The sequence below is a fragment of the Lithobates pipiens genome, unplaced genomic scaffold (genome assembly GCF_037356315.1).
Source record: "Lithobates pipiens isolate NorthernLeopardFrog02 unplaced genomic scaffold, aLitPip1_a1.2 Scaffold_35, whole genome shotgun sequence".
In the NCBI taxonomy this organism is placed as follows: domain Eukaryota; kingdom Metazoa; phylum Chordata; class Amphibia; order Anura; family Ranidae; genus Lithobates; species Lithobates pipiens.
In genome coordinates, this window is record NW_027507811.1 from 9,253,361 (window position 1) to 9,524,874 (window position 271,514).

At 47.8% G+C, this 271,514-nt stretch overlaps 11 protein-coding genes and 1 pseudogene across 14 annotated transcripts in view; 7 read left to right on the top strand and 5 right to left on the bottom strand.

Annotated features, from left to right (window-relative positions):
* The window catches only part of LOC143955862 (uncharacterized), a 6,153-nt gene extending 321 nt beyond the window's left edge, over positions 1-5,832 (top strand). The window contains exon 1 of the mRNA XM_077465980.1: positions 1-5,832. This exon is cut by the window's left edge and continues 321 nt beyond it. Coding sequence (XP_077322106.1) covers positions 1-717 — 717 coding nt within the window. The 3' untranslated portion in view covers positions 718-5,832.
* A 9,804-nt stretch (positions 5,833-15,636) lies between these two features.
* LOC143955636 (uncharacterized) lies at positions 15,637-27,685 on the bottom strand. The gene is made up of 6 exons (XM_077465737.1): positions 26,904-27,685; positions 26,690-26,787; positions 21,915-22,121; positions 21,607-21,825; positions 21,316-21,451; positions 15,637-20,598 (listed from the first exon to the last, which is right to left on the bottom strand). The coding sequence occupies exons 1-6, from the start codon at positions 26,986-26,988 to the stop codon at positions 19,241-19,243; spliced, it is 2,103 nt and encodes a 700-aa protein (XP_077321863.1). The 5' UTR covers positions 26,989-27,685; the 3' UTR covers positions 15,637-19,240.
* A 10,854-nt stretch (positions 27,686-38,539) lies between these two features.
* LOC143955864 (uncharacterized) lies at positions 38,540-41,337 on the bottom strand. Its single transcript, XM_077465982.1, has one exon. The coding sequence runs from the start codon at positions 40,658-40,660 to the stop codon at positions 39,776-39,778; it is 885 nt and encodes a 294-aa protein (XP_077322108.1). The 5' UTR covers positions 40,661-41,337; the 3' UTR covers positions 38,540-39,775.
* A 532-nt stretch (positions 41,338-41,869) lies between these two features.
* On the bottom strand, positions 41,870-226,741 carry LOC143955900 (uncharacterized). Of its 3 annotated transcripts, none has more exons than XM_077466023.1 (6): positions 226,675-226,741; positions 226,168-226,276; positions 43,665-43,799; positions 43,453-43,576; positions 43,239-43,336; positions 41,870-42,491 (listed from the first exon to the last, which is right to left on the bottom strand). In XM_077466023.1, exons 2-6 carry the CDS (start codon positions 226,249-226,251, stop codon positions 42,225-42,227), a joined length of 708 nt encoding a protein of 235 aa, XP_077322149.1. In that variant the 5' UTR covers positions 226,252-226,276; positions 226,675-226,741; the 3' UTR covers positions 41,870-42,224. The 3 variants fall into 3 exon arrangements, with proteins under 3 accessions (XP_077322149.1, XP_077322151.1, XP_077322150.1); XM_077466025.1 differs by lacking the exons at positions 226,168-226,276; positions 226,675-226,741 and adding exons at positions 44,366-44,480; positions 47,244-47,304; XM_077466024.1 differs by lacking the exon at positions 226,675-226,741 and having other exon boundaries at positions 226,168-226,631.
* LOC143956081 (uncharacterized) lies at positions 67,583-132,500 on the top strand. The gene is made up of 12 exons (XM_077466205.1): positions 67,583-67,664; positions 71,158-71,266; positions 94,224-94,358; positions 94,447-94,570; positions 94,687-94,784; positions 94,865-95,077; positions 95,233-95,368; positions 95,664-96,619; positions 118,457-118,717; positions 118,748-119,393; positions 127,266-127,274; positions 131,454-132,500. The coding sequence occupies exons 2-12, from the start codon at positions 71,171-71,173 to the stop codon at positions 132,422-132,424; spliced, it is 3,645 nt and encodes a 1,214-aa protein (XP_077322331.1). The 5' UTR covers positions 67,583-67,664; positions 71,158-71,170; the 3' UTR covers positions 132,425-132,500.
* LOC143956422 (U2 spliceosomal RNA) lies at positions 104,540-104,631 on the top strand (annotated as a pseudogene).
* Positions 111,681-118,018, top strand: LOC143955843 (uncharacterized). Its single transcript, XM_077465961.1, has 7 exons — positions 111,681-111,762; positions 115,450-115,564; positions 116,652-116,786; positions 116,885-117,022; positions 117,103-117,318; positions 117,397-117,609; positions 117,765-118,018. The coding sequence occupies exons 2-7, from the start codon at positions 115,469-115,471 to the stop codon at positions 117,963-117,965; spliced, it is 999 nt and encodes a 332-aa protein (XP_077322087.1). The 5' UTR covers positions 111,681-111,762; positions 115,450-115,468; the 3' UTR covers positions 117,966-118,018.
* Positions 130,197-131,246, top strand: LOC143955974 (uncharacterized). Its single transcript, XM_077466100.1, has 3 exons — positions 130,197-130,401; positions 130,518-130,615; positions 130,694-131,246. Exons 1-3 carry the CDS (start codon positions 130,317-130,319, stop codon positions 130,967-130,969), a joined length of 459 nt encoding a protein of 152 aa, XP_077322226.1. The 5' UTR covers positions 130,197-130,316; the 3' UTR covers positions 130,970-131,246.
* LOC143955886 (uncharacterized) lies at positions 140,364-145,166 on the top strand. The gene is made up of 6 exons (XM_077466007.1): positions 140,364-140,425; positions 143,599-143,710; positions 144,204-144,338; positions 144,427-144,550; positions 144,667-144,764; positions 144,845-145,166. The coding sequence occupies exons 2-6, from the start codon at positions 143,624-143,626 to the stop codon at positions 145,154-145,156; spliced, it is 756 nt and encodes a 251-aa protein (XP_077322133.1). The 5' UTR covers positions 140,364-140,425; positions 143,599-143,623; the 3' UTR covers positions 145,157-145,166.
* On the top strand, positions 145,754-193,980 carry LOC143955741 (uncharacterized). Of its 2 annotated transcripts, XM_077465861.1 has the most exons (6): positions 168,079-168,158; positions 183,771-183,879; positions 184,448-184,582; positions 184,843-185,040; positions 185,238-185,349; positions 186,108-193,980. In XM_077465861.1, the coding sequence occupies exons 2-6, from the start codon at positions 183,796-183,798 to the stop codon at positions 187,157-187,159; spliced, it is 1,581 nt and encodes a 526-aa protein (XP_077321987.1). In that variant the 5' UTR covers positions 168,079-168,158; positions 183,771-183,795; the 3' UTR covers positions 187,160-193,980. The 2 variants fall into 2 exon arrangements, with proteins under 2 accessions (XP_077321988.1, XP_077321987.1); XM_077465862.1 differs by lacking the exons at positions 168,079-168,158; positions 183,771-183,879; positions 184,448-184,582; positions 184,843-185,040; positions 185,238-185,349 and adding an exon at positions 145,754-147,088 and having other exon boundaries at positions 186,457-193,980.
* LOC143955766 (uncharacterized) lies at positions 222,441-225,120 on the bottom strand. Its single transcript, XM_077465889.1, has 4 exons — positions 224,860-225,120; positions 224,582-224,779; positions 224,252-224,384; positions 222,441-223,466 (listed from the first exon to the last, which is right to left on the bottom strand). Exons 1-4 carry the CDS (start codon positions 225,103-225,105, stop codon positions 222,583-222,585), a joined length of 1,461 nt encoding a protein of 486 aa, XP_077322015.1. The 5' UTR covers positions 225,106-225,120; the 3' UTR covers positions 222,441-222,582.
* Positions 226,742-241,647: 14,906 nt separating the features above from the next.
* LOC143955709 (uncharacterized) lies at positions 241,648-255,552 on the bottom strand. Its single transcript, XM_077465825.1, has 6 exons — positions 255,483-255,552; positions 249,524-249,632; positions 249,052-249,186; positions 248,698-248,922; positions 248,464-248,614; positions 241,648-243,605 (listed from the first exon to the last, which is right to left on the bottom strand). Exons 2-6 carry the CDS (start codon positions 249,605-249,607, stop codon positions 242,458-242,460), a joined length of 1,743 nt encoding a protein of 580 aa, XP_077321951.1. The 5' UTR covers positions 249,608-249,632; positions 255,483-255,552; the 3' UTR covers positions 241,648-242,457.
* Positions 255,553-271,514: the final 15,962 nt, after the last annotated feature.

Consider the following 271,514-nt stretch of genomic DNA (forward strand, 5'->3'; position numbering starts at 1 on the left):
GTGAGGGATGGGGCCGGGATTCAGGGGGAGAAGAAATTTTCCTGTCCTGAATGTGGGGAAAGTTTTAGCTTTGTATTAAATCTTACTGCACATCAGGAACCTCTCAAAGGTGAGACACTTCTACCCTGTTCCGAGTGCGGCAAATGTTTTTTTTTTAAATCAGAACTCGTCATACATTACAAATCTCACACGGGGGAGAGGCCCTATTCCTGCCCTGAGTGCGGGAAGCGTTTTTCACAGAAATCACACCTTGTTATACATCTAAGATCTCACACGGGGGAGAGCCCCTATTCTTGCAACGAGTGCGGGAAATGTTTTTCACAGAAGTCGCACCTTGTTATCCATCAGAGATCTCACACAGGGGAGAGCCCGTATTCTTGCCCCGAGTGCGGGAGATTTTTTTCGCAGAAGTCCCATCTTTCCAGACATCAGCGATTTCACACAGGAGAGAAGCCGTATTCCTGCCACGAGTGCGGGAAATGTTATGCACAAAAATCAGACCTGGTTGTCCATCAAAGGTCTCACACCGGGGAGAGGCCGTATTCCTGCCCTGAGTGCGGGAAATCTTTTTCAGTCAAGGCCAAGCTTTCTAGACATCAGATATTGCACACCGGCAAGAAGCCATATTCCTGCACTGAGTGTGGGAAATGTTTTTCGCAGAAGGCCCATCTTACCAAACATCAGAGGTCTCACCGGGCCGACAAACGGTATTTTTGAAATCCACTGAGCAACACAGGAACTTGGACATTTTTAAACACTGAAGAAGTCCGGTAGATGCGGAAAATTCATGCTACAAGGGTATTTGAGGAAGGCCACACCAACAAAATGGAAATGGCCACCACCAAAGGAATTCCAATAAAGATGGATGTGAGAACTCAGCTGAGGAGGAGGCCTTATCGACTTTTTATTTTTCTATTCTCTTTCTTGTTTTGTTCCTCCTGGTCCCCAGTTTTGGTGCACATAACATTCATAGAAGACTCCACCAATCCTGGCGAATGGTCAACAGATGCCACAGCCAGAATAATATACAGTAAAACCTTGGTTTGAGAGTAACTTGGTTTAAGATCGTTTTTTCGCAGAAGGCCCATCTTACCAAACATCAGAGGTCTCACCGGGCCGACAAGCGCTATTTTTGAAATCCACTGAGGAACACAGGAACTTGGAAGTTTTTAAACACTGAAGAAGTCTGATAGTTGCGGAAAATTCATGCTACGGGGCTATTTGAGGAAAGAAATGCCCAAAACAAGCCAAGACGAAGAGAAGGCCACACCAACAAAATGGAAATGGCCACCACCAAAGGAATGCCAATAAAGATGGATGTGAGAACTCAGCTGAGGAGGAGGCCTTGTCGACTTTTAATTTTTCTTTTCTCTTTCTTGTTTTGTTCCTCCTGGTCCCCAGTTTTGGTGCACATAACGTTTATAGAAGACTCCACCAATCCTGGCGAATGGTCAACAGATGCCACAGCCAGAACAATATACAGTAAAACCTTGGTTTGAGAGTAACTTGGTTTAAGATCGTTTTTTCGCAGAAGGCCCATCTTACCAAACATCAGAGGTCTCACCGGGCCGACAAGCGGTATTTTTGAAATCCACTGAGGAACACAGGAACTTGGAAGTTTTTAAACACTGAAGAAGTCCGGTAGATGTGGAAAATTCATGCTACAAGGCTATTTGAGGAAAGAAATGCCAAAAACAAGCCAAGACGAAGAGAAGGCCACACCAACAAAATGGAAATGGCCACCACCAAAGGAATTCCAATAAAGATGGATGTGAGAACTCAGCTGAGGAGGAGGCCTTGTCGACTTTTAATTTTTCTTTTCTCTTTCTTGTTTTGTTCCTCCTGGTCCCCAGTTTTGGTGCACATAACGTTCATAGAAGACTCCACCAATCCTGGCGAATGGTCAACAGATGCCACAGCCAGAATAATATACAGTAAAACCTTGGTTTGAGAGTAACTTGGTTTAAGATCGTTTTTTCGCAGAAGGCCCATCTTACCAAACATCAGAGGTCTCACCGGGCCGACAAGCGCTATTTTTGAAATCCACTGAGGAACACAGGAACTTGGAAGTTTTTAAACACTGAAGAAGTCTGATAGTTGCGGAAAATTCATGCTACGGGGCTATTTGAGGAAAGAAATGCCCAAAACAAGCCAAGACGAAGAGAAGGCCACACCAACAAAATGGAAATGGCCACCACCAAAGGAATGCCAATAAAGATGGATGTGAGAACTCAGCTGAGGAGGAGGCCTTGTCGACTTTTAATTTTTCTTTTCTCTTTCTTGTTTTGTTCCTCCTGGTCCCCAGTTTTGGTGCACATAACGTTTATAGAAGACTCCACCAATCCTGGCGAATGGTCAACAGATGCCACAGCCAGAACAATATACAGTAAAACCTTGGTTTGAGAGTAACTTGGTTTAAGATCGTTTTTTCGCAGAAGGCCCATCTTACCAAACATCAGAGGTCTCACCGGGCCGACAAGCGGTATTTTTGAAATCCACTGAGGAACACAGGAACTTGGAAGTTTTTAAACACTGAAGAAGTCCGGTAGATGTGGAAAATTCATGCTACAAGGCTATTTGAGGAAAGAAATGCCCAAAACAAGCCAAGACGAAGAGAAGGCCACACCAACAAAATGGAAATGGCCACCACAAAAGGAATTCCAATAAAGATGGATGTGAGAACTCAGCTGAGGAGGAGGCCTTGTCGACTTTTAATTTTTCTTTTCTCTTTCTTGTTTTGTTCCTCCTGGTCCCCAGTTTTGGTGCACATAACGTTCATAGAAGACTCCACCAATCCTGGCGAATGGTCAACAGATGCCACAGCCAGAATAATATACAGTAAAACCTTGGTTTGAGAGTAACTTGGTTTAAGATCGTTTTTTCGCAGAAGGCCCATCTTACCAAACATCAGAGGTCTCACCGGGCCGACAAGCGCTATTTTTGAAATCCACTGAGGAACACAGGAACTTGGAAGTTTTTAAACACTGAAGAAGTCTGATAGTTGCGGAAAATTCATGCTACGAGGCTATTTGAGGAAAGAAATGCCCAAAACAAGCCAAGACGAAGAGAAGGCCACACCAACAAAATGGAAATGGCCACCACCAAAGGAATGCCAATAAAGATGGATGTGAGAACTCAGCTGAGGAGGAGGCCTTGTCGACTTTTAATTTTTCTTTTCTCTTTCTTGTTTTGTTCCTCCTGGTCCCCAGTTTTGGTGCACATAACGTTCATAGAAGACTCCACCAATCCTGGCGAATGGTCAACAGATGCCACAGCCAGAATAATATGAAGTAAAACCTTGGTTTGAGAGGAACTTGGTTTAAGATCGTCTTTCGCAGAAGGCCCATCTTACCAAACATCAGAGATCTCACCGGGCCGACAAGCGGTATTTTTGAAATCCACTGAGGAACACAGGAACTTGGACGTTTTTAAACACTGAAGAAGCCTGGTAGTTGCGGAAAATTCATGCTACAAGGCTATTTGAGGAAAGAAATGCCCAAAACAAGCCAAGACGAAGAGAAGGCCACACCAACAAAATGGAAATGGCCACCACAAAAGGAATGCCAATAAAGATGGATGTGAGAACTCAGCTGAGGAGGAGGCCTTGTCGACTTTTTATTTTTCTATTCTCTTTCTTGTTTTGTTCCTCCTGGTCCCCAGTTTTGGTGCACATAACGTTTATAGAAGACTCCACCAATCCTGGCGAATGGTCAACAGATACCACAGCCAGAATAATATGCAGTAAAACCTTGGTTTGAGAGGAACTTGGTTTAAGAGCGTTTTTGCAAGACAGGCAACATTGTTTTCATAAATTCTGACTTGATATACAAGCGATGTCTTGATATACAAGTAGCGTCAAGTCACAACTGAGTATAAAAGAGAAGGGAGGCGCCTCTAAGTGTAGCAATATGGTTACATTTAATGAAGGTACAACATTTAGCAACTCACGTCCTCCCAACTCATCGTCCTCCGCACCGCCATCAACGTCGTCCCTTCCACGAGCTCTTCAAGCCTCGCTTTCAGATCACTCTACTGCAGGGTAGTCTTCCCGGTCACGGTTGCAGACTGACAGCGGTGAGAGCCGACGGTGCGGAGGTCGGTCTATGCGGACAGCTTTACCCCGGGTGCCTGCATACTTGGATGTGCCTCTTTTAATCGTCAACCATGTGAGTTGCTAAATGTTGGACCTTCATTAAATGTAACCTTATTGCTACACTTAACCACTTGCAGACCGGACCATTTTGCTGGTCAAAGACCAGACCACTTTTTGCGATTTGGCACTGCGTCGCTTTAACTGACAATTGCGCGGTCGTGCGACGTGGCTCCCAAACAAAATTGACGTCCTTTTTTACCCACAAATAGAGCTTTCTTTTGGTGGTATTTGATCACCCCTGCGGTTTTTATTTTTTGCGCTATAAACAAAAATAGAGCGCCAATTTTGAAAAAAACGCATTATTTTTTACTTTTTGTTATAATAAATATCCCCCAAAAATATATAAAAAAACATTTTTTTCCCTCAGTTTAGGCCGATACGTATTCTTATACATATTTTTGGTAAAAAAAAATCGCAATAAGCGATTATTGATTGGTTTGCGCAAAAGTTATAGCGTTTACAAAATAGGGATAGTTTTATAGCATTTTTATTAATAATTTTTTATTATTTTTTTTTTACTAATAATGCCGGCGATCAGCGATTTTTATTGTGACTGCGACATTGTGGGGTTCCCATCGGACATTTTTGACACATTTTTGGGACTATTGTCATTTATACAGCAATCACTGCTATTTAAATGCAGTGATTCCTGTGTAAATGACACTGGCAGTGAAGGGGTTAACCAGTGGGTGGCAGTGTAGGGGTTAAGTGTTCCTAGGGGTGTGTTACTAACTGTGGGGGGGTTGGGCTTTCATTTAGTGAACACTGATCTCTGCTCCAATCACATGGAGCAGAGATCAGCGTCACTAGTTGCTAGGCAGAATGGAGAAATGTTGTTTACACAGCATTCTCTCCATTCGGCCGCTCCGTGAGACGATCGCGGGGATGCCCGCGGCGATCGAGTCCACGGGTCCCGCGACCGGACTCACGGGGGTCCCGACCAGTGCGGGAGCGCGCCGCCGGCGGCGCGCTCCCGATGGCAGGGCGGCATTGAATATTGGATGTACCTGTACGCCAATATGCCTGCCCGTGCCATTGTGTCGACGTACATCGTCGTGCGCTGGTCGGGAAGTGGTTAAGCCCCGTACACTCGATCGGAAATCCCACCAGCAAAAGTCGGATGTGAGCTTTTGGTCAGAGATTCCAACCGTGTGTGTATGCGCCATCGCATGAAATTCCGACAGCAAAAGATTGAGAGCAGGTTTCTCTATTTTTTCAGATGGAAAAAGTTCCGATCGGATATTCTGATCGTCTGTAGCAACTCCGACGCGCAAAATTTCTACGCACGCTCGGAAACGATTCGACGCGTACTCGAAAGCATTGAACGTAATTTTCTCGGCTCGTCGTAGTGTTGTACATCACCGCGTTCTTGGCGGTCGAAAGTTCAGAGAACTTTTGTGCGACCGTGTGTATGCAAGCCAAACTTGAGCGGGAATTCCGTCGAAAAAAACCATCCAAGATTTTTCCGACGAAAACTCAGATCGTGTGTACGCGGCATTAGAGGCTCCTCTCTTCTCTTTTATATTCTGGAGCTCCTGCTGGATTTTGCTTCTAATCTCCTTGTGGAGGCTTCCATTTGCAAATGGACATTTTATGGTTACACAACCTATCATATTGCTATTATCTTTTTATATGGACTATAAACTGAAGGACCTATGAATAAATGGTTGTGGAACGAATCATCTGAGTTTCCATTATTTGTTATGGTGAAATTCGCTTTGATATACAAGTGTTTTGGATCACAAGCATGCTTCCGGAACGACTTATGCTCGCAATCCAAGGTTTTACTGTACTATGGAATCCCTTGGATAATGTTCTGGGCCTTTGGTGATTCCTGGGCTAATAGTCTGTTTTGTGTCAGACCTTGCATTCCTATATAACCGAGTAGTTAACCACTTGCCGCCCGCCCTATTACAAAATGACTGCGGCAAAGTGGTTTCATAATCCTGACCGGACGTCATATGACGTCCTCAGGATTACGAGCCGCTGCGCTCCCCAGGGGGCGCGCATCGCGGCGATCGTTGTTGCGGGGTGTCAGTCTGACACCCGGCAACTACGATCTCGGTAAAGAGTCTCCGACGGAGACTCTTTACCATGTGATCAGCCGTGTCCAATCACGGCTGATCACAGTGTAAATAGGAAGAGCCGGTGATCGGATTTTCCTCACTCGCGTCTGTCAGACGCGAGTAGAGGAGAGCCGATCGGCTGCTCCTCTGACAGGGGGGGGCCTGTGCTGATCTATTATCAGCACAGCCCCCCCGAGGATGCCCACTCTGGACCACCAGGGACGCCACCAGACCACCAGGGATGCCCAGGATAAGGTAAGCCATCCTAGACCACCAGGGATTCCAGTCAGTGCCACAATGGAAGCCAATCAGTGCCCATAATGGATGCCAATCAGTGCCCACAATGGGCATCACTGATTGGCATGCATTATTGCTTGGCACTGATTGGCATCCATTAGTACAGTATAATAATACAATGCTGCCTATCAGTTCCCATCCATGCCGCCTATCAGTGCCCACCCATGCCACCTATCAGTGCCCATCCATGCCCACCTGTGCCGCCTACCCATGCCCACCTGTGCCGCCTATACATGCCCATCCATGCCCATCCATGCCAGCTATCAGTGCCAATTTGTGCCACCTATCAGTGCCCATCCGTGTCGCCCATCAGTGCCACCCATCACTGCCGCCTATCAGTGCCCATCAGTGCTGCCTATCAGTGCCACATATCAGTGTCCATCAGTGCCACTTCATTGGTGCCACCTCATCGGTGCCCATCAGTGCCGCCTTATCATTGCCCATCAGTGTATCCCCATCAGTGCCCATCAGTGAAGGAGAAAATTTACTTATTTACAAAGTTTTGAGAGTGAAACAAAAAAAACATTTTTTTTTTCAAAATTTTCGTTATTTTTTTATTTGTTTAGCAAAAAACAAAAACCGCAGAGGTGATCAAATACCACCAAAAGAAAGCTCTATTTGTGGGAAAAAAATGATAAAAATTTCATTTGGGTACAGTGTACCACGACCGCGCAATTGTCATTCAAAGTGCGACAGCGCTGAAAGCTCAAAATTGGTCTGGGCAGGAAGGTGTTTAAGTTCCCGGTATTGAAGTGGTTAATAAAGTTAATAAAGGTATTATCTGGAACTTCCAACTATTAGTTGGTCTTTCTAATTACATACAGTATTGTGACGACCCTCCGGGCACCCAGCCTGGGTGCCTCCATCAAGATACAGCTTCCTCCAATCTGGAATAAGGTATTATAGCTGAATATTGCACCTAAGAACTAGGCGACACTAGCTTAGGTGCAAACTGGAACTGATTTTATTGTAACCTCACACAAAATATATACCTCACAAAATTAGGTAAGAGCTTGATCACATTATGCAAACTGTAAACAGTAAGATAATTAACATAGCTAAGGAACAGCCAACATAAAAAAAATAAACAGTAAGCTATTTAACAACTAGTCACCTAGACAAGCCTAGGTGACTCAGGTCACTGCCCATCCAGACAATGCTTTGACTAATCAGGGATCCCAGTGTCAGAAACCATGAAATCAGGCCGAGACAGAAGTACAGTTAAATCACACCTGTTTAATAATAAAAGTAAAAAGAACAAACGCAGTCATAGCCAGAGTTCAGGAAACCGGAACGGATAGTCAGCCGAGCCAGAAGTCAGGGATCAATGTAGTGGAACAGCAAGCAGGATCTGAAGCCAGAAGGGACGTCAGCAAAGCAAGTCTTGAACAGGAACGCAGGAGATAGCCTCTGTGATGTTGACCAAGGCGAAGGCAGAGATCCTCTGGGATGGACGGCTTAAGTAAGCAGGATTGACGAGCAGGATATCATCAACAGGTGAGTAACTGTGGAGAGAGATAGGAGCTGGTAATTAGCTGACAGCTGAGCGGCCAGCTCTGAGAAGGAAGGGCTGAGCCCAGCCTTGACACCCAGACAGTCCGAAAAAACAGTCCACAGCCCTGGATACACAAAGTACATTACACATGATGTCTTCTGATTGTTTGGCTTTCAATTGTGTAACCTTGTCCACTAGAAATGCCATCATAAGACAAAACTTCCATGCTCTGACTGGGAGAAGCAGACATGGGCCATAATCAGTGGCTAGAGGACTTGTAGCCTCTAGTGCCCTCTAAAAGACCCTGTCCCGCCTTACATAGTTACATAGTAGGTGAGGTTGAAAAAAAGACACAAGTCCATCAAATGTATGTGATTATATGTCAGTATTTTGCGGTCGTTCAGGTACTTATTTAATAGTTTTTTTAAATGATTGATGCTCCCCGCTGAGACCACCGCCTGCCGAAGAGAATTCCACATCCTTGCCGCTCTTACTGTAAAGAACCCTCTACTCAGTTTAAGATTAAACCTCTTTTCTTCTAATTTTAATGAGTGGCCACGAGTCTTATTAAATACCCTTTTGCGCAAAAGTTTTATCCCTATTGTGGGGTCACCAGTACGGTATTTATATATTGTGGGGTCACCAGTACGGTATTTATATATTGTGGGTTCACCAGTCCGGTATTTGTACATTGAAATCATATCCCCTCTCAAGCGTCTCTTCTCCAGAGAGAATAAGTTCAGAGCTCACAACCTTTCCTCATAACTAATATCCTCCAGACCCTTTATTAGCTTTGTTGCCCTTCTTTATACTCGCTCCATTTCCAGTACATCCTTCCTGAGGACTGGTGCCCAGAACTGGACAGTATACTCCAGGTGCGGCCGGACCAGAGTCTTGTAGAGCGGGAGAATTATCGTTTTATCTTTGGAGTTGATCCCCTTTTTAATGCCAATATTCTGTTTCCTTTGTTAGCAGCAGCTTGGCATTGCTGAGCCCATCATCTACTAGGACCCCCAGGTCCTTCTCCATCCTACATCCCCCCAGAGGTTCTCCCCTCAGTGTATAGATTGCATCATATTTTTGCCACCCAAATGCATTATTTTACATTTTTCTACATTGGACCTCATTTGCCATGTAGTTGTCACTCCCCCCATTAATTTGTACAGATCTTCCTGCAAGGTTTCCACATCCTGCAGAGAAGTTATTGCCCTGCTTAGCTTAGTATCATCCGAAAATACAGAGATTGGATTGTTTCCCTCATCCCCATCCTCCAGGTCATCTATGAACAAATTATACAGGATTGGTCCCAGCACAGAACCCTGGGGGACCCCACTACCCACCCCGACCATTCCGAGTACTCCCCATTTATCACCACCCTCTGAACTCGCCCTTGTAGCCAGTTTTCAATCCATGTACTCACCCTATGGTCCATGCCAACGCACCTTATTTTGTACAGTAAACGTTTATGAGGAACTGTGTCAAATGCTTTTGTAAAATCCAGATACACCACATCTACGGTCCTTCCTTTATCTAGATACACCACGTCTACGGGCCTTCCTTTATCTAGATACACCACGTCTACAGGCCTTCCTTTATCTAGATACACCACATCTACGGGCCTTCCTTTATCTAGATACACCACGTCTACGGGCCTTCCTTTATCTAGATACACCACGTCTACAGGTCTTCCTTTATCTAGATACACCACATCTACGGGCCTTCCTTTATCTAGATACACCACGTCTACAGGCCTTCCTTTATCTAGATACACCACGTCTACGGGCCTTCCTTTATCCAGATACACCACGTCTATGGGCCTTCCTTTATCTAGATACACCACGTCTACGGGCCTTTCTTTATCTAGATACACCACGTCTACGGGCCTTCCTTTATCTAGATACACCACGTCTACGGGCCTTCCTTTATCCAGATACACCACGTCTAGGGGCCTTCCTTTATCTAGATACACCACATCTACAGCCTGTCCTTTATCTAGATATACTACGTCTACTGGCCTTCCTTTATCTAGATACACCACATCTAGGGGCCTTCCTTTATCCAGATACACCACGTGTACGGGCCTTCCTTTATCTAGATACACCACGTCTACGGGCTTTCCTTTATCTAGATGGCAACTCACCTCCTCATAGAAGGTTAGTAGATTGGTTTGGCAAGAACGATTCTTCATGAATCCATGCTGATTACTGCTAATGATACCGTTCTCGTTACTAAAATCTTGTATATAGTCCCTTATCGTCACCTCCAAGAGCTTGCATACTATTGATGTTAGGCTAACTGTTCTGTAATTCCCAGGGATGTATTTTGGGCCCTTTTTAAAATATTGGTGCTACATTGGCTTTTATCCAATCAGTTGGTACCATTCCAGTTAGTAGACTGTTTGAAAAAAATAGGAACAATGGTCTGGCAATTACTTGGCTGAATTTATCAGGAAAAAAAATAGATCGGGGAAGTACAAACAGTCATATGACCAAAAGATAAAAAAGAACATTTGAGTAACTGCATTAAAAAAAAAAAAAACCCTTAAACCCAACATACCTAACCCTTAATTTAAGGGAAAAAAGTGTAGTCCTCTTTTCTGGGTTTGGAGAAATATCCCTCCCGAAGAATATTGCTCTAAACTTGGAGGGAAATAAGAGAACCAGAACCTTCTCTAAGTGGAGGACTAGGATTGATAATAAAGTTGCCAGTGCTTCCACCGAGCACAGGACCTCCACCCAGGATGGAATTCCCACCCAGGACAGAGCTACCAACCAGGACAGGGCCTCCACCTAGTGCACAGTCCTCAGACAGAGCCCCCACACAGGACAGGTCCCCCACCCAGGATAGGGCCTCCACCCAGGACAGGGCACCCCTCCAGGACAGGGCCTCCACCCAGGACAGAGCCCCCAACCAGGATAGAGCTACCTTCCCAGACAGAGCCCCCCACCCAGGATAGGGCCTCCACCCAGGACAGAGCCCCCACCCAGAATAGAGCTACCTTCCCAGACAGAGCCCCCACCCAGGATAGGGCCTCCACCCAGGACAGGGCACCCCTCCAGGACACAGCCCCTACCTATGACAGTGTCCCCACCCAGGACAGGGCCTCCACCCAGGACAGAGCCCCCACCCAGAATAGAGCTACCTTCCCAGACAGGATAGGGCCTTCACATAGGACAGAGCTACCACCAGGACACAGCCCCTACCTATGACAGTGCCCCCACCCAGGACAGGGTCCCCATCCAGGACAGAGCCTCCACCCAGGACATTACCTCCACCCAGGACACAGCCCCTACCTAGGACAGAGCCCCCTCCCAGGACTGGGCTACCATCCAGGAAAGAGCCCCCACCCAGGACAGGGCCTCCACCCAGGACATTACCTCCACCCAGGGCACAGCCCCTCCCTAGGACAGTGCCTCCACCGAGGACAGGGCCCCTACCAATTACAGAGCTACTACCTAGGACAGAGCTACCATCCAGGCTAGGGCCCTCACCCAGGAAAGTGCCTCCACCCAAGACAGAGCCCCCCACCCAGGACTGGGTCTCCATCTAGGACAGGACCTCTGTGAACAGAGGGAGATCCCTTCCTGGGAAATGAATCTGTAATCCAATCAAAGTAATTGGGAGCAAAAGGACAACTGCAGCCAGCATAAAACATTAACCATAAGTATATAGATGTACACCAGTAAAGAAATAATGCAAGCTTGATATAAGAAGAGATTACGAACAGTACATCCAATGTACAAACAGGAAGGGCCTGGTGGAATGATGTACGGTAAATATACCTGGGTATATATTGGTATTAATAGGGATACATCTAGATGAATGTTGCAGCAAAGTCCAGTTGCAGGGGCCCCTAAGGATGCTTGCAATGTGGCATCCGTCTTGGCATAAGAAACCTGAAGGCAATATCAGCGGTGATGGTGAGAGCCTCCAGCTGTTGTCCAACCAGCCTGGAATGCAGTTTTTCATCAGCAGATACTTTAGTGTGATACCGGAACTCAGAGTCAGCCTATCTACTCTGTGCTTAGCCCCCAATAGCATTTAACCTCCTCGCGCCCGCCCTATAGCCGAATTACGGCCGTAGAGCAGGCGCGTTCGTCCGGGTGGCCGTCCCTGGACGGCCTGATGTTTACTTCCGCAATGCGCGCCGCCGCGGGCGCGCATCGCGGAAGTTCTGTGTTCGCCGTGTCCCCCGGGGACAGGCAAACACAGATCGCTGTAAACGGCCAATCACAGCGGCCGTTTACAGCGTGATCGGCGTGTCCAATGGGAGATGATCTCATATGTAAACATATGAGATCATCTCGCAGCGCCGCTCTCCTTCCTCGCACAGACAGTGCGAGAGGGGAGAGATGAACGGCTGCAGCGGCAGCCGTTCTGATTCTGGAAAAAAAAAAAATTAAAAAAATGAAATAAAAAGTGCCATCCGCCCCCAGCAGTGCCATCCGCCCCCAGCAGTGCCATCCGCCCCCAGCAGTGCTATCTGCCCCAGTGCCATCCACCCCAGTGCTACCTGCCCCCAGTGCCATCCACCCCAGTGCTACCTGCCCCCAGTGCCATCCACCCCAGTGCTACCTGCCCCTAGTGCCATCCACCCCAGTGCTACCTGCCCCTAGTGCCATCCACCCCAGTGCTACCTGCCCCCAGTGCCATCCACCCCAGTGCTACCTGCCCCCAGTGCCATCCACCCCAGTGCTACCTGCCCCCAGTGCCATCCACCCCAGTGCCACCTGCCGTCAGTGCCACCTGCCCCCAGTGCCACCTGCCCCCAGTGCCACCTGCCGTCAGTGCCACCTGCCGTCAGTGCCACGTGTCATCAGTGCCACATAGTGCCATCTGTCATCAGTGCCACGTATCAGTGCCATTTGTCATCAGTGCCACCTGTCAGTGTCACGTGCCATCTGTTGTCAGTGTCACGTGTCATCAATGCCACTTATCAGTGCCATCTGTCATCAGTGTCACGCGTCATCGGTGCCATGTATTAGTGCCATCTGTCATCGGTGGCACATATTAGTGCCACGTATTAGTGCCATCTGTCATCGGTGCCACGTTTCAGTGCCACGTGTCATCAGTGCCACGTATTAGTGCCACGTGTCATCAGTGCCACGTATAAGTGCCACGCGTCATCAGTGCCACATATTAGTGCCATCTGTCATCAGTGCCACATATTAGTGCCATCTGTCATCAGTGCCACCTGTCATCATTGCCACGTATCAGTGCCATCTGTCATCAGTGTCACGTGTCATTGTCCTGGTGCTTCAAAAGTGTAATAAATAGTCAACAAGTTAGATGTGTAATTTATGTTCCTAGAACACATGATGGCGCTACCTGCATGTTGGGCCTCTCTATGTGGCCAGGCTGTGAAAAAGTCCCACACATGTGGTATTGTAATACTCAGGAGGAGTAGCAGAATTTTTTGGGGGGTGTCATTTGTGGTATACACATGCCACGTGAGAGAAATAACCTATTACAATGACAATTTTGTGGAGAAAAAAAAAAAAATGAAAAATCTTAATTTTGCAAAGAATTGTGGGAAAAAAATGACAACATCAAAAAGCTCACTATACCTCTTACTAAATACCTTGGAATGTCTACTTTCCAAAAAGGGGTCATTTGGTGGGTATTTGTACTTTCCTGACTTGTTTGGGTCACAAGAAGCGAGATAGGCCACCAGTACATCAGATGTGATCAATTTTGTGCGATTCGCACCACAGCTTGTAGACTCTCTAACTTTCACAAAGACCAAATAATATCCACTAATTTGGGTTATTTTTACCAAAGACATGTAGCAGTATAAATTGTGACCAAAATTTATGAAGAAAAATTAATAATTTGCATAATTCTGTCACAGAAACAAAGAAATATGCGTTTTTTTTTCAAAATTTTCGGTCTTTTTTCATTTATAGCGCAAAAAATAAAAACCCCAGAGGTGATCAAATACCACCAAAAGAAAGCTCTATTTGTGGGAAAAAAAGGACAAAAAATTCATTTGGGTACAGTGTTGCATGACTGAGTAATTGTCATTCAAATTGTGAGAGCACCGAAAGCTGAAAATTGGTCTGGGCAGGAAGGTGTTTAAGTGCCCTGTAAGCAAGTGGTTAATCTGTCTTGTAACCTGAAGTCAAGATCATCGGTGGTGTGGGGAGATCCTCCAGCCATTGTCCAACCAGCCTGGAACGCAATTTTTCATCAGCAGAATCTGTGCTGTGATACTGGAACTTAAAGTCGGCTCATCTACCCTGAATTTAATTCCTTGTAGCATCTAATATACTGGAAGGTGGCCACTACACACATACAGTAGCACAGACCAAGCTATTTAGCATTGTGCATGTGAGATAACAACAATAGTAGAGAGATACGTCTGCCACCGGTCTTACATATACAATATATTATCAGAAGTATTGGGACGCCTGCCTTTACACGCACATGAACTTTAATGGCATCCCAGTCTTAGTCCGTAAGGTTCAGTATTGAGTTGGCCCACCCTTTGCGGCTATAACAGCTTCAACTCTTCTGGGAAGGCCATCCACAAGGTTTAGGAGTGTGTCTATGGGAATGTTTGACCATTCTTCCAGAAGCGTATTTGTGAGGTCAGGCACTGATGTTGGACGAGAAGGTCTGGCTCACAGTCTCCGCTCTAATTCCTCCCAAAGGTGTTCTATCAGGTTGAGGTCAGGACTTTGTGCAGGCCAGTCAAGTTCCTCCACCCCAAACTCACTTATCCGTGTCTTTGTGGACCTTGCTTTGTGCACTGGTGCGGAGTCATGTTGGAACAGGAAAACTGTTCCCACAAAGTTGGGAGCATGAAATTGTCCAAAATGTCTTGGTATGCCGACGCCTTAAGAGTTCCCTTCACTGGAACTAAGGGGGGCCGAGCCCAACCCCTGAAAAACAAACCACCACCCCACAGATTTAGTAGCAAGAAAATGTCACAGATGGACTTATTGCACAGGTGGCAACCTATCACTGATAGGCATTGGTAGGCGAAACTGATGGGCTCTGATAGGCAGCACTGATGGACACTGGTAGGCAGCACTAATGGGATCGGAGATGCTGCACCGATGGGCTCCAATAGGCGGCACTTATAGTAACTGATAGGTAGCACAGATGGACACTGATAGGTCGCACTGATGGGCTCTGATATATGGCACTGGTAGGTGGCACTGATAGTAACTGCTAGATGGCACTGATGGTCACTGGTAGGCGGCACTGATGGTCACTGGTAGGCGGCACTGATGGGCTTTGAGGGGTGGAACTGATGGGCACCGGTAGGGGGCACTGATAGGTGACACAGATTAGCAGACATTGATAGGTGGCACTGGTGGGCACTAATTAGCAGCCCTGGCGGGCACAGATTGGGGCTGTTGTCCCTGTAACAGAAGTTGGCTATCGACTTTCTTTTATTCTCCTCATGCTGATCGTGAGGAAAAGCCAATAACCGGCTTCGGTTTACTTCCCGTGATCAGCTGTCATTGGCCCTTTACCCTTCTCTGTGATCAGCCCAGTCCGAAGGGCGATCACTGGAGAAAGTCTGTAGACGTCTCCCCGACATTGGAAGCCGTCTTTCGGCTATAACGCGGGCGGAAAGAAGGTTAAACAAAAAAATACAAATTTTCATCACAAAATATAATTGTAACCATTTATTTTTTTGTATATTTTGTAAGAAAAGCTTTTTTTATCATTTTGTTGTATGTCGAGACCGCTAAAGTCTGATCTCCTCTTCTCTTCATACACAAGTATTATCTACATCCTCTCTCACCACCATGTCTTCCTTTGCAGCTTCTGCTGAAGATCAGAGGAGATCAGACTACACTGCTAGAGGGACCCAACCGGCAGTGACACCCCCTCCTTCTCTCTCCTAGAGGGACCCAACCAGCAGTGACACCCCCTCCTTCTCTCTCCTAGAGGGACCCAACCGGCAGTGACACCCCCTCCTTCTCTCTCCTAGAGGGACCCAACCGGCAGTGACACCCCCTCCTTCTCTTTCCTAGAGGGACCCAACCGGCAGTGACACCCCCTCCTTCTCTCTCCTAGAGGAACCCAACCGGCAGTGACACCCCCTCCTTCTCTCTCCTAGAGGGACCCAACCAGCAGTGACACCCCCTCCTTCTCTCTCCTAGAGGAACCCAACCGGCAGTGACACCCCCTCCTTCTCTCTCCTAGAGGGACCCAACCAGCAGTGACACCCCCTCCTTCTCTCTCCTAGAGGAACCCAACTGGCAGTGACACCCCCTCCTTCTCTCTCCTAGAGGGACCCAACCGGCAGTGACACCCCCTCCTCCTCTCTCCTAGAGGGACCCAACCGGCAGTGACACCCCCTCCTCCTCTCTCCTAGAGGGACCCAACTGGCAGTGACACCCCCTCCTTCTCTCTCCTAGAGGGACCCAACCGGCAGTGACACCCCCTCCTCCTCTCTCCTAGAGGGACCCAACTGGCAGTGACACCCCCTCCTCCTCTCTCCTAGAGGGACCCAACCAGCAGTGACACCCCCTCCTTCTCTCTCCTAGAGGAACCCAACCGGCAGTGACACCCCCTCCTTCTCTCTCCTAGAGGGACCCAACCAGCAGTGACACCCCCTCCTTCTCTCTCCTAGAGGGACCCAACCGGCAGTGACACCCCCTCCTTCTCTCTCCTAGAGGGACCCAACCGGCAGTGACACCCCCTCCTTCTCTCTCCTAGAGGGACCCAACCGGCAGTGACACCCCCTCCTCCTCTTTCCTAGAGGGACCCAACCGGCAGTGACACCCCCTCCTTCTCTCTCCTAGAGGAACCCAACCGGCAGTGACACCCCCTCCTCCTCTCTCCTAGAGGGACCCAACCGGCAGTGACACCCCCTCCTTCTCTCTCCTAGAGGGACCCAACCGGCAGTGACACCCCCTCCTCCTCTCTCCTAGAGGGACCCAACCGGCAGTGACACCCCCTCCTTCTCTCTCCTAGAGGGTCCCAACCGGCAGTGACACCCCCTCCTTCTCTCTCCTAGAGGGACCCAATCAGCAGTGACACCCCCTCCTCCTCTCTCCTAGAGGGACCCAACCAGCAGTGACACCCCCTCCTTCTCTCTCCTAGAGGGACCCAACCGGCAGTGACACCCCCTCCTCCTCTCTCCTAGAGGGACCCAACCGGCAGTGACACCCCCTCCTTCTCTCTCCTAGAGGGTCCCAACCGGCAGTGACACCCCCTCCTTCTCTCTCCTAGAGGGACCCAATCAGCAGTGACACCCCCTCCTCCTCTCTCCTAGAGGGACCCAACCAGCAGTGACACCCCCTCCTTCTCTCTCCTAGAGGGACCCAACCGGCAGTGACACCCCCTCCTGCTCTCTCCTAGAGGGACCCAACCAGCAGTGACACCCCCTCCTTCTCTCTCCTAGAGGGACCCAACCAGCAGTGACACCCCCTCCTCCTCTCTCCTAGAGGGACCCAACCAGCAGTGACACCCCCTCCTTCTCTCTCCTAGAGGGACCCAACCGGCAGTGACACCCCCTCCTTCTCTCTCCTAGAGGGACTCAACCGGCAGTGACACCCCCTCCTTCTCTCTCCTAGAGGGACCCGACCAGGAGTGACACCCCCTCCTCCTCTCTCCTAGAGGGTCCCAACCAGCAGTGACACCCCCTCCTTCTCTCTCCTAGCAGAGGAAGACAGAACTTTGAAGTCTTTAGTGATCTCAGATTTCCATATAAAGTGTTTCTTCCATGACCGCTAAAGTCTGATCTCCTCTTCTCTTCATACACAAGTATTATCTACATCCTCTCTCACCACCATGTCTTCCTTTGCAGCTTCTGCTGAAGATCAGAGGAGATCAGACTACACTGCTAGAGGGACCCAACCGGCAGTGACACCCCCTCCTTCTCTCTCCTAGAGGGACCCAACCAGCAGTGACACCCCCTCCTTCTCTCTCCTAGAGGGACCCAACCGGCAGTGACACCCCCTCCTTCTCTCTCCTAGAGGGTCCCAACCGGCAGTGACACCCCCTCCTTCTCTCTCCTAGAGGAACCAAACCGGCAGTGACACCCCCTCCTTCTCTCTCCTAGAGGGACCCAACCAGCAGTGACACCCCCTCCTCCTCTCTCCTAGAGGGACCCAACCAGCAGTGACACTCCCTCCTTCTCTCTCCTAGAGGGACCCAACCAGCAGTGACATCCCCTCCTTCTCTCTCCTAGAGGAACCCAACCAGCAGTGACACCCCCTCCTTCTCTCTCCTAGAGGGACCCAACCAGCAGTGACATCCCCTCCTTCTCTCTCCTAGAGGAACCCAACCAGCAGTGACACCCCCTCCTTCTCTCTCCTAGAGGGACCCAACCAGCAGTGACACCCCCTCCTTCTCTCTCCTAGAGGGACCCAACCAGCAGTGACACCCCCTCCTTCTCTCTCCTAGAGGGACCCAACCAGCAGTGACACCCCCTCCTTCTCTCTCCTAGAGGGACCCAACCGGCAGTGACACCCCCTCCTTCTCTCTCCTAGAGGGACCCAACCAGCAGTGACATCCCCTCCTTCTCTCTCCTAGAGGAACCCAACCGGCAGTGACACCCCCTCCTTCTCTCTCCTAGAGGGACCCAACCAGCAGTGACACCCCCTCCTTCTCTCTCCTAGAGGGACCCAACCGGCAGTGACACCCCCTCCTTCTCTCTCCTAGAGGGACCAAACCGGCAGTGACACCCCCTCCTTCTCTCTCCTAGAGGGACCCAACCAGCAGTGACACCCCCTCCTTCTCTCTCCTAGAGGGACCCAACCGGCAGTGACACCCCCTCCTTCTCTCTCCTAGAGGAACCCAACCAACAGTGACACTCCCTCCTTCTCTCTCCTAGCAGAGGAAGACAGAACTTTGAAATCTTTAGTGATCTCAGATTTCCATATAAAGTGTTTCTTCCATGATAAAGATCAAAGGAGCGCTCAAGGTATCAAGGTGAGCTTCTTCCCGGTATGAGATCTCTGATGTACGGCAACATTAGATCCATAAAGAAGACATTTTCCGCACTCAGCACATTAATACACCTCAAGGGTTGTGTGGGTTCTCTGATGTCTGGTAACATCTGACGTCTAGCTACATTTGTGAAGAACATTTCCCGCACTAAGGGCAGGGGCACAGCTTCTTCCCAGTGTGAGATCTCTAATATATATGACTCATATAGAAGACATTTCCCGCACTCAGGACACTAATACACCTCAAGGGTTTTGTGTAAAACCTGGTAAGACAAGACTTCTGTGAAAAACACTTCCAGCACCTAGGACATAACTACGGCTTCTCCCCTTTGTGAGATCTTCGATGCTTTACAAGTGCTGATTTCCGTGGATAACATTTCCCGCACTCAGAACAGGAAAACAGCTTTTCCTGCGTGTGGCATAGCTGATGTTCAGTAAGGTTTGCTTTACGTGTAAAAGATTTCCCGCACTCAGGACAGGAATACGGCTTCTCCCCCGTGTGAGATCTCTGATGTTTAACAAGTTCTGACTTCTGTGAAAAACATCTCCCGCACTCAGAGCAGACATACGGCTTCTCACCCGTGTGCAATCTCTGATGTTTGGAAAGATTCGTCTTCTGTGAAAAAGATTTCCCGCACTCTGGGCAGTAAAACGGCTTCTCCCCCGTGTGAGCTCTTTGATGTGTAATGAGTTCCGAGTTCTGCGTAAAAGATTTCCCGCACTCATGGCAAACATACTGCTTCTCCCCCGTGTGCACTCTCTGATGTCTGGAAAGAAGGGACTTCTGTGAAAAACATTTCCCGCACTCAGGGCAGGAAAACGGCTTCTCCCCCGTGTGAGATCTCTGATGTATAACAAGATCTGATTTCCGAGGAAAACATTTCCCGCAGTCGAGGCAGGGAAATGGCTTCTCCCCGGTGTGCAATCTCTGGTGTACAGAAAGATTGGACTTCTGTGAAAAAAGCTTCCCGCACTCAGGGCAGGAATATGGGCTCTCCCCTGTGTGAGACCTTTCATGCATAACAAGGTCTGATTTCTGTGTATAAAATTTCCCGCACTCAGGGCAGGAATATAATTTCTCGCCCGTGTGCAATCTCTGGTGTCTGGAAAGCTTGTCCTTATCTGAAAAGCATTTCTCGCACTCAGAGCAGGAATAGGGCCTTTCCCCCGTGTGCGACCTGTAATGTATGTCCAGTTTGGATTTACGTATAAAACATTTCCCGCACTCGGGGCAGGAAAACGGCTTGTCCCCTGTGTGTAATGCCTGATGTCTGGAAAGATGGGCCTTCTGGGAAAAAGACTTCCCACACTCGGAGCAGGAATACGGCTTCTCCCCCGTGTGAGTTCTTTGATGTCGGACCAGTTCTGATTTATGAAGAAAACATTTCCCGCACTCAGAGCAGGAATGAAGCTTCTCACCCGTGTGAGATCTCTGATGTACAGAGAGAGCCAATTCAGAGCTAAAACGTTCCCCACATTCTAGACAGTAAAACATCATGTCCCCCTCAACCCCGGCACCATCCCCCGCAGTACACGATTCCTCAGAGTCTGAGGGATCCCAGAAGATCGTTGTCTTTTCTCCAGTACATTCTTCTTTGATGTCCTCATCTTCCATTTGAAAACTTGGAGATAAAGTGAGACGATCCTTTGAGGGTTTCTCCATGGCGTGTCCTGGAAAAATATAAAAACATCATCAATAGATATGAGAGGGTTAGTTCACTTCCATCAAGATCCCATCTGGATCAGGTAGATATGAGTGAGGAGATGTTCTCTGTGGAGGTCCCAACCAGCCGGGACTCTTCCCCCCTCTTCCATCAAAGGTTCTTTGGTCCTCCCTGATCACTTCTACATTTACACAGCCTTGCCAGAAGAGCAGGAACCAATGGGGGCTGGGAGGTCCATGCTCTTCACACAACCACAAGCCTAGGTACTGGGTCATGTGATCTTTGATTGACAAGAGGGTCAAAGTCTTGAATTGAAGACGCTCGATCATAAAACAAATGACCACAGGCCTAGGCTTCTGGTGATATGCTGCACTGGAGGGAGCTTGCAGCAGTATTTCTCCTGGAAAAATTAGTGTTTTAGTGTTATACCTTACCCCATTGAGATGTTTAACGGAGTTTTATGGTAACATTTAGATATAATTCTGCTGGAAGAAGAGGAACCAACCTAAGAAAGCCTCAATCTGTGTTATCATATCTGTGCTACTGTAACTAGGAGTCACCCACAACCTAATACTGCCAGCTGAACCACAAATAGGGTATCAGTACAGGGAGGGGACCACTACCAACCTATTATTGGCTGATATCACTCAGCTCCCGCCCTACTCTGGACCAATCAGTGAGCAGTAAAAGAGCAGAGATAAGAGAAGAATATACGATGGGTCACCTGTGCTGATCTCTGTAGGAGTGTCCTCCTCTATGAATGTCCTCGTCATTCCAGCCTCCTCCGTATATTGCTGATCATCCCTCACATACGTCTCTTCTACTTCATCCTCAACTTTCATCTTCATCAGATCTTCACCCTAAACCAACAGAATGGCAGAAAATAACATCTGTAACATAGAAGTATTTATGATGTGAGATCACATAGAAAATATCATCTTGTAGAGTCCACACATCATCTCCACATGTCAGAGTGTTCAATCACTTTATGTTCCCGACCCTCAACTCCACCTACCTGATGATGGTGGGGGATGGTGTGACCTTCCTGTGTGGAATCCAGAGGACGGGGACATCTCTCTGGTGGGTTTCTGTTACTAGGTGGTTCCACCATGTTGTCCTGGTACAGATCTTTGCGTCCTTCTGCAACCTCTGACTCCTCCATCCCCCCATCCTCATCATCCTCCTCTTTTATCTCTTCTTTAACATCAACTTTAGAATCTCTCAGGTTTCCGCTCTGAATATATAATAAAAATGACATCAACGGTAACAATGCAGATAATGTACAGATCCTAATGATACTATCAGTGATTTTTCCTCATCTACCTGATGATGGTGGGGGATGGTGTGACCTTCCTGTGTGGAATCTCCAGAATACAGAAGATGGGGACATCTCTCTGGTGGGTTTCTGTCATTGGGTGGCTCCATTGTGACATCCATGTGTCCTGAAAACTCCTCCATCACTCCATACTCCTCATCCTCCTCTTTAAACTCTTCTTTAACAATAATAATAATATCCCCAAGGTTTCCACTCTAAATACAAAAAGACGTTCAATGGAGTAAACATAGCAATGTAGAACACATAACTACCGAACATCGGCTTCAGTCAAGCTTGTTCCCCTAAGCATCTCCAACCTTGGTGAACATCAATAAACAAGAATGCGTAGATGTGTGAAAGGTATAGTCGGTTACGTGGGAACTAGTAAGAGAGACTCTTGAAGATTCTTGGTTCTCCTGCTCTAAGTGGAGTTGTTATGGCTTACAAAGGAGGCTGTCTTCTGGAAATTTACAGAGTCTTGGATGCATAGAGGGTTAGATAACAGGGTTTGGCTGGTAATAATGAGGGGTATGTCATACGTTAACCAGATTCCTTGCAAAAATGATCAACAAATAAACTTGGATTCGATTTTCACCACTCAAGACAATGGTCTGGATGCTACTAAAACAGATGGTGGAGAATGCGGGCAAATACATATTGCTTTATCTACTTAAGACGGGTGACCTTTGGAGGTCAGGAGGGGCACTGGCACCATAGGTAAGTTTTAATCACCCTATTGTCAAGGTTTTTGGGACCTGGTAGTACCGTGATAGAGGTGACTGGGGCTCTGCTGTGCGGTGATAAGTTTCTGTTGATACTAACATTGTGTGTCTATAAAATGTCTACAGATGCTTGCAACCTGCTGATGTTTGCTGCGTGTGTGAAAATGCCAGACACAACTGAACTAATGTGAATTTATGTAATGCTACACCAAACTTATAATGACATTTATAAAACGTAATAAACTTGCATTATGTTTACACCTTACAAAGACAATGGTCTGGATTCTTCTACAACAAATGGTGGAGAATGCGGGCAACTATATATTGCTTTATCTATCAAAGACATCTGGGCTCTAGGATGAACACTTCACAAGACAATGGTCTGGATTCTTCTACAACAAATGGTGGAGAATGCGGGCAACTATATATTGCTTTATCTATCAAAGATGTCTGGGCTCTGGAGTTTAGGAGGGACACTTCACAAGACAACAGTCTGGATTTTTCTACAACAAATGGTGGAGAATGCGGGCAACTATATATCGCTTTATCTATCGAAGACATCTGGGCTCTGGAGTTTTGGAGGGACACTTCACAAGACAATGGTCTGGATTCTTCTACAACAAATGGTGGAGAATGCGGGCAACTATATATTGCTTTATCTATCAAAGACATCTGGGTTCTAGGATGAACACTTCACAAGACAATGGTCTGGATTCTTCTACAACAAATGGTGGAGAATGCGGGCAACTATATATTGCTTTATCTATCAAAGATGTCTGGGCTCTGGAGTTTAGGAGGGACACTTCACAAGACAACAGTCTGGATTTTTCTACAACAAATGGTGGAGAATGCGGGCAACTATATATCGCTTTATCTATCGAAGACATCTGGGCTCTGGAGTTTTGGAGGGACACTTCACAAGACAATGGTCTGGATTCTTCTATAACAAATGGTGGAGAATGCGGGCAACTATATATCGCTTTATCTGTCAAAGACATCTGGGCTCTAGGATGAACACTTCACGAGACAATGGTCTGGATTCTTCTACAACAAATGGTGGAGAATGCGGGCAACTATATATCGCTTTATCTATCAAAGACATCTGGGCTCTGGGGATCAGGAGGGACACTTCACAAGACAGTGGTCTGGATTCTTCTAAAACAAATGGTAGAGCATGCTGGTAATTATATATTGCTTTATCTATCAAAGATGTCTGGGCTCTGGAGTTTAGGATGAGCACTTCACAGGACAGTGATCTGGATTCTTCTACAATAAATGGTGGAGAATGCGGGCAACTATATATCACTTTATCTATCAAAGACATCTGGGCTCTGGAGTTTTGGAGGGACACTTCACAAGACAATGGTCTGGATTCTTCTATAACAAATGGTGGAGAATACGGGCAACTATATATCGCTTTATCTATCAAAGACATCTGGGCTCTAGGATGAACACGTCACAAGACAATGGTCTGGATTCTTCTACAACAAATGGTGGAGCATGCTGGTAACTATATATCGCTTTATCTAAATGGTGGAGAATGCGGGCAACTACCGTGTTTCCCCGATAGTAAGACACCCCCGATTGTAAGACGTATCGGGAGTTTCAGAGGGGTCGGCTAATATAAGCCATACCCCGAAAGTAAGACATATGTCTTACTTTCGGGGAAACACGGGGGTATTGCCGCCTCCAGTGGCGTACTAAGAGTGGGGCGGGGGTGCGGGCCGCACCGGGTGCCACACCCTGGGGGGGGTGCCAGGCCAGCGCCCTCCCCCTCCGACTGAAGAGACAGCGCCGTTCTGATCAGTCTCGGGCAGCGGCTGTCACTCACAGCCGAGCAGAGTGAAGCCGCCTCCCCCTCCTCTTGTATGGCTACACAGTGCTGTCCATGAAGGAGAAGGAGGGGGAGGCGGCTTCACTGAAGCCGCCTCCCCCTCCTCCTCCTCCATACACAATACTGTGTAACCATACAAGAGGAGGGGGAGGTGGCTTCACTCTGCTCGGCTGTGAGTGACAGCCGCTGCCCGAGACTGATCAGAACGGCGCGACGCAACCACAGAGAAGGGGATTATTGCGCCAGGTCCCGGATCACTGCCGACAGGTGTCACTGGCTCTGTGTCCTTCCCGGTACAGGTCAGTGCTGGTCATACAGAGAGAGACCAAGGAGGGGGAGGGGGAGGGGGGGGGGTGAAGAGATTCTCTGCAGCTCTTATTATGTAACCGCAAGATGCAGCTGAGGAGGACTACAAGTCCCAACATACCGGGCTGTGTGGGCTTACAGTTCTCCTCTGCTGAGCATAGCAGCTTTGTATGCTTGGACTTGTAGTCCTCCATAGTGCAGCCTTGCATGCTGGGACTTGTAGGCCTCCTCTGTAGTACAGTGCAGCCTTGCATGCTGGGACTTGTAGTCCTCTGTAATGTAGTGCAGCCTTGCTTGCTGGGACTTGTAGTCCTCTTCTGTAGCGCAGTGCAGCTCTGCATGCTGGGATTTTTTTCCAATATAAGACATACCCCGAAAGTAAGACATAGTGGGGCTTTTGGGGATAAAAAGAAAGTAAGACACTGTCTTACTTTCGGGGAAACACGGTATATATCGCTTTATCTGTCAAAGACATCTGGGCTCTAGGATGAACACTTCACAAGACAATGGTCTGGATTCTTCTACAACAAATGGTGGAGAATGCGGGCAACTATATATTGCTTTATCTATCAAAGACATCTGGGCTCTGGGGATCAGGAGGGACACTTCACAAGACAGTGGTCTGGATTCTTCTAAAACAAATGGTAGAGCATGCTGGTAACTATATATTGCTTTATCTATCAAAGATGTCTGGGCTCTGGAGTTTAGGATGAGCCCTTCACAAGACAACAGTCTGGATTCTTCTACAACAAATGGTGGAGAATGCGGGCAACTATATATCGCTTTATCTATCAAAGACATCTGGGCTCTGCCGTTCAGGACGGACACTTCACAAGGCATCGGTCTGGATTCTTCGACAACAGATGACGGGGAATACGGGATTCCTCTAAAACACTACCAATAATTCACATAATGATCACACAGTGCCTCCCCTTCCTAATTCTGTGGACTTTCCCTCTGATGCTCCCTTGGTGAGTTTGGTGGTGGGGGTGGGGGGGGGGGGGGGGTGAGGACAAAAGAACCATTATATACACGATTGTTGTTATCTTCTGTATCTGTAATAAATAATTGTTAATATGTAAATTATATTATCATTACTAGAGCTGTATGAAATATTGGTGGTCCGTAAAAATCCCACTGAGGAAGCCATTGTTGACAAAACATGTTGGGATATGACATCAAGTATTGATCACCTACCATATACAGATATCAGTGACCATTAAACATGACTTCTATCATGCTCTGCTAATTTTACTGAACCCTATATTTGTTGTTGTTTGTGTAATACATTTTTATCTTATATAATTTATGGATTCTTCACTGTTTCGGGCACCGCTATAATCCCAATTACCCTGTTGACACCATTTTTCATTTACGGCTTAATGTACGCGGGACGTTTTTACAACCTCTCCTGAACGATTTAACTTGGCAGACAGTAACCCGCGTTTAAAACGTCCGTTTTGCCACGTTTATATATGTCGCGTTTAGCCGCGCTTGCGTTTAGAAGCGTCATTATTATTTTTTTTCAAAGTAGCCACAAAGGAAAAACGCCTGTAAATGAAATGCGGCTAAACAGGAGTTACTACGTTTGGCGCCTGAAACGTTCGGCGTCTGAACTAATTTTTTTTTTTGCCTTCAAAGAAAAGCCTATAAACGCAACTGCCTAAAAATGACTTAAAACGAACCTGTGTACATGTACACATAAGATAACTTTGGATGAGTTCGGGGGCCGTTGAAAAAAAAGCATCCAATTGCCTCTGAACATCCGTTTACCATAAGCAGTGTACATGAGGCCTACCAGGGATGAGGTTATCAGATATCATAGGGTCACCTAATCTACCTCTCAAGCTATAACAATAATTGTATTACAAAAGACACTAGCCCATCCAGTTCAATCAATAGTAGTCCTGTATTCATGTACCTGATGATGGTGGGGGATGGTGTGATCTTCCTGTGTGGAATCCCGGGAGTACAGAGGACTGGGACATCTCTCTGGTGGGTTCCCATTACTGGATCCATCTGTAGAAAACACACACACTGACTGAATACATTGTTTCTATGTGTTTATCAGATGATGGGGGATCTAGGTGGAGCCTCTGTACTGCTCTCTCCTTTACAATAAAGTCTCCTCTTACCCGGTGATGTGAGGGGCGGCTGATTGTCCATCATGACGTCCTTGTAGAGATCCTTGTGTCCTTCTAAATACTCCCACTCCTCCATGGAGAAATAGACAGTGACATCCTGACACCTTATAGGAACCTGACACACACAATGATACAGTCACCATCCAGACATCTTATAAGGGTCTATAACAGTGATTCTCAACTAGGGTTCCTCCAGAGGTTGCTAGGGGTTCCTTCAGCATTGGGCAATTTCTGCCTCTCAAATAACTTCCAATGGACACCTTTGATCTTTTTTTTTATCTGTAAGGAGGTAATTCTTCCCAATGACCACAAGTGTAAGGACCATTCTTCCCACCGACCATCACACTAATGTATCATGAGTTGTAGATTTCTAATTTTTAGCAGGGGGTTCCCTGAGACCGGAGAACTATTTCAAGGGTTCCTCTGTGTTGAAAAGGTTGAGAAAGGTTGGTCCATTATGTCATTACAGTGTAAGTATTTTATAACAATTATGGTCAATTGTACAGTAAGTGGTAGAAAAGTGATTATAGTGCTGCACAAAGTAGAGGCCGTGCACATCAACTGACTAATACAGCCCCAGAACACACAGAAGGTAGATGATGAAACCATCCCCACCTACATCCTCTGCTAATATGCACTCCTTCTCCTGCGCCCGATCCGCCATAGCCCCGCAAACTGGCCATTGGGAATTTGCAGGAATCATTGGAGCGAATCATATCCAACTCACTGCAGGAGAAAGAATTGATTGATGTACAATCCTCCGCTCGCGGACATAGTGGAGGACAATGGAAGGGACCAGCCAGGTTCCTGGAAGGGACCAGCAATGAAGGGACCAGCCAGGTTCCAGGAAGGGACCAGCAATGAAAGGACCAGCCAGGTTCCAGGAAGGGACCAGCAATGAAGTGGTCAGCCACGTACCAGGATGGGACCAGCAATGAAGGGGGTAGCCACGTTCCAAGATGGGACCAGCAATGAAGGGGCTGCCCACATTCCAGGAAGGGACCAGCAATGAAGGGACCAGCCACGTTCCTGGAAGGGACCAGCACGTTCCTGGAAGGGACCAGCAATGAGGGGACCAGCCATGAAGGGGCCAGCCACATTCCTGGAAGGAAGGGGCCAGCCACGTACCAAGATGTGACCAGCAATGAAGGGGCCAGCCACGTTTCAGGAAGGGACCAGCAATGAAGGGTCCAGCCACGTTCCAGGAAGGGACCAGCAATGAAGGGTCCAGCCACGTTCCAGGAAGGGACCAGCAATGAAGGGTCCAGCCACGTTCCAGGAAGGGACCAGCAATGAAGGGTCCAGCCACGTTCCAGGAAGGGACCAGCAATGAAGGGTCCAGCCACGTTCCAGGAAGGGACCAGTAATAAAGGGGCCAGCCACATTCCAGGAAGGGACCAGTAATAGAGGGGCCAGCCACATTCCAGGAAGGGACCAGCAATGAAGGGGTGAGCCACATTCCAAGATGGGACCAACAATGAAGGGGCCAGCCAGGTTCCAGGATGGGACCAGCAATGAAGGGACCAGTCACGTTCCAGGAAGGGACCAGCAATGAAGGGACCAGCCACGTTCCAGGAAGGGACCAGCAATGAAGGGGCCAGCCACGTTCCAGGAAGGGACCAGCAATGAAGGGACCAGTCACGTTCCAGGAAGGGACCAGCAATGAAGGGACCAGCCACGTTCCAGGAAGGGACCAGCAATGAAGGGACCAGTCACGTTCCAGGAAGGGACCAGCAATGAAGGGACCAGTCACGTTCCAGGAAGGGACCAGCAATGAAGGGACCAGTCACGTTCCAGGAAGGGACCAGCAATGAAGGGACCAGCCACGTTCCAGGAAGGGACCAGCAATGAAGGGGCCAGCCACGTACCAGGATGGGACCAGCAATGAAGGGGGTAGCCACGTTCCAAGATGGGACCAGCAATGAAGGGGCCGCCCACATTCCAGGAAGGGACCAGCAATGAAGGGACCAGCAATGAAGGGGCCAGCCACATTCCTGGAAGGAAGGGGCCAGCCACGTACCAAGATGTGACCAGCAATGAAGGGGCCAGCCACGTTCCAGGAAGGGACCAGCAATGAAGGGGCCAGCCACGTTCCAGGAAGGGACCAGTAATAGAGGGGCCAGCCACATTCCAGGAAGGGACCAGCAATGAAGGGGCCAGCCACATTCCAAGATGGGACCAACAATGGAGGGGCGAGCCAGGTTCCAGGATGGGACCAACAATGAAGGGGTCAGCCACGTTCCAGGATGGGACCAGCAATGAAGGGGGTAGCCAAGTTCCAGGAAGGGACCAGCAATGAAGGGGTCAGCCACGTACCAGGATGGGACCAGCAATGAAGGGGGTAGCCACGTTCCAAGATGGGACCAGCAATGAAGGGGCCGCCCACATTCCAGGAAGGGACCAGCAATGAAGGGGCCAGCCACGTTACAGGAAGGGACCAGCAATGAAGGGTCCAGCCACGTTCCAGGAAGGGACCAGTAATGAAGGGACCAGCCACGTTCCAGTAAGGGACCAGCAATGAAGGGACCAGCAGCTGAAATAGGGATGAGCTGGTGGTTTGGTCCAAGCCTAGGAACTTTGTCCGGTTGCCCACCTGTTTGGCAGGATGATCTGAACACCCTATATACAGTGAATATAGGAAAGACTCAACCCCCTCCCTTACCGTTTCCACCGGGTTCGCCTGAGAAACTATTCAAAAATAAAAAAAGTTTTTCTTTGTTTCTGTTACAAAACTTTGTAAATAGGTACGTTTTCTCCTTCACCGATGGGTACTGATGCGGCTGCAATGAAGGACACTGATGAGGCAGTACTGATAGTCACTGATGAGGTGGCACTGAAGATGAGGCACTTATATGCAGCACTGATGGGTACTGATAGGTGGCACTGATGGGGCTGCAGTGACAGGCACTGATGAGGCAGTACTGATGATGAGGCACTTATATGCAGCACTGATGGGTACTGATAGGTGGCACTGATGGACACTAATAGGTGGCACTGATGGGGCTGCAGTGACGGGCACTGATGAGGCAGTACTGCCTGCCACTGATGAGGCAGCACTGATGATGAGGCACTTATATGCAGCACTGATGGGTACTGATAGGTGGCACTGATGGGCACTCATAGACGGCACTAATAGGTGGCACTAATGGGCAGCACTGATCGGGAGGCACTGGCAGGCATCACTGATGGGCACTGAGTGCCATCCCTATTGGGCATTGATTGGCATACCTGGTGGTCCTGGGTAGGCACCCCTGGTGATCCTGGGTCAGCATCCTCGGGGGGGCTGCACCAATAATCTTTTTAAACTTTTTACATTTTAAACTGGTAACCTGTAAAGGCATTTAAAATATCGTAGTTTGTCGCCATTCCACGGGCGGGCGCAATTTTAAAGCTTGACATGTTAGGTATCTATTTACTCGGAGTAACATCATCTTTCACATTATACAAAAAGAAAAATTGGGGTAGCATTTGCATTTCGGCATGCTCACCGCTGCATGCCGATATACGTCGGCACAATGGCAGCAGTGGGAAAATGGACATACCTGTACGTCCCCTTTAATTGGCGGGGCTAGTGGGCGCACACGTGCCCACCGCGTACATTGTGACCGCCATGTACATAGTGACCGTGCCCGCGGGTCACATGGACTCGATGTCCATCAGTGCCCCGCGATCGTGTCATGGAGCGGCAGAAGGGGGAAGTGCCTATGTAAACAAGGCATTTCCCCGTTCTGCCTAGGGACATGACAGAGATCACTGCTCCCTGTCATCGGGAGTAGTGATCGCTGTCATGTCAATGGTAGCCCCTCCCTCCACAGTTAGAATCACTCCCTAGGACACACTTAACCCCTGATCGCCCCCTAGTGTTTAACCCCTTCCATGCCAGTGTCATTTACACAGTAATCAGTGCATTTTTATAGCACTGGTCGCTGTATAAATGTCACTGGTCCCAAAATAGTGTCAAAATTGTCCGATGTGTCCACCATAATGTTGCTGTCACAATAAAAAATCGCAGATCGCCGCCATTACAACTAATAAAAAATTTATAATAAAAATGCCATAACTCTATCCCCCATTTTTTAGATGCTATAACTTTTGCGCAAACCAATCAATATACGCTTGTTTCGATTTTTTTTAACCAAAAATATGTAGAAGAATACGTATCGGCCTAAACTGAGGAAAAAAAATAGTTTTTTCTATATTTTTTGGCGGAAGTTTATTATAGAAAAAATATAGCTTTATTTTTTTTCTAAATTGTTGCTTTTTTTTGCGCAAAAAATAAAAACCGCAGAGGCGATCTAATACCACCCAAAAGAAAGCTCTATTTGTGGGGGGGGGGGAAAAGGACGTAAATGTTGGGGTACAACGTCGCACGGTCGCGCAATTGTCAGTTAAAGCGACGCAGTGCCCAATCGCAAAAAGTGCTCTGGTCAGGAAGGGGGTTCAACATCTGACCTTCACCAAATAATGCCCAAACCAATCCCAGGGCACTTCAGATCATCCCTAAGCTGCAGCTCACTGTGAAACAGGCTCCAGTAAGAAAGTGGCCGTCCCACCGCTGGCACATTTTTTTTACGGCTGTATCTCAGCTCCCAACCTGTAATACTTAGGGCAGGAAAACGCGTGCCTTGCGTCTCCAAACTTAAAGACCACTCAAGGCGATCGCTTTGGGGGTCAAATTCAGTACAACCCGAATCCGAATCTCGTCCCTCGTTACGGGTGAGACATCTCCGAAATGAAGAGAATGTTCCGGCCCCGTAAGCGGAGGAATGTTCTGCCCCTGAAGGTGCTAATCTAGGTTCCCACACTATATATGTGTGTATCATCATCTGCTGAAGATAAAAGACATCACAGTGACTATGGAGGAAGAGGACGGACATGACGGGGGGGGGTTATTGGGTGTAAATAGAAGATAAGATCTTATTACCTCCTCTACTGCCAGTTCCAACAATGTCTCCTCTCTACTTCATCCCGGCTCACCTCTCGCCCGGAACTTCCTGTTTGTACCTGACATCACTTCCTGTCTTCCATAGAGACTTCCTGTCTGGGTAGAAGTGGGATTACCACCTAGTGGAGCTCAGAGGAACTGCACCCCCAAGAAACGTCTCATAGTGTGAACACGGGCTTGTCCTTGTTGCCAAGTGTCCCGGGGGTAGGGTTGCCACCTCAAACCAGAGTTGCCACCTCATCCCTTTAAATCCGAACACATATTAATTACACAGGTTCTGTGGCTGATTAAGGATGTAGTTAAACGTGGCGCCTTATCTGCGTTAAATTAGCCCTGGGACCTGTGTAATTCATGTGTTCGGGTTTAAAGGGATGAGGTGGCAACCCTACGCCCTTGTACACATGGTTGGACATTTCGACAACCAAATACGTCGGATTTTGTCCGAAACTGTTGCATACACACGGTCGGACAAAGTTGTCAAAAAATCCGATCTTTCAGAACGTGATGACGTAATTTCGTTACGATGGGACTACGTTCAGGCTAGTAGCCAATACCTTTGATGTAGGAATTTGATCTGAGCATGCGTGGCACTTTGTCCGATCGGAATTCTCTACACATGATCGGAGTATGTCCGATCAGACCAGTTTGTCGGAAAATATTTCCAGCAAGTTTGAAAATTTGGTCCGACGGATATTCCGACAGGCCGATGCATACCACACACAGTCGGATTATCTGACAACACGGTCCAATAGGACACATTCCGACGGAGTGTACAAGGGCTACCTCAAACCCAAAAACACATATTAATAACACAGGTTCTGTGGCTGATTAAGGTGGTAATTAAACTCACTTGATGCCTTAACCCCTTCCCGCCGAGCGTACACAGATGTGCGTACTCGGCTTCCGGGGGGTATACCGGGATGATGCCCGCACCAGCAGGCATCATCCTGGTACTGTTTTTTTCAGCAGGCGATTGGCTATACAGCCATAACAACTGATGCGGCTAAAAGCCGCTCGGCTGTTATGCCGGAGGAGCGGGAGGGGACGTCCCCCCCTCCCGCCGCTGTTACCGGTGCTCCCACTCGATCGGGAGCACCGATTCACGTTCTGCTGCCTCCGGCTGCTGGGGAGGAACTGTAACGAAGCCCTAATCGGCTTCGTTCCAGTCTCCTAATAGTAAACACGGAAGCGACGTCATGACGTCACTTCCCGTTTACTCGGCTGCCAATGGCGCCGGTTTTAAAAAGATATACGGTATTCAGAATCGCCGTTTTCGGCGATCTGAATACATCGAAGTGTAAAGGAGACCCCCGATCCCTCCATAAAGAGTACCTTTCACCACCTATTACTGTCACAAGGGATGTTTACATTCCTTGTGACAGCAATAAAAGTGATCAAATTTTTTATTTTTAAAAAAAAAACAATTTAGTTATTTTAAAATAAATAAAAAAAAAAATTATTTTTTAAAATGCCCGCCGTCCCCGCGAGCTGGCGAAGCAAAGAAAACGCATACGGAAGTCGCGCCCGCGTATGTAAACGGTGTTCAAATCACACATGTGAGGTATCGCCGAGATCGTCAGAGCGAGAGCAATAATTCTAGCACTAGACCTCCTCTGCAACCCTAACCGGGTAACCGTAAAAAAAAATTAAAGCGTCGCCTATTGAGATTTTTAGGTACCGTACTTTGTCGTCAATCCACAAGTGCGCGCGATTATAAAGTGTGACATGTTTGGTATCTATTTACTTGGCGTAACATTATCTTTCACATTATGCAAAAAAATTGGGCTAATTTTACTGTTTTTTTTTTTTTAATTCATGAAAGTGTCCCTTTTCCCAAAAAGTTGCGTTTAAAACACCTCTGCGCAAATACCGTGTGACATAAAATATTGCAACAATCGACATTTTATTCTCTAGAGTCTCTGCTAAAAAAATATATATATATATATAATGTTTGGGGGGTTCCAAGTAATTTTCTAGCAAAAAATATGGATTTTAACTTGTAAACACCAAATGCCAAAAATAGGCTTAGGCCGCGTACACACGCGCGGACTGTTGGCCCAACTTTGTCCGTCCAACAGTTTGAGCGAACAGTCCGCTCAAACTTAGCATGGACGGACATGGCCACACACGACGGACGAACAGTTTGCTGAAACCGTGCGCGATGACGTGAACGGCACGTACGACGGGACGAAAAATACGACGTCCTATACACTGCAATGCAACCTTCCGACGTGGAAATCCTTTCTGAGCATGCGCGAGACTTAGTTGGCCGAACAAGCCTACACACGAGCGAACAGTCCGCTGAAACCTTGTTTCAGCGGACAGTTTTTCGGAATTTCCGTAAGACCTTGTTCGGCCAACTGTCCGCTGAAACTGTCCGCTGAAGCCCCACACACGAGCGGACTGTCCGCCCAAACACTGTTCAGCGGACAAGGTTGGGCGAACAGTCCGCGCGTGTGTACGCGGCCTTAGTCATGAAAGGGATATTAACCTCAGAACCCGTGTAATTCATATGTGTTTGGGTTTAAAGGGATGAGGTGGCAACCCTACCCGGATGATGCAGGGCAGTATCGGGATTTTGGATACTGTCCTACCACGTCCTCATCCTGCAGATCCCAGGTTATTGTATGGCAGCAATGATGACTGGAACGCTCTCTGGGTTCCATCACCAGGCACTGCAATTATACAAGACTGTTGGGTGGAGTGATCTTCTTTATGACAGTGAAAGTAAAATTCCAACCTCAGCACAGAGGCACTGGGGCAGGAGCTTGTGATCAGGTAAGTATCCCCATTGAAGACCAATGCTGGGCTGGGGTTGGACTTAGTTTTCACTGACACCAACAACGGGGCTTATTTTATCCCACTGACACCAATGATGAGACTTATTTTATTTCATCGACACCAATGATGTGTCTTATTTTATCTCACTGACACCAATGATGGAGCTTAGTTTATCTCACTGACACCAGTAATGGGGCTTATTTTTTCTCATTGACACCAATGATGGGACTTCGTTTATCTCACTGACACCAATGATGGGGTTTAGTTTACCTCACTGACACCAATGATGGGACTTCGTTTATCTGACTGACACCAATGATGGGACTTATCTTTTCTCATTGACACCAATGATGGGGTTTAGTTTACCTCACTGCCACCAATGATGGGGATTATCTTTTCTCATTGACGCCAATGATGGGGGTGATCTTTTCTCATTGACACCAATGATGGGGGTTATTTTATCTAACTGACTCCAACAATGGGATTCATTTCATCCCACTGACACCAGTGATGGGGCTTAGTTTATCTCACTGACACCATTGATGGGGCTTAGTTTATCTCACTGACACCATTGATGTGGCTTATCTTTTCTTATTGACACCATTGATGGGGGTTATTTTATCCTACTGATTCCAAAGGTGGGATTCATTTTATCCCACTGACACCAACGATGGGACTTATTTTATTTCACTGACACCAACGATGGGACTTATTTTATCTCATTGACACCAATGATGGGGGTTATTTTATCCTACTGACTCCAACAATGGGATTGATTTTATCCCACTGACACCAGTGATGGGGCTTATCTTTTCTCATTGACTCCAACAATCATGGGACTTATTTTATCCCACTGACGCCAAGGATGGGACTTGTTTTATTTAATTGACATCAACAATGGGATTTATTTTATCCCACTGACACCAATGGGGCTTATTTTATTTCACCGGCATCAATGGTGAGACCTATTTTATCCCACTGACACCAATGATGGTTCTTATTTTACCCCACTGACACCAGCAATGGGGTTTATGTTATCTAATTGACACCAATGATACTGTAGGACTTATGTATCCCAAGGATAACAACACTGGGGTTTATATTATCTCACCGACACCAAACATGGGGCTTACTTATTCTTCATTGACATCAGTGATGGGACTTATTGTATCCCACTGACACCAATAGTAGGGCTTAGTTTATCTCACTGACACCAGTAATGGGGCTTATTTTTTCTCATTGACACCAATGATGGGACTTCGTTTATCTGACTGACACCAATGATGGGACTTATCTTTTCTCATTGACACCAATGATGGGACTTATTTTATCCCACTGACACCAATAAAAGGGCTTAGTTTATCTCACCAGTGACAAGGCTTATTTTTTCTCATTGACACCAATGATTGGGGGTTATTTTATCCCACTGACATCGATTATGGGGCTTATTTCATACAACAGGTAACAACAATGGATCTTATTTTATCTCACTGACACCAAGGATGGGGTTCATTTTATTCTCAGTGGCACCAGTTATGGGATTCATTTTACTCCCACTGATTACATGGATTAGGCTAATTCTACCTTTTCCCGAGATCTTCACCGGGGCAGCTGCGCCAGACACAGAGGTGGGTGGAGCCACTGCATGGCAAGTTCCTGCCACTACAAGCTGACAAGAGTAGTGACAGCAGCATCATAACTCCTATCAGCTTAGGGCTGGAAGTGGCAAGCAAAAGCCCAGAAAGGAGGAAAGAACTGGGAGGAGGTGTGGTCTGTGATCTCCCCCACCTGCAGCTCCTCCCTCCTGCCAGTTCAGCACTCCTGGATACAGGAGATAACATAGGAATGCTGTCAGATCGGGACTGTGCAGGGTTTGCTTACTCGTCCCCTCTCTCTTCCCTAGACTGCTGCTGTCCAGGTAGCAGAAAATATGGCTATGGGTCAGATACGCAAACCCTGGAAAGTCTTTACACGCACATGACCGTTAAGGACATCCAAGTCCTAGTCCGTAGGGTTCAATATTGAGTTGGCTTCAACTCTTCTGGGAAGGCCGTCCACAAGGTTTAGGAGTGAGTCTTTGGGAATGTTTGACCATTCTTCCAGAAGAACATTTGTGAGGTCTGGCACTCATGTGGACGAGCAGACCTGGCTCCCAGGCTCCTCTTTAATTCATCCCAAAGGTGTTCTATGGGGTTGAAGTCAAGCTCTGTGCAGGCCAGTCAAGTTCCTCCACCCCAAACTCGCTCATCCATGTCTTTATAGACCTTGCTTTGTGCACTGGTGGGCAGTCATGTTGGAACAGGAAGAGGCCATCCCCAACTGTTCCCACAAAGTTGGGAGCATGAAATTGTCCAAAATGTCTAGGTATGCTGACGCCTTAAGTGTTCCCTTCACCAAAACTAAAGGACCAAGCTCAACCCCTGACCCCAACCCACACCATAATCCCACCTCCACCAAACCAGGCAAGTACCGTTCTCCTGACAACCGCCAAATCCACGCACATCCATCGGATTGCCAGACAGAGAAGCGTGGTCGGTCACTCCAGAGAACATCTCTCCACTGCTCTAGAGCCCAGTGGTCACGTTCTTTACACCACGGCATCTAACGCTTTGCATTGAACTTGGTGATGTAAGGCGTGGATGCAGCTGCTCGGCGATGGAAACCCATTCCATGAAGCTCTCTATGCACTGTTGCTGTGTGCTAATCTGAAGGCCACACGAAGTTTGGAGGTCTGTAGCTATTGACTCTCCAGACAGTTGGCGACTTCTGTGCACTGTGCACTTCAGCCTGCGCTAAACCCGTTCTGTCATTTTACGAGGCCTACCACTTCATGGCTGATTATGCTGTTATTGCCAGTTGCTTCCACTTTGTTATATCAACAGTCGACCATGGAATATTGAGTAGCAAGGAAATTTCACAGATGGACTCATTGCACAGGTGGCAACCTAACCCAGTACCACGCTTGAATTCACTGAGCTCCTAAAAGGGACCAATTTCTTCACAAATGTTTGTAGAAGCTGTCTGCATGCCTAGGTGTTCGATTTTATGCACCTGTGGCCATGGAGGTGACTAGAACACCTGAATCCAATGACTTGGAGGGGTGTCCCAATACTATTGGCAATATAGTGTATAAACTGTTTATTAATATTTATTTATGGTACACATATATTGAGCACTGTATAACACACAATATAGCACAAGTGGTATGTTGTAATGAGCTGGTCAGTGCAGCACCATTTCTTATGCCCTGTACGAACGATCGGACATTCCGACAACAAAACCGTGGATTTTTTTCCCAACGGATGTTGGGCCAAGCTTGTCTTGCATGCACGCGGTCACACAAATGTTGTTGGAAATTCTGAACGTCAAGAACGCGGCGACGTACAACACGTACGACGAGCCGAGAAAAATTAAGTTCAATAGCCAGTGCGTGGAATTTTGTGCATCGGAATTGTGTACACACGCTCGGGATTTTGAGAACAAGCTCTCAAACATTTGTTGCCGGAAATTTCCGACCATGTGTACACAGCATTATTATTTTACTTCATTATAAAGGCTGTATGTATCAAGCATTTACACTCACATCCTGCTGGTCTCCAGTAAGACCTGGGCATTGGGTTGGGGAAAGGTCTGCAACCCAGTGTCCAAGTCTTACTGGAGACCAGTAGGTTGTGAAGTATAAAAACTCCGGAACCCAATTTAGGATTATGAAACCCCAGAGAAAGTTGGAAAATCATTCTTCTCCGCTCAACATCAATCATTTAGAGCCCATCACTTGGCATTTGGGCAAATCCTGCGTCCCTTTTTCCTACTTTTAAACAGTGCCAGGGCCTCACACTGTCACACTATGTTAGCTATGATGTGAAAGCGAGGAAGAAAGATGATCTTGTGGTTGGACATGTGGTCGGTGTTCCAGAAACACGGCTTGACTCCTCACAAGACTGGGCTATTTGTATTCCTGCTGATCCTTTTGTTTAGAGGGACATGTGACATAGAAATGATGGGGGTTTCTCTATGTTAGATGCGATGTGAAAGTGAGGAAGAAAGATGATCTTGTGGTTGGAGGTGGTGATGGTGCAGAGGAGGAATTACGGGTGAAAGGATAGATGGGAATGAAAATGGAGTTGGTGTTCTAGAAACACGGCTTGACTCCTCACAAGACTGGGCTATTTGTATTCCTGCTGATCCTTTTGTTTAGAGGGACACGGGACATAGAAGAGATGGAGGTTTCTCTATGTTAGATGTGATGTGAAAGTGAGGAAGAAAGATGATCTTGTGGTTGGTGTATCAGAAACACAGCTTGAGTTCTCACAAGACTGGACTATTTATATTCACGCTGATCCTTCTGTTTAGAGGGACAAGGGGCATAGAAAAGATGGAGGGGGGTTTCTCTATGTTGGATGTGATGTGAAAGTGAGGAAGAAAGATGATCTTGTGGTTGGAGGTTGTGATGGTGCGGAGGAGGAATTACGGGTGGAAGGATACATGGGGATGAGAATGGAGTTGGTGTTCTAGAAACACGGCTTGACTCCTCACAAGACTGGGCTATTTGTATTCCTGCTGATCCTTTTGTTTAGAGGGACACAGGACATAGAACAGATGGAGGTTTCTCTATGTTAGATGTGATGTGAAAGTGAGGAAGAAAGATGATCTTGCAGTTGGAGATGTGGTTGGTGTATCAGAAACACAGCTTGAGTTCTCACAAGACTGGGCTATTTATAGTCACGCTGATCCTCCCGTTTAGAGGGACACGGGTCATAGAAAAGATGGAGGGGAGTTTCTCTATGTTGGATGTGATGTGAAAGTGATGAAGAAAGATGATCTTGTGGTTGGAGGTGGTGATGGTGCAGAGGAGGAATTACGGGTGAAAGGATAGATGAGGATGAGAATGGAGTTGGTGTTCTAGAAACACGGCTTGACTCCTCACAAGACTGGGCTGTTTGTATTCCTGCTGATCCTTTTGGTTAGAGGGACACGGGACATAGAAAAGATGGAGGTTTCACTATGTTAGATGTGATGTGAAAGTGAGGAAGAAAGATGATCTTGTGGATGGAAGTTGAGAAGGAATTACGGGTGGAATGATAGAGGAGTCTATGAACTAATGGACATATCATTGGAGTCTACTGCATTAAGGACACTAATATACCTCAAGGGTTGTGTGGGATCTCTGATGTTTGTTGAGACAAGACTTCCGTGAAAAACGTTTCCCACACTCAAGGCATGGATACGGTTTCTCCCCCGTGTGAGATCTTTGATGTATAACAAGTTCTGATTTCCATAGATAACTTTTCTCACACTCAGAGCAGGTATACGGTTTTCTGCCTGTGTGCAATGTTTGATGAACAGAAAGATTGGCCTTCTGTGAAAAAAGTCTTCCACAGTCAGGGCAGGAGTACGGCTTCTCCCCCGTATGAGATCTGTAATGTATAGCAAGTATTGATTTCTGTAGAAAACATTTCCCGCACTCAGGGCAGGCATGGGGTTTCTTGCCAATGTGCCTTCTCTGATGTCTGGCAAAATTGGCCCTATCAGAAAAACATTTCCCGCACTCAGAGCAGGAATACGTTTTTTGCCTCATGTGGCATATCTGATGTTCATTAAGATTGGACTTCCATGAATAACATTTCCCGCACTCGGGACAGGAATACGGCTTTCCCCCTGTGTGAGACTTGTAATGTTTGACAAATTCTGATTTGTAATGAAAACATTCCCCGCACTCAGTACAGGAATAAAGTTTTCCAACCGTGTGAGATCTCTGATGTAGAGCAAGACTTAATCCCGAGATAAAATTTTCCCTGCATTCAGGACAGGAAAATTCTTTCTCCTCCTGAATTCCGGCACTCTCCCTCACAGTACGAGGTTGCTCAGAGTCGGAGGGATTCCATGGTCTATCCACACTGTGAAGTCCACCATCCATAGTGGAGATCATTGTCTTTTCTCCTCCACAATCTCCTGTGATGTCCTCATCTTCTATTCTACAACCTGGAGATAAAGTGAGACGATCCTTTGAGGGTTTCTCCATGGCGTGTCCTGGAAAAATATAAAAACATCATCAATAGATATGAGAGGGTTAGTTCACTTCCATCAAGATCCCATCTGGATCAGGTAGATATGAGTGAGGAGATGTTCTCTGTGGAGGTCCCAACCAGCCGGGACTCTTCCCCCCTCTTCAGTCCTTTGGTCCTCCTCCCAGATCACTTCTACATTTACACAGCCTTGTCAGAAGAGCAGGAACCAATGGGGACTGGGAGGTCCATGCTCTTTACACAACCACAAGCCTAGGTACTGGGTCTGTCATGGTTATGCAGTGATCTTCCTGTGTTTGCTTACCTTCCCTCATGTCTTCAGACTAAGAGGCCAGCCACTTCCACCTGGTGGTTTTTATAACCTCTCCTCTAAGCATGGCTCCACCCCAGGCCCTATCAGGGAGCCCTATATTAACCTGTGCACTGCAGGCCATCAGTGCTGATCAACCATTGTGTATTCCTTTGTGTGTTAGCTTCCTGTTTCCTGCCGTGTGCTCTGCTACTGTTTTCCGTTACCGACTTTGGCGTGTCTTGACTATCCCTGTTTGCCTGTGATCCTGACCTTTTGGCGTGTACCCGACTATTCTTGTCTGCTTGTAGCCCCGACCTTGGCTTTGTCCCTCACCATCCCTATCCTCCTGTTGCCTACTGTGGGTGTGAGCTGGGGGACCCTGGGGGGTCGCGACCTGGAGCCAGTTGCAGCCAAGTCCATCCTCACCACCAGAGGCGCTGGTGAACACCTGCTGGCTCTTAGACTCCGCACCCCAGGCAATCTTACGCTCTAACCCCAGTGGGATCTGTCCCCCGTCTGCAGCAGTCAGCCGGAGGGTCCACAACCTTGCGGTGCACTCCTGATCCCTACGGTGTGCACCTGTCACCTCGCCTCAAGGTGACCTGACAGGGTCATGTGACCTCTGATAGACAAGAGGGTCGAAGTTCAGACTTGCAGACCCTTTACCATAGAACAAGTGACCATAGGCCTAGGCTTCTGGTGATATGCAGCACTGGAGAGAGTTTGCTACAGAAAGAGCTTATCTGCCGAAAAGATAGGTGAATCTGTATTTATGTTACTCTTGCTACACTTGGTTTGTGCTTCTACTTGAAGAAGGATCACCCTATAAAAGCCACAATCTGTGCTATCATATCTACTGTAACTAGGAGTGACCCACAACCTAATACTGCCAGCTGAACCCCAAATAGGGTATCAGTACAGGGAGGGGACCATTATCAACCTATTATTGGCTGATATCACTCAGCTCCCGCCCTACTCTGGACCAATCAGTGAGCAGTAACAGAGCAGAGATAAGAGAAGAATATATGATGGGTCACCTGTGCTGATCTCTGTAGGAGTGTCCTCCTCTATGAATGTCCTCGTCATTCCAGCCTCCTCCGTATATTGCTGATCATCCCTCACATACGTCTCTTCTACTTCACCCTCAACTTTCATCTTCATCAGATCTTCACCCTAAACCAACAGAATGGCAGAAAATAACATCTGTAACATAGAAGTATTTATGATGTGAGATCACATAGAAAATATCATCTTGTAGAGTCCACACATCATCTCCACATGTCAGAGTGTTCAATCACTTTATGTTCCCGACCCTCAACTCCACCTACCTGATGATGGTGGGGGATGGTGTGACCTTCCTGTGTGGAATACAGAGGACGGGGACATCTCTCTGGTGGGTTTCTGTTAGGAGGCTCCATCATATTGTCCTTGTAGGTATCTTTGTGTACTTCAGAAAGCTCCTCCATCACACTATACTCTTCATCCTCCCCTTTAAATTCTTCTTTAACAAGAATATTATACCCGAGGTTTCCACTCTGAATATATAAAATGACATTAAATAAAACAAAAATGCCTGATTATAAACACATAACTACTGAACATGGCTTCAGTTGAGCTACAGGCCTGGTGGTCATGGTCTTTTTAATGGTTATGGTCTTGTTCTCCAACCTTGACAAAAGATAATAAATGAGAATGTGTAAATATATGAAAGGTATAGTCTGTTATGTGAGAATAAGAGAGACGCCTGAAGATTATGGGCTATCTTGCTCTAAGTGGGATTGTTATGGCTAAGTAAGACTGTCTTCTTGGAGGTATAGAGGGCTATGTAAGTGGGATTGGTTGGTATTAATGAGGGGTATGTCATATGGTAATCATCTTCTTTGCATAAATGATCAACTGATAAACTTGGATTATATATTCACTGTAGAAGACAAGGGTCTGGATTCTTCTACAACAATTGGTGGAGAATGCGGGCAAATATATATCACTCTATCTACCAGACAGAGACAACTGGGCTCTGGAGGTCGGGACAGACACTGGAACCATTGGTAAGTTTTAATTGCCTGCTGAGGTTTTCTTTGTGTGTGAAATTGTCAGAAACATCTGAACCAATGCTAATTTGCCATAATATGTAATATTGTAATAATATCGTAATGATCTTTATGTAATACAATAAACTTGGATTATATTTTTACTGCACAAGACAGGTGTCTAGATTCTTCAATAATTGGTGAAGATTGTGAGATTTTTCCACAAAATTATCAATATCTATAATCATCTACCTGATGATGGTGGGGGATGGTGTGACCTTCCTGTGTGGAATCCCGGGAATACAGAGGACGGGGACATCTCTCTGGTGGGTTCCCATTACTGGATCCATCTGTAGGAAACACACACACTGACTGAATACATTGTTTCTATGTGTTTATCAGATGATGGGGGATCTAGGTGGAGCCTCCGTACTGCTCTCTCCTTTACAATAAAGTCTCCTCTTACCCGGTGATGTGAGGGGCGGCTGATTGTCCATCATGACGTCCTTGTAGAGATCCTTGTGTCCTTCTAAATACTCCCACTCCTCCATGGAGAAATAGACAGTGACATCCTGACACCTTATAGGAACCTGACACACACAATGATACAGTCACCATCCAGACACATCCCTTGTCTGTTACTGGATAATGTCCCAGAATTCCCAGAATCCTCCTCACCTCTCCTGTCAGCAGCTCCATCATCTTCTTGGTGACTTCTAGAATCTTCTCCATGTTGTGTCTCTCGGGTTTTAGGGAGTCACATGGAGGCACTGTGATGGTCATATGATCACCTGACTTCACAAGAGGAAATCTCTGTATTGGAGAACCAATAGGAATATCATGTTAGAATCCCAGAATCCTCCTCACCTCTCCGGTCAGGTCTGTGTTTTATTAATAGAGATAAGAGTGATGTCATGTGACCTCCCAGAATCCTCCTCACCTCTCCAGTCAGGTCTGTGTTTTATTAATAGAGATAAGAGTGATGTCATGTGACCTCCCAGAATCCTCCTCACCTCTCCGGTCAGGTCTGTGTTTTATTAATAGAGATAAGAGTGATGTCATGTGACCTCCCAGAATCCTCCTCACCTCTCCGGTCAGGTCTGTGTTTTATTAATAGAGATAAGAGTGATGTCATGTGACCTCCCAGAATCCTCCTCACCTCTCCGGTCAGGTCTGTGTTTTTATTAATAGAGATAAGAGTGATGTCATGTGACCTCCCAGAATCCTCCTCACCTCTCCGGTCAGGTCTGTGTTTTATTAATAGAGATAAGAGTGATGTCATGTGACCTCCCAGAATCCTCCTCACCTCTCCGGTCAGGTCTGTGTTTTATTAATAGAGATAAGAGTGATGTCATGTGACCTCCCAGAATCCTCCTCACCTCTCCGGTCAGCAGGTAGATGATCTCCAGGGTGAGGTTTAGTATCTTCTCAGTCATGTGACTCCAGTTCTCCTCCATCCTCACTCATGTGATCATGTGATCTGTGCAGCTTTCTCTGTATAAGGATAAAGAATTATCTGGACGGTGTTGGTTGTACAATATTAGGATGATGATGTATGGGGGGTTAATATGAGGGTTGATTTTACTTTCAGCACTGCCCAGCTTTCTATTCTCCCAAATAGGAGACACACTTAGTCTGCACTGCTTAATATTTGCTCTTTTTATATATAACCCTTTGGTCTTATTGTCAGATTAGAAATGTAATTTTCTAAGAAATACAGATAGGACTGTCTTCCATCCTCTGTCATCATTGTGCTCTGACAATCACTGTATGGTCAGCAGAGGGTCAGTGCGGACTGAAGGTCAGGTCTCTGGGGGCATCCTTATTTTAAGATGACTTCTGGATTCCCCTGCCTGCAGACCCCCATAACCCTGGCCCAGTGGTAATGGCAGTCTACAGGCAGGAGGCTTAGTGGAATCTGAAAGAAGTCCTTGTCCTCATCAACATGGGGACAAGGTGCTTTGCCGGGAGGGTCCTCCATGGCAAGGCACCCTTCCCCAAGTTGAGGGCATGCGCCCTGCCATGGTTCAGGGGATGCACTCTCGTCCCTTCTCTTTCCTGACTTGCCAGGTTGCATGCTCAGATAGAGGTCTGGTTTGGATATTGGGGGGGGGGGGGCGTTCCCCTTTAGAATCCATACCAGACCCAAAAGGTTTGGTATATAATTTTGGGGGAACCCAAGCCATTTTTCTTGTGTGGGGTCCATCTTGAAATTCATACCAGACCCCTATCAAGGATAAGGCCCCCTAGCGATTAGCTGCATGCCACATGCAAGGCCATGTGTTATACTGGCATGGGGATGGACAGCTGTTGTATGCTTCCTTATGCTAGTAGTCCTCTAGATGTTTATTGAGACACAGATGCAGCCGCTGTGTCCCAATGTGACATCCTCTGTGTGCAGAACCCCACCCTAGGTACGTTTGGGGAGGTGCACCTGTATGGATGTTACATTGGAACACATCGGCTGTATCCCTGCAGCCATGTTTCCCAACAGACATCTATGGGACTACCTGCAAGGGGATACACGCAACACCTGTGCATGTCAGTGATGGTAATACATGACGCTGCATGGGGCACACAAATAATTGTCCCGTGTGAGCTCGGCCAAAAGTTCTGGTATGTAGGTTTGTTTTTTTTGGGAGGGGGGGGGTCACCCAAAAAACATCTATACCAGGCCCTCAAAAAAGTGTGTCTCTGGTCCAAAAAAGTAGGACCCTTTCCTGTGTGAAAGGTAAGACACACTCAGGTCTACCTAGCCAAAATACCTGGTGGACCCCCCTCTCCTCTTGGTCACTCGACCAATGAACACTACGTGAGAGGCTCTCTCCGAGACTGCTCAGGGCAGAGGTGGAAGGCGCCTAATTGACACACATCCTCCCCTTCAGAATTCAGAATACTTTACTAATCCCAAAGGAAAAGGAAAGCTTCAGGGTAGGCCCAAGAACAAACACAGTAAAAAAGGGAACACATCTATAAGTGTAAGGTGACGCACATGTGGAGAACCAAAATAAGTTAAATATGCAAAACAAAAGAGGTGCCAGTGCCAGTGTAAGCGCGTTGGCTTGCCCTTGTGGCCTGGCAACACACATTGCCCTTGTCCCGTCCAAAAGGCCTAGCCCATGAGGCAAAAAAAAAGCAATGGTGTCGTGGTCTAGCGCATTTTCATACAAGTGGGTTCCCAAACCCATAGTATTACTCCAGCACCCCTGGAGTGCCACTACCAAGGGGGCACTTGATACCACAGGCTTCTCTGCCTTCCCAGCTAATGACCATACCAAGTAGCACCACTCAAATCAGGAGGCACTGGCCCCTCAGAACCCTCCACGCCAGGTGAAATACTCCCAGGCGTAGCCTTACATGGTGCACGCTCTTTCCGGTGCGTGCTTATATCAGCAGCGATACTATACGGTTAGCCATCCCAGCCAAAAGGCCAGATTGATGGTGGAGCACCCCTACTAGACACTGATAAGAACAGATTAGCCAAAAGGCCGAGAAGTGATGTTCCAGTCTATTTGACCATTATCAGCGCAGTGTATGGAAACCATGACTTCTATGGAGTAGGGCCTGGGAATCAATGGGACAGTATAACCATACAGGTGAGATGGGACTAATGGCGCGTACACACGACAGGACTTTTCGAGGGACTAGGTCCGACGGACTTTCGGCGGAGTTCTGACGGACTTTTCCGAATGAACGGACTTGGCCACATGCAATCACACCAAAGTTCAGACAGATTCGAACGTGATGACTTGCGACCGGACTAGAATAAAGAAGTTCATAGCCAGTAGCCAATAGCTGCCCTCGCGTCGGTTTTTGTCCGTCGGAATAGCATACATACACGAGCGGATTTCTCGGTAGGAACTGGGTCCGGCGGAGTTCCGGCGGAAAAATTTGAAACATGTTCCATTTCTAAAGTCTGTCGGATTTTTGCAAATCAAAAGTCCGCTGCAGCCCACACACGATCGAATGGTCCGCCAGAATCGTTCCGTCGGACCTTTGATGCCGAAAAGTCCGGTCGTGTGTGTACGTGGCATTAGGCAACCAGAAAGCCCTCCAACCAAATCAGTGTGTAGCACTGTATAGTCTTCCTAGAACGTATTCATAATACGCTATCTCATTCCATAACATATCCCAAAAATTGGCTAGAGGGACACAATTCATTGATTTTCATGGCTCCTCCTGCGTAAATGAGGAATAACCCTCATATTTTTGGTTCTCGATAAGGGATGACTATATGATAAGATAACATCTGATTACCTCCTCTTCTGCCAGTTCCAACAATGTCTTCTCGCTACTTCCTTTCCGGCTCACCTCTCACCCGGAACTTTCTATTTATACCTGACATCACTTCCTGTCTGTACCTGACAACATTCCCTGTCTACCATAGAGACTTCCTGTCTGGGACAAAGTGGGATCACCACTTTGTGGAGCTTAGAGGAACTGCAGCCCCCATAAACATCTCCTTATAGATGGGGTGATTTCCATTTCATTCATCACAGAGAAAACAAAAAATTGCATATAGCCCTAAATCCGTTGAAACCTTGAAAGGCGCCCACATACTGAATGATCTTTAGGGCGGAGATGACCTTACACTTCCTTAATGCATACAACGCTGTGCTAGAAGATCCCCACATCCCCTTGGCTATGACGAGAGCCCACATATCAGTTATCCTGAAAGAAAATAAAGATCTCACCCAATGTAGCAGAATTATAGCTCTACAACGTACTTGTAAGCAGGTCCCTAGCCATCATCAGTTCTCAACATTACGCTAGAAGGCCTACTACATTACAGAACTTTCTAGAGGCCTAAGGTTTCAGACCACAACCGTCTCACAGACCAAAAAGAATGCACCGTTTGCTACACTGTGTACAGATGGCGAGTTGAAAACCTGACACTACACCAACCCCATGGTCCAACATGGCACCAACTCATAATTGGCTAGGAATATTTATGTTGTCACAAGACCCTATGTTTCTCCATGGTTCCAGATTAGGGTTCTAACAGTCCATGCCACATGGGGCTAAGGTCACCTGGAGTGTGTTCCATAGAAGGGTCTGCTTGTGGGCAGGTCACGGGTGGTTGTAACCAGAGGTATAGCTTGAAGCTTGTGTGCCCCGATGCAAAAGTTGACCTGGCTCCCCCCCACTGCTTCCAACGTTCGTGCAGATACATCCACCGCACGCCAAGATACTCAAAGTGGCTTAAGAGTTTTGAGTTCCTCCTTACATCAGAGGACAGGGATTACCGCTGGAGAATCGGAGGACAGGACACTTGGTAGAGCTCCTTTTCCATCCCAGCACTGTATACAGCTCCCCCCCCCCCCCCCCCCACACACACACACACACACACACACACACACACACGCCACAGGGCTGAAATCACATTCCTTTACACACAGTCTGTCAGTCTTCATAGGGTGTATATGGCTTTTATGTTTCCCTTCGGACCTGTAAAATTCTCTGGTCCGAACGGCAGTGTAGTTGCAGTAGGCAGATACACCCTGTGCAGATCATGGCTGACTTGCTGTGTTGTAAAGGAATGTGATTTCAGCCCTGCGGAGGAGGAACAGTATAGAGTGATGTAATGGGAAAGGAGCTCAGCAGCCGGGCATAGCATCCAGGGAGGAGTAGGTGGTCAGGAGGCTTTGGGTGGGGGGGGGCAACTTAGATCTGGGAGGGCAAAGCCATGTGACACAAAATCTGGAGCCTGCAGCCCTTCAGGGCCCCCCGAGGAGGTGTTACGGGATTAGTTTTTTGCAATTTCTGAAGATTTCTCTGTCAGTGTTGGCAGGTGTTAGGGGAAGGTCACCTCCCGGAGGTGTGTGTCTTGTCCCCAGTTGTCAGGGAAGTGGAGTAAGTAGACATCGCCAGGTTAGGGGGTACAGAGAATCCCAGCTGGTGACTAGTAGACACTGAGCAGTGTCATACCTCACCAGTGACATCGGTCCCATCGTAACTACAGGACAGCACTCTCCTCCTCCTGCCCCGCTGAGCCTGGTTACCATTCCATGTTGCCAGCACACAGCACAGACACTTCCCCATCCTGGGCTGTTCTCACCTCGTGCTCCTCTCCATTCAGGAAATGGCTCACAGCTTCTCCCCAACCAATAGGAACAGAGGGTTGTGGACTGAGGATGGCGAAGTAGAAGCCCAGTACTGGAGCGTGGCTGTGGGGCCCTAGGGCAGATCTGGATTTTGTGGAGGATATGATAATATGACAGGGAGGCTGCGGGGGCCCCCTGGAGCTAGGGGCGGGGGTTGTGATTGTGACCCCTGCAACCCCTTATGTTACGCCGATGGTTGTAATTTACTTCATGATTCCATCCTCGTTGGGCGCCATGTAAGGGTCACATGAGAAGCTTACACCAGGGTGGGTTCTTCTGGGCTATGCTAGGCACCTGTAACAGGATCACTTGACTACACATGGGTTACCTTTACCTCTGTGCCATTTACATCAATGCCCCAGGACAAGGCTGGGTCCTCCATGGGGAATGTCAACATTAAGGCGAGACTCAACTATTAGAGATGAACGTACACTTGCACCATAACTGTTCTCCAGTTAACTCTCGGGTGCCCGTGTCAACGTACACCTTCTCCGTAACTTGCATTTAGGAGGGACATGCTGAGCTTTGTCCACATCCACCTGTCCAGTAGTGATGGCCGAACGGTTCGCCCGGCGGTCGTTTCGCGGCGAATTTCCGACATTCGCGGTCCGCACGTTCGAACGCCTTTTTCCGTCGTTCGCCGCGGCGGACTTACGTGTTTAATGTATACAAGAACTTTAACCTTTGGTGACACGTTTATCATGTGATACAGGACAGCCAATTGAGACATGACAGCACATGGACACTTGTACATTCCCCCTAACCTATAAATACACCCGATCCGGTGGCCATTTTACATTCTTTCTTCTGTTAAGATAGGGACAGGTTCCTGTGTGGAGTAGGGAGAGATAAACCACTAGCTATTTGGTACACAAAAGTTCTTTTCAGGACTGGTATAGGTGTTAGGTGTTGATAGGTTTGCTGTGCTGCTGATTCTTGCAGCAGCCTGAGTGTCTTTTGTTAGTTTAGAGAAAGGGAAAGGACGGTGTATGCTACAGGGACAGCCAGATTAGTCTTTCATCATCATCATCATCATCATCATCATTAGCTGTTACTATCAAGGTCCACAAAAGAGCTGTTCCAGTAACCACTAATCGTTCTCTTTTTTTGCCAATTTGTATAGGGACAGGAAGGAAGCAGTGTTGTCAGGCAGTGAGGGTAATTTTAAAGACTTGCTGTTATTATTAGTTCCACAAAGGTTCTTTTCAGGACTGGTATCAGTGGTATGGTAATAGGCTTGTACATGTATAATATTCTTTCTTCCAAATATAGAAAGGATATTATACTTGACTGCTGCCCTTCTGCTGCAGTCTGCTAAACATTCACAACTCACTTGTTCCACAAAAGTTCTTATAAGGACTGGTAACTTGGTATAGGGTGCTACGGTACATAGGCTTGAGTGCGGTACAGTCTGCTGTTCTGTAAGGACCGCTATCGGTCCACAATAGATAGGGTTGACGTGCACCACTGCTGACCGCTGCCCTATACTGCAGCAGTCCTTCAGCGGTATAGGGACTGACGTACAGTCTGCTAATCACTAACACACAACCTGCTTGTTCCACAAAAGTTCTTATAAGGACTGGTAACTTGGTATAGGGTGCTACGGTACATAGGCTTGAGTGCGGTACAGTCTGCTGTTCTGTAAGGACCGCTATCGGTCCACAATAGATAGGGTTGACGTGCACCACTGCTGACCGCTGCCCTATACTGCAGCAGTCCTTCAGCGGTATAGGGACTGACGTACAGTCTGCTAAACACTAATACACAACCTGCTTGGTCCACAAAAGTTCTTATAAGGACTGGTAACTTGGTATAGGGTGCTACGGTACATAGGCTTGAGTGCGGTACAGTCTGCTGTTCTGTAAGGACCGCTATCGGTCCACAATAGATAGGGTTGACGTGCACCACTGCTGACCGCTCACCTATACTGCAGCAGTCCTTCAGCGGTATAGGGACTGACGTACAGTCTGCTAATCACTAACACACAACCTGCTTGTTCCACAAAAGTTCTTATAAGGACTGGTAACTTGGTATAGGGTGCTACGGTACATAGGCTTGAGTGCGGTACAGTCTGCTGTTCTGTAAGGACCGCTATCGGTCCACAATAGATAGGGTTGACGTGCACCACTGCTGACCGCTGCCCTATACTGCAGCAGTCCTTCAGCGGTATAGGGACTGACGTACAGTCTGCTAATCACTAACACACAACCTGCTTGTTCCACAAAAGTTCTTATAAGGACTGGTAACTTGGTATAGGGTGCTACGGTACATAGGCTTGAGTGCGGTACAGTCTGCTGTTCTGTAAGGACCGCTATCGGTCCACAATAGATAGGGTTGACGTGCACCACTGCTGACCGCTGCCCTATACTGCAGCAGTCCTTCAGCGGTATAGGGACTGACGTACAGTCTGCTAAACACTAATACACAACCTGCTTGGTCCACAAAAGTTCTTATAAGGACTGGTAACTTGGTATAGGGTGCTACGGTACATAGGCTTGAGTGCGGTACAGTCTGCTGTTCTGTAAGGACCGCTATCGGTCCACAATAGATAGGGTTGACGTGCACCACTGCTGACCGCTGCCCTATACTGCAGCAGTCCTTCAGCGGTATAGGGACTGACGTACAGTCTGCTAAACACTAATACACAACCTGCTTGGTCCACAAAAGTTCTTATAAGGACTGGTAACTTGGTATAGGGTGCTACGGTACATAGGCTTGAGTGCGGTACAGTCTGCTGTTCTGTAAGGACCGCTATCGGTCCACAATAGATAGGGTTGACGTGCACCACTGCTGACCGCTGCCCTATACTGCAGCAGTCCTTCAGCGGTATAGGGACTGACGTACAGTCTGCTAAACACTAATACACAACCTGCTTGGTCCACAAAAGTTCTTATAAGGACTGGTAACTTGGTATAGGGTGCTACGGTACATAGGCTTGAGTGCGGTACAGTCTGCTGTTCTGTAAGGACCGCTATCGGTCCACAATAGATAGGGTTGACGTGCACCACTGCTGACCGCTCACCTATACTGCAGCAGTCCTTCAGCGGTATAGGGACTGACGTACAGTCTGCTAATCACTAACACACAACCTGCTTGTTCCACAAAAGTTCTTATAAGGACTGGTAACTTGGTATAGGGTGCTACGGTACATAGGCTTGAGTGCGGTACAGTCTGCTGTTCTGTAAGGACCGCTATCGGTCCACAATAGATAGGGTTGACGTGCACCACTGCTGACCGCTGCCCTATACTGCAGCAGTCCTTCAGCGGTATAGGGACTGACGTACAGTCTGCTAATCACTAACACACAACCTGCTTGTTCCACAAAAGTTCTTATAAGGACTGGTAACTTGGTATAGGGTGCTACGGTACATAGGCTTGAGTGCGGTACAGTCTGCTGTTCTGTAAGGACCGCTATCGGTCCACAATAGATAGGGTTGACGTGCACCACTGCTGACCGCTGCCCTATACTGCAGCAGTCCTTCAGCGGTATAGGGACTGACGTACAGTCTGCTAAACACTAATACACAACCTGCTTGGTCCACAAAAGTTCTTATAAGGACTGGTAACTTGGTATAGGGTGCTACGGTACATAGGCTTGAGTGCGGTACAGTCTGCTGTTCTGTAAGGACCGCTATCGGTCCACAATAGATAGGGTTGACGTGCACCACTGCTGACCGCTGCCCTATACTGCAGCAGTCCTTCAGCGGTATAGGGACTGACGTACAGTCTGCTAATCACTAACACACAACCTGCTTGTTCCACAAAAGTTCTTATAAGGACTGGTAACTTGGTATAGGGTGCTACGGTACATAGGCTTGAGTGCGGTACAGTCTGCTGTTCTGTAAGGACCGCTATCGGTCCACAATAGATAGGGTTGACGTGCACCACTGCTGACCGCTGCCCTATACTGCAGCAGTCCTTCAGCGGTATAGGGACTGACGTACAGTCTGCTAAACACTAATACACAACCTGCTTGGTCCACAAAAGTTCTTATAAGGACTGGTAACTTGGTATAGGGTGCTACGGTACATAGGCTTGAGTGCGGTACAGTCTGCTGTTCTGTAAGGACCGCTATCGGTCCACAATAGATAGGGTTGACGTGCACCACTGCTGACCGCTGCCCTATACTGCAGCAGTCCTTCAGCGGTATAGGGACTGACGTACAGTCTGCTAAACACTAATACACAACCTGCTTGGTCCACAAAAGTTCTTATAAGGACTGGTAACTTGGTATAGGGTGCTACGGTACATAGGCTTGAGTGCGGTACAGTCTGCTGTTCTGTAAGGACCGCTATCGGTCCACAATAGATAGGGTTGACGTGCACCACTGCTGACCGCTCACCTATACTGCAGCAGTCCTTCAGCGGTATAGGGACTGACGTACAGTCTGCTAATCACTAACACACAACCTGCTTGTTCCACAAAAGTTCTTATAAGGACTGGTAACTTGGTATAGGGTGCTACGGTACATAGGCTTGAGTGCGGTACAGTCTGCTGTTCTGTAAGGACCGCTATCGGTCCACAATAGATAGGGTTGACGTGCACCACTGCTGACCGCTGCCCTATACTGCAGCAGTCCTTCAGCGGTATAGGGACTGACGTACAGTCTGCTAAACACTAATACACAACCTGCTTGGTCCACAAAAGTTCTTATAAGGACTGGTAACTTGGTATAGGGTGCTACGGTACATAGGCTTGAGTGCGGTACAGTCTGCTGTTCTGTAAGGACCGCTATCGGTCCACAATAGATAGGGTTGACGTGCACCACTGCTGACCGCTCACCTATACTGCAGCAGTCCTTCAGCGGTATAGGGACTGACGTACAGTCTGCTAATCACTAACACACAACCTGCTTGTTCCACAAAAGTTCTTATAAGGACTGGTAACTTGGTATAGGGTGCTACGGTACATAGGCTTGAGTGCGGTACAGTCTGCTGTTCTGTAAGGACCGCTATCGGTCCACAATAGATAGGGTTGACGTGCACCACTGCTGACCGCTGCCCTATACTGCAGCAGTCCTTCAGCGGTATAGGGACTGACGTACAGTCTGCTAAACACTAATACACAACCTGCTTGGTCCACAAAAGTTCTTATAAGGACTGGTAACTTGGTATAGGGTGCTACGGTACATAGGCTTGAGTGCGGTACAGTCTGCTGTTCTGTAAGGACCGCTATCGGTCCACAATAGATAGGGTTGACGTGCACCACTGCTGACCGCTGCCCTATACTGCAGCAGTCCTTCAGCGGTATAGGGACTGACGTACAGTCTGCTAATCACTAACACACAACCTGCTTGTTCCACAAAAGTTCTTATAAGGACTGGTAACTTGGTATAGGGTGCTACGGTACATAGGCTTGAGTGCGGTACAGTCTGCTGTTCTGTAAGGACCGCTATCGGTCCACAATAGATAGGGTTGACGTGCACCACTGCTGACCGCTGCCCTATACTGCAGCAGTCCTTCAGCGGTATAGGGACTGACGTACAGTCTGCTAAACACTAATACACAACCTGCTTGGTCCACAAAAGTTCTTATAAGGACTGGTAACTTGGTATAGGGTGCTACGGTACATAGGCTTGAGTGCGGTACAGTCTGCTGTTCTGTAAGGACCGCTATCGGTCCACAATAGATAGGGTTGACGTGCACCACTGCTGACCGCTGCCCTATACTGCAGCAGTCCTTCAGCGGTATAGGGACTGACGTACAGTCTGCTAAACACTAATACACAACCTGCTTGGTCCACAAAAGTTCTTATAAGGACTGGTAACTTGGTATAGGGTGCTACGGTACATAGGCTTGAGTGCGGTACAGTCTGCTGTTCTGTAAGGACCGCTATCGGTCCACAATAGATAGGGTTGACGTGCACCACTGCTGACCGCTCACCTATACTGCAGCAGTCCTTCAGCGGTATAGGGACTGACGTACAGTCTGCTAATCACTAACACACAACCTGCTTGTTCCACAAAAGTTCTTATAAGGACTGGTAACTTGGTATAGGGTGCTACGGTACATAGGCTTGAGTGCGGTACAGTCTGCTGTTCTGTAAGGACCGCTATCGGTCCACAATAGATAGGGTTGACGTGCACCACTGCTGACCGCTGCCCTATACTGCAGCAGTCCTTCAGCGGTATAGGGACTGACGTACAGTCTGCTAAACACTAATACACAACCTGCTTGGTCCACAAAAGTTCTTATAAGGACTGGTAACTTGGTATAGGGTGCTACGGTACATAGGCTTGAGTGCGGTACAGTCTGCTGTTCTGTAAGGACCGCTATCGGTCCACAATAGATAGGGTTGACGTGCACCACTGCTGACCGCTCACCTATACTGCAGCAGTCCTTCAGCGGTATAGGGACTGACGTACAGTCTGCTAATCACTAACACACAACCTGCTTGTTCCACAAAAGTTCTTATAAGGACTGGTAACTTGGTATAGGGTGCTACGGTACATAGGCTTGAGTGCGGTACAGTCTGCTGTTCTGTAAGGACCGCTATCGGTCCACAATAGATAGGGTTGACGTGCACCACTGCTGACCGCTGCCCTATACTGCAGCAGTCCTTCAGCGGTATAGGGACTGACGTACAGTCTGCTAATCACTAACACACAACCTGCTTGTTCCACAAAAGTTCTTATAAGGACTGGTAACTTGGTATAGGGTGCTACGGTACATAGGCTTGAGTGCGGTACAGTCTGCTGTTCTGTAAGGACCGCTATCGGTCCACAATAGATAGGGTTGACGTGCACCACTGCTGACCGCTGCCCTATACTGCAGCAGTCCTTCAGCGGTATAGGGACTGACGTACAGTCTGCTAAACACTAATACACAACCTGCTTGGTCCACAAAAGTTCTTATAAGGACTGGTAACTTGGTATAGGGTGCTACGGTACATAGGCTTGAGTGCGGTACAGTCTGCTGTTCTGTAAGGACCGCTATCGGTCCACAATAGATAGGGTTGACGTGCACCACTGCTGACCGCTCACCTATACTGCAGCAGTCCTTCAGCGGTATAGGGACTGACGTACAGTCTGCTAAACACTAATACACAACCTGCTTGGTCCACAAAAGTTCTTATAAGGACTGGTAACTTGGTATAGGGTGCTACGGTACATAGGCTTGAGTGCGGTACAGTCTGCTGTTCTGTAAGGACCGCTATCGGTCCACAATAGATAGGGTTGACGTGCACCACTGCTGACCGCTCACCTATACTGCAGCAGTCCTTCAGCGGTATAGGGACTGACGTACAGTCTGCTAAACACTAATACACAACCTGCTTGGTCCACAAAAGTTCTTATAAGGACTGGTAACTTGGTATAGGGTGCTACGGTACATAGGCTTGAGTGCGGTACAGTCTGCTGTTCTGTAAGGACCGCTATAGGTCCACAATAGATAGGGTTGACGTGCACCACTGCTGACCGCTCACCTATACTGCAGCAGTCCTTCAGCGGTATAGGGACTAAGAGTTTTGTCACAGGGTCATTTAAAAAATGACATGCAGAGGAAGAGGCAGGCCCTTCCGCAGGGGTGGTAGGGGTAGGGCAGGAGCAACAGGCTTGAGCCAAAGTGGGAAGTTGCAGAAGGTGCGTTCAATTACTTTAAAGGATGCACCAGACTTGGTTGAGTGGCTCGCTCAGCCTTACTCTTCTGCACCCTCCTCATCCTCTCGATCTGCACCCTCTTCTTCACTCTCTGCTATGTGCACCCCCAAAGACACTACCACCAACAACACCACCACCACATACCTTCCGCTTGAGTCACTGGAATTATTTTCCGATCCATATCAAGAGGACATTTCTGATGCGCAGCCACTCTTGGTATTGGATCAGGAAGAGGAGGTAGCAACAAGCGCTACTCAGCAGTCTGACGCCAGTACCCAGATCAGCCCAAGGAGGAGGTTGGTCCCCGGTGTTGCTGCCTACTCTACTTATAGCGGTGGGGAAGGTGACGTTGATGATGACGTGTCTAGTGATGTCACGTGGGTGCCCACAAGAGAGGAAGAGGAGGGGAGTTCAGAGGGAGATATGGACCAGCAGATAGGGAGGAGAAGCAGCAATGACTTACATTGCACAGCAGGGACAAAGCAGACTGCAAATGTATCAGGAGCGAGTCATCGACCATGTACGGTCACATCTGGCGCTCCCAGGACACCGGCACATGGCTCCGCAGTGTGGGCTTTTTTTAACGTGTCCGCTGCTGACAATAGCGTTGCCATCTGCAATCTTTGCAGTCAACGCGTTAGTCGCGGTAAGCCCAATACTCACCTAGGGACGACCGCCTTAAGAAGGCACATGAGCAGCCATCACCGAGCCCAGTGGGAGCAACGGAACACACAAAGCCACACTGCAGGCTCTCACCGTCCAGCCTCGTCTTCTACTTCTCCTTCTCCTCTCTCCTCACAATTGTCCTCCACTCCACCTTCCATCACGCCAAGCTCACATTTTTCTGCAAAAAGGCAGGCTTCCGTGGGCCTAATGTTTGAGCGTAAAAAAATGATGACGCCGGATAACCCTCTTGCCCAACGGTTGGCGGCTGGCTTGTCAGAACTCATAGCCCGCCAACTACTGCCATATAAACTGGTGGACTCGGAGGCCTTTCGCAAATTTGTGGCCATTGGAACACCACAATGGAAGGTCCCAGGAAGGAAGTATTTCTCAGAGAAGGGCATCCCAGAGCTATATGGCCATGTTCAGCGGCAAGTGAATGTATCTCTGGCACACAGTGTCGGTGCCAAGATACATCTGACCACAGACACGTGGTCTAGCAAACACGGGCAGGGAAGGTATATCAGTTTTACTGCCCACTGGGTGAACCTTCTGACGGCCGTCAAGCATGTAACCCGTGGCACCCGTGTAGATTTGGTTTTACCGCCACGGATTGCATGCAGGCCTGACTCTTCTTCTCCTCCTCCTACTCCATCCTCCTCCCTCTCCTCCTCAGCTGCCTCCTCCTTTTCCGCTGCTAGCGTCTCTTCCACTGCACCGCCCAAGCTCCCCAGAACCTATTCCACATGCCAGGTGAGACGTTGCCATGCCGTGCTGCGTCTGTTGTGCCTGGAAGCAAAGAGCCACACTGGCCCGGCACTCCTTTCAGCTTTGCGTTCACAGGCAGATGAGTGGCTAACACCGCTCAATTTGACAGTTGGTAAAGTGGTGTGTGACAACGGTGCCAATCTGCTTAGCGCATTGAAACAGGGCAAAATCACGCACGTGCCGTGCATGGCACACGTCTTAAACTTGGTCGTGCAGCGATTCCTTGTCAAATACCCTGGGGTCCAGGACATCTTGCGGCAGGCAAGGAAAATCTCGGCCCATTTCAGAAGATCTTACACGGCCATGGCTCGCCTTGCTGACATTCAGCGGCGACACCATCTGCCGGTCAGACGTCTTATTTGCGATTGCCCGACGCGATGGAACTCAACCTTCTATATGCTTGATAGGCTGCTCCAGCAGAAACGTGCAGTTAACGTCTACCTGTATGAACTCTGCGAAAGAAACGGTTCTGGGGAGCTGGGTTTTTTTTCACCGCGCCAGTGGCTGCTCATGCGCGACACATGCAGACTTCTGCGGCCATTTGAGGAGATCACCAAACTGGTCAGTCGCAGCCATGGCGCCATCAGTGACATGGTACCTTATGCCTTCTTTCTGGAGCGTGCATTGCGTCGTGTCATTGATCAGGCTGTGGAGGAGCAGGAGCGGGAAGATGAGGAAGTCGCAATGCTGGATGAATTCCCAGGGGGGGCTACTCTATCTGAGACAAGTCAACAACAGGAGTCTGATGAGGAGTCAGAGGAGGATGGTGCCGGGGCGGATGAGCAGGAGCAAGAAGAGCATGCTTTAAACCTTTCTGGGATCCCTGTTGTGCGAGGATGGGGAGAGGAGAATGAAGAGGACGACATTATCCTGGATGATGAGCAGGAGCCAGGCCACCACACCGCTTCCACTTTAGTGCAAATGGGGGCCTTCATGCTCCAGTGTTTTAATAGGGACCCCCGTATAAAAAGCATGAGGGTCAAGGACCAGTACTGGGTGGCAACGTACTTAGACCCCCGGTACAAACACAAAATGGCGGAAATGTTACCGCCGTCGCAGAGGGCTGTCAGAATGCAGCACTTCCAGGCCTTGCTTCGAGAAATGCTGCATTCTGCTTTTGCGTGCGCTGGCAGAGGAGCAATTCCCACTCCCAGAGAAGGATTTGCGGGTACCAATCCAACAGCGCCTGCAAGAAGAGGCCGGTTTGAAGATGTGTTGGTGACTTCGGATATGAGGTCATTCTTTCAGCCGACCCATCGACAGGTGTCATCCGGATCCAGCATCAGGGAACGCCTAGACCGTCAGGTGTCCGACTACATTGGGTTAACGGCCGATGTGGACGCTCTGAGGAGTGATGAACCCCTAGACTACTGGGTGGGCAGGCTTGACCTCTGGCCAGAGCTTGCCCAATTTGCAATCGAACTGTTGGCTTGCCCCTCATCCAGTGTCCTGTCCGAAAGGACGTTCAGCGCAGCAGGGGGGATTGTGACCGATAAGCGTACTCGCCTAGCTCACCACAGTGTTAACTACCTCACATTTCTAAAAATGAATGAGGCATGGATCTCGGAGGAATTCAACACATGTGATCAGTAGACCATGTATATGTCTATAAACAATTTTTGGAATCAAGCACACAGACCTTCTTAATTCATTTGGCTCACTTCCCTGACCCAAAAAAGCACACCGTACTATATGCCCCTACCCTCCTCTTTGAAGAGGTTGAGCGGTGTCATATTTCTACTGGGGCTGCTTATTATGAGGGGTTCCCACCATCCCTGTGCTGTGCTGACTTCCTCCTGGGTGTTCTTATTATGAGGGGCTCCCACCATCCCTGTGCTGTGCTGACTTCCTCCTGGGGGTTCTTATTATGAGGGGATCACACCATCCCTGTGCTGTGCTGACTTCCTCCTGGGGCTGCTTACGGTGCTGCTGTCAGCGCTGTATGTCACGGAGCTGCTGTCAGCGCTGTATGTCACGGAGCTGCTGTCAGCGCTGTATGTCACGGAGCTGCTGTCAGCGCTGTATGTCACGGAGCTGCTGTCAGCGCTGTATGTCACGGAGCTGCTGTCAGCGCTGTATGTCACGGAGCTGCTGTCAGCGCTGTATGTCACGGAGCTGCTGTCAGCGCTGTATGTCACGGAGCTGCTGTCAGCGCTGTATGTCACGGAGCTGCTGTCAGCGCTGTATGTCACGGAGCTGCTGTCAGCGCTGTATGTCACGGAGCTGCTGTCAGCGCTGTATGTCACGGTGCTGCTGTCAGCGCTGTATGTCACGGAGCTGCTGTCAGCGCTGTATGTCACGGAGCTGCTGTCAGTGCTGTATGTCACGGAGCTGCTGTCAGCGCTGTATGTCACGGAGCTGCTGTCAGCGCTGTATGTCACGGAGCTGCTGTCAGCGCTGTATGTCACGGTGCTGCTGTCAGCGCTGTATGTCACGGAGCTGCTGTCAGCGCTGTATGTCACGGAGCTGCTGTCAGCGCTGTATGTCACGGAGCTGCTGTCAGCGCTGTATGTCACGGAGCTGCTGTCAGCGCTGTATGTCACGGAGCTGCTGTCAGCGCTGTATGTCACGGTGCTGATGTCAGTGCTCTGTATTACGGTGCTGCTGTCAGTGCTCTGTATCTCCTGCACCCTCTTGTTTGCCTACCCTGGTCCCTGACCTTCCCTCTCCTCCATTGCCTTCATTAGCTCCATAGTCCTGAATTGTCAGAACAATTTCCCAAATAAAAAAAAAATGCTTGTAGTTATCGATCCCAAATTCACCTCATACATGTATTATGCTATTGTCCAGGTGGTGGGACTACGTGCTACCCCCTAATAATTACCCCGTGGCCGCAAATTCGACCTAAAGGTTTGCGAAATTCGCCTCCCATTGAAGTCAATGGAGCCCGCGGCGAACGGTCGTTTTCGCGAACGTTTGTGTCCGTTCGCGTTTCGCGTTCGCGAAACGTCCCGTCGGAAGTTCGTCCATCACTACTGTCCAGCGTATCACCACTACCCAGGCATATACTGGCCATCGGGACTACTGGGAGTTTCCCGGTGGGCCGATGGCTCAGTGGGCCACTCTGATGTAAAAAGGGCTGGTGATGGGACACTCTGATGTAAGGGGGTGCTAATGGGATACTCTGATGTAAGGGGGTGCTGATGGGACACTCTGATGTAAGGGGACTGCTCATGAGACACTCTGATGTAAGGGGTCTGGTAATGGGACACTCTGATGTAAGGGGGCTGGTGATGGGACACTCTGATATAAGGGGGCTGGTGATGGGACACTCTGATGTAAGGAGGCTGGTGATGGGACACTCTGATGTAAGGGGGCTGCTGATGGGACACTCTGATGTAAGGAGGCTGGTGATGGGACACTCTGATGTAAGGGGGTGCTGATGGGACACTCTGATGTAAGGGGGCTGGTGATGGGACACTCTGATGTAAGCAGGTGCTCATGGGACTCTCTGATGTAAGGGGGCTGCTGATGGGACACTCTGATATAAGGGGGCTGGTGATGGGACACTCTGATGTAAGGGGGCTGTTGATGGGACACTCTGATGTAAGGGGGCTGGTGATGGGACACTCTGATGTAAGGGGGCTGTTGATGGGACGCTCTGATGTAAGGGGGCTTGTAATGGGACACTCTGATGTAAGGGGGCTGGTGATGGGACACTCTGATGTAAGGGGGCTGTTGATGGGACACTCTGATGTAAGGAGGCTGGTGATGGGACACTCTGATGTAAGGAGGCTGGTGGTGGGACACTCTGATGTAAGGAGGCTGGTGATGGGACACTCTGATGTAAGGGGGCTGGTAATGGGACACTCTGTTGTAAGGGGGCTGGTGATGGGACACTCTGATGTAAGGAGGCTGGTGATGGGACACTCTGATGTAAGGAGGCTGGTGGTGGGACACTCTGATGTAAGGAGGTGCTGATGGGACACTCTGATGTAAGGGGGCTGGTGATGGGACACTCTGATGTAAGCAGGTGCTCATGGGACTCTCTGATGTAAGGGGGCTGCTGATGGGACACTCTGATGTAAGGGGGCTTGTAATGGGACACTCTGATGTAAGGGGGCTGGTGATGGGACACTCTGACGTAAGGGGGCTGGTGATGGGACGCTCTGATGTAAGGGGGCTTGTAATGGGACACTCTGATATAAGGGGGCTGGTGATGGGACACTCTGATGTAAGGGGGCTGGTGATGGGACACTCTGATGTAAGGGATGCTGATCGGACACTCTGTTGTAAGGGGGCTGGTGATGGGACACTCTGATGTATGTGGGTGCTGATGGGACACTCAAAATGTAAGTGGGCCGGTCTGGATGAATTCCAGGGCCAAATTTCTGTCCCAGTCCAGCCCTGCCACTACCTCACTTGCAATAAGGGAATGGAGTCCCACCCGAGCACATATCGTGGACTTGCTGAGGGAGACGGACCGGTCCCGGAGAGGGGGCAGACAACAGCTCCCTCCAGCAAGAGGCTACCCCACTATCTCAGGCACATGCTTAATGACAGGCTGCTTGTTAAACTTCCATTACCCTAGGTAACCACGTGTGTCCTCACACTGTATTATTCTTGTACTGATGTCTTCGTACCCCCAAAGTACCTCAGTGACCTGAACTATGAAATGGTGATGGTTACTTGCATTAAACCCCTTCCAGTAACTTCAAACCAGGCTGGAACAAGGTTTCAAAACTTTACCTGGAAAAGTGCAAAACATAAAGTCCAACATGCAGGAAGATTATTCTTTCCTACATCCCTGGAAACAAAAAAAAAAGAACCAATAAGTTGGACTTTAAAGGCAGATTGGACCACAATGTATATACTGTATAAAAAAAAAAATCATATTTTATTGATAGAAAAAGATAAAATCCAGAAATATACATTAACACGTGTCATTAAAAAAACATGTATTCATATATGTAGAAACTATGGCCAACAAGGACCCAATACTTTGGACATGTCGTTATTGTTACAAGATCAAAGTTTCAGGTTAGTAAGCCCCTGTGTGTCAACGCGTTTCACTGATCTGCTTCCTCAGGACACACAGAAAAGGCAAAATAAAAGAGAAACAGGTCTCACTTATCTGGATATGAATACGCATGTGGTAGAGTCTTCCTGGGCGGGCACTGGAGTACAGAGGAAAGCCAAGCAAGATCTGTACAAAAAAAAAGAAAGGATTTCCCCGATGGGGCTTTTTGGCAGCGGAATAGCAAATTCAAATATCAGAAATTGATTTATTCAAAAAATGTCCAATGTCATAGTATAGTTCGAAACAGTGTGTACAGTATATCATCTGGTTCAGAGAATACATATTACATATTCCACAATCCAATAAAACAAACATGTATAGTTATACATTGTTATAATATTATATAGTAGTTGAGCGCCGACGCGTTTCGACCAACATATGGTCTCTTCAGGGGGACAGGTGGATCTGGAAGAATTTACATGAATTCAGAGTTAAAAAACGTGTCAATGTAGATAGCATTGGGTGAGCCAATGATGGTATATTTACCGCTCAAAAGTGGAATGGGTATTCCTATCACCCAGGATTCTAAGAGCTGCTGGGTGTTGGGGAACTGTGTCACACCCTCCCTGGGTCACCCACCCCATCTGAAGCTTTGACTTTGGAGAATTGATGGGATAGCTTTTTCCCATGCTTTAAAACCTAAACCTTTATTTGGTAATTGAGTTTGTGAGCTTTTCTCCCCCGCCCCCTCTTGGAATGTACTGTGTAGTCCATTTGTAGTACAGAGTCCGTCAGAGGTATTCTCCAGCCGCTGGTGCCTTCAGGGAGGCCCCCAAGCTCTGAAGGTCTTTACATACCAGTAGTAGTAGTAAGCAATGTTCTTTTGTTCCTCATGGGTGCCATTCTCCGTCTCTTTCCCTTACGGGCCCCGGACCTCTCTCTTTCTCTCTGAGTTATTATGGGCCCCAGACTCTCCCTCCTGACCCCTGTCCCTCTTTTATATTACAGGATCATTGGGTTGAACCTAGAGAAAAGCCCGCCAAAACCTAAAGAACTGGGGAGGTATTAACTCCTACCCTCACATCTGGCACAGCAATTGAGATCTGGGGGGGAGGGAGCATAGCCCACCTCAGCCCCCTCCCCAGATCCGGCCACGCAACATTTACATTTAGCTGGCGCCCCTGCATTCTCTGCTGCCGGTGCTAATGCAAACACGGCAGTCTCGGGAATCTCTCCAGACGTGCATTTGCCTGGCTTGTCAATATGGGTTGCCACGTTTGCACGTCATCCACGGTGTCCCTACGGACAAGCAAGAGCCGTGCTTGATTGTGTCAGCCAACATGCCTGATGTGCTTGCACGGCTTCCCCGGGCGTCACTCCAGGCAGGCTCAGGCCACATGCTTAACTTTCTGAGGCGGGCCGCAGGTTGGATGTCCCTGGTCTACTTTATGTTCCTGTGGTAAGTGAAAGTGACCAGAGTGTGACCAGGGAACAAGCTGAATGATTGTCAGGGGCCAGTGGGAGAAGGGTCCCCTTATATTAGTGGTCAGTGTGAGAAGGACCCCCTTATATTAGTGGCCAGTGGGAGAAGGATCCACTTATATTAGTGGTCAGTGTGAGAAGGACCCCCTTATATTAGTGGCCAGTGGGAGATGAATCCCCTTATATTAGTGGCCAGTGTGAGAAGGACCCCCTTATATTAGTGGCCAGTGGGAGAAGGACCCCCTTATATTAGTGGCCAGTGAGAGAAGAACTCCCTCATATTAGTAGCCAGTGGGAGAAGAACCCCCTTATATTAGTGACCAGTGGGAGAAGGACCCACTTATATTAGTGGCCAGTGGGAGAAGGACCCCTTATATTAGTGGACAGTGGGAGAAGGATCCCCTTATATTAGTGGCCAGTGGGAGAAGGACCCCTTATATTAGTGGACAGTGGGAGAAGGATCCCCTTATATTAGTGGCCAGTGGGAGAAGGACCCCTTATATTAGTGGACAGTAGGAGAAGGATCCCATTATATTAGTGGTCAGTGGGAGAAAAAAACTGTTATATTAATAGCCAGTGGGAGAAGGATCCCCTTATATCAGTGGGAGAAGGACTCCCTTATATTAGTGGACAGTGGGAGACGGATCCCCTTATATTAGTGGCCAGTGGAGAAGGAACCCCTTATATTAGTGGTCAGTATGAGAAAGATCCCCTTATATTGTGGGCGGCACAGTGGTGTAGTGGTTAGCACTCTTGCCTAGCAGTAAAAAGGGTCACTGGTTCAAATCCCAACCACAGCACTACCTGCCTGGAGTTTGCATGTTCTCCCTGTGCCTGCATGGGCTTCCTCCGGGTACTCCGGTTTCCTCCCACAATCCAAAGACATGCAGGTAGGTTCTGTCCAAAATTAGCCCTAGTATATGAATGGGGACCTTGGATTGTGGGCTTCTTGAGGGTAGGGACTGATGTGAGTGTGCAATGTACAGGGATAGGGACAATTGTAGACACTCACTCAGGTTGAACTGGATGGACTGGTGTCTTTATTCAACCTTACTAACTATTTAACTATATTAGTGACCATGAAGGACCCCCTTATATCAGTGGTCAGTGGGAGAAGGGTCCCCTTATATTAGTGGTCAGTGGGAGAAGGACCCCCTTATACCAGTGGTCAGTGTGAAAAGGACCCCCTTATTAGTGACCAGTGGGAGAAAAAAAACCTTATATTAGTGGCCAGTGAGAGAAGAACTCCCTCATATTAGTGGCCAGTGGGAGAAGAACCCCCTTATATTAGTGACCAGTGGGAGAAAAAAACCTTATATTAGTGGCCAGTGGAAGAAGGACCCCCTTATATTAGTGACCAGTGGGAGAAAAAAACCCTTATATTAGTGGTCATTGGGAGAAGGACCCCCTTATATTATTGGGAGAAAAAAACCCTTATATTAGTGGCCAGTGGAAGAAGGACCCCCTTATATTAGTGACCAGTGGGAGAAAAAAACCCTTATATTAGTGGCCAGTGGGAGAAGGACCCCCTTATATCAATGGTCAGTGTGAGAAGGACCCCCTTATATTAGTGACCAGTGGGAGAAAAAAAAACCTTATATTAGTGGCCAGTGAGAGAAGAACTCCCTCATATTAGTAGCTAGTGGGAGAAGAACCCCCTTATATTAGTGACCAGTGGGAGAAGGACCCCCTTATATTAGTGACCAGTGGGAGAAAAAAAAACTTATATTAGTGGCCAGTGAGAAAAGGACCCCCTTATATTAGTGACCAGTGGGAGAAAAAAAACCTTATATTAGTGGCCATTGAGAGAAGGACCCCCTTATATTATTGGGAGAAAAAAAACCTTATATTAGTGGCCAGTGGAAGAAGGACCCCCTTATATTAGTGACCAGTGGGAGAAGGACCCCCTTATATCAATGGTCAGTGTGAGAAGGACCCCCTTATATTAGTGACCAGTGGGAGAAAAAAAACCTTATATTAGTGGCCAGTGAGAGAAGAACTTCCTCATATTAGTGGCCAGTGGGAGAAGAACCCCCTTATATTAGTGATCAGTGGGAGAAAAAAACCTTATATTAGTGGCCAGTGAGAGAAGGACCCCCTTATATAAGTGGCCAGTGGAAGAAGGACCCCCTTATATTAGTGACCAGTGGGAGAAAAAAACCCTTATATTAGTGGTCATTGGGAGAAGGACCCCCTTATATTATTGGGAGAAAAAAACCCTTATATTAGTGGCCAGTGGAAGAAGGACCCCCTTATATTAGTGACCAGTGGGAGAAAAAAAGCCTTATATTAGTGGCCAGTGGGAGAAGGACCCCCTTATATCAATGGTCAGTGTGAGAAGGACCCCCTTATATTAGTGACCAGTGGGAGAAAAAAAAAACTTATATTAGTGGCCAGTGAGAGAAGAACTTCCTCATATTAGTAGCCAGTGGGAGAAGAACCCCCTTATATTAGTGACCAGTGGGAGAAAAAAAACCTTATATTAGTGGCCAGTGAGAAAAGGACCCCCTTATATTAGTGACCAGTGGGAGAAGGACCCCCTTATATTAGTGGCCAGTGGGAGAAAAAAAAACCTTATATTAGTGGCCAGTGAGAAAAGGACCCCCTTATATTAGTGACCAGTGGGAGAAGGACCCCCTTATATTAGTGGCCAGTGGGAGAAAAAAAAACCTTATATTAGTGGCCAGTGGGAGAAGGACCCCCTTATATTAGTGGCCAGTGGGAGAAAAAAAACCCTTATATTAGTGGCCAGTGGGAGAAGAACCCCCTTATATTATTGGCCAGTGAGAGAATGATCCCTTTATATTAGTGCTCAGCTCAGCGGGAGAAAGCGCCCTTTATGTTATTGGTCACCATCTATAAGGATATACAGTACATACACACACAGCACAGGGCCGCCTTCCCACTACAAGACGGTTCTCTGGGCTGCAGTTCTTCTGATTTCCACAAGGTAGTGATCTTCAACCTCCTACCCGGACAGGAAGTCTCTATGGAAGACAGGAAGTGATGTCAGGGACAAACAGGAAGTGATCTTAGATAAAGACAGGAAGTTCCATGAGGTACGAATAACAGAGGAGACGTTGCTGAAAGTGGCAGTAGAGGAGGTAATAAGTTCTTATTTTCTATTTACACCCAGTAACCCCCCCCCCCCGTCATGTCTGTCCTCTTCCTCCATAGTGACTGTGATGTCTTTTATCTCCAGCAGATGATGATACACACATATATAGTGCAGGAACCTAGATTAACCCCTTCAGGGGCAGAACATTCCCCCAGTTACCGGGCCGGAACATTTTGCAACCTGGTGGATTATATGACTTTTGTTGGGTTTGGGGGGGTGGGTTTTTTTTTTTTTTTTTTAGGGCTGCATTTAAAGGGGTTGTAAAGGTTTGTTTTTAATTTAGTAAATAGGTTCCTATAAGCTAGTGCATTGTTGGTTCACTTACCCTTTCCTTCGATTTCCCTTATAAATGTTTTTTTTCTTTGTTTCCTTTGTCTGAATTTCTCACTTCCTGTTCCTCCTCAGTAAGCTGTTCTGGCTGACTAACCACCGCTCGGATGATGGTGAGAAGTTTATTGAGGAGAAACAGGAAGTGAGATATTCAGACAAAGAAAAAAAACATTTAGAAGGGAAATTGAAGGAAAAGGTAAGTGAACCAACAATGCACTAGCTTAGAGGAACCTATTTAGAAAATAAAAAAAGAAACCTTTACAACCCCTTTAAACATAATATGTCATTGTTTTATAATCTTCACATTCTCGAAGTGTTCGCCACACACAGAACAGGGAGAAAAATATTACCCCGCACAGACAGAAAATGGGCAATCGTTGCAAGATGCAGCCAGTACAATGACGGAGTAAAGGGGTCAGCAGTATGGAGCATAAAGCTAAACCCCCCCCCAAAAAAAGGTGCCCGTCCCAATTCATAACTCGCTCTTCCCCTTCGGGGATGGGCACTTCGTGCTGACAGCATGAGGAGAAAAGGGGAAAGCCGATCGCCTGCTTCTGTTAAAGGGATATTGGTTCCAAAAGCGCCCACCAGTGTCACCTATCAGTGCCCACCAGTGTCACCTATCAGTGCCCATCAGTACTGCTAATCAGTGCCCACCAGTGTCACCTATCAGTGCCCATCAGTACTGCTAATCAGTGCCCACCAGTGTCACCTATCAGTGCCCATCGGTACTGCTAATCAGTGGCCACCAGTGCCACCTACCAGTGTTGCCAATTAGTGCCTTATCATCAGCGCCACCATTCAGTGCAGCCTCATCCGTGCCTCCTGATCAGTGCCCACCAGTGCAGCCTATCAATTCCCATCAGTGCAGCCTCATCTGCGTACACCAGTGAAGGAAAAATTACTTGTTTGCAAAATTTTATAGCAAACTATGAAAGATGGCAAGAGAAAAACTCACCCAGACTCTAAGCCCTTGTACACACGATCGGAGATTCCGACGGAATGTGTTCCGATCGGAGCGCTTTGTCGGATATTCCGACTGTGTGTGGTCTGTGTCGGAACTGTTTTCGTCGGAATATCTGTCGGACCAAATTTTCCAACTTGCCGGAAATATTTTCCGACAAAATGCTCCGATCGGACATACTCCAATCATGTGTGGAGAATTCCGATCGGACAAAGTGCCACGCATGCTCAGATCAAATTCCTAGACCAAAGCTATCGGCTACTAGCCTGAACGTAGTCCCCGTCGTAAAGAAATTACGTCATCACGTTCTGAAACATCGGATTTTTCGACAACTTTGTCCGACCGTGTGTATGCAACAGTTTCGGACAAGATCCGTCGGATAAAATCCGACGGATTTGGTTGTCGGAATCTCCGACCGTGTGTACAAGGGCTAACTCTATATAGTATAGTTGGTGTGTAGAGTAGTCGGTGATCAGGCTAATTAAGCTCACAAAAGATCCATAGAACATGCAGGCCGGCAACTCGACAGCTTCTCCATAGAAAATATTAAATTGAGCATTACGGCAATAACATCATCCAAAATTACTGACGCGTTTCGGCCTTGGGCCGTCATCAAAAGATATACCGTATATACTCGAGTATAGGCCGACCCGAATATAAGCCGAGGCCCCCAATTTACCCCCAAAAAAACTGGCAAACTTATTGACTCGTGTATAAGCCGAGGGTGAGACATGCCTGTCCATCCCTGTGTGTGTGTCCGTCCATCCCTGTGTGTCCGTCCATCCCTGTGTGTCCGTCCATCCCTGTGTGTCCGTCCATCCCTGTGTGTCCGTCCATCCATCCCTGTGTGTGTGTGTGTCCATCCATCCATCCCTGTGTGTGTGTGTGTCCATCCATCCATCCATCCCTGTGTGTGTGTGTCTCCATCCATCCATCCATCCCTGTGTGTGTGTGTCTCCATCCATCCATCCATCCCTGTGTGTGTGTGTCTCCATCCATCCATCCCTGTGTGTGTGTGTCTCCATCCATCCATCCCTGTGTGTGTGTGTCCGTGTGTCCGTGTGTGTGTGTGTGTGTGTCCAGCCTACCTGTGTCCCGAGCCTGTGTCCCGAGCCTCCGTCCCGTGCCTTGCCTCCGTCCCGTGCCGTGCCTTGCCTCCTTGCCTCCGTCCCGTGTCGTGCCGTGCCTTGCCTCCGTCCCGTGCCGTGCCTTGCCTCCTTGCCTCCGTCCCGTCCCGTGCCTTGCCTTGCTTCCGTCCCGTGCCTTGCCAGGATCGCCGCTCTTCGTCGGCGCCTCGGCGGCCATTCTAAAATTCAAAAGCCGCGCCTCCGCCTTCGCCTGTGATAGGCGGAACACTGAATTTCCCAGCAGCCTGTGTTCCGCCTATCACGGACATCGTCTCATCCTCGTCCGTAGTACGAGGATGAGCGGATGTCCGTGATGGGCGGAACACTGACTGCTGGGTAATTCAGTGTTCCGCCTATCACAGGCGAAGGCGGAGGCGCGGCTTTTGAAGGGTAGAATGTCCGCTGTCTGTCTGCTCGACACGCTGATCGAGCAGGCAGACAGCGATGACTCGAGTATAAGCCGAGGGGGGCACTTTCAGCCTCAAAAAAGAGGCTGAAAATCTCGGCTTATACTCGAGTATATACGGTATATATATATTTTTTTAATTTTCTGTCTTTTTTTTTTTTCCGTTAGTTTGCCAAAAAATGAAAACCCAGTAGTGATTAAATATCACCAATAGAACGCTCTAATGGTATGAAAAAAATGATAAAAATGTCATATGGGTACAAAATAATTGTGCACTTTACTCTAAAAGCTGGTGATAAATTGGGGTGGTTGCCATGTTTGTTTGACTTGCTGGAATGGTGGAAGGAACACATTGGGCGCCTTGAGCTGCCATTGCGCTGTACTGGGCTTCTGGTGTATCCTGGTGCCTTTAAGGAGGAATGGGCTACCCCCAAGCTTTCCAAGCTTTCATTCATCCATTGGTTTATATGCTCCAATATGGAGGATCTCAGAGACTAGAGCTAGGACTTTACAGAGGGGCTTTGATGAGGCAGTGAGGCTTCCACATATATTTGCTAATGTTGGGCAATTAAAACTAAAAATTGATACCATTGTGTGACCAAAACCACCCAAAAATTCCTAATTTCATTTGCCAAATGTATCTGTCTACAAGGAAACCTGTATAGATGAAATTACGAATGAAGATGGAGGAGAACCAGAGTTACATGGCCGAGAAGATACTAAACCTCACACTGGAGATCATCTACCTGCTGACCGGAGAGGTGAGGAGGATTCTGGGAGGTCACATGACATCACTCTTATCTGTATTAATAAAACACAGACCTGACCGGAGAGGTTAGGAGGATTCTGGGAGGTCACATGACATCACTCTTATCTCTATTAATAAAAACACAGACCTGACCGGAGAGGTGAGGAGGATTCTGGGAGGTCACATGACATCACTCTTATCTCTATTAATAAAACAGACCTGACCGGAGAGGTGAGGAGGATTCTGGGAGGTCACATGACATCACTCTTATCTCTATTAATAAAAACACAGACCTGACCGGAGAGGTGAGGAGGATTCTGGGAGGTCACATGACATCACTCTTATCTCTATTAATAAAAACACAGACCTGACCGGAGAGGTGAGGAGGATTCTGGGAGGTCACATGACATCACTCTTATCTCTATTAATAAAAACACAGACCTGACCGGAGAGGTGAGGAGGATTCTGGGAGGTCACATGACATCGCTCTTATCTCTATTAATAAAACACAGACCTGACCGGAGAGGTGAGGAGGATTCTGGGAGGAGGTCACATGACATCACTCTTATCTCTAGTAATTAAACACAGACCTGACCGGAGAGGTGAGGAGGATTCTGGGAGGTCACATGACATCACTCTTATCTCTATTAATAAAACACAGACCTGACCGGAGAGGTGAGGAGGATTCTGGGATTCTAACATGATATTCCTATTGGTTCTCCAATACAGAGATTTCCTCCTGTGAAGTCAGGTGATCATATGACCATCACAGTGCCTCCATGTGACTCCCTAAAACCTGAGAGACACAACATGGAGAAGATTCTAGAAGTCACCAAGAAGATGATGGAGCTGCTGACAGGAGAGGTGAGGAGGATTCTGGGACATTATCCAGTAACAGACAAGGGATGTGTCTGGATGGTGACCATCCCCCACCATCATCGGGTAGATGAGGAACAATCACTGATAGTATCATTAGGATCTGTACATTATCTGCATTGTTACCATTGATGTCATTTTTATTATATATGCAGAGTGGAAACCTGAGAGATCCTAAAGTTGAAGTTAAAGAAGAGATAAAAGAGGAGGATGATGAGGATGGGGTGATGGAGGAGTTTCCTGAAGGACACAATGATCTGTACCAGGACACCATGGGGGAGTCATCCAGTAACAGGAACTCACCAGAGAGATGTTACAAGGTCTGTGGAATGTTGCATCTAGAACAGTGTTTGTCACCTCCAGCCCTTAAGGTGCCCTAACAGGTCATGTTTTCAGTCTTCCCATTATTTTGCACCGGTGATTTGATCAGTTTCACTGCCTTAGTAATTTCCACAGCCGTTTCATCTGGATGGAAATCCTAGAAAAATGACCTGTTGGGGCTCCTTGAGGACTGGAGTTGAGAAACGCGGCTCTAGAACATGGACTTGTGAAGACAATGTTTTTCTATCTGGTTTCACAGTAGAACTTTTTTTTTTTTGATGATATTCTCTCTCATTTTCTTGGTTTAGAGTGGAGATCCAATGGATATAGAATTTGAGGTGAAATCAGAAGAAGAAGAGAGGTATGTGAGGGATGATCAGCAGTCTATGGAGGAGGATGGAATAACGGGGACATTTATAGAGGAGGACACTCCTACAGAGATCAGCACAGGTGGGTCATTAACACTAAATCCATTCCTCCACCCATACTGCTCACTGATTGGTCCAGAGTAGGGCGGGGGCTGGGTGATATCAGCCTGTAATCCCCTGGTCACTTTCCTGAGCTGTGTTCCCCGTCCTGTATTCCTGGATTTCTCTCCGATAATCTTCCTTCTCTGTGCTGCCGACACAATTTATGTATCTAGACTGGATTTATGGAGGTTCTGGGGATCAGCAAAATGTTGACTCTCACTATAGGCATTGCTCAACCTAGGCAACTGGGGGAAGGATCTTGGGTCTCCTGCTCGGTGCTCTGGGTTTAGCAGTATCTATGGCACAGAAAATCAACCAGGGGTATTTTTTCTGCTGTTTACTGGAAACGTTGGGTGGAGAGAGATCCCTCAGGACTCAGCTTGAATATTTTATGACCCAGGCTATTGTTCATGAACACATTGTGGACCAGGCAAGGAAGTGCAATACATCTCATGTCAGTTAGATGGCAATGAGTGATAGAGGGGGAGGGGACACCCGTCCTATAATCCCCTCATCACTGTCACTCCTATAGAAGACAGTTCTCGTTGTTTCCTCCCTCTCTGACTAAGGTCCATGAATAAAGAAATGATCTGGTAGGAGATCAGAGGAGCCATTTACTAGTTACCTTGAGGGGGGAATTGTAAGATCCTCAGAGACAAAGCTGCCTGATGTGGGCGGAGTCCTGGTTTAGGGGAACCAATCAGCTGATGTCTAGTAATAATCTTTGTATTTCTATTTTAGTAGATGGACGGGAGATGAGGAAAACCTCAGAGGATTGTCTCACTTTGTCTCCAGACTGTAAAGTAGAAGATGAGGACATCACACAGTATAGTCCAGGAGAAAACCCGACTACCTCAAATGTCCATCCGGCACCACACAGTGTAGATGGACCATCGTATTCCTCTTATCCTGAGGAACCTCAGACTGTGCGGGACGGTGCCGGACCATCGTATTCCTCTTATCCTGAGGAACCTCAGACTGTGCGGGACGGTGCCGGACCATCGTATTCCTCTTATCCCGAGGAACCTCAGACTGTGAGGGACGGTGCCGGACCATCGTATTCCTCTTATCCTGAGGAACCTCAGACTGTGCGGGACGGTGCCGGACCATCGTATTCCTCTTATCCTGAGGAACCTCAGACTGTGCGGGACAGTGCCGGACCATCGTATTCCTCTTATCCCGAGGAACCTCAGACTGTGCGGGACGGTGCCGGACCATCGTATTCCTCTTATCCTGAGGAACCTCAGACTGTGCGGGACGGTGCCGGACCATCGTATTCCTCTTATCCCGAGGAACCTCAGACTGTGCGGGACGGTGCCGGACCATCGTATTCCTCTTATCCCGAGGAACCTCAGACTGTGCGGGACGGTGCCGGACCATCGTATTCCTCTTATCCTGAGGAACCTCAGACTGTGCGGGACAGTGCCGGACCATCGTATTCCTCTTATCCTGAGGAACCTCAGACTGTGCGGGACGGTGCCGGACCATCGTATTCCTCTTATCCCGAGGAACCTCAGACTGTGCGGGACGGTGCCGGACCATCGTATTCCTCTTATCCTGAGGAACCTCAGACTATGAGGGACAGTGCCATCCTTCCAACACATAAAAAGTTTTCCTGTAAAAAGTCCAGTATTTACAGACATCAGAGACTACACATGGGCAAGAAGATGTACTCCTGCCCTGAGTGCGGGAAATGTTTTCTACATAAACCAGCACTGGATGTACATTACAGATCTCACACGGGTGAGAAGCCATATTCCTGTCCTGAGTGTGGGAAATGTTTTTCAGTAAAGACCAACCTTTCCAGACATCAGAGATCTCACAGGGGTGAGAAGCCGCATTCCTGTCCAGAGTGTGGAAAATGTTTTTCTCAAAGAAATGCTCTAGTCACACATCAAAGGTCTCACAAGGGTGAGAAACCGTATTCGTGTTCTGAGTGCGGGAAATGTTTTTCAAATAAGTCCAGTCTATACAGACATCATGGAGTGCACACAGGTGAGAAGCCGTATTCCTGTCCTGAGTGTCAGACGTGTTTCCTTCATAAATCTTCTCTGATCACACATCAGATGTCTCACAAGGGTGAAAAGCCACATTCCTGTCCTGAGTGCGGGAAATGTTTTTCAAAAAAGTCGAGTCTTTGCAGGCATCAGAGATTGCACACGGAGGAGAAGCAATATTCCTGTCCCGAGTGCGGGAAATGTTTTTCACATAAGTCGACTTTTTGCAGGCATCAGAGATTGCACACTAGGGAGAAGCCATTTTCCTGTCCTGAGTGCGGGAAATGTTTTTTAAATAGGTCCAGTCTTTACAAACATCAAAAACAACATACTGGCGAGAAGCCAGGTTCCCGTCCTGAGTGAGGGAAATGTTTTTTGTTTGTTCTTTAAATCAACGATGGTCATACATCAGAGATCCCACACAGGTAAGAAGCCACATTCCTGGCCCGAGTGTGAGAAAGTCCAAACTTTATAATCATCAGAGATCACACACACGGGCGAGAAGCCCTGTTCCTGTCCTGAGTACGGGAAATGTTTCCTTTATAAATCATCTCTGATTCCCACACTGGAGGGTGTAGATCTGCTGGGAGTAAAGATGGCCAAAATGTTAGAGGGGGTTTTTAAACTAGGCGATGGGGGGAGGGTCCAGATGTAGTGATAGTGAGCGCAGAATATATTCCAGAGGTTATTATTGGGGGCATTAGGGGTGCAACGGATCAAAAAACTCACGGATCGGATCGTTCCTCGGATCAGAGTCATGGATCGGATCAGCAAATAATAATTGAATTTGCAAAAACCTGTGAAAATTCCACCACCATATAGTCCCCACTGCAATATACATCTCCTCCAATGTAAAATTGGCTGAGCATGGATGGGTATGGCTGGGTATTGCAGGGTAAGTATTGCAGAGTATTGGCAGATTAGGTATTGCAGAGTATTGGCAGGGTATCGCAGAGTAAGTATTCGCAGAGTATTGGCAGGGTAGGTATCGCAGAGTATTGGCAGGGTAGGTATCGCAGAGTATTGGCAGGGTAGGTATCGCAGAGTATTGGCAGGGTAGGTATCGCAGAGTATTGGCAGGGTAGGTATCGCATAGTATTGGCAGGGTAGGTATCGCATAGTATTGGCAGGGTAAGTATTGCAGAGTATTGGCAGATTAGGTTTTGCAGAGTATTGGCAGGGTATCGCAGAGTAAGTATTGGCAGAGTATTGGCAGGGTAGGTATCGCAGAGTATTGGCAGGGTAGGTATCGCAGAGTATTGGCAGGGTAGGTATCGCAGAGTATTGGCAGGGTAGGTATCGCAGAGTATTGGCAGGGTAGGTATCGCAGAGTATTGACAGGGTATTGCTGGGATGGCTGTGGCTGCCATCCGATTTCTCCCCTCCACTGTACAGATCAGTACAGAGGGGAGAGAGGAACCGGCGTCATCATGACGCCGGTTTGTTTACAGGTGATCGCTCCGTCATTTGACTGAGCGATCACATTGTGAAACGCCGGCGGGTGTACCAAGATGGCCGCCGCTCCAGAACTAGGCTGAAGCCCCGGCCTTTCCTAAGGCCGAGATCGCGGCGTGTGCCGATCCGAGCGGGGTGACCGGTTCGGATCGCGGATGGGTGCCGATCCGTTACACCCCTAGGGTATTATTAGTGCTAAGTTGACTAAAGCACATAAACCCGAGTTAAGTATAGTAGCAAGTCCTAGTTGCAATCTCAGAACACCCAATAAGAGGACAATATGCGCCCGGTCTAAACTACGTGGCATGTTCACCAATGCCAGGAGCCTGGCGGACAAGACGGGAGAACTAGAGATACTGTTGTACGAGGGGGATTTGGATTTTGTTGGAATTTCAGAGACCTGGTTCAACAGCTCTTATGATTGGCTGGCAACCATTCGAGGGTATACCCTTTATCGCAATGATAGAGAGGGTAAAAAAGGGGGGTATGTCTATATGTCAAGAATAATGTACAAGTGAATGTGAGAGTTGACATCACTAGGGGAGCTAGGGAGGAGGTGGAATCCTTATGGGTAGAGCTCCAAAGGGATGGAACTAAGGGAAAAATAATATTGGGAGTATGCTATAGGCCCCCTAACCTGAGGGAATCTCCTATCACAATTTGGATTAGCAGCAAGAATGGAAAGTATCATCATAATGGGGGATTTTTAATTATCCAGACATAGACTGGGCGGAGGGAACTTAGAATTCATCTAAGGCTCGCCAGTTCCTAAATGTCTTGCAGGAAAATTTTATGGGTCAGATGGTAGACGCACCAACTAGAAACAAAGCGTTACTGGTACTACTGATTACCAACAATACAGACCTGATGGAAATACGGGGCAATTCAGTAAACAGCGATCCCAGGTCAATTGGCTTCAATATAAATCACACAAATAGGAAACATAAGGGGAATACAAAGACACTGAATTTCAAAAGATCCAACTTCCCTAAACTATGAAACTTGCTAGAAGATATAAATTGGGATAAAATCTTAGGAGCAAAGAACACTGAGGAGTCATGGGTTTGCTTTAAGAGCATATTAAATAAGGGCATTAGCCAATGTATTCCATTGGGTAATACATTTAAAAGAGCGAACAAAAGTCCTGGGTGGCTGTAAAAATGCATGTAAAAGCAAAGCAGAAGGCCTTCAAAAAATACAAGGCTGAGGGATCATGGTCAGCATTCAGACTTTATAAAGAATGTAACAAGAAATGTAAGGGTGCAATTAGGACAGATAAGATAGAACAAGAAAGACACATAGCGGAGGAGAGCAAAAAAAAATCCCAAGAAATTCTTTCAAGTATGTAAACAGTCAAAAAGGGAGGACAGACCATATTGGGCCCCATAAAGAATGAGGAAGGACATTGGTTACAAAGGATGGGGAGATGGCGAAGGTATTGAATCTCCTCTTCTCCTCAGTCTTCACGAGGGAATCGGGGGGGGGGGGGGGGTTTCAGTAACCAAAACTGCAGTGTTTATCCTCAGGACACATCACAGGAAGCACCTCCATGGCTAACAGAGGACAGAATTAGACTTGGGAAACTTAACATTGATAAATCACCGGTACTGGGTGGCTTGCACCCGAGGATACTTGGGGAACTCAGGCAAGTAATTTCCAGACCATTGTTCCTAATTTTTACTGACAGTCTACTGACTGGAATGGTAGCAGCTGATTGGAGAAAAGCCAATGTAGCACCAATATTTAAAAAGGGCCCAAAATACATCCCTGGGAATTACAGACCAGTTAGCCTAACATCAATAGTATGTAAACTCTTCGAGGGGATGATAAGAGACTATATACAAGATTTTAGTAATGAGAACGATATCATTAGCAGTAATCAGCATGGATTCATGAAGAATCGTTCTTGCTAAACCAATCTACTAACCTTCTATGAGGAGGTGAGTGGCCATCTAGATAAAGGAAGGCCCGTAGACGTGGTGTATCTAGATAAAGGAAGGCCCGTAGACGTGGTGTATCTGGATAAAGGAAGACCAGTAGACGTGGTGTATCTAGATAAAGGAAGGCCCGTAGACATGGTGTATCTGGATAAAGGAAGACCAGTAGAGGTGGTGTATCTGGATAAAGGATGGCCCGTAGATGTGGTGTATCTAGATAAAGGAAGGCCCGTAGACGTGGTGTATCTAGATAAAGGAAGGCCCGTAGACGTGGTGTATCTAGATAAAGGAAGACCAGTAGACATGGTGTATCTGGATAAAGGAAGACCTGTAGACGTGGTGTATCTAGATAAAGGAAGGCCCGTAGACGTGGTGTATCTAGATAAAGGAAGGCCCGTAGATGTGGTGTATCTAGATAAAGGAAGGCCCGTAGACGTGGTGTATCTAGATAAAGGAAGGCCCGTAGACGTGGTGTATCTGGATAAAGGAAGGCCCGTAGACGTGGTGTATCTAGATAAAGGAAGGCCCGTAGACGTGGTGTATCTGGATAAAGGAAGGCCCCTAGACGTGGTGTATCTAGATAAAGGAAGACCCATAGACGTGGTGTATCTAGATAAAGGAAGACCCGTAGACGTGGTGTATCTAGATAAAGGAAGACCCGTAGACGTGGTGTATCTAAAGGAAGACCCACACAGGTTGGACTTGTGTCTTTTTTCAGCCTCACCTACTATGTAACAGGCGGGAAGCCACATTCCTGTCCCGAGTGCAGGAAATATTTTATATATGTTTTGTATATAAATCAGAACTTCAAAGGTCTCGCATAGGGAAAAGCCGTATTCCTATTGCGGGAAATGTTCTTCACCAGCGTTGCTCTGTACATAAGAGAGCCCACTCAACTCATAAGGTGTATTAGTGCCCTGAGTGTTGGAAATGTCTTGTATATGAATGTTGCTGGACATGTGGGGAAGAAGCACACCCTGATATACACCTCAGATATACTCCATGACTGATCTTCATCATGGAAGAAACAGTTTATAGACCTCAACCATAGCCTGACCTTTTTACAAAGATGTCCTATGGAATGGATGATACAACAGTGCCATCTGGAGGTCAGATTGGTAAATGTTTCTCCCATTGAAACATAGTACTGAGAAAGGGGCCACACCCATGTGGGGGGGATAAAAAACCTTTCTAAATAAAAAGGCAACAACATAAGAAACGGCAAGAAACAGTTGATAAGGAGATCAGAGATCACCAAAGACATGGATGAAGTGTTGTACCGTGTCGGCCATTGATAGCAGGAGAAAAATAAAAATGGAGTCCTCACCTCTCATTGGCTGAGTACATTTTGTGGTGGAAGAGTTCATAAACACTTAGCCCTTATACACACGGTCAGAGATTCCGACGGAATGTGTCCGATCAGACCGTTTTGGCGGATAATCCGACTGTGTGTGGTCTACATCGGCCTGTTTCCGTCGGAGTATCCAACGGACCAAGTTTTCCAACTTGTCGGTAGAATTTTCCAAAAACATGATCCGATCGGACCTTGTCCGATCATGTGTAGAGAATTCCGATCGGACAAAGTGCCACGCATGCTCAGATCAAATTCCTACACCAAAGCTATTGGCTACTAGCCTGAACGTACGTCATCACGGTCTGAACGATCGGATTTTCCGACAACTTTGTCCGACCGTGTTTATGCAACAGTTTCGGACAAAATCCGACGGATTTGTTTGTCGGAATGTCCGACCCGTGTGTACAAGGGCTTAGGGCTAGTTTACACTTGCTTCAAAACAAGGCTTTGGACAGGCCTTGTTAAAGCTCTCAAAGCTCCAGTCGAAGCTCCTGTCACTGAATAAAATGGTTAGCTTACAGTCCTGTTTACACCTTGCTTTTGCTTGGTGTTTCAATGGGGCTTTGGGGCTTAGATGAGGCTTTGGTGGGGGCTTAGATGAGGCTTTGGTGGGGGCTTCGATGAGGCTTTGGTGGGGGCTTCGATGAGGCTTTGGTGGGGCTTTGATGAGGATTTGGTGGGGGCTTCGATGAGGCTTTGGTGGGGCTTCAAAGAGGCTTTGGTGGGGCTTCAAAGAGGCTTTGGTGGGGCTTCGATGAGGCTTTGGTGGGGCTTCGATGAGGCTTTGGCGGGCCTTCGATGAGGCTTTGGTGGGGGCTTCGATGAGGCTTTGGTGGGGGCTTCGATGAGGCTTTGGTGGGGGCTTCGATGAGGCTTTGGTAGTGCTTCGATGAGGCTTTGGTGGGGCTTCAAAGAGGCATTGGTGGGGCTTCGATCAGGTTTTGATGAGGCTTTGATGAGGCTTTGGTGGGGCTTCGAAGAGGCTTTGGCGGGGCTTCAATGAGGCTTTGGTGGGGCTTCGATGAGGCTTTGGTGGGGGCTTCAAAGAGACTTTGGTGGGGGCTTCGATGAGGCTTTGGTGGGGGCTTCGATGAGGCTTCGTGGGGCTTCAAGCGAGCTTTGCTATAGACTTCTATGGAGGCTTTGAAGCACAACTAAAGCTACATGAGGTATAATTTTTGAAGCAAAGCCAAAACAAAAGCAAGGTGTAAAAAGGACTGTAAGCTAACCATTTTATTTAGTGACAGCGTTCAAAGAGCTTTAACAAAGCCTGTGGGAAGCCTCGTTCGGAAGCCAGTGTAAACTAGCCCTTAATGTGTGTTTGAAGCCAAAGCAGGTGTAAATGAGCCCTTACTATGACGGACTCGAGAGGAGTATGTCCACCGTATAAGCTTCCCTTGCCTGGTACCGGCACGATCCAAGATCCCTTAGCTCATCCAGCCACTTGTCGCGACATCCGTGTAGGGTGGTAAAAAATCATAAGACTGTTTATTGAAACACAGGCACAAATTCTTATTAACACCTATCTGGACCCAGTGTTGACTATGCCCATAGTTGCCAACTGTTCCGAATTTCTCGGGACGTTCCCGGGATTAGGACCTTTGTCCCGATTTAATTATATGTCCCGGGAAATTTGGTTTGTCCCCGTTTTTCGCCGCCGGCAGCTAGAGGTCCACGGCCGGTGGAGACAATGTCTCTGCCGGCCGCCATTTTAAAGAAGACCAGATGCTGGTCTTCAATAGAGATGCTGCGGCACCGCAGTTCAGAATATTTTGGCGCGGCAACGACGGCGTCTGGAGGATGTCGGGGGCCAGTGAGTCTGGATGTCGGGGGCCAGTCTGGATGTCGGGGGCCAGTGAGTCTGGATGTTGGGGGCCAGTCAGAGTCTGGATGTGGGGGGCTAGTATGGATGTCAGAGGGGGCAGTCTGGATGTCGGGGGCCAGTGTGGTTGTCAGAGGGGGCAGTTTGGATGTTGGGGGCCAGTTTGACATCCAGACTGGCCCCCGATATCCAAACTGGCCCCCAACATCCAAACTGCCCCCTCTGACAACCACACTGGCCCCCGATATGCAGAGGGGCCAGTCTGGATGTCGGGGGCCAGTCTGGATGTCGGGGGCCAGTCTGGATGTCGGGGGCCAGTCTGGATGTCAGAGGGGGCAGTCTGGATGTCGGGGGCCAGTCCGGATGTCGGGGGGCAGTCTAGATATCAGAGGGGCCAGTCTGGGTGTCGAGGGCCAGTCTGGTTGTCGGGGGCCAGTCTGGATGTCACAGGGGGGCACCAGATGTTAGGAGGACTGATGGGGACACCAGATGTAAGGAGGGGCTCCGCTGATGGAGACAGATGTGAGGAAGGCTGCTCTGATGGGGCACCTGATGTAAGGAGGTACTCTGCTGGGGGCACCTGATGGCATCCGGTGGCAGGCAACGTGGCTAGTGACGCGCTCAGGGCTCCCACTGATTCTGCATTATGGTGAGTTAATATTACAATGTAATAATAGAAATAATGCGCTTCAATCATTCTGACACCATAACAATCATGGCGCCGGGATGATTAAAGCGCTAACACCAGGTATTTGGAGTATCTTTATCTGCTGATTGTCAAACTCTGGAAAAAACATATTGCTATTGTGGTGTAGGATCAGGGGCTGCTGTCCCTCCATCCCTCCCTCACCCCCATTTCCCTCTCCATCCCTCCCTAACCCCCCTTTCCCTCTCCAGCCCTCCCCCCCTTTCCCTCTCCATCCCTCCCCCCCTTTCCCTCTCCATCCCTCCCCCCCTTTCCCTCTCCATCCTGTATTCAGCTCAGACTCTAACCACACCCCTTTGAGCCACGCCCACTATTTTACGTAAACCCGCCCATATTTTGCCGCTTTTCCGCACGCCGAATCTTCGCCTTTTCCTATGCCACACCTATAACCGCATGCCTCGCCCCCTAATTATAATACAACTCCGCCTACTGCCAAAAAAAGTGTCCCGGATTTATTTATTTATTGTTACGATGTTGGCAACTATGTATGCCATAGAGCAGCCTGTGTTAGGGCTCATAATGTACACGCTGCGTTGTGTACGCACTGCGTTACTGCAAGTTTTGCGTTGGCACTTCCCATGCACATATGGTAACGCAGCGCATGCAGTAACACAGTGCGTACACAACGCAACGTGAATATTATGAGCCCTAACGCAGGCTGCTCTATGCAAACAGTCACGTTCTGGAATATCGTCAGCCTTCGTTAGGCCTCAAACTATACAAGTCTTTTTTTTTATTATTATTCTGTTAGCAATGGATCCCGATACTTCTAATCCTGGACCAAAACAAAAACGCAGGTCCTACGAAGCCAGTTTCAAACTCAAGGTTGTGTCAAGAGCAGAAGAAAGCAACAACAGCATTGCAAGCCGGGAATTTGGCGTCAACGAAAAACAAGTGAGGGAGTGGCGGAGGACGAAAGCTGACTTGAAAAAGACTCCAAAGGCAAAAAAAGCCCGGCGCGGTTTAACGACGTCATACGGGGCTCTAGAGACCGAATTGCAAAAATGGGTCACGGAGTGTCGGCAAAACGGTTGCTGCGTAACCCGCAAGGAAATTCGCTTGCGTGCCCTTCAGATGGCTAAAGATGACAAATTAAAGGCGCCGGGCATTGAAAATTTTGTTGCGTCGGCGGGATGGTGTACCCGCTTCATGAATAGGTTTGCCCTATGTTTGCGGCAAAGAACAAAGAAGTTGCCGAAAAAAAGTCCTTGACGAAAAAAAAGCAAAGTCCTTCCGTTCATTTATCATCAAACAGAGACGGATCCATAACTATGACCTGAGAGATATTGGAAATATGGATGAAACACCGATTAGACATGTGCAAAAGGAAAAAATTTGTTTAGTTTCGTTTCGTTTTAATTCGTTAATTCATTAATTTCGTTTAGTTATATTTGTTAACTTCCTTAAATTCGTTTTCGGATTTCGTTTAGTTTTCTACCGAATTCGAAAAATCGGCCACATTCGAAAATATTTCAACGAAATTCGAAAATATTTCAACGAAATTCGAAAATATTTCTACCGGATTCAAAATGATTTCAACATGATTCGACATTATTAGAAACTCCAAATTTGGATATTTTGTAGTGCTAGTACTATTGTGTTTGCATACCAAATTTGGGGTTTCTAGCTATAAGTGACCCCGAGATATGTGGCCCCAAAATCGGGTCGCAAAATGTTATTAGTTATTAGAGCAGAGAATGACATTTTGTGACCCAACTTTAGGGCCATGTATCTCGGGGTCACTTGGTGCTAGACACCTTAAATTTGGATATGTTGGGTCGCAAAATGTCATTCTCTGCTCTATTAACTAATAACATTTTGCGACCCGATTTTGGGGCCACATATCTCGGGGTCACTTATAGCTAGAAACCCCAAATTTGGTATGCAAATACAATCTACAACATATCCAAATTTAAGGTGTCTAGCACCAAGTGACCCCGAGATACATGGCCCTAAAGTTGGGTCACAAAATATTTTCGAATGCGGTTGAAATAATGTTGAATCATGTTGAAATCATTTCGAATGCAGTTGAAATAATGTCGAATCATGCTGAAATAATTTCGAATGCATTCGAAATTATTTCAACATGATTCGACATTATTTCAACCGCATTCGAAAATATTTTGTGACCCGACTTTAGGGCCATGTGTCTCGGGGTCACTTAGTGCTAGACACTTCAAATTCGGATATGTTGTAGAGCTAGTACCATTGTGTTTGCATACCAAATTTGGGGTTTCTAGCTATAAGTGACCCCGAGATATGTGGCCCCAAAATCGGGTCGCAAAATGTCATTCTCTGCTCTAATAACATTTTGCGACCCGATTTTGGGGCCACATATCTCGGGGTCACTTATAGCTAGAAACCCCAAATTTGAAGTGTCTAGCACCAAGTGATTTCGAGATACATGGCCCTAAAGTTGGGTCACAAAATATTTTCGAATGCGGTTGAAATAATGTCGAATCATGCTGAAATAATTTCGAATGTGGTTGAAATAATTTCGAATCATTTCGAATTCATTCGTTATATTTCTTTCGTATTCGTTGTAATTTGTTATTTTTTTATTCGGTCATTCGGATGCATCCGAATGTCCGAAAGATGCAAAATTCGTCCGAATTTCGATTAGTTACGAGACGAATTGCACAAGCCTAACACTGATGACCTTCGATCTTCCAAGCCACAGAACTGCGGCAAGTTCGGGGGACAAAAAACAATTTCCATCAGGACCACAGGAAATGAAAAAAAAATAAAAAATTTCACGGTCGTTCCGTCGTGTATGGCCAATGGAACTAAGCGTCGTTATTTTTAAAAAGAGAGACCTTGCCGAAAAAAAGGTCAAGTTCCCACCACTAATTACGGTACATGTTAAAGGCTGGTTGGATGAAGACGGAACGAAAAAATGGCTGGAAGAAATTTGGAACGGGCGACCCGGGGCGGCCCCCGAAGAAGAAAAAAACCCATCATTGCTAGTTTGGGATACGTTCAGAGCCCACACAACCGATGATATAAAAAAAAAAAATCGGCAAAGTCTCTTCTCGAGTCTCTTTGGCCGTTCTTCCAGGTGGGCTTACATCCGTAGTGCAGCCCCTAGACGTGGGTTTATAAATAAAACGTTCAAAAGACCGGCGTGCGAAAGATGTGGCGTGAATGGATGTCGTCTGGTCAAGCCACCGACCGACCAAAAGTTTGAAATCTGATGAAGCCCCCGACATAGAATTGATAGCAAAGTTGGGTCCGTGATGCATGGGAAGAGATTGGTGGTGCTACGGGGCCTTCAAGAAATGCGGCATTGGTAACGCTATGGGTGGCAGTGAAGGCGGCACTTTGTATGAGAACGGCGGCAGTGATGGTGATGACCGCGAACTCAGTGATAATGACAATGTCTGCGCTGGTGACCTCACACCAGCCGATGCCGAAGCTCTGCTTGGACATACAGATGATGAGGAGGAATCCCGTTTTGAAGGATTTGAACTAAGATTTTTGTACTTTTTAAAGTGCCTGTTGATACCACATTGTTTTTGTTGACCCTCTTTTTCCACTTACGGAGCTTAGTTTACTGTTTTTCTTTTGAAATAAATATTCAGAAACATTTAACCACTTCAATACCGGGGGGCACTTAAACACCTTCCTGCCCAGACCAATTTTGAGCTTTCAGCGCTGTCGCACTTTGAATGACAATTGCGCGGTCATGCTACACTGTACCCAAATGAAATTTTTATCATTTTTTTCCCCACAAATAGAGCTTTCTTTTGGTGGTATTTGATCACCTCTACGGTTTTTTATTTTTTGCTAAACAAATAAAAAATACCGAAAATTTTGAAGAAAAATGTTTTTTTTTTTGTTTCAGTTTCAAAACTTTGTAAATAAGTACGTTTTCTCCTTCACTGATGGGCACTGATGGGGTTACACTTGGGCACCGATGAGGTGGCATTGATGGACACTGATATGTGGCACTGATGGGCACTGATAGGCGGCACTGATGGGTGGCACTGATAGGTGGCACGAATTGGCACTGATGGGTGGCATGGATGGGTATGGATAGGCGGTACAGGTGGGCATGGATAGGCGGCACAGATGGGCATGGATGGGCACTGATAGGTGGCACGGATGGACACCGATAGGCGGCACAGATGGGAACTGATAGGCGGCATTGTACAGGTGGGCATGGATAGGCGGCACAGATGGGCATGGATAGGCAGCACAGATGGGCATGGATGGGCACTGATAGGTGGCACGGATGGACACCGATAGGCGGCACAGATGGGAACTGATAGGCGGCATTGTATTATAATATACTGTACTAATGGATGCCAATCAGTGCCAAACAATAATGCATGCCAATCAGTGATGCCCATTGTGGGCACTGATTGGCATCCATTATGGGCACTGATTGGCATCCATTGTGGCACTGACTGGAATCCCTGGTGTGGTCTAGGGTGGCATACCTTGTCCTGGGCATCCCTGGTGGTCTGGTGGTGTCCCTGGCGGTCCAGTGTGGGCATCCTCGGGGGGGCTGCACTGATAATCGATCAGCACAGACCCCCCTGTCAGAGGAGCAGCCGATCGGCTCTCCTCTACTCGTGTCTTACGCGAGTGAGGAAAGGAGCGATCACCGGCTCTTCCTATTTACACTGTGATCAGCCATGATTGGACACGGCTGATCACGCGGTAAAGAGTCTCCGTCGGACAGGTGGGTGCTATCTTCCCCCTCCCCAGCAAAGATGAAGATCCGATCGCCTCCGCCGCTGCTGACGGCTCTGGTAAGTGGCGGAGGTCACCAGAGCGTGGCGGGAGGGGCTGATTAAAGTGATCTTGCGGCGCATCCGCTCGCAGAGACCACTATTGTCAGAAACCGGACCGCCGGTCAAACAAGAGGATAGCGGGGTTATGGCAGCTAGCTGCTGTCATAACAACGACGTATATAAGGAGGTATATCGGCGGTCCGGAAGTGGTTCATGTAATTTTATATGTATCTATTTTTTTTATTTTTTTTTTACATTTACCAGCTGCATTTCCCACCCTAGGCTTCTACACGAGTCAATAGGTTTGCCCAGTTTTTTTGTGGTAAAAGTAGGTGCCTCTGCTTATATTCGGGTCGACTTATACTCGAGTATATACGGTACATCCCATAATAGGTTGCTCCCAAGGCAGACAGAAACAGAAGAACAATGGAGTGGGGGCACATCAGGCAAATATATTTCAAACAATGTATAAAAAAAACAATTTTGCATCTTTTCAAATTTTCATATAAGGCGTTAAAAAGCAAAACAGAAATATTAAAAAATATGCGGTTTCGTTCCCCACGCGGGGCACCAAAAAAATAAATAAATATGCGCTAATATACAATAAAATAAGATCGTTTTGTGAAGCAAAGTTCACTTCTTCAGGAGACAAAGTCGATTTCAGGCTGATAAGTAACATCTGTAGAGAGATCCTGTCCTTAAGACAATTGATATTGAAACAAAAGTGCCCTCAAAAGAAAGACACAAAAGTTATACTCGGCTCATACACCATATAACCAAAAGTATTGGGACACCTGCTTTTACACGCACATTAAATTTAATTGGCATCCCAGTCTTAGTCCGTAGGGTTCAATATTGAGTTGGCCCCCACCCTTTGCATCTATAACAGCTTCAACTCTTCTGGGAAGGCCGTCCACGAGGTTTAGGAGTGTGTCTATGGGGATGTTTGACCATTCTTACAGAAGCGTTCCTGTGACCCAGAGTCAATTTGTAAGGCGCTATTGCCCCGCTCTCAGCTGATGTCACAGAGCCGCTACAGGCTCTGGAAGAATGCCGACCAGGTTGTTGGGCCCCACCCAAGTGCCTAATCGACTGCTGGCTCCAGATCTCTCAGTGAGTGACTGAGAGCCAAAGTCAGCTACGCCCCGCCCCCTCTCCAGCTCAGGGCTCTCCCATGAGCACTGGAGAGGCAGAGAGCGTGGACTGACAGTCACTGCTCTCCACTCCCGAACTGTGAGATTAAATCAGATTGAGACAGAAGTACAGTTAAATCACACTTGTTTAATAATAAAAGTATTATTGGGCGGCACAGTGGTGTAGTGGTTAGCACTCTCACCTAGCAGTAAAAAGCGTTGCTGGTTCAAATCCCAACTGCGCCACTACCTGCCTGGAGTTTGCATGTTCTGCGTGGGTTTCCTCTGGGTACTCCGGTTTCCTCCCACACTCCAAAGACATGCAGGTAGGTTAATTGGCTTCTGTCCGAAATTGGCCCTAGTATATGAATGGGGACCTTGGATTGTGGGCTCCTTGAGAGTAGGGACTGATGTGGGTGTGCAATGTACGGGGATAGGGACAATTGTAGACACTCACTCAGGTTGGACTGGTGTCTTTATTCAACCTCACTAACTATGCAACTATGTAAAAAGAACAAATGTAGTCAACACATAGCCGAAGTTCAGTAACCGGAACGGATAGTCAGCCAAGCCAGAAGTCAAGGATCAATGTAGTGGAACAGCAAGCAGGATCTGGAGCCAGAAGGGATGTCAGCAAACCCTGTCTTTAAAGAGGAATGCAGGAGAAAGTTTCTTGTGATGTTGAAAGCAAAGGCAAAGTTTCTTGTGATGTTGAAAGCGAAGGCAAAGGCAGAGCTCCTCTGGACTGGGCAGCTTAAAGAGGAAGTAAACCCTGATGGGTTTACTTCCTCTTTCATTCCCGGCAAAGCATAAGGGACCATTGCATAGTAGTCCATTATGCCTAAGCATCGCATAGTAGTCCATTATGTGTCACTTACCTGACACAGGAGCCAGCGATGTCACCGATGTCCCCTGTAGTCTGGCGCATCCATCTTCTCGGTGGGGTCTCGCAGCTCCGCCGATTCGGTGAAGCCGCAATGACGTCACTCCCGCTCATGCGCAGGGAGCCGACACGCGCGGCATCTTCGTCAGTGACGAAGCCGCGCTCAGTGCGCATGCGCCGTAGACAGCGGTGCCTGTCTTCGGGCAAATATCTCCTAAACCGTATAGGTTTAGAGATATTTCTTGGACCTACAGGTAAGCCTTAATCTAGGCTTACCTGTAGGTCAAAGTGGTTTGTAAGGGTTTACAGCCACTTTAAGTAGGCAGGACTGACGAACAGGATATCATCAACAGTAACTGTGGAGAGAGATGGGAGCTGGCATTTAGCCGACAGCTAGGCGGCCAGCTCAGAGAAAGAAGGGCTGAGCCCAGCCCTGACAGACGACCAAGAACTGTGCGATCAACATTCACGTGATTACTCAGTTCTCAGGCTTAAAGCTGATGTGAGACAGCTGCAGCATAGACGTGAGTCCCATACTTCTCCTTTCATGGGTAGTGCAAAAAAGATGGGAAAAACCGAAACCACCTTTAGCCAGCACGCCTATTTGCCATACATGAGGTGCCTCAAGTCTCCATGAGGCGTTTCACCCTTGCAATCTTGCTGACCCCCAAGCTGGTTCTCATGCTACAAAGACCATCTAAAACTCCCTCACCGATCAATACATCTCCTCGACAGGGCTGGACTGGGACAGAAATTTGGCCCTGGACTTCATCCAAACCGGCCATTTACATTTTGAGTGTCCCATCAGCAGCCCCCTTACATCAGAGGGTCTCATCAGCACCCCCTTACATCAGAGTGTCCCATCAGCAGCCCCCTTACATCAGAGTGTCCCATCAGCACCTCCTTACATCAGAGTGTCCCATCAGCACCCCCTTACATCAGAGTGTCCCATCAGCAGCCCCCTTACATCAGAGTGTCCCATCACCAGCCCCCTTGCATCAGAGTGTCCCATCAGCAGCCCCCTTACATCAGAGTGTCCCATCAGCAGCCCCCTTACATCAGAGTGTCCCATCAGCAGCCCCCTTACATCAGAGTGTCCCATCAGCAGCCCCCTTACATCAGAGTGTCCCATCAGCAGCCCCTTACATCAGAGTGTCCCATCAGCAGTCCCTTACATCAGAGTGTCCCATCAGCAGCCCCCTTACACCAGAGTGTCCCATCAGCACCCCCTTACATCAGAGTGTCCCATCAGCAGCCCCTTACATCAGAGTGTCCCATCAGCACCCCCTTACATCAGAGTGTCCCATCAGCAGCCCCTTACATCAGAGTGTCCCATCAGCAGCCCCTTACATCAGAGTGTCCCATCAGCACCCCCTTACATCAGAGTGTCCCATCAGCACCCCCTTACATCAGAGTGTCCCATCAGCAGCCCCTTACATCAGAGTGTCCCATCAGCACCCCCTTACATCAGAGTGTCCCATCAGCAGCCCCTTACATCAGAGTGTCCCATCAGCAGCCCCTTACATCAGAATGTCCCATCAGCAGCCCCTTACATCAGAGTGTCCCATCAGCAGCCCCTTACATCAGAGTGTCCCATCAGCACCCCCTTACATCAGAGTGTCCCATCAGCACCCCCTTACATCAGAGTGTCCCATCAGCAGCCCCCTTACACCAGAGTGTCTCATCAGCGCCCTTACATCAGAGTGTCCCATCACCAGCCCCCTTGCATCAGAGTGTCCCATCACCAGCCCCCTTGCATCAGAGTGGCCCACTGAGCCATCGGCCCACCGGGAAACTCCCTGTAGTCCCAATGGCCAGTACATGCCTGCTCCTCGATCACAGCCACTAGCTATAACCTACAGAGGGGGTAAAGGCAGGAAGCCTGGCTTATAAAGGTATGGTGACAGGCATTCATGGATCAGTTACTAGGAGGGGCGTGTGGTGTCAAGTGATCTGCCAAGCAAAATGTGAAGGTTTTCCTCAAGGCAGATGATGTTTTTTTAAGCCACATATGTTATGTCATCATGACTAAATAGCATCTAGATCAGTGATTCTCCACCAGGGTTCCTCCCAGAGGTTGTAGGGGTTCCGCATTGGCCAATTTCTGCCTCTCAGATAAGTTCCCACCGACACCATTGATCTTTTTAGCTCTCTGTAAGTAGGTAATTCTTCCCAATGACCACAAGTGTAAGGAGCATTCTTCCCACCGACCATCACACTAATGTATCATGAGTTGTAGATTTCTAATTTTTATCAGGGGTTCCTCGAGACCAGAGAACTATTTCAAGGGTTCCTCTATGTTGAAAAGGTTGAGAAATGCTGATCTCGATACAACAAACTTCAGGCAACATCAATAATTTTGCAGCAAAATCAATTTCACCAAAACCCGAGCCGTAATATATTTCTATCCCGCTTGGTGGGAGCGGAGATGACCCCCATCTATAAGGATATACAGTACGTAAACACACACAGCAAAAGGCCGTGTTCACGCTACGAGATGTTTCTCGGGGGCTGCAGTTCCTCTGAGCTCCACAAGATGGTGATCTCACTTCTACCCAGACAGGAAGTCTCTATGGAAGACAGGAAGTGATGTCAGGCACAGGCAGGAAGGCTCTATGGAAAAAAAGGACAGGAGTGACGTCAGGCACAGAGATAAAGTAGAGAAGAGAGAGGAGACGTTGCTGGAACCTGCAGCAGAGGAGGTAACGAGATTTTATTTTAATGAAGTTCAATTTGGCTGGGAACAGCGATTTTCTTTTTAGTAGTTTAACCCCTTCCCGCCCGTGCTATAGCCAAAAGACGGCTACAGCGCGGCTCTCCAGTTCCGTGGACGACCTTCCAGAACCGCACCTCCCATGAACACCCATGGGGGGGGGGGGGGGCCGGTTCTGTGACCGTTGTGTCCTTTTAGAACGTAGAATAGAATGGCTGTGAGGATAGCCTTTGAAGAACCCCTATGAAAGAGGAGGTAGAGTTGTAGGGGTGCTTAGATAGGTAGGAGGAGAACCAAGAAGGAGCCTTGAGGGCCACGGGAGTGGAGATTTTTGAGGAGGAGCAGGTGATCAACTATATCAACCCAGCAGAAAGGTTTATTAATTTGAGTATAGAGTAGTGTAGTACCTCTTCCCTGGGCCAGTTGATAACTTCCTATGGTTTCCAATACCACCTCTATGCCGACGACACCCAGATCTATCTCTCAACTCACCCCCTCGATCTCCTCACCGATCTCCAACTTACTGAATGACATATCGGTATGGAGGTCACACCACTTCCTCCAACTCAATCTTTCTAAAACTGAGCTTCTTATATTTCCTCCTTCACGATCCCCTCCCCCCATGACTTCACCATTAATATCAACAACACAACCATTGGTCCCTCCACACATGCCAGGGTCCTGGGTGTAATCCTTGACTCTGACTTCTCCTTCGGCCCCCATATCCAATCACTGGCTAAATCCTGCCGCCTTCACCTCCACAACATCTCCAGAATTCCACCCTTCCTGACTAATGACACCACAAAGCAACTCGTTCACTCCGCGATTATTTCCCGCCTTGACTACGGCAACTCCCTCCTTAATGGCCGACCCTTACACAGGCTCCTCATCCTTAAGCAGGCTCCTCCCCCATCCAGTCTATTATGAATGCTGCTGCTAGACTAATACACCTCACTAACCGATCTGTGACTGCCGCCCCTCTCTGCCAATCCCTTCACTGGCTTCCCCTCCCCCACTGTATAAAATTCAAAGTGCTAACCATAACATACAAAGCCATCCACAACATCGCCCCCCATCTACATCACCAACCTCATCTGCAGATATCACCCCAATCTTCCCCTCCGCTCCTCCGAGGACCTCCTGCTCTCTAGATCCCTTGTTACCTTCTCTCGTGCTCGTCTTCAAGACTTCTCCAGAGCCTCTCCCATCCTCTGGAACTCCCTGTCCCGGTATATCCGATCAGCCCCTACCCTGTCCACCTTCAGGATTTCTCCAGAGCCTCTCCCATCCTCTGGAACTCCCTGCCCCAGTCTGTCTGCTCAGCCCCTACCTTGTCCACCTTTAGGAGTTCCCTGAAAACTCATTTATTCAGGGAAGCCTATCCCACACCCTCCTAACTGTCCCCGAGCCGCCCCCATCAAATCATTCTCTGCAGCTATTACCTTTTGTACCACCACCCCCTCCCTTTAGAATGTAAGCTCTACAAGCCGGGCCCTCTTGTACCTTTTGTATTGTACTGTAATTGTGTTGTCCCCCCCCCTTATACATTGCAAAGCGCTGCGTAAACTGTTGGCGCTATATAAATCGTGAATAATAATAATAATAGTGACCATAGGTTTTGACACTTAGGTTAGTAATGGGATTCATTAGGGCAGTTTCTGTGGAGCGTGGATGAAAGCCAAACTGTATGGGGGTTCGTTTGAATGCGGAATAGAGGAGAGTAAAGGTGTGTGTTCGGTAAATGTTTGCTGGTTAGAGGGATAGGGGGTCGAAGACAGGGCAACTTTCTTTGCCGGCAGATCAAAAATGAAGCAAAAGTAAAAAGCTAAAAACAAAACAGACTTTACATAGAAAAATTCTACATAGAAAAGGCACCCGGACCCAAAAAACATAGGAAAAAAAAACTGAATGTAGCTCTGTGTAATCCCACTGGAGATTGTTCTTCCTCATATTATCCCTCATACATCCCCATCCTAATATTGTACAACCAGTACAGTCCAGATCATTCTCTGTTATCACATATTGGTCTACAGGAAACCTGTATAGATCACACAACCAATGACGATGGAGGAGGACCGGAGTCACATGACTGAGAAGATACTAAACCTCACCCTGGAGATCATCTACCTGCTGACCGGAGAGGTGAGGAGGATTCTGGGAGGAGGTCACATGACATTACTCTTATCTCTATTAATAAAACACAGACCTGACCGGAGAGGTGAGGAGGATTCTGGGAGGTCATATGACATCACTCTTATCTCTATTAATAAAACACAGACGTGACCGGAGAGGTGAGGAGGATTCTGGGAGGTCACATGACATCACTCTTATCTCTATTAATAAAACACAGACGTGACCGGAGAGGTGAGGAGGATTCTGGGAGGTCACATGACATCACTCTTATCTCTATTAATAAAATACAGACCTGACCGGAGAGGTGAGGAGGATTCTGGGAGGTCACATGACATCACTCTTATCTCTATTAATAAAACACAGACCTGACCGGAGAGGTGAGGAGGATTCTGGGATTCTAACATGATATTCCTATTGGTTCCCCAATACAGAGATTTCCTCTGGTGAAGTCCGGTGATCATATGACCATCACAGTGCCTCCATGTGACTCCCTAAAACCTGAGAGACACAACATGGAGAAGATTCTAGAAGTCACCAAGAAGATGATGGAGCTGCTGACAGGAGAGGTGAGGAGGATTCTGGGAATTCTGGGACATTATCCAGTAACAGACAAGGGATGTGTCTGGATGGTGACTGTATCATTGTGTGTGTCAGGTTCCTATAAGGTGTCAGGATGTCACTGTCTATTTCTCCATGGAGGAGTGGGAGTATTTAGAAGGACACAAGGATCTCTACAAGGACGTCATGATGGCCAATCAGCCGCCCCTCACATCACCGGGTAAGAGGAGACTTTATTGTAAAGAAGAGAGCAGTACGGAGGCTCCATCTAGATCCCCCATCATCTGATAAACACATAGAAACAATGTATTCAGTCAGTGTGTGTGTTTCCTACAGATGGATCCAGTAATGGGAACCCACCAGAGAGATGTCCCCGTCCTCTGTATTCCCGGGATCCCACACAGGAAGATCATAATTATGCACACCATGATTGGGTAAATAAATAAAAATTATTGGTAGTTTTGATTTATACACAAACATTTTTGTTATAATAAATGTTTTATTATATATTTAGAGTGAAAACCTCAGAGATTGTAGTATTGTTGTTAAAGAAGAGTACAAGAAAGAGGATGAGGAGTATGGTGTGATGAAGGAACTTTCTAAAGGACACAAGGATCTCTACAAAGACAATATAGTGGAGCCACCTAGTAAGAGAAACCCACCACGGCGATGTCCCTGTCCTCTGTATTCCACACAGGAAGGTCACCCCATCCCCCGCCATCATCAGGTAGGTGGAGTTGAGGGTCGGGAACATAAAGTGATTGAACACTCTGACATGTGGAGATGATGTGTGGACTCTACAAGATGATATTTTCTATGTGATCTCACATCATAAATACTTCTATGTTACAGATGTTATTTTCTGCCATTCTGTTGGTTTAGGGTGAAGATCTGATTATCGTGAAAGTTGAGGGTGAAGTAGAAGAGAGGTATGTGAGGGATGATCAGCAATATACGGAGGAGGCTGGAATGACGAGGACATTCATAGAGGAGGACACTCCTACAGAGATCAGCACAGGTGACCCATCATATATTCTTCTCTTATCTCTGCTCTGTTACTGCTCACTGATTGGTCCAGAGTAGGGCGGGAGCTGAGTGATATCTGCCAATAATAGGTTGATGATGGTGCCCTCCCTGTACTGATACCCTATTTGTGGTTCAGCTGGCAGTATTAGGTTGTGGGTCACTCCTAGTTACAGTAGCACAGATATGATAACACAGATTGAGCCTTTCTTAGGTTGATACAGATGGGATCTTGATGGAAGTGAACTAACCCTCTCATATCTATTGATGATGTTTTTATATTTTTCCAGGACACGCCATGGAGAAACCCTCAAAGGATCGTCTCACTTTATCTCCGGGTTGTAAAATGGAAGATGAGGACATCACAGGAGATTGTGGAGGAGAAAAGACAATGATCTCCACTATGGATGGTGGACTTCACAGTGTGGATAGACCATGGAATCCCTCCGACTCTGAGCAACCTCGTACTGTGGGGGATGGGGCCGGAAATCAGAGGAAGAAGAAATATTCCTGTCCTGGATGTGGGGAAACCTTCCACTGTGATCAAATTTTCTCTGTTCATCTGAGATCTCACATAGGTGATGAGCTTTATTCCTGTTCTGAGTGCGGAAAATGTTTTCCTCACAAATCAAAACTTGTCACACATTACAGATCTCACACAGGAGAGAAGCCGTATTCTTGTCCCGAGTGCGGTAAATGTTTTTCTCGGAAGTCCTGTCTTTCCAGGCATAAGACATTGCATACAGGTGAGAAGTTGTATCCCTGTACTGAGTGCGGAAAATGTTTTACACAGAGCACCAATCTCTCAAGACATCAGAGGCTGCACATGGGCGAGAAGCCTTTTGCCTGCCTCGAGTGCGGGAAGTGTTTTTCACGGAAAGTAGATCTTATCGTACATCACAGATCCCACACGGGAGAGAGGCCGTATTCCTGCCCTGAGTGCGGGAAATGCTTTTCAGATAAGGCCGGTCTTAGCAAACATCAGAGATGTCACACGGGCGAGAAGCCGTATTCCTGTTCCGAGTGCGGGAAATGTTTTTCACGAAAATCCATTCTTACCGTACATCAGATTTGTCACACGCGGGAAAGGCTGTTTACCTGCTCTATGTGCAGTAAACGTTATCTACGGAAATCAGAACTGGTCAAACATCAGAGGTCTCACACGGGGGAGAAGCCGTATTCCTGCTCAGAGTGCGGGAAATGTTTTTCACAGAAGTCTTATCTCACCAAACATCAGAGAATCCACATGACCGTTGAAGGTGTATTAGTGTCCTGAGTGCGGGAAATGTCTTCTATATGGATCATATGTTGGCGTACGTCAGAGATCTCACACTGGGAAGAAGCTCCACCTTGATCTACACCTCAGAAAACACGTGGCTGAGAGCGCTCCTCTGATCTTTATCATGGAAGGAACAATTCATAGAGAAGTCTGAGCTCACAAAAGGCTGTCTAGTTCAGAAAGGGTTTTGTTTGGTTTACTTTGCTAGAAAAGAAACAAGGGAAGGTAGCACTGATGGCTGAGACCCCCTCCCCGTGTAGTGTACAGCCCTGGCCAAAAGTTTTGAGAATGACCCAAAATAATCATTTTCACAAAGTCCGCTGCCTCAGTTTCTATGATGGCATTTTGAATAGACTCCAGAATGTTATGAAGAGCGATCAGATGAATTAGAATTAATTGCAAAGTCCCTCTTTGCCATAAAAATTAACTTAATCCCACAAAAAAAAAAAACATTTCAACTGCATTCGTGAAGAAGGTTTCAGAGGTGCCCAAGAAAGTCCAGCAAGCACCAGGACCGTCTCCTACAGTTGATTCAGCTGCGGAATCGGGGGCACCCCCAGTGCGGAGCTTGTCCTGAGAAGAAAAGGCGAGTGCTACATTCAGTCCTGTGTCATGCCAACAGTAAAGCATCCTGAGACCGTCCATGTGTGGGGTGGCTTCTCAGCCAAGGGAGTGGGCTCACTCACGATTTTGCCTAAGAACACAGCCATGAATAAAGAATGGTACAAAGACATCCTTCGAGAAGCAATTCTCTCAACCACCCAAGAACAGTTTGGTGAGGAACAATGCCTCGCGATTTTGCCTTAGACAGCATCCATGACTAAAGAATGGTACAAGAACATCTTTCGAGAACAACTTGTCTCAACCATCCAAGAACAGTCTGGTGAGGAACAATGCCTCACAATTGTGACTAAGAACACAACCATGAATAAAGGGTGGTACAAAAACATCCTCCGAAAGCAACTTCTCCGAACCATCCAAGAATAGTTTGGTGAGGAACAACTCCTCACGATTTTGCCTTAGACAACATCCATGAATAAAGAATTGTACAAAGACATCCTCCGAGACCAACTTCTCTCAACCACCCAAGAACAGTTTGATGAGGAACAATGCCTCAAAATTTTGCCTAAGACAACATCCATGAATAAAGAATGGTACAAAAACATCCTCCAAGAACAACTTCTCCCAACCATCCAAGAATATTTTGACGAGGAACAATGCCTCACAATTTTGCTTAAAAACACATCCATGAATAAAGAATGGTACAAGAACATCCTTCAAGAATAGTTTGATGAGGAACGATGCCTCACAATTGCGACGAAGAAAACATCCATGAATAAAGAATGGTACAAGTACATTCCTCGAGAACAACTTCTCCCAACCATCAAAGAATAGTTTAGTGAGGAACAATTCCTCACAATTTTGCCTAAAAACACATCCATGAATAAAGAATGGTACAAAAACATCTTCCGAAAGCAACTTCTCCCAACCATCCAAGAATAGTTTGACGAGGTACAATGCCTCACGATTTTGCCTTAGACAACATCCATGAACAAAGAATAATACAAAAACATCCTCCAAGAACAACTTCTCCCAACCATCCAAGAATATTTTGACGAGGAACAATGCCTCACAATTTTGCCTAAAAACACAGCCATGAATAAAGAATGGTACAAAAACATCCTCCGAAAGCAACTTCTCCCAACCATCCAAGAATAGTTTGGTGAGGAACAACTCCTCACGATTTTGCCTTAGACAACATCCATGAATAAAGAATGGTACAAAAACATCCTCCAAGAACAACTTCTCTCAACCATCCAAGAATAGTCTGGTGAGGAACAATGCCTCACAATTTTGCTTAAAAACACAGCCATGAATAAAGAATGGTACAAGAACATCCTTCGAGAAGCACCTCTCTCAACCATCCAAGAATAGTTTGACGAGGAACAATGCCTCACAATTTTGCTTAAAAACACATCCATGAATAAAGAATGGTACAAGAACATCCTTCGAGAACAACTTCTCTGAACCATCCAAGAATAGTTTGGTGAGGAACAACTCCTCACGATTTTGCCTTAGACAACATCCATGAATAAAGAATGGTACAAAAACATCCTTCGAGAACAACTTCTCTCAACCATCCAAGAATAGTCTGATGAGGAACAATTCCTCACAATTGTGACTAAGAACACAGCCATGAATAAAGAATGGTACAAGAACATCCTCCAAGAATAGTCTGATGAGGAACAATTCCTCACAATTGTGACTAAGAACACATCCATGAATAAAGAATGGTACAAAAACATCCTCCGAAAGCAACTTCTTCCAACCAACCAAGAATAGTTTGACGAGGTACAATGCCTCACGATTTTGCCTTAGACAACATCCATGAATAAAGAATGGTACAAGAACATCCTTCGAGAAGCACCTCTCTCAACCATCCAAGAATAGTTTGATGAGGAACAATGCCTCACAATTTTGCCTAAGACAACATCCATGAATAAAGAATGTTACAAAAACATCCTCCAAGAACAACTTCTCCCAACCATCCAAGAATATTTTGACGAGGAACAATGCCTCACAATTTTGCTTAAAAACACAGCCATGAATAAAGAATGGTACAAGAACATCCTTCAAGAATAGTTTGGTGAGGAACAATGCCTCACAATTGTGACTAAGAAAACATCCATGAATAAAGAATGGTACAAAAACATCCTCCGAAAGCAACTTCTTCCAACCAACCAAGAATAGTTTGGTGAGGAACAATGCCTCACGATTTTGCCTAAAACCACATCCATGAATAAAGAATGGTACAAGAAAATCCTTCGAGAAGCACCTCTCTCAACCATCCAAGAATAGTTTGGTGAGGAACAATGCCTCACAATTTTGCCTAAGAACACATCCATGAATAAAGGGTGGTACAAAAACATCCTTCGAAAGCAACTTCTCCCAACCACCCAAGAACAGTTTGGTGAGGAACAATGCCTTATCCATGAGGATAGTTATCACTTTTGTCTTATGGCAAGGTGTTCTAAGTGGCTTGGGTAACAAAACACGGACATTTTGGGTCCACGGCCAGGAATCTCCTCAGAAGTTAATCCCATTGAGAACTTGTGGTCAATGCTCAAGAGGCAGGTGAACAAAATAAAACCCCACAAATTCTGACAAACTCCAAGCCTTGGTTATGTAAGACTGGGCGGCCATCAGTCAGGAGGTGGCCCAGAAGTTGATGGACAGCATGTCGGGGGGGGGGGGGGGGAATTACAGAGGTCTTAAAAAAAAAGGGGTCAACACTGCCAAATATTGACTCTTTGCATAAACTTCATGTCATTGTCACTAAAAGCCTTTGACACTTATGAAATGCTTGTAATTATACTTCCGTATACCATAGCAACAAAAAGATCTAAAAACAATCAAGCAGCAGACTTTGTGAAAATGAATATTTGTGTCATTCTTCAAAACTTTTGGCCACGGCTGTAGTCTGATCTCCCCTGCTCTTCAGTAGAGGCTTCGAAGGAAAAAAAAAACTGTGGTGAGAAGGAAGCTAAGTATTGCTTGTGGATGAAGAGCAGAGGAGATCAGTCTACATAAGAGGACAATTCCAGTGCAATAGTTGTCTTATAAGGTGCATTTGCTCAGAGGGTGCCACCTGCTGGTTAAAAGTGGTTAATATGACTTTTTTTATGGAATATTTGATATTTAGCTTTTAAAAATGTATCTATATTAAACACAATTATGAATAATTTATTCTTTCTAAGTTGATTGACAAAAAGTGTGCCTCATCATCTACCTTCTGAGAGGTGAGGAGGATTCTGGGAGGTCACATGACATCACTCTTATCTCTATTAATAAAACACGGACCTGACCGGAGAGGTGAGGAGGATTCTGGGAGGTCACATGACATCACTCTTATCTCTATTAATAAAACACAGACCTGACCGGAGAGGTGAGGAGGATTCTGGGAGGTCACATGACATCACTCTTATCTCTATTAATAACACACAGACCTGACCGGAGAGGTGAGGAGGATTCTGGGAGGTCACATGACATCACTCTTATCTCTATTAATAACACACAGACCTGACCGGAGAGGTGAGGAGGATTCTGGGAGGTCACATGACATCACTCTTATCTCTATTAATAAAACACAGACCTGACCGGAGAGGTGAGGAGGATTCTGGGAGGTCACATGACATCACTCTTATCTCTATTAATAAAACACAGACCTGACCGGAGAGGTGAGGAGGATTCTGGGAGGTCACATGACATCACTCTTATCTCTATTAATAACACACAGACCTGACCGGAGAGGTGAGGAGGATTCTGGGAGGTCACATGACATCACTCTTATCTCTATTAATAACACACAGACCTGACCGGAGAGGTGAGGAGGATTCTGGGAGGTCACATGACATCACTCTTATCTCTATTAATAAAACACAGACCTGACCAGAGAGGTGAGGAGGATTCTGGGAGGTCACATGACATCACTCTTATCTCTATTAATAAAACACAGACCTGACCAGAGAGGTGAGGAGGATTCTGGGAGGTCACATGACATCACTCTCATCTCTATTAATAAAACACAGACCTGACCGGAGAGGTGATTAGGATTCTGGGAGGAGGTCACATGACATCACTCTTATCTCTACTAATAAAACACAGACCTGACCGGGGAGGTGAGGAGGATTCTGGGAGGTCACATGACATCACTCTTATCTCTATTAATAAAACACAGACCTGACCGGAGAGGTGAGGAGGATTCTGGGAGGAGGTCACATGACATCACTCTTATCTCTACTAATAAAACACAGACCTGACCGGGGAGGTGAGGAGGATTCTGGGAGGTCACATGACATCACTCTCATCTCTATTAATAAAACACAGACCTGACCGGAGAGGTGAGGAGGATTCTGGGAGGAGGTCACATGACATCACTCTTATCTCTACTAATAAAACACAGACCTGACCGGGGAGGTGAGGAGGATTCTGGGAGGTCACATGACATCACTCTTATCTCTATTAATAAAACACAGACCTGACCGGAGAGGTGAGGAGGATTCTGGGAGGAGGTCACATGACATCACTCTTATCTCTATTAATAAAACACAGACCTGACCGGAGAGGTGAGGAGGATTCTGGGAGGTCACATGACATCACTCTAATCTCTATTAATAAAACACAGAGCTGACCAGAGAGGTGAGGAGGATTCTGGGAGGTCACATGACATCACTCTTATCTCTATTAATAAAACACAGACCTGACCGGAGAGGGGAGGAGGATTCTGGGAGGTCACATGACATCACTTTCATCTCTATTAATAAAACAGACCTGACCGGAGAGGTGAGGAGGATTCTGGGAGGAGGTCACATGACATCACTCTTATCTCTACTAATAAAACACAGACCTGACCGGAGAGGTGAGGAGAATTCTGGGAGGAGGTCACATGACATCACTCTTATCTCTACTAATAAAACACAGACCTGACCGGAGAGGTGAGGAGGATTCTGGGAGGAGGTCACATGACATCACTCTTCTCTCTATTATATAAAACACAGACCTGACCGGAGAGGTGAGGAGGATTCTGGGAGGTCACATGACATCACTCTTATCTCTATTAATAAAACACAGACCTGACCGGAGAGGTGAGGAGGATTCTGGGAGGAGGTCACATGACATCACTCTTATCTCTATTAATAAAACACAGACCTGACCGGAGAGGTGAGGAGGATTCTGGGAGGTCACATGACATCACTCTTATCTCACATGACATCACTCTTATCTCTACTAATAAAACACAGACCTGACCGGAGAGGTGAGGAGGATTCTGGGAGGTCACATGACATCTTGTCTCTATTAATAAAACACAGACCTGTCCGGAGTTAGATGCGGGCGGGTAGGAGTTCATACTTTCCCCTTTCTTAGAATTTGGTGGGTTTTTCTCTGGGTCTAACCCACTTATCATGTGTTATAAAAGGAGGGACAGAGGTCCAGAGCCTGTGGTGTGGAGAAAGGGAACCCTCGGGCCTGAGTCCCCCGAGCACAGAGGCCGAGTGCCTATAAGATAGAAAGACGGAGAACAGCACCCGTGTGGACTAGAAGAATGTCGCTTACCCCTGTCGAAAATGTAAAAGTTATCAGTACTGCTGGAGTATACCACTGATGGACTCTGTACTACACATGGAAACTTCCTTTGCAGGTATGCCGGGGCAGCACATAGCCTGAGTTAGGATTAGGGAGGTTGAGAAGAATAATGTCCCCGCATGTTAGTTTTGAAACCTTGTTCCCGCCTGGTCTGAAGTTACTGGAAGGGGTGTAATGCAAGTAACCATCACCATTTCATAGTTCAGGTCACTAAGGTATTTTGGGGTACAAAGACATCAGTAGAAGAGTAATACAGTGTGAGGACACAAGGGTAACGGAAGCTACTAGTAGCCTGTCGATAAGCCTGAGATGGGTGGTATAGCCTCTTGCAGGAGGGGGGGGGGGGTTGTTGTTGTGAGCAGTCTGTCTCCCACAGCTACGGGAGCAGACTCGTACCACCGAGGTCTCCAGCCTGTGCTCAGGTACGAAGGAGTTAAGTGAAGTGTACGGCAGGAGCCAATACCGTTACTGGTAGTGAGGTAACGGTGGTACGCTAGACAGGTGGATATGCACAAGGCTCAGCGTCCAAGTTACAGAGTAGGTGTACATCGTCACGGGGACCTGAGAGCTAACATGAGAACGCAGTGCGCGTTCAGCTCTAAAAGGAGAAGTCTGCCTTTTCGGAAAATTCGATCGTGTGTGGGCTCCAACTGACTTTTTTTCCCAAAAGTCAGACGGACCTAGAAATAAAACGTTTCAAATCTGTCCGATGGACTCGGCTTTCTAGCCTGAAAACCGTTCGTCTGTGTGCTAGTCTGACGGACCAAATACGAGGCAAGGGCAGCTATTGGCTACTGGCTAAACTTCCTTGTTTAGTCCCGTTTTACGTCATCATGTTCAAAAGGAACAGACTTTCGAACGGACTTAGTCCGGTCATGTGTGATGCCAAGTCCGCTCGTTCATAAAGTCCGTCGGACCTCCTCCAAAATTCTGTCAGGAAGACCGTCGGACCTAGTCTGTCGAAAAGTCGGGTCGTGTGCACGCGGCATAAGACTGCCCTGTATTTGGCTCCATCCATCTTCCCTTCAACTCTGACCAGCTTCCCTGTCCCTGCTGAAGAAAAGCATCCCCACAACATGATGCTGCCACAACCATGTTTCACGGTGGGGATGGTGTGTTCAGGGTGATGGGCAGTGTTCGTTTTCCACCACACATAGCGTTTTGCTTCTAGGCCAAAAAGATCAATTTTGGTCTCATTTACCCAGATCACCTTCTTCCACATGTTTGCTGTGTCCTCCACATGGCTTCTCACATACTACAAACAGGACTTCTTATGACTTTCTTTCTCCAATGTCTTTCTTCTTGTCACTCTTCCATAAAGGGCAGATTTGTGGAGAGACGACTAATAGTTGTCCTGTGGACAGATTCTCCCCCCTGAGCTGTGGATCTCAGCAGCTCCTCCAGACTTACCATGGACCTCTTGGCTCTTCTCTGATGAATGTTCTCCTTGCCCGGCCCGGTCAGTTTAGGTGGACGGCCATGTCTTGGTAGGTTTGCAGTTGTGCCATACTCTTTCCATTTTTGGATGATGGACTAAACAGTGCTCTGTGATTTTTTATTATGACCTAACCCTGCTTTAAACTTCTCCACAACTTTATCCCTGACCTGCCTGGTGTGTTCCTTGGACTTCGTGGTGCGGTTTGTTCACTAAGGTTCTCAGATCTCTGAGGGTTTCAAAGAACAGTTGTAGTTATACTGATACAGGTATTCACTATCACAGAATTAAGTCAGCTATTCTGTGAAAAAGCTTTTCGGCCTTTTGGCTAAGATCAAGTGTAGTATCTGTTCTTGTAAGATACCAAGTGGTGACGCTGTGCTATTGTCCCTGACCTGCGGCAGTAGGTTAGGGGTGGCGGTGGCTATGCAAATCCACTTGGTGTAATGGTAACCTGGATGGTTAGTATCGGGGAGAGCCAAAACCGGACTGCTCGGCAAACTGAGGGCCGTTAATAGGTCTCCGCCAGAGAAAGCCGGAAGGGTTACCTCCTGATGGGGATGGAGAGGCACTAGGTCTGGCCAAAGGCCGGGTCCCGAAAGAAGCCCGTGGTGTATGTGCCCCTGGAGTGGCAGTCCAGGGGAGCCGTAACTCCCTTTTCCTTTTTGTTGTTTGTTGTGTCTGTCACTTTATATCTTTTTTTTTTTGGTTGTTGGGTTTGTACACGTTTCACATTTGATTAGTAGGGTTTAGGTCCTCGGGCCTGCCCTGAACGTCTTGGGAGGGGGTGGACATGGCCTTCTGGCTTGGTTCGCCCTCTTTCGTGGGATCTCTCTTCGGGGGAGCTCCACCTAGTACTTGGGGTGCTCTGTTTTCTTCAGACCTCCTAGAGCAGCCTTTCTCAACTTTTTCAACACAGAGGAACCCTTGAAATAGTTCTCTGGTCTCGGGGAACCCCCTGCTAAAAATTTGATGTGATGGTCAGTTTGAAGAATGGTCCTTACACTTGTGGTCATTGGGAAGAATTACCCCCTTACAGATAGCTAAAAATATCAATGGTGTCGATGGGAACTTATGTGAGAGGCAGAAAGGGCCCAATGCTGAAGGAACCCCTAGCAACCTCTGGAGGAACCCTAGGGTTCCACGGAACACTGGTTGAGAATCACTGGTCTAGAGAGTGGGGTACATCTGCTTTCGGACAGATGGACCATGTGACGTACCTCAGTCCCCGTTGGGAGCCTAATGCCCCGGAGGATCAGGGCAAAGGTCCCTTCTCTTCGGAGGAGGACCATGTGTACAACCTGTGCACTTTTTGTGTCGGTGGGAACTTATCTGAGAGGCAGAAATGGCCCAATGCTGAAGGAACTCCTAGCAACCTCTGGAGGAACCCTAGGGTTCCACAGAACACTGATTGAGAATCACTGGTCTAGAGAGTGGGGTACATCTGCTTTCGGACAGATGGACCATGTGACGTACCTCAGTCCCCGTTGGGAGCCTAACGCCCTGGAGGATCAGGGCAAAGGCCCCTTCTCTTCGGAGGAGGACCATGTGTACAACCTGTGCACTTTTTGTGTCGGTGGGAACTTATCTGAGAGGCAGAAATGGCCCAATGCTGAAGGAACTCCTAGCAACCTCTGGAGGAACCCTAGGGTTCCACGGAACACTGGTTGAGAATCACTGGTCTAGAGAGTGGGGTACATCTGCTTTCGGAAAGATGGACCATGTGACGTACCTCAGTCCCCGTTGGGAGCCTAACGCCCCGGAGGATCAGGGCAAAGGTCCCTTCTCTTCGGAGGAGGACCATGTATACAACCTGTGCACTTTTTGTGTCGGTGGGAACTTATCTAAGAGGCAGAAATGGCCCAATGCTGAAGGAACTCCTAGCAACCTCTGGAGGAACCCTAGGGTTCCACAGAACACTGATTGAGAATCACTGGTCTAGAGAGTGGGGTACATCTGCTTTCGGACAGATGGACCATGTGACGTACCTCAGTCCCCGTTGGGAGCCTAACGCCCTGGAGGATCAGGGCAAAGGCCCCTTCTCTTCGGAGGAGGACCATGTGTACAACCTGTGCACTTTTTGTGTCGGTGGGAACTTATCTGAGAGGCAGAAATGGCCCAATGCTGAAGGAACTCCTAGCAACCTCTGGAGGAACCCTAGGGTTCCACGGAACACTGGTTGAGAATCACTGGTCTAGAGAGTGGGGTACATCTGCTTTCGGAAAGATGGACCATGTGACGTACCTCAGTCCCCGTTGGGAGCCTAACGCCCCGCAGGATCAGGGCAAAGGTCCCTTCTCTTCGGAGGAGGACCATGTATACAACCTGTGCACTTTTTGTGTCGGTGGGAACTTATCTAAGAGGCAGAAATGGCCCAATGCTGAAGGAACCCCTAGAAACCTCTGGAGGAACCCTAGGGTTCCATGGAACACTGGTTGAGAATCACTGGTCTAGAGAGTGGGGTACATCTGCTTTCGGAAAGATGGACCATGTGACGTACCTCAGTCCCCGTTGGGAGCCTAACGCCCCAGAGGATCAGGGCAAAGGTCCCTTCTCTTCGGAGGAGGACCATGTATACAACCTGTGCACTTTTTGTGTCGGTGGGAACTTATCTAAGAGGCAGAAATGGCCCAATGCTGAAGGAACCCCTAGAAACCTCTGGAGGAACCCTAGGGTTCCATGGAACACTGGTTGAGAATCACTGGTCTAGAGAGTGGGGTACATCTTCTTTCGGACAGATGGACCATGTGACGTACCTCAGTCCCCGTTGGGAGCCTAACGCCCCAGAGGATCAGGGCAAAGGTCCCTTCTCTTCGGAGGAGGACCATGTGTACAACCTGTGCACTTTTTGTGTCGGTGGGAACTTATCTGAGAGGCAGAAATGGCCCAATGCTGAAGGAACTCCTAGCAACCTCTGGAGGAACCCTAGTTGAGAATCACTGGTCTAGAGAGTGGGGTACATCTGCTTTCGGACAGATGGACCATGTGACGTATCTCAGTCCCCGTTGGGAGCCTAACGGCCCGGAGGATCAGGGCAAAGGTCCCTTCTCTTCGGAGGAGGACCATGTGTACAACCTGTGCACTTTTTGTGTCGGTGGGAACTTATCTGAGAGGCAGAAATGGCCCAATGCTGAAGGAACCCCTAGCAACCTCTGGAGGAACCCTAGGGTTCCACGGAACACTGGTTGAGAATCACGGGTCTAGAGAGTGGGGTACATCTGCTTTCGGACAGATGGACCATGTGACGTACCTCAGTCCCCGTTGGGAGCCTAATGCCCCGGAGGATCAGGGCAAAGGTCCCTTCTCTTCGGAGGAGGACCATGTGTACAACCTGTGCACTTTTTGTGTCGGTGGGAACTTATCTGAGAGGCAGAAATAGCCCAATGCTGAAGGAACTCCTAGCAACCTCTGGAGGAACCCTAGTTGAGAATCACTGGTCTAGAGAGTGGGGTACATCTGCTTTCGGACAGATGGACCACGTGACGTACCTCAGTCCCCGTTGGGAGCCTAACGCCCCGGAGGATCAGGGCAAAGGTCCCTTCTCTTCGGAGGAGGACCATGTGTACAACCTGTGCACTTTTTGTGTCTCACTTTATGGTGTGCAGTTTTTGTGTCTCACTTTATGGTGTGCACTTTTTCTTTGCACCGGGTGGAGTTTTTGGAGTGTGTTCACACACCACGGGCTTTAAAAAAAAAAGAAGCTATCTTTATACTGAGCTTGAATTTACGCACATTACAGGTGAATGAATGAATGAATGAAATACTTATATAGCGCACAATGCGAACTGAATCGCCTCTAGGCGCTGTGGCGAGCTTTGATCATCTGCTAAAAGAGGAAGGTCTTGAGTTTTTTCCTAAAAGCCAGGTGATTTTCTTCCAGGCGGATGTTGATTGGTGGACTCTATTTACTAATTAGGTGACTTCTGAAGGCAATTGGTTCCACTAGATTTTAGTTAGGGGGTGTCAGAGTTAAGGGGGCCGGATACAAATGCACGCTGTGCTTTTCACATATTTATTTGTAAAAAATGTTGAAAACTATTTATAATTTCCCTTCCACTTCACAATTATGGGCCACTTTCTGTTGGTCCATCACATAAAATCCCAATACAATACATTTACGTTTTTGATTTTAACATGGCACTGTATATGGTGTATTATTCTCAACCAGGGTTCCTCCAGAGGTTGTAGGGGTTCCTTCAGCATTGGCCAATTTCTGCCTCTCAGATAAGTTCCCACTCACACCATTGATCGTTTTAGCTCTCTGTAAGGAGGTAAGTCTTCCCAATGACCACAAGTGTAAGTCTTCCCACTGACCATCACACTAATAAAGCATGAGTTGTAGATGTTCTAATTTTTAGCAGAGGTTCCCCCCGAGACCAAAGAACTATTTCAAGGGTTCCTCTGTGTTGAAAAGTTTGAGAAAGGCTGGTCTAGATGGAGGAACTGTGTGGGAGATCTTGTGCATTGACTCTGATTTACCGTTAGGTCTCAATAGCTGGGGGTCTACAAACCTTCTAAAGAAAGGGCCAGTTAACCGCCCTTCAAACTTTGGCCAGTGGGAGAAGAAAAAGTCCTGTCATCAGTGGGAGTAAACAATTCCCCATGATTGGTATTAGGATAGTGCTCCATCATTGGTGTTGGTGGGAGGTATAGTGCTCCATCATTGGTGTTGGTGGGAGGTATAGTGCTCCATCATTGGTGTTGGTGGGAGGTATAGTGCTCCATCATTGGTGTTGGTGGGAGGTATAGTGCTCCATCATTGGTGTTGGTGGGAGGTATAGTGCTCCATCATTGGTGTTGGTGGGAGGTATAGTGCTCCATCATTGGTGTTAGTGGGAGGTATAGTTCTCCATCATTGGTGTTGGTGGGAGGTATAGTGCTCCATCATTGGTGTTGGTGGGAGGTATAGTGCTCCATCATTGGTGTTGGTGGGAGGTATAGTGCTCCATCATTGGTGTTGGTGGGAGGTATAGTGCTCCATCATTGGTGTTAGTGGGAGGTATAGTGCACCATCATTGGTGTTAGTGGGAGGTATAGTGCTCCATCATTGGTGTTAGTGGGAGGTATAGTGCTCCATCATTGGTGTTGGTGGGAGGTATAGTGCTCCATCATTGGTGTTAGTGGGAGGTATAGTGCTCCATCATTGGTGTTGGTGGGAGGTATAGTACTCCATCATTGGTGTTAGTGGTAGTAATAGTGCCATTGGTTGCTGACAGAGGGGGGCATAAAAGCAAGCAAAGGGCCACATCCAGCCCCCAGGCCGCAGTTTGGAGATGGCTGCTCTATAGGATGCCTTCTTTCATAAATATAGGAACATCAAAAGGTTATATATACATACTGTATACAACTTTTATAGTATAGTCCAGAAAATACAGCTTCTTGAGCTCTCCAACACCCCCGACCTCAGCCACTAACCTACAAAGGGAACAAGGGCAGGAAGCCTGGCTTTTAAAGGGTGAACAGTCACTGGTTGGTTACCAGGAGGGTCTTCAGGGGTGTCAGAGGTCTTCCAAAGCAACATGGGAAGGTTTTTTTTTTCTCAAGGTAGACAGTTCTTTTCAACATTCACCAAAGCATCTCTGCGAGGCAAATAAGAGGCTAATTTCAACAAGCGTTTGGCAAAAGAAACTGCCTCCGCTCATCCCGAAAAGTAATATATTCCTATTCCCCTTTGGAGGGAGTGGAGATGACCCCATCTGTAAGGATGTACTGTACATAAACACACAGCACAAGGCCAGTGTTTCATCAGATTTGGTGAGCCATCAAAATTTGTCACAGAAGTGACGTTCTGTTGCCGCCATCTTACTACACCCAGCACTCCTCCACAGTAAGGATACACCGTGAAGGAGCCAAGCGGACATCTTGGTACACCCACCGGCTAATTGCCAGCTCCTATCTCTCCACAGTTACTCAGCTGTTGATGATCCGGTTCGTCCATCCTGCCTACTTAAGCCGTCCAGTCCAGATGATCTCTGCCTTCGCATTGGTCAACATCACAGAAACTATCTCCTGCATTCCTTTTCAAGACTTGCTTTGCTGACGTCCCTTCTGGCTCCAGATCCTGCTTACTGTTCCACTACATCGATCCCTGACTTCTGGCTTGGCTGACTATCCGTTCCCGACGGTTACTGAACTTTGGCTAAGTTTTGACTACGTTTGTTCTTTTTACTTTTATTATTATAAACAAGTGTGTTTTAACTGTACTTCTGTCTTTCCTTGATTTCATGGTTTCTGACAGGAATGTAAAACTTCGGTGGGTGTAACAAGATGTCCGCTTGCCCCTGTTTCGTCACATTCAGCGACCCATCACATTTGGCTACGGAAGTGACGTTTTCCGCTGAGAAATTTCGCACTGTGTATGCATAGCTTGCCCATATGATTAATCAGATTAAACCACGTGTCAGAATGTGTAATGGAAGTGACCTTTAGTCGCCGCCATCTTGCTACACCCCGCACTGCTCTACAGTAAGGACATACTGAGAAGGGGGAAAGCGGACATCTTGTTACACCCACCGGAGTTTTCCATTTTACACTTATTTTTAGCAGTAAAGTGAGTTTATATAGTGAAATACAGTACTTAGAACTCCGTCTGACTGGTTAGAACAGCCTTTCTCAACCTTTTCAACACAGAGGAACCCTTGAAATGGTTCTCCGGGCTCAGGGAACCCTTGTTAAAAATGAGAAATCTACAACTCATGATACATTAGTGTGATGGTCAGTGGGAAGAATGGTCCTTACACTTGTGGTCATTAGGAAGAATTACCTCCTTACAGAGAGCTAAAAAGATCAATGGTGTCAGTGGGAACTTATCTGAGAGGCAGAAATTACCCAATGCTAAATAAACCCCTAGCAACCACTGGAGGAACCCTGGTTTAGAATCACTGGGTTAGATGTTGAATTTTAAAAGCAGCGAACTTCTGTCAGATCAGCAAACTGAGGTGAGCAAGCTTGCCACTGCTTTTAAAATTCAACATCTAACCAATCAGACGGAGTTCTAAGTCCTGTATTTCACTATAGAAACTCACTTTAATGTTAAAAATAAGTATAAAATGCACAACTCCGGTGGGTGTAACAAGATGTCCGCTTTCCCCTTCTCAGCGTATGCTTACTGTAGGGAAGTGCAAGATGTAGCAAGATGATGGCGGCGACGGAACTTCACCTCTGTTACGTATTCTGACGGCTCGGGGGAATCCGGCGCCGTAGGTTGCCATATTTGACGAAACACCCCCTTCTCAGTGTATCCTTACCGCGGTCGAGTGCTGGGTGCAGCAAGATGGTGGCGACGGAACGTCACTTCCGCGACTAATTGTCGCCTAATCTGACGAAACACGGTGTTTACACTACGAGACGTTTCTCGGAGGGTGCGTTGCCTCTGAGCGCCACAAGGTGGGGCTCTCACCTACCATAGAGATAGGAAGACTCTATGGAAGACAAACAGGAAGTGATGTCAGGTACAGACAGGATGTTCCGGGTGAGAGGTGAGCCGGGAGGAAGTAAAGAGAAGACATTGCTGGAAGTGGCAGTAGAGGAGGTAATAAGATCTTATTTTCTATTTACACCCAGTAACCCCCCGTCATGTCCGTCCTCTTCCTCCATAGTCACTGTGACATCTTTTATCTCCAGCAGATGATGATACACACATATATAGTGTGGAAACCTAGATTAACCCCTTCAGGGTCAGAACATTCCCCCACTTACCGGGCCGCAAGGTTCTCTTCAATTTGGAGATTCAATGTTCTCAGATTCTGGGATCGGGGGTTTTTTATTTGGACATAAAGGGAATCCTCTTCGGTTTTCTTTGAAAGGGAGAATAAAAATGAAGTAAAAAAATTTCAAAAACAAAACAGACTTTACATAGAGAATGGAATTTCAGATCCAGCAGACAGTGGCGCTCTTGTGGGGGGGGCAGGGGGGTGGGTCGCCGACCGCACTCGTTACCGATACTCTGCAGTGCTGGACGGCCACTCACCCAACATTTTTCCTTTTTTTTGTGTTGCTGTCCGACAGGCAGAAGTGGCACTGTAGGGCTCTTATTATAGGCCTTTGCGCCACAACTTCTGTCTGACAGCCAGGGCGGCCACCTCCATCCCTTTAAACCCCAACACATATGAATTACACGGGTTCTGAGGCCGATTTAATGGAGATAAGGCACCGAGTAAGTTTAATTACCACCTTAATCAGCCGCAGAACCCGTGTAATTCATAGGGGTTTCGAGTTTCAAGGGATGAGGTGGCCACCCTACTGACAGCGGCAGTTGTTCTCGGCTCCGGGTCATGTGACACAGCCGAGGGGTGGACTTCCCTCACTCGGGAACTGCCAATGATTGGAAATGAGATCTAAGCTAAAAGGAAGTCTGCAATGGCTTTTGATTGGGGAGGGGTTTGTACTGAGGGGTGGTATAGGCTTAAAGGAGGGGGGGATGTACTGAGGGGATAGTCCAGGAGGGGGGACTGTACTGCGGGGGTTCTGTATGCAAGGCTTAGATTGGGAGAGGGGACTGTATTGGGGGGGCTCTGTATGCAGGGCTTAGACTGGGAGAGGGGACTGTACTGGGGGGAGTTCTGTAGCGAAGGGTTTACTAGAAGGAGGATCTGTACTTTGGGGATCTGGACTGGGGAGGGTCTGTACAGAGGGGATAGGCCAGGAAGGGGACTGTACTGGGGGGGGGGGGTCTGTATGGAGGGGTTGGACTGGGAGAGGAAAGTTTGTACTGGAAAGGTTCTGTACTGAGGGGATAGGCCGGTAAGGGGGCTGTACTGGGGGGAGGGGTTGGACTGGGAGAAGAAGATCTGTACTGAGGGGATAGGCCATGAAAGGGGCTGTACTGGATGGGGGGTCTGTATGGAGGGGATGGACTGGGAGGAGAAGGTCTGTACTGAGGGAATAGGCCATGAAAGGGGCTGTACTGGATGGGGGGGTCTGTATGGAGGGGTTGGACTGGAAGGGGAAGGTCTGTACTGGGGAGATCTGTACTGAGGGGATAGGCCATGAAAGGTGCTGTACTGGATGGGGGGGGGTCTGTATGGAGGGGATGGACTGGGAGGGGAAGGTCTGTACTTGGGAGATCTGTACTGAGGGAATAGACCATGAAAGGGGCTGTACTGGATGGGGGGGGTCTGTATGGAGGGGTTGGACTGGGAGGGGAAGGTCTGTACTGGGGAGATCTGTACTGAGGGAATAGGCCATGAAAGGGGCTGTACTGGATGGGGGGGTCTGTATGGAGGGGTTGGACTGGGAGGGGAAGGTCTGTACTGGGGAGATCTGTACTGAGGGGATAGGCCATGAAAGGTGCTGTACTGGATGGGGAGGGGTCTGTATGGAGGGGATGGACTGGGAGGAGAAGGTCTGTACTGAGGGAATAGGCCATGAAAGGGGCTGTACTGGATGGACTGGGAGGAGAAGGTCTGTACTGAGGGAATAGGCCATGAAAGGGGCTGTACTGGATGGGGGGGTCTGTATGGAGGCTTTGGACTTGGAGGGGAAGGTTTGTACTGGGGAGGGTCTGTACAGAGGGGATAGACCGGGAAGGGGGCTGTACTGGGGAGGTCTGTATGGAGGGGATGGACTGGGAGGAGAAGGTCTGTACTGAGGGAATAGGCCATGAAGGGGGCTGTAATGAGGGGGGTTCTGTATGGAGGCTTTGGACTTGGAGGGGAAGGTTTGTACTGGGGAGTATCTGTACTGAGGGGATAGACCAGGAAGGGGGCTGTACTGGGGGGGGGGGGGGTCTGTATGGAGGCCTTGGACTGGGAGAGGAAGGTTTGTACTGGGAAGGGTCTGTACAGAGGGGATAGACCGGTAAGGGGGCTGTACTTGGGGGGGAGGGGTTGGACTGGGAGAAGAAGGTCTGTACTGGGGAGGATCTGTACTGAGGGGATAGACCGGGAAGGGGGCTGTACTGGGGAGGGGGGGGTCTGTATGGAGGCCTTGGACTGGGAGGAGAAGGTCTGTACTGAGGGAATAGGCCAAGAAGGGGGCTGTAATGAGGGGGGTTCTGTATGAAGGCTTTGGACTGGGAGAGGAAGGTTTGTACTGGGGAGGGTCTGTACAGAGGGGATAGACCGGGAAGGGGGCTGTACTGGGGAGGTCTGTATGGAGGCTTTGGACTGGGAGAGGAAGGTCTGGACTGGGGGGGTGTCTCTATTGAGGGAGTCTGTTCTGGGGGGGTCTGCACTGAGGGAGTCTGTTTTTTGGGGGGGGGGGGTCTGTGCTAAGGATTAGGCAGGGAAGCGTGTCTCTACTGAAGAGTTGTTATCACATACCCAATTGGAGGCTAAATGGTGAGAGGGCTTCCCTTTGCGGCTATGCTCCAGGCACCCCTGAAAGGGAGAACAGGAGGTGCTGGGCTAAAAGAAGCAGCCGCCTCCTGGAACTGCTGGAGAGGATGTCCCGACTGGAGCGTTGCTGGTCAAGGAATGCAGGTCGTCAGCGGAGGCACTGGAGCAGATGAAGGAGGACTGGTGCAGCGACTGGAGGCAGGTGGCCCCTGTGGTAAGTAGCAGGTCACAGGTAGAGTAGAAGGCAAAAGCACAGCCAGTTCCGACCCGAGGTCGGGTACCAGGTATGGATGTTAGGACAACGCGTAGTAAGGAGGATCGCCCAGAGTAATAGACAGGAGAGCAGAGCAAGCAAGTCCGTTAAGCAAGGCGGGGGCCAAACCACGGGGCAGGCAGAAGACCAGTCCAAGAGCAAGCTGAGTCGGTAACGGAGAATCCACAAACACAGGAGCAAGCCCACTGGAGAGAGGAAGATCAACCAGCAATCTCTGGAGGCAGCAAACTCCCTTTATAAAGGCCATTTGAGATAAATTTTGCTCGAACACATGCACCAGTGCATGGTGGCACATTCCTAGTGCACCTCGTGCATCGGCCATGTGCGCATTCCTCCGAAAAAGGAATGTGACTGTGTAGAATACCGGCAGGAATGCCAAGTCTTTGCTTCACTGCATCTGAAACTTTACTGCAGACAGACTGGGAGGGGGAGGATCTGTAGTTTGGGGGGGTGAACTGGGGGGAGTCTGTACAGGTCAGCCTGGGGGGAAGATGTGTACTGAGGGAGTCTGTAGTCCCAAAACCATAGCGAACACTAAACCGCATGTGCTTCTGTGTGTAATCAAACTGGGGACCATTCTTACATGATAGAGGCCCTCATATTATCCCCCGTCCACCCCCATCCTAATATTGTACAGTCCAGATCATTGTCTGTTATCCGTCTACAGGGAAACCCACATAGATCACATGACTCCACCAATGAGGATGGAGGAGGACCGGAGTCACATGACTGAGAGGATACTAAACCTCACCCTGGAGATCATCTACCTGCTGACCGGAGAGGTGAGGAGGATTCTGGGAGGTCACATGACATCACTCTTATCTCTATTAATAAAACACAGACCTGACCGGAGAGGTGAGGAGGATTCTGGGAGGTCACATGACATCACTCTTATCTCTACTAATAAAACAGACCTGCCCGGAGAGGTGAGGAGCATTCTGGGAGGTCACATGACATCACTCTTATCTCTACTAATAAAACAGACCTGCCCGGAGAGGTGAGGAGGATTCTGGGAGGTCACATGACATCACTCTTATCTCTATTAATAAAACACAGACCTGACCGGAGAGGTGAGGAGGATTCTGGGAGGTCACATGACATCGCTCTTATCTCTATTAATAAAACACAGACCTGACCGGAGAGGTGAGGAGGATTCTGGGAGGTCACATGACATCACTCTTATCTCTATTAATAAAACACGGACCTGACCGGAGAGGTGAGGAGGATTCTGGGAGGTCACATGACCAGGGGCGGACTGACCATTCGGCCACTTGGGCACTGCCCGAGGGCCCTGGGCCACTAGGTGGCCCCATCAGGGTTGTCAGCCTCAGTAAAAATAGGGACAGTATGTAAAAATCTGTGTTTTATTTACCTCTGTGTCTGAAATGTCCCTTACCGACATCCTTTCGGTCTAAAAATCACAAGATTATAGCTGCCCCGCCTCTCCAGTACCTTCTCAGCCAATAGAAACATGTCTGTGTATACTGTGTGGCCCCATAATCACCTATTGTCCGGGGGCCCCATGAGTTGTCAGTCCAGCCCTGCACATGACATCACTCTTATCTCTATTAATAAGACACAGACCTGACCGGAGAGGTGAGGAGGATTCTGGGAGGTCACATGACATCACTCTTATCTCTATTAATAAAACACAGACCTGACCGGAGAGGTGAGGAGGATTCTGGGAGGTCACATGACATCACTCTTATCTCTATTAATAAAACACAGACCTGACCGGAGAGGTGAGGAGGATTCTGGGAGGTCACATGACATCACTCTCATCTCTATTAATAAAACACAGACCTGACTGGAGAGGTGAGGAGGATTCTGGGATTCTAACATGATGTTCCTATTGGTTCTCCAATACAGAGATTTCCTCTTGTGAAGTCCGGTGATCATATGACCATCACAGTGCCTCCATGTGACTCCCTAAAACCTGAGAGACACAACATGGAGAAGATTCTAGAAGTCACCAAGAAGATGATGGAGCTGCTGACAGGAGAGGTGAGGAGGATTCTGGGAATTCTGGGACATTATCCAGTAACAGACAAGGGATGTGTCTGGATGGTGACTGTATCATATATGTCTACTTCTGTATGTAGGAGTATTTAGAAGAACATAATCTCTACAAGGACGTCATGGATGGATCCAGTAATGGGAACTCACCAGAGAGATGTCCCCGTCCTCTGTACTTCCGGGATTCCACACAGGAAGGTCACACCATCCCACACGATGATGAGGTAGATGAGGAACAATAACGGGTAGTTATGATTTATACACAGATATGTTTGTTACAGTAAATGTTTTATTACAAATTTAGAGTGGAAACCTCGGGGACTGTATTATTGTTAAAGAAGAGTACATAGAGGAGGATGAGGAGTATGGAGTAATGGAGGAGCTTTTCAATAGACACACTGATCTCTATAAGGATATGATGAAAACACCTAATAAAAGAAACCCACCAGAGAGATGTCCCCGTCCTCTGTATTCCCGGGATTCCACACAGGAAGAACACGCCATCCCCCACCATCATCAGGTAGATGAGGAACAATCATTGGTAGTTATAATTTATACACAAGCTTGTTTCTTATAATAAATGTTTTTATATATTTAGAGTGGAAACCTCAGGGATTATAATATTGTAGTTAAAGAAGAGTATGAAGAGGAGGATGCGGAGTATGGTGTGATGAAGGAGTTTTCTGAAGGACACGAGGATCTTTATGAGGATGTTATGATAGAGCCACCTAAAAAGAGAAACCCACCAAAGAGAGGTCCCCGTCCTCTGTATTCCACACAGGAAGGTCACACCATCCCCCACCATCATCAGGTAGGTGGAGTTGAGGGTCGGGAACATAAAGTGATTGAACACTCTGACATGTGGAGATGATGTGTGGACTCTACAAGATGATATTTTCTATGTGATCTCACATCATAAATACTTCTATGTTACAGATGTTATTTTCTGCCATTCTGTTGGTTTAGGGTGAAGATCTGATGAAGATGAAAGTTGAGGATGAAGTAGAAGAGACGTATGTGAGGGATGATCAGCAATATACGGAGGAGGCTGGAATGACGAGGACATTCATAGAGGAGGACACTCCTACAGAGATCAGCACAGGTGACCCATCATATATTCTTCTCTTATCTCTGCTCTGTTACTGCTCACTGATTGGTCCAGAGTAGGGCGGGAGCTGAGTGATATCAGCCAATAATAGGTTGATAATGGTCCCCTCCCTGTACTGATACCCTATTTGTGGTTCAGCTGGCAGTATTAGGTTGTGGGTCACTCCTAGTTACAGTAGCAAAGATATGATAACACAGATTGAGCCTTTCTTAGGTTGGTTCCTCTTCTTCCAGCCGACTTATATCTAAATGTTACCATAAAACTCTACTACCGGTCTTTTTGAGATCTAAAACCTAGGCTTGTGATTGTGTAAAGAGCATGGACCTCCCAGTCCCCATTGGTTCCTGCTCTTCTGACAAGGCTGTGTAAATGTAGAAGTGATCTGGGAGGAGGACCAAAGGACTGAAGAGAGGGGAAAAGTCTCGGCTGGTTGGGACCTCCACAGAGAACATCTCCTCACTCATATCTACCTGATCCAGATGGGATCTTGATGGAAGTGAACTAACCCTCTCATATCTATTGATGATGTTTTTCTATTTTTCCAGGACACGCCATGGAGAAACCCTCAAAGGATCGTCTCACTTTATCTCCAGGTTGTAAAATGGAAGATGAGGACATCACAGGAGATTGTGGAGGAGAAAAGACAATGATCTCCACTATGGATGGTGGACTTCACAGTGTGGATAGACCATGGAGTCCCTCCGACTCTGAGCAACCTCGTACTGTGGGGGATGGGGCCGGGATTCAGAGAAAGAAGAAAGTTTCCTGTCCTGAATGTGGGGAACGTTTTAACTCCAAACAAAGTCTTTCTGTACATCAGAGATCTCACATGGGGGAGGAGCTTCATTCCTGTTCTGAGTGTGGGAAGTGTTTTCCTAATGAATCAGAACTGGTCACACATTACAGATTTCATGCGGAGGAGAATCGCTATTCCTGCTCTGAGTGTGGAGACGTTTTTTCACAGAAGGCCCATCTTTCCAGACATCAGAGATTGCACACAGGCAAGAAGTTGTATTTCTGTTCTGAGTGCGGGAAATGTTTTTCGCAGAAGTCCAGTCTTTCCAAACACCAGAGATTGCACACGGGCGAGAAGCCGTATGCCTGCGGCGAGTGCGGGAAATGTTACCCGCAGAAATCAGATCTTCTCATACATCAGAGGTCCCACACGGGGGAGAAGCCTTACTCCTGTCCTGAGTGCGGTAAATGTTTTTCACAGAAATCCACTCTTTCCAAACACGTGATATTGCACACGGGCGAGAGGTTGTATTCCTGTTACGAGTGCGGGAAATGTTTTACGCAGAAGGCCCATCTTTTCAGACATCAGAGGTCTCACACGGGTGAGAAGCCTTTTCCCTGCCCTGAGTGTGGGAAATGTTTTTCGCAGAAGGCCCATCTTTCTAGGCATCAGAGGTCGCACACGGGCGAGAAGCCGTATTCCTGCTCCGAGTGCAGGAAATCTTTTTCCGAGAAGTCCTGTCTTTACAGACATCAGAGATCGCACTCTGAAACAAGCCATGGGCCTGACCCAAGTGCAGAAAATGTTACGCGTTAAAATCCGACCTTGTTGCAGCTAAAGGATCTCACGCCGGGGGGAGAAGCCTGATTACAAACTCATTCGTTTTCCTGGAAATCCCATCTTAACGCAGACGAGTAGAAGACTTGGCCTTCCAAGCCTCAGAGAACCCAAACAACCCTAAAGGTGTAGCTAACATCTTCTGTAGGAGCCATATTTTGGTATACATCAGAGAAGCTGAGAAGAAGCACAGTGTTAGGATCGTGTCTCAGGCTCGTACTCGGGCAACAGCCCAGGCTCTAGCAGAAACGGCTCCCTCGGATCTCACCAGCTGCCACTCAGGTTCTTCCTCGGTGCTAAGACGCAGGTCAGCTCCACCTTTCCCATCTTCTATGCCCTTCTTGGCCAAAGCCCCATGCTCTCTACCCAGACATCAGAATGAAGCCCAAGGCTCTGGGCATGTAATAAGTCTTCTAACCACGCTGGAACTGCCCTCTGTTTTTCTGACCCCTTAGTGATGAATCTATGTAGCCTTTCTTTATCATGTCACAAAATCAGAATTTACTAATGATATGGATTTTATCTTTTTTTTTAATAGGGAATGATCATTATCATGGATAATTCAATGCCCCCCCCCCCCTCCCCCTCATTTATACAAAAGACCTTTTCCATGTTAGATGAAGAATCCATTTGATGAACATCTACAGAATCTTATTCATTAGACATATTGGATTGTTCTCACACAACTATTCAATAAAGTTTTAACTTCCAAAGCAAGGAGTGCTTGTTCCTGTAGGGGTGAAGTCCACTGATCCCAGACACTCAAGACTTCAAAGTTCTGAGAGAGGAGGAGGGGGTGTCACTGCTGGTTGGGTCCCTCTAGGAGAGAGAAGGAGGGGGTGTCATTGCCGGTTGGGTCCCTCTAGGAGAGAGGAGGAGGGGGCGTCACTGCTGGTTGGGTCATTCTAGGAGAGAGAAGGAGGGGGTGTCACTGCTGGTTGGGTCCTTCTAGGAGAGAGGAGGAGGGGGCGTCACTGCCGGTTGGGTCCCTCTAGGAGAGAGAAGGAGGGGGTGTCACTGCTGGTTGGGTCCCTCTAGGAGAGAGAAGGAGGGGTTGTCACTGCTGGTTGGGTCCCTCTAGGAGAGAGAAGGAGGGGGTGTCACTGCTGGTTGGGTCCCTCTAGGAGAGAGAAGGAGGGGGTGTCACTGCTGGTTGGGTCCCTCTAGGAAAGAGAAGGAGGGGGTGCCACTGCTGGTTGGGTCCCTCTAGGAGAGTGAAGGAGGGGGTGTCCCTGCTGGTTGGGTCCCTCTAGGAGAGAGAAGGAGGGGGTATCACCGCTGGTTGGGTCCTTCTAGGAGAGAGAAGGAGGAGGTGTCACTGCTGGTTGGGTCCCTCTAGGGGAGAGAAGGAGGGGGTATCACTGCCGGTTGAGTCCCTCTAGGAGAGAGAAGGAGGGGGTGTCACTGCTGGTTGGGTCCCTCTAGGAGAGAGAAGGAGGGGGTGTCACTGCTGGTTGGGTCCCTCTAGGAGAGAGGAGGAGGGGTGTCACTGCTGGTTGGGTCCTTCTAGAAGAGAGAAGGAGGGAGTGTCTGCTGATTGGGCCCCTCTAGGAGAGAGGAGGAGGGGGTGTCACTGCTGGTTGGGTCCCTCTAGGAGAGAGAAGGAGGGGGTGTCACTGCCGGTTGGGTCCCTCTAGGAGAGAGAAGAAGGGGGTGTCACTGCCGGTTGAGTTTGGTGATAGAGGAGCTAGATATTGCTTGTGAAGGGAAGGTGAGATCAGACTACATGACAGGACTGACCATTACAGTTGATCATCTGCAAAAGATCTTTTATCCAGCTTACTTTGTTGGGGCAATTACATGGGAATCAAGGATAACAGGCCTCACTAGTGTGTGCCTAACTTATATTTTTATTTGTTGGGATAGGGGGGTTGGTTAAACGGAGTGATGTTGTCAGTGTTTTGTTTTAAGCAATGATATACTGAAATGGTTAAGAACTACAAACTAGTTCAAGGTTATCTGCTGCTAAAGAAACAGAGAGGAATCTTGTGTGATAAATCATTTGGCGCCCCACGTTGGGCGCCAAATGAAATGGTTAAGAACTACAAATTAGTTCAAGGTTATCTGCTGCTATTTCTAATTAAAAAGTATAAATGTGCAGCACATTAGAAGTAAACACTCTCTGAGACACGTTCAGCTCGGTTACTTCTAACTTCTGATTTATTCGTGGGCGGGGTTAATATTTTATACAGAGAGATACGTCATTGCTATGTCAGTCTAATTGGTACATCTTATTGGTTAAAATACAAGAGAAATGGAGAAACTTGATGCTTGAAGTTTGGTTGAAGCTGGTTCTGTTATCTCAAATGCATTCTTCTAGCGCGGGGGATGTAGGGTACAGGCGCCATCTTAAACTCCGAACAGAGAGCCAATCTGTATACTACATAATAAGTAAGGAGCATCGAAAAATGTATACACATAAGCAAATAGACATTTTTCTGATTATCATTATGTACATTAGATTCCTTCACAATACCTCCTTTAGATCTTGGTCCAACCGGCCAGAATGATCACCTGCTGAATAAGCCCCCCCCCCCCCCAGACAGCATAACTCTAAAATAAGACACAGCAGTTTTTTGTTTTTTTTAATAATCTTTATTTCATTTTGTCAAAAAAGCAAACATAGTGCAACACAACATTTACATGAAACAAAAATGGGACAGACATGGGGGGGGGGGAGGGGGTTTGAGTGGCATGCAGTACAAAGGTCTTAAAAAGAACAGCATAAAGTAAGTACGCCTCATATGATGTCATCAAGTTGTTCCCCCATTATGGGGGGTTCACGATGCAGGGACCTTTATTGCTATACAAAGTCACGCTTTAATTGCAAAATATAGCATTTCGCCTGTTTGCACTTGCACAACCCGAAGTAACAAATAGGGGAGGGGGGGTGGGGGAAAAGTGGGCACATCAAAGGTTAATCACTTGGTGTAACGGTAATAGGTTTGGCCAGTGGCGTAACTAGAACCTTCAGGGCCCCCGATGCAAGAAACCATGAAGGGCCCCCCTGAACCCCAGCCAGGGCCCTTCCCTCCGAGTCCTGCGGTGGAACTCCAGGGGGCGTGGTCACAGGTATGACCTTTGTGAGCCCTGTAGTTCCACCACTGGTATCAGTAGTTTTTTTTTTATTATTTAATTTTTTTAGGTGCCCCATTGGGGGACAGTCCCTAGGCAGGATGGGGTCCCCGTCCCCAGAAGAGATGAGGTCATTTTCTCCAGGGCAGATGAAGTTACTGCCCCCAGGTGAGAAGGGGTCCCTGTCCCCAGGAGGAGATGGAGGGGGTATGTAATGGTGTGGCCGCGCACTCATCCATGTTGGCCTGGGCTCCATCCAGTGTGCTGGACGGGCGATCAGCATATCTCCCAGAAAGACCTTTCATCATCTGTGTATGACGGGGGGAGGAGGGGGGCTGGCAGACAAGCCTGCAGTGTCCTCCGGGGGGCTCTCATAGGGCTGCACTGCATCTATGTGCTTAAAGTTTGTTTACCCGGGAGAAGTATGCAGTGCAGTGTGGGCCGGACTCAGGGGGGGGCGGGACTCTGGCTGGGAGAACAGACATTGGACTGAGCGGCAATGCATGGAGCAGGAGAGGGGTACTCTGAGGAGCCGGCTGAGGACACAGGTCATGCAGGGAATGCACAATTAAGGAGCAGCCAGTGCGATAGTCGAGCATGGAGCTCTGCTAGTCACCCTCCACCTCCAGCCACCCGTGTGCATGGTGCACTGGTACCCCTAGCTGCCTATGCTGCTGCCGGCCATATGTAGAGGGGGCTGCATGGGCCCCCTGCATCACAGGGCCCGGTTGCGGTCGCGACTGCTGCACCCCCTATAGTTACGCCCCTGGGTTTGGGTCATCAGCCATTATCGGGATCCTTGAGACATTGGAGTGGTTTAGTCTCACCCTAATCACTCACATATGGCCTATTGAACTGCTTGCGTCTGGACGGCTACAGGTGCTGTCCGAGTTATGGAAGATGTATAATGTAACCATGTGGCCCAAATGGCATAAAATTTATCGTACCTGTCCCTGCATTTTGCCATCCACTCCTCCGCCGCCATTATAGAATTTAACAAGTGCACCCATTCAGAGCGACCTGGGACCTGGGCTGACTTCCAGTGTATAGGGGCCAACCGTCGGGCAGCGTTCAGAAGGTGTGGAAGAACTGATTTACTGTAGGTACGTAGAGGAGTGGACGGCACGTGCAGCAGGAACACCATGGGCACCATGGCAGGTCTACATCTGTAATGGTTTTAATCTGCTGCCTAATATCTTGCCAGAAAGGCCGCAGCAGCCTCTCCAGCATACAGCCGAGGCTGTAGGGAACATCCTAGCCAGAGTTGTGGGAACTCTGTACCATCTTGTCAGTAGCTTAAAGCTATTTTCTTGCATTTTAGTATTCACTGAGCTCTTGTAAATCAGCCGATATAGGTGGTCCAGTTGGGCTTCTGTAAACGTATGCTCAGGGGCGTAACTATAGGGGGTGCAGCAGTTGCAACCGCAACCGGGCCCTGTGATGCAGGGGGCCCATACAGCCCCCTTCTACATATGGCCGGCAGCAGCATAGGCAGCTAGTGGTACCAGTGCACCATGCACACGGGTGGCTGGAGGTGGAGGGTGACTAGCAGAGCTCCATGCTCGACTATCGCACTGGCTGCTCCTTAATTGTGCATTCCCTGCATGACCTGTGTCCTCGGCCGGCTCCTCAGAGTACCCCTCTCCTGCTCCATGCATTGCCGCTCAGTCCAATGTCTGTTCTCCCAGCCAGAGTCCCGCCCCCCCGAGTCCGGCCCACACTGCACTGCATACTTCTCCCGGGTAAACAAACTTTAAGCACACAGATGCAGTGCAGCCCTATGAGAGCCGCCCGGAGGACACTGCAGGCTTGTCTGCCAGCCCCCCTCCTCCCCCGTCATACACAGATGATGAAAGGTCTTTCTGGGAGATATGTTGATCGCCCATCCAGCACACTGGATGGAGCCCAGGCCAACATGGATGAGTGCGCGGCCTGCAGCTTGGTCATGGTGAGTGAGAGGACCCCATCCCCCACACACCATTACATACCCCCTCCATCTCCCCCTGGGGACAGGGACCCCCACCTCCCCTGGGGACAGGGACCCCTTCTCACCTGGGGGCAGTAACTTCATCTGCCCTGGAGAAAAGGACCCCATCCTGCCTAGGGACAGTCCACAAATGGGGCACCTAAAAATACCAGTGGTGGAACTACAGGGCTCACAAAGGTCATACCTGTGACCACACCCTGGAGTTCCACCGCTGGACTCGGAGGGAAGGGCCCTGGCTGGGGGTTCAGGGGGGGCCCTTCATGGTTTCTTGCATCGGGGCCCTGAAGGTTCTAGTTACGCCACTGCGTATGCTGCAGGTCTCTCTCCCACCCTCGAATGTATGTTGGTTTATTTCGGGACTCCGCGCTCCGCAACATTTCATAAAGTACTGAAATAGAATGAGGGGACGGGATCAGCGGATTTGCACAGCTTTTCAAACGGTGTCATAGAGAGGTCCCAGCACTTCCCTCAACCCTACCCAAGTTCTCCAAAAATAAAAACCACAAAAACAACATCCCCTAGACTGGTCCTCGAAGAAAGAGTAAATGAGCCTTTTGTGTGTCTGGCTGCGGGGGGTGAAGTTTGGGAATACCTCTGGCTCCTATGGGAGCATCGTTACATCTATGCCAATACGAAGGCTGGAAACTAACTGAGGGAACATGTAGAAGAAGGGAGGGGACCATCTATGGATTAAAACAACTGACCTAGACTTATAGGTTAACTGGACTGGGCCACTTCTTCAGAAAAACACTAGTTACACTGGATGCCACTAGGTGTCAGCACAAAGATATTATACATTACATTAGTGGTGGTCAACTTTCTTCATAAGTGGGACCTTATGTGTGGCCCATGACCTTGCCAAAAGGCCACACGTAATATACAGTTTCATAGACAGCAGACACACAACAGGAGAGACTATGGACATTATGAAAGAGATGGTCAGAGACAGCAGACATTGCTATAGGAGATGTTAGAGAGTAAGGACATCCTTCAGGAGACATAGGTTCCTTGCATCCAATGCCATGGGATATGCTGAAAGAGAAGGAGTAATTCTCCATCCCATCTATACTGGGGTATGGGACTCTCCGTGGCTGCTTTGCCGCAGCAGACGTGGAAATCTTGCAGCGAGGGAGTGACCCACATCCCCGGTGCCTTCTTCGGACATCCTCTTTGGATAAATGGGGGAATCACAAGGCTTGCAAAGCCACGTGGGAAAGTTTTCACCAAAGACAGAAAATTTTCTCCTAAGCAGTGCCACATAGTAACAAGATGTCCGCTTGCCGCCTCTTCCATAGTTGCCAATAGTCCCGAAAATCACGGGACAATCCTGAATTTTCGAGACTTGGCCCAATTTTAATTTGTCCTGTTTATTGTCCCGAATTTTGCCGCTTATCCCGGGCATCTGAAATTTCGGGCAATCAAGTGTTAACGTTTTGGCGCTTTTACAACAGTCTGGGTCCTCCCTCTACCCTAGAGTGTCCCCTCTTGACTTATTTTGCCCTCCTTTTCTCTATTGGACAAGGAGGACCACATGCTATTGTCATCATTCACTGTATCCTTACTGTGGACGAGTGTGCGGTGTAGCAAAATGGCGGCTAGGGATGAGCCGAACACCCCCCGGTTCGCTTCGCACCAGAACTTTCGAACGGACCCCAAATTCGTAAGAACGTTAGAACCCCATTGAAGTCTATGGGACTCGAACGTTCGAAATTAAAAGTACTAATTTTAACGGCTAATATGCAAGATAGTGTCCTAAAAAGGGTTTGGGGACCTGGCTCCTGCCTCAGGGGACATGGGTCAATGCAAAAAATGTTTTCAAAAACGGCCATTTTGGCGGGAGCACTGATTTTCATGACGATTAAAGTGAAAAAAAAGTGAAATATTCCTTTAAATATGGTGCCTGGGGGGTGTCTGTAGTATGCCTGTGAAGTGCCACGTGTTTCCCGTGTTTAGAACAGTCCCTGCACAAAATGACATTTAACGGAAATAACATCATTTAAAACTGCTTGCGGTTTTAATGTTATATCTGGTTCCTGCAATATGGTTGAAAATCATTCAGAAAAATGGCATGGGTAGCCCTCCCTGCCCATTACCAGCCTATTTGGGTCTTGTACGGATATTAAGGAGAACCCCGTACCCATATTAATAAAAGGAAATGCGTGTGGCCCCCAGGCCCTATATACTCAGAACAGCAGTATACAGGCGGTGCAAACAAGACAGGGACTGTGTAGGTTTGTTGTGTTAAGTTGAATCTGTTTGTAATTTTCAACTGGTACATGTTTGTAAGTTGGATGTTTGAAAGTAGGGGCCTGCCCTATATGCTCTGCAGAAATGGCGGAACAAGGTGTTGGTTTTGCCACAACATTGTAAGCCCTCAAAGTGACTCTTGGTGGGCGCTGGAGCGCCCTGCTGTGAACGATTATATCAAGAATTGTAATTACATGCCATTGTTGAACAGCGGTAGAAAAATTGACCATTGGTGGTTGTGGTGCTGGTGCCACAACACTATAAGTCCTCACAGTTACTCTGGGTGGGCACAGGAAGGGGCCCTCCTGTGAAATATTATATCAAGAATTGTAATTACATGTCCCTGTTAAACAGGGGCAGAAAAATTGGGCCTTAGGCACTGGTGCTGGTGCCACGACACTGCAACATCTCCCATATACTCTAGTTTTAGTGCAGGAATTAGCCCTGCTGCAAAGCATTATATATATATATTATTACATTATATAGGTGGATATAGCGGTGTATACTGGGTTCAGAGCACGCAGACAGCACGCACAATCTCCTAACACTGACTGAAAGCTCTATTTAAAACGAGCAAGATAGTTAGCTATATAGGTGGATATAGCGGTGTATACTGCGTTCAGAGCACACAGACAACAACCACTACAGAAGAGCAAGAATGAAAAATCGGCCGATAACGATCGGTGTATACTGTGTTGAAGGTACACAGAACACCCACTAACTGCTACAGACGCCAACACACTACACAAGGCCGCCGCGCTGGTGGCCTTATATAGTGTGGGGAGTGTACTACACAGCCTGAGCTATGATTGGCCACAGGCATCCTGCCTGTGGCCAATCATGGCTCTCCTCGCTGCCGGCGCTGTTATTGGCCAAGCATGCGGGTCACAGTGCATGCTTGGCCAATCATGAACCAGCAATGCACTGCGCCATCGCAGTGCATTGTGGGCCGTGAGCGCCACACGAATTTGGTGCGAATGGCCCATAATGTGCGGTATTCGCAGAACGGGCGAACAGCTGATGTTCGAGTCGAACGTATGTTCGACTCGAACACAAAGCTCATCCCTAATGGCGGCGACGGAACGTCACTTCCGCTACAAAATCGAACTGGTAACCTAGACTGATGAAACACTGTGTTCACGCCACGACAGTGGTCATCAACCCTGTCCTCAGGGCCCACTAACAGGCCAGGTTTGCAAGATAACTGAAATACATCACAGGTGATATCATTTGCTGCTCAGTGATTGGAGTATTCTAGTCTGCATCTCCCCCAAGCTAATGCATAAAACCGGGCCTGTTAGTGGGCCCTGAGGACAGAGTTGATGACCACTGCGTTGCGAGATGTTTCTCGAGGCTGCAGTTCCTCTGAGCTCCACAAGGTGGGGATCTCATGTCTACCCAGACAGGAAGTCTCTATGGAAGACAGGAAGTGATGTCAGTTACAGACAGGAAGTTCCGAGTCAGAGGTGAGCCGGGAGGAAGTAGAGAGGAGACATTGTTGAAACTGGCAGCAGAGGAGGTAATAAGATCTTATTTTTTATTTACACCCAGTAACCCCCCCCCGTCATGTTCCGTCCTCTTCCTCCATAGTCACTGTGACGTCTTTTATCTCCAGCAGATGATGATACACACATATATAGTGTGGAAACCTAGATTAACCCCTTCAGGGGGGCAGAACATTCCCCCACTGAGAAGGTCTCAACATTTCCTTTATTTTGGAGAGGTGTCACCCTTTCCACCTATTGAATTATACCACTTGGGAGTGGGGGATGGTGGTTTTATTCGGACGTAAAGAGAATCTTCTTCGGTTTTCTTTGCCGGGAGATTAAAAATGAAGTATAAAAAAAGGAACAAAAGAGTCAACACAAAACCGACTTTACATAGAGAAATTACATTTCTGATCCAGCGGGCAATGGCGTACTGCGAGGGGCGCAGGGAGTGCGGTTCCCACCAGGGAACGGCATTCTGGGGGTTCTGATCCATTTCAAACGTGACATTTTTTTTGTATTGATGTCAGAAAGGCAGAAGTGGCTCTCTAGTGCTATTAATATAGACATTGCAGACAGTGGCGGTTCAGATCCAAGGGGAGGCTCCTCTTTAGATCCCGTCACATGACACGGCCAAGAGGGGGGAGGACTTCCTTCACTCCGAACTGCCACTGATCCACAGAGATCTGCACTAAAAGGGAGACTGTACGAGGGGGATGGGAAGAGATCTGAACTGAGGTCATAGGCAGGGAACAGTGTCTGTACTGAAGGGTTAGACTGGAAGGGGGGATACAGGGCTGTGGGAGAGGGACTGTACTAAGAGAGAGATTGGAGCTGTTGGTGGGATTTGTACTGTAGGGAACATGGGCTGGGGGGGTTTGTACTGGCAGGAGGGGGATATATTGTACAACCAGTACAGTCCAGATAATTCTCTCTTATCAATTATTGGTCTACAGGGAACCGGCATAGATCACATGACCAATGAGGATGGAGGAAGAGTGGAGTCACATGACTGAGAAGATACTAAACCTCACTTTGGAGATCATCTACCTGCTGACCGGAGAGGTGAGGAGGATTCTGGGAGGTCACATGACATCACTCTTATCTCTATTAATAAAACACAGACCTGACCGGAGAGGTGAGGAGGATTCTGGGAGGTCACATGACATCACTCTTATCTCTATTAATAAAACACGGACCTGACCGGAGAGGTGAGGAGGATTCTGGGAGGTCACATGACATCACTCTTATCTCTATTAATAAAACACAGACCTGACCGGAGAGGTGAGGAGGATTCTGGGAGGTCACATGACATCACTCTTATCTCTATTAATAAAACACGGACCTGACCGGAGAGGTGAGGAGGATTCTGGGAGGTCACATGACATCACTCTTATCTCTATTAATAAAAACACAGACCTGACCGGAGAGGTGAGGAGGATTCTGGGAGGTCACATGACATCACTCTTATCTCTATTAATTAAAACACAGACCTGACCGGAGAGGTGAGGAGGATTCTAGGAGGTCACATGACATCACTCTTATCTCTATTATATAAAACACAGACCTGACCGGAGAGGTGAGGAGGATTCTGGGAGGTCACATGACATCACTCTTATCTCTATTAATAAAACACAGACCTGACCGGAGAGGTGAGGAGGATTCTGGGAGGTCACATGACATCACTCTTATCTCTATTAATAAAACACAGACCTGAACGGAGAGGTGAGGAGGATTCTGGGATTCTAACATGATGTTCCTATTGGTTCCCCAATACAGAGATTTCCTCTTGTGAAGTCCGGTGATCATATGACCATCACAGTGCCTCCATGTGACTCCCTAAAACCCGAGAGACACAACATGGAGAAGATTCTAGAAGTCACCAAGAAGATGATGGAGCTGCTGACAGGAGAGGTGAGGAGGATTCTGGGAATTCTGGGACATTATCCAGTAACAGACAAGGGATGTGTCTGGATGGTGACTGTATCATTGTGTGTGTCAGGTTCCTATAAGGTGTCAGGATGTCACTGTCTATTTCTCCATGGAGGAGTGGGAGTATTTAGAAGGACACAAGGATCTCTACAAGGACGTCATGATGGCCAATCAGCCGCCCCTCACATCACCGGGTAAGAGGAGACTTTATTGTAAAGGAGAGAGCAGTACGGAGGCTCCACCTAGATCCCCCATCATCTGATAAACACATAGAAACAATGTATTCAGTCAGTGTGTGTGTTTCCTACAGATGGATCCAGTAATGGGAACCCACCAGAGAGATGTCCCCGTCCTCTGTATTCCCGGGATTCCACACAGGAGGGTCACACCATCCCCCACCATCATCAGGTAAATAACTACTATTGGTAGTTCTGATTTATACACATGCTTGTTTGTTACAATAAATGTCTTAATATATATATTTAGAGTGAAAACCTTGGGGTCTATAATATTGCTAAAGAAGAATATAAAGTGGAGGATGAGGAGTATGGAGTGGTGAAGAAGCTTTTTGAAAGACATAAAGATCTCTGTAAGGATATGAAGGAGCCACCTAATTACAGAACCCCACCAGAGAGATGTCCCCGTCCTCTGTATTCCCGGGATTCCACACAGGAAGGTCACACCATCCCCCACCATCATCAGGTAGGTGGAGTTGAGGGTCGGGAACATAAAGTGATTGAACACTCTGACATGTGGAGATGATGTGTGGACTCTACAAGATGATATTTTCTATGTGATCTCACATCATAAATACTTCTATGTTACAGATGTTATTTTCTGCCATTCTGTTGGTTTAGGGTGAAGATCTGATGAACATGAAAGTTGAGGGTGAAGTAGAAGAGACGTATGTGAGGGATGATCAGCAATATACGGAGGAGGCTGGAATGACGAGGACATTCATAGAGGAGGACACTCCTACAGAGATCAGCACAGGTGACCCATCATATATTCTTCTCTTATCTCTGTTACTGCACACTGATTGGGCGGGAGCTGAGTGGTATCATCCAATGTCTTCTCTTGGACGAGGACCAAAGAACCTTTGACTGAAGAGGGGGGAAGAGTCCCAGCTGGTTGGGACCTCCACAGAGAACATCTCCTCACTCATATCTACCTGATCCAGATGGGATCTTGATGGAAGTGATCTAACCCTCTCATATCTATTGATGATGTTTTTATATTTTTCCAGGACACGCCATGGAGAAACCCTCAAAGGATCGTCTCACTTTATCTCCAGGTTGTAGAATGGAAGATGAGGACATCACAGGAGATTGTGGAGGAGAAAAGACAATGATCTCCACTATGGATGGTGGACTTCACAGTGTGGATAGACCATGGAATCCCTCCGACTCTGAGGAACCTCACTCTATGTGGGATGGTGCCGGGATTCAGAGGAAGAAGACGTTTCCCTGCTCTGAATGTGGTGAAAGTTTTAGCTCCGAATTAAGTCTTTCTGTACATCAGAGATATCACACGGGTGAAAAGCTTTATTCCTGTTCTGAGTGCGGGAGATGTTTCCTTCATAAATCAAAGCTGGTCACACATTACAGATTACACACGGGCGAGAAACCGTTTTGCTGTTCTGAGTGCGGCAAATGTTATCAGAGGAAATACGACCTTGTTGTACATCAAAGATCCCACACGGGGGAGAAGCCTTACTCCTGCCCGGAGTGCGGGAAATGTTTCTCAAAGAAGTTCGTTCTTTCCATACATCAGAGATCCCACACGGGCGAGAAGCCGTATGTCTGCCCCGAGTGCGGGAAATGTTTTGCGCAGAGGTCCGCTTTTTCCAGACATCAGAGTTTTCACACGGGCCAGAAGCCATACTCCTGCCCCGAGTGCGGGAAATGTTTTACACAGAAATCAGACCTTGTTGCACACAGGAGATCTCACTCGGGGGAGAAGCCGTATTTCTGCACTGAGTGCAGGAAATGCTTTCTGAGTAAATCGGATCTTGCTAAACATCTGAGGTCTCACACGGGGGAGAAGCCGTATTCCTGTCCTGAGTGCGGGAAATGTTTTTCGGATATGTCCTGCCTTTCCAGTCATCAGAGATCGCACACGGGCGAGAAGCCGCATGCCTGCTCTGAGTGTGGGAAATGTTATACTCGGAAATCGGGACTTGTTATGCATAAAGCATCACACTCAGGGAGTGCGTGAACTCCTGTGAACACCCTCAGGGCACATGACAAGGCGCCCTGGATCATGTTTTTAATAAAATACTTTCATATGGAGAGTGCTATGGAGCTGCTGTGTGCTTTATTCTAGTGGTCTTCATACTGCGGCCCGGTGGCTGAATGTTGCCCTTTGCTTGCCTTTATCAGGCCCTTGGGGCACACCAACAACCGGGCATAATTCCACCCACTGACGCCAACAATGGGGACCTAATCCTCCCACTGACATCAACGATGGGGCATTATTCCTCAAACTGAAGCCAACAGGGCACTATTCCTCCCACTGACACCAACAATGGAGTACTATTCCTCCCACTGACACCAACAATGGGGCACTATTCTTTCCAGTTATACCAACAATGGAGGGGGAAATTTTTCTCCTACTCACACCAATGATGGGGCACTATTCCTCCCAGTGGCACCAACAAGGGGGCACTATTCCTGCCAGTGACACCAACAATAGGGCACTATTCCACCCAGTGACACCAACAAGGGGGCACTATTCCTCCCACTGACCCCAACAAAGGGGGGGATTTTTCTCCCACTCACACCAACGATAGAGCACTATTCCTCCCACTGACACCAAAGATGGGGCACTATTCCTCCCAGTGAGACCAACAATTTGAGGGACTTTGATAAGGTCCGAACTGTAATGTCTAGACGACTGGGTCAGAGCAACTCCAGAACTGCAGTGCTTGTGGGATGTTCCCGGTCTGCAGTGGTCAGGAGCACCCAAAAGTGGCCCAAGGAAGGAAAACCAGCCAACTAGTGACAGGGTCATGGGCGGCCAAGGCTCATTGATGAAGGCGGGGATGGAAGACTCATTGATAGAGGTGGGGAGGGAGGCTCATTGATGAAGGCGGGGATGGAAGACTCATTGATAGAGGTGGGGAGGGAAGGCTCATTGATGGAGGTGGGGAGGGAAGGCTCGTTGATGGAGGTGGGGAGGGGAGGCTCATTGATGGAGGTGGGGAGGGAAGGCTCATTGATGGAGGTGGGGAGGGAAGGCTCGTTGATGGAGGTGGGGAGGGGAGGCTCATTGATGGAGGTGGGGAGGGAAGGCTCATTGATGGAGGTGGGGAGCGAAGGCTCATTGATGGAGGTGGGGAGGGAAGGCTCGTTGATGGAGGTGGGAGGGGAGGCTCATTGATGGAGGTGGGGAGGGAAGGCTCATTGATGGAGGTGGGGAGGGGAGGCTCATTGATGGAGGTGGGGAGGGGAGGCTCATTGATGGAGGTGGGGAGGGAAGGCTCATTGATGGAGGTGGGGAGGGAAGGCTCATTGATGAAGGCGGGGAGGGAAGACTCATTGATAGAGGTGGGGAGGGAAGGCTCATTGATGGAGGTGGGGAAGGAAGGCTCATTGATGGAGGTGGGGAGGGAAGGCTCATTGATGGAGGTGGGGAGGGAAGGCTCATTGATGGAGGTGGGGAGGGAAGGCTCATTGATGGAGATGGGGAAGGAAGGCTCATTGATGGAGGTGGGGAGGGAAGGCTCATTGATGGAGGTGGGGTGGAGGAGGCTCATTGATAGAGGTGTGGGAAAAGGCTCATTGATGTAGAATGGGGGAGAAGGCTTATTGATGGAGATGTGGAGGGGAGGCTCATTGATGGAGGTGGGGTGGGAAGGCTCATTGATGGAGGTGGGGAGGGAAGGCTCATTGATGGAGGAGTTGGGGGGGGCTCATTGATGGAGGTGGGGAGGGGAAGGCTCATTGATGGAGGTGGGGAGGGAAGGCTCATTGATGGAGGTGGGGAGGGAAGGCTCATTGATGGAGGAGTTGGGGGGGGCTCATTGATGGAGGTGGGGAGGGGAGGCTCATTGATGAAGGTGGGGAGGGGAGGCTCATTGATGAAGGTGGGGAGGGGAGGCTCATTGATGGAGGTGGGGGAGAGAAGGCTCATTGATGGAGGTGGGGAGGGAAGGCTCATTGATGGAGGTGGGGAGGGAAGGCTCATTGATGGAGGTGGGGAAGGAAGGCTCATTGATGGAGGTGGGGTGGGGAAGGCTCGTTGATGGAGGTGCGGAGGGAAGGCTCATTGATGGAGGTGGGGAAGGAAGGCTCATTGATGGAGGTGGGGGAGGGTAGGCTCATTGATGGAGGTGGGATGAGGAAGGCTCATTGATAGAGGTGGGGAGGAAAGATTCATTGATGGAGGTGGAAGGGGAGGCTCATTGATGGCGGTGGGGTGGGGAAGGCTCATTGATGGAGGTGGGAGGGAAGGTTAATTGATGGAGGTGGGGTGGGGAAGGCTCATTGATGGAGGTGGGAGGGAAGGTTAATTGATGGAGGTGGGGTGGGGAAGGATCATTGATGGAGGTGGGAGGGAAGGTTCATTGATGGAGGTGGGGTGGGGAAGGATCATTGATGGAGGTGGGAGGGAAGGTTCATTGATGGAGGTGGGGTGGGGAAGGATCATTGATGGAGGTGGGAGGGAAGGCTCATTGATGGAGGTGGGGAGGGGAGGCTCATTGATGGAGGTGGGGAGGGGAGGCTCATTGATGGAGGTGGGGAGGGAAGGCTCATTGATGGAGGTGGGGAGGGAAGGCTCATTGATGAAGGCGGGGAGGGAAGACTCATTGATAGAGGTGGGGAGGGAAGGCTCATTGATGGAGGTGGGGAAGGAAGGCTCATTGATGGAGGTGGGGAGGGAAGGCTCATTGATGGAGGTGGGGAGGGAAGGCTCATTGATGGAGGTGGGGAGGGAAGGCTCATTGATGGAGATGGGGAAGGAAGGCTCATTGATGGAGGTGGGGAGGGAAGGCTCATTGATGGAGGTGGGGTGGAGGAGGCTCATTGATAGAGGTGTGGGAAAAGGCTCATTGATGTAGAATGGGGGAGAAGGCTTATTGATGGAGATGTGGAGGGGAGGCTCATTGATGGAGGTGGGGTGGGAAGGCTCATTGATGGAGGTGGGGAGGGAAGGCTCATTGATGGAGGAGTTGGGGGGGGCTCATTGATGGAGGTGGGGAGGGGAAGGCTCATTGATGGAGGTGGGGAGGGAAGGCTCATTGATGGAGGTGGGGAGGGAAGGCTCATTGATGGAGGAGTTGGGGGGGGCTCATTGATGGAGGTGGGGAGGGGAGGCTCATTGATGAAGGTGGGGAGGGGAGGCTCATTGATGAAGGTGGGGAGGGGAGGCTCATTGATGGAGGTGGGGGAGAGAAGGCTCATTGATGGAGGTGGGGAGGGAAGGCTCATTGATGGAGGTGGGGAGGGAAGGCTCATTGATGGAGGTGGGGAAGGAAGGCTCATTGATGGAGGTGGGGTGGGGAAGGCTCGTTGATGGAGGTGCGGAGGGAAGGCTCATTGATGGAGGTGGGGAAGGAAGGCTCATTGATGGAGGTGGGGGAGGGTAGGCTCATTGATGGAGGTGGGATGAGGAAGGCTCATTGATAGAGGTGGGGAGGAAAGATTCATTGATGGAGGTGGAAGGGGAGGCTCATTGATGGCGGTGGGGTGGGGAAGGCTCATTGATGGAGGTGGGAGGGAAGGTTAATTGATGGAGGTGGGGTGGGGAAGGCTCATTGATGGAGGTGGGAGGGAAGGTTAATTGATGGAGGTGGGGTGGGGAAGGATCATTGATGGAGGTGGGAGGGAAGGTTCATTGATGGAGGTGGGGTGGGGAAGGATCATTGATGGAGGTGGGAGGGAAGGTTCATTGATGGAGGTGGGGTGGGGAAGGATCATTGATGGAGGTGGGAGGGAAGGTTCATTGATGGAGGTGGGGTGGGGAAGTATCATTGATGGAGGTGGGGTGGGGAAGGCTCATTGATGGAGGTGGGGTGGGGAAGGCTCATTGATGGAGGTGGGGTGGGCAAGGCTCATTGATGGAGGTGGGAGGGGAGGCTCATTGATAGAGGTGGGGAGGAAAGACTCATTGATGGAGGTGGGAGGGGAGGCTTATTGATGGAGGTGGGGTGGGGAAGGCTCATTGATGGAGGTGGGGGGAGGGAAGGCTCATTGATGGAGGTGGGGAGGGGAGACTCATTGATGGAGGTGGGGAGGGAAGGCTCATTGATGAAGGTGGGGAGGCAAGACTCATTGATAGAGGTGGGGAGGAAAGGCTCATTGATAGAGGTGGGGAGGAAAGGCTCATTGATGGAGGTGGGGAAGGAAGGCTCATTGATGAAGGTGGGGAGGCAAGACTCATTGATAGAGGTGGGGAGGGAAGGATCATTGATAGAGGTGGGGAGGAAAGGCTCATTGATGGAGGTGGGGAAGGAAGGCTCATTGATGGAGGTGGGGAGTGAAGGCTCATTGATGGAGGTGGGGAGTGAAGGCTCATTGATGGAGGTGGGGAGTGAAGGCTCATTGATGGAGGTGGGGAGTGAAGGCTCATTGATGGAGGTGGGGAGTGAAGGCTCATTGATGGAGGTGGGGAGTGAAGGATCATTGATGGAGGTGGGGAGTGAAGGCTCATTGATGGAGGTGGGGAAGGAAGGCTCATTGATGGAGGTGGGGAGTGAAGGCTCATTGATGGAGGTGGGGAAGGAAGGCTCATTGATGGAGGTGGGGAGTGAAGGCTTGCCTGTGTAGTCTGATCCAATAGAAGAGTTACTGGAGCTCATACTGCTGAAAAAGTGAATGCTGGTTCTAATAGAATTGTTTTAGAACACACAGAGCATCACAGTTTGTTGTGTATGGGGCTGTGTAGGCGCAGACCGGTCACGGTGTCCATGCTGACCCATTTCCACAGCCAAAAGAGCCTACAATGGGTGTGTGAGCATCTCGAACTGGAGCATGGAGCAATAGAAGAAGGTGGCCTGGCCTGATGGATTCACAAATAGTTTGAGGAACACAACAATGAGTTTGAGATATTAACTTGGCCTCCAAATTCTCCAGATCTTAATCCAATCAAGTATCTGTGGGATGAGCTGGAAAAACAAGCCCGATCTACAGAGGCCCCACTTAACGACTTACAGAACGTAAAGGATCTGCTACTGACGGCTTGGTGCCAGATACCACAGCATGACCTTCAGAGGTCTAGAGGAGTCCATGCCTTGATGGTTTATGGTGGGTGGTCATAATTTTATGACCAGTGATGCTGATTGGTGTATAGTACTTAAAAGAGGGGTCATTTTTGCATATTAGGGCTAGATAAATACAGTATATGTTAGCCTAGAACCCTATTAAGGATCAACTGAGGGGGAGCTAACCCTGGAGTCTCCAACCAGTTGTTCCATAACTTCCTATATTTTTAGGACATTCCTTATGTTTATACACTAAGTGTCCTCACAGTAGGATATCATTTACTACCCTTAAGCACATAGAATAACTTTAGGGAACTAGGAAGATCCACTTCTGCTCTATGAAGAGTTACATAGTAGGTGAGGCAGAAAAAAGACACAAGTCCATCAAGTCCAACCTGTGTGTGTGATTATATATCAGTATTACATTGTATATCCCTGTATGTTGGGGTCGTTCAGGTGCTTATCTAATAGTTTCTTCAAACTATAGATGCCCCCCCCCTGCTGAGACCACCGCCTGTGGAAGGGAATTCCACATCCTTGACGCTCTTACAGTAAAGAACCCTCTACGTAGTTTAACCACTTCAATACCGGGCACTTAAACACCTTCCTGCCCAGACCAATTTTGAGCTTTCAGCGCTGTCGCACTTTGAATGACAATTGCGCGGTCATGCTACACTGTACCCAAATGAAATTTTTATCATTATTTCCCCACAAATAGAGCTTTCTTTTGGTGGTATTTGATCACCTCTACGGTTTTTATTTTTTGCGCTACAAATAAAAAAATACCGAAAATTTTGAAAAAAAAAATGTTTTTTTTGTTTCAGTTTCAAAACTTTGTAAATAAGTACGTTTTCTCCTTCACTGATGGGCAGTGATGGGGCTACACTGATGGGCACTGATAAGGCGGCACTGGTGGCACCAATGAAGTGGCACTGATGAGGTGGCATTGATGCACACTGATATGTGGCACTGATAGGTGGCACTGATGGGCGACATGGATGGACACTGATAGGTGGCACAAATTGCCACTGATAGCTGGCACGGATTGGCATGGATGGGCAGCACGGATTGGCATGGATGGGCGGCACAGATTGGCATGGATGGGCGGCACAGATGGGCATGGATAGGCGGCACAGATTGGCATGGATAGGCAGCACAGATGGGCATGGATAGGCGGCACAGATGGGCACGGGTGGGCACTGATAGGCGGCACAGGTGGGCACTGATAGGCGGCACAGGTGGGCACTCATAGGCGGCACAGGTGGGCACTGATAGGCGGCACAGGTGGGCACTCATAGGCGGCATTGGTGTTATACTGTACTAATGGATGCCAATCAGTGCCAAACAATAATGCATGCCAATCAGTGATGCCCATTGTGGGCACTGATTGGCATCCATTATGGGCACTGATTGGCATCCATTGTGCTGACTGGCATCCCTGGTGGTCTAGGGAGGATTACCTTTTCCCTGGTGGTCTGGTGGCGTCCCTGGTGGTCCAGTGTGGGCATCCTCGGGGGGGCTGTGCTGATAATCGATCAGCATAGGCCCCCCCTGTCAGAGGAGCAGCCGATCGGCTCTCCTCTACTCGCGTCTGACAGACACGAGTGAGGGAAAGCCGATCACCGGCTCTTCCCATTTACACTGTGATCAGCCGTGATTGGACACGGCTGATCACGTGGTAAAGAGTCTCCGTCGGAGACTCTTTACCGAGATCGTAGTTGCCGGGTGTCAGACTGACACCCCGCAACAACGATCGCCGCGATGCGCGCCCCCGGGGGCGCGCAGCGGCTCATAATCCTGATCACGTCATATGACGTCCGGTCAGGATTATGAAACCACTTTGCCGCCGTCAATTCCCTATAGGGCGGGCGGCAAGTGGTTAAGGTTAAACCTCTTTCCTTCTAATTTTAACGAGTGGCCACATGTGTCTTGAAGCGAAGGATAGCTTAGTGCTCCTCATACGTTTTTTTTGTGTTGTTCAACCAGGACCTCCTTCTTTTGCTGATAGAGTCATTGTTGTAATTATCGGGAAAATGGTGGTGGAAGGAGAGGCGGTGGAGCAATCTATAATGCCGCGCACACCCGATCGGAATTTCGGCCAGCAAAAAGACAGATGAGAGCTTTTCAATCGGAAAATGCGACCGTGTGTACGCTCTATCGGAATTTAGCTGTCCGAATTCCTGCCAGCAAAAATTTGTTAGCGTGTTCTTAATTTTCCCAATGGAAAAACTTTCTATCGGAAAATTCCGATAGCGCGTGTATGCAATTCCGACACGCAAAAACTCACGCATGCTCAGATTCAACTACGAGATGGAAGCTATTGGCTACTGGGTATTGAACTTCCTTTTTCTAGTCCCGTTGTACGTCACCGCGTTCTCGGTGGTCGGAATTTGGTGTATCCGCGTGTAGGCAAGACATTTTGAGCGGAATTCTGTCGGAATCCCGACGGGAAAACCATCAGAGATTTTTCCAACGAGAATTACGATCGCGTGTATGCGGCATCAGGCTAGAGCAGTGATTCTCGACCAGGGTTCCTCCAGAGGTTGTAGGGGTTCCTCCAGCATTGGGCAATTCCTGCCTCTCCGATAAGTTCCCACTGACACCATTGATCTTTTTAGCTCTCTGTAAGGAGGTAATTCTTCCCAATGACCACAAGCGTAAGGACCGTTCTTCCCACCGACCATCACACTAATGTATCATGAGTTGTAGACGTCTCGTTTTTCCCCGAGACTGGAGAACTATTTCAAGGGCTCCTCTGTGTTGAAAAGGTTGATCTATGGGGATAGGGGTCGTGTTCACACTACGAGACGTTGCTCGTGGGGGCTTCAGTTCCTCTGAGCGCCACAAGGTGGTGATCTCTCTTATACCATAGAGACAGGAAGTCTCTATGGAAGACAGGAAGTGATGTCAGGTAAAGACAGGAAGTGATTTTAGGTATAAATAGTAAGTTCCGGGTGAGTGGTGAGTCGGGAGGACGTAGAGAGGAGACATTGCTGAAACTGGCAGTAGAGGAGGTAATAAGATATTATTTTGTATTTACACCCAATAACCCCCCCCCGGCCTGTCCATCCTCTTCCTCCATAGTCATTGTGACGTCTTTTTTTTCCTCCAGCAGGTGATGATAGACACATATATAATGTGGAAACCTAGGTTAACCCCTTCAGAGGTAGAACATTTGCCCCACTTACGGGGTCGGAACCTTCTCTTCATTTTGGAGATGTCACCTTTTCCGCCTAGCGTATCATATCACTTTTCTTGGGAGGTGGGGGGGTTCATTTGGACTTGAGGGAATCTTCTTTGGTTTTTCTTTGCCGGGAGATTCAAAACGAAGTAAAAGTAAACGGCTCAAATAAAAACCAACTCGACATATAAAATGGAATCTCTCATCCGGCAGACAATGGCATACTTGGGTGGGGTTGCGGGTGATTGTGGTCTGCATTTCACCCTAGGGTTGCCACCTCATCCCTTTAAACCCCCGAAACACATATGAATTACACGGGTTCTGTGGCTGACTAACCACTTGCAGACTGGACCATTTTGCTGGTCAAAGACCAGACCACTTTTTGCGATTCGGCACTGCGTCGCTTTAGCTGACAATTGCGCGGTCGTGCGACGTGGCTCCCAAACAAAATTGACGTCCTTTTTTTCCCACAAATAGAGCTTTCTTTTGGTGGTATTTGATCACCCCTGCGGTTTTTATTTTTTGCGCTATAAACAAAAATAGAGCGACAATTTTGAAAAAAAACGCATTATTTTTTACTTTTTGTTATAATAAATATCCCCCAAAAAATATAAAAAAACATTTTTTTCCCTCAGTTTAGGCCGATACGTATTCTTCTACATATTTTTGGTAAAAAAAATCGCAATAAGCGATTATTGATTGGTTTGCGCAAAATTTATAGCGTTTACAAAATAGGGATAGTTTTATAGCATTTTTATTAATAATTTTTTATTATTTTTTTTTTTTTTACTAGTAATGGCGGCGATCAGCGATTTTTATTGTGACTGCGACATTGTGGGGGACCCATCGGACATTTTTGACACATTTTTGGGACCATTGTCATTTATACAGCAATCACTGCTTATATAAATGCAGTGATTCCTGTGTAAATGACACTGGCAGTGAAAGGGCTAACCAGTGGGTGGCAGTGTAGGGGTTAAGTGTTCCTAGGGGTGTGTTACTAACTGTGGGGGGGTTGGGCTTTCATTTAGTGAACACTGATCTCTGCTCCAATCACATGGAGCAGAGATCAGCGTCACTAGTTGCTAGGCAGAATGGAGAAATGTTGTTTACACGGCATTTCCTCCATTCGGCCGCTCCGTGAGACGATCGCGGGGATGCCCGCAGCGATCGAGTCCGCGGGTCCCACGACCGGACTCACGGGGGTCCCGACCAGCGCGGGAGCGCGCCGCCGGCGGCGCGCTCCCGATGGCAGGGTGGCATTGAATATTGGACGTACCTGTACGCCAATATGCCTGCCCGTGCCATTCTGTCGACGTACATCGTCGTGCGCTGGTCGGGAAGTGGTTAAGGTGGCAAATTAAACTCCCTTGGTTCCTTATCTGCCTTAAATTAGCCTCAGAACCCGTGTAATTCACATGCGTTCGGTTTTAAAGGGAACCCTATTTCACCCGCCCGACATTTTTGTTTTTTTGTGTTGCTGTCAGACAGGCAGAAGAGTCTCTGTAGAGATATTATTATAGGCATTGTTGGGCCACGTCTATTTTTTTTCTTGACAGCGGCAGCTCAGATCGAAGGGGAGGCTCCTCCTCAGCTCTGGTCACCCTGAACTGCCGCTTATTAGTAGGGATGGCTGCACTAAAAGGGGGTCTTTACTGCAGGGTTTTACTCAGGGAGGGTCTGTAATGAAAGGATGGGGGGTGGGGTCTGTACTGAGGGGACAAGCCAGGAGGGGGGTGCTCTATTGAGGGTCTGTGTCGCTCTGTGCTGCTGCTGATCCACCGTAAATGATCTGCAAGAAGGGGGAGTCTACACAGGTAGGTTAGTCCTGGGGGTGCTTTACTGAGGGGTTACTGGACTAAGGGGTTATGTGCAAGGGTGGGTATGTATTTGAAAATATGTACTGAGAATTTAGGCAAAGAGGGGTGTTTTTTCTGAGGGGATAGGAGTCGGGGGTCTAAAATGAGGAGTTAGGCTGGAGGGGGGGGGGGGGGTCTCAACTGAAGGGTTATGCTGGGAAGAGGGACTGTCCTGTGGGGTCCATACCAAGAGGTTAGGATGGGGGAGGAGGAAGTCTGTACTGGTGTGGGGGGATCCGCACCAAGAGGTTTGGATGGGGGGGTCTGTACTGGGGATCTGTACCAAGAGGTTAGGGTGGGGGGGGTCTGTACTGGGGGTTCTGCACCAGAGATTAGGATGGGGGGGTCTGTACCAAGAGGTTAGGATGGGGGGGTCTGTACTGGGGATCTGTACCAAGAGGTTAGGGTGGGGGGGGGGGTCTGTACTGGGGGTTCTGCACCAGCCCCCCCGGTCTGTACCAAGAGGTTAGGATGGGAGGGGCTGTATCAATAGGTTAGGATGGGGGAGATGGGGGCTGTACCTGGGGGGGGGGGGGGGGGGGGTCTGTACTGCGAACCAGGCCTAGCTCGTCCACATCAGAGCCCGACCTCAAAATTGGGCTTCTGGAAGAATGGTCAAACATCCCCGTGGACAACCTTCCCAGAAGAAATGAAGCTGTAAAGCAGGGATCTGCAATTAGCGGACCTCCAGCTGTTGCAAAACTACAAGTCCCATCATGCCTCTGCCTTTGGGTGTCATGCTTGTGGCTGTCAGAGTCTTGCTATGCCTCATGGGACTTGTAGCTCTGCAACAGCTGGAGGTCTGCTAATTGCATATCCCTGCTGTAAAGGGCGGAGCCAACTCAGTATTGAACTGTACGGACTAAGACTGGGATGCCATTAAAGTTCATGTGCGTGTAAAGGCAGGTGTCCCAATACTTTTGGTAACATAGTGTATATGTGCTGTGTATACAGAGAGTAGGCTCGTGTTTTATTTACCAATGACCCTTTAAGACCCTCCCATTGTTGCCACAATTTGGCTTTATTTCTTTATTTCTCTGTGGGTAATCGTTCTCTCATTGATAGAACCCCTCATATCACCCCCATCCTAATATTGTACAACCAGTACAGTCCACATCATTCTCTGTTATCAATTGTTGGTCTACAGGAAACCTGGAAAGATCACATGACTAATGAAGATGGAGGAGGAGCGGAGTCAGATGACTGAGAGGAGGATACTAAACCTCACCCTGGAGATCATCTACCTGCTGACCGGAGAGGTGAGGAGGATTCTGGGAGGTCACATGACATCACTCTTATCTCTATTAATAAAACACAGACCTGACCGGAGAGGTGAGGAGGGTTCTGGGGGGTCACATGACATCACTCTTATCTCTATTAATAAAACACAGACCTGACCGGAGAGGTGAGGAGGATTCTGGGAGGTCACATGACATCGCTCTTATCTCTATTAATAAAAACACAGACCTGACCGGAGAGGTGAGGAGGATTCTGGGAGGTCACATGACATCACTCTTATCTCTATTAATAAAACACAGACCTGACCGGAGAGGTGAGGAGGATTCTGGGAGGTCACATGACATCACTCTTATCTCTATTAATAAAACACAGACCTGACCGGAGAGGTGAGGAGGATTCTGGGAGGTCACATGACATCACTCTTATCTCTATTAATAAAACGCAGACCTGACCGGAGAGGTGAGGAGGATTCTGGGATTCTAACATGATGTTCCTATTGGTTCCTCAATACAGAGATTTCCTCTGGTGAAGTCCGGTGATCATATGACCATCACAGTGCCTCCATGTGACTCCCTAAAACCTGAGAGACACAACATGGAGAAGATTCTAGAAGTCACCAAGAAGATGATGGAGCTGCTGACAGGAGAGGTGAGGAGGATTCTGGGAATTGTGGGACATTATCCAGTAACAGACAAGGGATGTGTCTGGATGGTGACTGTATCATTGTGTGTGTCAGGTTCCTATAAGGTGTCAGGATGTCACTGTCTATTTCTCCATGGAGGAGTGGGAGTATTTAGAAGGACACAAGGATCTCTACAAGGACGTCATGATGGACAATCAGCCGCCCCTCACATCACCGGGTAAGAGGAGACTTTATTGTAAAGGAGAGAGCAGTACGGAGGCTCCACCTAGATCCCCCATCATCTGATAAACACATAGAAACAATGTATTCAGTCAGTGTGTGTGTTTCCTACAGATGGATCCAGTAATGGGAACCCACCAGAGAGATGTCCCCGTCCTCTGTATTCCCGGGATTCCACACAGGAAGGTCACACCATCCCCCACCATCATCAGGTAGATGATCAACACTTATTTGTAGTTATGATTTATACACAAACATGTTTCTTCTAATAAATATTTTATTATATACTCAGAGTGAAAACCTCTGGGATTATAATATTGTAGTTAAAGAAGAGTATATAGAGGAGGATGAGGAGTATATGATGAAGAAGCCTTCTGAAGGACACCCGGGTCTCTATGAGGATGCTATGAAGGAGCCACCTAATACCAGGAACCCACCAGAGAGATGTCCCCGTCCTCTGTATTCCACACAGGAAGGTCACCCCATCCCCCACCATCATCAGGTAGGTGGAGTTGAAGGTCACCCCATCCCCCACCATCATCAGGTAGGTGGAGTTGAGGGTCGGGAACATAAAGTGATTGAACACTCTGACATGTGGAGATGATGTGTGGACTCTACAAGATGATATTTTCTATGTGATCTCACATCATAAATACTTCTGTTACAGATGTTATTTTCTGCCATTCTGTTGGTTTAGGGTGAAGATCTGATGAACATGAAAGTTGAGGGTGAAGTAGAAGAGACGTATGTGAGGGATGATCAGCAATATACGGAGGAGGCTGGAATGACGAGGACATTCATAGAGGAGGACACTCCTACAGAGATCAGCACAGGTGACCCATCATATATTCTTCTCTTATCTCTGCTCTGTTACTGCTCACTGATTGGTCCAGAGTAGGGCGGGAGCTGAGTGATATCAGCTAATAATAGGTTGATGATGGTCCCCTCCCTGTACTGATACCCTATTTGTGGTTCAGCTGGCAGTATTAGGTTGTGGGTCACTCCTAGTTACAGTAGCACAGATATGATAACACAGATTGAGCCTTTTTTTTCTTTTCTTCCTTCCTTATAACTAAATGTTAACAGTAACGTCTAGCGACTGTCTTGATTATCATTAGGCTGGTTCCTCTTCTTCCAGAAGACTTATCGCTAATTTTTTTTTTTATAAAAATAGTCTTGTGGTTGTGTGAAGAGCATGGACCTCCCAGCCCCCATTGGTTCCTGCTCTTCTGACAAGGCTGTGTAAATGTAGAAGTGATCTGGGAGGACCAAAGGACTGAAGAGGGGGGAAAAGTCCCGGCTGGTTGGGACCTCCACAGAGAACATCTCCTCACTCATATCTACCTGATCCAGATGGGATCTTGATGGAAGTGAACTAACCCTCTCATATCTATTGATGATGTTTTTCTATTTTTCCAGGACACGCCATGGAGAAACCCTCAAAGGATCGTCTCACTTTATCTCCAGGTTGTAGAATGGAAGATGAGGACATCACAGGAGATTGTGGAGGAGAAAAGACAATGATCTCCACTATGGATGGTGGACTTCACAGTGTGGATAGACCATGGAGTCCCTCCGACTCTGAGCAACCTCGTACTGTGGGGGATGGTGCCGGAGTTCAGGATGAGAAGACATTTCCCTGTCCTGAATGTGGGGAAAGTTTCAGCTCTGAGTCACGTCTTTCAGTACATCAGAGCTCTCACACGGGGGAGGAGCTTAATTCCTGTCCTGAGTGCGGGAAGTGTTTTCTTCACAAATCAGAGCTGGTCTCGCATTACAGATTTTACACGGAGGAGAACGTGTACTCCTGTCCTGAGGTTGGAAGATGTTTTTCACTAAAGTCCAATCTTACGTTCCATCAGAGTTTACACACGGGCGAGAAGCCGTATTCCTGTTCTGAGTGCGGGAAATGTTTTTTACGGAAATCGGACCTCCTTGTACATCAAAGAGCTCACACGGGGGAAAAGCCTTACTCCTGCCCCGAGTGCGGCAAATGTTTTTCGCAGAAATCCAGTTTCTCCAAACATCGGCTACTGCACACGGGCCAGAAGTCGTATGCCTGCCCTGAGTGCGGGAAGTGTTTTTCACAGAAGGCCCATCTTTCCAGACATCAGCGGCTGCACACGGGCGAGAAGCCGTACGGCTGCCCCGAGTGCGGGAAATCTTATCCGCAGAAATCGGACCTTCTTGTACATCAGAGATCTCACACGGGGGAAAAGCCTTACTCCTGTCCCGAGTGCGGGAAGTGTTTTTCACAGAAATCCAGCTTTTCCAAACACCAGAGATTGCACACGGGCGAGAAGCTGTATTCGTGTCCTCTGTGCGGGAAATGTTTTTCGCAGAAGGCCCATCTTTCCAGACATCAGAGATCGCACACGGGGGAGAAGCCTTATGCCTGCCCCGAGTGCGGGAAATGTTTCTCACAGAAGGTCTGCCTTTCCAGACATCAGAGACTGCACACGGGCGAGAAGCCGTATTCCTGCCCCGAGTGCGGGAAATGTTTTTCGCAGAAGTCCTGTCTTTCCAGACATCAGAGGTTGCACGCGGGCAGGAAGCTGTGTGCCTGACCTGAGTGTGGGAGATGTTATACACAGAAATCAGGCCTTGCTGCACACAAAAGATCTCACTCGGGGGAGGGGAGTTGTGTTACTGCACTGTGTGCGGGAAATGTTTTTCAAGGAAACCCTGTTCTAACACATGAGAGATCTCGCACAAATAACAAGCCGTGTTCCTGCTTTAAATATTTCCCACAGAAGTCTAACCCCACCAAACCATCGGGGGGAACCCAAAGAACCCTCAAGGTGTAGGAGATGTCTTCTATAGGAACCATATTTTGCTGTACACCGGAGATCCTACACTGGGAAGAAGCCCCCTCCTAGGAGCGTCTCTGGTTCCTAAGCCGCCCCCTTTCTGTATCCTGCTGCTCATCTCCTGTCCAATCCCTGGACTGTGTGTCAGTTGCTAGGCAACAGACAAGGCGCAGGCAGCAGCAGCCCCTCAGATCTCTCTGGTCACTGCTGGCACTCCGCTTAAGATCTTCCTCGGTGCTTGCCAACAGGTCAGCTCGGCTTTTCCAGCTTTCTTTGCCCTTATTGGCCAATGTGCCTCGGGATTGGGATCTAGGCATGTGATAGGTCCTGATTCTCTGGAATCAACAACTGTTTGCTACCGGGCAAGACCTGCCTGTGGATTACGTTACTCTCTGCTGCCTATTCTGACCTTTTTTTTCTTTCTCTAGTTTATACTGCTGTCTGATGCCAGCCTTGGCCTCACTGTCTGCTGCCCATTCTGACCATTTCCTTTCTCTAGTTTACACTGCTTTCTTCTGCTAGCCCTGGTCTCACTGTCTGCTGCCTAGCCCGATCTCTGCCTGTCCATGGATTATGTTACAATCTGCTGCCTATCCTGACCTAGCCTCACTGTCTGCTGCCCATCCTGACCTTTTTTCTTTTTCTAGTTTAAACTGCTGTGTATGCCAGCCTTGGCCTCATTGTCTGCTGCCCATCCTGACCTTTTCCTTTATCTAGTTTACACTGCTGTCTCCTGGCTTTACTGTCTGCTGCCTATACTGACCTTTTCCTTTCTCTAGTTCACACTGCTGTCTTCTGCCAGCCCTGGCCTCACTGTCTGCTGCCTAGCCCGATCTCTGCCTGGCTCTGGATTATGTTACTATCTGCTGCCTATCCTGACCTGCCCTGGCCTCACTGTGTGCTGCCTATCCTGACCTGCCCTGGCCTCACTGTGTGCTGCCTATCCTGACCTGGCCTCACTGTGTGCTGCCTATCCTGACCTGCCCTGGCCTCACTGTGTGCTGCCTATCCTGACCTGCCCTGACCTCACTGTGTGCTGCCTATCCTGACCTGACCTGCCCTGCCCTGGCCTCACTGTCTGCTGCCTATCCTGAGCCTTCTCCTTTTCTCTAGTTTACATTACTGTCTGCTACCAGCCCTGACCCCTTTCTGGCTCTGGATTATGCTACTGCCTAGCTTACAACCGTGTCTGTTGCCTATCCTGACCACTTCCTTTCTCTAGTTTACAATGCTGCCAGCCTTGGCCTCGCTGTCAGCTGCCTATTCCAACCTTTTACCTTTCGCTAGTTGACACTCACTGTCTACTGCCAGCCTTGGCCTCACTGTCTGCTGCCTATCCTGACCTGTTACCTTTCTCTAGTTGACACTGCTGTCTGCTGCCATTCCTGAGCCTCGCTGTTTGCTGCCTATGCTAACCTTTTCCTTTCTCTAGTTGACACTGCTGCCAGCCCTGACCCCTGCCTTGCTCTGGATTATGCTACTGCCTGCCACCTATCCTGACCTCTTCCTTTCCCTAGAGTACCCTACTCTTTACTTTCTGAGCTGACCTCTACCTGGCTGTGGATTATGCTACTGCCTATCCGGACTTTTTTTTTTTCTCTAAAATATACAACTGCTCTTTGAATGCTGGTACTACCTGCTGCCTACCCTAACCTCAGTCTTTCTCTGGATAATGCTGCTTCCTGCCACCTATCATGACCTCTTCCTGTCTCTAGATTAGGCTGCTGTCTCCTGCCCTGACCTCTGCCTCCGGATTTTATTACTTGCTACACGCCAGCAGGAGGAAGGAGGTCCTGATTCCTCCATATAGATCTTTATATCACTAGAGGGGTCATCAATGGGAGGAAGGACGTCCTGATTCCTCTATATAGACCTTCATATCACTAGAGGGGTCACGTGCAGGAGGAAGGAGGTCCTGATTCCTTTATATCACTAGAGAGATCACATGCAGGAGGAAGGAGGTCCTGATTCCTCTATATAGATCTTTATATCACTAGAGGGGTCATCAATGGGAGGAAGGACGTCCTGATTCCTCTATATAGACCTTCATATCACTAGAGGGGTCACGTGCAGGAGGAAGGAGGTCCTGATTCCTTTATATCACTAGAGGGATCACATGCAGGAGGAAGGAGGTCCTGATTCCTCTATATAGATCTTTATATCACTAGAGGGGTCACCAGCGGGAGGAAGGAGGTCCTGATTCCTCTATATAGATCTTTATATCACTGGAGGAAGGAGGTCCGGCTTCTTCTATATAGATCTTTATATTACTAGAGGGGTCACAGGCAGGAGGAAGGAGGTCCTGATTCCTCTATATAGATCTTTATATCACTAGAGGGATCACCGGCAGAAGGAAGGAGGTCCTGATTCCTCCATATAGATCTTTATATCACCGGAGGGATCACCAGCAGGAGGAAGGAGGTCCTGATTCCTCTATATAGATGTTGCCATCACTAGAGGGATCACCAGCAGGAGGAAGGAGGTCCTGATTCCTCTATATAGATCTTTATATCACTAGAGGGATCACCAGCAGGAGGAAGGAGGTCCTGATTCCTCTATATAGATCTTTATATCACTAGAGGGGTCACCAGCAGCAGGAAGGAGGTCCTGATTCCTCTATATAGATCTTTATATCACTAGAGGGGTCACCAGCGGGAGGAAGGAGGTCCTGATTCCTCTATATAGATCTTTATATCACTAGAGGGGTCACATGCAGGAGGAAGGAGGTCCTGATTCCTCTATATAGATCTTCATATCACTAGAGGGATCACCAGCAGGAGGAAGGAGGTCCTGATTCCTCTATAAAGATCTTTATATCAATAGAGGGTTCACCAGCAGGAGGAAGGAGGTCTTGATTCCTCCATATAGATCTTTATATCACTAGAGGGATCACCAGCAGGAGGAAGGAGGTCCTGATTCCTCTATATAGATCTTTATATCACTAGAGGGATCACCAGCAGCAGGAAGGAGGTCCTGATTCCTCTATATAGATCTTTATATCACTAGAGGGGTCACCAGCAGGAGGAAGGAGGTCCTGATTCCTCCATATAGATCTTTATATCACCGGAGGGATCACCAATGGGAGGAAGGAGGTCCTGATTCCTCTATATAGATATTTATATCACTAGAGGGGTCACCGGCAGGAGGAAGGAGGTCCTGATTTCTCTATATAGACCTTTATATCTCCAGCGGGAAGAAGGAGGTCCTTATTCCTCCATATATATCTTTCCTTAGACCTCATTTAGAATATTGTGTCCAGTTCTGGAGACCTCACTTACAAAAAGATATTGATAAGACAGAACAGGTACAGAGACGAAACATAAACAATGGTGAAAGGTTTGGGGGATAATACGTATCAGGAGAGATTTCCAGGAACCTAATATGTACAGTCCGAAAGGGGAGACATGACTGAACCCTTTAAATACATGAAGGGGGTGAACAAGGCTCGGGAGGGCAGGATTCTCAATCTGAAGCTAAGATCAAGAACACGGGGACATGGCCTTAAAGTAACTGGAGGAAAGTTCAAAACTAATCTTAGAAAGTATTATTTTACTGAAAGAGTAGTTGATGCTTGGAATAGACTTCCAGCAGAGGTAGAAAATCAACAGTAAATGGCTTCAAATATGTTTGGGACAAACACAGGCCTATATAGGGGGGCAGACTCGATGGGCCACTTGGTACTTTTTCTGTCGCCACTCTTCTGTTTATATGTTTCTGCTGGGGCGAGATTGGGTCAAATCTTGATATACACCTCACAAAATATGTGGCTGAGTGCTCCTTTGACCTTTTTTTTATATGTTCTGAATAAAGATTTAACTCTTATAGCAAGTAATCTTGTAATCTAGAAATGGGACAGGGGACATCCATCTGTCCCAGACACTAGAGACCTTACAATTCAATCTGGCATTCTCTGCTAGGAGATAGAAGAAGGAATGTCATTCCTGGCTGAGTCCCTCTAGGATATGGAAGGAGGGGGTGTCACTGCTGGTTGGGTCCCTCTAGGAGAGAGAAGGAGGGGGTGTCACTGCTGGTTGGGTCCCTCTAGGAGAGAGAAGGAGGGGGTGTCACTGCTGGTTGGGTTTCTCTAGGAGAGAGAAGGAGGGGGTGTCACTGCTGGTTGGGTCCCTCTAGGAGAGAGAAGGAGGGGGTGTCACTGCCGGTTGGGTCCCTCTAGGAGAGAGAAGGAGGGGGTGTCACTGCCGGTTGGGTCCCTCTAGGATATGGAAGGAGGGGGTGTCACTGCTGGTTGGGTCCCTCTAGGAGAGAGAATGAGGAGGTGTCACTGCTGGTTGGGTCCCTCTAGGAGAGAGAATGAGGAGGTGTCTCTGCTGGTTGGGTCCCTCTAGGAGAGAGAAGGAGGGGGTGTCACTGCTGGTTGGGTCCCTCTAGGAGAGAGAAGGAGGGGGCGTCACTGCTGGTTGGGTCCCTCTAGGAGAGAGAAGGAGGGAGTGTCACTGCTGGTCGGGTCCCTCTAGGAGAGAGGAGGAGGGGGTGTCACTGCTGGTTGGGTCCCTCTAGGAGAGAGAAGGAGGGGCTGTCGCTGCCGGTTGGGTCCCTCTAGGAGAGAAGGAGGGGGGGTGTCACTGCCGGTTGGGTCCTTCTAGGAGAGAGAAGGAGGTGGTGTCGCTGCCGGTTGGGTCCCTCTAGGAGAGAGAAGGAGGGGGTGTCGCTGCCGGTTGGGTCCCTCTAGGAGAGAGAAGGAGGGGGTGTCTCTGCTGGTTGGGTCCCTCTAGGAGAGAGAAGGAGGGGGTGTCACTGCCGGTTGGGTCCCTCTAGGAGAGAGGAGGAGGGGGTGTCACTGCCGGTTGGGTCCCTCTAGGAGAGAGAAGGAGGGGGTGTCACTGCCGGTTGGGTCCCTCTAGGAGAGAGAAGGAGGGGGTGTCATGGCTGGTTGGGTTCCTCTAGGAGAGAGAAGGAGGGGGTGTCACTGCCTGTTGGGTTCCTCTAGGAGAGAGAAGGAGGGGGTGTCACTGCCTGTTGGGTCCCTCTAGGGGAGAGAAGGAGGGGGTGTCACTGCCTGTTGGGTCCCTCTAGGGGAGAGAAGGAGGGGGTGTCACTGCCGGTTGGGTTCCTCTAGGAGAGAGAAGGAGGGGGTGTCACTGCCGGTTGGGTTCCTCTAGGAGAGAGAAGGAGGGGGTGTCACTGCTGGTTGGGTTCCTCTAGGGGAGAGAAGGAGGGGGTGTCACTGCTGGTTGGGTCCCTCTAGGGGAGAGAAGGAGGGGGTGTCACTGCCGGTTGGGTTCCTCTAGGAGAGAGAAGGAGGAGGTGTCACTGCCGGTTGGGTTCCTCTAGGAGAGAGAAGGAGGGGGTGTCACTGCTGGTTGGGTTCCTCTAGGGGAGAGAAGGAGGGGGTGTCACTGCTGGTTGGGTTCCTCTAGGAGAGAGAAGGGGGTGTCACTGCCGGTTGGGTCCCTCTAGGAGAGAGAAGGAGGGGGTGTCACTGCCGGTTGGGTTCCTCTAGGAGAGAGAAGGGGGTGTCACTGCCGGTTGAGTCCCTCTAGGAGAGAGAAGGAGGGGGTGTCACTGCCGGTTGGGTCCCTCTAGGAGAGAGAAGGAGGGGGTGTCACTGCCGGTTGGGTTCCTCTAGGAGAGAGAAGGGGGTGTCACTGCCGGTTGAGTCCCTCTAGGAGAGAGAAGGATGGGGTGTCACTGCCGGTTGGGTCCCTCTAGGAGAGAGGAGGAGGGGGTGTCACTGCCGGTTGGGTCCCTCTAGGAGAGAGAAGGAGGGGGTGTCACTGCCGGTTGGGTCTCTCTAGGAGAGAGAAGGAGGGGGTGTCATGGCTGGTTGGGTTCCTCTAGGAGAGAGAAGGAGGGGGTGTCACTGCCTGTTGGGTTCCTCTAGGAGAGAGAAGGAGGGGGTGTCACTGCCTGTTGGGTCCCTCTAGGGGAGAGAAGGAGGGGGTGTCACTGCTGGTTGGGTTCCTCTAGGAGAGAGAAGGAGGGGGTGTCACTGCCTGTTGGGTCCCTCTAGGGGAGAGAAGGAGGGGGTGTCACTGCCTGTTGGGTCCCTCTAGGAGAGAGAAGGAGGGGGGTGTCACTGCTGGTTGGGTTCCTCTAGGAGAGAGAAGGAGGGGGTGTCACTGCCGGTTGGGTTCCTCTAGGAGAGAGAAGGAGGGGGTGTCACTGCCGGTTGGGTTCCTCTAGGAGAGAGAAGGAGGGGGTGTCACTGCCGGTTGGGTTCCTCTAGGAGAGAGAAGGAGGGGGTGTCACTGCCGGTTGGGTTCCTCTAGGGGAGAGAAGGAGGGGGTGTCACTGCTGGTTGGGTTCCTCTAGGAGAGAGAAGGAGGGGGTGTCACTGCTGGTTGGGTTCCTCTAGGGGAGAGAAGGAGGGGGTGTCACTGCTGGTTGGGTCCCTCTAGGGGAGAGAAGGAGGGGGTGTCACTGCTGGTTGGGTCCCTCTAGGAGAGAGAAGGAGGGGGTGTCACTGCCGGTTGGGTCCCTCTAGGAGAGAGAAGGAGGGGGTGTCACTTCCGGTTGGGTCCCTCTAGTAGAGAGGAGGAGGGGGTGTCACTGCTGGTTGGGTCCCTCTAGGAGAGAGGAGGAGGGGGTGTCACTGCCGGTTGGGTCCCTCTAGGAGAGAGAAGGAGGGGGTGTCACTTCCGGTTGGGTCCCTCTAGTAGAGAGGAGGAGGGGGTGTCACTCCTGGCTGAGTCCCTCTACTGCCCTGCTCTTAAGCAGCAGATTTGAAGGAAGACGTCATGATGAGAGACTCTAAATATTACTTATTATGGGTGAAGAAAAGGGGAGATCAGACTCCATGACAGGATTGGCCATTTCAGTGGGTCACCGGCAGCTTAATTTGTATGCAGAGAGCCACCTGCTGGCTGAATGTGGAAAATATTCAACGTTTCATATTTACCTGATTAAAACTGTAAAACACATTTTATATTTAATATAAACCAAATAAAGATGACATTTTTATGTTCCTAAAATCATGATATTATTTGTAAATTGACTGATAAAAGTTGGCCTTCAGATTTGTATTATGAAATGTTCTTTTCTTTTTGTTGTAGGCCTAACCAATGTATGCCTAACTTTTATATTATCTATGGAGATAGGGGGTGTGGTAAATGGGAGTGATATTGTGATATCTATGGAAAGAGGGAGCAAATTCTAAAAGAAAGAAAAAGATCCCATTTAACAGAAAAAGTAGCTCAAGTATTGGGTTGTGGTCAGGCAGGCCAGTCAGGTTTCTCCACCCCAAACTCGCTCATCCATGTCTTTATGGACATTGCTTTTCTGCACTGGTCCAAATCATTTGGTGGAGGGGGGATTATGGTGTGGGGGTTGTTTTTCAGTTAGGCTTGGCTCCCTTAGTTCTAGTCAGGGCTTTTTTTTCAGGGGGAACTTGGTGGCACTCAGTTCCACCACCCCTGGCTCAGACCATTGGGGGGGGGGGGGGTCTGCTCACCACAATCACTTGTAAACACAGAAGTCCTCTGAGGGGGGATTATGTGGGGGGTTGTTTTTCAGCGGTTGGGCTTGGCTCCCTTATTTCTAATCAGGGCTTTTTTTTCAGGGGGAACTTGGTGGCACTCAGTTCCACCACCCCTGGCTCAGACCATTGGGGGGGGGGGGGGGGTCTGCTCACCACAATCACTTGTAAACACAGAAGTCCTGTTTCTGTGTTTACAAGTGACAGCTCTACACTCTGTGTGTAACACCCCTGAACTCTGCACTCGTATGTAATGCAACCTTGGTATTTAATGCCCCTTTAAGACCCTCCTACTGTTCGTAAAATTTGACTGACCACACCCACTATTTGATGTGATTTTGGGGTTTTGGGGGGGTCGTGGTTGAGTTCCAGCACCTATTGTTTGAGGGGAAAAAAAAGCCCTGGTTCTAGTCAAAGGAACTCTTAAGCCATTAGCATACCAAGACATTTTGCACAATTTCATGCTCTCAAATTTGTGGGAACAGTTTGGGGACGGCCCCTTCCTGTTCCAACATGACTTTGCACAAAGCAAGGTCCATAAAGACGTGGGTGAGCGAGTTTGGGGTGGAAGACCTTGGCTGGCCTGCACAGAGTCCTGATCTCAACCTGATAGTACACCTTTGGGATGAATTAGAGCGGTGACTGCAAGCCAGACCTTTGCGTCCAACATCAGTGCCTGACCTCACAAATACGCTTCTGGAAGAATGGTCAAACATTCCCCATAGACACACTCCTAAACCTTGTGGACGGCCTTCCCAGAAGAGTTGAAGATGTTATAGCTGGAAAGGGCGGAGCCAACTCGAAATTGAACCCTACAAACTAAGGCTGGGATGCCATTAAAGTTCATGTGCGTGTAAAGGCAGGTGTCCCAATACTTTTGGTAATATTGTGTATACCTAACTTTTATTTTATCTATGGCAGTGATTCTCAACCAGGGTTCTTCCAGAGGTTGTAGGGGTTCCTTGGGCATTGGGCAATTTCTGCCTCTCAGAGAAGTTCCCGCTCACACCATTGATCTATTAACCACTTTCAGCCCCGGACCATTTTGCTGGCCAAAGACCAGACCACTTTTTGCGATTTGGCACTGCGTCGCTTTAACTGCCAATTGCGCGGTCGTGGCGACGTGGCTCCCGAACAAAATTGACGTCCTTTTTTCCCCACAAATAGAGCTTTCTTTTGGTGGTATTTGATCACCTCTGCGGTTTTTATTTTTTGCGCTATAAACAAAAATAGAGCGACAATTTTGAAAAAAACGCATTATTTTTTACTTTTTGTTATAATAAAAACCCCCAAAAATATATAAAAAACATTTTTATTCCCTCAATTTAGGCCGATACGTATTCTTCTACATATTTTTGGTAAAAAAAAAAAAAAATCGCAATAAGCGATTATTGATTGGTTTGCGCAAAAGTTATAGCGTTTACAAAATAGGGGATAGTTCTATGGCATTTTTATTCATAATTTCTTTTTTTTTTTACTAGTAATGGCGGCGATCAGCGATTTGTATTGTGACTGCGACATTGCGGCGGACACATTGGAAATTTTTGACACATTTTTGGGACCATTGTCATTTATACAGCAATCACTGCTATACAAATGCACTGATTTCTGTGTAAATGACACTGGCAGTGAAGGGGGTTAACCAGTGGGTGGCAGTGTAGGGGTTAAGTGTTCCTAGGGGTGTGTTACTAACTGTGGGGGGGTTGGGCTTTCATTTAGTGAACACTGATCTCTGCTCCAATCACATGGAGCAGAGATCAGCATCACTAGTTGCTAGGCAGAACGGGCTAGATGCTGTTTACAATGGCATTTCTCCATTCAGCCGCCCCGTGAGACGATCGTGGGTATGCCCGCGGTGATCGAGTCCGCGGGACCCCCGCGACCGGACTCACGGGGGCCCCGACCGGCACGGGTGGCATTAAAGATTGGACGTAGCTGTACGCCAATATGCCTGCCCGTGCCATTCTGCCAACGTACATCGGTGTGCGCCGGTCGGGAACCGGTTAAGCTATCTGTAAGGAGGTAATTCATCCCAATGACCACAAGTGTAAGGAGCATTCTTCCCGCCAACCATCGCACTAATGTATCATGAGTTGTAGATTTCAAATTTTTAGCAGGGGGGTTCCGCGAGACCGGAGAACTATTTCAAGGGTTCCTCTGTGTTGAGAAGGTTGAGAAAGGCTGATCTATGGGGATAGGGGGTGTGTTATATGGGAGTGCTCTATGGGGGAGAGGGAGCAAATTCCGAAAGAAAGAGACCCCATTTAACGGAAAAAAGTAGCTCAAGTATTGACTGAAGAGCTAACATTTTATCGGTCCAACTGATCCAAAACACGGCGGCAAGGCTGATAACAGGGAAAAAACCCTGGGAATCCATCTCTCCTTCACTGAGGAGCTTACATTGGCTAACCGTAAAAAAATCGGATCACGTTCAAGACCCTTTGCCGCACCCACAAATGCGTGCATAGAGAAGCTCCGCAATACCTAATGGAGAAAATAAATCATTACACACCAAACCGCAGTCTTCCATCAGCCAACAAAAACCTCCTCCTCGTGCCCAAAGCCCGGTATAAATCCAAGGGGGATCGGAGATTCGCTGTCCAAGGGCCTCGGGCTATGGAATGCTCTACCAATCAACATCCGCCTGGAAGAAAATCACCTGGCTTTTAGGAAAAAACTCAAGACCTTCCTCTTTTAGCAGATGATCAAAGCTCGCCACAGCGCCTAGAGGCGATTCAGTTCGCATTGTGCGCTATACAAGCATTTCATTCATTCATTCATTCGGTGGTGTGCGAGGCTTTAGGTACACCACTATCTCAGAGAGAAATAGTGGTTGGCTGTTTAACTGAGAAGTGTTGACTACAATGAAGGAGACATGATCTAGTGGATTTTTCGAAGAAACTTGTTCAAATAAGATGGAGTTGGACCGAGCCTATGGCTGCTTCTTGTGTCGGAAGCGGAACCTTAGTATCCTCGCTGTTATGAAGTGAGATAGCATACTGTTAAGCTATGATAGACAGTGAACCTCATGAAGTACCCACTTGGTGAAGAGGGAACCCCGTGTATGCAAACCTTGGTTGGACTAGGGCAGTGGTGGCGAACCTTGGCACCCCAGATGTTTTGGAACCATATTTCCCATGATGCTCATGCACTCTGTAGTGTAGTTGAGCTTCATGGGAAATGTAGTTCCAAAACATCTGGGGTGCCGAGGTTCGCCATCACTGGACTAGGGGATGATGGTGGATAGGGAAATTGGAAGCCTGTCCTGTGATCGCGCTCAAGTCATCAGATCCGGTGCAGTGAGTATCCCCAGTCAGCGTGACGTGAGGACCGGGAGTATGGTGATCTTCATGGGAAATGTAGTTCCAAAACATCTGGGGTGCCGAGGTTCGCCATCACTGGACTAGGGGATGATGGTGGATAGGGAAATTGGAAGCCTGTCCTGTGATCGCGCTCAAGTCATCAGATCCGGTGCAGTGAGTATCCCCAGTCAGAGTGACGTGAGGACTGGGAGTATGGTGATCTTCATGGGAAATGTAGTTCCAAAACATCTGGGGTGCCAAGGTTTGCCACCACTGGACTAGGGGATGATGGTGGATAGGGAAATTGGAAGCCTGTCCTGTGATCGCGCTCAAGTCATCAGATCCGGTGCAGTGAGTATCCCCAGTCAGATTGACGTGAGGACCGGGAGTATGGTGATCTTCATGGGAAATGTAGTTCCAAAACATCTGGGGTGCCAAGGTTCGCCACCACTGGACTAGGGGATGATGGTGGATAGGGAAATTGGAAGCAGTGAGTATCCCCAGTCAGAGTGACGTGAGGACCGGGAGTATGGTGATCTTCATGGGAAATGTAGTTCCAAAACATCTGGGGTGCCAAGGTTCGCCACCACTGGACTAGGGGATGATGGTGGATAGGGAAATTGGAAGCCTGTCCTGTGATCGCGCTCAAGTCATCAGATCCGGTGCAGTGAGTATCCCCAGTCAGAGTGACGTGAGGACCGGGAGTATGGTGAGAGTGTGATAATGCTGAATAAACTCTTGTCTGAGGCACATCATACGTGCAAGTGCAAATAAGCGTGTTTAGGTGGCTACGGACTGACCATGTGGACTGAGTTATGCCTGAACAACGAGCCTCTGTACTTTTGGGTGGCTCCTGGCGCAAGTGGAAGGCAGGGAATGTTCTGTGCCTGGGACCCGCCTATAAGTCTATCGAGAGTAAGCCCTTGTACACACGGTTGGGGATTCCAATTGAATGTGTCCGATCGGACCGTTTTGTCGGATATTCTGACTGTGTGTGGTCTACATCGGATACTCCGACGGACCAAGTTTTCCAACTTGTTGGTAAAATTTTCCGACAAAATGCTCCGATCGGACATACTCCGATCATGTGTAGAGAATTCCGATCGGACAAAGTGCCACGCATGCTCAGATCAAATTCCTACATCAAAGCTATTGGCTACTAGCCTGAACGTAGTCCCGTCGTAACGAAATAACGCTGGGGTCCAGCCTCCCTCCTGTGTTCTATAAAAGGGAAAAGGTCCAGATCCTGGAGGAGGAGGGTTCCGGGGGAACATTTGGGGAAACTCATGGGGAACCTACAGTATACTAAAGACTCGCTGGGACCTGTGGTCTGTTATGGTCCTCCATGGCTTTATCCTCCGAGACAGACAAAGGGTAAACCTGGCCACGAGGGTCATTTGTGCAATCCATACGACCGGTGTGGAGGCAAACTGCCAATTGCTCAGAAAAAAACCTGGATATGGAATTCTTCATTAGAGCGGCGCCAAGTTTAGACTATTCTCTGGGAGACGTTGCCCATGCAGGTAACATGGGGCAGCCACGTATAGATTTACTTAGGGAAACGACATTACTGCATGTTAAACATTTTCTACCAAAAGCTCAGATACGTTTTTTTTTTAACTTTCCATTTCCTTTTCGACCATCCCTTTCCTTACTCTGGTATGATGGAGGTGGCAGCAGCCTCAAGGTCTGAGCATCGGGCAAAGCTTTTATGTGTGAAGGTTGTAGCGCCTAGACACCTGTTTTCCTTGAAAGTTGTTTTAACTGCTCAAGGCCTGGTCTGAATTTACTCAAAGGATGCATGTGGGGTCCTGACGTCTCTTCACACCGGGGGTGTAAATAACACATTGGGGGTCTGTGAAACATCACTGCAACGCAAGGTTAGTCTGAGCGTCTTAGCCCTTGTACACGCGGTCGGAGATTCCGACAACCAAATCTGTCGGATTAAATCCGGAAGAGGTCCGGGAGTGATGTTGCATACACACAGTCGGACTAAGTTGTCATTTGTAAGGACTTAAGCCCCCCTAGATGCGTATCCGTAACCTCCCACCCATGACAGACACCCGCCTCCAAAACCTGATCCCCACCTTTAATAAACCACGGACAAGGTATAGAGTAAATGGCCAACTGGCCTTAATTTATTAACAAAAATATATATAGTTTAATAAAATACCATAAATAACTTTCAAAAATGTAAACATTCCCAGCCTTTAAACGGGTCATGGGTACCAGCATAACAACACACTGGTCACTGCGAACGACTTCCCACTTTTGACCTCTTGACCTCCAGACGGTATCCCCTGTCTCGGAGGCTATACCCAAACCATCGCAGTGACCTACCCCTTTTAACCCTTCCAGGTTAACAACTCTTAACCCGAAAGTACATTAACCACCCCCATCCCATGGATGGGTACAACAGTCTTTTCTACCTGGAAAAACCTCCCCTTTCCTACCCAAAAATCCCCAAGCGCCGCCTGCAGCTCCACCCGTCTAACCCCCAACCTAACACACTTGACATAAACCAGGGAGGGTGGGTGGGAATCGCTTCCTCCTCCACTCTCCGAGTGAAAGCATGGTACGCCGCTATCGCGTACCATGCCGTAGCTCCGCCCCTTACCTCCGCCTGACCCCACGTCTTAAAGCGGCCTCTCCCGGGCAGCTAATTAAAACGGCGACAGGGCTGTCCTGCACCTGTCATGCCGTCCTTCCGCTGACCCCCCTTTGGGGGGGGGGTATGGCTGCAGAACTCTCTTTACGACGGGACTACGTTCAGGCTAGTAGCCAATAGCTTTGGCCTAGGAATTTGATCTGAGCATGCGTGGCACTTTGTCTGTCGGAGTAGGCTACACATGATCGAAATATGTCCGATCGGAGCATTTTGTCGGAAGTTGGAAAAGTTGGTCCGTTGGATACTCCGACGGAAACAGTCCGATGCAGACCACACACAGTCAGAATATCCGACAAAACGCTAGGACACATTCAGACGGAATCTCCGACCATGTGTACAAGGGCTAAGAGAAGAAGAAGTTGCTATGGGTAACCGCAAATGGGAACAACAACCAGTTGTTGGTGGGGTACCTAGTTAGGTGACGGGTTCTTCAGTAGTGAGGGGGTTTTGGTGTTTTCCGACTCCCTTCCTAGCTGTCTGTCTCAGTTGGTCACCTGGAGTAGAACAGCATTACGGAGATCTATGGCCTGGTCACCTGAGAATGAGGCCCGCTCTAAGTGCACAGCGGGACCCCATTCTTTTACTGGGAGTGAGGTAGAGGTATGCTAACTGATGGAGTAAGCATAGGATTCGCATGCTCCTCCTAATGCAACACATACACCTAAACAAGTGTGTAGCACAAGGAACAACATCATCTGGCGGGACTCTGCATATAACACTACACACCAGTTTCTCATTTCTAAGTTGGGGGACTGCCTTAATGTTTGGCTCTTCACATAACCTGGTCTTGTGCATTGGTAAGCACACCTTCAGCAAGATGTTACCCCTGTGCTAATATGAGTTGCCCCAGACACCACCTGGTGTAGGTCAAAGAACCCACCTCAGGGGTATTGCTTTTATGTGACCCAGAATTTGGTGCCCAACAAGAAACAGGAAGCATGGAGGAAAGGTCCATCATCATCACCCACCTACTACCCCCCACCTTACAGGATGGCTATGTTTATCCTCCATGGACCCACTGTAGATAGGAACATAGCTACCCTCTCTTGCTCACTTCCCAGATGGACTATGGACCATGGGATGTGTAGTGTGCATAGAGCAGTGTACATGACCACAACTAAGCCCTTGTACACACGGTCGGAGATTCCGACAACCAAATCCGTCGGATTTTGTCCGACGGATTTTGTCCGCAACTGTTGCATACACACGGTCGGACAAAGTTGTCGGAAAATCCGACGTGATGACATTATTTCATTACGACGGGACTACGTTCAGGCTAGTAGCCAATAGCTTTGGTGTAGGAATTTGATCTGAGCTTGCGTGGCACTTTGTCCGATCGGAATTCTCTACACATGATCGGAGTATGTCCGATCGGAGCATTTTGTCAGAAAATTTTACCAACAAGTTGGAAAACTTGGCCCGTCGGATACTCCGACGGAAACAGTCCGATGTAGACCACACACAGTCGGAATATCCGACAAAACGGTCCGATCGGACACGTTTCGTCGGAATCTCTGACCGTGTGTACAAGGGCTTACTCTTGATAGACTTATAGGCGGGTCCCAGGCACAGAACAGTCCCTGCCTTCCACTTGCACCAGGGGCCATTTTTAGAAATCAGTAAACTAAAGTCAAAACATAGCCAGGGTGCGGTAGCCAATGCGGGTAGTCAGAACAAGCCAGGAAATTTAGGAAGCCAGAGATGAGCGTAGTCGGAGGCAGCAGACAGGATCAGGAACCAGAAGGGACGTCAGCCAGGCAAGTCTTAGCCCTTGTACACACGGTCGGAGATTCTGACGGAATGTTTCCTATCGGACCATCTTGTCGGATATTCCGACTGTGTGTGGTCTGCATCGGACTGTTTTCCGTCGGAATATCCGATGGACCAACTTTTCCAACTTGCCGGTAAAATTTTCCGACAAAATGCTCTGATCGGACATACTCCGATCATGTTTAGCCTACTCCGACGGACAAAGTGCCACGCATGCTCAGATCAAATTCCTAGACCAAAGCTATTGGTTACTAGCCTGAACGTAGTCCCGTCGTAACGAAATAACATCATCACGTTATGTACAATCGGATTTTCCGACAACTTAGTCCGACTTTGTGTATGCAACATCACTTCCGGACCTCTTCCGGGAATTAATCCGTCGGAATAACTCTGAGGCCGCGTACACACGCGCGGACTGTTCGCCCAACTTTGTCCGTCCAACAGTTTCGGCAAACAGTCCGCTCAAATTTAGCATGGACGGACATGGCCACACACGACGGACGAACAGTTTGCTGAAACCGTGCGCGATGACGTGAACGGCACGTACGACGGGACGAAAAATACGACGTCCTATACACTGCAATGCAACCTTCCGACGTGGAAATCCTTTCTGAGCATGCGCGAGACTTAGTTGGCCGAACAAGCCTACACACGAGCGAACAGTCCGCTGAAACCTTGTTTCAGCGGACAGTTTTTCGGAATTTCCGTAAGACCTTGTTCGGCCAACTGTCCGCTGAAACTGTCCGCTGAAGCCCCACACACGAGCGGACTGTCCGCCCAAACACTGTTCAGCGGACAAGGTTGGGCGAACAGTCCGCGCGTGTGTACGCGGCCTGACGGATTTGGTTGTCGGAATCTCCGACCGTGTGTGCAAGGGCTTAAACAGGAACAGAGCAGAGAGTCTCCAGAGTTTGAGAAAGGTGAAGGTACAGAGGAAAATTGTTGTGGCAATGCGTCAGCCCTTACATTCTTAGTACTGGGTAAGAATGAGACAATGTAATGTTGACAGAAAAAGAGCCCATCGCGCCCTTCTGGGAGATGAGCGTTTTGCCGTAGACAAGAAAGTGAGATTCTCGTGGTCAGTCAAAACGAGGACCAGCACAGTGGTACCTTCGAGAAGATGCCTCCATTCTTCAAGACCTAAAATGATAGCTAACAATTCTCTGTCCCCAATCTCGGAAATTGCATTCGGCAGGAGACAATTTCTCTGCGTTCTTTTTTTTTTTCTAAGTCAAAGAGATTTTTATTGAGACAAATACCAAATACAAAAACGGTATGCTATTACATGAGTCATTTCACCATCTCCATATTTTTAGGATTCTCGCAAAGTACGCTCATCCTGTGGGATACGTGTTTTAATCGCGATGCGATTGAGACCCCTATAATCGATACAAGGTCTCACTTCACCACTCTTCTTTTTCACAAAGAAGAAGAAGAAGCCAGCACCAGCAGGAGACAAGGATTTGCTGATGAACCCTCGAGAAAGTGCATCGGCAACATAGTCCTCCATGGCTTTATCCTCCAAAACAGACAAAGGGTAAACCTGGCCACGAGGGTCATTTGGGCAATCATACAACCGGCGTGGAAGCAAACTACCGACTTGACCTTTGTCAAAGACATCGCTAAAGTTGTGTTACTCCTCTGGCAAGGAGGTGGTGCACTAGACTTTAGCCACTTAGATGTTTTAGTGCATTGTGGCAACCAGGAAAGAACCTCAGCACGAAGCCAATCAAAAGATTGCATCTATAACCAAGAATAACCACTGGGAAATGAGGTGAGGAAATGACTTGGAATTGGATTATCTCATAGCGAAGAGCCCCTACGGCCATGGTCAACGGAGCAGTCTCATGAGTCACATGGACAGGCTGTAGAGGCAGGCATGTACTAGCCATTGGGACTACTGGGAGTTTCCCGGTGGGCCGATGGCTCAGTGGGCCACTCTGATGTAAGGGGGCTGGTGATGGGCCACTCTGATGTAAGGGGGTGCTGATGGGACACTCTGATGTAAGGGGGTGCTGATGGGACACTCTGATGTAAGGGGGTGCTGATGGGACACTCTGATGTAAGGGGGTGCTGATGGGACACTCTGATATAAGGGGGTGCTGATGGGACACTCTGATGTAAGGGGGCTGGTAATGGGACCCTCTGATGTAAGGGGTGCTGATGGGACCCTCTGTTGTAAGGGGGCTGGTGATGGGACACTCTGTTGTAAGGGGGCTGGTGATGGGACACTCTGATGTAAGGGGGCTGGTGATGGGACACTCTGATGTAAGGGGGTGCTGATGGGACACTCTGATGTAAGGGGGTGCTGATGGGACACTCTGATGTAAGGGGGTGCTGATGGGACACTCTGATGTAAGGGGGTGCTGATGGGACACTCTGATGTAAGGGGGCTGGTAATGGGACCCTCTGATGTAAGGGGGCTGGTAATGGGACCCTCTGATGTAAGGGGTGCTGATGGGACACTCTGTTGTAAGGGGGCTGGTGATGGGACACTCTGATGTAAGGGAGTGCTGATGGGACACTCTGTTGTAAGGGGGCTGGTGATGGGACACTCTGATGTAAGGGGTGCTGATGGGACACTCAAAATGTAAGTGGGCTGGTCTGGTCTATGTGGCTTAATAAGATCCTAACCCCCCCCCCCTACTATCGCTATGTGGCTTAATAAGATCCTAACCTCCCCTACTATCGCTATGTGGCTTAATAAGATCCTAACTCCCCCTATTATCGCTATGTGGCTTAATAAGATCCTAACCCCCCCCCCTACTATCACTATGTGGCTTAATAAGATCCTAACCCCCCCCCCCCTACTATCGCTATGTGGCTTAATAAGATCCTAATCCCCCTACTATCGCTATGTGGCTTAATAAGTTCCTAACCCCCCTACTATCGCTATGTGGCTTAATAAGATCCTAACCCCCCCCCCCTACTATCGCTATGTGGCTTAAGAAGTTCCTAACCCCCCCTACTATCGCTATGTGGCTTAATAAGATCCTAACCCCCCCCTACTATCGCTATGTGGCTTAATAAGATCCTAACCCCCCTATTATCGCTAAGTGGCTTAATAAGATCCTAATCCCCCCTTACTATCGCTATGTGGCTTAATAAGATCCTAACCCCCCCTACTATCGCTATGTGGCTTGATACGATCCTAACCCCCCCCCCCCCCTTACTATCGCTATGTGGCTTAATAAGGTCAGGAATATTAATGCAATGGAGGACCTAGTGCACCCCTCCCAGGACAGAAGAGGACAATATATTAAAACATGGTCGCCCTGGGTGGAATTTGTATGTTCGGATGAAGGGAAATTACTTTTGGAGAGTTTATTGCGAGAGGGAGGTGACCCCCGATCCCTTCTCCGGAAGTTGTTGCATGTTCGTGGCCCTCTGTGTGGGGAGGGGAAGAGGAGGGGGAGGGGAATTTAAATAGGGGGGTTAGAGGCTTCCCTTTTATTTACATTTTTCGGGGGAAAGGGGAAAAAGGGGGGAGGGGGAGATAGCCGTTGGTGTGGTTAGGGTGCATTAATCTGCCATATAACATTAGGTAATTATGAAATTGGTGGATTTGACATTTATTTTGTGGCATATTGAATTTGATTATGTATTCAATGGATCCTTGGAATCTTTGTTTAAATAAAAAAAAAAGTAAGAAAATGTAGTAAAAATAACACCTTTTGATATAATGGTAAAAACAGTACAAATCAGTAAATGTAGTCAAAACAAACCCAGGGTACGGTAGCCAAAAGCGGGTAGTCAGAACAAGCCAGTAAATATGAAGCCAGAGATCAGCATAGTTGGAGGCAGCAGACCGGATCAGGAACCAGAAGGGACGTCAGCCAGGCAAGTCTTCATCAGGACTGCAGCAGAGGGTCTCCAGATATGTTTGACCAAGGCGAAGGCACGGAAGGAATGAACCAGGCAGTTTAAATAGCCAGAACTGACGAGCAGGAAATGATCACCAGGTGAGCCACTGTGGATGAGCCCAGCCCTGACAAGGAGGAAGAAAAAATAGTAAATGGGTAGCGGTGACATTTTGGACAAAGTGTCATTTGTGTGTAAACGTAGTTTTTGCCTCAGAAGGGTAATGGGGTTCTGAGGGTTAATTGCGTAGGTTAACTTTGACATCAGTTTGGCTGGGCTGTGTTAGAGTTCTGCCTGGTCATGTGTACGGTGAGGGGCACGTGAGGCCAGAACCAGGCCTGGTTGGACGTTTTGGGTATCAGCTTCCTCGGAGCCAATCAGTGGGAGTGCCGGGCCCCGCTGAGGAGTCTGGGGAAGGGTACTTAAGATGTTGAGATCACGTGTTCCGTGTGGTTCGTTGGTGAGGCCCTAGCGGTCTGTTCCTGATTCTGGACCGGGGTAGCCCCGCGAGGGGTCCTGGTCACGGGAGCGTTCGTCGCTCCGCAACATGCTTCGGTTGGTTAACCCCAATAGACCCGCCTGGTCTGGGGTGGGGATCCGTCCGTTCCCGAGTCTCGGAACCGGCTGGTCCAAGGCGCAATAACTGAGGGAGGATTCAAGGCGTCTGGGTGTGCTCTCGGCTTGGAGGGGCACCGCAGCTTGTGTAAGTGACCGGGGGAGGACTCTTCGGTGGAAGGCCAACAAGCTGGCATCCTGAGAAGTGCCTGGTTACTGAGTTGTGAAGGACATTGATGAATCCACACTTTTTCCAGTATAGTTAAGGAGACGGAGAACGTTCCAGGTACTGAGGAAAAAGGTTCCTGTTCACTTTCAGTTACAACTTGTTCAAGGTCGGAGATTTCACAAGTTTTGGGTCAAAGCGCTGGCTGCCATAATCTCTGGCTAGAGATCTGTGGCTATTCTCTGGGTGGTAATAGAGATTTTGTTATACCTGCAGTTCAAGGAGCCCGAGTTTTTTCACCCTTGCCCTCTGTTCCCATACGAGACTGTGTTTGTTGGACGTTACTCCTGCAAATAAGAACCTTTCAAAAGGACTTTATTGGTGTCAGCTTCCAAAGTTGTTGGGTGCTAACCATGGGAACCCCTAGACGTGGAAGAACAAGCCAAGCGGAGGTAGCCGGTAAGCCCAAAAAGTTAAGGCCGCCCTGCCAAGGGTTATGGCCGCTACAAATGATTTCATGAAAAACAGATTGCAGAGCTATTACCTAATGGATGTGGATAGAGTTGCCACCTCATCCCTCCAAACCTGAAAGCATCTGAATTACACAGGCTCTGAGGCTAATTTAATGCAAATAAGGCACCACGTGAGTTTAATTACCACCTTAATCGGCCACAGAGCCCGTGTAATTCGTATATGTTCAGGTTTAAAGGGGTGAGGTGGCAACCCTAGATGTGTATAGATTTTTTTTATTTTTTTTTAGGGGAATAAAACAATTGTTTAGTGTAACTCTGAGGCAATACAATGTCCCCTTTCGCACTTTTCTGTTTTTGTTGACAGTCTCCATGACTAAGGGCCGCGCATTCACACTACGCTACGAGGCGTTTCTTGGGGCTCCACAAGATGGGGCCCTCACGTAAACAGAGTCTCTATGATACCTACAAACAGGAAGTGATGTCAGGTACAGACAGGAAGTTCCGGGTGAGAGGTGAGTTGGGAGGAAGTGGAGAGGAGACATTGCTGGAACTTGGCAGTAGAGGAGGTAATAAGATCTTATTTTCTATTTACACCCCATAATCCGCCCCGTCATGTTCCGTCCTCTTCCTCCATAGTCACTGTGACGTCTTTTATCTCCAGCAGATGATGATACACGCATATATAGTGCGGAAACCTAGATTAACCCCTTGTGGGGGCAGAACATTCCCCCAACTTACCGGGCCGGAACATTCTCTCCACGTTGGAGATGTGTCGCCTTTCCCACCAATCACCTTCTCACCTCATCAGTCTAGACCAGTGATGGCGGAACCTTGGCACCCCCAGATGTTTTGGAACTACGTTTCCCATGGTGCTCCGGCACTCAGCAGTGAAGTTGACCATCATGGGAAATGTCGTCCCAAAACACCCGGGGGTGCCAAGGTTCGCCACCACTGGTCTATATTAACGGATTATATGACTTATATTAGTGGCGGGGGATGGGAGGTTTATTTGGATGTAAAAGGACTCTTCTTCGGTTTTTTCTTTGCCGGGAGATTCAAAGTTGGGTAGAAATAAACAGCTCAACTTAGGGTTGCCACCTCATCCCTTTAAACCCGAACACATATGAATTACACGGGTTCTGAGACTAATTTTAATGCAGATGAGGCACCGAGTGAGCTCAATTACCACCTTAATCAGCCACAGAACCCGTGTTATTAATATGTGTTTGGGTTTAAAGGGATGAGGTGGCCACCCTAAGCTCAACACAAAACAGAATTTACATAGAAAATGAAGGGACATACCGCTGGGGGGGGGGGGTTCGCACCAGGTAAAGGCACTCTGGGGGTGCTGGCGAGTTGCCCGTATCGCTCCTTGAGTTTTAGTAAAACGGGCAGAAGTGACAGTAGGTCTTGTGTTTATAGGCATTGCCGCACAGCATCTGTCTGGCAGAAGGTGGCAGTTGAGATCCAAGAGGAGGCTCCTCCTCACTCCAACGCAGGACATTCCTCACTCTCAACTGTCACCAATCAACAAGGAGATCTGCACTAAGGGGTGTCTGTACTGAGGGGCTAGACCTGGAGAGAGGGGGTGTCTGTACTGAGGGGCTAGACCTGGAGAGAGGGGGTGTCTGTACTGAGGGGGGTTAGACCTGGAGAGAGGGGGTGTCTGTACTGAGGGGCTAGACCTGGAGAGAGGGGGTGTCTGTACTGAGGGGGGTTAGACCTGGAGAGAGGGGGTGTCTGTACTGAGGGGCTAGACCTGGAGAGAGGGGGTGTCTGTACTGAGGGGCTAGACCTGGAGAGAGAGGGTGTCTGTACTGAGGGGGGTTAGACCTGGAGAGAGGGGGTGTCTGTACTGAGGGGGGTTAGACCTGGAGAGAGGGGGTGTCTGTACTGAGGGGGGTTAGACCTGCAGAGAGGGGGTGTCTGTACTGAGGGGGGTTAGACCTGGAGAGAGGGGGTGTCTGTACTGAGGGGGGTTAGACCTGGAGAGAGGGGGTGTCTGTACTGAGGGGGGTTAGACCTGTAGAGAGGGGGTGTCTGTACTGGGGGGCTAGACCTGGAGAGAGGGGGTGTCTGTACTGGGGGGCTAGACCTGGAGAGAGGGGGTGTCTGTACTGGGGGGCTAGACCTGGAGAGAGGGGGTGTCTGTACTGAGGGGCTAGACCTGGAGAGAGGGGGTGTCTGTACTGAGGGGCTAGACCTGGAGAGAGGGGGTGTCTGTACTGAGGGGCTAGACCTGGAGAGAGGGGGTGTCTGTACTGAGGGGCTAGACCTGGAGAGAGGGGCTGTCTGTACTGAGGGGCTAGACCTGGAGAGAGGGGCTGTCTGTACTGAGGGGCTAGACCTGGAGAGAGGGGGTGTCTGTACTGAGGGGGGTTAGACCTGGAGAGAGGGGGTGTCTGTACTGAGGGGGGTTAGACCCGGAGAGATGGGGTGTCTGTACTGAGAGGATAGGCTGGGAGGGGGTGTTTGTACTGAGGGGCTAGACCTGGAGAGAGGGGGTGTCTGTACTGAGGGGGGTTAGACCTGGAGAGAGGGGGTGTCTGTACTGGGGGGCTAGACCTGGAGAGAGGGGGTGTCTGTACTGAGGGGCTAGACGTGGAGAGAGGGGGTGTCTGTACTGAGGGGCTAGACCTGGGGAGAGGGGGTGTCTGTACTGAGGGGCTAGACCTGGAGAGAGGGGGTGTCTGTACTGAGGGGCTAGACCTGGAGAGAGGGGGTGTCTGTACTGAGGGGCTAGACCTGGAGAGAGGGGGTGTCTGTACTGAGGGGGGTTAGACCTGGAGAGAGGGGGTGTCTGTACTGAGGGGGGTTAGACCTGGAGAGAGGGGGTGTCTGTACTGAGGGGGGTTAGACCTGGAGAGAGGGGGTGTCTGTACTGAGGGGGGTTAGACCTGGAGAGATGGGGTGTCTGTACTGAGAGGATAGGCTGGGAGGGGGTGTTTGTACTGAGGGGCTAGACCTGGAGAGAGGGGGTGTATGTACTGTGGAACTATGCTGGGAGGGGGTGTCTGTACTGGAGGGTTAGACCCGGAGAGAGGGGGTGTCTGTACTGAGGGGTTAGACTTGGAGAGAGGGGGTGTCTGTACTGAGGGGTTAGACTTGGAGAGAGGGGGTGCCTGTACTGAGGGGTTAGACTTGGAGAGAGGGGGTGCCTGTACTGAGGGGTTAGACTCTGAGAGAGGGGGTGTCTGTACTGAGGGGTTAGACTTGGACAGAGGGGGTGCCTGTACTGAGGGGTTAGACTCTGAGAGAGGGGGTGTCTGTACTGAGGGGTTAGACTTGGAGAGAGGGGGTGCCTGTACTGAGGGGTTAGACTTGGAGAGAGGGGGTGCCTGTACTGAGGGGTTAGACTCTGAGGGAGGGGGTGACTGTACTGAGGGGTTAGACTTGGAGAGAGGGGGTGTCTGTACTGAGGGGTTAGACTTGGAGAGAGGGGGTGCCTGTACTGAGGGGTTAGACTCGGAGAGAGGGGGTGTCTGTACTGAGGGGTTAGATTTGGAGAGAGGGGGTGCCTGTACTGAGGGGTTAGACTCTGAGAGAGGGGGTGCCTGTACTGAGGGGTTAGACTCTGAGAGAGGGGGTGTCTGTACTGAGGGGTTAGACTCGGAGAGAGGGGGTGCCTGTACTGAGGGGTTAGATTTGGAGAGAGGGGGTGCCTGTACTGAGGGGTTAGACTCGGAGAGAGGGGGTGCCTGTACTGAGGGGTTAGATTTGGAGAGAGGGGGTGCCTGTACTGAGGGGTTAGACTCTGAGAGAGGGGGTGTCTGTACTGAGGGGTTAGATTTGGAGAGAGGGGGTGTCTTTACTGGAGAGTGTCCATATTATGAGGCGTCTGTACTGAGGGGTTAGGTAAAAGGGCGGGTCTGTACTTGGAAATCTGTACTGAGGGGCTATGCTATGGGGGGGGGGGGATGGTATTGAGGGTCTATACTAGAGCTGCCACGACGAGTCGATGTAATCGATTACGTCGACTACAAAAATACATTGACGTGCGTGCTGGGCGTCGATGCGTCACAGTGGCAGTGCTTAGTATCTACCGCTGCCCTCCGTGCCGCCGTCCCCCTCTCTTCTCCTCACTCTCCTCTCCCCCTCTGTGCCGCCGTCCCCCTCTCCTCTCCTCCTCCATGCCGCCGTCCCTAGGGGTGCAACGGATTGTCACCGATCCATAATCCGAACGGGTCACCCCGCTCGGATCGGCACATGCCGCCATCCACGGAGCGCTCCGTGGTCTCGGCCTTAGGAGAGGCCGCGGCTTCGGCCTAGCTCCGAAGCGCCGGCCATCTTTCTACACCCAGGCGTTTACAATGTGATCGCTCCGACAGAGCGATCACTTGTAAACAAACCGGCGTCATGACACGACGCCGGTTTCTCTCTCCCCTCTCTGTACTGATCTGTGCAGTGGAGCGGAGAGGTCAGATGGAAGCAGCCGTCCCGTTATACCCAACCCAATACTCTGCCAGCCCGATAAAATACAATACTCTGCCAGCCAATGCCATACAATACTCTTCCATACAATACTCTGCCAGCCAATACAATACAATACTCTGCCAGCCAATACTCTGCCAGCCAATACTCTGCAATACAATACAATACTCTGCCAGCCAATGCCATACAATACAATACTCTGCCAGCCAATGCCATATAATACTCTGCCAGCCAATGCCATACAATACTCTTCCATACAATACTCTGCCAGCCAGTGCAATACAATACTCTGCCAGCCAATGCAATACAATACTCTGCCAGCCAATGCCATACAATACAATACTCTGCCAGCCAATGCCATACAATATTCTGCCAGCCAATGCCATACAATACTCTTCCATACAATACTCTGCCAGCCAATGCAATACAATACTCTGCCAGCCAATGCCATACAATACAATACTCTGCCAGCCAATGCCATACAATACTCTGCCAGCCAATGCAATACAATCCTCTGCCAGCCAATGCCATACAATACTCTGCCAGCCAATGCCATACAATACAATACTCTGCCAGCCAATGCAATACAATACTCTGCCAGCCAATGCCATACAATACAATACTCTGCCAGCCAATGCAATACAATACTCTGCCAGCCAATGCCATACAATACAATACTCTGCCAGCCAATACAATACAATACTCTGCCAGCCAATACTCTCAAGGTTATCCAAAGGATTAATTAGCTAATCAAAAAAAAAAAACCCACTAGATTCATTAAAAAATAAAAATAAAAAAATAATCGGATAGTCGTTGACTAATCGAAAAAATAATCGATAGATTAGTCGACAGACAAATTAATCGTTAGTCATTAATCATTAATCGGACCGCCGCTGAAGACGTCTATGACGAAACGCGTCTGACGGAACCACGCACACTACGTTACTTCCGGGCCGGTTTGAATGGTGGAGCGCAGATGACACGCACGCAACGCATCCACTGAGCGAACCCTGGAGTATTTTAACATATGCTATGAAGGCGAAATACATGGCCCTACCCTAAGGGGAATCTACAATTGCAGTTTGCACACGGGATAGTACTGGAATTTAAAGGTCACCTACAACTAAGAAAGGCTCACTAACCAAAATGAACTACTTGAGTTTTCCTATAGTGAAGTGTGACCGTAAGTAAGAACTGAGCCTGATCCCTTTGTGCAGCTTTTTATTATTTTTTACATTTTTTTATTTTTATATATTTTTTTTTTCTTTTATTTTTTCATTTTTATGGTTAAAAATGTATTTCTATATCTCCCAACTCATATCTTGATCTGCTTGTGGGCTCTCTGATTTTTCTGATGGTCACTGAGCCACGGATGTTATAGAAAGTGGGAGTCCTGGACTATATTTTCTTATATACATATATATGCTATACGTAGCTTGTTTTGATATATATATATATTTTTTTATATTTTTATACATTTTTGTGGAAATAAACAGTTTTTTTGCCTAAATCGGGGGTTGACAAATTTGTTTGGAATCTAGGAGCCAGCTAAAAAAAGTTAGGAGCCAGGTCCGTGACGGCGATCCGGACCTGTCCCTGGCCTGACATGGAGACGAGTGAGGGGCAGATGCCCCCCAGCCCCCCGCCTGTCTCCAAGTCATTGCCCATAGCTCTTAGAATTTTTTTAAACATCGCCTATGGAGATTTTAAAGGGTAAAAGTTTGTCGCCATTCCATGAGCGGGCGCAATTTTGAAGTATGTCATGTTGGGTATCGATTTACTCGACGTAACATTATCTTTCACAATATAAAAAAAAATTGGAATAACTTTACTGTTGTCTTATTTTTTTATTAAATACATTTTCCCCAAAAAAAGTGCGCTTGTAAGTCCGCTGTGCAAATACGGTGTGACAGACAGTATTGCAACGACCACCATTTTATTCTCTAGGTTGTTAGAATAAAATATATATATAATGTTTAGGGGTTCTGAGTAAAGGGAAGGAGATGGAGCTTCCCCTGCCTGCCAGCCTGTTAGCATTGCTGGTTGTAATTCCAACGGCCACCACAAGAGGGCGCCAGATTCCAGAAGGAACCATAGGATCGTAGAAGGCCTCAAAGCCGGGGGCTCAATTACCGGCCGCTGGCGGCGCAGCCCGACGCGATCACGCCGCGGGGGGTCCACGGTGACAGGATACCCCCAGCTGTGATGCCCCAGGCGCCAGGTCGCTAATTCTAGTCGCAAATGCGACCTGGCGCCCGGGTTTTGTCGAGCCCTGGTGTAAACACAGTCCCCACATATGTCCCCATAACACATATGTCCCCAAAACATACATGTCCCCATATAATAAAAACACATGTCCCTAATAATAAAAACATGTCCCCCACATATGTCCCACTAAAATCACATGTCCCAATGATTATCTGCACACATATGTACGTGATCACCTGCACACATCTGTACATGATCATTTGCGTACATATGTCCGTGATCACACAAACCAATTATTATACACTTAACGGAATTTTTTTTTTTACCAAAAACATGTAGCAGAATACATTTTGGCTTAAATTTATGACAAAATTTGATTTTATTGGATTTCTTTTAAAATAGAAAAAAGAAAATATTGTTGTTTTTTTTCCAAATTTCCGCTTTTTTTTGCGCTTATATCGCAAAAAAAAATAAAAAACGGAGTCGTGAATAAATACCGCCAAAATAAAGCTCTATTTGTGCGAACGAAATGATAAAAATTTCATTTGGGTACAGCGTAGCACGACCGCACAATTGTCACTGAAAGCGCGAGAGCGATGAAAGCTGAAAATTGGGCTGGGAAGGAAGGGGGGGCGAAAGTGCCCTGTATTGTAGTGGTTAATAAGAGGACGTTGGTATCGGCCTTGTTAATATACTAGTACCGTATGTTGACAACACCAGTAGCAACGTCCCCGCAGATTGTCTCAAGCTTTTAATCTTTTTTCTAATCATAATGAGCTCACCCCATACTGTTTACTTTGAAAGCACTATGGTCTGTGCGCCATACTGACTAAAAGGGGGCGTGTGCATTTCCTCTTGTGAATGCCCTCCCCTTTTAATGTATGTCATTTCCTGTGATGTCATTCCCTGTGATGTCATTTTCTGTACTAAGGGAGTGCCTGCCTGTTGGGGGCAGGACTTCCTGTTTTGTCATTCTTTGGGAGATAATAAAAGTCGAGGTTGTGCCCCCCGGGGGGGGGGGGGGGGGGGGCAGAAGCATGGAACTGAGAACGTAGAAGGATGATTGAGTCTGTTCATTGGGCTGAATGTGTTGGGAGGTAACCTAAAGCATTATATCATTAAGACGGAAATAGGTGCTTATTGGAAGCACAGCAGTAGATGGGGCTGTGTGGATAGCATAGCAGCTGAATTACCACGACAAAAACGGAACCCCCCATCTGGATGTGAAGGATTACATGGACGAGGAGCCGGAATTTTAACAGGCTGATTAAAGGCGAATTGCCCCAGCTGGGGTGCATCTTTCTGGTGAGTGGGGAACCTTGTGGGGGGAGCACGGGAGTCCATTTTGAAGGGTATACAGCAAGCAGGAAAGTCACCTTATGAATATAATTTTTGGACTTGCATAATAGAAGATTGTTCAACAATGGACATTTAATTTATTAATTTAATTTTTGTGGTTCTTGGTTTTTGGTTATATATATTTTTTTGGTTTTTGGTTATATATATATTTTTTTGGTTATATATATTTTTTTGGGGTTTTTTGTTATATATATATTTTTTTGGTTATATATATTTTTTTTTTTTGTTTTTGGTTATATATATTTTTTTTTTGGTTATATATATATTTTTTTTGGTTATATATATATTTTTTTGGTTATATATATATATTTTTTTGGTTTTTGGTTATATATATTTTTTTGGGTTATATATATATATATTTTTTTGGTTATATATATATATATTTTTGGTTTTTGGTTATATATATTTTTTTGGGTTTTTGGTTATAGATATTTTTTTTGGTTTTTGGTTATATATATTTTTGGGGGTTTTTGGTTATATATATATTTTTTTGGTTATATATATATTTTTTTGGTTTTTGGTTATATATATATTTTTTTTGGTTTTTGGTTATATTTATATTTTTTTGGTTATATATATTTTTTTTTTTTGGGTTATATATATTTTTTGGGGTTTTTGGTTATATATATATTTTTTTGGTTATATATATATTTTTTGGTTTTTGGTTATATATATATATATATATATATATATTTTTTTTTTTTGGTTATATATATATATTTTTTTTTGGTTATATATATTTTTTACACTTATCCAAACATTTTTATATTTTGGATTTTTTTTTTCATTTTTTCTTTTTTTTCCTTTTTATATATAGACTTTTGATCTGTAATATACATTTACACTTTGTGGTAGGATTTTTGGCCTATGATTTCTAGGTCTTTTCTATATACACCTCAATCTAGGGTGTGGTGCCTGTTTGTTTTGTGCTTTTTTCTTCTTGTTTTCAGACCTTTTTTTTTTTATTTTATTTTTTCTAGATTCTGACTATTTTCTATTTTTTTAATCATTTTATTTATTTTTCAGTCTTATGCCGGCCATACACGGTTCGAATTTCGAAAGAATTTTCTTTCGAAAATCGTATCTAAGAATTTTCGTATGAATTTCGCACCATTAGTGGCGGCTGCAGCAACAGCCGATTTTCGTGCGGAAATAAAATTTGAGGAATCGGACATGTTGGAAATTTTTAGAAAAACGAACGATTTTCTAATCAATGATGGGAGAATCGTGCGAGAAACGTAATAAGAAAAGAAAATGTGCGGAGATAAAAGAAAATTTACAGAGAGAAAAGAAGATTCCCAGCCAAGAAAATTCTTTTCTGTAGCAACATGAGGTGAAATTGAAGGCTTGGTCGGCCGAATTTCGAAAATCAATGGTGGCATCATCGGATCACAAAAAAAAAACGAATTTTCTGATTTTGAAAAGAAAATTCGTTCGAAATTCGACCGTGTATGGCCTGCATTACTCAATATATTTTTTTGTGGTTGGGTATTTCACTAGGAAGATTTTGGAGCCTATGTGTCAGGTCACCTAGAGCCCAGGTGACAGATGCACACTGTAGGGTTTAGGGGTGCACCGCAAGGTTGTGTTCCCTACGGCTGACTGCTGCAGACGGGGGGGGGCAGATCCCACTGGGGGTTAGAGCGTAAGATTCCCTGGGGCGTGGAGTCTAAGAGCCAGCAGGTGTTCACCAGAGCCTCGAGTGGTGAGGATGGACTTGGCTGCAACTGGCTCCCCAGGGTCCCCCAGCTCACACCCACAGTAGGCAACAGGAGGATAGGGATGGTGAGAGACAAAGCCAAGGTCGGGGCCACAAGCAGACAAGAATAGTCGGGGACACGCCAAAGGGTCAGGATCACAGGTAAACAGGGATAGTCAAGGACACGCCAAAAGGTCACAAGAATAGTCGGGGACACGCCAAAGGGTCAGGATCACAGGCAAACAGGGATAGTCAAGGACACGCCAAAAGGTCAGGATCACAGGCAAACAAGGATAGTCAAGGACACGCCAAAAGGTCAGGATCACAGGCAAGCAGGGATAGTCAAGGACACGCCAAAAGGTCAGGATCACAGGCAAACAGGGATAGTCAAGGACACGCCAAAGTCGATAATGGAAACCAGTAGCAGAGCACACGAGGTCACAAGAATAGTCGGGGACACGCCAAAGGGTCAGGATCACAGGCAAACAGGGATAGTCGGGGACACGCCAAAGGGTCAGGATCACAGGCAAACAAGGATAGTCAAGGACACGCCAAAAGGTCAGGATCACAGGCAAACAGGGATAGTCAAGGACACGCCAAAAGGTCAGGATCACAGGCAAACAAGGATAGTCAAGGACACGCCAAAAGGTCAGGATCACAGGCAAACAGGGATAGTCAAGGACACGCCAAAAGGTCAGGATCACAGGCAAACAGGGATAGTCAAGGACACGCCAAAGTCGATAATGGAAACCAGTAGCAGAGCACACGAGGTCACAAGAATAGTCGGGGACACGCCAAAGGGTCAAGATCACAGGCAAACAGGGATAGTCAAGGACACGCCAAAAGGTCAGGATCACAGGCAAACAGGGATAGTCAAGGACACGCCAAAGTGGATAATGGAAACCAGTAGCAGAGCACACGAGGTCACAAGAATAGTCGGGGACACGCCAAAGGGTCAGGATCACAGGCAAACAGGGATAGTCAAGGACCTCGCCAAAAGGTCAGGATCACAGGCAAACAGGGATAGTCGGGGACACGCCAAAGGGTCAGGATCACAGGCAAACAGGGATAGTCGGGGACACGCCAAAGGGTCAGGATCACAGGCAAACAGGGATAGTCAAGGACCTCGCCAAAAGGTCAGGATCACAGGCAAACAGGGATAGTCAAGGACACGCCAAAGTCGATAATGGAAACCAGTAGCAGAGCACATGGCAGGAACCAGGAAGCTAACACACAAAGAATACACAATGGTTGATCAGCACTGAGGCCCACAGTGCACAGGTTAATATAGGGCTCCCTGATAGGGCCTGGGGTGGAGCCATGCTTAGAGGAGAGGTTATAAAAACCACCAGGTGGAAGTGGCTGGCCTCTTAGTCTGAACACATGAGGGGAGGTAAGCAAACAGGAAGATCACTGCATAACCATGACACTATGTTTACAATAATTTGCACTTTATAATTCTGATTCACTGCGGATAGAGGCACACGCATTTTGTATGTTTGATTTAATCTGTTACACATGTGCACTTTAGGAGTAGATTTGCCTATACGTGAGGGTGAGATGTCGCTGGATGAGTTCACATGCACCAACATCTATGCTTTTTCTGACATAAGTTGCATGTGAGCACCATATCCACATATTTCTATATATTTTTGCACATAAGCACCCTTTTGGAAGCTGAGGTCTAGGTCCTTCTGATACAAGTGCGTATTATTTCCGGACCAGGCCACATCCAACATTATTTATGCCCCAGACGACGCCACTTTTGACGAAACGTACGTAGGGTGGTCTTGACGTGCTTGACGCAAATCACGTGACGTTTGGGGCGTTCGCTTTGCCCGGCCGGCTTTTCTTAACGCTGATTTGACCTTTATGTTTGTGAGTACGTTTTTTATTATGGAAGAAAAAGATTTTGGTTTACGGTTTTACGCTATGGGAGTCTTTGCTTGCCTTTTTATGAATGGTCCAACCACGTGAAAAACGAGGTGATGTCCCTGTGTGATGACCCCCTAAGATTTCTGATATCAAATGCCTTTCTGATTCTGGGATTTGGTAAGCGTGCGTTTTTTACCATTTATCAGCGCGGTGTTGGTGAAGGAAATTCTCTCTTTTGTACCCGCATAGGATTGTACCCGCATGGGATTGTACCCCCATAGGATTGTACCCGCATAGGATTGTACCCGCATAGGATTGTACCCCCATAGGATTGTACCCGCATAGGATTGTACCCGCATAGGATTGTACCCGCATAGGATTGTACCCCCATAGGATTGTACCCCCATAGGATTGTATCCGCATAGGATTGTACCCCGATAGGATTGTACCCCGATAGGATTGTACCCGCATAGGATTGTACCCGCATAGGATTGTACCCCCATAGGATTGTACCCCCATAGGATTGTACCCGCATAGGATTGTACCCCCATAGGATTGTACCCGCATAGGATTGTACACGCATAGGATTGTACCCCGATAGGATTGTACCCGCATAGGATTGTACTCCCATAGGATTGTACCCCCATAGGATTGTACCCGCATAGGATTGTACCCGCATAGGATTGTACCCCCATAGGATTGTACCCCCATAGGATTGTACCCGCATAGGATTGTACCCCCATAGGATTGTACCCCCATAGGATTGTACCCCGATAGGATTGTACCCCGATAGGATTGTACCCGCATAGGATTGTACCCCCATAGGATTGTACCCGCATAGGATTGTACCCGCATAGGATTTCTTGAGAAGAAACACTGGTTATTGGACTGTTATGCCCACGATTACATCTTGATGAAGAACTGTTTTCTTATATATAATTTTTGAGCACTTTATTCATAATATTTCTGATTGTTCACAAAAAATTCTGTGCCCTTTACCACTGTATGCTCATTACTACGTCTTTATGAGGAACTGTTGCTTATATATAATTTTTGAGCACTATATATATATATATATATATATATATATATATATATATATATATATATTTTTTTTTTTCTGTACAATTGATTATTGTATGAGTTATAGAGTATATTCTTATTATTCACTTAGTTGTGTTTTTATATTATAATTTTTGACTAGTTATAGTGTATACATATTATTCTGTTATAGGTTTTAGATATATTTTGTTTTTTAGATTTTTGTAATTGTGAGCGCGGTTGAAATTCCTGATTTATATGCTTTATAGGTGTGCATTACATCGCATCAATCGCAGCCTTTAGATATTGCGTGCTGGGCGTCGATGCGTCACAGTGGCAGTGCTTAGTATCTACCGCTGCCCTCCCGTGCTGCCGTCCCCCTCTCTTCTCCTCACTCTCTTCTACCCCCTCCGTGCCGCCGTCCCCCCTCTCTTCTCCTCACTCTCTTCTCCCCCCTCCATGCCGCCGTCCCCCTCTCTTCTCCTCACTCTCTTCTCCCCCCTCCGTGCCGCTGTCCCCCTCTCTTCTCCTCACTCTCTTCTCCCCCCTCCGTGCCGCCGTCCCCCTCTCTTCTCCTCACTCTCTTCTCCCCCCTCCGTGCCGCCGTCCCCCTCTCTTCTCCTCACTCTCTTCTCCCCCCTCCGTGCCGCCGTCCCCCTCTCTTCTCCTCACTCTCTTCTCCCCCCTCCGTGCCACCGTACCCCTCTCTTCTCCCCCCTCTCTTCTCCCCCCCTCCGTGCCGCCGTCCCTAGGGGTGCAACGGATCGTCACCGATCCATGATCCGAACGGGTCACCCCGCTCGGATCGGCACATGCCGCAATTCCGCGGAGCGCTCCGCGGCCTTTAGATATTTAAATTGATTGTTGAGAGATTTCTTTAGCGCAGTATTTTTTTTTCCCCCAAAGATTATCTATGTGATTTTTATTGTTAAAGTCGCATAGGGGTTCACATTGGTTAAATCACATAGAGCTTTTGGCGCCCAGCAGTCTTTGGGATTATTGAACCTTGTCCCTGATAGAGGCTAATATTCCCATTAGAGTGGGAATAGGATATCTGAGAATAGAGCGCATTTTATGAGATTGCTGGTATTTTTAGGGACTATAAAAATACTCACTTTGTATCTCTACTCTATACTTTATCTAATTTTTACTTATTCATAGGTAGCGCCAGATACCCCGGTTTTTATGTTATAATAATCGTTAGTTGCATCTCTAGTCTATACTGAAGTAGGCTGGAAGGGGATTCTGTACTGCGGTGTCTATACTGAGAGAATAGGCTGGGGGGGGGGGTGTCTGTACTGGAGGCCGTCTGTATTATGAGGTGTCTTTACTGAGGGGGTTAGACTTGTATAGAGGGGCTGTCTGTACTGAGGAATTATGCTGGGGGGGTGTCTGAATGAATGAAGGAAGACTTGTATAGCACTGAAATTGCGAACTGAATCGCCTCAAGGAGCTTGATCCGTGTCTGTACTGGAGGATGTTTGTATTTTGAGGTGTCTATAATGAGGGGTTAGACTTGGAGAGAGGGGGTGTCTGTACTGAGGAATTATGCTGGGAGGGGGTGTCTGTACTGAAAAAATTATGCTGGGAGGGGGTGTCTGTACTAAGGAATTATGCTGGGGGGGGGGTGTCTGTACTGGAGGCCGTCTGTATTATGAGGTGTCTTTACTGAGGGGGTTAGACTTGTATAGAGGGGGTGTCTGTACTAAGGAATTATGCTGGGGGGGTCGTCTGTACTGGAGGCTTTCTGAATTATGAGGTATCTTTACTGAGGGTGTGCCAGACCTAGCCGGGACACAGGCTTTTTAAGAGGACTGAATGCGAGCCTCTTGCCAACTGATTATGGGCCCTGGATTTTAAGGGGCACAGGGTGAATGAGAAACCCACTATAATCTGTGCTAGTTCAGATTCAATGCTGTATATATGTATATATGTATATATAATGTGTGTTGTCTCATGCTGTTAGGACATACACTGTTAGTGGCTAATGTCATGAACTCCACCACCTGTCTGTTGGCTTTTATAATGTAAATGAGTCTAGTCTGGCTTGTAATAGTATTCCACACATTTGGGCTAATTAACCCTGTGTTGATGTTTATGGTAATGTTTATTGAATTGTTAGTGAGCTAGGAGCCAATTAACTCTGTGTTGATGTTTATGGTAATGTTTATTGAATTGTTAGTGAGCTAGGAGCCAATTAACTCTGTGTTGATGTTTATGGTAATGTTTATTGAATTGTTAGTGAGCTAGGAGCCAATTAACTCTGTGTTGATGTTTATGGTAATGTTTATTGAATTGTTAGTGAGCTAGGAGCCGAAAAGTCTTATCCCTCAGTCAACTAGTCTGAGTGTTGATTTAGATAATTAGCTCCTGCTAATTAGGTTAGGTTTTAGTCTTCTACTGTATTATAAATACTTAGCATTTTGGTTTTAATAAATCAGTCCATGTTGAGCAGCTAAGCAAGTGTCGCCTTGTTTTGTGCTTGTGAGCGGTTGGAATATCTGATATCTATATTCAGACTCAGGAATCGGTATAGTGACGGAAGCACTCGATTGGAGTGTGGGATCGGTTCCGTCACAGAGGGGATAGGTGGAATGGCAGGTCTGTACTTGGAAACCTGTATTAAAGGGCTGGGCTGGGAGGGGGGAAATGTACTGAGGGGTAGGTTGGGTGGGAAAACTGTATTGGGGGGTTCTCTTAGAGATCAAAGGGATGAACTTTGGTCTATGAATAAGGGCAGTTTAACCACTTAAAGACGAAACCTTTTACTGACACTTGTTGCTTACAAATTAAAATCTGTGTTTTTTGCTAGAAAATTACTTAGAAGCCCCAAACATTATATATATTTTATTTTTAGCAGAGACCCTAGTGAAAAAAATGGCGATTGTTGCAATGTTTTAAGTCACACTGTACAGTGGAATCTTGGATTACAAGCTTAATCCATTCCAGGAGAATGCTTGTAATCCAAAGCACTCTCATATCAAAGCGAGTTTCCCCCCCCATAGAAGTCAATGGAAATGAAGATAATTGGTTCCACATTGACTTCTATGGCAGGCAATACCACAGGTGGCCAGAGGTGTGGGGGCGCTGGAGAGCCTCGGAAATACTTGGAGACCGCTCGGCTGCACTCGGGAACGGAGTATTTCCGAACGGCTCTAAGTGTCACCAGCGCCCCCCCCTGTGCGCACCTCTGGCCAAATGCGGTACTGCACACTGCAGAGGCTTAAATCCTGCTAGTCTTGCAAGACAAAGCTTGCACCTGAGTCAGGATTTTAAAAAAATATTAACTCGTATTGCGATACGCTCGTTATCTGCGTTACTCGCAATCCGAGGTTCCACTGTATTTGTGCAGCGGTCTTTAAAATGCAATTTTAGGAAAAAATACACTTCAAAGAATTCAATTGGTCTTTAAGCCCCTCCCATTGTAAGCACAGTTTGGCCACACCCACCATTTGGCTTTATTCCTATAGTTATTTTGTATTTGTATCCCCCATACATCCCCATTCTAATATTGTACAACCAGTACAGCCCAAATCATTCTTTGTTATCAATTATTGGTTGACAGGAAAACTGTACAGATCATATGACCAATGAGGATGGAGGAGGACCAGAGTCACATGACTGAGAAGATACTAAACCTCACCCTGGAGATCATCTACCTGCTGACCGGAGAGGTGAGGAGGATTCTGGGAGGTCACATGACATCACTCTTATCTCTATTAATAAAACACACAGACCTGACCGGAGAGGTGAGGAGGATTCTGGGAGGTCACATGACATCACTCTTATCTCTATTAATAAAAACACAGACCTGACCGGAGAGGTGAGGAGGATTCTGGGAGGTCACATGACATCACTCTTATCTCTATTAATAAAACACAGACCTGACCGGAGAGGTGAGGAGGATTCTGGGAGGTCACATGAAATCACTCTTATCTCTATTAATAAAACACAGACCTGACCAGAGAGGTGAGGAGGATTCTGGGAGGTCACATGAAATCACTCTTATCTCTATTAATAAAACACAGACCTGACCAGAGAGGTGAGGAGGATTCTGGGAGGTCACATGACATCACTCTTATCTCTATTAATAAAACACAGACCTGACCGGAGAGGTGAGGAGGATTCTGGGAGGTCACATGACATCACTCTTATCTCTATTAATAAAACACAGACCTGACCGGAGAGGTGAGGAGGATTTTGGGATTCTAACATGATGTTCCTATTGGTTCTCCAATACAGAGATTTCCTCTGGTGAAGTCTGGTGATCATATGACCATCACAGTGCCTCCATGTGACTCCCTAAAACCTGAGAGACACAACATGGAGAAGATTCTAGAAGTCACCAAGAAGATGATGGAGCTGCTGACAGGAGAGGTGAGGAGGATTCTGGGAATTCTGGGACATTATCCAGTAACAGACAAGGGATGTGTCTGGACAGCGTCATAATCGTGGAGAATGGATCCAGTAATGGAAACCCACCAGAGAGATGTCCCCGTCCTCTGTATTCCCGGGATTCCACACAGGAAGGTCACACCATCCCCCACCATCATCGGGCAAATGAGGAACAATTATTGGTAGTTATGTTTTATACGCAAGTATGTTTGTTACAATAAATGTTGTTTATATATATTTAGATTGAAAACCTCGGGGATTACAATATTGTTGTTAAAGAAGAATATAAAGAGGAGGATGAGGAATATGGAGTGATGAAGGAGCTCTCTGAAGGACACAAGGATATGATGGAGCCACCTAATAAGAGAAACCCACCAGAGAGATGTCCCCGTCCTCTGGATTCCACACAGGAAGATCACCCCACCCCCCACCATCATCAGGTAGGTACAGTTGAAGATCTCACCATCCCGCACCATCATCAGGTAGGTGGAGTTGAGGGTCGGGAACATAAAGTGATTGAACACTCTGACATGTGGAGATGATGTGTGGACTCTACAAGATTATATTTTCTATGTGATCTCACATCATAAATACTTCTATGTTACAGATGTTATTTTCTGCCATTCTGTTGGTTTAGGATGAAGATCTGATTAAAATAAAAGTTGAGAGTGAAGCAGAAGAGACGGATGTGGAGGAGGCTGAAATGGGAACATTCGAAGAGGAGGACACTCCTACAGAGATCAGCACAGGTGACCCATAATATATTCTTCTCTTATCTCTGCTCTGTTACTGCTCGCTGATTGGTCCAGAGTAGGGCGGGAGCTGAGTGATATCAGCCAATAATAGGTTGACGACGGTCCCCTCCCTGTACTGATACCCTATTTGTGGTTTAGCTGGCAGTATTAGGTTGTGGGTCACTCCTAGTTACAGTAGCACAGATATGATAACACAGATTGAGACTTTCTTAGGTTGGTTCCTCTTCTTCCAGCCGACTTATAGCTAAATGTTACCATAAAACTCTATTGGGATGATAAGTAAGGAGTAACATAAAACTGAAACACAACTTTCCAGAAGGAAATCCTGCTCCAAGTTCCCTCCAGTGCTGCATATCACCAGAAGCCTAGGTCTATGGTCACTTGTTCTATGGTAAAGGGTCTTCAAGTCAGAACGTTGACCCTCTTGTCTATCACATGACCCAGTGCCTAGGCTTGTGGTTGTGTGAAGAGCATGGACCTCCCAGTCCCCCATTGGTTCCTGCTCTTCTGACAAGGCTGTGTAAATGTAGAAGTGATCTGGGAGGACCAAAGAACCTTTGATTGAAGAGGGGGGAAAAGTCCCGGCTGGTTGGGACCTCCACAGAGAACATCTCCTCAGTCATATCTACCTGATCCAGATGGGATCTTGATGGAAGTGAACTAACCCTCTCATATCTATTGATGATGTTTTAATATCGTTCCAGGACACGCCATGGAGAATTTCTCTAACAATCGTCTCACTTTATCTTCAGGTTGTAAAATGGAAGATGAGGACATCACAGGAGATTGTGGCGGGGAAAAGACGACGAGCTCCACTATGGATGGTGCCGGAATTCCGAGGGAGAAGACATTTCCCTGTCCTGAATGGGGGGAAAGTTTTAGCTCGGAATCCAATCGAAATCGGCCTCAGAGTGATGACACGGGGGAGGAGCTTCATTCCTGTTATGAGTGCGGGAAGTGTTTCCTTCATAAATCAGAACTGGACATGCATTATGGTTTTCACATGGAGGAGAATCTGTATTCCTGTCCCGAGTTTTGGAACTCGGGACAGGAACACACAAACGCCCCCCCACAAAAGTCCCCTCTTTCCGTACATCAGAGTTTACACACGGAAGAGAAGCCGTATTCCTGCTCTGAGTGCGGAAAATGCTTTTTACGGAAATCAGACCTTCGCGTGCATGAAAGAACTCACACGGGGGAGAAGCCTTACTCCTGCCCTGACTGCGGGAAATGTTTCACGCAGAAATCCAGCTTTTCCAAACATCAGGTTTTGCACACGGGCGAGAAGCTGTATTCCTGCTCCGAGTGCGGGAAACGTTTTTCGCTGAAGGCCCACCTTTCCAGACATCAGAAATCGCACACTGGCGAGAAGCCGTATCCCTGCTCCGAGTGCGGGAAATGCTACCCGTGTAAATCGGACCTTCTTGTACATCAGAGATCCCACACCGGCGAGAAGCCGTATTCCTGTCCTGTCTGCGGGAAATGTTTTTCCCAGAGTTCCAGCTTTTCCAATCATCAGATAATGCACTCGGATGAGAAGTTGTATTCCTGCCCTGAGTGCGGAAAATGTTTTTCCCGGAAGGCCCACCTCTCCAGGCATCAGAGATCGCACACGGGCGAGAAGCCGTACGCCTGCCTCGAGTGCGGAAGGTGTTTCTCGCAGAAGGTCTGTCTTACCAGACACCAGAGATCGCACACGGGGGAAAGGCCATATTCCTGCCCTGAGTGCGGAAAAACGTTTTCACTGGAGACCTGTCTTGCCAAACATCGGAGAACGCACATGGGCAAGAAGCTGCAGGCCTGACCTGAGTGCGGGAAATGTTACACGCAGAAATAAAAAATAAATAGGGGGGGGGGGGGGCCCTGATCCAGGGAATGGCAAACAGTCAATGGTGGTCAAGTGCCTGAAGACCACATGGAATTACAGTAGTCATGCCAGTCATAGAGCCAGAGATGGTGGATGGATAGCTGTCCCACCTTAGAAGCTGTCTGGGGGAAGGGACAGGCACACCAAGAGACAGGGGCGCCAGATGGAAAACTTTTCTCCAATTACATGTATGCATATATTCTTTACTTATTGTTTTTCTTTATGAATTGCAGATATCATATAATACTTATACCGCTTTCTCCTGATGAAGCCTCGAAACGCGTTGAGTTTCACTCTGTCTGTCCATTCATACATGAGTGATGTAAAACAAGTGTTTTTTTTTTATCTCAGCTGGAATCCTTCCAGAGTGTAGATGTAGAAATCATGGCCAGATCTCCAGGCAGCCTGAGGAAGGGGTTAAACCCCAAAACATGTAGATTCACATCGCTCAAGCTCCGGCACCGCTTCACATTTCTGATGCCCTCTCCTTTCCCTCTGTTCCTGGGTCACGTGACCATCTGTGGTCTGCTGGAACCTGCCCGTGGTTGGAGTGTCTGAAGTGGCCAGAGAGCCAGGTAGGAGCTCCCTGGCCACTTCATAGAGCCAGAGATGGTAGATGGATGGCTGTCCCACCTTTAGAAACTGTGTAGATGTAGAAATCGTGGCCAATTCTCCAGACAGCATCAGAGGAGGGAGATTTAGCAGGAGCCCAGAGGTTCCAGACCACAGGACGCCCAGGGAGAAGAAGGAAGGAGCCGGTACAGTAACCAGAGGATCCAGGAGATGATAGGTGCTGGAGAGGTTACCAGAAGCAAACGCAGCTTGTCTTCCGGGTGTCCGGACATCGGAGCTCCTCCCTTGAAAACGACATGTTTCGGGGGTTGAACCCCTTCCTCAGGTTCTCCGCCGAAACGTGGTTTTACACTGCTTAAGCTCCGGCACCACTTCACATTCTTGATTCCCTCTCCTCTCCCTCTGTGGTCTACTGGAACCTGCCAGTGATGGGAGTGTCTGAAGTGGCCAGGGAGCCAGGTAGGAGCTCTGTGGCCACTTCATAGAGCCAGAGATGGTAGATAGATGGCTGTCCCACCTTAGAAGATGTCTGGGGGAAGGGACAGGCACACCAAAAGACATGGGACTCAGCTTGAATCCTTTCAAAGTGTAGATGTAGAAATTGTGGCCGGATTTCCAGGCAGCGTCAGAGGAGGGAGATTTAGCAAGAGCCCCGAGGTTCCAGACCACAGGATGCCCAGGGAGAAGGAAGGAGATGGTACAGTAAACAGAGGAATCTGGGAGATGGCTAGGTGCTGGAGAGGTTACCAGAGGACTGGCAGGAGCAAACACAGCTCAACTTCTGGGTGTCCGGACATCAGAGCTCCTCCCTGGAAAACAACATGTTTCGGGGGTTGAACCCCTTCCTCAGGTTATATGCCGAAATGTGGTTTTACGCCTCTCAAGCTCCAGCACCGCTTCGTTTCGTGATTCTGATTCCCTCTCCTCTCCCTCTGTTCCTGGGGTCACATGACCATCTGTGGTCTGCTGGAACCTGCCCGTTGTTGGAGTGTATGAAGTAACCCTAAGGTAGGAGCTCCCTGGCCACTTCATAGAGCCAGAGATGGTAGATGGATGGCTGTCCCACCTTAAAAGCTGTCTGGGGGAAGGGACAGGCACACCAAGAGACAAGCATGCCAGCAGGAATCCTTCCAGACTGTAGATGTAGAAATCATGGCCAATTCTCCAGGCAGCATCAGAGGAGGGAGATTTAGCAAGAGCCCAGAGGTTCCAGACCACAGGACGCCCAGGGAGAAGAAGGAAGGAGCCAGTACAGTAAACAGAGGAATCTGGGAGATGGCTAGGTGCTAGAGATGTTACTAGAGGACCGACAGGAGTCAAATACAGCTCAACTTCTGGGTGTCTGGACACTGGAGCTCCTCCCTGGAAAACAACATGTTTCGGGGGTTGAACCCCTTCCTCAGGTTATATGCTGAAACGTGATTTTATGCTGCTCAAGCTCCGGCACCGCTTCGCTTTGTGTTCCTGATTCCTTCTCCTCTCCCTCTGTTCCTGGGGTCACACGACCATCTGTGGTCTGCTGGAACCTGCCCGTGGTTGGAGTGTCTGAAGTAACCCTAAGGTAGGAGCTCCCTGGCCACTTCATAGAGCCAGAGATGGTAGATGGATGGCTGTCCCACCTTAAAAGCTGTCTGGGGGAAGGGACAGGCACACCAAGAGACAAGCATGCCAGCAGGAATCCTTCCAGACTGTAGATGTAGAAATCATGGCCAATTCTCCAGGCAGCGTCAGAGGAGAGAGATTTAGCAAGAGCCCAGAGGTTCCAGACCACAGGACGCCCAGGGAGAAGAAGGAAGGAGCCAGTACAGTAAACAGAGGAATCTGGGAGATGGCTAGGTGCTAGAGATGTTACTAGAGGACCGACAGGAGTCAAATACAGCTCAACTTCTGGGTGTCTGGACACTGGAGCTCCTCCCTGGAAAACAACATGTTTCGGGGCTTGAACCCCTTCCTCAGGTTATATGCTGAAACGTGATTTTATGCTGCTCAAGCTCCGGCACCGCTTCGCTTTGTGTTCCTGATTCCTTCTCCTCTCCCTCTGTTCCTGGGGTCACACGACCATCTGTGGTCTGCTGGAACCTGCCCGTGGTTGGAGTGTCTGAAGTAACCCTAAGGTAGGAGCTCCCTGGCCACTTCATAGAGCCAGAGATGGTAGATGGATGGCTGTCCCACCTTAGAAGCTGTCTAGGGGAAGGGACAGGCACACCAAGAGACAAGCATGCCAGCAGGAATCCTTCCAGACTGTAGATGTAGAAATCATGACCAGATCTCAAGGCAGCATCAAAGGCAGGAGATTTAGCAAGAGCCCCGAGGTTCCAGACCACAGGGCATCTGGAGAGAAGAAGGAAGGAGCCGGTACAGTAACCAGAGGATTCCGGGAGTCCGGACACCCAGAAATCGAGCTGTGTTTGCTCCTGTCGGGTCCTCTGGTAACCTCTCCAGCACCTATCCTCTCCCGGATTCCTCTAGTTACTGTGCCAACTCCTTCCTCCTTCTCCCTTGGGCGCCCTGTGATCTGGAACCTCGGGGCTCTTGCTAAATCTCCCTTCTCTGATGCTGCCTGGAGACCTGGCCATGATCCCTGCATCTACACTCTGAAAGGATTCCATCTGGCACCCCAAAAAACAACAGAAGAACCTCTGGACAGACAGAGTGAAACTCAACGCGTTTCGAGGCTTCATCAGGAGAAAGCGGTATAAGTATTATATGATATCTGCAATTCATAAAGAAAAACAATAAGTAAAGAATATATGCATACATGTAATTGGAGAAAAGTTTTCCATCTGGCGCCCCTGTCTCGTGGTGTGCCTTTCCCTTCCCCCAGACAGCTTCTAAGGTGGGACAGCCACTACCATCTCTGGCTCAATGTCTGGCACGACTACTGTGAGTCCACGTGGTCTTCGGGCACTTCTCATTACAGTGGAACCTTGGTTTACAAGTAATGTGGTTAACAAGCGTTTTCAAAGATGAGCAACTTTTTAAATTCTGACTTGGTTTGCGAGTGTTGTCTCGCAAAATTAGCAGAATTCAAGCTAATAGGGTGTGCAGTACTGCATTTGGCCACAAGGGCAGGGAGTGGGCGTTGGTGACACTCTGAACTGTTTGGGGCCGTTCGGAAATACTCTGAATCACTGGGAAATACTCTGTTGCCAAGTGTTTCCGAGCCTTTCCTAGTTCAGCCGAGCTGTCTTTTTGAGTATTTCTGAGGCTCTCCGCCCCCCCCCCCCCCCAACCTCTGGCCAAACGCGGTATTGCATGCAATAGAAGTCAATGTGGGACGAATTATCTTCATTTCCAGTGACTTCTATGGGGAAAATCGCTTTGATATGCAAGTGCTTTGGAACGGATTATGCTTGTAATCCAAGGTAACACTGTTTTTTAGTAATTGTTTTCATTGCCAATTGTACTTTTTGGATATACAATTTTTTTATCCTTTCTTATCAATAAATTGTTTCTTTTGCATGGATTTTATCCTCTATTGACTGTTTGCCATTCCTTGGATCAGCGCTCCACTATTTTTTTTTTTTTTTTTTTACTTTTCCTCATTTGGTCACTTGAGTTTGGGTGTAGCGGCACCATTATTTGGCTTCCTTGGTTTTAATTTTTTTTTGTTTTTGCGCCTGGCTTTCTGTTTTATGTTATGCACAGAAATAAGACCTTGCAAGATCTCACTCAGGGAAGAAGTCGTATTACTGCTGAGATTTTTTTTTTTTCCATGGAAATCCCTTCCCAACACACATCAGAGACCTTGTAAAACAAAGAAGAGAGAGCGCACCAGCCTTGCGCATTACCCAAGTTCTATCTTTAATAATGGATAAAAAGAAGTGTACTCGCAAACAAATAAGTTACATAGTTAGTCAGGTTGCAAAAAAAAAAAGACACAAGTCCATCTAGTTCCACCATAAAAAAAAAAATCATACAATCCCATATACCCAATCCTATACCCACAGTTGATCCAGAGGCACGATGTCCACACCATTCACCAATCCTCGGCCAACCCATCACCCCATATACCCAATCCTATACCCACAGTTGATCCAGAGGCACGATGTCCACACCATTCACCAATCCTCGGCCAACCCATCACCCCATATACCCAATCCTATACCCACAGTTGATCCAGAGGCACGATGTCCACACCATTCATCAATCTTCGGCCAACCCATCACTCCATATACCCAATCCTATACCCACAGTTGATCCAGAGGCATGATGTCCACACCATTCACCATCCTCGGCCAACCCATCACCCCATATACCCAATCCTATACCCACAGTTGATCCAGAGGCACGATGTCCACCCCAATCACCATCCTCGGCCAACCCATCACCCCATATACGCAATCCTATACCCACAGTTGATCCAGAGGCATGATGTCCACACCATTCACCATCCTCGGCCAACCCATCACCCCATATACCCAATCCTATACCCACAGTTGATTCAGAGGCATGATGTCCACACCATTCACCATCCTCGGCCAACCCATCACCCCATATACCCAATCCTATACCCACAGTTGATCCAGAGGCACGATGTCCACACCATTCGCCAATCTTCGGCCAACCCATCACCCCATATACCCAATCCTATACCCACAGTTGATCCAGAGGCACGATGTCCACACCATTCGCCAATCTTCGGCCAACCCATCACCCCATATACCCAATCCTATACCCACAGTTGATCCAGAGGCACGATGTCCACACCATTCACCATCCTCGGCCAACCCATCACCCCATATACCCAATCCTATACCCACAGTTGATCCAGAGGCACGATGTCCACACCATTCACCATCCTCGGCCAACCCATCACCCCATATACCCAATCCTATACCCACAGTTGATCCAGAGGCACGATGTCCACACCATTCACCATCCTCGGCCAACCCATCACCCCATATACCCAATCCTATACCCACAGTTGATCCAGAGGCACGATGTCCACACCATTCACCAATCTTCGGCCAACCCATCACCCCATATACCCAATCCTATACCCACAGTTGATCCAGAGGCACGATGTCCACACCATTCACCATCCTCGGCCAACCCATCACCCCATATACTCAATCCTATACCCACAGTTGATCCAGAGGCACGATGTCCACACCATTCACCAATCTTCGGCCAACCCATCACCCCATATACCCAATCCTATACCCACAGTTGATCCAGAGGCACAATGTCCACACCATTCACTATCCTCGGCCAACCCATCACCCCATATACCCAATCCTATACCCACAGTTGATCCAGAGGCACAATGTCCACACCATTCACCAATCTTCGGCCAACCCATCACCCCATATACCCAATCCTATACCCACAGTTGATCCAGAGGCACGATGTCCACACCATTCACCAATCTTCGGCCAACCCATCACCCCATATACCCAATCCTATACCCACAGTTGATCCAGAGGCACAATGTCCACACCATTCACTATCCTCGGCCAACCCATCACCCCATATACCCAATCCTATACCCACAGTTGATCCAGAGGCACGATGTCCACACCATTCACCAATCTTCGGCCAACCCATCGCCCCCCGGCACTAAAGCCAAAACCCTCCAAGTCGTCTTTGACTCAAACATGATGGACGCACAAATAGGATCAGTAGTCAGCGGATCCTACCACCTTCTTCGCCTACTGCGTAGACTCATCCTCTTCATCCCGGAAGGAGATACAGCAGCAGTAGTTGGAACAGTCATCAATTCCCGACTCAACTACGCAAGTTCCCTCTACCTAGGACTTCCAAAATACCAAATTTCACGTCTACAAAACATATAGAACACAGCAGCCAGACTGGTAACTGGAAAAAAAAAACATGGGAATCGATCATCCCTGAGGACCCTCCATTGGCCAGCCGTGAAGGATCGAGTTACATTCAAGACCCTCTGCCTCACTCACAAATGCGCACAAGGAAAAGCCCCGCAATACCCTTGTGACAAAATAAAGCACTACACCCCCAGGTCGCCCTCTCCGGCCAACTAACCAGAACCTCCTCCACATCCCCAAGACCCGTTATAAATTAAAAGGTGAACAAAGGTTCGCAGTCCAAGGACCACAGCTATGGAATGCTCTACCCGCGGACATCCGCTTGGAGGAAAACGATCTGGCCTTCAGGAAGAAGCTCAAGACCCACCTCTTCTGAAACAAAGGCGAAACCCCTCCTCCCCCCCCCCCCCCCCCCAGAAAAGCACGATCCAATTTGCTACAGCAGGGGAAACAATTCCTTCCTGATCCCAGAGAGTTTCCATGGTAGACACAAAGCAACCAGGTCACTGTTTCCAGTAAACCAGAGGACCTTTCAGATGGCTGACTCATTTTCGAGGAAAGACTGCATATGGTGCCAAGGACCACTGTGCTTCTTCTCAATGGGAGATCCCTGATGTACAGCAAAAAAATATGGCTCCTACAGAAGACCTTACCTTCACCTCAAAAGGGTTGTTTGGGTTCTCTGATGTTTGGTAGGCCAAGACAGGTTTCGAGGGGAGATCCCCACAGAACTCCCCCCCCCCCCCCCGTGTTCCTCAGGATCTCCCCTCGAAATGTGTCTTGGCCTACCAAACGTCAGAGAACCCAAACAACCCTTTTGAGGTGAAGGGTAAGGTCTTCTGTAGGAGCCATATTTTTTGCTGTACATCAGGGATCTCCCATTGAGAAGAAGCACAGTGGTCCCTGGCTCCATATGCAGTCTTTCCTCTCCAGTCAAATCCCCCATTTGTCGGCAACCTCCGTTCTCGGCTCTCTATGGCACACCACTCGAGATCTTCCGTAGGATGCGGGTTCGGCTCTGCTGTCTGAAAGTGGAAAATGTCAATATTGACCATATCAGATGTACCATTTCATATCTAGCTGATGAAATGTTAACTTTTTTTTTTTTTTTTGGATGAAACAAATAAAGATTGCATTGTTCGATCCCTAAAATCGTGATATTCCTTCTAAGCTAATTGAGAAATGCTCCTTTTCTTTTCCCACATTCCTTTTCGATAAGTATTGAGCCTATAATGCCGCGTACAAATGAGCGGAATGCCGGATGGGAGCTTTTCATCGTATATTCCAATCGTGTGTATGCCCCATGTAGAAAATTCTGACGGACCTAGAAATAGAACATGTTCTAAATATTTCCGACGGAACCAATTCCTATCGGGGAAAACCGTTGTCTGTACGCTGTCCCGACTGATCAAAAGCGACGCATGCTCTGAAGCAAGTACGAGACGGAAGCTGTTGGCTACTGGCCATTGAACTTCCTTTTTCTAGTCCTGTTATACGTCATTGCGTTCTTGACGATCTGACGGAAAAATATTTCAGAATTTATTCCGACGGGAAAACCGGTCGTGTGTATGGGGCAATTACAAAAAAAAATGCTCTGGTCGTTAACCACTTTAGCCCCGGAAGATTTTGCCCCCTTAATGATGAGCATTTTTTGCGATTCGGCACTGCGTCGCTTTAACTGACAATTGCGCGGTCGTGTGATGCTGCTCCCTAAAAACAAAATTGAAGTTCCTTTTTTTTCCCTACAAATAGAGCTTTCTTTTGGTTGTATTTGATCGCCTCAGCGTTTTTTATTTTTTGCACCATAAACAAGAAAAGACAATTTTGAAAATATAAAGAAATTATTTCTTTCTCAGTTTGGGGCGATACGTATTCTTCTACATATTTGTTGGTAAAAAAATCGCAATAAGCGTATATTGATTGGTTTGCGCAAAAGTTATAGCTTCTACAAAATAGGGGATAGATTTATGGCATTTTTTTTTATTAGTAATGGAAGTAATCTTTTTCTCTGGACTGCAACATTGCAGCGGACAGATCGGACACTTTAGAAATTTTTTTGGGACCGTTGACATTTATACAGCGATCAGAGCTAAAAATAGCCGCTGATTACTGTGTAAAATTCACTGTCAGGGAAGAGATTAAACACTAGGGGGCGATCAAGGGGTTAAATGTGTTCTAACTGTAGCGGGGAGGGGCTACCACTGAGATGACATCGATCACTGCTCCCGATGACAGGGAGCAGTAGACCCCTGTCATGTCACTAGGCAGAACAGGGAGATGCTCTACCCGCGGACATCCTTGTTTACATTTCCCCATTCTTCATAGTTTCATAGTTAGTAAGGTTGAATAAAGACACCAGTCCATCCAGTTCAACCTGAGTGTCTACAATTGTCCCCATCCCTGTACATTACACACTCACATTGGTCCCTACCCTCAAGGAGCCCACAAGCCAAAGTCCCCAATCATACTAGGGCCAATTTTGGACAGAAGCCAATTAACCTACCTGCATGTCTTTGGTTTGTGGGAGGAAACCGGAGGAAACCCACGCAGGCACAGGGAGAACATACAAACTCCAGGCAGGTAGTGTCATGGTTGGGATTTGAACCAGCGACCCTTGTTACTGCTAGGTGAGAGTGCTAACCACTACACCACTGTGCTGCCCTCGTCGCGATTGCAGGCCCCCGGCAGACATCGAGCCTGTGGGACTCGCAGGCACGCTTCCGCGGCTCGGGGGTTACGTAGGGACATGCGGTTACGCCCTTTGGCGTGTGTACTCCGAAACGCGTCGCATAGCTGTGACGTCACAGCCCGGCGCCACGATGTGTTGTGCTTCTCAAGCCTCGTTCTGGCAATGAACACACGGCCGTGTTATCTCCATTCTACGGACGCCATACGGGCCTTGCAGACACTGCAGCACGGCCAGTGACGGGCTCTGGCGTCAGACTCCCTTATGCCGCGTACACACGAGCGGACTTTTCGACGGACTAGGTCCGACGGACTTTCGGAGGATTTCCGACAGACTTTCCGAATGAACGGACTTGGCCACACACAATCACACCACAGTCCGACAGTTTTCGAACGTGATGACGTACGACCGGACTAGAATAAGGAAGTTCATAGCCAATAGCTGCCCTAGCGTTGGTTTTTGTCCGTCGGACCAGCATACACACGAATGGATTTTTCGACCGCACTCGAGTCCGTCGGAAAGATTTGAAACATGTTCTATTTCTAAAGTCCGTCAGATTTTTGGACAGCAAAGGTCCGATGGTCTGGATGGCAGGTCTGTGTCCGCTCTGCATATGTAGAACAGACGCGGATGCAACCCGCTCTACCCTAAGGGCCCTCCGATCTGCCCAGACAGAAGGGGACAGATCTCCTTCTGTTTTTTTTTTTTTTTTAAGGAGATCGGATTGCAGATAGGCGGGTGTAAACGGACACGAGTCTGTTTACATCTGCTGCTCTAAAGAGGTGAATGGAGAGTCCGTGTGAGTCCACCTGAAAAACAGACAGGCGGACATGATCGAACCGATCATGTGAAAGGTGCCTAAGGCTGCTTTCACACTGATGTATAGCGGTTTACTTGCTCCTCAACTGACCTCAATCTTCACTTCCTCCTCAGGATTCCTGTAGCTGGTTGGTAGTGCCGGTGGGTACTGCTGACAGGTGCTGATACTGCTGGCTGGTACTGGTACTACTACTGCTGGTGAGTACTGTTGACTGGTACTGCTGGTGGGTACTGGTACTGCTTGCTGGTGGCTGGTACTGGTGGCAGGTACTGCTGGCTGGTACTGATGACTGGTACTGCTGGTGGGTACTGGTACTGCTTGCTGGTGGCTGGTACTGGTGGCAGGTACTGCTGGCTGGTACTGATGACTGGTATGGATGGCGGGTACTGGTACTGGTGACTGGTACTACTGGCTGGTACTGGTACGGCTGGTTGGTACTGGTAATGTTGGTACTGTTGGTTGGTACTGATACTGCTGTCTGGTACTGATACTGCTGTCTGGTACTGATACTGCTGGCTGGTACTGATACTGCTGGCGGGTACTGGTACTGCTGATGGGTACTGCTCGTTGGTACTGATACTGGTGACGGGTACTGCTGGCTGGTACGGATGGTGGGTACTGGTACTGCTGGTTGGTATGGATGGTGGGTACTGCTGGTTGGTACTAGTACTGCTGGCGGGTACTGGTACTGCTGACTGGTACTGCTAGCTAGTACTGCTGGTAGGTACTAGTACTGCTGGCTGGTACTGGTACCGATGACTGTACTGCTGGTGGGTACTGGTACTGATACTGGTGGCTGGTACTGATACTGCTGGCAGGTACTGGTACTGCTGGCTGGTACTATTACTGTTGGTTGGTACTGGTGGCTGGTACTGATACTGGTGGCTGCTGTCCTGGATTGTGGGTTCCTGTGTCCCGACTTGCCATCCCTGAGTATAATTGTAACAGAAGCATGCAGCAGGAGTCGGCGCTATACAGGGAGCATCGGCTCTGCTTTCTCTAAGGCGGCTCCGTTCTTCACACTAATGCCCGGAGATGGTGGGGTCGGGAACCCGCGAACTGGGCTTGCCGACCACATCTTGCTCTGAGATGGCGGGCCACATCAGAGGGTTGGAAACCCCTGCTCTAGGGTGTCTGCTAAATAAAAATAATTAATGTTTGGGGGGTTCTATGTAATTTTCTAGCAAACAAATTATGATTTTTTTACATGTAGGAGAGAAAATTCGGAATTGGCCTGGGTGGCAAGTGGTTAAGGTCTTTTTGAAATGCTTATTGGTATACAGCAGTGGTCCCCAATCTCCTCGGCACCAGGGGCTGGCCTCAGCGATGGCAACCTCTTAACTGTTTGGTGCTGCCTGGGGAGGGGGATTGGTGCTGCCTGTTACTTGGTGAGCGGGTGGGGGCAGCCTGTTACCTACATGGGGGGGGGGGTGCTGCCTTTTACCTCCAGGGTAAGGGGTGGTGTGAGCATTGCCTGTCACCTCCAGGGGGAAGGTGTGTGTGTGTGTGTGTGTGTGTGTGCGCGGTCTGTCACCTGATGGGGGGCTTGTGTTGGCACAGCCTGTCACCTCTGGAGGGTGTGGGCATGTGCAGCCTGTCACCTCTGGGCCAGACTGGTTCTCCACCCTCCATATTTTCTGCTCCCCTTTCCTCTCCGTAGTTAAGGTAACTATAGAGAGGGTATGGAGTAGTGGTGCTAGGAGGAAAGGGCACCCTCTGGAGGGTGGCAGTGCAGGTTATGCTGACTAGCTCACCTGCCATCCAGCTGCATGGCCCAGCTCCCAACAGGCCATGGGCTGGCACGGATTGAGGATCCCTGGTATAGAGCATCAAATACTGCCAACACATTTTAGGGCAAAAGGCAGTCCCCTTTCAGAGTTTGAGCAGTTGATTTTAATAGAATCAAGATGGAATGCACTAGGGGACCCGTGTTAAGGATTGATGAAGACTAGCTTCTCCTAAAGGCATTAAGAGTTGGCAGGACTCCTAAACGGCAGTATGGAAGAGTCATAATAAGCAGACATTTTTAGCATTCCTGCATTGAATGTGTAGGTGTGACTGTTGATTGTGTATAGTATGCAGATCAGACAACATCAACAAAGCCCCAAGACATTAAAGTAGGGTTTCTCAACTAGGATTCCTTTAGAGGTTGCCAGGAGTTCCTTGAGTAATGAGCATTTTCTGCCTCTCAGATAAGTTCCCACTGATCTCTTTAGCTATCTATAAGGGGGTCATTCTTCCAAATGACCACATGTGTAAGGAGCATTCTTCCTCAACCAGGGTCCCATCAAACCCTTGGGTTCCTCCAGAGGTTCCTTGAGGAATGAGCCATTTCAACCTCTCAGATAAGTTCCCACTGACAGCAATTGATCTTTTTAGCTATCTGTAAAAGATTAATTCTTCCCAATGACCACAAGTTTAAGGAGCATTCTTCCTCAACCAAGGTTCCATGAAACCATTGGGTTACTCCAGAGGTTCCTTGAGGAATGAGCCATTTCAACCTCTCAGATAAGTTCCCACTGACAGCGTTGATCTTTGGAGCTATCTATAAAGGATTAATTCTTCCCAATGACCACAAGTGTAAGGAGCATTCTTCCTCAACCAAGGTTCCATGAAACCATTGGGTTACTCCAGAGGTTCCTTGAGGAATGAGCAATTTCAACCTCTCAGATAAGTTCCCACTGACAGTGTTGATCTTTTTAGCTATCTGTAAAGGGGTAATTCTTCCCAATGACCACAAGTGTAAGGAGCATTCTTCCTCAACCAGGGTTCCATGAAACCCATGGGTTCCTTGAGGAATGAGCCATTTCAACCTCTCAGATAAGTTCCCACTGACAGCGTTAATCTTTTTAGCTATCTCTAAAGGGGTAATGCTTCCCAACTACCACAAGTGTAAAGCCGCGTACACACGGGCGGACTGTATGGCCTACTTAGTCCGTCATACAATCCGACGGACAGTCCGTCATACTTTCGAATGAACGGACTTGACCACACACGGCACTTTTTGAGCGGACTAATAAGGCGTAATAAGTCTGCCGTACTATCCGCCCTACTTTTGAAATGAACGGACTCGCCCACACACGCTGAGGAATGTCCTCATTTCGAGCGCGTCTCCAGGTAGGCGGGGCCCGTGAAGGAGACGTCGCTTGCCCCGCCGCCTGGTATGGACTTAAAGGGGAACCCCAACGCCGAAAAAAATCGGCGTGGGGGTCCCCCCCAAGTCCACAACAGACCCTTGTCCGAGCACGCTACCCGGCCGGCCAGGAAAGGGGGGTGAGCGAGCGCCCCCCACCCCCCTCCTGAGCCGTACCAGGCCGCGTGCCCTCAACATGGGGGGTGCCTTGGGGAAGGGGGGGCCGCGCGGCCCCCCACCCCAAAGCACCTTCTCCCCATGTTGATGAGGACAAGGGCCTCTTCCTGACAACCCTGGCCGTTGGTTGTCAGGGTCTGCGGGCAGGGGGCTTATCGGAATCCGGGAGCCCCCTTTAATAAGGGGGCCCCCGGATACCAGCCCCCCACCCTATGTGAATGAGTATGGGGTACAATGTACCCCTACCCATTCACCTGTAAAATAAAAGTACAAAAAAAAAAACACAAGAGATAAAATACTTTATTGCACAGCTCCGGGGGTCTTCCGTCTTCGGGGGTCTTCTCGCCGGACTCCTCCGCTATCTTCTTGTAGCTCTTTTGCTAGCGGAGGAGTCCGGCTTTCTTCCTCGCCGCCAGCCTCTTCTCCCGACTTCGGGGGTCTTGTCCCCCTCTTCGGTTCTTCTACCGGGCCACCGCACCTTCTTATAGCTCTTTTACAGGCGGTGGCCCGGTCTTCTGTCGCCGCCGCCGCCGCCTTCCGTTCTTCTTCTTCTCCTTCATCTCCAGGAGATGTTGACTCGGCGATCTCTCCGGCCACAATGCCAGACCCGCGCTGCGCGGCCACTTATATAGGGACAAGGGGCGGTTTCACATGGCTTTATGTCACATGGGTTGGTCACATGGGTTGATGTCACATGGGGACTATGACATTGTAAGGGGGCGGGGTCACCATGTGACACCAACCCATGTGACATAAAGCCATGTGACACCGCCCCTTGTCCCTATATAAGTGGCAGCACAGCGCGTCTCTGGCATTGTGGCTGGAGAGAGCCCCGCCTACCTGGATACCCGCTCGAAATGAGCGGACTTTTCTCCGGGCGGGAAAAGTCCGCTCATTCACTAATGTATCATGGGTTGTAGATATAGAACTTTTAGGACCGAAAAGTTATTTCAAGGGTTTCTCCGTGTTAAAAGGTTGAGAAAGGCTGCATTAAAGGCTAAGTTCACCTATTTTTCTAAATTCCAGCCTCCCTGTGTCCCAACCATGACACTACCCGCCTGGAGTTTGCATGTTCTCCCTGTGCCTGCATGGGTTTCCTCCGGGTACTCCGGTTTCCTCCCACAATCCAAAGACATGCAGGTAGGTTAATTGGCTTAGTATATGAATGGGGGCCTTGGCTTGTGGGCTCCTTGAGGGTAGGGACCGATGTGAGTGTGCAATGTACAGGGATAGGGATAATTGTAGACACTCACTCAGGTTGAACTGGATGGACTGGTGTCTTTATTCAACCTTACTAACTATGAAACTATGAAACACACACGCCCTGCACCTGCCCTCCCCCATCCAGAAGATCGCTCCCGCCCACCTCTGCAGTTCCATGCTTTTTCAATGCAGGCAATGTTCGTGAGCGCTGTTTTCCTCAATACACAGCTGATTCTGTACTGTGCTGCCCGGCTGTTACCTACCTTGGCCTGCTTCCTGGGCTTGCTTTGTCCCCTGACTCAGTGCCTTGATTCCCGGCGGCTGGTGATCGCTGTCTGCATATCGGCTCTGCTACCATCTCCTGCTCCAGGGCCAGGCTGCTTCAGTGTCCTCTTCCTAAGACTACAACTCCCAGCTCCTTCCACCTAAGTGCAGACCAGGCACTCGTGCCACTCCATGCCCTCACACGCTCTGTCCACACCTTCAGGAGTGTTGGCCAGGAGGTGCAAGAGAGGCCTCCACAAACATTCCAGTCGTCACCAGGTATATGATTGATAGGCAGAGTGTGCAGGAGCTGAGCGATCACAGAACAGTCTATGTGTAGCAGAGCTATAGTATTTAAAACAGTGTGTCCTGAAAGTCTGTACAGCTCATCATACACTATATACACCTGTAGGCAGGTGCAGTCTATTTTCTCCACTGCAGGTGGTGCTCGACCACAGTGGCAATACAGATGGAGAGGAAGTTGAGAGGAACTCGGTTCCTCTTTGGTCACAGGGAGACAGCTATCTGACTGGATTCTGGATGTGACTTTGCAGTCATCTTGGATCAGGCAGAGTCTATTAAGGGACCATGTCTCCCGGGTTTGGCTCATTTTAACCCCCACTAGTGGCCGAAAAAGGGTTAAAACCGCCCGCAAAGCACCGCTGCAGCGGCGCTTTGCTCGCGACATAGCCGCGCTGCCCCATTGATTTCAATGGGTAGGAGCGGTGAATACATGGCTCCTTCACCGCTCCATAGATGCGGCTAGCAGGACTTTTTTCACTGTCCTGCCCGCACACCGCTCCAGTATGAAAGCCCTCGGACTTTCACACTGGAGTGAAAGGGGCCGTTTTTTTCAGGCGCTATTTTTAGCGCTGTAGCACCTGAAAACTGCCCCAGTGTGAAAGGGGCCTTATCAATGTGGACTTTGTGTGCTCGCTGCCTGGTGCCTCACTCTGCACCCTACCCATATACTATATACTTTGTTCTCCTGCATTAGGCAAATCGATTGTAGTTGCAGACACTTTAGTTGGACAATGCCACAGCTGTGGCCTATACTGATTATCAGAGAGGCACCAGAAGCTGGGCAACCCAAGAAGAGGTGGATCTCATCCTACCTTGAGCAGAGATCCATGTCGTCATCCCCCCCTCTGTTTGTAGTACAGGTTCCAGAGGGATACGGATTTGGCTAGTAGATTTCCTCAGCTGTCAAAAGTTGTTGCTGGAAGTAGACTAGGCTTTCCATCAGTGTTGAGGTGACACCAGCAATAGGACGCTATTCCTTCTACTGACACCAGCAATAGGACACTAACGGCAACATCGAGGCATTATTTCCTCCAGTGACACAAACGATATGGCACTAGTCCTTCCACTAACACCAATGATGGAGCGGTATACTTCCTATTAACACCAATGATGGGACACTATTCCTTCCACTAACAGCAATGATGGAGTGGTATTCTTCCCATTAATACCAATGATGGGACACTATTCCTTCCACTAACAGCAATGATGGAGTGGTATTCTTCCCATTAACACCAATGATGGAGTGGTATTCTTCCCATTAATACCAATGATGGAACACTATTCCTTCCACTAATACCAATGATGGAGCGGTATTCTTCCCATTAACACCAATGATGGAGCGGTATTCTTCCCATTAACACCAATGATGGGACACTATTCCTTCCACTAACAGCAATGATGGAGTGGTATTCTTATCATTAACACCAATGATTGAGTGGTATTCTTCCCATTAACACCAATGATGGAGTGGTATTCTTCACATTAACACCAATGATGGGACACTATTCCTTCCACTAACAGCAATGATGGAGTGGTATTCTTCCCATTAATATCAATGATGGGACACTATTCCTTCCACTAATACCAATGATGGAGCGATATTCTTCCCATTAATACCAATGATGGAGTGGTATTCTTCCCATTAACACCAATGATGGGACACTATTCCTTCCACTAACAGCAATGATGGAGTGGTATTCTTCCCATTAACACCAATGATGGAGTGGTATTCTTCCCATTAACACCAATGATGGAGTGGTATTCTTCCCATTAACACCAATGATGGAGTGGTATTCTTCCCATTAACACCAATGATGGAGCGGTATTCTTCCCATTAACACCAATGATGGGACACTATTCCTTCCACTAACAGCAATGATGGAGTGGTATTCTTCCCATTAACACCAATGATGGAGTGGTATTCTTCCCATTAACACCAATGATGGAGTGGTATTCTTCTCATTAACACCAATGATGGAGTGGTATTCTTCCCACTAACACCAATGATGGAGTGGTATTCTTCTCATTAACACCAATGATGGAGTGGTATTCTTCTCATTAACACCAATGATGGAGCGGTATTCTTCCCATTAACACCAATGATGGGACACTATTCCTTCCACTAACAGCAATGATGGAGTGGTATTCTTCCCATTAATACCAATGATGGGACACTATTCCTTCCACTAATACCAATGATGGAGCGATATTCTTCCCATTAATACCAATGATGGAGTGGTATTCTTCCCATTAACACCAATGATGGGACACTATTCCTTCCACTAACAGCAATGATGGAGTGGTATTCTTCCCATTAACACCAATGATGGAGTGGTATTCTTCCCATTAACACCAATGATGGAGTGGTATTCTTCCCATTAACACCAATGATGGAGTGGTATTCTTCCCATTAACACCAATGATGGAGCGGTATTCTTCCCATTAACACCAATGATGGGACACTATTCCTTCCACTAACAGCAATGATGGAGTGGTATTCTTCCCATTAACACCAATGATTGAGTGATATTCTTCCCATTAACACCAATGATGGAGTGGTATTCTTCCCATTAACACCAATGATGGAGTGGTATTCTTCCCATTAACACCAATGATGGAGCGGTATTCTTCCCATTAACACCAATGATGGGACACTATTCCTTCCACTAACAGCAATGATGGAGTGGTATTCTTCCCATTAACACCAATGATGGAGTGGTATTCTTCTCATTAACACCAATGATGGAGTGGTATTCTTCCCACTAACACCAATGATGGAGTGGTATTCTTCTCATTAACACCAATGATGGAGTGGTATTCTTCCCACTAACACCAATGATGGAGCGGTATTCTTCCCATTAACACCAATAATGGGACACTATTCCTTCCACTAATACCAATGATGGAGCGATATTCTTCCCATTAATACCAATGATGGAGTGGTATTCTTCCCATTAACACCAATGATGGAGCGGTATTCTTCCCATTAACACCAATGATGGGACACTATTCCTTCCACTAACAGCAATGATGGAGTGGTATTCTTCCCATTAACACCAATGATTGAGTGGTATTCTTCCCATTAACACCAATGATGGAGTGGTATTCTTCCCATTAACACCAATGATGGAGTGGTATTCTTCCCATTAACACCAATGATGGGACACTATTCCTTCCACTAACAGCAATGATGGAGTGGTATTCTTCCCATTAACACCAATGATGGAGTGGTATTCTTCCCATTAACACCAATGATGGAGTGGTATTCTTCTCATTAACACCAATGATGGAGTGGTATTCTTCCCACTAACACCAATGATGGAGTGGTATTCTTCTCATTAACACCAATGATGGAGTGGTATTCTTCCCACTAACACCAATGATGGAGTGGTATTCTTCTCATTAACACCAATGATGGAGCGGTATTCTTCCCATTAACACCAATAATGGGACACTATTCCTTCCACTAACAGCAATGATGGAGTGGTATTCTTCCCATTAACACCAATGATGGGACACTATTCCTTCCACTAACACCAATGATGGAGTGGTATTCTTCCCATTAACACCAATGATGGAGTGGTATTCTTCCCATTAACACCAATGATGGAGTGGTATTCTTCTCATTAACACCAATGATGGAGTGGTATTCTTCCCATTAACACCAATGATGGGACACTATTCCTTCCACTAACAGCAATGATGGAGTGGTATTCTTCCCATTAACACCAATGATGGAGTGGTATTCTTCCCATTAACACCAATGATGGAGTGGTATTCTTCCCATTAACATCAATGATGGAGTGGTATTCTTCCCATTAACACCAATGATGGGACACTATTCCTTCCACTAACAGCAATGATGGAGTGGTATTCTTCCCATTAACACCAATGATGGAGTGGTATTCTTCCCATTAACACCAATGATGGAGTGGTATTCTTCCCACTAACACCAATGATGGAGTGGTATTCTTCCCACTAACACCAATGATGGAGTGGTATTCTTCTCATTAACACCAATGATGGAGCGGTATTCTTCCCATTAACACCAATAATGTGGCACTATTCCTCCCAATTTACGAATTTCCGAATTTTTCGAATTTCAGAATATTCAAATTTATGAACTTTTGGAAATTTGAAATTGGAAAATTCTAAATTTCAGAAATTCTAAATTTCGGAAATTGAAAAAATTTGGAAATTAACGTCCTGAGCCGTAAATCTCCAGGTTTACCAGACCAAGATATTTAAATTCATACGGAAGGGACAAGAGACCTAGAGCGGGTAAGAGCATGTTGTGTACACCAAGACAGAGGGGAGGATTGAAGGTTCAAAATTTTCTTAAATATTTCCAGGCGGCACAGCTTCTTTAACTTCATTCTAAACAACTTCGCTTAGTTTGGATGCAAATATAATTCTCTTCTTGCAGCCCAAAGTGGATTATTGACCATCTTCTCTATTTGCTGGCAAAAGACCGACCCCCCTAATCATGTGCCCCACCTTATCATTTGCTCTTAACTCATGGGACCTCATAGGTTTTTACTTATGGACTTAAGTCCCCCCCCCCCCCCATTGCCTCCTATCTTTACCAACCCGGCCTTCACCCTGGGTCTCTCCCCACAACTTTTTCATTGGTGGACTAATAAGGGTCTACTTCAGATGGCAGCACAACTGATCTCACCACAATGACGGAGTGGAAAAATTTGTGTAAAAACCTTGATCAGACCCGTGGACGCATTTTAGCTACACATGGCCTTCTTACTTTACCAACCCGGCCTTCACCCTGGGTCTCTCCCCACAACTTTTTCATTGGTGGACTAATAAGGGTCTACTTCAGATGGCGGCACAACTGATCTCACCACAATGACGGAGTGGAAAAATTTGTGTAAAAACCTTGATCAGACCCTTGGATGCATTTTAGCTACACATGGCCTTCTTACTTTACCAACCCGGCCTTCACCCTGGGTCTTTCCCCACAACTTTTTCATTGGTGGACTAATAAGGGTCTACTTCAGATGGCGGCACAACTGATCTCACCACAATGACGGAGTGGAAAAATTTGTGTAAAAAAAACCTTGATCAGACCCTTGGACGCATTTTAGCTACACATGGCCTTCTTACTTTACCAACCCGGCCTTCACCCTGGGTCTCTCCCCACAACTTTTTCATTGGTGGACTAATAAGGGTCTACTTCAGATGGCGGCACAACTGATCTCACCACAATGACGGAGTGGAAAAATTTGTGTAAAAACCTTGATCAGACCCTTGGACGCATTTTAGCTACACATGGCCTTCTTACTTTACCAACCCGGCCTTCACCCTGGGTCTCTCCCCACAACTTTTTCATTGGTGGACTAATAAGGGTCTACTTCAGATGGCGGCACAACTGATCTCACCACAATGACGGAGTGGAAAAATTTGTGTAAAAACCTTGATCAGACCCTTGGACGCATTTTAGCTACACATGGCCTTCTTACTTTACCAACCCGGCCTTCACCCTGGGTCTCTCCCCACAACTTTTTCATTGGTGGACTAATAAGGGTCTACTTCAGATGGCGGCACAACTGATCTCACCACAATGACGGAGTGGAAAAATTTGTGTAAAAAAACCTTGATCAGACCCTTGGACACATTTTAGCTACACATGGCCTTCTTACTTTACCAACCCGGCCTTCACCCTGGGTCTCTCCCCACAACTTTTTCATTGGTGGACTAATAAGGGTCTACTTCAGATGGCAGCACAACTGATCTCACCACAATGGCGGAGTGGAAAAATTCGTGTAAAAACCTTGATCAGACCCTTGGACGCATTTTAACTACACATGGCCTTCTTACTTTACCAACCCGGCCTTCACCCTGGGTCTCTCCCCACAACTTTTTCATTGGTGGACTAATAAGGGTCTACTTATGGCGGCACAACTGATCTCACCACAATGATGGAGTGGAAAAATTTGTGTAAAAACCTTGATCAGACCCTTGGATGCATTTTAGCTACACATGGCCTTCTTACTTTACCAACCCGGCCTTCACCCTGGGTCTCTCCCCACAACTTTTTCATTGGTGGACTAATAAGGGTCTACTTCAGATGGCGGCACAACTGATCTCACCACAATGACGGAGTGGAAAAATTTGTGTAAAAACCTCGATCAGACCCTTGGACGCATTTTAGCTACACACGGCCTTCTTACCTCTACGCTCTGGGAAAGCGTTTTGGCCGAGGAGCTGGATCTTGCTGAATGGCATAATTTAGCTCTCTTAGCTTCAAAATCCTTCAAAAATACCTCTATTACAGATGTGAATTTCGAAGTATTATTGTGCTACTATATGGTACCCGCGAGAGTGGCCTTGTATGTCTCGGGGGGGGGGGGGGGGCAGACAAGAGGGGGACCACACACCACATTTGATGGACATGTCCGAAAATCTGAATATTTTGGATTGGAGTTTATAACTTCATCTATTCTGTGACACATTAATCTCAAGAATTCCCCCTTGGCAAGCCCCTCTTAGCCACTTCCGGACCGCCCACCGTCGTTATACGTCGGTACTCTGAAGAGGAATATCGTTGTTATGGCAGCAGCTAGCTACCATAAGTCCGGTATCCTCTTCTTTGGCCGGCGGTACTCTTTCCAATAATAGTGGTCTCTGCGGCGGATTCGCCGCAAGATCACTTTTATTGGCGCGGGAGAGGGGCTCCCGACGCGCTCCGGTGCTCTCCGCCGCTTGCCGGCAGAGGCAATTGGATCTTCTCCCTTCCTGGGTATGGAGACAAGTGAGGGGAAGATGGCCTCCACCCGTCTCCATAACAATGGAGGGCGGAAGTGACGCCAAAAACGTTGATTCCGCCCATAGCTCTTAAAGGGCCATTTTTTTTTTTTTTAAATTACACATTTTTTTTTTTTTTGCATTTTAGTGTAAATATGAGACGTGAGGTCTTTTTGAACCCCCAGATCTCATATTTAAGAGGTCCTGTCATGTTTTTTTTCTATTACAAGGGATGTTTACATTCCTTGTAATAGGAATGAAAGTGGCAATTTAAAAAAATAAATATAAAAAAACAGTGTAAAAATAAAAAGTAAAAGAAAAAAATATGTAAACGCGTCCCGTCCTGCCGAGCTCGCGTGCAGAAGCGTGAGTAGCTCCCGCATATAAAAAAACAGTGTTCAAACCACACATGTGAGGGATTGCCGCGATCGGTAGAGCGAGCGCAATAATTCTAGCCCTAGACCACCTCTGTAACTCAAAACATGGGACCTGTAGAATTTTTTAAAAACGTCGCCTACGGAGATTTTTAAGGGTAAAAGTTTGTCGCCATTCCACGAGCGGGCGCACATTTTGAAGCATGACATGTTGGGTATCAAATTACTCGGCGTAACATTATCTTTCACAATAAAAAAAAAAAAAGTTGGGCTAACTTTACAGTTGTCTTAATTTTTCATGAAAAAAAAAGTGCGCTTGTAAGACCGCTGCGCAAATACGGTGTGACAAAGTATTGCAACAACCTCCATTTTATTCTGTAGGGTGTTAGAAAAAAAATGTATAAAAAAGTTTGGGGGTTCCAAGTAATTTTCTAGCAAAAAAAACGTGTTTTTAACTTGTAAACACCTAGTCTGAAAAAGAGGCCCGTTCTTAAAGTGGTTAATTAAAAAAAAAAAAAAAGTACGCTTGTAAGAGCGCTGCGCAAATACGGTGTGACAGAAAGTATTGCAACGACCGCCATTTTGTTCTCTAGGGTGTTAGAAAAAAAAAATGTATAATGTTTGGAGGTTCTAAGTAATTTTCTAGCAAAAAAAAATGTTTTTAACTTGTAAACAACAAATCTCAGAAACGGGCTCGGTCCTTAACCACTTGCCGACCAGCGCACGACGATGTACGTCGACAGAATGGCACGGGCAGGCAAATGGGCGTACATGTACGTCCCTTTAAATTTGCGGCCCTGCCATCGGGAGCGCTCCGCGCTGGTCGGGACCCCCGTGAGTCCGGTCGCGGGACCCGTGGACTCGATCGCGGCGGGCATCCCCGCGATCGTCTCACGGAGCGGCCGAATGGAGAAGTGCCGTTGTAAACAACGTTTCTCCATTCTGCCTAGCAACTAGTGACGCTGATCTCTGCTCCATGTGATTGGAGCAGAGATCAGTGTTCACTAAATGAAAGCCCAACCCCCCCCCAGTTAGTAACACATCCCTAGGAACACTTAACCCCTACACTGCCACCCACTGGTTAACCCCTTCACTGCCAGTGTCATTTACACAGGAATCACTGCATTTATATAGCAGTGATTACTGTATAAATGACAATGGTCCCAAAAATGTGTCAAAAATGTCCGATGGGTCCCCGACAATGTCGCAGTCACAATAAAAATCGCAGATCGCCGCCATTACTAGTAAAAAATAAAAAATAAAAAAAAATTATTAATAAAAATGCTATAAAACTATCCCTATTTTGTAAACGCTATAACTTTTGCGCAAACCAATCAATAATCGCTTATTGCGATTTTTTTTTACCAAAAATATGTACAAGAATACGTATCGGCCTAAACTGAGGGGAAAAAAATGTTTTTTTATATATTTTTGGGGGATATTTATTATAACAAAAAGTAAAAAATAATGTGTTTTTTTCAAAATTGTCGCTCTATTTTTGTTTATAGCGCAAAAAATAAAAACCGCAGGGGTGATCAAATACCACCAAAAGAAAGCTCTATTTGTGGGAAAAAAAAGGTCAATTTTGTTTGGGAGCCATGTCGCACGACCGCGCAATTGTCAGTTAAAGCGACGCAGCGCCGAATCGCAAAAAAGTGGTCTGGTCTTTGGCCAGCAAAATGGTCCGGTCTGAAAGTGGTTAATCGGCCCATCGAGGAGGCACCGAGACATACCAAAAAAAAAAAAGGTTGATCTTCATCTTTTTAGCAGCCAGCATAGCCAAGATCCTGGAAATCACCCTCCATCCCCTTTAGATCTTGGTCATATAAAAATTTTCATGGATCATGGTAAATGAGAAATGAACAGCAGTTCCTAATTACAAAACGTATTTTATTTTTGGTAAAACATGGGATCCATGGATACATTATCTCTAATGGAAACTAGAATACGGTCTGGCGTGGTGGATTGTGGTTCTCCTACAACTTCTGACTCTTCTCTTTTCCTTCAACTATTCCTTTACTCAATTTTTGTTCCTGTTCTTGTTCTCCTCTCAGGTAATTCCTGGTTTGGATCGTTAAATTGTTATTTCGAGTGTTGAGGAACATCGGTTAATGTATGTGGAAGATGTGCTTTCACCTATTGACGCCATGAATGGTACTACATCGCATTACATCGCATTATCTACAGTGGTTTTTCGAATTGCTATAATTTACAAAGTACACTACGTTGAGTCTTGTCTTCGAAGTGATACATAGAATGGTGTTCACAGCTATGTGTACTACTACTCTTTTAGGTACTCTGTACAGCCAACCCCCCCCTCCCGAAAAAAATGCAGAGGAAATCCCCTAGCCAAGACAGCCACCTGGTCAGCAGCACCTCTACTTCTCTTTGGTCTCTTAGACTTGTCCCACCCAACTCCTCTTGGCTCAATCAGCTGGAACAGATGCAGCACCCCTGCTACACAGGGACCACTCCTTGACCTTCTCAATAAGGGGTCTCCAAGTACCCAGGATTCCTCACGCTCCTCCCGAGACCTAGGAACTTTCCTCCAGTCCCCTGAACGCACTAGCCCGCCTCGGCTTTCTCGGTCTCCACAGACTTACGCAGCTGTCCCAATTCTCGCCAGTCCTTGGCAAGGAATCCCTCCAACATGGGATGCAGCCTCTTAGTGGAAATGAGTCGCTCCCTCTCCTCACAGGACTCTGTCTCCAAAATTGGAGCCCTAAGCTATGCTCAGGCTTGGCTTATAATGAGCATGGACATCTGCACACCGACACAACCTGCAGGTCTCCAGTAGGACCTGGACACAGGATTGGAGACTTCTTCCCACCCAAACCTCTTTTGCACATCTCTTCTCCTCCAGGCTGGAAGATCAGAAAAAAAAAAAAATTTACAAAATTTTTTTACAGATCTGATGCTTTCCAGCCGAGATCGCCGCTTTGTAGACCCCGGAGGCTGTAAAGAGGTTTGGGTGGGAAGAAGTCTCCAATCCCGTGTTGAGGTCCTAATGGAGACCTGCAGGGTGACGTCATAACATTGCGCCCGGGTCTCTGACGGTCATAGAGATGATTGGTGCCCATCTTGTCACCGGAAAACTCTATGCTCTTCATCCGGCGGCAGATTCTTTCTCTGGGTCCCCGATGGCACGGGGGAGCCCACAGAAGCACTGGAGGGCGGCGGGAGGCCCCTCCAGTCGCCTGTGAGAACGATCAAGCGGCTGAACTGCCACTATGATGATTCGTACGGTGCACAGAATCGCCAACAGAAAAGAATGATATCTGAATGATGCCTGCAGCTGTAGGCATCATTCAGATATCCCCACTGAAAGTCTGGAAGCTATGCTCAGGCTTGGCTTATAACGAGCCTAGACACCTTCATACCCACACAACGTGCAGGTCTCCAGTAGGACCTGGACACAGAGACTTTTTCTCACACAAATCTCTTTAAAGTCTCCATGCTCCAGACCCCCGATCAGGGATTACAAAGCCCTGGTAAAACTGACTAGCCAGTCTTCTCTACTCAGAAATAATGACCTGGAGACAGGGCTTTGTCTTCAAAATAGGAGCTGTGAGCTATGCTCAGGCTTGGCTTATAACGAGCATGCACACCTGCATACCCACACAACCTGCAGGGCCCCAGTAAGACCTGGATACAGGGTTGGAAACTTCTTCCCCACCCAAATCCCTTAAAAGTCTCCAAGCTACAGACACGTATCCGGGATTACAAAACCTGGTTAACATTGACTAGCTAGTCTTGTCCACTCAAAATAATAATTGTCTGGAGACGGGGCCTTGTCTCCAAAATGGGAGCCCTGAGCTCTAGGGCGCCTCATAACGAGCCTGGACACCTTCATACCCACACAACTTGTAGGTCTCCGGTAAGACCTGGACACAAGAATAGAGACTTCTTCCCACCCGAATCTCTTTAAAGCCTCCAAGCTCCAGACCCCACATGAGATTACAAAACCTGGTTAACACTAGCTAGCCGATCTTCTCCACTCAGAAATAATCATCTGGAGATGAAAATGGGAGCCCCAAGCTATGCTCAGACTTGGCTTATAACGAGCATGGATATATGAATACCCACACAACTTGCAGGTCTCCAGTAAGACCTAGACACAGGAATGAAGACTTCTTCCCACCCAAAACTCTTTAAAGCCTCCAAGCTCTGGACTTCAATCTAAAATTACAAAACCTGGTTAACACAAACGACCCAGTCTTCTCCACTCAGAAATAATCCTCAGGAGATAGAACTCTGTCTCCAAAATGGGAGTTCTGAGCTCAGGCTTGGCTTATAACGAGCCTGGACACCTTCATACCCACACAACCTGCAGGTCTCCAATAAGACTTAGACACAGGATTGGAGACTTTTTCCCACCCAAATCTCTTTAAAGCCTCCAAGCTCCAGACCCCACTAGAGATTACAAAACCGGGTAAACACTAGCTAGCCAGTCTTCTCCACTCATAAATAATCATCTGAAGATAGAGCTCTGTCTCTAAAATGGGAGTCCTGAGCTCAGGCTTAGCTTATAACGAGCCTGGACACCTTCATACTCACACAATTTGCAGGTCTCCGGTAAGACCTGGACACAAAAATGAAGACTTCTTCTCACCCAAATCTCTTTAAAGCCTCCAAGCTCCAGACCCCACATGAGATTACAAAACCTGGTTAACACTAGCTAGCCGATCTTCTCCACTCAGAAATAATCCTCTGGTGATAGAGCTCTGTCTCTAAAATTGGAGTCCTAAGCTCAGGCTTGGCTCATAACGAGCCTGGACACCTTCATACCCACACAATTTGCAGGTCTCCAGTAAGACCTGGGCACGAAAATGAAGACTTCTCACCCAAGCCTCTATAAAGCCTCCAAACTCTGGACCCCAATCTAACCTGGTTAACACGAACTACCCAGTCTTCTCCACTCAGAAATAATAACCTGGAGATAGAGCTCCGTCTCTAAAATGGGAGTCCTGAGCTCAGGCTGGACACCTTCCTACCCACACAACTTGCAGGTCTCCAGTAAGACCTGGACACAGGATTGGAGACTTCTTCCCATCCAAATCTCTTTCAAGTCTCCAAGCTTCAGACCCCAATCCAGGATTACAAAACCCAGAGAACACTGACTAGCTATTCTTCTCTACTCAGAAATTATCATCTGGAGACAGGGCCCTGGCTCCAAAATGGGAGCTCTGAGCTATGCTCAGACTCGGCTTATAATAAGGGTGGATATATGAATACCCACACAACCTGCAGGGCTCCAGTAAGACCTGGACACAGGAATGGAGACTTCTTCCCACCAAAATCTCTTTAAAACCTCCAAGCTCCAGCCCCCGACCAGGATTACATAACCCGGTTAACACTGACTAGCCAGTTTTTTCCCACTCAGAACTTCCGGAGACAGGGATCTGTCTTTACAACGACAGCCCTAAGCTATGCTAAGGCTTGGCTTATAATGAGCATGCACGCCTGCATACCCACACAAGCTACAGATCTCAAGTAAGACCTGGACACAGGAAATGGAGACTTCTTCCCACCAAAATCTCTTTAAAGTCTCCAAGCTCCAGACCCCACTAGAGATTACAAAACTGGGTAAACACTAGCTAGCCAATCTTCTCCACTCAGAAATAATCCTCTGGTGATGGAGCTCTGTCTCTAAAATTGGAGTCCTAAGCTCAGGCTTGGCTTTTAACGAGCCTGGAGACCTTCATACTCACACAATTTGCAGGTCTCCAGTAAGACCTGGACACAAAAATGAAGACTTCTTCTCACCCAAGCCTCTATAAAGCCTCCAAACTCTGGACCCCAACTAACCTGGTTAACACAAACTACCCAGTCTTCTCCACTCAGAAATAATAATCTGGAGATAGAGCTCCGTCTCTAAAATGGGAGTCCTGAGCTCAGGCTGGACACCTTCCTACCCACACAACTTGCAGGTCTCCAATAAGACCTGGACACAGGATTGGAGACTTCTTCCCATCCAAATCTCTTTACAGTCTCCAAGCTTCAGACCCCAATCCAGGATTACTAAACCAACACTGACTAGCTATTCTTCTCTACTCAGAAATAATCTTCTGGAGACAGGGCTCTGTCTCCAAAATGGGAGTCCTGAGCTCAGGCTTAGCTTATAACGAACCTGGAAACCTTCATACCCACACAATTTGCAGGTCTCCAATAAGACTTAGACACAGGATTGGAGACTTTTTCCCATCCAAATCTCTTTAAAGCCTCCAAGCTCCAGACCCCACTAGAGATTACAAAACCGGGTAAACACTAGCTAGCCAGTCTTCTCCACTCAGAAATAATCCTCTGGTGATAGAGCTCTGTCTCTAAAATGGGAGTCCTGAGCTCAGACTTGGCTTATAACGAGCCTGGACACCTTCATACTCACACAATTTGCAGGTCTCCAGTAAGACCTGGACACAAAAATGAAGACTTCTTCCCACCCAAGCCTCTATAAAGCCTCCAAACTCTGGACCCCAATCTAACCTGGTTAACACAAACTACCCAGTCTTCTCCACTCAGAAATAATAACCTGGAGATAGAGCTCCGTCTCTAAAATGGGAGTACTGAGCTCAGGCTGGACACCTTCCTACCCACACAACTTGCAGGTCTCCAGTAAGACCTGGACACAGGATTGGAGACTTCTTCCCATCCAAATCTCTTTACAGTCTCCAAGCTTCAGACCCCAATCCAGGATTACTAAACCCATAGAACACTGACTAGCTATTCTTCTCTACTCAGAAATAATCATCTGGAGACAGGGCCCTGGCTCCAAAATGGGAGCTCTGAGCTATGCTCAGACTTGGCTTATAATAAGGGTGGATATATGAATACCCACACAACCTGCAGATCTCCAGTAAGACCTGGACACAGGAATGGAGACTTCTTCCCACCAAAATCTCTTTAAAACCTCCAAGCTCCAGCCCCCGATCCAGGATTACATAACCCGGTTAACACTGACTAGCCAGTTTTTTCCCACTCAGAACTTCCGGAGATGGAGATCTGTCTTTACAAACGACAGCCCTAAGCTATGCTAAGGGTTGGCTTATAATGAGCATGCACGCCTGCATACCCACACAACCTGCAGATCTCCAGTAAGACCTGGACACAGGAAATGGAGACTTCTTCCCACCAAAAGCTCTTTAAAGTCTCCAAGCTCCAGACCCCACATGAGATTACACAACCGGGTAAACACTAGCTAGCCAGTCTTCACTCAGAAATAATCCTCTGGTGATAGAGCTCTGTCTCTAAAATTGGAGTCCTAAGCTCAGGCTTGGCTTATAACGAGCCTGGAAACCTTCATACCCACACAATTTGCAGGTCTCCAGTAAGACCTGGACACAAAAATGAAGATTTCTTCCCACCCAAATCTCTTTAAAGCCTCCAAGCTCCAGAACCCACATGAGATTACAAAACCTGGTTAACACTAGCTAGCCAATCTTCTCTACTCAGAAATAATCCTCTGGTGATAGAGCTCTGTCTCTAAAATTGGAGTCCTAAGCTCAGGCTTGGCTCATAACGAGCCTGGACACCTTCATAACCACACAATTTGCAGGTCTTCGATAAGACCCGGACACAGGAATGAAGACTTCATTCCACCAAAACCTCTCGAAAAGTCTCCAGACCCCAATTAGTAAATAGAAAGATCCCCTAACGTATTTACACGTTTTTGGGATGTCGGCAGCAATGATATTGGAAAGTTTGGTGCTTTCCTTTATGGTTCATCTCTTATATAACCAGACCCCAATTAGGGATTACCGGGCAAAACCTGGTTAACACTGACTAGCCAGTCTTCCCCACTCAGAAATATTCCTGTGGAGCTTCATACTCCACCTTAATAACACTTTGCGTTTTTTTTTTTTCCCCCTAAACTAACACTGTGGTAGGGTCCAGCATTGTAACAATGTATATATACAACTATACAACAAACTTTAGTAATACAATTCTAAAACATACTAATAAAAAAGTGACATATACAAGACATGGATCAACCCCCCAAAAATAACATTAAAAGTTATAGCCGGGCCATGCCGAAAAAGATGACATTTTTTTTTCCAATTATTTATATGGAATATAGAGGCCGGAAAATAGAAAAACAGCCATAAATTGTAAATATTAGTACCGGGAAGGAGTAAAGATGATGTTTTCTGCCAGTTCCTAGTTGGCTGTAGCAATGACCTCAAGTATTATTAAATTCAAAAGCAAAATGTCCCCTAGGGCAGTGCACAGTCCCCCAATCATCTCTTTTTTTTTGCCAATCCCTTGGCTATTAGCCTAAAAAAAAAATTGAGAAAACGGATTTGGCTACTGTTGACTTCAAAGGGAAGTTTGGATCCGGCAGCTCAACATTTGATATGCTTGGCCCGAACCAATCCAAACCCAAACCAGGTGCGTTTGGCTTATCCATAATTAACAATGACGTCTTCCATTGAAGCTTCTACTGAAGATCTTCTGCTAAAGATCTTCTACAGAAGCTTCACCTTATGGACCTTGCTTTGTGCACTGGTGGGCAGTCATGCTGGAACAGGAAGGGGCCGTCCCCAAACTGTGCCCACAAAGTTGGGAGCATGAAATTGTCCAAAATGTCTTGGTATGCCGACGCCTTAAGTGTTCCCTTCACTGGGACCAAGCCCAACCTCTGAAAAACAAACCCCCCCACCATAATCCCTCCTCCACTAAATGGTTTGGACCACAAAGGAAGGCCCATGAAGACATGGATGAGCGAGTTTGGGGTGGAGGAACTGGCTGGCCTACACAAAGTTGGGAGCATGAAATTGTCCAAAATGTCTTGGTATGCCAACGCCTTAAGTGTTCCCTTCACTGGGACCAAGCTCAACCTCTGAAAAACAAACCCCCCCACCATAATCCCTCCTCCACTAAATGGTTTGGACCACAAAGCAAGGCCCATAAAGACATGGATGAGCGAGTTTGGGGTGGAGGAACTGGCTGGCCTACACAAAGTTTGGAGCATGAAATTGTCCAAAATGTCTTGGTATGCCGACGCCTTAAGAGTTCCCTTCACTGGAAATAAGGGACCAAGCCCAACCCTTGAAGAACAACCCCCACACTATAATCCCCCCTCCACCAAATGATTTGGACCACTAAGCAAGGTCCATAAAGACATGGATGAGCGAGTTTGGGGTGGAGAAACTTGACTGGCCTTCACAGGGTCTTGACCTCTACCCGATAGAACACCTTTTGGATGAACACCTTTGTTCCTCCACCCCAAACTCGATCATCCATGTCTTTATGAACCTTGTTTTGTGCACTGATGAGCAGTCATGCTGGAACAGGAAGGGGCCGTCCCCAAACTGTTCCCACAAAGTTGGGAGCATGAAATTGTCCAAACTGTCTTGCTATGCCAACGCCTTAAGAGTTCCCTTCACTGGAACTAAGTGGCCAAGCCCAACCCCTGAAGAACAACCCCCACACCATAATCCCCCCTCCACGAAATGGTTTGGACCACAAAGCAAGGCCCATAAAGACATGGATGAGCGAGTTTGGGGTGGAGGAACTGGCTGGCCTACACAAAGTTTGGAGCATAAAATTGTCCAAAATGTCTTGGTATGCCGACGCCTTAAGAGTTCCCTTCACTGGAAGTAAGGGACCAAGCCCAACCCCTGAAGAACAACCCCCACACTATAATCCCCCCTCCACCAAATGATTTGGACCAGTGCACAAAGCAAGGACCATAAAGACGTGGATGAGTGAGTTTGGGGTGGAGGAACTTGACTGGCCTTCACAGGGTCTTGACCTCTACCCGATAGAACACCTTTTGGATGAACACCTTTGTTCCTCCACCCCAAACTCGATCATCCATGTCTTTATGAACCTTGTTTTGTGCACTGATGAGCAGTCATGTTGGAATAGGAAGGGGCCGTCCCCAAACTGTTCCCACAAAGTTGGGAGCATGAAATTATCCAAACTGTCTTGCTATGCCGACGCCTTAAGAGTTCCCTTCACTGGACTAAGGGACCAAGCCCAACCCTTGAAAAACAAACCCCCCACCATAATCCCCCCTCCACGAAATGGTTTGGACCACAAAGCAAGGCCCATAAAGACATGGATGAGCGAGTTTGGGGTGGAGGAACTGGCTGGCCTACACAAAGTTGGGAGCATGAAATTGTCCAAAATGTCTTGCTATGCTGACGACTTAAGAGTTCCCTTCACTGGAACTAAGGGACCAAACCCAACCCCTGAAAAACAAACCCCCCACACCATAATCCCCCCTCCATCAAATGATTTGGACCAGTGCCCAAAGCAAGGTCCATAAAGACATGGATGAGTGAGTTTTGGGTGGGGGAACTTGACTGCCATGCACCCAATAGAACACCTTTGGGATGAATTTGAGCGGAGACTGTGAGCCAGGCCTTCTTGTCGAACATCAGTGCCTGACCTCACAAATGTTCTTCTGGAAGAATGGTCAAACATTCCCATAGACACACTCCAAAGCCTTGAGGACGGCCTTCGCAGAAGCAGCTGTTCTAGCGGCAAAGAGTGGGCCAGCTCAATATTGAACCCTACGGACTAAAACTGGGATACCATTAAAGTTCATGTGTGTGTGTGTAAAGGCAGGCGTCCCAATACTTTTGGTAATATAGTTACATACATACACACATTCAAATGCTAGCTATCCTTTATAGCTGAAGAAAATTGACAATAATCTCTATACAATAGGGGAAAGCTAAATGTAATTTAACCTCCGCTATAGCTGGTCCACAATTTCCTTAATGAACAGGACTCCCTGTTACAAGTGATCACAGGAAAACCTTTGGGATGAATTAGAGCTTCCCATCCAACATCAGTTGCCTGACCTCACAAATGTTCTTCTGGAAGAACGGTCAAACATTCCCATAGACACCCTCCTAAACCTTGTGGACGGCCTTCCCAGAAGAGTTGAAGCTGTTATAGCTGCAAAGGGCGGGCCAACTCAATATTGAACCCTACGGACTAAAACTGGGATACCATTAAAGTTCATGTGTGTGTAAAGGCAGGCGTCCCAATACTTTTGTTAATAGAGTTACATACATACACACATTCAAATGCTAGCTATCCTTTATAGCTGAAGAAAATTGACAATAATCTCTATACAATAGGGGAAAGCTAAATGTAATTTAACCTCCGCTATAGCTGGTCCACAATTTCCTTAATGAACAGGACTCCCCGTTGCAAGTGATCACAGGAAAACCTTTTGGGATGAATTAGAGCTTCCCATCCAACATCAGTGCCTGACCTCACAAATGTTCTTCTGGAAGAACGGTCAAACATCCCCATAGACACCCTCCTAAACCTTGTGGACGGCCTTCCCAGAAGAGGTGAAGCTGTTATAGCTGCAAAGGGTGGGCCAACTCAATATTGAACCCTACGGACTAAAACTGGGATACCATTAAAGTTCATGTGTGTGTGTGTAAAGGCAGGCGTCCCAATACTTTTGTTAATAGAGTTACATACATACACACATTCAAATGCTAGCTATCCTTTATAGCTGAAGAAAATTGACAATAATCTCTATACAATAGGGGAAAGCTAAATGTCATTTAACCTCCGCTATAGCTGGTCCACAATTTCCTTAATGAACAGGACTCCCTGTTACAAGTGATCACAGGAAAACCTTTGGGATGAATTAGAGCTTCCCATCCAACATCAGTTGCCTGACCTCACAAATGTTCTTCTGGAAGAACGGTCAAACATTCCCATAGACACCCTCCTAAACCTTGTGGACGGCCTTCCCAGAAGAGTTGAAGCTGTTATAGCTGCAAAGGGCGGGCCAACTCAATATTGAACCCTACGGACTAAAACTGGGATACCATTAAAGTTCATGTGTGTGTAAAGGCAGGCGTCCCAATACTTTTGTTAATAGAGTTACATACATACACACATTCAAATGCTAGCTATCCTTTATAGCTGAAGAAAATTGACAATAATCTCTATACAATAGGGGAAAGCTAAATGTAATTTAACCTCCGCTATAGCTGGTCCACAATTTCCTTAATGAACAGGACTCCCCGTTGCAAGTGATCACAGGAAAACCTTTTGGGATGAATTAGAGCTTCCCATCCAACATCAGTGCCTGACCTCACAAATGTTCTTCTGGAAGAACGGTCAAACATCCCCATAGACACCCTCCTAAACCTTGTGGACGGCCTTCCCAGAAGAGGTGAAGCTGTTATAGCTGCAAAGGGTGGGCCAACTCAATATTGAACCCTACGGACTAAAACTGGGATACCATTAAAGTTCATGTGTGTGTAAAGGCAGGCGTCCCAATACTTTTGTTAATAGAGTTACATACATACACACATTCAAATGCTAGCTATCCTTTATAGCTGAAGAAAATTGACAATAATCTCTATACAATAGGGGAAAGCTAAATGTCATTTAACCTCCGCTATAGCTGGTCCACAATTTCCTTAATGAACAGGACTCCCTGTTGCAAGTGATCACAGGAAAACCTTTGGGATGCAGTGCCTGACCTCACAAATGCTCTTCTGGAAGAACGGTCAAACATCCCCATAGACACCCTCCTAAACCTTGTGGACGGCCTTCCCGGAAGAGTTGAAGCTGTTATAGCTGCAAATGGTGGGCCAACTCAATATTGAACCTTACGGATTAAGACTGGGATGCCATTAAAGTTCATTTGTGTAAAGGAAGGTGTCCCAATACTTTTGGTAATACAGTGTAGAAGACATTTCCCGCACTCAGGACAACAATAAATCTTGAGGGTTGCGTGAGTTCTCTGATGTCTGATAAGATCAGACGTCTGTAAAAACAACAACATTTCCCGCACTCAGGGCAGGAATACAGTTTCTCCCTTGTGTGAGATCTTTGACGTGCTGATTTCTTGTCCAAAACATCTCCCACACTCAGAGCAGGAAAAATGGCTTCTCACCTGTCTGAGTTCTTTGATGCATAACGAGGTCTAAATTTCCATGGAAAACATTTCCCGCACTCAGGGCAGGTTTTACGGTTTCTCCCCCGTGTGTGTGTGTGTGAAAATCTTTGATGACTGACGAGTACCGATTTATTTCCAAAAACATTTTCCGCACTCGGCTTCTCACCTGTGTGAGTTCTTTGATGCATAATGAGGTCTAATTTCCATGCAAAACATTTACCGCACTCAGGGCAAGAACATGGTTTCCCCACCCCGTGTGCGATCTTTGAAGTCTGGCAAGTGTATGATTTCTGTCCAAAACATTTCCCACGCTCAGAGCAGGAATACGGCTTCTCACCTGTGTGAGTCCTTTGATGCATAATGAGGTCTGATTTCCATGGAAAACATTTCCCGCACTCAGGGCAGGTTTTGCGGCTTCTCGCCTGTGTGAGATCTTTGGTGCCTGACAAGTACGGATTTCTGTCCAAAACATTTCCCGCACTCAGAGCAGGAATACGGCCTCTCCCCCGTGTGAGACTTCTGATGCCTGACAAGTACCGATTTCTGTCCAAAACTTTTCCCGCACTCGGGACAGGAAAAGGGCTTCTCACCCGTGTGAGTTCTCTGATGCATATCGAGGTCTAACTGCCTCGCAAAACATTTCCCGCACTCGGGGCAGGTATACGGCCTCTCCCTTGTGTGACATCTTTGATGCATAACAAGGTCCACTTGCCGTGCGAAACATTTATCGCACATGGGACAGGAGAACGGCTTCTCGCTGGCGTGGATCAACTGATGTCTGTAGAAGCTGGTCCTGTGTGAGAAGCATTTTCCGCACTCGGGGCAGGTATGCGGCTTCTCCCCCGTGTGGGATCTTTGATGCGTGATGAGGTTTGATTTCTGCGAAAAACTTCTCTCGCACTCAGGGCAGGAATACGGCTTCTCCCCCGTGTGAGACCTCTGATGGATGACCAGCGTTGATTTACGAGGGAAACCTTTTCCGCACTCGGGGCAGTAATGAAGCTTCTCACCCGCGTGAGACCTCTGATGTAGAGAAAATCTTAATTCGGAGAAAAAACTCTCCCCAAATTCAGGACAGGAAAAGGTCTCCTCCCCTGGGATTCCGGCACCATCCCACGTAGCGTATGGATGCTCAAAGTCGGAGGCATTCCATGGCCTGTCCACACCGTGAAGTCCACCATCCATAGTGGAGCTGTTTTCTCCGGCATCTCCTGCGATGTCCTTATCTTGTATTCTCCACAAAATGGGACGATCCTTTGAGGGATTCTCCATGGCGTGTCCTGGAAAAATATAAAAACATCATCAATAGATATGAGAGGGTTAGTTCACTTCCATCAAGATCCCATCTGGATCAGGTAGATATGAGTGAGGAGATGTTCTCTGTGGAGGTCCCAACCAGCCGGGACTTTTCCCCCCTCTTCAGTCCTTTGGTCCTCCTCCCAGATCACTTCTACATTTACACAGCCTTGTCAGAAGAGCAGGAACCAATGGGGGCTGGGAGGTCCATGCTCTTCACACAACCACAAGCCTAGGCACTGGGTCATGTGATCTGTGATTGACAAGAGGTCCAAGTTCAGACTTGTAGACCTTTTACCATAGAACAAGTGACCATAGGCCTAGACTTCTGGTGATATGCAGCACTGGGGGGACCTTTTAGCAATATTTTCTCCTAGAAAGATAGGTGCTTCAGTCTCTTTTACTCGTTACTTTTCATCCCAACAAGACTGGTAATAGAGTTTTATGGTAACATTTAGCTATAAGTCGGCTGGAAGAAGAGGAACCAACCTAAGAAAGGCTCAATCTGTGTTATCATATCTGTGCTACTGTAACTAGGAGTGACCCACAACCTAATACTGCCAGCTGAACCACAAATAGGGTATCAGTACGGGGAGGGGACCATCATCCACCTTATACTGCCAGCTGAACCACAAATAGGGTATCAGTACAGGGAGGGGACCGTTATCAACCTATTATTGGCTGATATAACTCGGCTCCCGCCCTACTCTGGGACCAATCAGTGAGGAGTAACAGAGCAGAGATAAGAGAAGAATATATGATGGGTCACCTGTGCTGATCTCTGTAGGAGTGTCCTCCTCTATGAATGTCCTCGTCATTCCAGCCTCCTCCGTATATTGCTGATCATCCCTCTCATACGTCTCTTCTGCGTCACACTCAACTTTCATAATCAGATCTTCAACCTAAACCAACAGAATGGCAGAAAATAACATCTGTAACATAGAAGTATTTATGATGTGAGATCACATAGAAAATATCATCTTGTAGAGTCCACACATCATCTCCACATGTCAGAGTGTTCAATCACTTTATGTTCCCGACCCTCAACTCCACCTACCTGATGATGGTGGGGGATGGGGTGACCTTCAACTCCACCTACCTGATCATGATGAGGGCTGGTTTGACCTTCCTGTGTGGAATACAGAGGACGGGGACCTCTCTCTGATAGGTTTTTGTTACAGGATGGTTCCATCACATCCTTGTGTCCTCCAGAAAGCTCCTTCATCACACCATACTCCTCATCCTCCTCTATATACTCGTCTTTAACAACAATTTTATGACCTCCAAGGTTTCCACTCTAAATATATAATAAAACATTCATTGTAACAAACATGCTTGTGTATAAATCATAACTACCAATAATCCTTGATCACCTACCTGATGATGGTGGGGGATGGTGTGATCTTTCTGTGTGGAATCCCGGGAATACAGAGGACGGGGACATCTCTTTGGGGGGTTTCTGTTGCTAGAAGACTCCATCACATTCTTGTGCCCTACTGAAAGCTCCTTCATCACACCATACTCCTCATCCTCCTCCTTATTCTCTTCTTTAACATCAATATCACTATCACTAAGGTTCCCACTCTGAATATACAAAAAAAAAACATTCATTGTAACAAACATGTTTTTATATCATTTATAACCACCAGTGATTGTTCCTCATCTACCTGATGATGGTGGGGGATGGTGTGACCTTCCTGTGTGGAATCCCGGGAATACAGAGGACGGGGACATCTCTCTGGTGGGTTCCCATTACTGGATCCATCTGTAGGAAACACACACACTGACTGAATACATTGTTTCTATGTGTTTATCAGATGATGGGGGATCTAGGTGGAGCCTCCGTACTGCTCTCTCCTTTACAATAAAGTCTCCTCTTACCCGGTGATGTGAGGGGCGGCTGATTGGCCATCATGATGTCACCATCCAGGTACTTCCCTTTTCTTTTACTGGATAATGTCCCAGAATTCCCGGCACCGCTCACCTCTCCTGTCAGCAGCTCCATCATCTTCTTGGTGACTTCTAGAATCTTCTCCATGTTGTGTCTCTCAGGTTTTAGGGAGTCACATGGAGGCACTGTGATGGTCATATGATCACCGGACTTCACAAGAGGAAATCTCTGTATTGGAGAACCAATAGGAATATCATGTTAGAATCCCAGAATCCTCCTCACCTCTCCGGTCAGGTCTGTGTTTTATTAATAGAGATAAGAATGATGTCATGTGACCTCCCAGAATCCTCCACACCTCTCCGGTCAGGTCTGTGTTTTATTAATAGAGATAAGAGTGATGTCATGTGACCTCCCAGAATCCTCCTCACCTCTCCGGTCAGGTCTGTGTTTTATATAATAGAGATAAGAGTGATGTCATGTGACCTCCCAGAATCCTCCTCACCTCTCCGGTCAGGTCTGTGTTTCATTAATAGAGATAAGAGTGATGTCATGTGACCTCCCAGAATCCTCCTCACCTCTCCGGTCAGGTCTGTGTTTTATTAATAGAGATAAGAGTGATGTCATGTGACCTCCCAGAATCCTCCACACCTCTCCGGTCAGGTCTGTGTTTTATTAATAGAGATAAGAGGGATGTCATGTGACCTCCCAGAATCCTCCTCACCTCTCCGGTCAGGTCTGTGTTTTATTAATAGAGATAAGAGTGATGTCATGTGACCCCCCAGAATCCTCCTCACCTCTCCGGTCAGCAGGTAGATGATCTCCAGGGTGAGGTTTAGTATCTTCTCAGTCACGTGACTCCGGTCCTCCTCCATCCTCATTGGTCATGTGATCTATACAGGTTTCCTGTAGACCAATAATTGATAACAGAGAATGATCTGGACTGTACTGGTTGTACAATATTAGGATGGGGATGTATGGGGGATGATATAAGGGGTTCTATCATGGAAGAATGTTCCTTAGTAGTATTACACACATAGGAACATTCAGTTTAGGGTTTTTATTGTTTTTGGGGTCCGGTAGCCTCTTTCCCTTTGCCCTTTATATCTAAATAAGACTCCTATCCTCCGGCCCCATAAATAAAGAAATGTTCTGACCCTGAAGGGGTTAATCTAGGTTCCCACACTATATATGTGTATATCATCATCTGCTGGAGATAAAAGACGTCACAGTGACTATGGAGGAAGAGGACGGACATGACGGGGGGGTTACTGGGTGTAAATAGAAAAGAAAGATCTTATTACCTTCCAGCAATGCCTCCTCTCCAATTTGTACAAGGAGCCTATTGTCTATAGCTGACATCACTTCCTGTCTGTACCTGACATCACTTCCTGCCTGTCTTCCATAGAGACTTCCTATCTGAGTAGAAGTGAGAAGATCACCATCTTGTGGAGCTCAGAGGAACTGCAGTCCCCGAAAAACGTCTCGTAGTGTGAACTGTGCGTGCCAAATTTTTTTTTATTTTTTTTTTTCATTTCAGATGCATTCGTTCATCGAAGAATATTGTTATGTCATTCGTTATGCTGAAAGGATTCGCTTTCAGAATCAGTCTAACTATGTTTGGCGTTTGCTTCGTATACATATTCGCTGATCCGGGTGGATTTGAAAAATATTGAATTTTGTTTTCGGAAAGATTGCAATATTATGGAAAACTGTTATCAAATACTTACCGTAATTTTCCTTCACGTCAGCACACCATGGGTTAATCCTCACTAGGTAACCACAAGCAGGGCTGGACTGGGACAAAAATTTGGCCCTGGACTTCATCCAGACCGGCCCACTTTAATTTCGCAAACACGCAAAAAACAGTACATTACATCTCGGTCCCCAGAGAGCCCCTCCTTACATCTGGGTCCCCAGAGAGCCCCCCACTTACATCTGGGTCCCCAGAGAGCCCCCCACTTACATCAGGGTCCCCAGAAAGCCACCCACTTACATCAGGGTCCCCATATAGCCTTCCCTTTACATCAGGGTCCCCAGAGAGCCCCTCTTACATCAGAGTCCCCAGAGATCATCCGCCTTACATCAGGGTCCCTAGAGAGCCAACCCCTTACATCCAGCTCCCCGCAGAGCCCCCCCTTACATACGGGTCCACAGAGAGCCTCTCTCTTACATCAGGTTCCCCAGAGAGCCTCCGGCTTACATCAGGGTCCCCAGAGAGCCCCCCACTTACATCTGGGTCCCCAGAGAGCCCCCCACTTACATCAGGGTCCCCAGAAAGCCCCCCACTTACATCAGGGTCCCCAGAGAGCCCCCCCCTTACATCAGGGTCCCCATATAGCCTTCCCTTTACATCAGGGTCCCCAGAGAGCCCCTCTTACATCAGAGTCCCCAGAGATCATCCGCCTTACATCAGGGTCCCTAGAGAGCCAACCCCTTACATCCAGCTCCCCGCAGAGCCCCCCCTTACATACGGGTCCATAGAGAGCCTCTCTCTTACATCAGGTTCCCCAGAGAGCCTCCGGCTTACATCAGGGTCCCCAGAGAGCCCCTCCTTACATTAGGGTCACCAGAAAGAGGGCAGGTAGTGGGCTGGGACCCTGTGGTTAGGGACTCCTGGACTGACTCGGGACTATGGGCCCTAGATTCGGGACTATAGCCCCAAAAGTCCCCCCCAGCGATGCCACTGGCTGTCACTGAAACCGGCCCACTGAGCCATCGGCCCACCGGGAAACTCCCTATAGTCCCTATGGCCAGTACATGCCTGACCACAAGGACCACCTCCAATAGATGGAATAAAAGACCCACATTACCAATCCCCGGTGTTGTTTAACTAGATAGCGACAGGCCACCAGGGCAGGAAAGTTGGGCTGACGTGAGGTTACGTCAGGAAAGGAAAATTACGGTAAGTATTTGATAACAATTTTCCATATTCCTGGCTACCTCACGTCAACACACCATGGGATTTAACTAGAAATAAAGAAGAAGGGCGGGAAAAAAAACAAAAGGACACTTAGCCAAGATATGCTGCATAATAAGGAAAAACAAATTTTATTTCTCTTGTAAGGCTGCCGAGACCAACACTGTCCCGAACTTTGCGGATGCTGAGGCCTAAATATCCAGGCTATAATGGCGTGCAAAGGTTGTGCAGGAATCCCTTGCATTGAATGAGCATGTGTCACTTCCAGACCTTGGTTCTTGTAGGCTAGGGTGATGACCCTTGATACCCAGGAAGAGATCATTCTTGACGTTACCGCCTCACCCCTTTTGGCACCCACTGGGAGGATAAAAAGGTTATCCACCTCCCTAATAAGAGTAGATCTTTTTAGATGCATGGCCAGCTAGGCTTGTGCAATTCGTTTCGTAACGAATCGAAATTCGGCCGAATTTTGCATCTTTCGGAAATTCGGATGCATCCGAATGTCCGAATAAAAAAATAACAAATTACAACGAATACGAAAGAAATATAACAAATTAATTCGAATGAATTTGACATGATTCGAAATTATTTCAACCGCATTCGAAATTATTTCAACTGCATTCGACATTATTTCAACCACATTCGAAAATATTTTGTGACCCGAATTTAGGGCCATGTATCTCGGGGTCACTTGGTGCTAGAAACTCCAAATTTGGATATGTTGTAGTGCTAGTACTATTGTGTTTGCATACCAAATTTGGGGTTTCTAACTATAAGTGTCCCCGAGATATGTTACCCCAAAATCGGGTCACGAAATGTTATTCTCTGCTCTAATAACATTTTGCGACCCGATTTTGGGGCCACATATCTCGGGGTCACTTATAGCTAGAAACCCCAAATTTGGTATGCAAACAAAATAATACTAGAACTACAACATATCCAAATTTGAAGTGTCTAGAACCAAGTGACCCCGAGATACATGGCCCTAAAGTCGGGTCACAAAATATTTTCGAATGCGGTTGAAATAATGTCGAATCATGTTGAAATCATTTCGAATTCGGTAGAAATATTTTCGAATTTGGTTGAAATATTTTCGAATGTGGCCGATTTTTCGAATTCAGTAGAAAAATAAACGAAATCCGAAAACGAATTTAAGGAAGTTAACGAATAGCTAGAAACCCAAATTTGGTATGCAAACACAATAGTACTAGCACTACAACATATTCAAATTTGAAGTGTCTAGCACCAAGTGACCCTGAGATACATGGCCCTAAAGTCGGGTCACAAAATATTTTCGAATGCGGTTGAAATAATGTTGAATCATGTTGAAATCATTTCGAATGCAGTTGAAATAATGTCGAATCATGTTGAAATAATTTTGAATGCAGTTAGTACTATTGTGTTTGCATACCAAATTTGGGGTTTCTAGCTATAAGTGACCCCGAGATATGTGGCCCCAAAATCGGGTCGCAAAATGTTATTAGTTATTAGAGCAGAGAATAACATTTTGCGACCCGATTTTGGGGCCACATATCTCTGGGTCACTTATAGTTAGAAACCCCAAATTTGGTATGCAAACACAATAGTACTAGCACTACAACATATCCAAATTTGGAGTTTAGCACCAAGTGACCCCGAGATACATGGCCCTAAAGTCGGGTCACAAAATATTTTCGAATGTTTTTGAAATAATGTCGAATCATGTTGAAATCATTTCGAATCGGGTAGAAATATTTTCGAATTTGGTTGAAATATTTTCGAATGTGGCCGATTTTTCGAATTCGGTAGAAAACTAAACGAAATCCGAAAACGAATTTAAGGAAGCTAACGAATATAACTAAACGAAATTAATGAATTAACGAATTAAAACGAAACGAAACTAAACAAATTTTTTCCTTTTGCACATGTCTATGGCCAGCTGGCTCACCAGATCCAGTGAGCTGAAATCCTCTGTTAGTGCAGATGAAAGTATTTGGTCAAAACTTGGGAGGATTGACCCCTAATTCTCATGGAAGCTAGATGCGACCTTAGACCTCAGACTTGGAAAAGGTCAGAGAAAATTGGAAGGATCGCACAGTAAGGTACTTTGCAGGACAGCCACCAATTCTGAAACTCTCCTTTGCTGAGACTATGGCGACCAAATACTCAATCTTTAAGGTCAGGGACCATAAGGAACAAGAATCCGGAGGTAGAAATGGAGGTTGTGTGAGTGGCCTGAGGACCAAGCTGAGATCCCGGGAAGGTATAGGGCATTTCTTTCTTGGTTTAATGCAAATTGCAGCCTGCAGAAAATGTCTGATTAGGGGATCTTCAGCCCACCCATGACTGGTGAGAGATGATAGGGCAGAGATCTGCACCCTAATCGAGTTATATGCTAACCCCTTATCTGGGGCTGACTGCAAGAAATCCTGTACGTTTGGCCGAGAAGGAGATTCAGAAAAAAAGTGCTTGCGTTCAGCAAATTCTACAAATTTCAAACACGTTCATACGTGCGGTTGGTTGAGGTCTTTCTGCCCTTCCTTAGAGTCTGTACCAATTGTGAGGAAAGTCCCTGAGCCCTTAATCGGGCCGATTCAGCAGCCATGCTGCTAGTTTTAGTTTTGCCAGGTTGGAGTGTCGCCACTAGTTTTGGGTCAAAAGGTCCCTCTTGGCTGGAAACGGAATTGGCGGGGCTGACAACATCGGTACAATCAGAGGAAACCAAGTCCTCCTCAGCCATCGAGGAGGCCCCAACACCGCGTGGACCTTCTCTGTTCTGATCTTCAACAGGACATTCAATAATAATGGGATTGGTGGAAAAATGTACACCATTGGAAAGGCCCAGTGGATCGAAAATGCATCCTGTGTTAGTGCTACTGCGTAATTGTATCTCGTCACAAACAGGGGAAGCTCGGCATTTTGTGGAGTCGCCATCAAATCGACCGTGGGCGTGCCCCACTTCCTGAAAACTGTCCAGAGGTACCTTGGTTGGAGTGGCCACTCGCTGTGTTCGGGGGAATAAATCCTTTTAATATCTGCGTCCACCCGGCGATCCACTGGATCCCTGAAAGTAACCGAGTTTTCCAAAGGTAAGGACACATGCCGTGCCAAACGCTGCAAGGCTGAATCCACATTTGGTGGTAGCCTGTGAAGAAGGCATGGGATACATTTTTTCGATAGTTTGTTTTGCACATTCAGTTTTTTATCCAGTTTCTCCCATTCTTCCTCGATTAATTCCTTAACCACTTGCTTACTGGGCATTTAAACCCCCCTCAGTCCCAGACCAATTTTCAGCTTTCAGCGCTGATGCACTTTGAATGACAATTGCGCGGGCATACAACACTGTACCCAAATGAAATTTTAATCATTTTTTTCCCGCAAATAGAGCTTTCTTTTGGTGGTATTTAATTACAGCTCGGAGTTTTATTTTTTGCTAAACAAACCAAAAAAGATGGAAAAAAAAAAATCATGTTTTAATAGTTTGTTATAAAATTTTGCAAACGGGTAATTTTTCTCCTTCATTGAAGTGCGCTGATTAGGCGGCACTGATAGGCTGCATTGGTGGGCACTGATGGGCTGCATTGGTGGGCACTGATAGGCTGCACTGGTGGGCACTGATAGGCATAGTTAAGGCGGCACTAATAGGCACAGATAAGGCGGCACCGATGGGCACAGATAAGGCAGCACTGATGGGCAAAGATGGGCACAGATAAGATGGCACGGATGGGTGGCACGGATGGGCACTGATAGGTACCACTGATAGATGGGACTGATGGGCACTGATAGGTGGCACTGATAGGTGGCTCTGATAGGTGGCACTGCTGGGCACTGATGGGCGGCACTGCTGGGCACTGATGGGCGGCACTGGGGTGCAGCACCTTTGAGGCAGATTGTGGGCACTGCTGGGTGGCACTGTGGGCACTGCTGGGTGGCACTGACGGGGGGCACTTACTTTTAATAAGTGGGGCACTGCAGGGGGCAGGTGGGCACTGGCAGGGGGCAGGTGGTCGCTAGCAGGGCTGGCCGTGATCGGGACTGATGTCCCGATCACGGCCGCCGATGATCGACTTGTTTTTTTCTCCTCGCGCTGTCAGCGCGAGGAGGAATAATAGCCGATTACCGGCTCCGTTATATCACATGATCAGCTGTCATTGGCTGACAGCTGATCACGTGATAAGGGGTCGGGATCGACCCCTTGCACGGATCGGTGATCAGGCGAGTCTCATGGACTCGCCGATCACAGAGCGCGCCGCGCGCGCCCCTCAGGGGGCGCGCACGGATCGGTGATCAGGCGAGTCTCATGGACTCGCCGATCACAGAGCGCGCCGCGCGCGCCCCTCAGGGGGCGCGCAGGCCGCTCGTACACGGGACTACGTCAATAGACGTAGTCCCGGAAAAGGAGATCCGCGCTGTAGCCGTCAATTGACTATAGCTCGGATCTCAAGTGGTTAATCTCTGGATATAGTGGGAAGGTAGGTCCCTCCTTTTTCAGGTTAGGAAAGAACCTACTGATCTTTTGTGGTGGGAGTGACTCTGGCTCCCAATCCAGGGCTTCCTTAATTGCTTGCACAAAGGGGGCCTACCAGATTATAATCAAAGGTCCCAGTCCCAGCATCCTCTGGAATCTGAGGATAACTCTGATACGCTCTCTTCAGGTGAGGCGTGAGATGTCGTGGGCTGTGTAAGCCTATGGGAAGAGTGTCTCGTTGGAATCGCCATGTCCTGGAGGCTCTCCTCTACCGCTTTGTGGATATAGTCTTTAAACCTCCTTGCATCATCCTCTTTATCTGTTGCCACTTCTCCAAGGCAACCCTTGCAGATAAGCTTTCCATACAAGGCTGGGAGTTTGAAGGCCCAGCACAGACCCTGTGGAGGATGTTGCTCTTGGGTCTGGGCAGGGGTAGATGTTTGGACACCCAGTTCATGTGGGTCAGGGGAGAGTGAGAGCCTCCATAGAGATGGATGGGATTCATGCCACCGCGGCGATACAGAACGTTGGCGGGACTTATGCTCTGATGAGCGTCTGCGCTTTGGGCTTCGGCTCCTGCAAAACAGCCAAGACAGACAACCGTGAGCGAATGGTTAGCACTCTTTTGCCCATCGCCCCCACGATGCCCCCTCGTACCTTTCTTTAGATCTTCGTGCCTCTGACCCGTGCGGTGTGCTCCTCTAAAAAAAAAAAAAAAAAGCGGCTTGCTAAGTCCACAGTCAGGTCACCAATCAGTGAAAGACTAAAAGAAGAAAAGAAAAATGACTTACACAACAGCCTCTCTGATAAGAAAAAGGAGGAAGAGAAAGACCATCTTACCTGGAACTGACAGGAAGCACGGCCGCTCAGGACATTTGACTCTCTGCCTTTGTTTAATCAGTTGCCAGTTGATTGGAGGGGAACCGCCCTCCAAACAGGATAATGCCGCGTACACACGATCAAACAATCCGGTGGAAAAGTCCGGCAAACTCAAGTCCGCCAAACAATCCCCCCCGTGTGTAGCCTTCGGCATACTTTTTTGACCCGAAAGTACGGCGGACTTAGAATGCCGTGTTGCACACCAATCTGCCCGCCGTACTCGCATTTCGGCGGACAATCCTGCCGTGTGTGTGCCAGTCCGCCGTACTTTTGAAATGAGCGGACTTTTCCCGCCCGGAGAAAAGTCCGCTCATTTCGAGCGCGTCTCCAGGTAGGCGGGGCCCGCGAAGGAGACGTCGCTGGCCCCGCCGCCTGATATGGACTTAAAGGGGAACCCCCACCCCAAAGCACCTTGTCCCCATGTTGATGAGGACAAGGGCCTCTTCCCGACAACCCTGGCCGTTGGTTGTCGGGGTCTGCGGGCGGGGGGCTTATCGGAATCCGGGAGCCCCCTTTAATAAGGGGGCCCCCGGATACCGGCCCCCCACCCTATGTGAATGAGTATGGGGTACAATGTACCCCTACCCATTCACCTGTAAAATAAAGTACAAAAAAAACACAACACAAGAGATAAAATACTTTATTGCACAGCTCCGGGGGTCTTCCGTCTTCGGGGGTCTTCTCGCCGGACTCCTCCGCTATCTTCTTGTAGCTCTTTTGCTAGCGGAGGAGTCCGGCTTTCTTCCTCACCGCCGGCCTCTTCTCCCGACTTCGGGGGTCTTGTCCCCCTCTTCGGTTCTTCTGCCGGGCCACCGCGCCTTCTTATAGCTCTTTTACAGGCGGTGGCCCGGTCTTCTGTCGCCTTCCGTTCTTCTTCTTCTTCTTCTCCTTCTTCTCCTGGAGATGTTGACTCGACGCTCTCCGGCCGCAATGCCAGGGCCGCGCTGCGCAGCCACTTATATAGGGACAAGGGGCGGTGTCACATGGCTTTATGTCATTATGCCCGCAGACCCCGACAACCAACGGCCAGGGTTGTCGGGAAGAGGCCCTTGTCCTCATCAACATGGGGACAAGGTGCTTTGGGGTGGGGGGGCCGCGCGGCCCCCCCTTCCCCGAGGCACCCCCCATGTTGAGGGCGCGTGGCCTGGTACGGCTCAGGAGGGGGGGGCGCTCGCTCGCCCCTCCTTTCCTGACCGGCCGGGTAGCGTGCTCGGACAAGGGTCTGTTGTGGACTTTGGGGGGGACCCCCACGCCGATTTTTTTCGCCGTTGGGGTTCCCCTTTAAGTGCATACCAGGCAGCGGGGCCAGCGACGTCTCCTTCGTGGGCCCCGTCTACCTGGAGACGCGCTCGAAATGAGCGGACTTTCCTCCGAGTGTGTGGGCGAGTCCATTTATTTCAAAAGTACGGCGGACTTAGCACACCGTATTAGTCCGCTGAAAAAGTGCCGTGTGTGGGCAAGTAGCCCGTTCGGAAAGTCCGACGGACAGACTGGCGGATGTCCGCCAGTCTAAGTACGTCGGACAGACGGCTACGTGTGTATGCGGCTTTAGGAAGAGAGAGAGCCCAGCACGCTTCTAAGGAGACACAGTATTGGAGAAAAAACAAGGCGTGCAGCCACAGCATCTCTGAGAAGCACCACATAGGTCAGTAAATAATGTGCTATCTAAGCAGCAATGCCCGCCACCCAGGCACAAGGGTACCCTGGTTTACGAGGGATTTACCACCCACACACAGGGTCTTCCAACCCAGGAGAGGCAGAGAACCCGGGGGGAGGTGCGGTAGGAGGGTATACTCCTAACCGATATCCATCCGATATGGAAACCTTTGGCAGGTGGAATGGAGCAACCAAAAATGAAGAACGCCGGGGATTAGGAGGGTGGGTCTTTTATTCTATCTATTGGAGGTGGTCCTCGGGGGTTACCTACGGAGGATTAACCCATGGTGTGCTGATGTGAGGTAGCCAGGAAATTTGTTTTTGGTTTCAATATTTCGTGTGGATTCGTTACGCGCTTCCGCTGGCGTCTGAGCGAACCTCCCGGCACTTCCGCGTTCCAGGCCTCGCTCTCACTACCGCTGTTTTCCAGATTCTATTCCCTGATGAAGTCACGTGATCAGTGACGATACGCGTAGGATTGAATTAGGAGGACACCGGAAGTGACGTCCGGAGTACGAGCGTGGAGTTTGTTCGTTTTATGCTGTATTTTGCCTATGAATTGTCTACACCAGCTGACACCATTGTCTACATTGCCTACACCAGCTGACAACAACATTTTATCTGCTGGAATTAATAATTGCTGTTTACCTTAGAGCAGTGAGGTAAGGTAGCCACTCAGTGTGTGGACACTTTATTTTGAGGATTCACAAGATCACCGGTGGAATTATCCCTCCGCTCACGGAGTCAGTTTATTTCTTGGCACAGTGTGGACTCACATACTGCATGACCGAATACAGATGGTTCTGATGTTGTAGATAGAGACAGATGAGGCCCTTTGCTTGCTTTTGTTTATCTGTGTTTTTATCAGTGATACCAACAATGGGGCATAATTCCCCCACTGACACCAAGGAAGGGGTATAGTACCTCTCAATGACACCAACAATGGGGCACAATTCTTCACACTGACACCAACGATGGGGCACTATTCCTTCCACAATCACCAACGATGGGGCCCAATGACACCAATAATAGGGCACAATTCCTCCCCATGATACCAACATTGGGGCACAATTCCTCCCAATGACACCAACGATGGGGCACAATTCCTCCCACTGACACCAACGATGAGGCGCTATTCCTCCCACTGACACCAATGATGGGGCTCTTTTCCTCCCACAGACACCAACGATGGGGCCCAATGACACCAATGATGGTGCACAATTCCTCCCAGTGTCACCAACACAATGGGGCACAATTCCTTCCAATGATACCAACAATGGAGCACAATTCCTCCCAATGACACCAACAATGGGGCACAATTCCTCCCACAGACACCAACGATGGGGTGCTATTCCTTCCACTGACACCAATGATGGGGTTCTTTTCCTCCCACAGACACCAATAATGGTGCCCAATGACACCAATGATGGGGCACAATTCCTCCCAATGACACCAACAATGGGGTACAATTCCTCCCACAGACACCAACGATGGGGCGCTATTCCTCCCACTGACACCAATGATGGGGCACAATTCCTCCCACAGACACCAATGATAGGGCCCAATGACACCAATGACGGGGCACAATTCCTTCCAATGACACCAACAATGGGGCACAGCTCCTCCCACTGACACCAACGATGGGGTGCTATTATTCCCACTGACACCAATGGCGGGGGCCAATGAAACCAACTATGGGGTCCAATTCCTCCCAGTGACACCAACAGTGGGGCACAATTCCTCCCACTGACACCAATGATGGGGCGCTATCCCTCTCACAGACACCAACGATGGGGCCCAATGACACCAATGATGGGGCACAATTCCTCCTAAAGACACCAACAATAGGGCCCAATTCCTCCCACAAACACCAATGATGGGGCACTATTCCTCCCACTGACACCAATGATGGGGCCCAATGACAGCAATTATGGGGCACAATTCCTCCCAATGACACCAACAATAGGGCACAATTCCTCCCACGGACACCAATGGGACACTATTCCTCCCACAGACACCAACGATGGGGCCCAATTCCTCCTAATGACACCAACAATGGGGAACAGCTCCTCCCACTGACACCAACGATGGGGTGCTAGTATTCCCACTGACGCCAACAATGGGGCATTGTTTATTCCCACTGACATCGGGATATTTTCTACTCCCAATGGCCACAGTTCAGCCCCCTTTAAGTCTGAATGACCGTATACTGGTATATACGGTATTATAGTTAGGTTGTTTGTTTGGTTTCTGCTCCACAGTCCTTATTATTATAAGGTGTGTTGGTGTTAGAAGGGTGTTGTGTTTGTTAATAAACTTTATTTTACTTATAGTCGGTCTGATGCCAGCTTCTTTAAGTGTAGCCCACCGATCTGGTCATCCCCTCTGCCACTGGATACCCGCTATTAGAATCCCTTGCGCTCTCGGATGGAAGAAATCCGGTGGCTGTATTGCCTTTTGATTGCTTCCATGGACCCCAGAAGGTGAGCCCCCCACCCACATGACTGGTGTCACCATGTATACAGAATATAGAATACTTTATTAATCCCAAAAGGAAATTGGGAAATTGTTGCGACGCAGCCACACTCAACAAAGACAACACAAGATCACAAAAATGAACAAAACAAGATACAAAAACACAACACAATTACCAATAACAGCCATTAGCACCAAATAAAACTAATTAAAACTACACTACAAATAAAACATCCATACAATTAAAATACAACATAGAATAAATAACACAGATTAACCACTTGAGATCCGCGCTATTGCCAAATGACGGCTACAGCGCGGATCTCCTTTTCCGGGACTACGTCTATTGACGTCGTCCCGTGCACGAGCGGCCTGCGCGCCGCCTGAGGGGCGCGCCCGGCGCGCTCTGTGATCGGCGAGTCCATGAGACTCGCCTGATCACCGATCCGTGCAAGGGGTCGATCCCGTCCCCTTATCACGTGATCAGCTGTCAGCCAATGACAGCTGATCATGTGATATAACGGAGCCGGTAATCGGCTATTATTCCTTTGGGAATATATATACATATAAATACATATGTATACCAGTGTTTCTTAACTCCAGTCCTCAAGGCGCCCCAACAGGTCATGTTTTCAGGCTTTCCATTATTTTGCACAGGTGATTCCATCAGTTTCACTCCCTTAGTAATTACCACAGCCACAGCCAATTCATCTGAGGGAAATCCTGAAAACATGACCTGTTAGGGTGCCGTGAGGACTGGAGTTGAGAAAACCTGATATATACAGTATATATATATATATATATATATATATATATATATATATATATATATAAACACACACAATGTTCCAGTGTGGTTGTACAGTGAGTCAGATTAGTGCAGATCAGACTGGGGTTCTCGGCCATCCTGTGCCCCTAATAGACACAGGGTACATTGTACCCCTAACCATTCACCAAAAAAAAGCATCAATAAGAAAAAAAACACAAACACAGTTTTTGACCTGCAGACCCCCACAACCAAAGCCCAGGGTTGTTGGGAAGAGGCCCTTGTCCCCACCAATATGAGGACAGGGTACTTTGGGGTGGGGGGGGAATGGCAGCACCAATTTGAGGGCATGTACCCTGGTATGATTCAACCTTTCTGACCTGCTGCATACCCGGATAACGGTCTGGTATGTATTTTGGGGGGACCCCACGCCATTTATTTTTATTTTGACATGCGGTTCCCCATAAAATCCATGCCAGACCCAAAGGGCCTGGTATGGATTGGGGGGACGTCATGCTGTTTTTTTTTTTTTTTATTTAAATTTAATTTTTTTCTTTATACAGTAACTGTCAATTTTGCTGCAGCAGGTTCTATACACGGTACAGATGGGCCACTTTACAGGACGACTAAGGGGACTCCCCATGCTCTATATTTAAAGGAACTTTCAATGTTTCAATTTAAGCATCATTAAAATCACTGCTCCTAAACGATAAAAAAAATAAATAAAAAATTGCATTGATATCTCCCCCAGGGCAGTGCCCAGATCCCCATACCCTTTTTTTATGGCAAAAACTTGCATACAATGCCACGTACACACGATCAGAAATTTGGCCAGCAAAAGACCGATGAGAGCTTTTGGTCGGAAAATGTGACCATGTGTATGCCCCATCGGACGTTTGCAGGCCGAATTCCCGCCAGAAAATCGTCTGTAGCAATTCCAATGCAGTTAAATGCTTCCGAGCATGTGTCAAATTGTTTCAGAGCATGCATGTTTTTTTTGCGTGTCGGAATTGCATACAGACGAATGGAATTTCCGTCAAGAACTTTTCTTCCGTCGGAAAAATAGAGAACCAGCTCTCAATCTTTTGCTGGCGGGAAATTCAGACAGAAAAAGTTGGATGCAGCATACACACAGTCGGGGAATATCCGACCAAAAGCTCCCTTCGCACTTTTTCAGACGGAAATTCCGCTCGTGTGTGTACGGGGCATTAGTGAAAAGATACTGCTCCGATTTCTATAGTTACCACTAGAAGGCTCAGTCCATCATCTACCTGTGCAAGGACTTGGCTCATAGTTCTGAAGAAGAGTGCCCTCTTGTTTGTACATAGTTCTGGAGTTTCCCCCATACAGCTCCCTATCCCCCATCCAAGTTATCCAAAAATAAATTAAAAGACCAAAAAGAGAATACCTCTGGACTGTTTATTGAGCCAAAGGAGTGGCTGTGACTGTGTGCCTGGCTGGGGGAGGGGCAACTATGGGTAAATACCCAACGGACCTTAAATACCGCAGGTTTCTATGGGCGTACCGCAACATTTGGGGGCTTATCCGGGATTCCCCTGAAAGAAGTCACAGAGGTTGCTATTGGTAATTCACAGAAAAAAAAAAAAATGGAGGAGACTTTGGGCTTCTCCGGGGTAATTGTAAGTATGGGTTGGTGCAGGAATGTATGCTTTGAACCCATGAATCTCTGTAAAGTCGAGGGATGTCGTCAATATTATGAACGCACTGAAATAAAATCAATAAGAGAAGTGGTGGAGGTTTTGGAGTAGTGAGTCCGCTCTAGCAGCTCCGCTTTAACCACTTGCAGACCGGACCATTTTGCTGGTCAAAGACCAGACCACTTTTTGCGATTCGGCGCTGCGTCGCTTTAACTGACGATTGCGCGGTTGTGCGACGTGGCTCCCAAACAAAATTGACGTCCTTTTTTTTCCCACAAATAGAGCTTTCTTTTGGTGGTATTTGATCACCCCTGCGGTTTTTATTTTTTGCGCTATAAACAAAAATAGAGCGACAATTTTGAAAAAAACGCATTATTTTTTACTTTTTGTTATAATAAATATCCCCCAAAAATATATAAAAAAACATTTCTTTCCCTCAGTTTAGGCCGATACGTATTCTTCTACATATTTTTGGTAAAAAAAAAATCGCAATAAGCGATTATAGATTGGTTTGCGCAAAAGTTATAACGTTTACAAAATAGGGATAGTTTTATAGCATTTTTATTAATAATTTTTTATTATTTTTTTTTTTTACTAGTAATGGCGGCGATCAGCGATTTTTATTGTGACTGCGACATTAAGGCGGACACATCGGACATTTTTGACACATTTTTGGGACCATTGTCATTTATACAGTAATCACTGCTATATAAATGCAATGATTCCTGTGTAAATGACACTGGCAGTGAAAGGGTTAACCAGTGGGTGGGCAGTGTAGGGGTTAAGTGTTCCTAGGGGTGTGTTAGTAACTGTGGGGGGGGTTGGGCTTTCATTTAGTGTACACTGATCTCTGCTCCAATCACATGGAGCAGAGATCAGCGTCACTAGTTGCTAGGCAGAATAGAGAAATGTTGTTTACACAGCATTTCGTCTATTCGGCTGCTCCGTGAGACGATCGCGGGGATGCCCACGGCGATCGAGTCCGCGGGTCCCGCGACCAAACTCACGGGGGTCCCGCCGGCGCGCTCCCGATGGCAGGGCGGCATCAAATATTGGATGTACCTGTACGCCAATATGCCTGCCCGTGCCATTCTGTCGACGTATATCGTCGTGCGCTGGTCGGGAAGTGGTTAAAAAAAACATTGAACTAAAGGCTGTAATGTAACACAATAGGTAAAATGCCAAGAAGGGGCGGGAGGTGAATACTTTTGCAAGGCAATGTATTATTACAGCAGAAATGATGTCACATTATAATAACGCAACTCAAAAATCCAGCAACCTGCCGAGCAGAACGGGAGACGTTGATGTTTTCGAGGGATGAGAATGCAGTTGGTGTTCCAGAAACGCAGCTTGACCCCCTCACAACACTGGGCTGTTGGTTTGCAACTTAATTCATCGGAACCCAAAACAATACATAAACACGGTACAAAAAGAGATGGGCCCAAAACAGTATTAAAAGACATAAACATGTACATAGACTATTATGGAAGAACCTTTATTAATACATTATTATCGAAGAACCTTTATTAATACAATTCCAAAATATACCAATACTAGCGGACCGTACAAGATATAGATCGACCTCCAAAATAACGTTAGAGCTTAAACCTGGGCCACGCAAAAAAATAAAAAATACATTTTCGCTAACTATTTATACATATTTTAGTAGCCCGAATTCAAAAACTAAAGAAAAACATCCATACATTATAAATATAAGTACCGGAAAGGAATATAGGCAATATTTTGTGCCTGATCCCAGTTGACTGTAGCAATGATCTCAAATATTTAATTAGAGCTAGGGATCATGCTGGACTGGACCAGAAAGTTACCGATAGTTCTTAGGTGGCTCCATGGGTAAATGGTGGTGCTGATCTCCATTAGGTTTGGGCTGCTTACCTTACTGATATAGCGCTTTCGCCTCAGTAGAACCAATGCTTGATTGAGAACGAAGGAACGACCACCCGCTGTCCAAGATCATTGAACTGTTGGGGGGGTTTAAGTTGTTTATTGAAAAGCGTGAGAACCTACAGACTGAGTCAACGCGTTTCATGGGCACTGCCGTCACCATGACGTCTTCCATTGAAGCTCATGTTGAAGATCAGGGGAGAACATACAAAACGGCTACAGGAACTTTAGTGATTTCCTTTCAAAGTGTTTCTTCCATTATAAAGATCAGAGGAGCGCTCAGCCACGTGTTTTCTGAGATGTATATCAAGGTGTGTTGATCTCCCCGGTGTGAGATCTCGGATGTACGGCAAAATATGATCCATATAGAAGACATTTCCCTTACTCAGGACACAAATTCACCAAGGAGTTGGCGTGGGTTTTTCGATGTTGGGTAAGATAAGACTTTTGTGAAAAACATTTCCCGCACTCAGGGCAGGAAAACGGCTTCTCCCCTGTGTGAGATCTTTGATGTGTAGCAAGGTCGGCTTTCCGACGAAAGCCTTTCCCGCACTCAAGGCAGGGATAGGGTTTCTCCCCCGTGTGGGATCTCTGATGTTTAACCAGGTCTGATTTCTGCTTATAACATTTGCCGCACTCGGGGCAACCGTACGGCTTTTCCCCCGTGTGAGTTCTTTCATGTATAACAAGGTCTAATTTCCGTGGAAAGCATTTCTCGCACATAAGGCAGGCAAATGGCTTCTCACCTGTGTGCAATATCTGATGTCTGGCAAAGTTGGCCTTCTGCGAAAAAGATTTGCCACAGTCAGGGCAGGAAAATGGTTTCTCCCCTGTGTGAGATCTTTGATGAACAACCAGGTTTGATTTTCGTGGGAAGCATTTCCCACAATCAGGGCAGGAATACGGCTTCTCGCCCCGATGCAACCTCTGATGGCTAGAAAGATGGGCCCTCTGTGTGAAACATTTTCCACACTCAGGGCAGGTATACGGCTTCTCCCCAGTGTGAGTTCTCTGGTGTATAAGAAGTTCTGATTTCCATACAAAACATTTCCCGCACTGAGGGCAGGAATATGGCTTCTCACCCATGTGCAGTTTCTGGTGTGCCGAAAGATAGGACTTCTGAGAAAAACGTTTCCCGCAGTCAGTGCACGAAAATGGCTTCTCCCCCGTGTGAGATTTGGAATGTTCAACAAGTTCTGATTTACAAACAAAACCTTTCCCACACTCAGAACAGAAGTGAAGCTTATCACCCTCGTGAAAGCTCCGATATATAGAAAGAATTAGATCAGAGCTAAAAAGTTCCCCACATTCAGGACAGGAAAATTTCTTCTGTTCCTGAATTTTGTCCGCATCACCCAAAGTACGAGATAGGTCAGATTCAGAGGGATTCGATGGTCTATCCACACTATGAGCTTCACCGTCCATAGTTGAGCTTATTTTCTTTTCTACTGCACAGTCTTGAGTGATGTCCTCATCTTCCATTTTACATAAAGTGGGGTGTTCCATTGAGGGTTTCTTGATGGCGGATCCTGGAAAAATATAAAAACATCATCAATAGATATGAGAGGGTTAGTTCACTTCCATCAAGATCCCATCTGGATCAGGTAGATATGAGTGAGGAGATGTTCTCTGTGGATGTCCCAACCAGATGGGACTTTTCCCCCCTCTTCAGTCAAAGGTTCTTTGGTCCTCCTCCCAGATCACTTCTACATTTACACAGCCTTGTCAGAAGAGGAACCAATGGGGACTGAGAGGGGCATGCTCTTTACACAACCACAAGCCTAGGGCCTGGGGCATGTGATCTCTGATAAAAAAAAAAAGAGAAGAGTGTCATGGATGGGTTTCTAGGGTACACAAAAAGGAAGGGAATGAGGAGTAGCCCTCCATAGCTACATAGTTAGTCTGATTGAAAAAAAAAAAGACCATCTAGTTCAACCAATATTTTAAGCAAGTAAAACCAGTTATGGTACACGTGTCACAGCCGGGAATGCCTGGCGCCACCACTGTTGGGAGTCTACGTCCAAGCCTAGCTGGCTGGCCACATACAGGCAAATACAAAGCTTACATGTAATCTGGTGAACTTCAAGTGTTAGAGGCAGGGGCGGTGTAGCAATTCCTAAACACTTCTCGATTTCCTCAAGCTATCCTACAAGCTAGAATCCTGGCGTTATCCAACTTTTTCAGAACTGGCTCCATGCAAATCAAGCCATCCATATCTCATGCCTCTCGATTTATTGAGATATCGATGTGGGGTGGACTCTAACCCTTGGCCAATAAACCCCCTGGGGTGTTCCCTCCTCAGCCCTGAGGATGGTTCTGCCTTCTGAATTGGCCAGGGTTAAATGGGCCATGAATGGTTCTAATGGCTGGGTCGAGATGGAATTTTTTTCGACACCAGAGCATCATTCCAATCACAAGTCCAAACACCTAATGGCTGTCACAGTTTGGGGATCTCTCAAGGGTTCGCTACACCTGTTGGAAGGCAACATGGTTTAATATCATATTTCTGGAGTTTCTTTCTGGTTGATACAACCAGGTCTGGAATGTAACAAGTTGCACATCAAAGCTTTTGTAGCATATCAGAACCTTCATCTGAAAGATGCAGCACAGTGGTGTGGTGGGTAGCACTCTCGCCTAGCAAAAAAAAAGATAAATAAAAAGGGTTGCTGGTTCGAATCCCAACCATGACACTACCAGCCTGGAGTTTGCATGTTCTCCCTGTGCCTGCGTGGGTTTCCTCCGGGTACTTTAGGTTGAACTGGATGGGCTTGTGTCTTTATTCAACCTTGCTAACTATAACACGTCATGCCCTCGAGCTAAGGCTGGGGGGAAAAAAAAAAATTCACCAGGATCAGCGCTGACACCGCGCCCCGGTTCTGAGGTGCTGCGGGCAGGAGTTTTTAGGTGAGGCCACGGCTTCGGCCTAGTCCGCGAGGCCGGACGCCGTGGACTAGGCCGAAGCCGTGGCCTCGCCTAAAAACTACTGCATGCAACTCCTCAGGACCGGCGCGGTGTCCATCAAAAAAAAACTTGATTCGAAACTTGAATCTAGTTTTTATTTTTTTTTAAAGCGTAATTTTTTTGGCCGCCCAGCTCTCAAGGCTGAACAAAAGCTTGGCTCCTGACCAACTGGTGTGATGAGACTGAAATCCTTGTTGAACACTCTGCAAGCAAGCTTCAAAGAGGGCCGTGGCTGCCAGGATGATTGATAAAGATCAAAGGATCAACAACAGGCATTAAAGATGACCCGGGGGACATAGCAATGCTCCATGGACGAATACTGCCCCTAGAGGCCAATACAGCAGGATGGACAGAACTATAAAATATTTTAAGGACTGCCTCTTGGCAATATCTCATTGGAGACAGGAGGCTCGTGGGGTGTGGTTACGAGGGGGTCTGAATGCAGGGTAAAAGTGCACACAGAAGAGAGATCGATCCCTTTTCTCTCTTGCCTGATGGTTCTCTGAGCCTCATGACTCTCTGTTACCATCTTGAGCCCAGCTGGTGAGACAATATCTAGAGGAAAGCCTTTGCGATAAATATCTTTGATGTTCTTTTGTTATATGTTATATAAATAATTTCCCTTTAGTGTTTTCACGTTAACATTTTCCTATTTTCTTGGGAAATAAATAAGACTTTGTTTTACTGAGCAGTGTTTTTTTTTCATAGCTAACCTTATATGATTGTGCTTATCAACAGTTACATTATCTTGGCTCCTGACCAACTGGTGTGATGAGACTGAAATCCTTGTTGAACACTCTGCAAGCAAGCTTCAAAGAGGGCCGTGGCTGCCAGGATGATTGATAAAGATCAAAGGATCAACAACAGGCATTAAAGATGACCCGGGGGACATAGCAATGCTCCATGGACGAATACTGCCCCTAGAGGCCAATACAGCAGGATGGACAGAACTATAATATATTTTAAGGACTGCCTCTTGGCAATATCTCATTGGAGATAGGAGGCTCGTGGGGTGTGGTTACGAGGGGGTTTGAATGCAGGGTAAAAGTGCACACAGAAGAGAGATCGATCCCTTTTCTCTCTTGCCTGATGGTTCTCTGAGCCTCATGACTCTCTGTTACCATCTTGAGCCCAGCTGGTGAGACAATATCTAGAGGAAAGCCTTTGCGATAAATATCTTTGATGTTCTTTTGTTATATGTTATATAAATAATTTCCATTTTGTGTTTTCACGTTAACATTTTCCTATTTTCTTGGGAAATAAATAAGACTTTGTTTTACTGAGCAGTGTGTTTTTTTCATAGCTAACCTTATATGATTGTGCTAATCAACAGTTACATTATCAGAGTTTTAACAGACTAGCTAACTATAGGAATAGACAAGTCAATACGTATATGCAATAAATAGAGGGAATCCATAACCACCCTCTGATAATAATTTTCTAAAGCATTTATTTCAACACCCAAATTTGATTATTTTAAATCTGAGCGTAGCCAAAGATGTGTATATGATGAAAAAAAAATTATTGTCATCTCTCTGCAACAAATATTTTTAGATTTTTATGAAATCTTGATCTAAAGTCAATTGTTGGTAGATGATTTGGAGTCTTCTATGTGTATAGATAGGCCTTGTCCCGTGTGGGGCCCGTAGACAAATTGGTAGACATGCGCAATCCGTTTATTTCTGAATTTGTTTTTTTACGGGGAAATTCGAAATTTGGGAAATCCGAAAATTCTAAAATTTCCGAATTTCCTAATTCCAAATTTTTTTTTTTTCCAAAAAAAAACGAATGAAACGAAAACGAACACGTTTTTTGTCAGTGCACATGTCTACAAATTTGATAGAGGCTACCTTTGAGGCCTCAGCGAGGTGACAATCCATTTATCCCCGTGACAACGTCCTGTTGATGACGAAACGCGTAGGGATGGGGGAACGGCGATGCACTGACGTCACCGCAATACGCTTATTCCCAGAAGCAATGGGCTTTATTCGAAGGCCAGCTGGCCGGCTTGATACAGTTTGAGCAGATAAGATACAGCATAAAAAGTAAGTGCCCACTTGTCTTATGAGATGTAAATAAATGTGAAGGTTTTACACTATATGAGCTTTTGTTGTTCTATGGGGATTAATTTGCCATGCCCAATTTGACCTGTGCGAGGACCATTCCTGCTAAAGCTGAGGAGTTCAGTGCTTGCCATAGAGATCCCAGGCTGGGGTGATAGCCCCATAATAATTTTTGTTCTATCCTTATCTATACCTACAAGGATGTAAGAACGTCATGGGCAATCTGGGTGTCAATTCTGGTCTGCGAGCCTTGAAGACCCTTTTACCATAGAACAAGCGACCACGGGCCTTTCTGTTCTGGGGATACGCAGCACCGGAGGGAGCTTGGATCAGTATTATCTTTCTGGGATGAGCTTTGGGTTCAGGTCAACCATGAGTCGCTTGCAGTTGACCAAATTTGGCGAACTAAAGAGCCAGGTTGGCACATCTGCCGACCTTTTGACTGCTAAACGACATATTCACACGCGTCTCCTAAAAACCAAGGATGCTGTGCAGCAGCCTTGCGTCCTAGCAACCAGTGACGCGCTTTGTGGCTGCATGCATCATGGAAACCTATAATGCTGTGCATCACCGGTTGCTAGGGCACAGGTGGTCCACACAGTACCACTTGTTGCTAGGATGCAGGTGGTTGCCTGCACCCTAGCAACGGCTGATGTAGTGAAGCCAGATGCTTGGCTTCGAAAAAGCTTCCATAGACTTCAATAGGGTTTGCAGATTTTAAGCTTCTGTCGTGCATTTCCCTGAGAACTGAATGCAGGCCGGGTCACTCATGATTACTCCATACATTTAATCCCAACAAGGGAGTTTTTTTTGTTACAAATAAGTCTGTTAGAAGAAGAGGGACCGACCTAAGAAAGGCTCAATCTGTGTTATCATATCTGTGCTACTGTAACTAGGAGTGACACACAACCTAATACTGCCAGCTGAACCACAAATAGGGTATCAGTACAGGGAGGAGACCATTATCAGAAGGAACTTTTGATCCCTACCATAACTAGGATTGAAACACAACCTAATACTGCCAGCTGAACCACAAATAGGGTATCAGTACAGGGAGGAGACCATTATCAGAAGGAACTTTTGATCCCTACCATAACTAGGATTGAAACACAACCTAATACTGCCAGCTGAACCACAAATAGGGTATCAGAACAGGGAGGAGACCATTATCAGAAGGAACTTTTGATCCCTACCGTAACTAGGATTGAAACACAACCTAATACTGCCAGCTGAACCCCAGAACGAGTATCAGTAAAGGGGTACACCCTATTATTGGCTGATATCACTCAGCTCCCGCCCTACTCTGGACCAATCAGTGAGCAGTAACAGAGCAGAGATAAGAGAAGAATATATGATGGGTCACCTGTGCTGATCTCTGTAGGAGGTGACTTCATCATAATGTTCCTGTAGTGAGCCTTGCGTCCTTCAGAAAGCTCTCCAAACATACCATACTCATCATCCTCGTCTGTATACTCTTCTTTAACCACAATGTTATAATCCCTGAGGCTTCCACTCTGAATATATAAAAAAAAAACATTCATTGTAACAAACATGATTGTGTATAAGTTATATCAACTAGCGATTGTTCCTCATCTACCTGATGATGGTGGGGTTTGGTGGGACCTTCCTGTGGCGAATCCCGGGAATGCAGAGGACGGGGACATCTCTCTGGTGGGCTTCTGTAAATGAATGACTCCACTATGGTGTCCTGGAGCAGATCTTTGTGTTCTTTGGGGGACTCCTCCATCATCCCATCCTCTTCATCCTCCTCCTCAGTTATCTCTTCTTTAACCTCAACTTTAGAATCTCTCAGGTTTCCACTCTGAACATAGAATAAAAACGAATTGTAACAATGCAGATGCCGACGCACACACAATGATACAGTCACCATCCAGACACATCCCTTGTCTGTTACTGGATAATGTCCCACAATTCCCAGAATCCTCCTCACCTCTCCTGTCAGCAGCTCCATCATCTTCTTGGTGACTTCTAGAATCTTCTCCATGTCGTGTCTCTCAGGTTTTAGGGAGTCACATGGAGGCACTGTGATGGTCATATGATCACCGGACTTCACAAGAGGAAATCTCTGTATTGGAGAACCAATAAGAATATCATGTTAGAATCCCAGAATCCTCCTCACCTCTCCGGTCAGGTCTGTGTTTTATTAATAGAGTGATGTCATGTGACTTCCCAGAATCCTCCTCACCGGTCAGGTCTGTGTTTTATTAATAGTGATAAGAGTGATGTCATGTGACCTCCTCCCAGAATCCTCCTCACCTCTCCGGTCAGGTCTGTGTTTTATTAATAGAGATAAGAGTGATGTCATGTGACCTCCCAGAATCCTCCTCACCTCTCCGGTCAGGTCTGTGTTTTATTAATAGAGATAAGAGTGATGTCATGTGACCTCCCAGAATCCTCCTCACCTCTCCGGTCAGCAGGTAGATGATCTCCAGGGTGAGGTTTAGTATCCTCTCAGTCATGTGACCTTTGTCCTCCTCCATCCTCATTGGTCATGTGATCTATACAGGTTACCTGCAGACCAATAATTGATAAGAGAGTATTACCTGGACTGTGCTGGTTGTATAATATTAGGATGGAGATGTATGGGGGGGGGTAATATGAGGAACGTTCAGTTTAGGGTTTCCTATGTTTTTGGGGTCCAGGAGCCTCTTACTCTTTCGACTTTATGCCTAAATAAAACCTCAATCCTCCATGACAGGATGGACATGACGTGGGGGGGGGGCGGGTTTACTGGGTGTAAACTTAAAGCGGGAGTCCGCCGGGAGTTCCACCGTTTTTTGTTTTTTTTTAAAAGCCAGCAGCTACAAATACTGCAGCTGCTGACTTTTAAAATGAGGACACTTACCCGCCCAGCGCGCCCGCGATGTCGGCACCCGAAGCCGATCTCTCGATCGTCTCTCGGGTGCTGCCGCCGCCATCTTGGGTATGGGAATCAGGAAGTGGAGCCTATCGGCTTCATTTCCCGGTTCCCTACTGCGCATGCCGAGTCGCGCTGCGCAATAAGGACGGTCCCCGCCGCCTCTGGGATCCGTGTGTTTCCCAGCAGGCAGCGGGGGACTTTCGGAAAGGGGCGTGGATTCTGCAGAAAGGGGCGTTCCTTTCTGCAGAATCTACGCCGGAAGTGGGTGCAGATACCTGTACTGTACAGGTACCTGCACCCCCCTCACCCCTGAAAGGTGCCAATTGTGGCGCCGGAGGGGGGGGGGAGGATTCCAATGAGCGGAAGCTCCACTTTAGGGTGGACCTCCGCTTTAAAACATTCGACCTAACTTACTGAAACGGAAAAGAGCCACTCTTATCAAATATTTAGTCAGAGGCCATACCCATTACACACCCCCATTTATATAAACCATGATGACTTAAAGCCAAATCCCAAATAGCATTATGTTCTATAAAGAAGGTACATTCTTACCTCTCCATCTACCTTTGCCCCCGAAAACACGGCTCTGATGCAGACCAAAATCAATGAGAGGTCTTCTTCAGAAACCGACTCCTCCCAGGTTGTCCACCTCCTGGTCCCCCATGGTGGTTTTTCCAGCTAAACATCATGTCAATGCTGTGTCCTCAAGATCATGTCCATGTACCACATCCTGTAGCAATGGAAGGGGGGGGAGGGTCACAGGAGCTACCACAGAGCTCTGTGGAGGACCAGGAGATCGTCACTCCCCGGTTGAGTCCGTTTCTAAAGAAGACTTCAGCCGGCATCGGACCTCCATTCAGACAGGTGTAGTCCTCTTTTGGGGGGTTATGCGAAATGGTCCTCCCCAAACAAGATTTTGCACTAAACCTGGGGGGGTAAATAAGAGAACTAGAACCTTCACAAAGTTAAAGCGTGGGTTTGATAATAAAGTTGGCGGTGCCTCCACCCAGGATGGGGCCTCTGTCAACAAAGGGGATCCCCTTCTTGGGAAAATAACCTAATCAAAGTAATTGGGATCAGATGAATTACTGCAACCAGCATATAACATTAACCATAAGTATATAGATGTACACCAGTATAGAAATAATACTCGATTTGAATTTGAATAAGATAAGATTTGAATAAGAAGAAGAGATTAATAACAGTCAATACATCTCATGAACAAACAGCTATTGTTAGCAAAGACCCCGATAGGAGCCCTGGTGGAATTGTGCACATATACCCGGGTATGTATAGTTATTAATAAATTAACGAATGTTACATTTGCACGATATGGGAGCGCCTTGTAGTCGAAAAACCTAAAGACAAGATCCGTGATGTTGAGGATATCCTACAGCCATTGCCCAACCAGCCTGGAATGCAGCTTCTCACCAGCTAAACTGGAACTCAGAGTCAGCCTATCTACTCTGCATTTAGTTCCTAGTAGCATCTAATCGGTCATGCAACTGGACCTCTAACTACCTAAGGGACTGTCAGATGCTCTAGCCTATGCTGGTCATTGAGCCTTGAGCTACAACTAGCTATATAGAACCCCAGACCAGAAGGGGCAGGGTTACCCAGAATAACAGGATCTGCATATACATACAGTTGCAATAAACAGGTTCACCTACTAATATACAGCAAGGAAACCACTACATACACATAGTGGTTCACAGACTGAACTATCTGGTATAGTGCATGTGAGATAACAACAAGTGGACAGATACACCTGAATTCTGCATACAGCAAACCCTGCATACTCACGAACCCCCAAACCCTGCACATTGCGCACTCCCGAACCCCCAAACCCTGCACTTTGCGCACTCCCGAACCCCCAAACCCTGCACTTTGCGCACTCCCGAACCCTGCACTTCCACAAACCCAAAAACCCACGAACCCAAAAACCCTGCACTTTGAGCACCCCCGAACCCTGCGCACCCACGAACCCCCAAACCCTGCACTTTGCGTACCCCCGAACCCTGCACTCCCCTGAATCCTGCACTCTGCGCACAGCGCACACCCACTCTGTCCTGAAAGTTGTCAAATGTGGCAGCGGGGGGGGGGGGGGGAGGAGGGGGAAGCAAACAAAAGCAGAGCTTCCCCTTTTGGGTGGAACTCCACTTTAATCCCCTTTGATCTCAACAGTGCCTTCAAATAAAGCCCCCTTTTGGGGGGTTATGGGAAATGTGCTAAACCTGGAGGTAAATAAGAGAACCAGAACCTTTGTTATGTGCAAGAGTGGGATTGGTAATAAAGTTGGCAGGGCCCCCCCAGACAAGACAGGGCCCCCCCACCACACACAAGACAGGGCCCCCCCCCACACACAAGACAGGGCCCCCACCACACACAAGACAGGGCCCCCCACCACCACACACAAGACAGGGCCCCCCCCCCACACAAGACGGGGCCCCCCCCCACACACAAGACGAGGTCCCCCCCACACACAAGACGGGGCCCTCTGTGAACAGAGCGGATTCCCCTTGCTGGGAAATTAACCATCAATCTAATCAAAGTAATTGGGAGCAGAAGAACTTCTACAACCAGCGTATAACATTAACCATAAATACAGAGATATACACCAGTCTAGAAATAATACAAGCTTTGTATAAGAAGAGATCAATAACAGTCCATACATTCAATTTACAAACAGGGATTATCAGCAAAGGGCCAATAGGAGAACTGGTTAGGATTGCCACCTGTCCTGGATTCACCCGGACAGTTCGGGTTTTAGACCATGTGTCCGGGTTTCAGATTGCATGAAACCTGGACATATTTATTCACACTGAACTGTGGCTAACTGTCCTGGGCAGGAGGCACACTCTGCTACCCCCCCCCCCCCCCCAGGCAGCGGGATCTCCACAGAGTCAGGCGATCTGTTGATTCGTCACACAGAACACTAATCAGAAATGGCCGGATCCTCTGGTCCCCCTCCCACTAAGGAGGGAGGAAATTCCTCCATCCACCTAATTTGTGTGGATAGAGGAATCAGTTTTTTTGCATTTAGTCCACAAATCATATATATTGGAAGAGTTTTATTTTCTAATTATTGTTCTGAGGTTTATACATGTCTGTGAGAGACTTACTTGTGGCCCAGCATTGTAAGCATATTTTATGGGTACAAGACTGTTCGGGATTGGCTTGCAGAAAAGGTGGCAACCCTAGAACTGGTGGAATTGCGTACATATACCCAGGTATATATAGTTATTAATAGAAATACATAGTTCGTCAGGTTGAAAAAAGACATCTAGTTCAACCAAAAAAATAAAAAAATTCAATCCCATCTACACAATCCTATATCCACAGTTGACCCAGAGGAAGGCGAAAAATCACAGCAAAGCATGATCCAATTTTCTACAGCAGGTGAATGAAATTCCTTCCCAATCCCAGAGAGGCAATCCCATTTTCCCTGGATCAACTTTACCTATAAATGTTAGTACCCCGTTATAGTATGTACATTTAGGAAAAAAATCCAGATCTTTCTTAAGGCAATCTACTGAGCTGGCCAGAACCACCTCCGGAGGGAGTCTATTCCACATTTTCACAGCTCTTACTGTGAAGAAACCTTTCCGTATTTGGAGATGAAATCTCTTTTCCTCTAGACGTAAAGAGTGCCCCCTTATTCTCTGTGATGACTTCAAAGTGAATAACTCAACACCAAGTTCACTATATGGAACCCTTTACGTAATTGTACATGTCAAAATGTTTTGAGCATAGCCTCATAAATTAATGATCAATAAGAGATAAAATCGTACCATCATCCAAACTGAGATATAGAAAATTGGGAAGGTGGGAATGTGGGGGCAGTTGCTGATGCAGACCAGTACACAAGGACTCCCTCAATGAGGGAGGCTCATTGATAGAGGTGGGGAGGGGAGGCTCATTGATGGAGGTGGGGTGGGGAAGGCTCATTGATGGAGGTCAAGAGGGAAGGCTCATTGATGGAGGTGGGATGGAGAAGGCTCACTGATGGAGGTGGGGTGGGAAAGGCTCACTGATGGAGGTGGGGAGGGCTCATAGATGGAGGTGGGGTGGGGAGGGCTCATAGATGGAGGTGGGGTGGGGGAGGCTCATTGATGGAGGTGGGGTGGGGGAGGCTCATTGATGGAGGTGGAGTGGAGAGGCTCATTGATGGAGATGGGGTGGGAAGGCTCATTTATGGAGGTGGGGTGGAGAAGGCTCATTGATGGAGGTGGGGTGGAGGAGGGTCATTGATGGAGGTGGGGTGGAGGAGGCTCATTGACGGAGGTGGGGTGGGGGAGGCTCATTGATGGAGGTGGGGTGGAGGAGGCTCATTGACGGAGGTGGGGTGGAGAAGGCTCATTGATGGAGGTGGAGTGGAGGAGGGTCATTGATGGAGGTGGGGTGGAGGAGGCTCATTGACGGAGGTGGGGTGGGGGAGGCTCATTGATGGAGGTGGGGTGGAGAAGGCTCATTGACGGAGGTGGGGTGGAGAAGGCTCATTGACGGAGGTGGGGTGGAGGATGCTCATTGATGAAAGTGGGGTGGGGAAGGCTCATGGATGGAGGTGGGATGGAGAAGGCTCATGGATGGAGGTGGGATGGAGAAGGCTCATGGATGGAGGTGGGGTGGGGAAGGCTCATTGATGGAGGTGGGGGAGGCTCATTGATGGAGGTGGGGTGGGGTGGGGGAGGCTCATTGATGGAGGTGGGGTGGAGGAGGCTCATTGATGGAGGTGGGGTGGAGGAGGCTCATTGACTGAGGCTGGGGGGGGGGGGGAGTCATTTATGGAGGTGGGGGAGGGAAGGCTCATTGATAGAGGTGGGGTATGTTGATCCAATAGAAGAGCACTGGAGCTCCAATTGGCTGGGAAAAATAGAACGCCGGTTCTGAAAGAAAGGTTTCAGAACACAGAGCATTGCCATCTGTTGCGTATGGGGCTTTGTAGCTGCAGACCGGTTCCGGGTGGCCATTGTGACCCGTGTCCACAGTCAAAATAGTCTACAATGAGCGCGTGAGCATCAGAACTGGACCACGGAGCAATGGAAAAAAGTGGCCTGGTCTGATGAATTCAAGGATGGCTTGAGGAACATAACAAAAGAGTTTGAGGCATTGAATTGGCTTTCAAACTCTCCAGATCTCAATCCAATCAAGCATGATCTGTGGGATGTGTTGGAGAAATAAAGTCTGATCCATAAAGGCCCCACCTCGGCTTACAGGACTTAAAGGATCTGCTAATGATGGCTTAGTGCCAGATACCGCGCCGAGGTCTCCATGCCTGAACGGGTAAGAGCTATTTTGGCGGCAAAAGGAGGACCCACTCAATATTAGGTAGGTGGTAATAATGTTAAGGCTGATCAGTATAAACAGTTTGGGCAGTTAAATAGTATATTTATTTGTGCGCCCATCGGACTGCAAATAGGGCCATATAAGAACGTTACCGTGCGTATTAATTCCCAATAATGGACAGTGACAGGAGCTATGACAAATTAATATCATATTACCTCCTCTGCTGCCAGTCCCAACAATGTCTTCCCTCCTATTCCTCCCACATGGAACTTCCTTTGTGCTCTATATATCACTTCCCGTCTTTCCCTGACATCACTTCCTGTCAATTTTCCATAGAGACTTCCATAGAGACTTTCTGTCTCGATATAAGACAGATCACCACCTTGTGGAGCTCAGAGGAACTGCAGCCCCGAGAAACCTCTCGTAGCGTGAACACGGCCTAGCGCTGTGTGTGTATGAGATATATATCAATATATAACACAAACAATAAAGTTTGCAGTGCGACAACAACATATAAAATGTCCACTTCTGTGTATCACGCCAATTCAAAAATAAAAATTCAGTGTTAACCTCTTCCAGACCTCCCACAGCACATGTACGGGCGGCTAAGTGACATAACCTGTGCTTCGCTTAGCACAGCCACATTGGCGAGCCACTCCGACACCGATGTGTCCACCACAGCTCCTGGTAGCCGGTTGCTTTGATCAGCTGGGGGATCATATGGTCAACGTGTGATTGGCCCACTGGCTGGTCTGAAAGTTTTAACTACATGTCCAATTATCCACCCCCCCCGTTCAGAGGTTCCTCCAAGAGCAGAGTATCTCCACCAGTGATCGCTAGATGCCTGCATTATTGGCAAGGTGGTCTTTTCTTTGTATTTAATTTTAAGGTTATTACATTACCGATCTCGTACGGCGATGCCTCATCTGCATAGTTGCTAAGGGTCCCGATTTGGCCAGGACATTCACGGAATTCAGAACCCTGTCCCGACCTGAGCCTGTCCCGGGCAGAATCAAAGAAAATAGGCTTTGTCCATACATCTGGATGAGAGGTGCCAAGGGGGGGGCTCACTATCCATCCCTGTCTGTGACTGAAGTCTCCCCCTTCTCTCTCCTGCCTCGAAGTGAGTACACTAAGGTAAACCAGGGTTCTCAGAGCACCCCTTACATCAGAGTTCCCCTTTACACCAAAGGCTCCAGTGTTCCCCCTTACATCAGAGTCTTCTCCATACATCAGAGTTCTCAGTGTTGCCCCCTTAAATCAGGGTTCCCAGAGCATCCCTGAGGTTGGAGGCCCCAGAGTCCTCCCTTATGCCGCGTACACACGAGCAGAATGTCCGACAAAAAAAGACCAACAGGGGCTTTACATCGTATATTCCGATCGTGTGTGGGCCCCATCGGATTTTTTACGTCGAAAATTCTGACGGACCTAGAAATAGAAACATGTTCTAAATATTTCTGACGGAACGGATTCCTATCAGGAAAACCGGTCGTCTGTACGCTGTTCCGACGGACCAAAAACGGCGCAAGCTCTGAAGCAAGTACGAGACGGAGGCTATTGGCTACTGAACTTCCTTTTTCTAGTCCCGTCGTACGTGTTGTACGTCATCGCGTTCTTGACGGTCGGACTTTGGTGTGACCGTATGTAGGTGTAGCGGGGTCTCTTTAAGGAATATAAAACTACTGTTCCCAGAACCCCCGCTGGTTCCCAGGATGTTTGGAGTTATGCCCCAGAGACTCATGGGGGAGGACATATAAGGAGGGGGAGAGGCCTAGTTCGCTCTCTTTGGACACCCTCCCTCCTAGCAAGAGGAAGTCTGTGCTGGACTGCTGGAGGCACAAGGCCTGAAGCCTGGGCCTTGTGCTCTTTTCCAAAGAGCCCTCTGCCAGCCTAGCTGTACCTGAGAGACATTTCTCATACTTGCTGCGGTACACCAGAAGGATTGAAGACTCGGAGGTCGGTGGATTCCTGTTCCTAAACGAAACGGTGGAGGAGACTTGGACTTGTCCGGGTGGTGAGAGCTGTTTAAAGACAGATACTTTATCTTTATTATTCATTTGGATTACAAAGTTGTTCTTCAAGTGCACCACCGAAAGATTGCTAGCGAATATTGTCTCACTGGACTTCCATCTAGATCAGTCAGGCCTGACTGCATAGGTAGATAGTGCTGGGTGTTAGTTTACCCATGCGGGGAAGTAGCTGAAAAAGGGCAGCGCTAGAGTTGCATAAAAATACTTTATATGCTGATTACTCTGTTTATCTTTATTACTGGTTACTGCAGGGACCTGCTTATGTGTTGCAAACCAAATGTTCAATTAATGTTATTCCTTTTATAAAACAACAAGTAAAGTCAGTTATATACTTTCAAAGATTGTCTATGAGCTTGAGTTATCCACCCACGCACACACACATATTTAGAGTATAAGCGATTTAATGTGTATTGCTAGATACTAACTGTGCCAGAGTGGGTAGAGCAGATTGCCGGGGGGGGGTTGGCGGAGCTGTGCTCAGGGCCCAAAGCAAACTTGCGGCCCTCTTAAGTGAGGGTATCGCTATATAGGCAAGACAGTTTCAGCGGAACTCCATTGGAAAAACCTTCAAAATTTATTCCGATGGGGAAACCGGTCCTGTGTACAGGGCATATCATCAGAGTCTGCAGAGTCCCCCCCTTTACAGTGAAAGGAGAACTCTGCGAGTTCAGATGTAAAGGGGGAACTCTGTGGACTCTGATGTAAAAGGGGGACTCTTGTTATTAACTTCATATGATTATAAATGTTATTTAATAGCAAAATATATGTATAGTTTATACTATAAAAAAAAAAAAATTTGCTGTGCGCCGCTAAAGTGTGCGGGTTTGACTTGAAGAAAAGGTGGAAACCCTACGGGGGGAGCCAAACTTCTATCTCAGTTCACCGTGGCAAACTGAGCCCAAAGTGGGAGTGGGTACCTGTCAAAACCAGGTACCCACTCTCTCCCCCCAAAAGGTGCCAAATGTGGCAGCGGAGAAGGGGGGAGGAGGCAGACAGGTAGAGCTTCCCCTTGGCCATCCGAGTCTATCAAGTATCTAGGTGCCCTCATGCCTGCTGATCTAAAAGATACTTTATCTCTGAACTTCTCAGCATGTGTCCAGAAGACATGTACCCTTCTTCAGAAATGGGACAAAGACTGGTTCTCTTGGTTTCTGTCACTGCGATATTTTCAAGGTGTTTATACTTCCCAAATTTTTATAGCTATTGTCAACCCTACCCATTCACATTCCGACTGTTTTTCTTGAATCAGTCATTTCTTTGTTTTCCTAATTCCTTCAGGCAAATAAGCATCCTAGACTCTAATATCAACTGCTAACTAACTACCATGATTTCCTGAAGCCCCACGAAGATTGTCAACTGTTGAGACTATTTGACTGGAGCAGACACGGAGACACGAGGAGATGATTTGTTCTGGAACAAGCCTTCTCACTTTTCCACCTCCCTTGGTGTTCATCCTCTCTGCCACTTCACCTCTAAACGCACCCGTTGATTGGTCCTACTATTCGGAGCTGCTCCCTGCCCCTTTTGAAATACAAGTTATCTTCAGTAAACTCTTCTCTCTTTCCCATACCGAGCAATCCAACATTCTTGCCTGGTTCCTCTGTTGGATCACTCCACATCTTACTTGATGAAAACATCTAGCATCCTCCCATTTCCTCATTGGACAATGGGCTTTGGTAATCCTCACCGCCACCTGACCTCCGATCACACCCGTTGATAAGTCCTACCATTCGGAGTTGCTCACAGTCCCTTTTGATATACAAATTCTCCTTGGCAAACTCTCATCTCTTTCCTATACTGGGCAATCCATAATTCTCACCTGGGTCCGCTGGTGGAATTGAGGAGAACATCTACTAGGCCTCTCATTTCCTCATTGGACAATGTTCATCCTCTGTGCCACCTCGCCTCCTATTTCACCTGTTGATCGGCCCTACCATTCGCAGTTGCTCACAGTCCCTGTTGAAATACAAATTATCCTCGGTAAACTCTCCTCTTTCCTATTCTGGGCAAACCACAATTCTTGCCTGGTTCCATTGGTGGACCATTCGACATCTTACTTGAGGATAACATCTACCAGACCTCCCATTTCCTCATTGGACAATTTTCACCCTCTCTGCCACCTGACCTCTTATTACACTCATTGATCGGTCCAACCCTTCGGAGTTGCTCACGGTCCCTTTTGAAATACAAATTATCCTTGGTAAACTCTCCTCTCTTTTATATACTGAGGAATCCAGCATTCTTGCCTGGTTCCATTGGTGGACCATTCCATATCTTGAGGACGTCTACCAGGCCTCCCATTTCCTCACTGGACAATAGACAATGTTCATCCTTTCTGCCAACTCACCTCTGACCACACCCATTGATTGTCCCTACCATTCGAAGCTGCTCACAGTACCTTTGACATTCACATTATCCTACGTAAACTCTCCTCTCTATATATAATAGGCAATCCAGCATTCTCGCCTGGCTCCTCTGGTGGACCATTCTTCATCTTGAAAACGATGAAAATCCTCCTCTGTTGGATCACTCCACATCTTACTTGATGAAAACATCTACCATCCTCCCATTTCCTCATTGGACAATGGCTTTGGTAATCCTCACCGCCACCTGACCTCCGATCACACCCGTTGATAAGTCCTACCATTCGAAGTTGCTCACAGTCCCTTTGATATACAAATTCTCCTTGGCAAACTCTCCTCTCTTTCCTATACTGGGCAATCCATAATTCTCACCTGGGTCCGCTGGTGGAATTGAGGAGAACATCTACTAGGCCTCTCATTTCCTCATTGGACAATGTTCATCCTCTGTGCCACCTCGCCTCCTATTTCACCTGTTGATCGGCCCTACCATTCGGAGTTGCTCACTGTCCCTGTTGAAATACAAATTATCCTCGGTAAACTCTCCTCTCTTTCCTATTCTGGGCAAACCACCATTCTTGCCTGGTTCCATTGGTGGACCATTCGACATCTTACTTGAGGATAACATCTACCAGACCTCCCATTTCCTCATTGGCCAATTTTCACCCTCTCTGCCACCTCACCTCTTATTACACTCATTGATCGGTCCAACCCTTCGGAGTTGCTCACGGTCCCTTTTGAAATACAAATTATCCTTGGTAAACTCTCCTCTCTTTCCTATACTGAGGAATCCAGCATTCTTGCCTGGTTCCATTGGTGGACCATTCCATATCTTACTTGACGACATCTACCAGGCTTCCCATTTCCTCACTGGACAATAGACAATGTTCATCCTTTCTGCCACCTCACCTCTGACCACACCGATTGATTGTCCCTACCATTCGGACCTGCTCACAGTACCTTTGACATTCACATTATCCTACGTAAACTCTCCTCTCTATATATAATAGGCAATCCAGCATTCTCGCCTGGCTCCTCTGGTGGACCATTCTTCATCTTGAAAACGATGAAAATCCTCTTCTGTTGGATCACTCCACATCTTACTTGATGAAAACATCTACCATCCTCAAATTTCCTCATTGGACAATGGGCTTTGGTAATCCTCACCGCCACCTGACCTCCGATCACAACCGTTGATAAGTCCTACCATTCGAAGTTGCTCACAGTCCCTTTGATATACAAATTCTCCTTGGCAAACTCTCCTCTCTTTCCTATACTGGGCAATCCATAATTTTCACCTGGGTCCGCTGGTGGATTTGAGGAGAGATATCCCTGACAATAGCTGGCTCAGCAATTTGGAAAAAAGCTTACTTTACCACTTAGCCCTTGTACACACGGTCGGAGATTCTGATGGAATGAGTCCCATTGGACCGTTTTGTCGGATATTCCGACTGTGTGGTCTGCATCGGACTGTTTCCGTCGGAATATCCGACGGACCAACTTTTCCAACTTGCCGGTAGAATTTTTCGACAAAATGCTCCCATCGGACATACTCCGATCATGTGTAGCCTACTCCGACGGACAAAGTGCCACGCATTGCTCAGATCAAATTCCTAGACCAAAGCTATTGGCTACTAGCCTGAACGTAGTCCCGTCGTAAAGAAATAACGTCCTCACGTTACGTACAATCGGATTTTCCGACAACTTAGTCCGACCGTGTGTATGCAACATCACTTCCGGACCTCTTCCGGAATTACTCTGACGGATTTGGTTGTCGGAATCTCCGACCGTGTGTACAAGGGCTTAGAGAGTCCAAGTCCTGCCCCAAATTGACTCCTTTCTGGCGTAAGGTACAATAAATTTATGGATGTATGGATATTACCCTGCTGGATGATCCGGCTTTCTTTTTTACTGCATCATTTACTGCAACTTCTGTGATCCCTCAGAGATAGGACTTGGGGAAGTCATTGTGTTCTTTTCACTTACAGAAGACTGGAAAGCATCCTCTGTACTGCAGTTATCTAAGTTAAAATTGCTTCAACGTCTTATTAACCACTTCAGCCCCGGAGGGATTTACCCCCCCCCTTCCTGACCAGAGCACTTTTTTGTGATTCGGCTCTGCGTCGCTTTTAGACCCCATTCACACCTGAGCGTTTTGTAGCCCTACGCCTGAAGCTACAAAATGCTGGAGGGGAAAAAATACATTATTTTCAATGGAGATGGTTCACATCTCCACTCCAAGTCGCCTGAAGCCCTACGCCTGAAGCTCAAACAAGTTTCGGACCCTTTGTTGTCGCGCGAATCGGGCTGATTTGGGCGTTTTCATTCCCATAGAAACTAATGGAAACGCTCGATTCGAGCGTTTAGCATGACAACGAGCGTTTCTATGGGCGTTTTGACGCTGTATCTGCAATGCTTAACATTGGTGACCTTTTGTCCTGCACAAATTCGCAACAAAACGCGGCAAAAAACGCTGCGAATCGCGGTAAAAAACGCCGCAATCGCGGTAAAAAACGCCGCGAATCGCGGTAAAAAACGCCGCAAATCGCGGTAAAAAACGCAGCAAAAAAAAGATACGCTCAGGTGTGAATGCAGCCTAACTGGCAATTGCGCGGTCGTGCGGAGCTGCTCCCAAACAAAATCGACGTGCACTGCGTCGCTTTAAGGCTGGGTTCACACCGCTGCGGGGGGAGAACCGGATGTGATTCGCACAGCAAATCACATCCGATCTCCGTAGCACTGCGAGTTCAGCCATACAGATAGTATGGCTGAACTCGCAGCTGTCCCGCAGCAAACTCGCACAGGACCCTTTTTTGGGTCCGCAACGGAATCGGATCGCATGGGGGTTCACACCATGCGATCCGATTCCTGTGCGAGTCGGCAGATCGCACTGCGATATGCCGACGGATCTGGGGGTGTCATTAACATAACATTGACACCCCCAGCCGTCCGCATAGGGCAGTGTGAACTGCCGGCGGGAGGTATGCGATGCGGGAAAACGCCGCGGATTCGCGGCGTTCCCGCATCGCAATAGTGTGAACCTAGCCTAACTGACAACTGCGCAGTCGCGCGGCACGGCTCCCAAACCAAATTAACGGCCACTGCGTCGCTTTAACTGACAATTGCGCGGTCGTGCGGCGCGGCTCCCGAACAAAATTGACGTCCTTTTTTTCCCCGCTTATTAGAGCTTTCTTTTGGTGGTATTTGATCGCCTCTGCGGGTTTTATTTTTTATAAACAAAAAAAAGAGCAACAGTTTTGAAAAAAACACATTTTTTTTTTACATTTTGCTATAATAAATATCACCCAAAAATACATAAAAAAAATTCCTCAGTTTAGGCCAATACGTATTCTTTTACATATTTTTGGTAAAAAAAAACGCAATAAGCGTTTATTGATTGGTTTGCGTAAAAGTTATAGCGTCTACAAAATAGGAGATGGTGTTATGGCATTTTTATTCATATTTTTTTTTTTTTTTTTACTAGTAATGGCGGCGATCAGCGTTTTTGTTTTTTTTAAATGACTGCAACATTATGGTGGACACATCAGACACATTTGGCGCAATTTTTGGACCATTCACATTTATACAGCGATCAGTGCAATTAAAAATGCATTGATTACTGTGTAAATGGGACTGGCAGTGAAGGGGGTTAACCACTAGGTGGCTCTGTAGGGGTTAAGTGTGTCCTAGGGAGTGATTCTAACTGTGGGGGGGAGGGGCTGTGTGCGACAAGTCACTGATCACCGCTCCCGATCACAGGGAGCGGTGATCACTGTCAGTGTCACTAGGCAGAACGGGGAAATGCTTGTTTACATCAGCATCTCCCCGTTTTTCCTCTCCGTGAGATGATCGCAGGTATCTCCGTGGACTCGATGTCCCTGCGATCACACTCACGGAGCTCCCGGCGCGCGCACGCAAGCCGCCTCTTACAGGGCAATGTTCAGGTACATTAATCTGCCTGCACGTGCCCTTTTGCCGCAGTATATCTGCGTGAGGTGGTCGGGAAGCACCTAAAGCAGAGTTACACCCGTTTTTTAGTTTATTAAAAGTCAGCAGCTACAAAAAGCATGCAGCCGTCTGGAGCCTCGCTCCTCTCCCCATTCCTCTCCTCAGCGCCGTCATAGCAACTGTGGACACCCGGCTGTGACAGCTCATGGCTTCACGGCCGGGCGCGCACTGAGCATTGAGCGAGTCTCGCTGCGCTATGCTGTTGGCCAGCCAATCTTCTGGGACCTGTGTTGTGTCCCAGAAGATTGCTGACACGGAGGGGCCACCTAGGGCAAGAGGAGGAGTCAACTAGGCGGCCAAAAAGTGGAAGAAGGAACTGGGACAGGAAGTCCCACTAAATATAAGGTATACACTCCCCCCCCCCACCCCCAAAAAAATGACATGCCAAATGTGGCAAGTCAGGGGGCGAGGAGTGCTTAAAGCAGAAGTTCGACTTTTGTGTGGAGTTCCGCTTTAAAGAGTTAAACTGCCTGTGGATGTCAGCAGGTGACCATACTCAGTGCCATATTAATAGCAACACGGGCTCCTGGGCAAAGTAATGCACAGGGACCCCTACTAGGGAGATTCCGCCTTGCAGCAAAAAGGTCAGTGTGGCTAAATTATACTATGCATTGGGCGTGACTTTTTGTCTGATTAGAAACAACAAATAAACATGACCAGAGAGTTATCTCAAAATAACCCCCTGTGGGGTACAGGATGGGCAGGAGGGCACAGTACAGGGCAGCCAGAAGGACACAGTACAGGGCAGACAGGAGTGAACAGTACAGGGCAGGCAGGAGGGCAAAGTACAGGATAGGCAAGAGGGCACAGTACCAGCATCTGAGGAGAGCTGTCTGATATACCAGCATCTGAGGAGAGCTGTCTGATGTACCAGCATCTGAGGAGAGATGTCTAAGGGACCAGTATCTAAGGAGAGCTGTCTGAGGTACCAGCATCTGAGGAGAGCTGTCTGAGGTACCAGCATCTGAGGAGAGCTGTCTGATGTACCAGAATCTGAGGAGAGCTGTCTGATGTACCGGCATCTGAGGAGAGCTGTCTGATGTACCGGCATCTGAGGAGAGCTGTCTGATGTACCGGCATCTGAGGAGAGCTGTCTGATGTACCAGAATCTGAGGAGAGCTGTCTGATGTACCAGCATCTGAGGAGAGCTGTCTGATGTACCAGCATCTGAGGAGAGCTGTCTGAGGTACCAGAATCTGAGGAGAGCTGTCTGATGTACCGGCATCTGAGGAGAGCTGTCTGATGTACCAGCATCTGAGGAGAGCTGTCTGAGGTACCTGCATCTGAGGAGAGCTGTCAGGCCGCGTACACACGCGGGGACTGTTCGCCCAACTTTGTCCGTCAAACAGTTTCGGCAAACAGTCCGCTCAAAATTAGCATGGACAGACATGGCCACACACGACGGACGAACAGTTTGCTGAAACCGTGCGTGATGACGTGAACGGCACGTACGACGGGACGAAAAATACGACGTCCTATACACTGCATTATAACTTTCGGCGTGTAAATCCTTTCTGAGCATGCGCGGAACTTAGTTTGTCGAACAAGCCTACACACGAGGGGACTGTTCGCTGAAACAAAGTTTCAGCGGACAGTTTTTCGGAATTTCCGAAAAACCTTGTTCAGCGGACTGTCCGCTGAAAGCCCACACACGGGCGGACTGTCCGCCGAAACACTGTTCAGCGGACAAAGTTGGCCGAACAGTCCCCGCGTGTGTACGCGGCCTCAGATGTACCAACATCTGAGGAGAGCTGTCTGATGTACCAGCATCAGAGGAGAGCTGTCTGATGTACCAGCTTCTGAGGAGAGCTGTCTGATGTACCAGCATCTGAGGAGAGATGTCTCATGTACCAGCATCTGAGGAGAGCTGTCTGATGTACCGGCATCTGAGGAGAGCTGTCAGATGTACCAACATCTGAGGAGAGCTGTCTGATGTACCAGCATCAGAGGAGAGCTGTCTGATGTACCAGCATCTGAGGAGAGCTGTCTGATGTACCGGCATCTGAGGAGAGCTGTCTGATGTACCGGCATCTGAGGAGAGCTGTCTGATGTACCAGAATCTGAGGAGAGCTGTCTGAGGTACCAACATCTGAGGAGAGCTGTCTGATGTACCAGCATCTGAGGAGAGCTGTCTGATGTACCAGAATCTGAGGAGAGCTGTCTGAGGTACCAACATCTGAGGAGAGCTGTCTGATGTACCAGCATCTGAGGAGAACTGTCTGATGTACCGGCATCTGAGGAGAGCTGTCTGATGTACCAGAATCTGAGGAGAGCTGTCTGAGGTACCAACATCTGAGGAGAGCTGTCTGATGTACCAGCATCTGAGGAGAACTGTCTGATGTACCGGCATCTGAGGAGAGCTGTCTGATGTACCGGCATCTGAGGAGAGCTGTCTGATGTACTGGCATCTGAGGAGAGCTGTCTGATGTACCGGCATCTGAGGAGAGCTGTCTAATATACCAGCATCTGAGGAGAGCTGTCTGATGTACCAGAATCTGAGGAGAGCTGTCTAATATACCAGCATCTAAGGAGAGCTGTCTAATATACCAGCATCTGAGGAGAGCTGTCTGATGTACCGGCATCTGAGGAGAGCTGTCTGATGTACCAGCATCTGAGGAGAGCTGTCTAATATACCAGCATCTGAGGAGAGCTGTCTGATGTACCAACATCTGAGGAGAGCTGTCTAATATACCAGCATCTAAGGAGAGCTGTCTAATATACCAGCATCTGAGGAGAGCTGTCTGATGTACCAGCATCTGAGGAGAGCTGTCTGAGGTACCAGCATCTGAGGAGAGCTGTCTGAGGTACCAGCATCTGAGGAGAGCTGTCTGATGTACCAGAATCTGAGGAGAGCTGTCTAATATACCAGCATCTAAGGAGAGCTGTCTAATATACCAGCATCTGAGGAGTGCTGTCTGAGGTACCAGCATCTGAGGAGAGCTGTCTGAGGTACCAGCATCTGAGGAGAGCTGTCTAATATACCAGCATCTAAGGAGAGCTGTCTAATATACCAGCATCTGAGGAGAGCTGTCTGAGGTACCAGCATCTGAGGAGAGCTGTCTGAGGTACCAGCATCTGAAGAGAGCTGTCTGAGGTACCAGCATCTGAGGAGAGCTGTCTGATGTACCGGCATCTGAGGAGAGCTGTCTGATGTACCAGAATCTGAGGAGAGCTGTCTGATGTACCGGCATCTGAGGAGAGCTGTCTGATGTACCGGCATCAGAGGAGAGCTGTCTGATGTACCAGCATCTGAGGAGAGCTGTCTGATATACCAGCATCTGAGGAGAGCTGTCTGATATACCAGCATCTGAGGAGAGCTGTCTGAGGTACCAGCATCTGAGGAGAGCTGTCTGAGGTACCAGCATCTGAGGAGAGCTGTCTGATGTACCAGAATCTGAGGAGAGCTGTCTGATGTACCAACATCTGAGGAGAGCTGTCTGATGTACCAACATCTGAGGAGAGCTGTCTGATGTACCAGCATCTGAGGAGAGCTGTCTAATATACCAGCATCTAAGGAGTGCTGTCTGAGGTACCAGCATCTGAGGAGAGCTGTCTGAGGTACCAGCATCTGAGGAGAGCCGTCTAATATACCAGCATCTAAGGAGAGCTGTCTAATATACCAGCATCTGAGGAGTGCTGTCTGAGGTACCAGCATCTGAGGAGAGCTGTCTAATATACCAGCATCTAAGGAGAGCTGTCTAATATACCAGCATCTGAGGAGAGCTGTCTGAGGTACCAGCATCTGAGGAGAGCTGTCTAATATACCAGCATCTAAGGAGAGCTGTCTAATATACCAGCATCTGAGGAGAGCTGTCTGAGGTACCAGCATCTGAGGAGAGCTGTCTGAGGTACCAGCATCTGAAGAGAGCTGTCTGAGGTACCAGCATCTGAGGAGAGCTGTCTGATGTACCAGAATCTGAGGAGAGCTGTCTGATGTACTGGCATCTGAGGAGAGCTGTCTGATGTACCAGAATCTGAGGAGAGCTGTCTGATGTACTGGCATCTGAGGAGAGCTGTCTGATGTACCGGCATCAGAGGAGAGCTGTCTGATGTACCAGCATCTGAGGAGAGCTGTCTGATGTACTGGCATCTGAGGAGAGCTGTCTGATGTACCGGCATCTGAGGAGAGCTGTCTGATGTACCGGCATCTGAGGAGAGCTGTCTGATGTACCGGCATCTGAGGAGAGCTGTCTGATGTGCCAGCATCAGAGGAGAGCTGTCTGATATACCAGCATCAGAGGAGAACTGTCTGATATACCGGCATCTGAGGAGAGCTGTCTGATGTACCAGCATCAGAGGAGAGCTGTCTGATGTACCAGCATCTGAGGAGAGCTGTCTGATGTACCAGCATCAGAGGAGAGCTGTCTGATGTACCAGCATCAGAGGAGAGCTGTCTGATGTACCAACATCTGAGGAGAGCTGTCTGATGTACCAGCATCTAAGGAGAGCTGTCTAATATACCAGCATCTGAGGAGAGCTGTCTGATGTACCGGCATCTGAGGAGAGCTGCCTGATGTACCGTCATCTGAGGAGAGCTGTCTGATGTACCAGCATCAGAGGAGAGCTGTCTGATGTACCAACATCTGAGGAGAGCTGTCTGATGTACCAGAATCTGAGGAGAGCTGTCTGATGTACCAGCATCTGAGGAGAGCTGTCTGATGTACCAGAATCTGAGGAGAGCTGTCTAATATACCAGCATCTGAGGAGAGCTGTCTGAGGTACCAGCATCTGAGGAGAGCTGTCTGATGTACCGGCATCTGAGGAGAGCTGTCTGAGGTACCAGCATCTGAGGAGAGCTGTCTGATGTACCGGCATCTGAGGAGAGCTGTCTGAGGTACCGGCATCTGAGGAAAGCTGTCTGATGTACCAGAATCTGAGGAGAGCTGTCTGAAGTACTAGCCTCTGAGGAGAGCTGTCTGAGGTACTGGCATCAGAGATGAAGAGAGCCTAGGAGCCCAGGAAAGGAAAAGAAAAGGCTCTGACATCACAGTGAGGAGAGAACTTTGCCCAAGATTGTCTGCCAGAGAAAGACAGAGCCTGAGTTGGCAGAAATCCACAGCCATTTTGGGAATCTCCTAAGTCTGCATCGAGTTATCGGGGGCCAGTGTGGTGACAGGACGAGGTGCCATTGGAAGCCACACTACAGTGTGGGGAAGCAGTTCTGGGACCAGATCGTGGCGAGACAAAGCCACTCCCAGGAGGTTGTCTTTGCTGTGCTGCCTGCCAGAGTCACCCTAAGCAACCTAACCGAGTTTACGCCTGATTGAAGAGGCAACTAAATCTGTGTTACCGGGACTGGTAAGCGGGTCTTGTGGCAAATTTTTGTTACCGCTGCTAGGGAATAAAGTCACTAGGAGCTACTTAACCAGTGACCCCATATCTCTAATACTGCCTGCAGGCCTTACTAATGGCCACCAACGAGCGCCAACGAAACTTAGGACTAAGGACTGCCCCTAATTGTAACCACCTTGAAGCTCTATCTTCTGGCCTTTTTAAAGCCTAAAATGTAACCAGCGGCTCCTTCGGGGGTGGCGCTTGATAAAGATATTAAAAAGTAAGGGTCCCGGCACTGAACCTTGGTGTACGCCACTGATAACCTTAAGCCCCATACACACGATCGTACTTTGTACAAACTTTCCCGTGGACTTTTGTACAAAGGGCGTTGGTCGTAAGTTTGTATTGCATACACACGATCAGACTTTTTTTTTTCAGGCAACAAACGCAAACGTAGTGACGTTTCAATGTACTAACGACACTCACTTCAAAAGAGGACGTTCAATTACTCCAGCGCCACCTTTGGTCAGCTTTTGTATTGTTGCCTGATCTTTTTGCATTGGTTCTGAGCATGCGTTTTTGTACTTTTGTACAAAAGTCCGATGGTTTCGAGTACACGCGATCGGACTTTGCTCCATCGGACTTATGTTGTCAAAAAGTTTGTCCGTTCGCACAGCCAACAAAGGTCCGTTGAAAACCGAAAATGTTTGTCCGATGGAGCGTACACACGATCGGACTTTTTAGGCAACAAACACGAAAGTAGTGACGTTTCAACGTACTGACGACACTTCAAAGGAGAGGACGTTCAATTACTCCAGAGCCACCTTCTTTATTGTTGTCTGATCTTTTTGCATTGGTTCTGAGCATGGGTGTTTGTACTTTTGTACAAAAGTTTGATGGTTTTGAGTACACGCGATCGGACTTTGCTCCATCGGACTTATGTTTTCAAAAAGTTTGTCCGTTCGCACAGCCAACAAAGGTCCGATGAAAACCGAAAAAGTTTGTCCGATGGAGCGTACACACGGTCGGGTGTTGCCCCAAAACATCTAATTTGCAAGTCCGATCGTGTGTACGGGCCTTAAGACCATTCAGAGTAATGCCGCGTACACACGGGCGGACTGTATGGCCTATTTAGTCCGCCGAAACACATTTCAGCGGACAGTCCGCTCGTGTGTGGGCTTCAGCGGACTTTTTCAGCGTGCAGTCCGGCGTACTAAGTATTTCGGATTTTTCGAAATTCTGTCCGTCGTACTCGCATTTCGGCAGACAATCCGCCCGTGTGTATGCCAGTCCGCCATACTTTTGAAATGAGCGGACTTTTCCCGCCCGGAGAAAAGTCCGCTCATTTCGAGCGGGTCTCCAGGTAGGCGGGGCCCGCAAAGGAGACGTCGCTGGCCCCGCCGCCTGGTATGGACTTAAAGGGGAACCCCAACGCCGAAAAAAATCGGCGTGGGGGTCCCCCCAAGTCCACAACAGACCCTTGTCCGAGCACGCTACCCGGCCGGCCAGGAAAGGGGGGCGAGCGAGCGCCCCCCCTCCTGAGCCGTACCAGGCCGCGTGCCCTCAACATGGGGGGGTGCCTTGGGGAAGGGGGGGCTGCGCGGCCCCCCCACCCCAAAGCACCTTGTCCCCATGTTGATGAGGACAAGGGCCTCTTTCCGACAACCCTGGCCGTTGGTTGTCGGGGTCTGCGGGCGGGGGGCTTATCGGAATCCGGGAGCCCCCTTTAATAAGGGGTCCCCCGATACCGGCCCCCCACCCTATGTGAATGAGTATGGGGTACAATTTACCCCTACCCATTCACCTGTAAAATAAAAGTACACAAAAAAAACACAACACACGAGATAAAATACTTTATTGCACAGCCCCGGGGGTCTTCCGTCTTCGGGGGTCTTCTCGCCGGACTCCTCCGCTATCTTCTTGTAGCTCTTTTGCTAGCAGAGGAGTCCGGCTTTCTTCCTCGCCGCCGGCCTCTTCTCCCGACTTCGGGGGTCTTGTCCCCCTCTTCGGTTCTTCTGCCGGGCCACCGCGCCTTCTTATAGCTCTTTTACAGGCGGTGGCCCGGTCTTCTGTCGCCGCCGCCGCCGCCTTTCGTTCTTCGTATGTGGGCGAGTCCGTTCATTTCAAAAGTAGGGCGGATAGTACGGCGGACTTAGTCGCCGTATTAGTCCGCTCAAAAAGTGCCGTGTGTGGGCAAGTAGAAATTCCGACGGACAGTCTGGCGGAAAGTACGCCAGACTAAGTACGTCATACAGTCTGCTCGTGTGTACGCGGCATAAGAATCATTGATCACTACTCTCTGAATTCAGTCTTTTAGCCAGCTTTCTATCCATTTACAAACTGGTCTTTCCAAGCCTGTAGACTTTACCGTACACATTAGCAGTGTGCGGAGACATGTATCAAACGCTTTTGCAAAACCATGTGCAGCAAGGTCTCTGGCCTTGTCCAGTCTAATGAGAACTTTCAGGGCCTAGCTGACATCCTTCTGTATGTGGTGGGTTGTTAAGCATAGTGGGTGCAAGGTGGATAAAGTTATGAGGCGCCAGACGCTTCTTGGATGTAAAAGAGGTTTTAT

What these genes read in the sequence shown, in the direction of transcription:
- LOC143955900 (XM_077466023.1), bottom strand. Translation starts at nt 226,251, where the DNA reads ATGAGGATGGAGGAGGACCGGAGTCACGTGACTGAGAAGATACTAAAC. An exon ending in TCTACCTGCTGACCGGAGAG is followed by an intron (nt 43,800 to 226,167) that starts GTGAGGAGGATT and finishes TCTCCAATACAG; the next exon opens with AGATTTCCTCTTGTGAAGTC. An exon ending in CCATCCCCCACCATCATCAG is followed by an intron (nt 42,492 to 43,238) that starts GTAGATGATTAT and finishes TTATATATTCAG; the next exon opens with AGTGGAAACCTCGGGTATAA.
- LOC143955886 (XM_077466007.1), top strand. Translation starts at nt 143,624, where the DNA reads ATGAAGATGGAGGAGGAGCGGAGTCAGATGACTGAGAGGAGGATACTA. An exon ending in GCCGCCCCTCACATCACCGG is followed by an intron (nt 144,551 to 144,666) that starts GTAAGAGGAGAC and finishes TGTTTCCTACAG; the next exon opens with ATGGATCCAGTAATGGGAAC. An exon ending in CCATCCCCCACCATCATCAG is followed by an intron (nt 144,765 to 144,844) that starts GTAGATGATCAA and finishes TTATATACTCAG; the next exon opens with AGTGAAAACCTCTGGGATTA.
- LOC143955741 (XM_077465862.1), top strand. Translation starts at nt 145,980, where the DNA reads ATGGAGAAACCCTCAAAGGATCGTCTCACTTTATCTCCAGGTTGTAGA. An exon ending in TGTCTTTCCAGACATCAGAG is followed by an intron (nt 147,089 to 186,456) that starts GTTGCACGCGGG and finishes CGTACATCAGAG; the next exon opens with TTTACACACGGAAGAGAAGC.
- LOC143955766 (XM_077465889.1), bottom strand. Translation starts at nt 225,105, where the DNA reads ATGTTTGTTACAATGAATGTTTTTTTTTTGTATATTCAGAGTGGGAAC. An exon ending in CCATCCCCCACCATCATCAG is followed by an intron (nt 224,780 to 224,859) that starts GTAGGTGATCAA and finishes TTATATATTTAG; the next exon opens with AGTGGAAACCTTGGAGGTCA. An exon ending in TCCTACAGAGATCAGCACAG is followed by an intron (nt 223,467 to 224,251) that starts GTGACCCATCAT and finishes ATATTTTTCCAG; the next exon opens with GACACGCCATGGAGAATCCC.
- LOC143955864 (XM_077465982.1), bottom strand. Translation starts at nt 40,660, where the DNA reads ATGGAGAAACCCTCAAAGGATCGTCTCACTTTATCTCCAGGTTGTAGA.
- LOC143955843 (XM_077465961.1), top strand. Translation starts at nt 115,469, where the DNA reads ATGACTCCACCAATGAGGATGGAGGAGGACCGGAGTCACATGACTGAG. An exon ending in CCATCCCACACGATGATGAG is followed by an intron (nt 117,023 to 117,102) that starts GTAGATGAGGAA and finishes TTACAAATTTAG; the next exon opens with AGTGGAAACCTCGGGGACTG. An exon ending in CCATCCCCCACCATCATCAG is followed by an intron (nt 117,319 to 117,396) that starts GTAGATGAGGAA and finishes TTATATATTTAG; the next exon opens with AGTGGAAACCTCAGGGATTA.
- LOC143956081 (XM_077466205.1), top strand. Translation starts at nt 71,171, where the DNA reads ATGAAATTACGAATGAAGATGGAGGAGAACCAGAGTTACATGGCCGAG. An exon ending in CCATCCCCCGCCATCATCAG is followed by an intron (nt 95,078 to 95,232) that starts GTAGGTGGAGTT and finishes CTGTTGGTTTAG; the next exon opens with GGTGAAGATCTGATTATCGT. An exon ending in TCCTACAGAGATCAGCACAG is followed by an intron (nt 95,369 to 95,663) that starts GTGACCCATCAT and finishes ATATTTTTCCAG; the next exon opens with GACACGCCATGGAGAAACCC.
- LOC143955709 (XM_077465825.1), bottom strand. Translation starts at nt 249,607, where the DNA reads ATGAGGATGGAGGAGGACAAAGGTCACATGACTGAGAGGATACTAAAC. An exon ending in CCAAACCCCACCATCATCAG is followed by an intron (nt 248,615 to 248,697) that starts GTAGATGAGGAA and finishes TTATATATTCAG; the next exon opens with AGTGGAAGCCTCAGGGATTA. An exon ending in TCCTACAGAGATCAGCACAG is followed by an intron (nt 243,606 to 248,463) that starts GTGACCCATCAT and finishes ATATTTTTCCAG; the next exon opens with GATCCGCCATCAAGAAACCC.
- LOC143955636 (XM_077465737.1), bottom strand. Translation starts at nt 26,988, where the DNA reads ATGGAGGAGTGGGAGTATTTAGAAGGACACAAGGATCTCTACAAGGAC. An exon ending in GCCGCCCCTCACATCACCGG is followed by an intron (nt 26,788 to 26,903) that starts GTAAGAGGAGAC and finishes TGTTTTCTACAG; the next exon opens with ATGGATCCAGTAATGGGAAC. An exon ending in CCATCCCCCACCATCATCAG is followed by an intron (nt 22,122 to 26,689) that starts GTACATGAATAC and finishes TTTTGTATTTAG; the next exon opens with AGTGGAAACCTTGGGGATAT.
- LOC143955974 (XM_077466100.1), top strand. Translation starts at nt 130,317, where the DNA reads ATGGAGGAGTGGGAGTATTTAGAAGGACACAAGGATCTCTACAAGGAC. An exon ending in GCCGCCCCTCACATCACCGG is followed by an intron (nt 130,402 to 130,517) that starts GTAAGAGGAGAC and finishes TGTTTCCTACAG; the next exon opens with ATGGATCCAGTAATGGGAAC. An exon ending in CCATCCCCCACCATCATCAG is followed by an intron (nt 130,616 to 130,693) that starts GTAAATAACTAC and finishes ATATATATTTAG; the next exon opens with AGTGAAAACCTTGGGGTCTA.